A 288358-nucleotide genomic window follows, 5' to 3' on the forward strand; every position below is an offset into this window, starting at 1 on the left:
CTATTTGCTTAAAGTGGCATAGTAATATTGGGGCAGAGCCAGAACCAAAACCCCAGTCGTTCTGATTTCCAGTCCCCTGCCCCAACTGTAGGAAGAGGAATTGTGACTTTCAGGACTCTCACCATTCCACTTTCTATGTCTCCTCATAAGTTTTCAATGTGGTCCCTGGCACTCCAGCCAAGGCCTTGGCTTTCAGCTCATAGACTGAACCGGGTGTAGCACTGACCCCCATACACCTGAGGTTCTCTCTTTTCCTGGTTGTGGCACACAGAATTTTAAGATGGCTTCCCAAGTCCCTGCCTCTGGTGTATGTGTTCTGTGTCAGCCCTCCCAGGTGTGTATATATGATGAGACAGCCACTCCCTGGATAGGTTACATGATGGAACAAATGTATAATGGTGGTCGTCTTTGATTACATAGTGATAGACCATGAATATAGCTGCACTACATGGTTATATTTAGTGAGAAAATGGAATTCTATCTGAATGTATCTCCCTCGATTTCCCGTATTTCTACCTTCCAAATGCTGCATGGTTTTCCATCTTTTTCTTCCCTCCTGAGGTAGCAGATAAAAGGTACCTGTTTCTCTCAAGGTTGTCAAAAGTGTCTCTCTCGTATTTTCTTTTCTTTTCTTTTCTTTTTAAATATATTTTATTGATTTTTTTACAGAGAGGAAGGGAGAGGGATAGAGAGCCAGAAACATCGATGAGAGAGAAACATCGATCGGCTGCCTCCTGCAGACGCCCCACCGGGGATGTGCCCACAACCAAGGTAAATGCCCTTGACCGGAATCAAACCTGGGACCCTTGAGTCCGCAGGCCGACGCTCTATCCACTGAGCCAAACCAGTTAGGGCTCTCTCGTATTTTCAATTTTCTCTCTCCTCTTAATTCTTCCCTTCAGTCTACAAACATGTAGGGTGTCCTACCTGGTCAGAGCCCTTCCATGACTCCAACTCTTGAACCTTGGTGCTTCTTCTTTTCTCTGTGCCAGACCTGTTTGTTCCAGATCTTCCCTACTGATCCTAAAGAACACTGGGCTCATCTGGGCCCACATCCAGAATCAATAATCCCAGCAGGTTTCAGCTCCTAGCCCCCTGAAATCAAATCACAGCACAACAGGACACCACTGACATTCGTCCCAAGCTGGCCCTTGAGCCAACATTTCTTCTACTTGCTTGATTTCCTTAACCCCTGGCCGCTTAGACTTTCTGGTCTGGCTACATGATAGTGTCATTCTGTGAGCTTTCAACTCTGTTTCTTCTCTAATCAGCAGGTTGTCTTCTCCCTTCTGACATCATGATAATTTAGGCCTTTTTAAATTTTTATTTGTTCACTTAGAAAGAATGATATAATGAATCCCAACAGTCCCATCACCCAGATTCAACATTTATCAACATAAGCCTAATGTTAGGTTATTATTTTTTTGTGTGGCCAAAACCACGTAATATTAAATGTATCATCTTAATATTTTTAAGTGCAAAGTTCTATAGAGTTAAGTATATTCACATTGTTGTGCAATAGATCTCTGGAACTTTTTTAATCTTTTAATACTGAAACTTTATACCCATTAATTATGAATCATATTGGATTGCTTTTAAAGCAAATCCCAGAGCTTACATAATTTATAAATAGTTCAGTGTGTATCTTCAAGGAATAAAGAGCGCTCTCTCTCTCTCTCTCTCTCTCTCTCTCTCTCTCTCTCTCTCTCTCTCTGTGGTACAACCACAAAACCCTTATCACACATAAATCAAAAGTTCAACAGGATGACACACTCAAAATAAGGTAACTCTAAGAGGGTTTATTTAAAGGTTGTGGGTATAGGGCAGTGGTTCTCAACCTTGGCTGCACATTAGAATCACCTGGGAATCTTTTTAAAATTCTGATTTCTGGGCCTCATCCCGGTGGCTGACACTCTATCCCGGTGGATGAGGCCCAGAAATCAGAATTTTAAAAAGATTCCCAGGTGATTCTAATGTGCAGCCAAGGTTGAGAACCACTGGTATAGGGGAACCACAATGTATAGTGTAGTAACCTAGGGTAAGTGGCTAGGTTGGTACTACCTGCAAGCCCATAGGGATAAGGCGAGGGAGTGGTTACCAGAACTTGGAAGGAGAATGAGTTTAGAGAGTTGGCTGTTCTTAGAGAAGCAATGTTCTTTGGTCAAGAGGAACAGCAAGCAAGAGGTGCCCTTGCAGGGAGGGAGGCAGGGGAATAATACCTTGACATTACTCTCCTTCCTCCCACGGTTCTCTTGCCAGTATTTCTCACTGGCCAAGTCCATCTAATAGCTAAAGGCCGTGGGAACCGTGCTGATAGAGTTCAGATAGGCCAGCCTTCTGGAGAAGAGAACAGGGTGGAGAGTGTATCTGGAGGAACAACTGGAAGATAATCAGAAAATAATAATTCTTTTTTTTTTTTTTTTTTAGAAAATAATAATTCTTATCATCATTTCATACCCAGTCAGTGATCAGAATTTGCTGTCTCCCAAATGCCTTTTATTTTATAGTTGGTTTGTTTTCTTTGGACCCATATGTTGTATTTAAGTTGCTATGTGTGATGGTTAATTTTATGCGTCAATTTGACTGGGACACAGGGAGCCTAGTTGGTCAAATTTCATTTTGGGTGTTTCTGTGAGGGTGTTTTTGGATGGGTTTATATTCAAATCAATCGACCGAGTAAAGCAAATCACCACCCTGCCTAAGGTGGGTAGGCCTTATCCAATCAGTGAAAGGTCTAAATAGAACAAAAAGGCTGAACTTTCCCCAGATAATAGGGAATTCCTCCTGTCTAATGGCCTTTGAACTGGGACATCAGTTTTTCCTACTTTTAGACAACTCAAAAGGAAATATTGTCTCTTCCTGGATCTTGAGCCTGCTGGCCTTCGGACTGGAACTGCATTTCCAGCTCTCCTGGGTCTCCAGCTTGCCAACTGCAGATCATAGCACTTAGCCTCATTATTTGCGTGAGCCAATTCCTTATAATAAATCTCTTTATCCTATTGGTTCTGTTTCTTTGGAGAACCCTAATATAGTATGTCTCAAGTCTATTTTATTCTCTTTTTAAAAATAACTTTATTGAAATATGATACAATAAGAAATACATATTGGTCTTTGTCTTAAAGGCTAGAATTCCTGAGTGATAGAAGTGATAGGAACATGTTTTGTTATTTATAACAATCTCCTTTCAACCACGTCTTTTATGCAAATGAGGTGATTCTTGGTGGGCCCCAAGATAGCTTCAGGATGGGGGTTGGTTGTCAGAGGAACCACTTGTGATTAGAGCAGGGGTGGGCAAACTTTTTGACTCAAGGGCCACAATGGGTTCTTAAACTGGACCGGAGGGCCGGAACAAAAGCATGGATGGAGTGTTTGTGTGAATTAATATAAATTCAAAGTAAACATCATTACATAAAAGGGTACGGTCTTTTTTTTTTTTTTTTTTTTTAGTTTTATTCATTTCAAACTGGCCGGATCCTCGGGCCATAGTTTGCCCACGGCTGGATTAGAGGGTTGGGACTTTCAGCCGGACTTTCAGCCCCACCCACAGACCTTTGAAGAGAGGAGTGGCTGGAGATTGAGTTTAATCACCAATGGCCAATGATTAATCAATCATGCCTACCTAATGGAATCTCCATAAACTCCTAGATGATGGGGTTTGGAGAGTGTCTGAGTTGATGGACACATTCATGTGATTGATTAATCATTGTTTCTGGGGAATGTAAATTAAGGCAAGATTGCAAAATATTTTAGTCCATGGCATTTATTTGCTCAAAAATATTCACTGAGTGATTATAATAGACTAGAGGCCTGGTACACGAAATTTGTGCAGGTGGGGGAGTCCCTCAGTGCGGCCTGCACCCTCTCCAATCCAGGACCCCTCAGGGGATGTCTGACTGCCTCTTGAAATCTGGGACCACTGGCTCCTAACCACTCGCCTGCCTGCCTGCCTGCCTGATTGCCTCTAACCCCTCTACCTGATCGCCCCTAACGACCTCTGCTTGCCTGCTTGATTGCCCCTAACTGCTCCCCTACTGGTCTGATCGTCTGTAACTGCTCCCTAACTGCCTCTGCCTTGCCCTGCACCCGGGACCCAGGCTTCCCTTCCTCTGGCCGGCCACAGGCACCCAGGACTTGGGCCGGCTTCATCCAGGCCAGCCACAGCTGCAGGGGACAGTGGGCAGGCAGCTTCGCCGGGCCACAGCTGCAGGCACTGGCGCCCGGGACAGTGGGGCAGGTGGCTTGTCCCTCTCCCGGGCCGCAGCCTGGTTGGTCCCCATTCCTGTCTCATGAGCTGATTTGTGCCTGGCTGATCCCCATTCCTCTCTCCCCAGTGTTGAGTGTCTGAGCCCTTACAGCGTTATGGCGTGATGACCATTTGCATATTAGCTCGTTATTATATAGGATCAGGCAGTGTAGTAGATGCTTGAAATACAATGGTGAACAAGAGATCAAATCTAATGGGAAATACAGATTAATAGGCAATTAGTGAATAGTGCAGTAAGCAACATAAGAGTAAACATAGGTGCTCTTAGTTGTGCAGTGTGGGTAGGTTTAGAATCCCTGAATTATCTCTTGTAAAAATCATACTGCTAGACATTAAGAGAGAGTGAGTGACAGAGGACGAGACAGACAAAAGCTTCCCTAGCTTAGACTTTGTGCCCAACTCCTAGACTTCAATTTGGGATTGAGGTAAGCCCAAGTGGCAGGCCCCTGTCATCCCTTCCTCTGGGCCACACTCACTGGCCTTCCTTAGAGCCTTCTAGTGGAGGGAGCCTCATGTCAATTTTATTGCATGAATCCAGTGATGCTTAATAAAAGCTCAAGCTTAAACAAAGGAACCACTCTCTCTCTCCTTCCCTCTCCCAAATCCCCCCAAATAGAACACATTCCGCCTGAAAAGTCAGAACTTTATCGCTCCTGACACAAGCACTCTGTGGCCTTAGAACCTTGACCTTGTCACAGCCATAATCTTCCTTAAAGGGGGAAACTTGAACTCAGTAAAGGTTAGAATGTGAAACTACTATGAATTCTTCTCTCTTTTTTTCTTCTTGCCACATCCCGAAGTCTTCTGCTTAAAGGACTTTAGGAACAATGTGTATATCTAGTGGGAAAACTGTCCTGAGGCTTTCTAACCTAAAAGTCACTGTTTTGAGGCTGCTCTGCCAAATAGGTCCTGGCTCTTGGAAAGTAGTTTCTTTGCCAGTATCTTCCCATCAGTGGGAGACTTGGGTTCTAAATTCATCAATGTCTGAGCTATTGGTTCCCCAGAGTTCCAAACAGTCTTTCCACAAAGTTTTAATAGGGTTAAACATAGTTCAACTCCATCTAGTTTTCTCCACCTTATGTCAAATGAACATCCTGGTGATATGCTAGTCTTTAACTGATGCTGAGAACTGATGCTATCTAGAACTGACATGGAGCATCCTGAATTTTTCCCAAGTTAGCACTTAACATACATTTTACTTGTTTATCTCTTCAACCAAACGCTAAATTCTTTGAGGACACAAATCGTGTCTTATTTACCGTTTTATCTCCAGGTTGACTAAATTGGTTGACTAAATAAAGGTCTCTATCAGGTAAGACTCTTTCAGTTGCTAATGACAGAAAACCAAATGAACTCAAATTAGCTTAAGCAAGTATCACAAACCAAACCAAACCAACTAACAGACAAAACCTATGCACATTACTTTGTGCAACTGCAAAGTCCAAGAACAAGCAATGTTATAGGAGCTCATGTCTTCCTCCTTGTTCCCATTTTTTGCTCTCCTCTCTGCTGTGTTTGACTTCACTCTCAGGCAAATGAGACGGAGGTACCTGGTACAGCACATAGAATTTTTAGTTCTGATTGGGCCCAATAGTCTTGGCTTGATTCACATGCCTATCTCCAAACTAGTTACGTAAGTCAGAGGAATGTGCTGCTCTGCTTTCCAGGGTTTAGGCCACACATACTCATCCTTGAAACTAGGATGACAGGCGATATGGGGTGGGGAGGTCAGCTCCATAGAAGTATGGTGTATTGAGGCCAGTGTGTGTGTGTGTGTGTGTGTGTGTGTGTGTGTGTGTGCGCGCGCGCATGCACGCGCACGTGTACATATGTGCATGTGTGCATGGGTTAGTGTGGGAAGCACGAATGCTGGTCAGCCAAAGCAATTCCACTGTTGAACTCCATACGTTTCCCTGAGATTGGACCCCCGTGAAACATGGATATCTGCCCAGACTGGTCTTGTCTGTGACTGTCAGCTCTTCCCCAGAAGTGGGGGCCACCATTCTTGCTTGGAGTATTCCCCAAACTCTGTGTATCTGCTTACAGCTTGGTCCTGCAAATCCTCTTTCTGCTCTAAATGTTCCCAGCAGGCTGCACAGTGCATGCAATGTCCTTCCAGACACTTTGGCAACTAGTGAGTCATGTATACAAAGAACTATTCAAAACAGAATTTGGTCAGTTCTCTATGAGAGTAGTGAAAAGATGTTTGGGGAGCAGAGATAAAGGCATACAACATCTGGCTGGGGCTTGAGAGCAGACAACCAATTCAGGGACTATCAAGCACCCAGGACAAGCCCCAGTGTAACGATGAATAATGAGAATAATAGTGATATTAACAACAGTTGCTAATACATATAGTACTTACCGTATGTCCTTTTCTAAGAACTTTATACGAATTAACTCAATGAATCCTCACTCTACTCTTTCAAGTAGGTACAATTATTTCCCCCATTTTAGAGTTGAAGTTAAGTAGTTTACCCAAGGTCACATAGGAAGGAAGCGGCAGAATAAGACTGGGTTTCTACACAGAGGCTCTGAAAGGCCATGACACAGTGTGAGCCTGGACTAACAGTTTTATAAGCAGCTGTTTCATCTTTCCCAATGGACTCAAACTTCCCGAGAGTAGGACTGCGTCTAATCCAGCTTTGTATTCTCTAGAACGCTAGGTGGGCTCTACACTTAGATAGAACCTACATAAATCTCCTCTTTGAGTAAACTATCTTTGCTGGAATGAGCACTGTTACACAAACCACGTAAATGAAATCTCCCGCACTGTTGGAGCACTGGACAGGAAGTTCTGGATCTGACTAATTGAGGTTTTCGCCTCTGACTCAGTGTGTGAGTCCAGGCAAATAACTTAGTGGCTGAATACTACAAACTTGCCAACTGTAAAACAGGAATATAAGTATCCCACATACTTCACAAGGACACAGCGAGGATAACATAATAATAAACAAACACAGAGGGTAAATTCTTGCAATCCTTAAGAGGAAAGGTACAAGAAACCAAGATATTGTTCTTTTTTTTCCACTGTAACTTCACTAATCAGCAAATGTGCACTAGGAGGCAAACAATCTAGACACATGGGATTACAACAGAATAATAAAGCATGCTTTCTGCTACTCCCTGTTTAACAATCGATTTAATGGGCAAGATCTGTTAGAGTGATAAACAGAAATTACTTAATAGAATAGGAAATTGGTAAGGTACATAGAGCTCTCTTCGTCCAACATATATAATGGAAAATGAGATCCAAAAGGGGGAAGTAACAGACTCAGGAAGGGTGCTATCAACGCAGAAACACTGGTCCTCAAAGCCAAGGCCTGGGCTCCGGGCTTGAACGCCAGCGGCAGAGATTACCATCTGTGTGACCTGGGGCCAGTAGCTTAGCTTCTCTGAACCAATTCCCTTCTCGCTAAAATTGTGGTAACACCTTACTTCAGAGAGCTATTGTGAATTTTAAATAATATCCTGCGTGTAAAACTGTAATCCAGGGCCCGGCGGTCAACTATTATTGCCGTTACTTCTGTAGGAGAAAGGTCTTTTCTGTCTCTTTTTCTGTAAGACAAACCATTCTTTGTCCAGCCAGACCCCGTTCACACGGTGGAAAAAGAAAAGAAAAAGTGCTTTTAATAGGTCGGAGATGGGCGCTGCTGGCACTCGAACCGAGCCACCCTGGGCGGCAGAGCACAGCCCCGCTCGGCAAAGCCCATCTTCCATTTCCTTCCCTTCCTTTTTGGGAAAGGCCCCCCCGCTCCCCGCCCGCCTCCCCCCCCCCCCCCCCCCCTCGGTCGCTGGCCCCGGTCGGGCTTCTCCCTCCGTCCTGTAGGTCGTGAGGGCCGCAGCAGCGCGGCGGCCAGGGCTGGCGCCTGGGTCCCCCCACACCCCATTTCTTCCCCTGGGTTCCCCCGCCAGCGCTCCCGCGGGAATTGACGCGCGGGAGGGAGGGGGGGGCGGGTGGAGGAGGAGCGGTTTCTTGCTGCGCCGCTCTCAGGAGCATTACGGTAGGGCTCGTTCCCGGCTCGGCCGCCAGCCCCAGCCTCCCGAGTCCGGCGCCGGGACTGGCGGAGGCCGCGAGCGAGGGAGGCACGCGCCCGCTCTCCGCGTCCAGACCGCCGCCGCCGCCGCAGCCATGGCCGAGCGCCGCGCCTTCGCCCAGAAGATCAGCAGGTAAGTCTCGGGCGTGGGACGCGTCGCCGTTGCCGGAGAAAGAGCGGCCGAGTGCTGCCGCGCCGGGCCTCGGGGGTGGGTGGGTGGGTGGGTGTGGCGGCGGGGCGCCGGGATCCCGCGGCCTGCCCTGCGGCTGGGCGGAGAGGCTGGCGGCTGCGGCCTCCCGCCGCCCTCGGATCCCGGCCCGCAGCCTCGCCTACTGCGGGCTCCCGAGAGGCCGGGGCGCCCGCCTCCACCTCCACCTCCACCTCCACGGTCCGCGGGCACCCGGGCCTGGAGTTTCGCGGCGGCGCACGGCCGGCCGGGCGGGTGGGGGAAGCTCCTCGGCCGGCCGGCTGATCGGCGGCGCTTCCCAAATTCTTTGTGTCCCCACCCCCGGCGCCGGGAAAGCCGCGGCGCTGCGCCCCCTCGCGCTCCCCGCCCACTCCCCGTGCGCCCCCCGGCGGGTGCGGGCGGCCGCCCTCCTCGCCACCCCGACAAAAGGAGCGGCGCGCGCGGGCGCGGGCCGGGGGAGGCCGCCCCTCCTTCGCGCCTCCTTCCCTTCCCGAGGGATCTGGCAGGGAGGGACCCTCTTTGCACCCCGAGGCCCACTTCAGAGTGGGCTCCTGCCCCCGGGGTTTATGGCCGCAAGGGAAAGTTGGGAAGCTGCGGTCTGCACCCTCGGTGTGCAGCTGCGGAATGTTGGGCGAATCGTGGCTGCAGCCTGATGTTGGGACCATGTGCAGCTCAGGGCGTCCCCGTGTTCCCAGCGCCGGGGGAAGGTGGGTGATCGGCAGTGTCCCTCACTCACCGGTCCTCTCACCGAGCTTCCCCAGCCTCCCACCTGTTTGGGGTGGGTTGATTGTCACCTTTCTCCCCCGCCCCCCCCCCCCCCCCCAAAAAAAAACACTACACATTGAATTACTGTGGAGGGTGCTAGCATTGGTAGAATGTCTTTGTGGAATGTACTAGTGTATAAGATGCTAGACATTTTTGGTTTCTCTGGATCATGGTGTTCCAATAAAAGAAACACTCACATGTATTTTTTGACAGTTGTATTTCTGTGGGTCTGGATCTTTTTCGTTTGCTGAGGTTTCTGAAAGATGTTTGGACCCCCCCCAACACAGGTCCTTTCTTAACTGCCTGAATGTCCACAGTGCTACTCTATTTTGGCACGTTGTATATTTAAACCTAACATTTCTTTGATTTAAGCTTTGTGCTTAATTTTTTTTTTCTTTGAAGTTTTAAACACGTATTTCATTTTCTCCTTAAGAGGCAAAATAGTAAATGCTAAAGGGCACAGGCTTTAGTGTTAAACTGTGACATGAGATCCCTACTGTTATTTTCTAACTTGCCATCTTGGCCAAATTGTTTAAGCTGTCTTAAGTTTTAGTTTCCTCCTCTGGAAAATGGGTATAATAACAGTACCCAGATCGTAGAGTTGTTGTGAAAATTAAATGGCAAAATGTGTGTAAAGTGTTTAGCATAGTGCATGGCCTATACTAGCTATGACTGAACACTTACAATAATTAGCATATCCTAGAGAGATGTGATTGATTTAATACTCAATTAGTACTTTTTTTTTTTTGTAAAACAATTGGGTCTTGTTTCTGAAGGCAGTGCCATTTTTAAAAAATATATATTTTATTGAATTTTTACAGAGAAGAAGGGAGAGGGATAGAGAGCTAGAAACATCGATGAGAGAGAGGGATCAGCTGCCTCCTGCACGCCCCCCAGTAGGGATGTGCCCGCAACCAAGGTACATGCCCCCGACCAGAATCGAACCCGGGACCCCTCAGTCCCAAGACCGACGCTCTATCCACCGAGCCAAACCGATTCGGCAGGCAGTGCCATTTTAAAAAAGACGCATTACTTGACACCATGCTTAGTATTAGTTTCTCTTTAATGGAATCAAAAGTTCATCCCTGAGAACATTGCACTGATCAAGAATTGTGCACATTAGGAATTTAGATATGAAACATACAATGTTTGCTCTCCATTTTCTCTGGAGTTTGTCTTCAGGTGGGACAGGGCAACACACACACATGCGCACATACACACACAAGATCGGTTTTGCAAAACAACACTAAATTCAGATTAATATAACCTTATAAAGTAACGTTAGGCCCTTGCTGGTTTGGCTCAGTGGATAGAACGTCATCCTGGGGACTGAAGGGTCCTGGGTTCCATTCCCGTCAAGGGCACATGCCCAGGTTTCAGGCTCGTTCCCTAGTAGGGCGAGTGCAGGAGGCAGCCAATCAATGATTCTCTCTCATCATTGATGTTTCTCTCTCTCCCTCTCTCTTCCTCTCTGAAATCAATAAAAAAAAAAAATTAGGAGAAAGAATAGGTTTGAGGGTAGAAATGAGGTGGAATGGATATCGTGATTCAGTTTTGGACATGCTGATTTGAGGTGCTCATGGAGCATTCAAAGGGAAAAGTCTACTGGGTTGTTGGTACAGGTTTTAGGTGCAGAGGAGAGAGATTGGGGTGAAGATCTAGATTTGGGAGTCATCAGTAAGTTGATTGTAATGGAAGCAGAGGACATGAAAGCCCAGGAGGAATGTGCAGTCTTAATTTGGAGGGAAGGCCAGGGACAGAACTGCTATAGATGAAGTATTATCTGCTTATCATGAGTGAAAGGCACTTTCTTCCTTGTTGCCAAATATGACTGAATAATACTTCTGAATAAATTCTTGTTCTGCTTCTTAGTTTCCTACTAAAGGAAGTATAATAACACAAACTCTGGAGGCAAACTGCCTTAGTCTGCCATACTAGCACTGCCCCTCATTGAGTAAACTTGGGCATGTTACTTTATTCACCTCATTATGCCTTATTATCCCTATCTATAAAATGGGATAATAGGACTTACCTTATAGGGTTGTTGCAAAGATTAAATAAATCAATACATGTAAAGTGCTTAGAACAGTGTTTTTTACTAGTGCCCAGTAAGTAGCAACAATTTTTTGTTATTACAGTATTTATAATATGGCTAGGACCTTTTCTTGGTAGTGATAATCCCTTTTATGGTGTCCATACATGAAATCTGTTGCTCTGAAAAGCCTGTTGCTATTTGAAACCTTATCTTTCTTTTTTAAAAAGCTTTATAATTATTAGAAACCTTTACTTAAAAAAGAATTATGTTGATTTCTGCCTCAGTTATTTCCTAATCCTTTTGCTGTTATTTTAGTGCTGTTATTTTTTGAAGCTGTGATTTGGTGACTTCTTCCAACTCTTTATTCTGTATCATTGATTGCTCTGCTTACCTCAACTCATCTTTGAAAAGCAGCATGTTCATTTTGTCAATATCTTGTCGCCCTACTTTTTAAGGACAAGGCACATGCATTGTTAAGGTTTATACTCACCCCCAGCATATAATAGGTACATTTTTTGGAATGTTGACTGTAAATTAATGATCTAGGATTTTGTTTGGATTATTTCATCCTGTTACTTGATATTCAGCAGTAATGATGAGCATTTGTATATTCTTAAAATACTTTTTACTACATTTTCATCTTCATAACCCAGAGAGGCAGAGAACATAGTAAAAAAAAAAAAAAAATCCAGGGAACATTATACAGGTTGAAATTTTGCTTATATCACAATAGCTATGTGATTCTGGACAGTTGATTTAACCTCGCTGTCTTCGTTTATTCATCAGTGAAGTGGGGATAAATCACCTCCATAGGATTAATGTAAGGATTAAGTGAGTTAATGCATGTAAAAAATTTAGAACTGTGCCTGAAACATAAGAACCATAAAAAAAAAAGTTAGCTGCTGCTATTCTTATTTCTGTATTACTTTTTGTTATTATTTTGTCCATAATCTAGATAAGGAATTGAGGCCTACTGGGCATGGGATTATTTGCTTAAATTGGAACTCAAATCCTAGTCCTCTGATTTCTGGTCTTAAGGTCTTATGCTTAAAATAATTTTTTTAAAAATTTATTGATTTGAGAGAGAGAGAGAGAAACATTGACTCATTATTTTACCCATTTATACATTCATTGGTTGCGTCCCGTATGTGCCCTTAACCTGGGATTGAATCTGCAACCTTAGCATATTGGAAGGCAGCTCCAACCAACTGAGCTACTGGTCAGGGCAGATCTTACACTTTTTATTCAACTGTATTTTCTTCCTGAAAAATATTTTCTGGAGTAGTTCCAGATTTTTTAAGAGTGCCACTGTTAGCATCTCAAAAGTTACCCTTGCCTTTTTAGTCTTGCCTTTGTTAATTTAGTATCATTTTGCTGCTAAAGAAGCAGAATATAATGAAAGGCTTTATCAGATCTTTATTTCTGATGAAAATTTTACATGAGTAGGGTTTCCTAGATATAGGCTTATTTATAACCTCAATTGGTTTTAGTCCTGAACCTGTTCATAACTCTGGTTGGGTAGGCCCAATTTTTCAATCTGCTGAATCTGCTATGTTCAATTCATTATCTCACTGCTGATCAAAGTAAATCTGTTCTGATTACTATCAACTACTTTAATGCTGCCTGTTTTGTCACTTTGGACATATACTTCATTGAGCTTTTGTTATACTCATTTCACTAACTCTTAATGCTGAGTATCTTATAATCTATTTCTTACTCATGAACTATAGAGTAGTGTTAGGGGGAGACTAGACCAGTTCACACAGACAATAGAGTGGTGAATGCCTGGGAGGGGTGGGTGCGGGGTGGAGGGGGTCAGTGGTTAAAAAAACCAAAACAAACACACAACCAAACAAAGGGGACATCTGTAATACTTTCAACAATAAAGGGAAAAAAAGCACCCCAAAGTTGATCTCTTATTAATAGTTTCTCATTTGAAATTTACTGCAAATCATTTCTATCATTTATCATTGTTTCCCTCCATCATCTTCTATTGAAAAGTTTGCCATGAGTTCTGACACGAGTTCTTCATTTTAACCTCAGCATACTACTGTGTCAATGTCATTTAACCATCTTTCTCTTGAGCCTGAAAAGTGTCTTATCTCTAAAGCTTACCTGTTTTATTGTACTTTGAGTCCCATACCTTGCCACTTCCCTCAGAACCTTGATCTCACAATTTTTCCTTTCCTTTCTAGCATCTTCAATCTATTCCTTTTAATGGATGCTTCCCTAAACCATAAGACTTACTATGCCTTTCTCATAATAAAACAAAGAACCATTGAGTCTTTTGGCCTTTTTAGCTGCCAAGCAATCATTCCTTTTTCTTTTCTAGTCATATTTCTCACTTGTTTTTGGTATAGTCGAGACTATTTCCTGCTTGTTCTCATCAATCCTTAGTCCATACGGCGGTACTCACCATGGTACCTTTTATGTACTTGAATTATAGAACTCTTGAGGATTAGGAACCTTTGACTTTTTTTTTCTTCATCACTGATTTCAGAAACTACTGCATGTTTTTAAATTTTTTCTCAAGCTTCCACCCTCCCCTCTTTCTCCTACTTTGATGGCTGGTTGGGTCTTTTTATCTCCAGTGCTTAGCACAGAGTCTGTGTAAACTGGACACCTAAGTATTTGAATGAATGCCGACCTGACACCTTGGAGCATCTTTCATTACCTCACTCCTAGATGACCACAAACCAGTGTAATTGATCCCTGGCACTTCCTCTCCTAATTCAAATTTGTTGCAAATGAATTCTCCCTAAAACACATGGAATTCTTTTTTTTTTTTTAAATATATTTTATTGATTTTTTTACAGAGAGGAAGGGAGAGAAATACAGAGTCAGAAACATAGATGAGAGAGAAACATTGATCAGTCTTCTCCTGCACATCCTCCACCGGGGATGTGCCCGCAACCCAGGTACATGCCCTTGACCGGAATCGAACCCGGGACCCTTCAGTCCGCAGGCCGACGCTCTATCCATTGAGCCAAACCGGTTTCGGCGGAATTCTTTTTTTTAAGAATATATAATGGTGCCCTGGCCAGTGTAGTTCAGTTGGTTGGAACCTTATCCAATATACCAAAAGGTCATGGGTTCGATTTCCAGTCAGGGCATATACCTGGGTTGTGGGTTCAATCCCTAGTCGAGGCACATGTAGGAGGCAACCAATCTATGTCTCTCTCTCTCTCTCTCTCTCTCTCTCTCTCTCTCTCTCTTTCTCTCGTCCTTATTTGTGGATTGTTTTCTGGACTTTCTATTTTGTTCAATAGGTCTGGTTATACATTTTTACCAATTATAAATGCTCTTAATTCTAATAAGTCTTAGAATTTGGTAGAGTAACTCCTCCCACCTTTTTAAAGTATCTTGGCTGCTGCTCTGAGCTCTTTGAATTTCCATGTATATTTTAGAAAACCTCCACATCCTATTAGAATTTGATTGGGATTTCATTGAATTTATATGTCAGTTTGGGAACAGTGACATCCTTATATTATTGAGTTTCCAATTTATGATTATGGTGCACTCTCCATTTATTTATTTTTAAAAGTATTTTTATTGATTTCAGAAAGGAAGGGAAAGGGAGAGAGAGATAGAAACATCAATGATGAGAGAGAATCACTGATCAGCTGCCTCTTGGATGCCCCAAACTGGGGATCGATTTATTTAGTTCTTTATATTGCACAATGATATTTTATAATTTTCTCTGCAAGGTTCTTAAATATCTTTATTTGATTTACTAGAGGCCCCGGTGCATGACATTCATGCACCCGGGGCGGGGAGGTCCCTCAGCCTGGCCTGTGCCCTCTCACAGTCCGGGAACCCTCGGGGGAGCGGTCAGACACCCTTAGTGCTGCCGCGGAGGTGGGAGAGGCTCCTGCCACTGCCTCTGCGCTTGCCAGCCATGAGCCCGGCCTCTGGCTGAGCAGTACTCCCCCGTGGGAGCGCACTGACAACCAGGGGACAGCTCCTGCGTTGAGCATCTGCTCCCTGGTGGTCAGTGCACGTCATAGTGACTGGTCGTCCGCTTTCTGTTGAGTTGCATATTAGCCTTTTATTATATAGGATTCCTAGGTATATAAGGATTTTGTATCCAGCTATATAACTTGCTAAACTCTTGTTAATTCTAAAAATGTATCTGTGGATTCATATGTAATATGGACAATCATATCTAGAAATTATGAATTTTTGTTCCTTTCCAAACTTTATAACTGATTTATTTTTTGTCTTTATTACTGTGCAAATTATTATAGTTTCTATTCAACATTGTATTAATATTGAGAATCCTCATTTTGTTTATGATCTCAATGCCTGATGGTTGCTGTACTTTTATTGGTCTGGGTTCCCTAGAAATGGAGATTGAGACAAGGTTTAAGAGTTGAGACTTTATCTGGGAGGCATAACTCCAGGGCATCAAAAGAGAAAATGAAAATGAGGCAGAAAAGGAAGAGAAACAATATAAGGTGATAACTTATCTCATTGGCCACTGCTCCCCAAAGAGCTGGGGAGAGATTGTTGACAGGTGTGCTTGCTTGGCCACACAGGATATCTTTTTATGGAGGAACAATTCCTCAGATCAGTAGATGGGAGTCTGGAAGAAGAAATATATCGCCCCGCTTCTCTCCTGCATCATGTTTTCCATTGGTCAATTCTATCTCCGCAGAGAGATATCTCCCCTTCTCTTCTGGGTTGCATCATTTGGACCCCTTTGGCAACCATTCTAGATGTCTCACTACTTTAAAAAAAAATTTTTTTTTTTAATTGAATTCAAAGAGGAAGGGAGAGGGAGATAGAATATCAATGATGAGAGAATATCATTGATTGGCTGCCTCCTGCACACCCCACTCTGGGGATCGAGCCCACAACCCAGGCATGTGCCCCGATGGGGAATTGAACCGTGACCTCCTGGTTCATAGATCCCCACTCAACCACTGCTGCCACACCAGCTAGGTTGTCTCACTACTTTTTCAGTGGCTTTTTATAGAGGAGACTTTTTGGTTGCAAGTGACAGAAACTCAGATCAGATTAATTTGCACACAAAAAAGTGTTGACTTAATAACTGAGTACATCTGGTCCAGACATACATATGATGTCGGCAGACCTCCTATCCTCATGTCTTACATAGATTTTCCACTGAGTTACAATGAGAGTTCGCAGCCTCAGGCTCAAATCCTGCCAGTTTAGTTCTGGCACAAAAGATCCAGCAACAATTATTGGTTTGGCTTGGGTCACATGTTCTTCTTTGAACCAATTACTATGTATAGGGATATAAGGGTCTTTGGCAGGTACTGGGTCACATGTCCTTCTCTATGGCTTGAAGGAGGATGTGATGGTGTCAGCCCCACCCAATCTCAAGGAATGAGTTCCTTACCAAAAAGAAGGGGTCTCTGACCAAAAGAAGTAGGGCAAGAGTGTGGTCACACCAAAACAACTCATGGTCTTTAAAATTAGTCATTTTAAGTTGCACAACATCACTATAATTATTTAAATATATAGCTGTACAGTCAGCTTTGCTACCTATTAAGATTTAAATGTAACTTGTGAAATATCCTATATAAAAAGCCTAATATGCTAAGTGTTCGGTCTTCCAGTCGGCTGTTCAACCAATCAAAGCATAATATGCTAATGCTATGCTAAGGCCGCTCAACCGCTCGCTATGACCTGCATTGACCACCAAGGGGCAGATGCTCAACACAGGAGCTGCCCCCTGGTGGTCAGTGCCCTCCCACAGGGGGAGCACTGCTCAGCCAGAAGCGTGCTCACAGCTGGCAAGTGCAGCAGTGGTGGTAGGAGCTTCCCCCGCCTCCTTGGCAGTGCTAAGGATGTCCGACTGACGGCTTAGGCCTGCTCCCCAAGCTGTCAGTTGGACATTCCCTGAGGGTTCCTGGACTGTGAGAAGGTGCAGGCCAGGCTGAGGGACACCCCCCCTCCCCAAGTGCACGAATTTTATGCACCAGGCCTCTAGTAAAATATAAAGGAAACCAGTGTGACCTGATGCCAGCTGTACATCTGGTACTTTAACTTTTAGTTCTGAACTCTATGCGATCTAGAGCCCTCCCAAGGAGTTGTGCTTGTGTTTTTGCTTTCCTATGCTTTTTTCTGCATCTACATTTCTGTGTCATCATGAGGTGTTTCTTATTTGTCCAGTGACACCAGAAAATTGAACTTCTTAACTCATATCAGTCATTTAATGCTGTTCATAAACTTTGATAGAGATGCAGGGTTTGTGGTAAGGTGTCTCATGATGCAAAACTTTCTTAGAGACTCCACTTCAGCTCCTCTTTTTCGTGTTGTTATCATTCTTACTCTGACTAATAAACAGCTTCTTCCCCTTATCTTCACAGAGTAGTTCCAACCATACTCAGGCTCTTTTTAAAAAAAAATAACTTCATTGAAGTAAAATTTATATACCATAAGATTAATTCAAGTGTATATTCAGTGATTTTTAGTAAATTTATAGAGTTGTGAAACCATCAACCACAGTCCAGTTTTAGCGCATTTTTATAACCCCCCAAAATCCCTGTGACAGTTTATAGTCACTCTCTGTTCCTACCCCAAGCAGCTCTGGGCAACCACTTAATATATTCTCTGTCTTTTCTCTCTAGATTTGCCTTTTCTGAATGTTTCAAATAAATAGTCATACAATATGTGGTCTTTTGTGTCTGGCTTCTTTTAAAAAAATTTTTAAAGTTTCAATTACATTCAGTGCTATTTTGTACTAGTTTCCTGTGTGCAACAAAGTGATAAGATAATCAAGTACTTTACAAAGTGTTCCCTCTGATATTTCCAGTACCCACCTGGTACTATATCTAGTTATTAACATATTATTGACTACTAGAGGCCTGATGCACAAAATTTGTGCAAGGGGCTTGGCCCTCACAGCCTCGGCTTCGTCCAGAAGGTCGTCTGGAAGGACGTCCGGAAGGTCGTTTGGCTGTCCGGTCTAATTAGCATATAACACTTTTATTATTATAGATATTTCATATGCTGTGCTTTACATCCCTCTGGCTTCTTATTTTTTATTTATTGATTTTTGTTGTTGTTTATCCTCACCTGAGGATATTTTTTCATTGATTTTTAGGGAGAGTGGAAGAGAGGGAAAAACAGAGAGAGAAACATCAATGTGAGAGAAACACATCAATTGGTTGCCTTTTGCACAATCCCTGACCCAGGCCCAGGCTGGGGAGGAGCTTGCAACTAAGGTACGTGCCCTTGACCTGAATCGAATCCAGGACCCTTTGGCCTGCAGGCCGATGCTCTACCTGCTGAACCAAACCAGCTTGGGCCCTCTGGCTTCTTTAACTTAGCATAATGTTTTTGTGATTCACCCATGCTGTAGCATGTATCAGTACTTGACTCCTTTTTATAACTGAACTAGAGGCCTGGTGCATGAATTCATGCATGGGTGGGGTCCCTCGGCCTGGCCAGCTGTGGGGGAGGGACCACAGGAGGTTGGCCGGCCCTGGGAGGTTGGCTGTGGGAGGGCACTGACCACCAGGAGGCAGCTCCTGTGTTGTCTGCCCCCTGGTGGTCAGTGCGCATCATAGCTACTGGCCAGTCATCCGGTCCTACGGTTGTAAACGTCGCTTAGGCTTTTTTATATAGAAGATAATATTTCACTGTATGTAGCACATTTACTTTATCCATTCACCAGCTGATGGGCATTTAGGTTGTTTCTAACTTTGGCTATTGTGAACAGTGCTGCTATGAACAGTCATGTACAGCTTTTGTTTGAACACCTATTTTCAGTTCTTGTGGGTATATTCCTAGGAGTGGAATTGCTGGATCATCTGGTAATGTTTAATTTTTTAGGAACTTCCAAACTGTTCCACAGCGACTATACCATTTTACATTCCTACCAGCAATGTATGAGGGTTCTAATTTCTCCACATCCCTGGTAACACTTGTTATTGTTTTGTTTTTGATTATAGACATTCAGATGAGTATGAGGTTGGCACTTTATTGTGATTTTTATTTGCATTTCTCTAATGATTAGTGATGTTTTTCTTGTGCTTATTGACTATTCACAGACTTCTTTGGTAAGATAGCTATTAAAATCATTTATTCATTTTAAATTGGATTATTTATCTTGTTTTGTGTTGTAAGAGTTCTTTATATATTCTGGATACAAGTCCTTTATTATATATATGAGTTACAATTTTTTTTTTCCCTGTCGGGTTTTTGCTTCATTTTCTTAATGGTGAATTTTTAAGCACATTCTTAATTTTGATGAAGTCCTGTTAATTAATTTTTTTTTAAGGATTATTATTTTGGTGGTATATCTAAGACTGCTTAATTCATGGTTGAAAGGCGTTCTTTCTCTGTTTTCTTCTACAAGTCCTATAGTTTTAGCTCTTACATTTAGGCTTATGATACATTTTGCATTAATTTTTGTGTATGGTGTGCGATGAGAGTCTAACTTCATTTTTTTTGCATGGAAATGTTCAGTTGTTGCAACACTCTATTGAAAAGACTATATTTATTTCATTTAATTGCCTCGGCACATTTGTCAAAAATCTGTTGACCATAATGCAAAAGTTTATTTCTTGACATTCAGTTCTGTTTAATTGATCTGTATGTCTATCCGTAGACCAGTACCACATTGTTTTGATTAATTACTGTTACTCTATAGTAGATTTTGAAATCCAGAAGTGTAAGTTGTCCAACTTTTAACTTTATTTTTTTTTCAAAATTGTTTTGTCTATTCTGGATTTTTTTGCATTTCCATAAACATTTGAGGATCAATATCAAATATAAATTTTGTTAATTTCTGCCAAAATCCTTTTAGTGATTATGTTGAATCGGTAGATTAGTTTGGGGAGAATTGCCATGTGAACAGGATATTTTTTTCTTTATTTTTATTGTTGACACTATTACAGATGTCACCATTTTCTCCTCCTTTAACCTCCCTCCACCTTGTCCCCACCCCCCTTCCCTCTGGCCATTTGAATAATATTGAGTCTTCAAATCTACGAACACAAACTGTCTCTTCGTATAATAAATCTTATTTGATTTCTCTCAGCAAAGTTTAAGTTTTCATTGTGTAAGTCTTGTACTTCTTTTGTTAAATCTATTTCTAAGTATTTTATTGTTTTTGAGGTTATCATGAATGGAATTACAAAATTATTTTTGGTTTATTCATTGCTAGTGTATAGAAATACAATTGATTTTGAATATTGAACTTGTATCCTCCTGACTTTGCTGAATTCATTGGTTCTGGTAGCTTTTTTGTGTATGGATTTCTTCAGATTTTCTGCATACAGGACCCTGTTATTATCTGTGAATAAACATAATTTTATTTCTTGCTTTCTAATCGAAATGCCTTTATGTTCTCTTCTCTTCCCTCCCTCCCTCCCTCCTCCCCTTCCTCCATTCCTCTCTCTCTTCCTCTCTCCCTCCTATTTTTCTTTCCATTTCTTCTTGCACTGGCTAGAATCTGCATTATATTGTTAAAAAGAAGTGGTGAGAGCAGATACTCTTGCTTTCTTCCCTTTCTCAGAAGCAAGCATTTAGACTTACAGCATTAAGCATGCTGTTACATGTAGACTGATGCTGTAGAAAAGGGAAGGAAGGGACAGAGAGTTGAGAAGTATTTAAGCATTAAAATGAACAGGACTTAGCAATTAATTGTATATAGTTTATACCAGGATATAATTTGTACATTTGTAGGAAGATTCTGGCTTTATTTTTATGAAGGAGGGTGGAATTGAAGATAAATTTACCTACTTTTGGGAGGATTGACTTTTTCCAGTAGAGGTCCCCCCTCCCCCCAGCTAGTTTTCTTTTTAGTTGTTAATTTCAGATGTGTTAATTTTTCTAAGTGCTAAATTTTTAAATTCTTTTTCAATATAGTTACAATTTAATATGTTCCATGATTTTAGGGAACAATATTATCCTCATGTTTTAGGTGAAGAAATTGAAATGCTATAGATCAGAGTGATGGAGACATCCAAGTCTTGTTAATACAATGTTTTCTAAATCTTTGACTTAAATGTTACCCCAAAATAGTGTCAGGTGGGATGCATGAGTCATCTGACTTTTTTTTAAATTCTCCACAAAAAGAAGCTATGTCTTACATGTTAAAGCCTATTATATAGAAGGACTATTTCTGTTCTTTGCTTTCATAAATCAACCTATATGTTTTCATTTTCTTGGCTTTAGTGGTTACTGGTGCACTCTGAGCCTACATTCCTAAGGAATTTAACACAGGCTAATTTATAAGTGGCACAGAGGCAGTGCCTCAGATGGGAGTTTCATTTAGCCATCCGTGAAAGGTAGGAAGCAGATCATAACAGTGGCGGTAGTCATTAAAGTGTTCCTATTTATATGGTAGTATATAAAACTAGATATTTTCCCCGGGTATATTTAACTGACCTCATAGCTAGGTTTTGAAGAATAGAGAAATTATTGATATTAACTATAGCTAGAATAATTTATCTTTGGAAACTTGCTTCCATAAAAAGAAGCCTGAGGAGCTTTAAGGATCTGAATTCAAACCCTGGCTCTACCTTTCAAAATAAGCTTGAGAAAGTTACTTTATTTTTATCTCAAAAATATCTATTTTTCCCCCCTGATTATAATAATACATAGTACTGCAGAAAAAAGGCACAAAAGAGACAATAAAAATTACTCATAATTTTTGATTCAGACAAAAATCTGCCCTAATGAAATTTACACTCCAGTGGTGGTCTTTGCAAAAACTAGAAATATCCTAAATGTCTACCAATAGAGACTGGCTAAATATCTTCCAGATTATCTATGTCATGGACTCTATTACAGATAAAAAGAAGGAGAGCAGTGGTTAAGCTCAGATCTTGGTGTTAATACAGGGGGGCCTTGACTTATGAGTGTCCCGACTAACGAGTTTTTCGAGATACGAGCCGTCTCTTGGCCGATTTTTTGCTTTGAGTTGTGAGCTAAAATTCGGGTTACAAGCCAGCTTCAGATACCCCACCACTAGTTGGTGCAGTGAACGTCACAGTGAATGCCACAACATCAGCCCAGCATCACGTGTCTCACTTGTTCACTTTATGATTTGACATACGAATAATTTGAGTTACGAGCTCCGTCACGGAACGAATTAAACTCGTAAGTCAAGGCCCCACTCACTCTACTAGATAGGGTTGTTCTGAAGATTAAATGAATGATGTGTAACAAATGTAACATTTTGCTCATTGTCAGGTAGATTGTATGTGCTTGATAAATATTGCTAGAGTATTATTTTTTACTTGAGGCCCAGTGGATGAAATTCATGCACTGGGGAGGGGAGGTGTCCCTCAGCCTAGCCTGCACCCTCTCCAATCTGGGACCCCTTGAGGGATGTCCGATTGCAGTCAGACAGTCGGACATCCCTCTCACATTTCAGGACTGCTGGCTCTCAACTGCTCGCCTGCCTGCCTGCCTGATTGCCCCTAACCACTTCTGCCTGCCAGCCTGATCACTCCCTAACCACTCCCCTGCCAGCCTGATCAACACCTAACTGCTCCCCTGCCAGCCCGATTGCTCCCAACTGCCCTCCTCTGCAGGCCTGGTCGCCCCTACTGCCCTCCCCTGCTGGCCTGATCATCCCCAACTGCCCTCCCCTGCATGCCTGGTCCCCCCCAACTGCTCTCCCCTGCAGGCCTGGTCGCCCCCAACTGCCCTCCCTTTCAGGCCTGGTCCCTCCCAACTGCTCTCCCCTGCAGGCCTGGTCGCCCCCAACTGCCCTCCCTTTCAGGCCTGGTCCCTCCCAACTGCTCTCCCCTGCAGGCCATCTTGTGTCCACATGGGGGCGGCCATCTTGTGTGTTGGTGTGATGGTCAATTTGCATATTACATCTTTATTATATAGGATGTGCTGATATGTATCAAGAAAATGTTATTGTATGATATCATATGTGGACATTAAGCAATAAGGGATATGTGTGTGTGTGTGTGTGTGTGTGTATCTACACTAATAAAAGAGAAAAATGGTAATTGGTGTACGGCGCTACCCTTTTCATTGGCTAATCAGGGCTATATGCAAATTAACTGCCAACTAAGATGGCAGTTAACTGCCAACAAAGATGGTGACTAATTTGCATATGTAGGCACAATGCAGGGAGGCGAAAGGGAAAGCAGGAAGAAGCCCCCTGCCACTGACAGTGATCGGAAACCCAGGGGGGAGCTAAGAGGTGGGGGGCACCCTGGGGCCGCCTTTGCCCTGCCCCCCAGCCATGATCGGAGAATCAGGTGCCTTTGCCGCCCTGGCCAGTGATAGCAGGAAGTAGGGGTGGAGCCAGCGATGGGAGCTGGGCACGGTCGAAGCTGGCAGTCCCGGGAGCTAGGGGTCCCTTGCCTGGGCCTAAAGCGGAGCCCACGATCGCGGGGCCGCTGCCACTGCGGGTCCCCGCTGCCCGGGCCGGACGCCTAGGCCAGAGGCGTTAGGCCTGGGCAGGGGCGGAGCCTACAACCGCGGGGAGCTGGGGGTCCCCTGCCCAGGCCTAATCCTTCGGCCAGAGGTGTTAGGCCTGGGCAGGGGCAGAGTGGGAGATCGCGGCGCTGCTGCCCCTGCGGGTCCCCGCTGCCCGGGCCGGACGCCTTGGCCAGAGGCGTTAGGCCTGGGCAGGGGCAGAGCCTGCAACCGCGGGGGGCAGGGGTAGAGCGGGAGATCGCGGGGAGCTGTGAGTCCCCTGCCCAGGCCTAATGCCTTGGCCAGAGGGTTAGGCCTGGGCAGGGGCAGAGCAGGAGATCGCGGGGAGCTGGGAGTCCCCTGCCCAGGCCTAATGCCTTGGCCAGAGGCGTTAGGCCTGGGCAGGGGCAGAGCCTGCAACCGCGGGGAGCTGGGGGTCCCCTGCCCAGGCCTGACACCTCTGCCGGAGGCCTCAGGCCTGGTCAAGGGGCCGATCTGGGGATTGGTGATCAGAGGGTGATGAGGGTCAACTCCTCTGGCCGAGGCATCAGGCCTGGGCGGGGGGCAGAGCCAGGGATTGGAGGGATATGATGGTCCCCTTGCCCAGGCCTGAAGCCTGGGTCAGAGGCGTCAGGCTTGGGCGGGGGGTGGAGCAAGCGATCAGAGGGAGATGGGGGTCCCCTGCCCAGGCATGATTCCTGGGCCAGAGGCCTCAGGCCTGGGCGGGGGTCAGAGCCAGTGATCAGGGGGAGATGGGGGTCCCCTGTCGAAGCCTGACACCTCTGGCGGAGGCGTCAGGCCTGGGCAAGGGGCCGATCCTACGATTGGAGGGTGATAGGGGTCAACGCCTGAGGGCTTCCAGTATGTGAGAGGGGGCAGGCTGGGCTGAGGGACACTCCCCACCCCCCCACACACACCCAGTGCACGAATTTCGTGCACCGGGCTCCTAGTATATATATATTGATAAACACACGTCTTTTTCTTCAAGAATACCTAAGAAAACATTAAGTGGTTACATTTGGGGAATAAGGCTGGGGATTGGAAGTGGTAGAGAGATACACCTTTTTCTTTTACCTCTTCCTGAAGTTTGAATTTTTTAATGTCATGCACATATTTGTTACATTTATTTTTTAAAGATGTCTTCTTTGATCAAGTTGTTTTCTTTGTCTTCTCTCTATATTGACAAATCTATTCTGCTTCTCACAGTAATTTTATTTGCATATTCATAAAGCTTGAAAGTAATTCTGGAACCAGCCCTTTGCAGACATGGTAAAGATATATTAGAGATTACTTTGAGATATATAAACATGTTATATATCTTGTTAAAAAATAAGAGTTTCAGCCGAACTGGTTTGGCTCAGTGGATAGAGCGTCGGCCTGCGGACTGAAGGGTCCTGGGTTCGATTCCGGTCAAGGGCATGTAGCTTGGTTGCGGACGCATCCCCAGTGGAGGGCGTGCAGGAGGCAGCTGATGGATCTTTCTCTCTCATCGATGTTTCTAACTCTCTATCCCTCTCCCTTCCTCTCTGTAAAAAACCAATAAAATATATTGAAAAAGAAAAGCGTTTCAGTAGTAATTTTTTACCTTACCAGTTAACACATGGGATAATAATGGTGTCAGCTATGCTTTTAAAGAAAGGTTATACATTTAGAAATCTGTGGATTCAGATTTTCCCCCACCAGCAAATATTTACCTATTTGACAGTAATAGACAAAATAGCATATGTTTTTGTCCCTTCCCAATAAATTAGAAACCAACTATACTTATAGATTAGTTTACTCTGAAAGTCATTTGGAAAGTTCATATATGATGTAATCTCTAAATTCATTTTTATTACCTACCTGCTTTTCTCTCTTTCCACTCTTATACCTCCCCCCCCCCCCCCCCTCTTCCTCCAAGAAGCTCACATCACTTGTTCCATTCTAGCATTCTTATTGAACTGCTTTTTTGGGGAGGAACTATGAGTTTCTCTTTATTCTCATTTTCCACTGTAGCCTTGTAATCCTTTTTAAAGCACTCTGCTAAAGGGTGTAAGGATAAATAATGTGAAGATCTACTTTTTAATTGCTTAGTTCCTTGCAAGGAGAATGGTAAATAGATTTCAAAAACAATTTGATAGATGCCATGATTAAGGTATTGTTCAATTATTGCAATGAAGTAGAAAAGAGCTACCAGGCATAGTTAAAGAATATAGAGGGTGGGGCAAAAGTATGTTTATAGTTGTGGGTTTATTCTTGTGTTATTATTTATTATTTAATACAATAATAATTATTAATTATTTGCCATATGAACAACTGTCAACCTACTTTTGCCCCACTCTGTACACTTTCTTTATTGGCTGACATTAACCTGCGTTGGGACATTTATACAAAATAAGAGACAGCAAAGCATACTCCAATCAAATGTGAAGTTTTTCTTTTCTTTCTTTTGTTTTGTTAATCCTCACCTGAGGATATTTTTCCATTGATTTTTAGGGAAATTGGGAGAGAGGGAAAGACAGAGAGAAACATTGATGTGAGAGAAACACATTGATTGGTTGCCTTCCGCCGAGCTGGGGAGGAGCCTGTAAACAAGGTACATGCTGCCCTTGCCCCGAAGCGAACCCAGGACTCTTTGGTCCACAGGCCGACGCTCTATCCACTGAACCAAACCAGCTAGGGTGAAAGTGAAGTTTTTCTTATTCCTCCCCGATTCCTCAAGAAGGTTGCAAAGGTGCCCCTAAAGAGTGAGAGTGTACCAGGCCTGAGAAGCCAAATTCTTAAGACTTAATTGTACCTTTTTCTTTTCCACCGAATTTTATAGTTGAGGGTTGCATTGCCACTATTTAAGAAAAACTGACTTTGCAATTTATATGCTTCTTTTTAAAGAGAATGTTTACAAACCAGGCTTTCCTACTGTTGAAATCAAATTCTATGTCAGCAAGGCCAGATTCTTCGTATACTACGGTGAAAAGCAGTCTGACTACTCTGCCTGTCTGAACTAGCTCCTAGGAACTCCATTTCTTTGAACGTATATGGATAAACACAGAGTGCTTGGAAAGCACAAAGGAGTGTCTTACCTAAGTGAACTAGAATAGAAATAATCAGGCAGGGCTTTATGGAGGCCGTGATACACTGATTGAAGGGTATTTGCCCCATCTGTACTTCATATTTAATTTGCTAGTTTTCCTCATTAAGCCAGAGTAATAATAACTAAAGAGTCTAAGCTAAATCATTTGTATCTCTAAAATATAAGGACATTTTCTTGCACACTTAATATTGTTTTCACACATTAAAAGTAAACAAACCAGTAATTCTTAATTATGTAATACCTTGCTTCTCTGTGTTCAAATATCTCATTAATCCCAGAAATGGTTTTTATAGCTGGTTTCTTCACACCAGTGTCCAAGAACCATTTGTTGCCTGCCTGCCTGCCTGCCTGCCTGCCTGCCTCCCTCCTTCCCTCCCTCCCCGCCCCCTCCCCTCACCAATCTTTGACTTTGATAGTCACAGCACTGGGACACCATCAGCTATTTTTGTCCTTTTTCTTTTGGAGATTTTTAGTTAGCCCTTTTTTGCCTTGCCTTTGATATACTGTCTTACCTGGTATATTCTGTGGTATATTCTCTTACCCTTCTCTTTTTCCCTGACTTCTATCTTAGATATAAACAGTGCCAGTTCCAAGAGGTCTTGTTCTCTTATTTGACATGTTACATTGCAGCTATTTTTTGTGACATTAAAGAAATGGCTCAACTAAGTGCTTTTATTTTAGTCTAAATTCTCCTTATTCACTTTACTCAGGCTGACTGGCAATGAGAGACCCAGATTAGCCTATTATCCTTGGGTCATTCTGGAAGTCATGGTTGGATGGCGCATCTGAAAATGAGAGGAGGTTAGAGGAAAGATAAAATGCAACATTACTTTCCCTCAGAATGTGGGTCCTGTGTTGGTTATTTCCAACATCCTATGGCGGAGAGAGTTGATAAGGAGACCAATAAGTCAAATATTGGATCATGTTCTTTTGGGAGGGGAAGAAGATATTCTAATTTAGGAGCATAAGTAATTAGGGGATTTCTGACCTACTCTTCTTTCCACTTTGCAGTTGATGTTAATAGCTTATTAGAAGTACATAGGACTTCCTTATTGCTTTACTATATGTGTTATCACTAAGTATAGCAAAAATTGTCAGAAAAAGTAATCTGATAAAGTATTTTAACTGTTATCAAGAACTGTATTCATCACATTTCTTGTCTTGCATACTCTGCACCATAGTATGGTTAAGAGATACTGTTTTTTATTTGGGAAAAATTCCTTGTTGCTATTTAATGAAGTCTTTTTATACAGAGATCTCATTGTAAATACATCCCCTGTCTGGGTTGCAGATATTGCTGTTACAGCTCAGTTTGGAAATGGTTCATATTTTCAGTTATCAATTTTCTTTTTTGGGGAAAATTATGTCATACAGAAATAAGACAAATATTTGTAAAATGGGGATTATTTTTTGTATTCCTGGTATGAAAAGATTCTCTTTCTGAAATACCCATTTCCTTTATTTCAAGTTTCACTTCTTAACATATGAAATCAGCGTATGTCTTCCAATTAATTGATGGTGTGATGGTTAATTGGCAAGAATTTTCTTTCTTAGATATACATGAAGTAATCGCACTACTTAACCCATTAGTGACATCATTAATTTGATGAAATAGCATTTACACATTAGATTATTCATGGTGTAGGCCCAGAAACAGTGAGGCAAGGGCGTAGTGAGTTGAGTAACACTGAAGAAGATAGACATAGAATATTTGTTCTTTGTCTCTCTCTTTTTGAAGTTTTCTTCATATTCTCATCTTGACAAAAGGATCAGGAGATTATAAGGCCTTTCAACTAAACTTAATAAACACTCCAAACATGTAGTTTCATTAAAAGGGCAAAGGGGAGTCCTGAATTGAAATGAATGTTCTTATCTTTTCATATCCAGAAGTGTACAGAATTTGCCCTTGGCCCTCTCTTCAATCTGTATTACCCTTCTTAAAGATTTCATTCCTTATCTAGTTTTCATTTCTAACCTATAATTATTGTCTTCATGTTCTTTTCTTCCTCCTGTGTCTGTTCTGAGTTAACCTTGTTTGCTTATTTACTTATTTTGTTTAATTGAGTTTTTGGGGGAGCAGTTTTAGATTTACAGAAAATTGAGGAGAAAATATAGAGTTCCCATGTAGTTCTCATATAGAAACTTCCCTACCAAGTTTCTTCTGTTATAACTTCTTGCATTTGTGTGGTACATTTATCATAATTGATGAGCCAAAATTGATACATTATTATTAAGCCCATAGATTACATTTTATTCTTTGTGTTGTACATTCTATAGGTGTTGACATGTATAATGACATTTATCTACCATTATAGTATCATACAGAATAGTTTCACCACCCTAAAAGTCCCCTGTGCACTACTTACTCATCCCTCCCTTTTCTGACCCCCTGCACTCCCTGGCAACCACTAACCTTTTTATTGTTACTGTAGTTTTGCCTTTTCTAGAATATCATATAGTTGAAATCATATGTAGCCTTTTTAGATTGGCTTCTTTCACTTAGTAGTATTCTTTTATATCTTTTTATAGCTTGATAGGATATTTTTAAAATATTGCTGAATGATATTCAATTTTATGGGCTATATTATAGTTTACCTATTGAAGGACATCTTGGTTACTTCCAAGTTTTGGCAAGTATGAATAATGAATTAGCCTTTTATAAAATACAACTGTGATCTAAAGTACCTTAAGTTACCCATAGAAAAAAGAGTTGAGGCAGTTCAGTATCTTGAACCTTAAAGAATGATAGCTCTTTTACATTATATCAAAAATTTCTGTTATGAGTAGTTGGCTTATAACAGTGTTCAATAAATGTGTGTGGAATGATTGAATATATAAAAAAGCAAGGAGATATGAAATGAGGAGAAGGGGAAAAGGTTATATAAAAAATCCGGATAATTTTTAGAAAATGAGATGTTTAGAAATTTAGTTGGAAATTTGAATGGGGACCAAGATGTTCAGGGCTCTGAGCTTCAAAACCTTTCAGAACAAAAGTATCATCAGGCTGTTCAAAAGTATCATCCAGAAACCAGGTCATGAAGCCTGTTTCACTTTATGTGCTATGGAAATGATAGGAAGAAAGAGTGAAAGAAGAGAAGGCAAGTTTTATAAAATAGAGAATCGGCCAGTTGATTGATGCTCATAGGGTAGAAGTTAGGCATTGACACCAGGAAAATAATTGCATAAAAACTGTGGATAGTGGTCTTTATTTTGTATTGCTGAGTTATATTTTCTACTTAATACAAATATTACTAATGTGAAGAAGTTGTTTAGTTACAGGATTTAGGATTCACTGAATATTTTGGTTTATAGTTTTTTGGAATCTAAGGAATATAGATAGGAGCTATAAAGTCACTTGAATATCTAAAATATTTTGTTTTAGAAATGCTATTTAAGTAAATATATTATATACTAGTATGCCCCCAAGGGTCAAAACTGGCTTGAATTTGTGGAACTTCTAAACTCTAATCCTGATTCAAAATAAAGACTTACCTGTCAGGTTATGTTACGGTAATGCCTTAGTGGTTTACTTCATTGTCAATAAGTAATACTATATTTTTCATAGGGCTGAACATACAGCTGTTTTGAGTACCATTTGTTAAATATTTTAGGGGGAAAAAAAAATGAAACCACTGCCTCTGTTTATATAGATTGTACATGACACATGGAAAAATAAATAGGAGGAAAGTGCAAGTTAGGTTATGATACATGCTCATCAACACTAATAAAAGAGAAAAATGGTAATTGGCGTACGAGCTACTCTTTTCATTGGCTAATCAGGGCTATATGCAAATTAACTGCCAACTAAGATTGGCAGTTAACTGCCAACAAGATGGCGGTTAATTTGCATATGTAGGCACAATGCAGGGAGGCGAAAGGGAAAGCAGGAAGAAGCCCCCTGCCACTGACAGTGATCAGAAACCCAGGGGGGAGCTAAGAGCTGGGGGGCAGGGCAAAGGCGGCCCTGGGGCCGCCTTTGCCCTGCCCCCCAGCCATGATCGGAGAATCAGGTGCCTTTGCCGCCCTGGCCAGTGATAGCAGGAAGTAGGGGTGGAGCCAGCGATGGGAGCTGGACACGGTCGAAGCTGGCAGTCCCGGGAGCTAGGGGTCCCTTGCCTGGGCCTAAAGCGAAGCCCACGATTGCGGGGCCGCTGCAGCTGCGGGTCCCCGCTGCCCGGGCCGGACGCCTCAGCCAGAGGCGTTAGGCCTGGGCAGGGGCGGAGCCTACAACCGCGGGGAGCTGGGAGTCCCCTGCCCAGGCCTGGCACCTCTGCCGGAGGCCTCAGGCCTGGTCAAGGGGCCAATCCGGTGATTGGTGATCAGAGGGTGATGAGGGTCAACTCCTCTGGCCGAGGCATCAGGCCTGGGTGGGGGGCGGAGCCAGGGATTGGGGGGATATGATGGTCCCCTTGCCCAGGCCTGAAGCCTGGGTCAGAGGCGTCAGGCTTGGGCGGGGGGTGGAGCAAGCGATCAGAGGGAGATGGGGGTCCCCTGCACAGGCATGATTCCTGGGCCAGAGGCCTCAGGCCTGGGCGGGGGCCAGAGCCAGTGATCGGGGGGAGATGGGGGGGTCCCCTGTCCAAGCCTGACACCTCTGGCGGAGGCATCAGGCCTGGGCAAGGGGCCGATCAGGTGATCAGAGGGTGATGGGGGTCTACGCCTCTGGCTGAGGCATCAGGCCTGGTCAAGGGGCAGAGCCAGCAATCGGAGGGGTCTGGGGGTCCCCTGCCCAGGCCTGATGCCTGGGCCAGAGGCATCAGGCCTGGGCTGGGGGCAGAACCAGTGATGGGGGGAAATGAGGGTCCCCTGCCCAGGCCTGATGCCTCTATCTGAGGCGTCAGGCCTGGGCAAGGGGCCGATCCTGCGATTGGAAGGTGATGGGGGTCAACGCCTGAGGGCTCCCAGTATGTGAGAGGGGGCAGACTGGGCTGAGGGACACTTCCCCCACCCCCACACCCAGTGCACGAATTTCGTGCACCGGGCCCCTAGTGTTATGATAAAAGGCTTTTAAAGAAGGGTGATATTTTTAGTTATTGTGAGTCAAGAAGTTCGTTGTATGGAGGTCTTGGCATTTAAGTTTCACCCTTAAAACTAGTAAGGGTAAAATAGAATTTGTGTATACAGGAGAGAAACAGTGTTCTAGGAAGCAATTTAAGTTCAATGACAAGAATTTGGGAAAGGTGCTTAGGCTCGGAGTATGGAAAGCTATTAATATGAAAGTATAATGACATTTTTTAGTAGTTAAGAAAAACAGGGAATAGTTTTCTGGAGCATGAATGAAGAGCTAGTAATATTAGAAAGGAAAAAAGAGGGTTTTTTTTTCTTCCTAATTCTTATATGTTAATTTGTTAATCAAATATTTTAGAATTAATTTTATGTCCTTAAAATATATACTTTAATGTATGCATATATTTGTAGCTTCTATCTCTATCGTAAGCCCAAGTATATTCCCTGATATGCCATATATGAAAAAAGCCTTATATAAGTTGTGTGTCAGTCTTATACCCTACATCAGCATTATAAAGATGTTCTTCTGTAATTGTAAGCAGTATTTACTGATACCTTATATATTTATAGTCTTATTGACATGCTGAGGTTTTGTTGTTTTTCAAATGAGTCTTTAGTATACTTACCTTTTTAAACCTAGTTTGTTTTCTTTTTAAAAATAATGTATCTGCTTTCTTTGTTATAGAACTGTGGCTGCTGAAGTTAGGAAGCAGATCTCTGGGCAGTACAGTGGTTCTCCTCAACTGCTTAAAAACCTCAACATTGTTGGCAATATATCCCATCATACCACAGTAAGTAGCATATTTAAAATATGGATATGGTATATTACTGGTATATTACTAACGAGGCCATGAAAAAATAGTGGATAAGATAGGAGCCAGTTGATTGGATAGCATCACTAGTTTCATAACCTTATTTATTGTGTCCTCACTCTTTCCTGAAATTTGAGTTGGGGGAGAGTGTTAGGAGATATACAAGTGTTGATTTCCTAGTCAATTCTGAAACTACATTCAGGATTTAATCAATTCTGAAATTTTAACTTTGTTTTTATGCCATTGACTTGTTGAGGAAATTGGGTTAGTTGTCTTGTAGTATTTCTTGCCTTTTGGATTTTATGTTTGCTTCCTTGTAGACTTATTTCTCTATCTCTTGTACTTCCTGTAACTGATTAGATTCTGTGCAGCTTTTTTGAAATTTTTTCCTTGTAGACTTGTTTTTCTACTTCTGTATTTCCTGTAACTGATTAGATTCTGGCTCAACTTTTTAAAACAGCTTTATTGAAATTTAATTTACATACCATACAAGTTCACCCATTTAATGTAGAATTCAATGGATTTAATATATTTGTAGATATGTGCAACCATTGCTACAGTCAAGTTAGAATATTTTTATCACCTCAAAGAAAAAACAAAACAACCCTTTAGCTATCACCTTCTTACCCCCTTTCCGTCAGCCCCAAACAACCACTAATTAAATGCCAGAAGTTCTGATGGCATGCTGCCAAGGATTGAGAGATCTTTACTCTATGTCAGCCAAAATAAAAATAAAAATAAAATAAACATGCCAGCCAAAATTCCAGTGCAATGATTGCTGAAGTTAGACAAGTTCTCACATTGACTATGAGAGTTTCTGTAGTGCTTCCCTATTACTTCTCTTTGTCACCCTTTAACCCTGCTTACTGCCCCATCATTCACTCTCTCTTATAAAATCATGTTGCAATCTCCTTCTTTTTGTCAGTGAATACAGGATCTTTCTTTGGAATCTCGTAAAATAATTTATAGTCGTAAGGAGCTCACACTACATCCCAAGACTAACCCTGGCTGCTGTCTCCCCATGGGCATCAGAGGGAATGGAGATAGTTATAGCAGAAATAAATTTGTTTCCTTGATCTAGCTAACACTGCACCTAGAAAGCCATTGACCTCCTCTATGAATTATAGAAACAAGACCAGTTATCCTCTGTATGATTTAATGTTTTTAAGAGAGTGTCATAGCTTCCTATGACACTTACCCTAACACTCTTTTTTTAAAAAAAATTATTTTAGAGAGGAAGGGAGAGGGAGAGAAAGATAGAAACATCAATGATGAGAGAGAATCATTGATTGGCTGCCTCCTGCACACACCCTACTGGGGATTGAGCCCGCAACCAGACCATGTACCCTTGGCCGGAATCGAACCCGGGACCCTTCAGTCCACAGAGCCAATGCTGTATACACTGAGCCAAACTGGCTAGGGCCTAACACTTACTCTTGATACAGTTGGTATTTTGAGGAAAGATTAATTTTGAATTAGACATGTGTAAGGTCGCCCAACTTTTGTCATTATATTCATTGAATATTCATTTGTGATACTTTAAATCTTAAAAATTATACTGTCCCCAAAAGAATACCTGGGTGGAGAAGCATTGACTTCAATTTTTAAAAAATGTTCTTTAAAATTTTTTTATCTATATATCTATCTGGTGTTAAAATATACATAACATAAAATTTACCAACTCATTTCTAAATGTATAATTCAGTGGTATTAAGTATATTCACAGTGTTGTGCAACTATTACCACTAGCTATTTCCAGAAATTTTTTTATCCCAAAATGAAACCGTATACCCATCTACACTAATAAAAGACAAAGATGCTAACTGACCATACCTTTGCTACACCCATCAGCCAATCAGAAGAATATGCAAATTAACCCAAAAAATATGGCCGTTAAATTTGCATACTGCAGGCAGGGTGGGGCAGCGCCATCTGCTGCCTGCCCTGCCTCCATCCGGGCCTGCCGTGGGCAACCCAGGGTGGCGGGGTGGGGCGGGCGCCATTTGCCACCCGCCCCACTGTGGGATTGGGCCTGCCGTGAGAGACCTGGGGAGGCAGGGCAGGCACCCTGGGATAGGGCCTGCCATCTGCCACCCGGGGAGCAGTCCTAAGCCAGCAGGTGGTAATCTCCTGAGGGGTCCCAGACTGTGAGAGGGCACAGGTCTGGCTGAGGAACATCCCCCCCCACACCAGTGCATAAATTTTTGTGCACAGGGCCTCTAGTTAAACAATAATTCCCTATTCTCTCTCCTCTCAATCCTTGGTAACCTCTGTTTTCTATATCTGAATCTGTCTATTCTATGTACCTCATATAAGTGGAATTGTACAATGTTTGTCTTTTGTATCTGGCTTATTTCACTCAGCATAATGTCTTCAAAGTTCATCCTTGTTGTATCAGCCTATATAATAAAAGTGTAATATGCTAAGTGTCTGACCAATTGGCCAACCATTCGGTCGACTGCTCAACCCATCACTATGACGTGCACTGACCACCAGGGGGCAGATGCTCTGACCGGTAGGTTAGCTTGCTGCTGGGGTCTGGCTGATTGGGACTGGGTGAGAGGGCCAGACACGCCTAGGACCCCTCCTGCGGTCCCTCCCCAGCCAGCCGGCCAACCTCCCGTGGTCCCTCCCTGGCCCCAGTTGCCAGCCAGGCTGAGGGACCCCACCTGTGCATGAATTCATACACCGGGCCTCTAGTGTGTTATCATTTCAAAGGCTGAATAATATTTCATTGTATGTATAAACCACATTTTGTTTGTCCATTCATCAGTTGATAGACATTGAGTTGTTTACATCTTTTGGCTATGGGTAATAATGCTGCTATGAACATGAGTGTGCAAAATCAGTTTGAGTCTTTATTTCAGTTTTTTGGGGTATATACCTAGAAGTGAAATTGGTACATCATATGGTAATTCTGTGTGTTTTTGTATTTTTTTCAGAACACCAATGGTCCACATCTGTACATTTGTTATATAATCCTTTATAGTTTTGCCTGAATATTTTTTCTTTCTTGAATCAGAAAAGAAGTTGGGTGTCTTAATAAAAAGTATATTTTCAACTTGGCTAAGGAATGCCCTGAATATTCTGTTATTACTAATAGAAACTTTTAATGTGGTCTGTGAATTAGTTTCCTTTGGCTGCTGTGATAACTTACCACAAACTGGGTAGCTTAAAACAAAATAAATTTATTTCCTTACAGTGCTTATGTCCAAATCAGCATCAATGGATTGAAATCAAGGTTTTGGCAAGGCCTCACTCCCTTTGGAGGATCTAGAAAAGAATTAGTTCTTTGCCTCGTCCAGATTTTTATGGCTGCTTATAACTGCATCACTTCTGTCTTTAAGGCCAGAATCTTCAGATCTGTCTTTGTTATGTCTTCATATGGTTTTCTCCTCTGTGTGGCCCAACTCTTACTGTCTTCATATAAAGCTGTCTATGATTGCATTTGTGACTCACTCAAATAATTAAGGATAATGTCCACATTATAGATCATACCTTTTATTTTTATTTATTTTTTAAATATTTCTTTTATTGATTTCAGAAAGGGAAAGAGAGAGAAACATCAATGATGAGAGAGAATCATTGATTGGCTGCTTCCTGCACGCACCCTACTGGGGCAAGCCAGGCACGTGCCCTTGACCAGAATCGAACCTAGGACCTTTCAGCAGGCCGACGCTCTAGTCACTGAGCCAAACGGCTAGGGCTATCTTAATTTTTTGTCATGAAAGGTCCATGGATTGGTACAGGGAGATCTTTTGGAGGGCCATTTTTTAGCTTACCACAGTCTGGTTATATGTTTTTACTAGGATAATCAACAATAGCAACAAATAAAAGTACTATTTAGAAACTCAGAAATGAAAATTCCAAAGATATAAAAAAGAAAAAAAGAATTCCTCAATGAGCATTTTGTCACTGTAAAGTATTATAAACTGTTAATGATCATTGCTGGCTTCACGTGAGAGGCATGGATAAAGTCTAAGCAAGGGGATTAAAGAGATTATAATCCAAAACCTCGTAGTTTCTTTAGTGCATCTGTTGACAATGTAGAAGTAATTAGGTTAAAACTTATTATATTTTAAAGAATAAAAATTATTTGCTTAAAGTTTTAAAATTCTTAACATTTGCCTCTTCCTTTCCATTCACCTCTTATCCCCTACCACCTCCCTCCCCACCCCCCCTTTATAAAGGTGCCCCTTACAGAAGCAGTGGATGCAGTAGATTTGGAAGAGTACCTTGCTACTCATCCTTTAGGTGTGGATTCTGGGCCCTTAAGGGAGTTGGTTGAATTCCCTCCAGATGATATTGAAGTTGTTCATAGTCCTAGGGACTGCAGAACCCTTGTTTCAGCTGTACCTGAAGAAAGGTAAGGAAACATTAACCTATTTTTGGTTTCAGTAACTACAGAAAGGCTATGATCCATTATTTGATTTATATCCTATTTCTTATGGTGGGGTTATTTTCTGTTATACAAACATAGAGCTATAGCAACCAAATTCACAACATCACTGCTTTTCTGTCTAAATTACAAATGTTTTCTTTTTTAAAATAGTGAAATGGATCCACATGTTAGAGATTGTATAAGAAGTTATACAGAAGACTGGGCAATTGTGATCAGAAAGTAAGTTATATGTTTATTATAGCATTTAAAAATACTAAGTAGGATCTATAAGTGGATTAAGGTAAATTAATAATAATTATGAAACCTGAAAATTTCTTTAAACAAATAGCTGAATAAGCAAAGGATGTCTTCAGCTAGATGTCTTTTCTCTAGGAGTTCCACAATTACTTTTACTTACTTTTCTTATAAAATAACTAGAGGCCAGATGCACGAAGATTCGTGCAAGAATGGGCCTTCCTTCCCCTGGCTGCTGGCACCACGTTTGCTCCCGCTGGAGCCGCCTTTCCGCCTTCACTCTAGCCCAGAGCCACCTTTCCCCCTTCCCATGCTGCCCAGAGGCCCGGAGCGGCTGGGGCAGTGTGGAACGCCAGTGTCCTGCCCCTGGCTGCTCGGCACCTGCATATGCAAATTACCATCTTTGTTGGGTAATTTGCATACTCACTCCTGATTGGCCGGTGGGGTCTCAAAGGTATGGTCAATTTGCATCTTTCTCTTTTATTAGTGTAGATAGGTTTGTAGAGATAATATTTCCATGTTATCATAGATCACTAATAACTGATAGTATATAATTAAAATAATTTGTAGTCTAATTCTTTTGGGAAATCATGGATAGTTATTGATGAGTAATTTTATTATTAAAAAAGAATTCAATTTATTGAAACTTAAGTAGTTAAGTTAAAATTTTTTAAATATATTTTTATTGATTTCAGAGAGGAAGGGAGAGGGTGAGAAAGATAGAAACATCAATGATGAGAGAGAATCATTGATCAGCTGCCTCCTGCATGCCCCCTACTGGGATTGAGCCCACAACCCCAGCATGTGCCCTTGACTAGAATTGAACCCGGGATCCTTCAGTCCGTAGGTCGACACTGTTCACTGAGCCAAACCAGCTAGGGCTTAAGTTATATTTAATAGCCACTTTTCCAGATCAAGCTGTTTGAGATATCTGTGCCTTTTATTAACTAAAATTTTTTTTTTTAAAGATCAGGTTTTTGTTTTGTTTTGACTTTTAAATGTATTTTTATTGATTTCAGAGAGGACGAGAGAGAGGGAGAGATATAGAAATATCAATGATGAAAGAGAATCATTGATCAGCTGCCTCCTGCATGCCCCACACGGAACCGAGCCCACAACCCCGGCATGTGCCCTGACCTGGAATCAAACCCGGAACCCTTCAATCCACAGGCCGATGCTCTATCCACTGAGCCAAACCAGCTAGGGCATAAATTTTTACAAGTCCTTTATCTATCCATTCAATCAGGTAAATATTTGTTGGGGTCCAGCCCCAGCGGTCCAGGGGTTCCCAAAGATGTGGATGGAGTCGGCAAAGAAGAAATGACATAGAGGCAGTTTAAATGATCAGCATAGCCAGGTTCTCTAGCCAGGTTCTCTCTTTATTCTCCTGTTACATCTTTATTTATACCATTTGATTTAATCCTATCCATTCAATTCCAAAGGTTAGGGCGTTTGTTATCTCCATTCCAAGGTCACTACTGTTCTGTTAAGCTACAAGGAAGTAACTGAAGGAGATTATCCTAAGTAAAGATTATGTAACTTAAGTGTGATTGTTTGTAGTTATGGTGATTAACTACCCACCTGGTACTTAGTTAAGGGGTTTTACTGATTTATTCCCTTCCTTAGTCCTGTTAATCCCTAACTCCAGGGAAAAATCCCCACCTGGGGAAACAACCTTTCTCGGCGAGGTGGCCTTGGTTACAACACATAGCGCTAAGAAGGGGAGCAAACATATTAAGAACAGTATGCCAGGTCCCTTGAAACATATGCTGTGCAGATGTTTCTTCCCTGCAGTGACTGTGTCAAGCAACAATGATGGACTGGCCTCCGGCAAATATTTATAAAAAACAATGTTTTATTCTACCACAAAATTTATTTTTCTCATGGATAGTTTTGAAATATAACATCAGATTAATAAATAAAATAGACTCCTGTGAACATGGTGTTACCTGCAGCACAGAACTTGCACCTGCCACGCCCTAACCACGGAGGCCAGGGTGTCTGAAGGCTCGTGCTGTCAGGATGCTGTGCACCAGCCCCAGTCTACTTTCCCTGTGTAAATTCACAGAGAAACATGAATGGATAACAACAGAAAATGATATTAGAACAGTGGGAGTCAGCAATTTTGCACAGGAAGCTTTGGGAGATGTTATATACTGTACTCTGCCTGAAATTGGGACAAAATTGAACAAACGATGAATGTAGTGCTTTGGAAAGTGTGACAGCTGCTAGCGAACCCTGTTCTCCTCTGTCAGAAGAAATAACTGAAATTAATGAAGCTCTAGAAAATCCAGGACTTACCAACAAAGGTTGTTATGAAGATGGTTGGCAGATCAAGTTGACACTGAGTAACCCTTCAGAACAAGATGAACTAATGAGTGAAGAAACACGTGAGAAATGCATAAAAAGTAGTGAGGAGTGAAAATGTCCCCCCTTCCTCCAAATAAAGTAGCATGAAACAACTTGGTCTAGCATAGTTGTCAGAAATTAGTGGTGGATAGGAGATTTAAAATAGCAGTTTTTAGTAATACCAATGGAAAAAGAAACTACAAAAATGCTACTGGAAGTAAATGCCCCTAACTTTTTAATGATTGCAGATAAACATAATATGCATCTTTTTACAACACCCTATGATTTTTAGGCTGGGCTACAGTTATAATATTCAGAATTCCTGGAATTATCTGTGGTAAAATCTAGTTATAAAATTTATGTAATTCAAGGATAACATTGTTATCTTAAACCTTATATAATACTAGAGGCCTGGTGCACGATATTTGTGCACTGGGTGGTGGTGGGGGGGTGTCCCTCAGCCCAGCCTGCTCACTCTCCAATCTGGGATCCCTCTCACAATCCGGGACTGGTGGCTCCCAACTGCTCGCCTGCCTGCCTGCCTGATTGCCCCTAACTGCTTCTGCCTACCAGCCTGATCACCCCCTAACCACTCCCCTGCCGGCCCAGTCACCCCCAACTGCCCTCCCCTGCCAGCCTGGTCCCCCCCAACTGCCCTCCCCTGCCGGCCCTGTTGCCCCCAACTGCCCTCCCCTGCTGGCCTGGTCCCCCCCTGCCCCATCTGCCCTCCCCTGCAGTCCTGGTCGCCCCCAACTGCCGTCCCTGAAGGCCTGGTCACCCCTAACTGTCTTCCCCTGCTGGCCTGATCGCCCTTAACTACCCTCCCCTGCCAGTCTGATTGCCCACAACTGCCCTTCCCTGCTGGCCATCTTGTGGCTATGGGCGCCGCCATCGTTGAGGGCGTGGCAGTCACTTAGCATATTCCCTCCTTATTGGCTGTGGGTGCTCCCTTTTTTGCGATGGCGCCAACTAGCATATTCCCTCTTTATTAGATAGGATTATAACTCCTTAAATCGGTCTCTGGATTTGGGTCAAAATACTTAATGATATTTCCACTGAAAATGACTGGCAGTGGAGAAAGTTTTTGATAGTCCTTACAGTGTCAAATGATGAACAATACTTAATTTTATAATATACTGTGTTTACTGGTGCTGTTTTTATACATTGAAGCAACAGTCTTGTAGGAAAATAGGAAAGTTTAATAATAAAACACTCAACTTCAAATAAAACTCCTTTTATTTTGCTACTTGCAAATGAGACGTTTAAGCCTTTTTTTTAAAAGGAAATATGATGACTGACATAGTGGAGAATTCTTTCATGACTTCTATTCTGTAGTTTTCAGAAATGAAGTACTGTATGCTATTGTTCCAGCAACAATGATGTCTCCATTGCTTATTGTTTTGCCCTTATGGCTCGTCTTATTTCACTGGATTTAATACTGTGCTAAGCATCACTCTTGGGGATACTGCTGACACGCTTTTTAGTTTTAGTGTGACCTAATAAAAGCATAGACTTTTACTCTTTCTAAAGAAGACCTGTTTTTATGAACTTACACTTTTGATAACTATTTCAATAGCCAACTTTTAGACTTTAGGGAAGAGAACTGTCCCTCTGTCAGATAACTCAGAAGTCTTTACTTCTATACATGTATGTTGGAAACTTATAATCAGAAATCTTAATAAAAGATTAATTGTAAAATATGTTAACCTAGAATTATGGAATTTATTACTTAATTTTAATCATGGTGTAGCTGACCTTGATTTAGGCAACAGGGTCAGGTAGTTAATGTTTATGAGTATTTACTATGTGCTGGTCATTTTATTGAGCACTTTATACTTATCTCATTTAAGGTTTCAACAGAAAAATAGCTTAGGCTCAGAGTAGTTAAGTAAATACTTTGATTTCCCACAGCCAAATAGTGAGTTAGCCAGATTAGAACACAGGGGCATCAGATTCCAAAGCTTATACATATTTTTTGTTATACTAGATATTATTTATTATCTGCAGTGGTAAATGGAAGACAAAAAGGGTACTTTTGATAGACTAGAAGTTTTAAAGTATCCCTGGAAGATAGAACTATACATGGGTGGGCAAAAGTAGGTTTGCAGTTCATATGGAAAATAAGAAATAATAATACAAGAATAAATTCTGTGTTTCCTGTACTCACAACTGTAAACCTACTTTTGCCATGCACCCTGTATATAGTGTTTTAAGCTCAGAAGCAATGAATATAGGCAGTGGAAGAGTGGCCTGGGGTACTGTTGACATTTGTTTGCTTAGAAACCCCTGCATCATGTGCCTTTTTAAAGAGAGCAGCACTTACGGGGGCTTGAGTTATTAGTATGGTGCCCAGAGAGGGCAAACCTTGTAAGAAGGAGCCCTTATTCCCAGAAGACCAGGTACTGACAGACTGCCTGGCAGCATGACTTGCCTCTTCTCCACAACTACTGGATATGGACTGGGTTGAGCAGATACAGTATTTCCAGACAGATATGGGGATACAAATTCAAAAGTAAGTATAGAACCCAGAATTGCCAAGTATTTGATGAAAATCATAGCATTTGAAAAAGAATTATGAAACTACGAATAAAAAACTAGCAATTATGAAACAGTTAATGGACTACTTATCAGGACACATAAGTATATAGTATATAATTAATATCTTCCAAGAGATTTGAACAGATATGGTAGCCAGACAAATGTCTTTGGAAATTAAAATTTTTTTCAATGAAAAATATTAAAAACTCAGCAGATGTGCTTAATGGCAGAGTAGATGTGATGGAAGAGTGGAATAGATGAAGACATAAATCTTCCATAAATCAGCACAAAGGAGAAAGGGACAGAAAGTATTTTATTTATTTACTCATTTATCAAGTACTTAACTGAGAGTCTAGTGTGTGCCAGGCACTATACTAAGCAATCAACAAAACGAAATTCCTGCCCTCATGGAGCTTACATTCTAGTTGGGGATGAGGGCAATGGACAATAAACAAACACTGATAAATAATATATACTAGATTTGATGGATGTAAATCTTGTGGAGAAACAAAAACAGCGTGAGGAGGATAGGGAGAGCCAAGATTATGGACTAAATTTTCTAATTTATGTAAATAATCTGATAAACATGAATTTGAACAAAGACCTGAAGGAATTAAAATAGTGAGCACTTTGGATATCTGGGGGAAGAGGGCATTAGGTAGAGGGGAGAACAGTACATGCAAAGGCTTCATATTAGAAGCATGCTAGGAATGTTCAAGGAATAGAAAAAAGGTCAGTGTGTCTGGAAAAGAAGAAATGAGGGTGAGAATGCCATGATAGGAAGTCATAGAAATGGTAATGTGTGTGGTTAGATGGGTAGTTATGTAGAGCCTTATCGTAGCAATTGACCAGAGGACAGAAAGATCCTATATAATAAAGAGGTGATATGCAAATTAACCCCCACGCCCTCACAAGATGGCTGCCTACGACCAGGCTGGCAGGGGGGTTAGTGAGGGACGACCAAATGACTGAATAGCAGGCTGCATGGGGCGACCAGGCCAGCGGGGGGTCTGTGAGGGGTGACCATGCTGGCGGTGGGGGGCAGTTGGGGGTGACCAGGCTAGCAGAGGGTGTAGTTGGGGGTGACCAGGCCGGAAGGGGGGGCAGTTTGGGGCCACCAAGCCAGCAGAGGGGGGCAGTTGGAGGGTAATTAGGTTGGCAGGGGGGGCAGTGACGGGTGACTAGGCTGGCGGGGGGGCAGTTTGGGGCAACCAGGCCGGCAGGGGAGGCAGTTAGGGGTGACCAGGCAGGCAGGGGGCGCAGTTGGGGGTGATCAAGCCGGCAGGGGAGGCAGTTAGGGGCAACCAGGCTGCTGGGGGGGCGGTAGTTAGGAGTGACCAGGCTGGCAGGGAGGGGGCAGTTAGGGCCAACTGGCTGGAATGCAGAGGCAGCGAGGGGCGATCAGGCCAGCAGTCGGACATCCCCAGAGCGGTCCCGGATTGAAGAGGGTGCAGGCTGGGCTGAGGAGATCCACCCCACCCCCCGTGCACGGATTTTGTGCACTGGGCCTCTAGTAATATATAAAGAATATTGAACATGAATCATGCCATTCTCCTTAGCTCTCTTGAATTTTATACTGTCAGTTTTTTAGAACATAAATGAGGCAGAATGCAACACTATTCTGGTTTATTAGAGCAGCTTAGATATGCAATTCACAAATTAAGGCACTCTAACCATTTCATGAAAGGTTAAAACATCTTCTGAATAACACCTTTTATATTACTATATGGCGTACCTTTATTTTAGTTCTTCCAAAGACAAATGCTTTTTTTTATTTGATTATGCTGTGATGTGAATATAGTATAGTTTCTGTTTTTCCTCCAAAGGGATATCCATTTTATTTTACTTGAACTTGAGCTTGGGGGCACTATTACAAGTAATATAAGCATAGAGCACTGCCTTCTATGCAAGTTGGGGGATGCTTCTTAAGGTCACAGTCCATGGCACTCTACAAAATTAGGTGCTCAGTTGGCACTAGCTGATAGTGACAGTGGTTTGAATGGTGGTACTAATAACAATAATAATTATAAATAACAGCGTAGTTTCTATTTTAATACCTTTAGCAACAAGACATGATGTGAATGATTCATATTCAATATGATTCTTTACTATTTCATAAATTGTGTGATACAAGAACCATATCATCCTCTGGTAATCGTAATTGTTTTTGCTTCAATTAGAAATTTACCCTATTTGGCTATTTGAGCTGTGGAACAATAATTGCTCTTTGATTTTAGTGTTTCTCCTTGATATTCTTGGATATTGGGTTGTTAGGAAAGAAGGTCACATTCATTTAAGAGTGTAACGATATATGTTAACTAAATAATGTATGTATACGGTGATGTAGATCCTGATGGTTTCATTTTAGAAGTCTGCATCTTTAGGTTAAGACATTTTATACCTAATGAGATAGAGCAAAAATATTTTGGCTATTTGAAATTTAAGATTCAATGCTTTATATATTTTTTGCCTTCTTATATTATGAATGCAATATATATTTTCCTCTCTCATTTTATTCTTTAACCTGGCTTCTCTCATCCTTTATTTTTACTGATCTATTCTCTGAATTGAAAGTATAGCTGTAAATTATATATACACTAGAGGCCCTGTGCACGAAATTCGTGCATGGGGCGGGGGTTGTATGTGACCTTCAGCCCAGCCTGCACCCTCTCCAATCTGGGATCCCTCTCACAATCCGGGACTGCTGGCTCCCAACCGCCCGCCTGCCTGCCTGCCTGCCTGCCTGATTGCCCCTAACCGCTCCCCTGCCAGCCTGATCGACACCTAACTGCTCCCCTGCCGGCCCGATTGCCCCTAACTGCCCTCTCCTGATGGCCTGGTCGCCCCCAACTGCCCTCCCCTGCAGGCCATCTTGTGTGTTGGAGTGATGGTCAATTTGCATATTACCTCTTTACTAGATAGGATTGTCATGAAAAGGAGAGTATGATTTACTTCTGGAAACTCATAACCTGCTCTGTAGTTGGATTAAAAGAACTTTGAATGGAAGTTTTCTTAAACCTCTGGTTAACTGTTTAGCACACTCAAAACTGCTAGTGTATATCTTTATTATGTAAATAAATATTCAGAGAATATTTGGCTTATTATTTAATGATTAAAAAGTGGAAAATTTTTAAAAATTGATATTTACATAACTGTTTTATTTTGTATAGATATCATAAACTGGGAACAGGATTTAATCCCAATACATTAGATAAACAGAAAGAAAGGCAAAAAGGTTTGCCAAAACAGGTGTTTGAATCTGATGAAGCTCCAGATGGCAGCAACTACCAGGATGAGCAAGTAATACTTTTATTTTGAAATTACTGTAAAATGATATTTTAAAATAGTTTGTTTTATTCATTAATTCATATATTTATTTTTAATATTTTGCATGACAGGATGATCTTAAAAGACGTTCAATGTCAATAGATGATACTCCAAGGGGTAGCTGGGCGTGCAGTATTTTTGACTTGAAAAATTCACTTCCTGATGCTCTGCTTCCCAATTTACTTGATCGAACTCCAAATGAAGAAATAGACCGTCAGAATGATGACCAAAGGAAATCAAACCGTCACAAGGAACTCTTTGCTTTGCATCCATCACCAGATGAGGTATAGTTATTTGGGAATAAAGAAGCAAGTAATTATGAAATAGACATTTTGGGAGTATGAATTACATATAGCATAGTATAATAATGTAGGGAATAAATCACAACTGAGCCATAGCTATAATTTTTATAAATGAAACATACTTTTTATTCTAGTGAATTTATTCTTAATGAGTAATTTCTGTGAATTTAGCTCACTTACAATCCAGTTCTAGAATAAATAGGTCATTCTATTTTGTGTTCAATTGTGAAGACTAAAAGTACTAAATTAATAAAATAAGTTTTTAAAGAAATTGTGAAGGGTTGAAATATGATAAGCAGGTTCATTTTGGTGTTGCTTGTCAATTTGTAGGAAGAACCAATAGAACGACTTAGTATTCCTGATGTTCCCAAAGAGCATTTTGGTCAAAGACTTCTTGTAAAATGTTTATCACTCAAGTGAGTATTCATTTTGTTTACTGCATTCTTCTGAGAAGTATTTTCTTGGTGTGAGGAATATAAAGACAACGTATCTTTTTCATTAAGGAATTGATTGTACCTTTGTCACATGGTAGGCTTTGTTTTTTTGAAGTACATATTTTTTTCCTTCTTTAAAAAAGTTAAATATATATTCACATTTATATTCTGCTTCACAAAATGCTTTCTCTTATTTTGCTTCATGCTGTCTTCAGAGTAATTCTGTAAGGTAGATACTATTTTCTTCATTTTACAAATGAGGAAACCAGGGTTCAAAAGCATTAGCAGAGGTTAACTAGCATACTCATTATGCAACCTATACTCTTTTTACTCTATCATGTTAATATTATCAGTTAGTTATTAGTTCTGACTTATGAAAAAAGAAGTTTCAATTCATAGAGCTTTTTGAAAGAAGTGGCTCATAAGGATGGGCCACTTCTGTGTTTAGATAACATAGGCAGTTTTCTTCCTTTGAAAGCTAAGGCTTTATGTGTTTAATTAAACATGAAAGGATGCATATTGAAAATCCAATATGATACCATTTACCAACTGGAATGGGTAAGAAAAGACAGACAATTCAAAAAGACTAGCATAGTCAAGTATTATAAAGGATGCCTAGTAGAGGCTTACCCATGTACCCAGTATCACCAAGACCCTTATCTTTTGGCATCTGGTTGGGGTCTGCTAAGAAAGGCATCAGAAGTCAGAGGGTGGAAGAGAGTGAGATCAAGTTGGGGTACTTGTTTTTTTTAACTCATTCCCTGCTAGATCACATCGATTAGTTGTCACCCTGTCCCCAGGGCCACAGTTTTTTGTGAAGGGTCCTCCATATTTTTTCTAAGTTTGGTTACCACTTGCACATTTTCCTTTAGGTCAGGGGATGGTAATGAGCTGCTGATGTTGCTATTCCAGGGAATAGCACTCTTTGTAATTGTTTCCCCTAAGTTATGCCCAATTCTTTGTAAATGGCTTTTTATTAAACTCTTAATCCAATAAAAATATGTTGTTTTTCTCCTCTAAGAACTTTGACTGATAGTCATATGATAAAAAAATGAGCATTATTGACATTTTTGTCTGGGCCTCTCCTATATAATATAAAATGGTTAGCCACCTCCCTGGCCACTGCTCAGTAAATGTCAGTAATAATAATAATAACCAAAAATATCTCCAGACATTGCCAGATTTCTCCTTGGACGCAAATTAGTCCTTGGTTGATAACCACTGCTCTACCATTTTATTAACTTTCTATTTTATTTCATCAGCAAATATTGATTGAGTGCTTACTAAATGTAAGTCATTGTTTGTGGAAGTCAATCAGACATCTCAGCTTACACATACTGTTATAAAATAAGTAATGAAAATTAGTATGCTAGCATTTAAAATGATAGTGAGATTAATATTTGTCATGGGAATCTACACTAATAAAAGGCCAAATATGCTAATTAGACCGGACGTCCTTCCGGACAAAGCCACGGTGGCGGGGCTGAGGAAGAGGCATTTAGGGGCAATCAGGCCGGCAGGGGAGAGCAGGTAGGGGGATCAGGCCGGCAGGGGAGAACAGTTAGGGCGATCAGGCCGGCAGGGGAGAGCAGTTAGGGGGATCAGGCAGGCAGGGGAGCAATTAGGGGCATCAGGCAAGCAGGCAGAGTGGTTATGGGCGATCAGGCAGGCAGCGTGGTTAGGGGAGATCAGGCAGGTGAGTGGTTAGGAGCCAGTATCCCAGAATGTGAGAGGGATATACGACTGCTGGTTTAGGCCCTATCCCACAGGAATTGGGCTTAAACTGGCAGTTGGACATCCCGGATTGGAGAGGGTGCAGGCCAATCTGAGGGCACCCCCCCTCTCCCAACCCATGCACAAAATTTGTGCACTGGGCCTCTCGTATATCTCTAAAATATTAAGTTTGAAAACAGACTGTAAAATATGTATACAGTGACATTCTGTATTTAAAAAAGTAATCCATTTAATAAGTGGATTTATACATAGAGAAAAGTCTGGATGGATAGGCACTAAACTGTTAATTATGGTTCTCTCTATGTTATGAAGTTTTGGATGCTCCCATTTTCTTCCAAATATATTTATGTATCCTAATTTTATTACATTGAATATGTGATTTACAAACTGAAAAAGAAAACATTAGGTCTTTACTTTTAAAGTTTATTTAAAATCTTACATTTCTACATACACAAATAACCAAATTATAGTTAAGTAAGTACTTAGTGTCAAAAAGTGGACTTACCCCTACCAGACCACTGTACTGATTTTTCGGTAATTTCCACACAAAGGTGGAATATTGGCACTAGATGAAAGGTAAATGAAAGGTAGACCTATTTTCTACAATGTCTCCAAGTTCCATCTTATTCTAACCACTTGTTTGCATGTAACTAACATTTTTCTATATCATGTTGATTTTTTCTCTTTAATGCTCAGGAGCCCAGGTATAGGGGACAGTTAGTTTCAGGGCCTCAGGTCTGGTAGGATTAAAATGCCATGAGCTTTTAGGCAGAGATTACTTATAGGAAAAATTAAGGAAGATTACCTAGAGGAGGTAATGGTTGATATAAATTGAAATATATGCCTGAAAAAGTGTTTCAAGAAGAAGCGGGGTAGCATAGATGGTGTAGCACAGATGTAGAAAAGTACAAGATATTGAGATTATTTTTGGAATGAGAATTTCTCTACAATTATGTATTTTATATTTATTTTTAAACTACTTCATTGTTTTTCTTCCTAAAGGTTTGAGATTGAAATTGAACCCATTTTTGCAAGTTTGGCTTTATATGATGTAAAGGAAAAGAAAAAGGTAAGGTTATATGATTTAAACATAATAGATTTCAGAAACCTGATTTTAAGTTGTTTTATAAGATAAATAAGTAACAATTTTTGAGAATTATTAAAGATGGATATTTTACAAAGAAAAATGGAAATTTAAGGCTTGTTAAATATATTCTTACTATGAAATAATTTAGTTTATACCTAGATTTTATTTCATTGAAAGAGTTCAAAAGCCAGTAGCAGAAGCAACTTTTAATTTAAAAACAAGAAAAGATACTACAAGAAAAGCATTTTAGGCAATCTATTAAAGGTAACAATGATGATAACAGTGAGTTTTTGTTGACATAATTTTCAATTTCTTACTACAACAGATCATTTATGTATATTTTAAATATTCTGTCTTAAATACTGCTGTTAGTTTTACCATCATCATTTACAGAAGGCTGTCTTATCACAGCATTTCTTGCTTGTATATTCTAAGCCTGAAGTGTAGTAGAAACTTAAAGTGCCTTCAGTGACTTCTGCTGTCAAAATATTACGGTTTTCTGCAGTGGAACTTTGCTTGAGCAACTTGTATTTGCTAAATCAAAACTGCTGAGATATTGTTCATATAATTTTTAAAGACAATTTGGGATAATTCATCTCAATAATAATTTCTTTGTATATTGTATTAGAGGTTTACATTTCTAATCAGAAGAGTTTGGGATATGCTTCTTTAGACTATGTTTATTGTATTATATTTTGCAAATAGTTTGTACATTTCTTTGGATTTAGACATGTAAAGAATGGGCAGTGACATATATGATAAACTGTATGTTATAGTATATTATTTTAATATCTGTAATAGTTTAAGATTGGAGATGTATGATTTTTGTGAGTTTTTATAAAATGTACAGATTTAAAAATTTGATATGATTATATTTTTTAGATTTCAGAAAACTTTTATTTTGACCTTAATTCTGAGCAGATGAAAGGATTGCTACGTCCACATGTACCACCTGCTGCCATTACCACCCTGGCAAGATCAGCTATTTTTTCTATCACTTATCCTTCCCAAGATGTCTTTCTTGTAATAAAGGTGAGAATAATCTATATATATAATCCTAAGCGACCGAATGACTGAACGACCAGTCGCTATGACGCGCACTGACCATGAGGGAGCAGATGCTCAACGCAGGAGCTGCTCCCTGGTGGTCATTGTGCTCTCACAGTCAACCTCCCACGGCTGAGCAACCTCTCGCGGTCCCTTCCCCCGGCCATTCAGGCCCAATTGGCCTCGATTGCTGGCCAGGCCGAGGGATCCCACCTGTGCACGAATTTGTGCACCGGGTCTCTAGTGTTAAATATATTTGTTTATTTGTGTAGTGTCTGTATACTCATCTCTCTATCAGTGGTGCAGCTTTTTATGGGCACAGATTTTGCCTTTACTTATTTTTTCATCTTAATATTCTTTAACGTACACTATAGGTGCTACTTAATTTTTTCTTGAATTAGGGACTATATTAGCCAGGGTTTTCCATAGAAACAAACCTGTAGGATGGACGCATGTGTGTGTGCGTGTGTGCGCGCGTGCACGTGCGCCTGCACACACACACACACACACACACAGAAAGGAAGGATTTGGCTGAGGGCTAGCAAGTCTGAAATCTGTATGGCAGGCAGGCAGGCTGGAAATTCAGGAAAGAGTTGTTGTCTTGAGTTTGAATCCCACAGAGCAACATACTAGAAACTCAGCCAAGTAGTCTTGAGAATACCTTTTTTGAGAAACCTCATTTTTTGCTCTGTGACCTTTAACTAATTAGATGAGGCTCACCCACATCATGGAGAGTAATCTACTCTACTCAGTCTACTGATTAAATGTTAATCATCTCTAAAAAATACCTAAACAGCAACATTTAGTCTGATATTTAGTCAAACAACTGCTTTCAATTCTATTGGGTTTATACCCAGAAATAGATGTCCTGAATTGCATGGTAGTTCTATTTTTAATATTTGAGGAATCTTTATACTGCTTTCCATAGTGGATGCACCATTTTACAGTTCACTGGTAGCGGCCAAGGGTGCTAGTTTTTCTATATCCTTGCCAATATTTGTTGTGTATTTATTTATTTTTGAGAGTAGCCATTCTGATGGGTGTAAGATGATCTTATTGTGGTTTTGATTTGCATTTCCCTAACGATTAGTGGTTTAAACATCCTTTCATATGCCTGTTAGCCATTTGTATAGCTTCCTTGGAGAAATGTCTACTCAAGTCCTTTTCACATTTAATAATCAGATTATTATTGTTTTGTTAAGTTATGATATTTTAAAAAATCTGTTCTGGGCATTAACTCCTTATGATATATATGTATGATTTCTCTTATTTCTTGTCTTTTTACACTGTTGGTTGTGTCCTGTGAAGTACAAAAGATTTAAATTTTGATGTAGTCCAGTTTATCTACTTTTACTTTAATTGAATGTGCTTTTTTTTTTTTTTTTTTGTCTCAAATCCAAGAAAACATAGTCATGTTCTTTATTTTTTCTTCTAAGAGTTTTATAGTGTTAGGTCTATGTTTAGGTCTTTGATCCATTTCAAATTAATTTTTGTATAACATAAGGTAAAGGTATAATTTTATTTTTTGCAATTGGACAGTCAGGTGTTGTTGTTTTTTTAACACCATTTGTTGAAAAGACTCTCCTTTTCTCATTGAATGGTCTTGATACCCTTGTTGAAAATTATTTAACTATATATACAAGGGTTTATTTCTAGGCTCTATTCTACTACATTGATCTATAGGTATATCTTTATGCCAGTACCACACTGTTTTGATTACTGTAACTTTATATTAAGTTTTGAAATCAAGAAGTTTGAGGCTTCCAGCTTCCAACTTTGTTCCTTTTATTAAAGCTTGTTTTGACTATTGGAAAAACAAACAAACATAAAAACACACCATTATTGTGATTTTGATTAAATCTACAGATTGTTTTAGGTAGTATTGACATCTTAATTACATTAAGTTTTCCAGTTCATGAGTACAAGATGTTTTGCCATTTATTTGTGTTTCCTTTATTTATTTATTTATTTTTACCACTGTTTTATAGTTTTCAAAATACAACTCTTTCAGTTCTTGATTAGTTCCTTAGTATTTTATTCTTTTTGATATTATTGTAAATGGAATTATTTTCTTAATTTCCTTTTCAAATTGCTCATTTTTAGTGTATAGACATACAACTTATTTTTGCATGGTTTGTATCTGACACTTTGCTGAATTCCTTTAAGTTCTAAAGAGTGTGTGTGGGTGTGTGTGTGTGTGTGTGCGCACACGTGAGTGAAATATTAGGGTTTTCTGTATAAAAGATCATGTCTTCAAAGAGATAATTTTACTTTTTCCTTTTTAATTTGAATGTGTTTTCTTTTTCTTGCCTAATTGCTCTGACTCAGTCTTCTAATTACTATGTTGAATAGAATTGGCAAAAGTGAGCATCCCTATCTTGTTGCTGATCTTAGAGGGAAAGTTTTAAGTCTTTTAACACCTAGTATGATGTTATCTTGCGGGCTTTGCACATAAGGGCTTTGATTATGTTGAGGTAGCTTTCTTAAATTCCTAGTTTGTTGAATGTTTCTTTCATGAAAGTATATTGAATTTTGTTCAGTGCTTTTTCTATATTAATTGAGATGATCATGTGATTTTATTATATTAATTAATTTTTATATGTTGAATCATCCTTCCATTCCATAATGATAGCTTTTTAAAAAAAAGTTTAATCTTTAATTTTTGCCTTTGACAGTTAGAAAAAGTCTTACAGCAAGGAGACATTGGAGAGTGTGCAGAACCATATATGATTTTCAAAGAAGCAGATGCCACCAAGGTATAAAATATCATGCCTCTCATTTCCCCCACTTTTGTATTTATTGCCATTCACTCCCATTTCCCCCAAGTCCCCAAACCCAACCCTAAATTACCTCTAATCTCCCAAATTATTATTTGGGAAACTACTATATAAAGCATACTAATAAATTTAATTCATTTTTTTATATTATCCTACTCAGTTTCTTTCTTTATTTGCTTTGTCACCTCGCTTGTGTCACATATTCTTTAAAATATCCCTCACCATTAATTGATTATTTAAATTACTTTTTTTTTGTAGAAAGCTAATTCAGTTTAATTCCTAAATAATTTTTCTTATATATACAGAATAGTGATATTGATTGAACGTTTCCTAGCAAAACAGAAATATTCTAGGCCTCTGTCTAGCTATAGATAATTAAGAATGTGTTAAAAATAGAAAATATAACCTCTGTTTTGTCAGCAAATAACAAATTTCTAGAATTTAGATAAACTTCTAAAGCAAAAATAATTGGTCAACAATAGGTATCAAATTCCAGATACCTTGAGTTAGCTATAGGAATAACAGGTGATCTTGGGTCTTTGAACACTTCATTTAATACTGGAAACACCCAGGAGAGGTATGCTTGAGAAATACTTGACAAACTAGAAAATGTTTTACTTTCTGTTTTTCTGAGATTCAGAACAAGAGCTGAGCCTTTTCTGCTATTATAAGTAGATCTGAACACATGATAATCTTCTCTGATCCCTGGCTATCTGGTTGAAAGCAGCGTTAACGTATTCAGGCTTTCCCAGGTTGTCATTTTACAAATTAAATTTGCTCTGTTATATGGAGTTCATAGGTATTATAGCAGCTTATTCCACATTTCTTCTTACATATTTACATAAGCTGATAGAATTAAGTATACTTTATAGCTAGGCTTTTAAAGCAAGAACCTATTTTTAAGGTATACTAGGTATAGCAGTAAAAGTGATGCCATTTAGCTATCTGTACATCTTTTCCCAGCTCTGAGTCTTCAGGTAGGGAACTGTCATTAGAGTAAACCACACCAATAGATATTCTGTATAGAAAGAATATGTGAGGAATTTGGTGTGGGTTTTCACTCTTGGACCATTGGTTGGATATTGCAGGTCGCCTTAGTGTTTGTTCAGGAATAGCCTAAAAGTTGAGCCAGCCTCAGGATGTCTTCCAGGTAGGCATGTACTGTTTGTACCATTAGTCTTTTTCCAGTATTTAGTACTCTTATCATACTTTTTTTTTTTTTGCTTCATTTATTACTACTCTTGGCTTATTATTGGCATATTTGTGCCCTACACTCCCACCTCATGGTTGCTCTAAGTTAGGGACTATTTTAAATTGGCTCAAGTGCTTCCATATTTTTTAGAATATTTAAATTTAATGAGTTATAACTTAGAATATTTTATAGTTTGCAGTTGGAAACATAGTTATGTTTCCTTTCATAAAATAGTACTTAAAATACATAAACATATTTGACAGTTGCTCTTTTTTCTCCAGAGATGAGATAATTTCAAACAAAAATGTCGAAGACTTATTCTGTACATACATTTGTAGAACAGGTTAAGGTTGTTCAGTGGTTAAGATAGTACACTGTTAATTGATCTCTGAAAGGCACAGATTGTTTTTCCATCTTTGTTGAAAATTGGGAATTTTTAAACTGTGTCTTTATTTATTATGAAATAGCCTTTAATTCATTTCTTTGAGCATAATCATATAATGTATAAAGTTTTGTTTTACAGAATAAGGAAAAATTGGAGAAGCTGAAAAGTCAAGCTGATCAGTTTTGCCAAAGACTTGGAAAATATCGCATGCCTTTTGCTTGGACTGCGATCCATTTAATGAATATTGTTAGCAGTGCTGGGAGTTTGGAAAGAGATTCTACAGAGGTAGAAATTAGTACTGGAGGTAAGAGTGTTTTATATAAAATGTTTCTAAATATATAATTTTTTTTCTTTTTTCTTAGATAAGCTTGTTTTATGTGTAGACTTTGCAATGTGATGAGGCATACAATGGTTTCTTTTTTGCCTTTTGTTAAAACCTTAACAGCTTTTTTGAGATGTAATTTGCATACCATACATTTCACCTGTTTTAAGTGTTTTTTTAATGTAGTCCCAAGGTTCTGCAATCATCATTGCAATCTAATTGTGGAATGCTTTCATAGTCATTAGCAGTCATTTTCCATTCTCCCCAAATCCCCAAACCCAACACTAAACAACCTCAAATCTACTTACCAGTAAGTCGTATGGATTTTCTTGTTCCAGACATTTCATATCAATAGAATTACGTAATATCTAGTCTTTTGTGTCTAGCTTCTTTTGCTTAGTATAATGTTTTAAAGTTAATCTGTGCTATAGCATGTGCCAGTATTTCATTTTTTATTGCTGAATAATGGTCCATTGTACTAGTCTGTTAAGTATGTCTAAATAAACAACGTACATAACTTAATTAAAAATACTTTCTTGCTAAAATATGCTAACCATCATCTGAGCCTTCAATGAGTTGTAATCTTTTTGCTGGTGGAGAGTCTTGCCTCAGTGTTAATGTCTGCTGACTGATTAGAGTGGTGGCGGCTGAAGGTTGGGGTATCTGTGGCAATTTCTGAAAATACAACAGCAATGAAATTTGCTGCATTAAGTGACTCTTTTGCCAATGATTTCTCTATAGCATGTGATGCTGTTTGATGGCATTTTACCTACAGAACTTCTTTCATAATTGGAGTCAGTTCTTTTAAACCCTGCTGCTGCTTTATCACCTAAGTTTATATAATTTCTATATCCTTCGTTGTCATTTCAACAATCATCACAGCATCTTCATCAGGAGTCAGTTCTATCTCAGGAAACCACTCTCTCTGATCAACCATAAGAAGCAATTCCTCATCTGTTAACGTTTTATCATGAGATGCAGCAATTCAGTCACTTCTTCAGGCTCCAATAAGTCTAGTTCTCTTGCTGTTTCCACCACATCTGCAGTTACTTCCTCTACTGAAATCTTCAACCACTCAAAGTCATCAGTGAGGGTTGGAATCAACTTCTTCCAAATTCCTGTTAACGTTGGTATTTTGACTGCTTCTCATGAATCTGTACTGTTCTTAATGACATTGAGAATGGTGAATCATTTCCAGAAAGTTTCAGTTTACTTGCCCAGATCCATCAGAGGAATCACTGTGGCAGATATATCCTTATGAAATGTATTTTTTAAATAAAAAGACTTAAAAGTTGAAATTACTCCTTGATCCATGGGCTGCAGAATGGATGTTGTGTTAGCAGGCATGAAAACATTAATGTACATCTCCATTAGAGCTCTTGGGTGACCAGTTGCATTGTCAATGAGTAGTATTATTTTGAAAGGAATATTTTTTTCTGAGCAATAGGTCTTAACAGTGGGCTTAAAATGTTCAGTGAATCATGTAGGCAGATGTGCTATCATCCAGGCTTTGCTGTTCCTTTTATAGAGCACAGGCAGAGTAGTTTAGCATAATTCTTAAGGACCCTAGGATTTTTAGAATGGCAAATGAGCACTGGCTTCTATGTAAAGTCACCAGCTGCCTTAGCCCCTCACAAGAGAGTCAGGTTTTGAAGCTGTGAACCCAGGCATTAACTTCTCCTCTCTAGCTATAAAGTCCTAGACAGCATCTGCTAACCTAAGGCTGTTTTGTCTCTATTGGGAATCTGTTTAGTGTAGCCACCTTCATTAATTATCTTAGCTAGATCTTCTGGATAACGCTGCAGCTTCTATATCAGCACTTGCTGCTTCACCTTGCACTTTTATGTTATGAAAGATGGCTTCTTAAGCCTATGAACTAGCCTCAGCTAGCTTCAACCTTTTCATCGGCATCTTCCTCACTTCTCTCAGCCTTCATAGAATTGAAGAGAGTTAGGATCTTGCTCTGGATTTGGCTTTGGCTGAAGGGAATGTTGTGGATGGTTTGATCTTCTATCCAGACCACTAAAACATTCTCCATATCAACAATAAGGCTGTTTGGCTTTCTTATCTTTTGTGTGTTCACTGGAGCAGCACTTTTAATTTCTTTCATGAACTTTTCTTTGCATTTACAAATTGGCCAACTCTTTGGTACGAGAGGCCTAGCTTTCAGCATATCTTGGCTTTCAACATTCTCTCATTAAGCTTAATCATTTGTAGCTTTTGATTAAAAATGAGAAACATAGGACTTTCTTTCACTTGAATACTTGGAGGCCATTGTAGGGTTATTATTTGGCCAATTTCAGTATTGTTGTGTCTCAGGGAATTGGGGTCTCTCGGAGAGGGACAGAGATAGGAGAACAACCCGTCAGTGGAACAATCAGAACACACATTTATTAAGTTTGCTCTCTTAAGTTTGTGATGCCCCAAAACAATTACAATAATAACATGAGAGATCACTGATCACAGATTACTATAACAAATATAATAACAGTGAAAAAGTTTGAAATAGCTCTAGCTGGTTTGGCTCAGTAGATAGAACATTGGCTTGTGGATCAAAGGGTCCTGGGTTCGATTCCAGTCAAGTGCATGTACCTCGGTTGCAGGCTTCTCCTCGCCCTGGGCCCTGGTCAGGGCATGTGCAGGAGGCAACCAATTGATATTTCTCTCACATCGATATTTCTCTCTGTCTTTCACTCTCTCTTCCACTGTCTCTAAAAAATCAATGGAAAAATATCCTCGGGTGAGGATTAAAAAAAAAAATAGTTTGAAATATTGTGAGAATTACCAAAATGTGAACAGAGACAAATTGAGCGAATACTATTGAAAAAATGGCACCAATAGAGTTGCTCAATGCAGGGTTGCCACAAATTTTTAATATGTGAAAAATGTAATATCTGTAGAGTGCAATAAAGCAAAGAGCAATAAAACAAGATATACCTATATATAATCTGTCTTGGAGAATGTCTTATGTGTGCTTGAGAAGAATGTGCATTTGCCTTTTGTTTAGTGGAGTATATTGTAGAGGTCTGGTAGGTCTAGTTTGTTTATAGTTTTGTTTTAAGTCTTCAACATTATTTTATTGGGTTTGAATAGTAGGGTTATCTTGCAAAAATTTGAGTGAAAGTTTCAAATTCAAGTGCTATAAGACTGAGGGACCATATATAGTGACTAAAATGTATAGTTCCTCTATATCTGTTCTTCTTAGCTCATCTTTGGTCATATGCATAATCTTTGTGTGGTAATTACCTTTTTTTTACATTGGAGAATTTTAGAGAATCAGAAGATTTAGGTGTAATATTTCCTTACTGATCTCCCCAGAAGTGAAATTCTTCTACTATAGTCAATATGCTAAGTGGTTATTTTCAAGCTCAGTGGATTTCCACCCTGTTTGGAAAGCTGCTTTAAAACAAATTTTTTAAACATTATAAAAATGAATATTTTACTTTTTTTTTCTTCGTAGAACGAAAAGGGTCTTGGTCAGAGAGGAGGAATTCTAGTATTGTTGGCAGACGATCACTTGAAAGGACAACAAGTGGAGATGATGCTTGTAACCTGACCAGCTTTCGACCTGCTACACTCACAGTGACAAATTTTTTTAAGCAGGTATTGTTCTGTCATGTAGGAATTCTCCGGAGTTATTTGTCTGTAAATTTCTTTTGGTTTCAGAAAAATCGTGAATGTATATGCACATATAATAATTGATTATAATTTCAAGAAATTTAAAAAAATTAAGAATAAAAATAAAATATATAATAATAAAAATAATTTATATATATCTGTTTTATCATTTTATTTAAATAGTGACATTGTCTAATAATGCATCAGAATCAATCCTCCACATCTATATTCTACTGCTTCAGTGAGCTTTATTCCCCCTAGTTTTTTTGTGAGTGTATGCATACTGGATTTTGAAGTAAAATTAATTTTATAATGTGAACCAAGATCAGAAAAATTTGAAAGCCTTTGTGTTGAGTAAGCAGATGACCAGAACCATATAAGAATGGAAGAAAATTTGTATTAGTGTGACAAACTGGAGAAGAACCATTCACATGTTTTAGAGTAGATTAAAGGAAAATGCAAAATACTCTCTCAAAATTCCTCCTTTTAAGATGTTATTCTAAATATAGGGAGGAAATCCTGGCCTTCTGATAACCTTGTAACTTGAGAGAGCTAGATTGTAGGGCAGGATGTGCCATGAGTTGACAGATAACAATGTACTTGAAGTGTCTTTCACAATTATCTATCAATAGCATTCATAGGCAACTGCTCTGAGACACAGATGGAAAATAAAGCAGGTAAGGAGTGTCTGAAGTGGTAAGGGTCTTTTTATTATGAACTAGAGGCCCGTGCACGGATCCGGTGGAGTTCCTTGGCCTGGCCTCTGGGGATTGGGCCGAGATTGGCTCTCCGACATCCCCTGAGGGGGTCCCAGATTGTGAGAGGGCTGTTCTCGGGTGATGCACCCCAGAATCAGGCTCCCTCCTCTCTGGTTCTGGGTGCGTCACCTGAGAACCGCAGCTGCCAAGTCACCGCAGCTCGGCAGCTCCTGGGTTGAGCGTCTCCCCCCTGGTGGTCAGTGCGCATCATAGCTACTGGTTGGAGCGTCTGCCCTCTGGTGGTCATTGCATGTCATAGTTACCCGTCGGACAGTTGTATGGTCGCTTAGGCTTTTATATATATAGATTGTAGTACAAGAAAGTGTTTAGAAAAGGCTTTAGTGTTACTTCGATGAGGTAATAGCCAAGTATAGCTATGGAGACAGAGCGGTGGATTTACATACAATGACACAACCTTGCAACTATGACATTTTTCTCTTTTTTGTGCTTCTTCAGCTGCTACATCACTTCTGCTATTTTCACAGCTCTTCTTTGCATTTCTTCAGCTGCTTTATCATTGAACTGGTATTGTAAACTCAAATCTACCAGTTATCCATCCACCTACCCACCTATTTATTCAAAGGTACTTTATTGAGCATTCATCATGTACTGAGCATCATTCTACCCACCTACGTATTTATCCAACAAATACTTTTTGAGTATTCACCATGTACTGGAGACCAGTAACCCGAAACTAGCACAAACTACTTGTGAAACTTAAAAAGTAACGATTGCTGGGGACATAGAGCAATGGGAAGCATTGACACTTGACTTTGTAGAGCTCTGTAATTTTTTAAACTATTAGTATGTACAATTTTTATAAGTATTTTTAAATAGCTAGAATATTATATATCAGGCAAATGCAAATTAAGTAAAAAGCAGAGATTACAATTTTAATAAAGTAGAATTAAAGGCACAATTTTCTCCTAAATGAGAAACAAAAGCAGGTGCTTTTTGTTTTTGTTTTGTTTTGTTTTTAATTGAGCAATTACTACTCATGATTGGGATATAGTAATCAGTGCTTATGTACAGATTTTAAATGTGACAAGCTAAAGTTATTAGAAATACATGGAGATTTAAAAATAAAATTCACACATTAGTTTTAAGGGCATTTTTTCTACTTACTAAAATGTGTGTAAGTTGTTGCTTTAGGAGTACACAACAGTAAACCAGCACTGTGGAGAAGGGCTTGTCAGCTAGGTTCATTCACATGTATAGAGGTTGACTGGAGTCAGCTGATCTAGACTGACTTTTGGGAAGACAGAAATAACAGATCTCTTTCATATTTCTTAATTTGTACTCTCATCATCTAGCAGGCTGGCTTGATAATGTTCTCATACCAGTGGCTGAAGTTCAAGAGGGAGGGCAAGCTCAGTTGTGCAAATGTTTTTGAAGTTTCTGCATCATCTTTGCTTATTGGCCAACACAAGCCTGGGGAGGGAGTTAATGTCCCACCTAACAAAAGGTATGGAAACAGATATGGAGTAAAGAATGGAGGTCAATAGTATAATCAATTTAACAGGTTAAGTAGACAGAAATAATTGAATCTAAAGATAATCTTAATGTATCTATATATATAAAAGCCTAATATGCTAAGTGTTCCACTGTTTGGTCGACCATTCGGTCAACTGCTTGACCAGTAGCTATGACGTGCACTGACCACCAGGGAGCTGACGCTCCAATTCGTAGCTTGCTACTGGGGTCTGGTGGATCGGGAGTGGGTGAGACTGGCCGGACATACCCTGGAGCCAGTCTCCTGTGGTCCCTCCCTAGCCTCTAAAATATTTCTTCTAATTAATTTCCTTTCAATGTGCATGAATATGTGCACCAGGCCTCTAGTTATAAATAAGAACCATTTAAGGATGCATTTAATTCTGTATTCAAAAGGAGAGAATATACTGTTTTAGCAACTGATAGAACATTTGTAATAATTATATGTTAGGTCACTGAAAAAATCTTCATAGAGTCAAATTTGCTAACCATAACTCAATAAGACTAAAAACTATTTATAAAAGTATTAACAAAAAACTCCAGCCTTTTGGAAAGTAAAAATCACTTTTCTAGATAGTGGGATAAAAGATGAGCAATTCTGTATTCTGTTCAGAATATAGCAGTGAGCAGGTGGAATATGTAGCTCAGGGTGAGCTCATAGTAGTAAAGTAACCTTAACCCTATTTAAGATAAAAAGACGACATGAACTATGCTTTAAAACCACTAAGGTATTGAATGCAGGAGGTTTAGATTAATAAACTCTAAAAACTAACTCTTAAATTAAAAAACAAAATTAATCCCTACCTATTTTAATTGCAAAACATTATATTAAATTAAAAATTTTTTATTAATTAGGTATGGTTTGGTTTGGTTTGTCTCTTTTCCCAGGATGGAGGTCTTTTCATTTTTTTTCTTTCTGGTTTAATATCAAGATAGTTATACTTTATTTCAAGGAAGTTTTTGTTACTACTTCTTTCCTCTTGTAAATTTAGTCAATGCTTTATATTTTGCATTTGAGAGACTTGGTGATATAAAATTGAAAAGACAAATATAAACTCAAGTGTTATAAGTTTTTAAGAATGTCATTATATGTATATCTGTTTTATATCAATACTCTTTTTTTTATCCTTTTCATCTATCTCTAATTTGTATTGATTTTCCATATTTTAGAGTTCCCTGTAATACCTTATAAACATAATGGGCTATAAATAAATATATAAAATTTAAAAACAGATAGCAGTATCATAACTCAATAAAATTTGAAAGCATAGAAAAGGAAATAAGTCCGCATACTGATTTTTAATCACGGTTATATAAATTTTACTTTTCACTCTGACTCAAATGAAGGAAAAAGGGCAGGATTATTAACAAGCAATATTTTAAATCTACCATATTTATCTTATCAAATAATTTTTCCTTTGTTTTTAAAATCAGGAAGGAGACCGCTTAAGTGATGAAGATCTGTACAAATTCCTTGCCGATATGAGAAGGCCATCTTCTGTTTTACGGAGACTAAGACCTATTACAGGTATTTAAAACTTTTAACTAGAAATAATTATAACTGTTATCATCACAAGTATATTGTATTGTTTGTAATATGTATTCCCTTTTCACTTACTTGGCCCATATGTCTGTCAGTACTCTTCATCTCATTCTACCCTCATGTGGTCTGACACTTAGGATGCAGGAATCTTGAATAATTTTTTTTAAAATAAATCTTTATTGTTCAGATTATTACAATTGTTCCTCTTTTTTCCCCCCCATAGCTCCCCTCCACCCAGTTCCCACCCCACCCTCTGCCCTTACCTCCCCCTCGCCACTGTCCTCATCCATAGGTGTACGATTTTTGTCCAGTCTCTTCCCACACACCCACACCCTTTCCCCCCCGAAAATTGTCAGTCCATTCCCTTTCTATGCCCCTGATTCTGTTATATTCGCCAGTTTACTCTGTTCATCAGATTTTTTATTCACTTGATTTTTAGATTCACTTGTTGATAGATATGTATTTGTTGTTCATAATTTTTATCTTTACCTTTTTCTTCTTCCTCTTCTTAAAGAATCCCTTTCAGCATTTCATATAATACTGGTTTGATAGTGATGAACTCCTTTAGCATTTTCTTATCAGTGAAGCTCTTTATCTGACCTTCAATTCTGAATGATAGCTTTGCTGGATAAAGTAATCTTGGTTGTAGGTTCTTGCTATTCATCACTTTGAATATTTCTTGCCACTCCCTTCTGGCCTGCAAAGTTTCTGTTGAGAAATCAGCTGACAGTTGTATGGGTACTCCCTTGTAGGTAACTGACTTTTTTTCTCTTGCTGCTTTTAAGATTCTCTCTTTGTCTTTTGCTCTTGGCATTTTAATTATGATGTGTCTTGGTGTGGTCCTCTTTGGATTCCTTTTGTTTGGGGTTCTCTGCGCTTCCTGGACTTGTAAGTCTATTTCTTTCACCAGGTAGGGGAAGTTTTCTGTCATTATTTCTTCAAATAGGTTTTCACTATCTTGCTCTCTCTCTTCTTCTGGCACCCCTATAATTTGGATGTTGGTACGCTTGAAGTTGTCCCAGAGGCTCCTTACACTATCTTCATATTTTTGGATTCTTTTTGCTTTTTGCTTTTCCAGTTGGGTATTTTTTGCTTCCTCATATTTCAAATCTTTGTCTTGATTCTTGGGATCCTCTTGTCTGCTGTTGGATCTCTGTATATTATTCTTTATTTCAGTCAGTGTATGCTTAATTTCTAGTTGGTCCTTTTTCATATCCTCCAGGGTCTCACTAAATTTATTGGCGGTTTCTAGAAAATTCTTGAAAAACCTTATAACCGTGGTTTTGAACTCTATATCCTGTAGTTTGCTTTCCTCCATTTCTGTCATTTGTGATCTCTTTCTTTGTCTCCGCATTTTTTATATGCTTCCCTGTGTTGATAGAGTGGCTTTCTGTGCTAGGTGTCCTATAGGGCCCAGTGACTCAGCCTCCCCAATTACCTGAGGTGGACACTTGTGGCGCACCCCTTTGTGGGCTGTGTGCACAGTCTTGTAGTTAAGCCTTGATTGTTGTTGGTATCACTGGAAGGAATTGACCTCCAGGCCAATTGGCTGTGAGAATCAGCTGTGTCTGCAGTGGGAGAACTTCTGTGCTGGAGACACCATTCTGGGGTAAGACTTGCTTCAGTGGGGCTTTGGTGCTCACTGAGTCTGCCCCCTGAGTGTGTCCCTTATGGATCTGAGGAGTTGTAATCTGGATGGTCCCACTCTGACCACTGGGTACACTGGCTTTTGGATCTAAGGAGGTGCTAATCTAGCCTCTGCCTGAGGCTACCCAGCAGGAGCTACAGAGAGATCTGCAGATTCCTCTTCCTTGTTTGGGCTTTGGAGGTGCCCAGATGAGGCCCAGCTGTGAAGCAGTGCAAGCTGCTATGGGGCCTTGAGCCTTCTTTTGGATGTTCTGGGTCTCTCTGACCCAGGTGCAGTTTATTAGGTAATTTTGGATCTCTAAGGGCCAGGGCATTCATATGCAAAAGCCTCTGCTCGCAGCTTGGGGGGGGGGGGGTCTCAAGGAATCAACCGGGCGGGGCAAGCAGCTATGGCTGCTCCTCAGTCCTACCCTAAGAGGCCCCGCGTCTCAGTGTCCCGGTAACTGTCTCAGTGTCCCGATAATTGCTGCAAGCACCTCTGAGAGAAACCTGCCCTTGAGTTCCGACTGATGCCAGACATTCCAGTCTCTCCCCGTATGAGTCTGGGTCCTCAGAGACTTGCCCAGAACTGGAGTTCAGAGCAGTGGCCAGCTTGAGACTCCCTCCCGTTTGAAAAAGACACCAGTGTCCTCCGTTGCCAGCCCTTTCCAAGTGTGCCTCCGTACCTCTGCACTTAACTTCCGCACCTCCTCTGAGTCTCAGTGTGCTTTTCTCTTTCCTTCTAGTTGTAGAATTTCCACTCAGCCAGCCTTCCTGTGGTTCTGGATGATGTCTGTTTTGTCTTTTAGTTGTAGTTTTGAAGTGGTTGTGTGAGGCAGCCTTTTCAGGTGTTTACCTATGCCGCCATCTTGGTTCTCTCAGAACCTTTGATAATTTAAGTACTGAAATGAGAGCGATGAATAATACCATGGCTTAAAATTATTTTCTAGAGGAAAAAATGCATGAAATGGTAAAATTTAGAAACATTCATTTTATGATCAGAGCAAACCATTCCAGAGTAAAACTATTTTTTAAGCCTACCAAGTTTAATTTAAACATTTAATCTTTGAAATGGTAGCTCGTTCCTGTGCTAGATTTCTGTATGTTTGGTTTGTTTTTTTGCTGATTCTTTTTCATTCATTCATTTATTCATTCATTCAGTATTTTACATGTATTTATGTGTGTCTCAGGAATTTATACCTTTGAGACTTGCTAAAATGAAGTGATTTAGAGGACTGAGACAATAATAATTTGGTTTTTTTCCAGACTTCTTGCAAAAATATGATCTAAATTCATTCAAAAACATTTTCAACATAAAGTTTTTATTATGTTTACATTGTTTTTACAATATATTTTTATATGCAGCTCAGCTGAAGATAGACATTTCTCCGGCACCTGAAAATCCTCATTATTGCCTAACCCCAGAGCTGCTTCAGGTGAAGCTTTACCCTGACAGTAGAGTTAGACCTACCAGAGAAATTTTGGAGTTTCCTGCTAGGGATGTCTATGTTCCAAACACTACTTACAGGTAATACATTTTAATTTGGGAAAATTTTGAAATAAGATACTGTATATTCTAATAGTAATATAGAACTAGAATGAAACTCTTCAAAAATATTGTGTAGCTTTGTTACTTGTTCCATTTCTTATCACATGACTATATTAATAGCTGTAATGTATGAAGCTTTTACTGTGTGCCAGATAAAATCTTAATTATCTTACATACATTATCTTTTTTTTTTTTTAATATATTTTATTGATTTTTTTACAGAGAGGAAGAGAGAGAGATAGAGAGTTAGAAACATCGATGAGAGAGAAACATCGATCAGCTGCCTCCTGCACACCCCCCACTGGGGATGTGTCCGCAACCCAGGTACATGCCCTTGACCGGAATCGAACCTGGGACCTTTCAGTCCACAGGCCGACGCTCTATCCACTGAGCCAAACCGGTTTCGGCTTACATACATTATCTTATTTAATTCTCATAACTTGAGGTATGTGTTACCTTCATTTTAGGAGTGAATAAACAGAGATCGAGAGGTTAAGTATACTTGAGTGTGGTGGAACTAGCACTTGAATCGTGGGCTGTTAGTTTAAAACATTTGAACTCCTAGTTCCTATTTTTTCTCAAATGGTCTTATTAACAGAATCTAGCATTACATATGAATCAAGTTTATGTGCCTAAACTATGTTCTAACAGTAATAGTATTTGGTAAATATACACTATTTAGAGAATACCTGGCACGAGGTTATTGGCTAAGCTATTTAGGCTGAACACTACATAACTCCAGGGGTACCATTTATGAATGATGCTCCCCACATTTTGTGAATGCTGAGACCATGACATGATATGTCTGTTGGGATATACAACAGGGCAGCTCAGACATAAGATTCTAATGCACACTTCCCCATCTTAGCATATTTCACTACATTTACCCAGTTCCTGAGGCCAAAATTTTGGGACTCAAAATGATTTCCCTTCTTTTCTTACTCCTCCATTTACTCCTAGAACAAGTTTTATAGGTTTTAATTTTTAAATATATCCCAAATCTAGTATTTTTTATGTCCTCCACCTCTAAAACTCAGTCAAAGTCACCATGTAGGTCAGCATTGTCAAATAGAAATATAATCTTAACCACATTTGTAATTTAAAATTTTATAGTTGCTACATTAAAAAAATAAAAAGAAACAAGTGAAATTAATTTTAATTATTTGTTTAACCCAGTATACCTAACATATCATTTTGACATGTACTAAATGTAAAAATTATTGAAATATCTTACTTCTTTTCTCTCCTACTAAAGTCTTCAAAATCTGAGGTGCATTTTACTTTTAAAGCACTTCTCATTTCAGATGCTAAAGAGCCACGTAGGACTAGGGGCTATTATATTGGATAGCTGCTAATCCTGAATTTTGTTGTACCTTTTTAATTTGATCATCTTATTTCTACTCCTGCCTTAGTCAACTCTCAACATTGCAGTCAGAGAGGTTTTTAAAAGTTAAAAATCAGATCATTCATTCCTCTTTCTAAAACCCTCTAGTTGTTTCTATTATAAGCAAAAAAAGAAGTATTTTTTGTAATTGTCTATAAGACTCTACGTATCTGGCTTCTGCCTTTCTTTAACTTCATGTCCCTCTAATCTCTGCTTTGCTTGCTTCATTTTAGCCTCAATGGCCTTTTTGTTCATCCTTGTACAAACAAAATTCAATTCTGCGTAAGGCTTTCTATTTGGTTTCTTTGCCTGTCGTTTCCCCCCAGATTTCTGCATGGCTTGGTTCCTTTTTCAAACATATATCTCTTAAAGGTCACTTCTTAGAGAAGCTTACTCTCATCACCCTACCTAAAAGGATCCACTGCTTCCCTCCTCTCGCTCTTTACCCTTATTGTATTTATCATTATCTGACATTATATGTAGTTATGGGATCATTTTTGTCTTTGTCATTAGAATGTAATTACTGTAAATGCCAGGGACTTGTCTGTTTTGTTTACGGCTTTATCTTCAGCATCTAGCACAGTATGCTAGCACACCAAAAGCACATAATAAATATTTATTCAATGAATTAAGAAACTGGAAACTAGACACTGGTCTAAGGGTGGGATTTAGAGTCTACAGATATGAATTTATAAAAGTAGTTTTTATGTTTGAGATGGAATGCTTGATTTTATATTTTTAAAAAGGTCATTAAAATCTTATTTTATAAAGGCTTATTGTGGGAGATAGTTAAGCCTACCTTCATGACCTTGAACTGCACATTTCACACAGATTGAGTAATTTTGACCTAGTCTGTTTTCCATGAGAACACTTTGGACTTTGATAAAAAGGCCAACTATTTGGTCCCTTTTCAATTTTGAAAACTGTTGTGTTGGATGGTCGCTTGGTAGTACATGCATACATGCAATGCTTGCGGTTGTTAGTGATGGGAAAATCAAGGAAATTTGATTATCCTATAACAGAAGGTGGAATATGTAGCCATATATATTTGGGATAGGTTTCATAAAAGAGGCAAGTTGGAGTTACTGAATAAATACTGGTTAAGGAGTACATTTTTGGTTAATGAGTGATTTCCATGAGTCACACTATTAGGAAGGAAAGATACAGGCATGAAAACATGCTGACTCTAGGATGAGAGAGAGTGGGTAAATAGATTGTGCTGAAATAGGTAACCCTGAAAGAGGAAATGAGTATACTTGCTTTCAGTAAAATTCAAACTGGTGCAGAGTAAACTCTTGGTGTAGAAATTTTGCAATACAGTAGTCTCCCTGTATTTGCAGGGATGTGTTCCAAGACCCCAAAGGATGCCTAAAACCCCTGGGAGTGACAAACTCTATATTGTAAAAATCCTCACTTAATGCCATGGATAGGTTCTTTGACTTTAAGTGAAATGACATGTAGCAGAACCAACTTTACCATAGCCTAATAGATATAAACAAGAGTTAAGTTTCTACAGCATCTCATCAATGTTAGAATAAAATGATGTTAAATGAAATGATGTTATTTGAGGACCTGCTATATTGTACTATGTTTTTTCCTATACATACATACCTATTATAAAGTTTAATTTGTAAATTAGGTACAGTAAGAGATTAACAACAACTAATAGTAAAATAGAATAATTATGTCAGTAGATTGTATTAAAAGTTACGTGAATGTGGTATCTCTCTCTGTCTAAAAATATCTTACTGTACTCACTCTTTTGTGATGTTGTGAGATGATACAAATGCCTACATGATGAGATGAAGTGAGGTGAATGATGTAGGCATTGTGATGTAGTGTTAGGCTACTACTGACCTTCTGATAGTACATCAGGAGGATCATGATGATGTCATGTCTTCTACCAACAAATTTAATGCCCTTTCCATCTTATCTAAGCAGTTATGCACTGGGCTGTAACTTTGGCAGTTTGAGGTGTGACAGCAAAACTAGCACGAGCTTCTTTTTTCTTCTTCACCATTTCACGATAGAAGATATGTTCTTACTGTAGATTTAGCAGCCAAGGAATATGATGTTTTTTCTTTCCTTACTAAGTCTAGAAGGTTCACCTTCCACTTAAAGCAATACTTTAAGGCTTCTCTTTGGCTTATCCTAATTGCCTGCATCACTATTCTTGTGCTTTAGAGACCATTATTAAGCAAAATAAGGTTTACTTGAACACAAGCACTGTAATCTACTACAGTTGATCTGATCACCTAGGCAGCTACTAAGTGACTATTGAGTATGTAGCATCTACAGCTTGGAGATGTTGGTCAAAGGGATATTCATATCTTAACAGGATGAAGTGGGACAATGCGATATTTCACCATGCTATTCAGGAGAGTGCACAATTTAAAACTTGTAAATTAAAAAAGAAAACCCTTGTGAATTGTTTATTTCTGAAATTTTCCATCTAATATTTTTGGACCATGGTAGAGCATGAAACTGTGGGAAGCAAGACTGCAGGTAAAAGAGGGAATTACAGTAATTCACTAAAATCAAGTAGATTGACTATCTTTGCTCTTGGAGTTTTTATTACTTTTTCTCACAATTTATATTATTATGTTTGTCAGATTTACTTTTCTGTCTTATCTTTATTTAAGTGTCAGTTGAAGGGTATAAATAGTAATGCTGCAAGGTTGCAGAGGAAGGAGCCTCCATTTACTAGATAGTTGTGGAAAAGTGACATTATCTCTAACTTGAGGTATAAATAGAACCTAGCCAAGCAGAAAGGTCTGGGAGACATTCTAGGCAATGGAAAGTCATTAAGAAAGTATATAGAGAATGTTTAAAAGTAGGTAATTTTTATTAGAGCTGAGGGTTTGTGTTGGGCAAGAAATGATTAAAGAGGTAACTAGGGTTCAGATTATTAAAGTCCTTGAGTACTTGGAAGAGATCTGGATTTCATTCTGTAGGCTTATGCTCTTTCATGTTCTTGTGAGGGCACAGCTATATGGGACATGCAGGTCCATAGGATAAACATGATACATCTTTCAGGAACATCGCTTCTTAGAAGATTTGGGGAGGAAATAACTATACTAATAAAACTGTAGTATGCTAATTAGACCAGGAGACATTCCGGGAGACCTTCCGGATGTCCTTCTGGACAAAGCCATGGTGGTGGGGCCAAGGCAGAGGTGGTTAGGGGCAATCAGGTTGGCGGGGGGGGGGGGGGAATGGGGGCAACCATGCCAGCAGGGGGGGCAGTTGGGGGCGAGCTGGCTGGCACAGGGGGGCAGTTGGAGGCAAGCAGGCTGGCGGGGGGGGGCAGTTAGGGGTGAGCAGGCCGGCAGGGGGGGCAGTTGGGGGCATGCTGGCTGGCAGGGGGGAGCAGGTGGGGTCAATCAGGCTGGTGGGGGGGGGGAAGATGGGGGCCATCAGGCCGGCAGGCAGGTAAGCAGTTAGGAGCCAGAGGTCCCAGATTGTGAGAGGGATGTCCGACTGCCAGATACCCACAGGGATCTGGCCTAAACCGGCAGTCGGATATCCCCCGAGGGGTCCCAGATTAAAGAGGGTGTAGGCTGGGCCGAGGGACACCCTCCCTCCTGTGCAAGAATTTCGTGCACTGGGCCACTAGTTTTTATATAAAGATAGATTTGTGGAGTAGAAACTACAATTAACATGTAATTTTAAGATAAGATCATAAAATTTAGATAAAGTCCTATTAAGATTATAAAATAAATCTTTGCTTATATCAAGCCATTTTATCCTATAACTGCAGAATCTATAAGGATATGTTTTCATTATCTTTTCTTTGTTGTTACACTCTTTTAGTAGACAAGTTTGAGAGACACAGGTTGAAGCAGTATGCAGCCATTACAAATTTGTTTTCCGAAGATTGAGGGGCAATAGACATAAAATTAGGAGCCCAGGCAGGAGACTATGTAGATAATTTTAAGACTCAGGTTAAAGGCAGTCCTTGGTAGGTTTTTGGCGGTAAAAATAGGAAGAAAGCATATCAGGTTAAGAGACTTCAAAGGAGGATTGTGACAGATTTATCAGATGAAGAGACTTTTCAAAAGAAGATTGTGATAGACTTAGTGGCTTATGATAGAGGAGAGGTGGTTTACAAAGTTCAGTGAAAAGCCAGAGATGTTTCTTGGGTTTCAAACTTCTGTGACTGAGAAGCATGGTAGTGCCATCCTATATAATAAAGAGCTAATATGCTAATTAGACCGAATAGCAGAACGACCATCTGGATGACCTTCCGGATGAAGCTGGGCTGGGAGGACTGGCCGAGGTTGCGAGGGCCGAGCCCCTTGCACAAATTTCATGCTTCGGGCTTCTAGTTAGGATATAATGAAGTAAGGAGGAGAGTGGGATAGGGCCGTGGTCGGCAAACTGCGGCTCGAGAGCCACATGCGGCTCTTTGGCCCCTTGAGTGTGGCTTTTCCTAAGCCTTAGGAGTACCCTAATTAAGTTAATAACAATGTACCTACCTATATAGTTTAAGTTTAAAAAAATTGGCTCTCAAAAGAAATTTCAATCGTTGTACTGTTGATATTTGGCTCTGTTGACTAATGAGTTTGCCGACCCTGGATAGGGTAAGAAGGGAGGAAGGACCGGCAGAGGCAGTAAGGCATTGATGAATTTGTTACTTGATATTTTGAATTTGAGGAGATTATAGGATATTGAAAGGAGAAGTGGCAGGCAGGGGAATTGGAGAGAAAGCTGGAATAATATGCAGATTCCAGAACTTTATTCATAAAAAATAAATGAGTCTATGAGAGTAGATTGAGTTTCTGGAAGGTCAGAGTAGAACAGATGATTGAAGATTGGTCGTTGGCCTACAATACTAAATACTGGCAGGGAATCAACACTAATAAAAGAGAAAAATGGTAATTGGCGTACGAGCTACCCTTTTCATTGGCTGATCAGAGCTATATGCAAATTAACTGCCAACTAAGATTGGCAGTTAACTGCCAATAAGATGGCGGTTAATTTGCATATGTAGGCACAATGCAGGGAGGCGAAAGGGAAAGCAGGAAGAAGCCCCCTGCCACTGACAGTGATCGGAAACCCAGGGGGGAGCTAAGAGCTGGGGGGCAGGGCAAAGGCGGCCCTGGGGCCGCCTTTGCCCTGCCCCCCAGCCATGATCGGAGAATCAGGTGCCTTTTCCGCCCTGGCCAGTGATAGCAGGAAGTAGGGGTGGAGCCAGCGATGGGAGCTGGGCATGGTAGAAGCTGGCAGTCCCGGGAGCTAGGGGTCCCTTGCCTGGGCCTAAAGCGAAGCCCACGATCGCGGGGCCGCTGCAGCTGCGGGTCCCTGCTGCCCGGGCCGGACACCTCAGCCGGAGGCGTCAGGCCTGGGCAAGGGGCCGATCCTGCGATTGGAGGGTGATGGGGGTCAATGCCTGAGGGCTCCCAGTATGTGAGAGGGGGCAGGCTGGGCTGAGGGACACTCCCCCCCCCCCCCCACACACACCCAGTGCACGAATTTCGTGCACCGGGCCCCTAGTAGGACTATAAAGATGGATTCAAGTTAGGGATAATTCTCAGAGAGTGTAATATTATGGAAGGAAAATGAAGGTCAAATTTGAAAAAAGAATATTGTTATTAGTAAGTAGGGAGATCAAAGGTTATGCGGACTGGGTAGAGGCCTTTAGATTTGACACGTGAGTTAGTGGTGAAATTACAACACTTTGGCAAAGTAGACAGAAGGACAGAAGACTCGATTTTGTGAATAATAAAGGAGAAAATTCTTTCTCTCTATATACCAGAATGATCTCTCAATTTGAGCTTTATATTTAAAGCAGAAAAAAACTAATAGTACTTCCAAAGGGAACAAAATGAAACATATTGTCTGAGAATTGTTAAAAATTGAAAAACAAATTGTGGTTTGGCTCAGTGGATAGAGGGTCACCTGACCCTCTTGTGGACCAAAAGGGTCAAGAGCACATACTTTTGTTGCAGGCTCCTCCCTGCCCCTGCTGGGCCCAGGCCCTGGGGTCCTGAGGTCCTGGTAGGGGCTCATGCAGGAGGCAACCAATTGATGTGTCCTCTTATATTGATGTTTCCTTTTGTCTTTCCCTCTCTTCCACTCTCCTTAAAAATCAATGGAAAAATACCCTCAGGTGAGGATTAACAACAATAAAATAAAAAGGCAAAACAAATAGAGAAAGTAATTGGTATGTTAAATACATCATTTTGCATTTGAAAGCTTTCAATTTTTTCTTAAAAAAAGCTGTTTTGGTGTTCTGGCTCTACAAAATCAATTTTGACAGTTTGGCTGTGGTTCTGAAAACTAAAACTTATTCTTCCCCGTATTCTTTTGTGCTTTTTTTTGGAATAAAATGTTTCTGTAGGATACATATAGATCATACATATTTATATATGTCATATATTATTTATGTATGACACATATACTGGGTAATTTGAAATACATAATGTTCAATATTTATTAGCTAAGGTAAATCACTATATAACTTGGATACTGTATCCTTTGAAAACTGGATTTAATTCAAAATTTTATTTCTCCTTTGGTAGTTTCTTTAAAAACATTTAAAACTGAATACTAACAAGTGATATGACTGTCAAAAATTTTACATCTAATAATCCCGGAAGATTTAGAATTTAAATTACTTAAATTAGAAATAACAATTGTACTTCTATTGGATGTAAATAAAAACTGCAAGAATTTAAATTTCTATAAATTAGGGGACTGAGTCTATTAAATTTGAAAACATACATATACGTGACTCAGGCTGTTTAAACATTCAGTAACTTGAATGATTTTTAATTCTTTTTGAAAGCCTACACATAGGTATTAGACTCACACTATGTCCAGGGAGAATACATTATTTAAGTTGATGTCACAAATACATTAATTCTTTTAAAAATATATTTTTATTGATGTTTAGAGATATGGGAAGGGGGAGGGGAGAGAGAGAGAAAGAGAGAGAGAGAGAGAGAGAGAGAGAGAAAGAGAAAGAAACATTGATCGGTTGCCTCCTGCATGCCCCCTACTGGGATCAAGCCTGCAAACTAGGCATGTGCCCTGACCAGGAATTAAGCCGGGAACCTCTTGGTGCATGGGATGATGCCCAACCAATGAACCACAGTGGCCAGGGAACAAATACATTCATTCTTATTATATTATGATATGATACCTTAAAATGTTTTGTTTTCACAGTATTATTAAAGTATATAAAATGTGTACACTAGCCCAGTTGGCACGGCTCAGTGGTTGAGCGTTGACCTGTGATCCAGGAGGTCACCATTCAATTCCTGGTCAGGGCATATGCCCCAGTTTTGGGCTTGATCTCTGGTGTGGAGCGTACAGATGGCAGCCAATCAATGATTCTCTCTCATCATTGATGTTTCTCTCTCTCCGTCTCCCTTCCTCTCAAATCAATTAAAAAAATATATATATATACACATATATATGTATAATAAAATGTATATATTATAGATAAGTTAGATAATATATGTTAAGGTACAGTGGCACCTATATTAAAGTCAATATGACTTAGTAATCATGAACTACTGAATTTAAGACAGTGCACCTATTTCAATACAGTATTTCATACCACTTCATAAATAAAGCATACCAAACATTTAAATATTCCAAATTCTTTTGTAGCAAAATGAAGCATCAGTTTAAAGGTTTTTTGTGTTTTTTTAAAAAATATTTTATTGATTTTTTACAGAGTAGAAAGGAGAGGGATAGAGAGTTAGAAACATCGATGAGAGAAAAACATCAATCAGCTGCCTCCTGCACACCCCCTACTGGGGATATGCCCGCAACCAAGGTACATGCCTTTGGCTGGAATTGAACCTAGGACCCTTGAGTCCGCAGCCCGATGCTCTATCCACTGAGCCAAACTGGTTAGGGCGAAGCATCAGTTTAAAAATTCATATTATAGATTTTTACATGTACTATGAATTGAGTGAATTTTAGTTTTGAATTAAATAGTATGTATTACAGTATTTAAAAACTATATACTTATAGTTTTTTATACTTATTCAAGCTTAGAATTTTAACAAGGAAACTAGTCTTTTTTAACTGAGGAGGTTATGAAAGTAGCCCACATGATGACTTTTAAAATAAAAGTCTCTATGTAAGCTTTTATTTTAAAAAGTTATTTAAGCCCTAGCTGGTTTAAAAATTTACCCATTAGTTAAAATTGATTTCCATATCACAAAATAAATGAATAAATGATATGAGAATTTGATTAAGAAGGTAAGTGGTATTCTTTTAGGTGATGTGATAATATGTTTAATCTTAAATCAACAGTGGCTTTAGAATAATTTTTTCTAAAGCCATCTACTTAATACCAGATTATTAAACCACAGTAACTTGGGGTGATTTTAATGTTTCATTTATTGGCTTTTTAATTTGCCTTAGTTCAGTCAGAGCTTCATGAATCTTTTGGATGGATCAACATTTTGGTTGATTTGATGGAGTATAACCTTCCATTTTGAGACTTCCAACATATTCCTCTTCTCCTCTCTGGCTTAGTTTTTGCTCTTGGCTTGTTATATTTACCATTTAGGTTGTTTTCTTCACATACATCATGCCACCACCAGCCTCCTAAAGAAGATAGATATGCAATTGAATGGATAGAAACTCATATGTAGTTATTGTTACTGTATTTCCACATGAAGTATATCTTTATTTCTTATAAATATGACAGTGTTGTATGCATGTATCTTTATAAACTAGAGGCCTGGTGCACAACATTCGTGCACTCGGGGGTGGGGTCCATCAGCCCAGCCTGCGCCCTTTAGCAGTCCGGGAGCCCTTGGGCGATGTCCGACTGCCGGCTTAGGCCCGTTCCCCAATGGGAGTGGGCCTAAGTCGGCAGTCGGACATCCTTAGTGCTCCATGGAGGCGGGAGAGGCTCCCGCCACTGACACTGCACTTGCCAGCCGATAGCCGGCTTGTGGCTGAGCGGCGCTCCCTCTGTAGGAGCGCACTGACCACCAGGGGGCAGCTCCTATTTTGAGCGTCTGTCCCCTGATGGTCAGTGCGTGCCATAGCAACCGGTCGTTCCACCATTTGGTCAATTTGCATATTACCCTTTTATTATATAGGATAATCTGTACAAGACTCATATACTCCACCAAAAATAAAATATCTGAGCAAGGTTAAAGGTAAAAAACACACAAGTTGAGTTAGCACTTAATATAACACTTAATATGATACTTAAATTAAGATGTTATATGTGCTAATAATACTTACATTAACACATATTAAGATATGTTTTACCTGTAGAAAAGTGATTATTTGGGATTCAGTTTTTAAAGAGTTGGCATTGCAGATACTTTAGGAAGATAGTATGAACATAGAAAAACAAAGTATTGATATTAGGAAAAGATACCTGAATAACTTTCTGGACAATTGAAGTGTCCTTTTGCTCTGTGATCCCAAGTAGAAAACACCAAATCTTTGTTTACCAGGAGTGTACTGGTTACATTGCCAGTAATCTCAACTAGGTGTAGTTTATAGTTGGTTTCATGATTTCCCAAGTGAAAAGAATATTCAATATAATGCTTGGTGCCTTTCCAATCTTCTAGTTCAATTCGTAAAATGTAATTAGATTGCTTTACTATGGAGTATATCTTCTCTAGACCCAACCAAAATTCTCCTGAAAAGAAAAGTGGTAAAAATCTGTGGATTGTTAACTGCAGATTAGGTAATGACTTTTTTTTTTTTTGAGAAAGTTTTTACTAGTGTAAATAAATGAGTTGTTTTAGTCTCAGATTCCTTAGTTATTTTAGAGTCTCTTAAAATATTTCTTTTTGAAACAGTTTTATTGAAGATCGTTACATGTACAAAAATGTTAAAAATATTATAGGCTTGCCTAAGTCTGATTATTTTTTCTCAAATGTATATTGTGAACCACAGTTCATGGGTTAAACATATTAGGCTATTATAGACATTTTTAGGTCTGATCATTGGTAAAATATTATCTGTACTGGCTTTACTATCAACTGTTTATTAATACCATATACTATGAAGAAATTTGTTAAGTATTTCCAGAGACCTGGATGATAAGTCATTTTTCTTAGATATAATCTTGGCCTTTGACAATTGCTTGATATATATGTTGTTGTTGTTGTTGTTCGTAGAAAAAGAAGAAAATAAAAATTTAAAAACATTTAAATTTAAAGAGTATAATTTTAATAACTTTTCTCTATAATTGAAAAAATTATTTTTATTTGGAATTAAAACATAACATAAATACAGATAGATGTTTTTAAAATATCACAACCCTTTTTATTAAAATATTTAAGGAAAATGTCAAAATTTTCTGTTGATATTGAATTACTAAGAGAGCTCTTTTTAAGAATTGCAACTACAACTAGCTTACTTTCTTTTTTTAAAATCTCAAACCTAATTTAATGGGAAGGCTGACAAAGACAGGCTAAACATTAAGATTACTGTCAACAGTGTTCAATCAATTTTGCTATAGCTAGAAACCAGGAAGCAAGGAAAAGTTGGCTTTTTCAACACCAAGCAAATAACAACTACCACCAATGGATGGAAAATGGCATACTTGAGAAATAGAAATTTGGTACCAAAACTGATTTCCTATGTGCTTCCAGTGAGTTAATATAAGAAAACCTAATTTAAAGATATGAATAGAGCCATATATTGGGCACTTATTCATGTATAAACTTTGGAATGCATTATAAGTGGCTTATCTTCTTTCCAAAATAAATGAGTACTTTGAAATTAACTGTCAGCCTTTTATTTTGGGGTTGATTCATTCTTACTAGTAGAAGATTGGAAGCTACAAAACATTACTGAATATACCTTTTAGTTAGGGATTTAACTGGTAGTTTGAATGCAAAAAGGTTTTTAATGCTCAAATAGTATTGAGTGTTTAAAAATTTGATAAAATGATGAATATTTTCCATTTTATAAATGTTTACTTGTACATTATTCATGGATTCTATAACATGTAAACCTCTTATTTTACTAATTTTATTTTTTATCTTATTTACTAATTTTATTCTGTGATCAAAGTCTAATACTTTTGGAGAACTAATTTATTTTAAACACATCTTATAGTATACATTTATATTATTTAAATAATTGAAATCTAAACGGTTTATACTGTACATCTGACAGCTTCATCTATTACATCCTCCAATAATTGATATCTAAGATGTTAATAAGAAAGTACAGTTACTAGTGATAAGGATGGTTTTCTTCGTCATTCATAGCATTTACCATGTATCAAAATATATAGCATTTAATTATAATTGTTTTTTAATAATTATGATCATTAAAAGCCATCAAATTAAATTATGATAAGTATACTTAAGAGCAGACATCTAGTTTTGAGTAGTATAATTTAAATAAATACATAATAAGTGTAATTACTAACGAATGTGTAACTGTTAAGTCCTATGAAGGCTGGGACTGTTCTCATTCATTGTTACATTCCTAATGCCCAGCCTATAATAAATAAATATTTTTAACAAGTAAATGAATGAATATGAAGTCACCTTACCATCAAGCCGCCCAAAACCATATTTGTATTTTTCCCAAGTTTCATTGAAGTTTTGTGATCCATCTATTCGGTGTTGAATTAATGTCCAGGAACTACCTGAATACAGTGAACAACAGTGCATTTTTAGTAGATTGATGCTGATAGATTTAACAAAAGACTTTTACTTGGTTTGGTTTTGATTGGTGGCTGTGTAAGATAATTATTACTGCTATTACTTTATTAATTTATTATGGTAAAGATATTAAGTAAAGGATAACTAATGAGTTTGTCTTAAACTTATTGACAATAGTCATTTTAGATTATTTTTTGGAAAATATTTAATATATGCATAAGTACCTATATTAAAAAAACAAATATAAGTATTAGATCTATATAACTATTACTCAGGTTATATATATTTCATTTGATATATATTTAGAATAAAAATGACAGGATCAGTATTACTAATAGGTAGTAAGTAACGTGAACTAACTACTGTCTGTTTTCTTTGTAGGCTAGTTTTACCTGATTTAACATCACAGTAGACATTAAAAACTTGAGAGTCGCTGGGTCTAATGGAATAGATGCCACTTGTAGGTTCACCTTTGTTATAAATGGTGGTACAATCTGCAGGAATGTCTAGAATCAACAAAATGTTACCACATAAGATATAGTAATAAGAACAGTATCTTTAGAGCTTGAGATCTTGACATTTTATGGATTTATAGTGAATGTAGCCTTGAGCCTTCTTCAGTAATGTATTACTGAAATTAATGTATTACTGAAGAAGTACTTTATGCTAAGCATTTTTATTAGATAGCATGTTATGCAAAGAATGCCAAAATAGTTACCATGAGATTATTCTTTTACATGACTATAATACCACTATTACATCTAAGAAAATTAATAATTCCATATTATCTAATATCAAGTCTATATTCATATATCTCGGATTATTTTTTTTTAAGTTTTATTTATTTATTTATTTATTTATTTATTTATTTATTTATTTATTTTCTGATTATTTTAAGAATGTATTTTATAGGGTTAAAAAGACTAAAACATCAGGATCCAATTTAGGTTGACATTGTATTGGGTAGCCTTGTCTCTTTACTCTCTTTTAGTCTAGAACAGGCCCTGAGAATAGAGATTTTGTGATGGAAGAAGAATTTGATAATAGCTTCAGGAAGGAAACCAAATTATCTTACCATCATGTTGTACATTTTTTGTTTCATTTAAGTGAAGAGAGGGAGTAGCTCTGGGTGCTCTTGGTTTTGAAGAAAGAGAATTTTCTGTGGATTCTTGAATACCAGTTCTTCTTAACTAATAAAAGAATATAAATGTACTTTTAAAAAAATGATACTGAATATACAGTTAGGGGAATCTGAGTGAGGATATTAAAAGTACAGCTTGCATGTATCTTTTAATTCATAATGTGTTATTGCTTTTGCTTTTTTAAAAATATGTTTTATTGCCGAAACCGGTTTGGCTCAGTGGATAGAGCATCGGCCTGCGGACTGAAAGGTCCCAGGTTCGATTCCGGTCAAGGGCATGTACCTTGGTTGCAGGCATATCCCCAGTGGGAGTTGTGCAGGAGGCAGCTGATCGATGTTTCTCTCTCATCGATGTTTCTAACTCTCTATCTCTCTCCCTTCCTCTCTGTAAAAAATCAATAAAATATATTTAAAAAAATATATATATATTTTATTGATTTTAAAGAGAGGGAGAAGGAGAAGAGATATAAACATCAATGATGAGAATCATTAAATCAGCTGCCTCCTGTACCTCTCCCCACCACTGGGGGTGGACCCTGCAACCCCGGCATGTGCTCTGACCAGGCATTGAACTGTGATCTCCTGGTTCATTGGTTGGCACTCAACCACTAAACCACACCCGTCAGGCTTTGCTTTTGATTTTTAAGAGGGATAAACAATGCTATACAGATTATACAGATCTGTTCTAAAAATAATTAATCAGGCACATTTTTTAATGAGTTAAAAAATACAGAAAGAGCAAGGCAAAGAGACATCAACACCAAAGGCAGAGCCTTTGCATAAATATTTTAATATGTTCTGTTTATTTATCTGAATAGAATATATGTTGTAATCAATAGCAAGGCAGATTATAAATTTATTAATTCTCAGTTGCAGATTTTATTGTTTCTCAGACCTGCCTTTAAGACATGGCATATAATTCAAACAAGGCTGCTTTCTGATAGTTTTTGACATGTAAACATATCTGTAAAGGTAACAAATTGGCAGGCTTATTTATTTACTTTCAATATTTTCAATATTTTATTATCCTGTGAGTTTAGCACTAACAACTTATTTAATGTGTGCTAGGTTTGCAATTTATAGGCTGAAAACTCTTCTTATTGATTGAGAAAAGCAGAGTATGTATATAATATTTTCTTTTACTAGTGTTAGTTTTTTTTATGTCAAGAGGTTCATTTAATCATAATAAAAGATATAGGAAAAATAATTTAGGAAAATAACAAAATAAGAATGAAATTATGGAAATCAAAACTACTTGTCGAAGAAACTGGAAAATTTTCAAAAAATAACCTACCAAATTATGATTCATAAATTAGCTAAAATAACCTACTAAAATTAATGTCACGTAATTACTGAAACATATAATGATATGTTGGTTTACTGGAAATTGGTAATAATATTTGTTCTATAATTCTTGGCAACTATTTTTTAATCCATTTCTCCAAGTCTGTTATTTTTGAACCCTCTTGAATGACTGTTTAATAGTGTTTATTAATTAATATTTCGAATTATCCTATATAATAGAAGCCGAATATGCTAAGTGTCTGACCGTTCGACCAGTCGTTATGATGTACACTGACCACCAGGGGACAGATGCTCTGACCAGTAGGTTAGCTTGCTGCTGGGGTCCGTCTGATCGGTACTGTGCGAGACAGTCTGGACATGCCCTGGAGCCCTCCTGCGGTCCCTCACCAGCCCCGATCATGCACCGGTGGCGTCCCTCGGCCTGGCTTGTGCCCTCTCCCAACCCGGGACCCCTCTGGGGATGTTGGAGAGTCGGTTTCGGCCCGATCCCTGCAGGCCAGGCCGAGGGACCCCACCGATGCATGAATCTGTGCACTGGGCCTCTAGTGGTATTATATATTGGAATGCTTAGATTCTGACAGCTTTATTCTAAATAGGTATTTTTCTTACCTAGCCAGTTGTCTACATTGTAGATTAATTTTATTATTGGGAATTAAACTTAATTATCAAGTACACAGTTTCTAATAAGAGTAAGTTTTTATTGACTTTTTTTGTGCTATGTCATTACCTTTATTAATTCAACATATATTTATTAAATGCCTAGTAAGTGTCAGACAGTGTGCTATATTCTGAGGCAACAGCAGTTTTAAAAATGGAAGAAGATTCCTGTACTCATGGAGCTTACATACTAGTGCAGGGACAGACAAAATAAATAACTAAAAAGTATATTATGTTAATTAGAGGTAGGTGCTAAGGAAAAAAAAGAGTAATGAAGGAGGTAGCAGGTTTCAAGGATGGGAGTAGGGGATTCTAATTTTTAAGTGACCCGAGAAGACTTCATTGAGAATTCTGTATTTGGAAAGGCCCAAAGGAAATGAGAGTGGGCCTTGCAGAACCAGGGAGAAGAGCTCTCCAGGTGGGAAACAGCAAGGCAGAGGCCCTGAGATGGCAGCATGTTTGAAGTCTTTCGGTAACAGTGAAGAGGCTTATATGAGTAGAGTAGAAGAGGTGAAGTCAGTGACATAGTAAAGGCTCATCTGTGGTCTTACAGGCCTGTGAGTGAGGCAAGAAGCCATTGTAGGATTTTGAACAGAGAGACATAATCTAATTTAAATTTTAATAATCGCTTTGGCTGTTATATTGAGGACATACTTTACATGAATCAATCCTTTTTTCTCATAACAATCCTATAAGATATTTTCTTATTACTATCTCCATAGAGTGAGGAAAGTGAGAGACAAAGGGGTTAAGTAATTTATTGAAGGTCACACAAAAGTTTTAGACTCAAGATTCAAACCCTGGTAAGTTTATCAGCTTCAGAGCCTACAAGCTTAACAATTATGCTGATGTGATCCTTTTACTCACTCTTCAGCTATAATTATTTAAAGTAATTTTAGGGTTCAGTGTTTTCATAAACCTAAAGTTTATGTAAAAGATTGGACATTAAAATATCGACTTACCTGATTTTCTATTTCTTTTATTTGACTATGCTGTTGGTTTAATTGTCTATATTGCTCTTCCACAGTCTGGAGAAGGTCTTTGATGCTGTTATCTTGCTGTTCTACAAAAGTCTGGACATAGGTTATAGGTTGGTTAGAAGTTTCTTTTTTCATTTTTGTTAAATTTTTTTATTTATTATAACACTATCACAGTCTAATTTTTAAAGCTAATAGATTAGAAAAATGAATATAGGTAATTATTTTACTCTTGTGTGCTTCTTTCAAATAGTACATAGTTTTTAAAATGTTTTTTGTAAATGTACCATCTCTAAAATCTGATTTCCTGAACTTTAAACTACTTCAATTAAATAAAAATAAAAAACAAAACAAACCCCTCCAATCCCTGTATTTTAATAGAAATAAATCTTTACCATTTACTGTATTACTTGTATTTATTTTAAACATGGAAGAATAGTTTCAAGTTAGATTCCTTTTACATTTTTTTTGCCTCCAATAATGTGCAATATTGTGTTCCATATTTTATTATTTAACTGTAAAGTTATAATTTCCATTTTCATATTTAATGTTAGGGAAACAAAAACTAACTGAAAATTATAATGGAAAATTTTATTTCCTAGAGGCTTTTTTTCTTAAAAAAATACAGTATTTCAATTGTGCAACAAAGTATTTGAAGTAGCTTATCTTAAATATTTTTTTAAACGATCCACATTTAAACATAATCATGAACACTTTTTGGTTTATACTTACTTTAAGTGAAGTTACCTCTGGGTGTTCCTGAATTTCAGGTTGATTTTTAATTAAATTGGTTAATTGCTCTTCCAAATACCTCACTTTTTGTTGAAGTAGAATTTTTTCTTCTAGGACGTTTTCAAGTTTTGAGTTGAGTTCAAGTGACATATTCTTCACTTCTTCATTTTTGACTTGTAGTTTGGATGTAGTTGTTCTAAGTTTCTTTTCTTCTTCTTTTATTTCATTAGTTTGCAGTGATAGATCGTAGAAAGACTGATCAAATATGTTGAGTTTTTCAAATATGTCATTAATTTGGCCCTTAGTCTTATGGACAAAGTCTTTAAGACCATGCCCTAATTGAAGAAGGCCATTGGCTAAAATTTTTACATCATCTAACATAGCAAATCTTGATTTTGGCTGTGGAGATATAGAATCAAATGGTGAATAATAGTCTTGGTCAATTCTGGAAGAGATAACTAGAGGAATAATAAAAAGAAAGAGCTTAATTGTGTACATTTTATCTTAATTAGTCAATTTCAAGCAATTTGGGATAAGTTTTCTCTTCCAAGCAGACCTAGATTTCTGAACTCTATATATACCACTGTTTGCCACATAAAGTTGGCAGGTGACTATAGTTAATCATTAAACTGTGTAAACTTGTACGAATGTAACCTTCCACAGTGAGTCAGATCAATGCTAAATGAAATCAAAGAAATGAGCAACTTAATAGGTCATTCTAAATTGTTACTGTATTTAATTTTGCTATAAGTTACATTTTCATTGTTATGTGATCTACCTGTTTTTATTTTTATTTTTAAAAATATTTTTATTAATTTCAGAGAGGAAGGAATAGGGAGAGAGAGATAGAAACATCAATGATGAGAGAGAATCATTGATTAGCTGCCTTCTGCACGCTCCCCACTGGGGATCGAGCCTTCAACCCGGGCATGTGCCCTTGACCAGAATCGAACCTGGGACCCTTTAGTCTGCAGGTCGATGCTCTATCCATTGAGCCAAACTGGCTAGGGCATGATCTACCTATTTTTTAAAAAATACATATTTTATTGATTTTTTACAGAGAGGAAGGGAGAGAGAGTTAGAAACATCATTGAGAGAGAAACATCGATCAGCTGCCTCCTATACACCTCCCACTGGGGATGTGCCCGTAACCAAGGTACATGCCCTTGACTGGAATCAAACCTGGGACCTTTCAGTCTGCAGGCCAATGCTCTGTCCACTGAGCCAAACCGGTTAGGGCAATCTACCTATTTTTAAAAGCTAATTTTAATTTGTCATGATTTTTAGAGATTTAAAAGTAAGCACCAGACTCTTTTGACTGGTAAATTCATCATTAATGAATTAAGTATGAATTTCCCAAATTATATTTTAGTTTTTATGAAAACAGTTACCTGTTAACAAAAAATAAATGCCTTCTCTGTGAAGCCTTCCTCCACTTTTTTGGGTAATCTTTATAATCTCAATGCTGTACTCGCATGCTGATACGCTAACAAATGATTATATATTTCTTGTTATAATTATTTGTTAATATACATATTTGCTTCAGGTGATCTGTCTTAACCATATGTATTTGTATATGATCACAAAATCCCATACATTAAATAGCATTTTACCCCTTTTCTCCCTTATATTTTGTCTCTATGTTCTAGCCTGTTTTCTATGTACCCACTGAAAGACCAATAGATTGTGGTCTTCTAAGGTCAAACCAGAATTAAATACTTCCAGTGTTTGAAATGATTTGTTCATTATACATTTTTCTGAAGTTTGTGAGCTTGGTAACAATTTTGATAATATAAATTTAAGAAAAACAAAACAGTAGTATGTGTAAAAATTAATGTTCCACTGTGCTTCTTCTCACTTATGGTTAAAAGGAAAAACACTTAATACCTTGGTTAAATTATAAGTGATTATTTTTCTTGAGTGTTTATATTAAGAACTTTTGGAGAAAGTAATAATTCTTTAAAAATTTCTTATCTTGACAAATTAACATAGTAAAATTGTTAAGAATGTGGGTTCTGGAATCAGACTGTGGTCTGGGTCTAAAAGCCAGCTCTTGCTGTCTGGCCTTAGACAAGTTATTTAACCTTCTCATACCTCAGTCTCCTCAACTGCACGTTAGAGTAGTTCCATATACTACATAATTATAGGATTATGAGAATTAAAAGAAGTAATGTGTAAAGCACTTAGGACAGTGTCTGGCAAATAGGAAGCACTCAAAATATTAGTCATTATATCTCATGAAACAGGTTTTAATCTGTGTGTGTCTATAAAATCAGCCCTATGTAAAAGAAATTTTGCATGAAGGCCTTTGTTTGCAAAGAGAAAAAAGCTTTTAACATAATGAATTTCAATTTAAATTGTAAATTATCAAGTAACACTTTACAAAATGAACCATTTCTAAATTTCTACTCTTAGAAATGCCTCTCTTTCCTTTCTGGTATGAAATAGAGACCCTTTCTTTTGATTTTGAATTAAGGGCTTTGGATACATAATATTTACAGTAGAGGTAGATGCTCTAGTGGTTGAGTATGATTGTGGAGAGAGACTGGCTAAATTGGAATGCCCTGCTATTCTTCAGCTATGTGACTCTTGGGCAAATTACTTAGGTTTTCTGCATCTCTGTTTTCTTATCTGTCAAGTGAAGTTAATACCTACTTCATTGAATTGTATAAAGATTAAAAATTAGTGTGTTTGAAGCACTTAAAACACTACCTGGTGCTTAGTAAACATTACACAGTATTATATATTAGTTTTTTATGGCAGAAACAATCAATACATTTATGTACATACTGTATTATTCTATTGTTGAATATTATCTAATCTCATGTTAAGACATAAGTTGGGAAATTTTGCCAGAGTCTAGGTTTTCGGAGTTTTGTTCTCTTGGACTTTAGTAGTACATGGAATTATATTGTCTTTTGTTTAGCCTGTGTATTATTTTTCTAAGTATCCAATACAGAATCATATAAATATTTCTGTTAAGAGAAATGAAGAATGCAACTAAATAAAATATAGAAATACTTCCAGTAATAAAGAAGAAAAACAAAAATTTCCTTATATTTTATATTCTTCCTAACCTTTACCAGTGGTACGTATTATCCTATCTAATAAAAGAGAAAAATGGTAATTGGTGTACGACGATACCCTTTTCATTGGCTAATCAGGGCTATATGCAAATTAACTGCCAACTATGATTGGCAGTTAACTGCCAACTAAGATTGGCAGTTAACTGCCAACAAGATGGCGGTTAATTTGCATATGTAGGCACAATGCAGGGAGGCGAAAGGGAAAGCAGGAAGAAGCCCCCTGCCACTGACAGTGATCGGAAACCCAGGGGGGAGCAAAGAATCAGGCGCCTTTGCCGCCCTGGCCAGTGATAGCAGGAAGTAGGGGTGGAGCCAGCGATGGGAGATGGGCACGGTCGAAGCTGGCAGTCCCGGGAGCTAGGGGTCCCTTGCCTGGGCCTAAAAGCGTAGCCCACGATCGCGGGGCCGCTGCAGCTGCGGGTCCCCGCTGCCCGGGCCGGACGCCTCAGCCAGAGGCCTCAGGCCTGGTCAAGGGACCGATCCGGTGATTGGTGATCGGAGGGTGATGAGGGTCAACTCCTCTGGCCGAGGCATCAGGCCTGGGTGGGGGGCGGAGCCAGGGATTGGGGGGATATGGTGGTCCCCTTGCCCAGGCCTGAAGCCTGGGTCAGAGGCGTCAGGCTTGGGCAGGGGGTGGAGCAAGCGATCAGAGGGAGATGGGGGTCCCCTGCCCAGGCAAGATTCCTGGGCCAGAGGCCTCAGGCCTGGGTGGGGGCCAGAGCCAGTGATCAGGGGGAGATGGGGGTCCCCTGTCCAAGCCTGACACCTCTGGTGGAGGCGTCAGGCCTGGGCAAGGGGCCGATCCTGCGATTGGAGGGTGATGGGGGTCAACGCCTGAGGGCTCCCAGTATGTGAGAGGGGGCAGGCTGGGCTGAGGGACACTCCCCCCACACACACCCAGTGCACGAATTTCGTGCACCGGGCCCCTAGTAAAATTATAAAAGCATATGTTGAAGTAGTGAAAAGTTTGAATTTTCTCCCTCTTTTTTTAAAAGGGAAAAGTTAGTGTTGTCATTATTGGTCATGAAGAGCATATTTCGAAACTTCTCTTAACTAAACTGTCTACTTTTCTGGCTTAACTATTGACCCTGATATTTTATCTACTTTCTAGTTGAGGGGAAATTGAGATGGGCCAACTTCTCATCTCTATTGTATTATAAGCTGTTATTAGCAAGATCTATATCTGTTTTTAATTTATATCCCTTATAGCATGTTAGTACAAAGCCTTACTTTTTGGAGAAACAATAAATATGTACTGAATTAATAAGAGAATGATAAAGTCATAACATGAGAATTTTCTGTTCTTTTTAGAGAAAGGAATTTAAAAAATATCCCCTTCCAGTGCATGAAAGTAACAGCATTAATACCAAAGAGAGGCTGTATGAAGGAATTTTCTTCCATTTGGGTTATTGTACGAGAATATTAACCTTTCCACAATTCATACACTTCCTCCCGTGTATCACTAACAGGTAGATTGGAATCAAGGTCACATATTCTTGGTTTTTAGAGTGTATTGTTTCAGGGTAGAAATATTTGGATATTTTTTGATAGTAGTTTGACATGTTACTGAATATAATTAAATAATTTGCCTAATTACAAGCTATGTAAGAGTGTTAATGTGGGAAATGTGATGAAAGTGGTAATTTTATAAGTGTTTTTTTTTATTTACCTTTCAGTGCATCCTGCCTGAGTACACATTATTAAAGGCAGAATATAAACTTTGAACTCGTGCCTGTTTAAATAGAGCCCTGATTAAATATAACCAGTAATGTTATAAAAATTAAAAATTTTATGCCAAAGAAAATAGGAGGAACAAAGCAAAATTAGACCCTAATTTAAGGATTCCTAGTTTCCAATAACTAATATAAAATTTTTTTAGCAACTTAGAAATATAGTATATTTAGAAGCCTTGTTTGAATTCCAAGCAAAGCAAAGTCCCTTATCCTCCCCCAGGTTGTGTAATCTTTTGGTGATACAACTTCCGAATAAAATACGAGACATTTTGGATCTTTTGAATATGGTATCCTGTTAATTTCACCCTTTTTAAATGTGATAATTTGTTTTTGAATTAATGTATTTGGTAGAAAGAATCTGAAAGTAACTGAGAAAAACACGTATAAATAAAAATGTTTATATTAACTAAAGAATAATGCCAGAGTAATTCATTAGCTTCTGTTTCTTCTCTTTGTTCAGAGCAGCATTGTCCAGTGCAAATATAGTGAGTTATACATGAAAAAAAGCTAAAAAGAAGCAAGTGAAATTAGTTTTAATAGTATATTTTATTTAATCCAATATATCAATTACTTTAACCAGTGATCAATACTAATTAGGTATTTTATATTCTTTTTCATGCTAAGTCCTCCAGATAGACACTGAGTCTGGTATATATTTTATCTCTCAGGATATCTCAATTAGAACAGGCACACATCATGTGCTTGATAGTCTCCTAACCTATTTTATTGGACAGTGCAGATCTAGAAGATGTGATTTTTTCCAGGAATAATTGTATTTATCTTACTTGCTTTCACTATTAATAAATGTTAAATGTTTTATGTTGAAAATACTTACTGTGGAAACTCAGATATTTCAAAAACCTGTAAAAAGTAAAAATTCCTGCCCTGGCTGGTTTAGCTTAGTGAGTAGAGCATCAGCCCTCTGATTGAAGGGTCCCAGGTTTGATTCTGGTCAAGGGCGCCATCCCAGCCCTGTCAAGATGCATGTGGGAGGCAGCCAATCCATGTATTTCTCTCACACCAATGTTTCCCTCTCTCTGTCTGTCTCTCTGTCTCTCTCTTTCTCTCTCTCTCTCTTCCTCCCTCCATTCTCTCTAAAAATCAATGGAAAAATATCCTCCAGTGAGGATTAACAATAGAAAAGTACAAAACCCTGAATTCTATTAACATTTTGGTGTATGGGATGATGCTCCAACTAACCGCCAGGGCACTTTTGACTATTTTGAGTACAACTGACTCTTCTTCATTTCTTTAGGGATTTTTAGATTGCATGCTTGTTGTCACACATACCCATATTTCCACCATGGATACTACTTTATTGCTTTTTCTAATTATAAAGATCATGTATTCTCACTGTAAAAAAATTTCATATCTATTTATATAAAAACCCTGGGTGTAACATCACGACTGAGGCTCGACCAACCGGAAGGAAGTCAGTCCTGCAGGGGTTGTCTTGGAAACGGCTGCACCCTCCCGTGCTATTTCCCGCGAGGGCGGTGAGTTTTCAGGCAGGAACCCGCCTTCAGAGCGTGGACACACTGAGTCCTGGGTCCTCTTAGCCACAGCTGTGCCCTCCCTGAGCTGTTTCCCGGGGAGGGTGAGGTTTGAGGCAGGAACCAGCCCTCGGAGCGTGGAGGCATATCTTTATAAAGTTTTAATACATTATATTAGAGGTCGTGGTAGTACTGTTTTACCCACAGCGTCTACAGGAATTGCTGCAAACTTACTTCTCGGTGGAAGCACCTTTCATTCCCAATATAAATTAACCATTCCACTAAATGAAACTTCAATTTCTAGACTTGATATAAACAGTGAAGTTGCTAAAACTATTAAAAAGGCCCAACTTCTCATTATTGATGAATGCACCATGGCATCCAGTCATGCTGTATACGCCATAGACAGATTACTAAGAGAAATTTGAATGTTGTATTTGGTGGGAAAGTTCTCCTTCTTGGAGGGGATTTTTGACAATGTCTCAGTATTGTACCACATGCTATGCGATCGGCCATAGTACAAATGAGTTTAAAGTACTGCAATGTTTGGGGATGTTTCAGAAAGTTTTTTCTTACAACAAATATGAGATCAGAGGATTCTGCTTATAGTGAATGGTGAGTAAAACTTGGAGATGGCAAACTTGATAGCAGTTTTCATTTAGGAATGGATATTATTGAAATCCCCTGTGAAATGATTTGTAATGGATCTATTATTAAAGCTACCTTTGGAAATACTATATCTATAGATAATAGTAAAAATATATCTAAATGTGCAATTCTTTGTCCAAAAAATGAGCACGTTCAAAAATAAAATGAAGAAATTTTGGATATACTCGGTGGAGATTTTCACACATATTTGAGTGATGATCCCATTGATTCCACAGATGATGCTGAAAAGGAAATTTTGCGATCAAATTTCTTAATAGTATTACTCCTTCGGGAATGCCGTGTCATAAATTAAAATTAAAAATGGGTGCAATTATCATGCTATTGAGAAATCTTAATAGTAAATGGGGTCTTTGTAATGGTACCAGATTTATTATCAAAAGATTATGACCTAACATTATTGAAGCTGAAGTATTAACAGGATCTGTAGAGGGAGAGGTTGTTCTGATTCCAAGAATTGATTTGTCCCGATCTGACACTGGCCTCCCATTTAAATTGATTCAAAGACAGTTTCCCGTGATGCCAGCATTTCTGATGACTATTAATAAATCACAAGGACAAACTCTAGACAGAGTAGGCATATTCCTACCTGAACCCGTTTTTGCACCTGGTCAGTATATGTTGCTTTCTCTCGAGTTTGAAGAGCATGTGATGTTACAGTTAAAGTTCTAAGTACTTCATCACAAGGGAAATTAGTCAAGCACTCTGAAAGTGTTTTCACTCAATGTGGTGTACAGGGAGATAGTAGAATAAGTTTAATCACTTTATCAGTCATTGTTTGCATCACTGTTGTTTTTATATCATGTTTTTGTTTTCTTATCATGTGTTTGTCATTTTTATATCATGCCTCTTGTTGTTATATCCTTTTGTTACTGTTTATTAATAAATTTATATATTATTTTCATATACATTTTACTAATTTCCTTTCATCCCTCACACTTCTATTATAGAGAAAGGGCAAATAACAATATTAAAATATTTCCGCTAATTAATTCCCTTTTAATGTCCACGAATTTTGTGCACCGGGCTACTAGTGAAATTATAAAAAAGAAATTAGAGCCATCACTATTAACCACTATGAATATTTCAGAAATATCCTTTTTACTCATTTCTATAACTCCCACTCCAAATTTCTACAAGTAGGGTAATGCCGCAGTATCCTGCTCTGGAACCTGCATTTTTTTCATCCAACATGGTGGATATCTCCTTCTACATGAATAAATACTACTGTACATTGTCATGCTGTATTAATTTAGTCCAGGGCTGATGAGCATTATATCCTGTATAATAGAAGGCTGATATGCAAATTGTCCTCTTGTCCCCTTGAATGGGAGTTTGACTGGGAGTTTGACCAGGGGCAGGGCTGGCCAACTGCCCGCAGCCCCTCCCACTTGCCGGCCCCACCCCTGATTCCCCCCATCCTGATCGGGGCTGGGGCCAGCCAGACTTCCCAGTGTACGAATTTGTGCACTGGGCCTCTAGTTTCTTTATAATTATTTGTAACTATGTCCTATTATAAGAAATGTTGTAGTGAATTTCTTTGAGCATATACATTTGTACAAGTGTTTAGTTTTCTCCTTAGACTAGAGATGGGTTTGTTGGATCAAAGAGTGTATTCACTTAAAATTTCTATATTACCCTACTGCCTTCCAGAAAATTTAGACCTATTTTTGTTGCCCTAGCAGTCCATTAGCAGGGTTTTATTATTATTGAAGTTTTGTTTATCAGCTGTCATCACTAGTCTTCAGGTAAAGTATCTCTAATTCTTTTTTTTTTTTTTTAGCTCTTTCTTTTGGTGAATTATTTCTCCTCTGTGTTCGTAGCAAGAACTATTAAAATTGTGTAAGATACAAGATCATAAACTGGACATGAAGTCAAATGCATAGTAACACGTGATTGTCTCATAGTAACTACCTATTGCTGCTCGTTATACTTACCATAATTGTCATATATGTTTTTAACAATAATGTTGAATATTATACCTCTTAAATCCTTAATCACATTTATACAAAAGGCGCATTTAAAAATGTCATCCTATTTACATCTACGTGGAGAACCTAAGAGAATATTAGAACTGTCTTTTAATTTCTTAATTCTTTTTTTAAAAATACATTTTATTGATTTTTTACAGAGAGGAAGGGAGAGAGATAGAGAGCTAGAAACATCGATGAGAGAGAAACATTGATCAGCTGCCTCCTGCACATCTCCTACTGGGGATGTGCCCACAACCCAGGTACATGCCCTTGACCGGAATTGAACCTGGGACCTTTCAGTCCGCAGGCCGATGCTCTATCCACTGAGCCAAACCGGTTTCGGCTTAATTTCTTAATAATGTTTCAGTCCATACTCCTTTATTTCCCAAAAGCCTCTTGTAGGGGAAAGAACGTGTGTTTGGAAGTCTGAACTGTATTCTGATTTCAGCTTTGCCACATACTTGGTTGTATATGAAAATTCCTTAACTTTTTGGGACCGCAATTTGCAAAATTGGGGTACATTTATTTGAATGATTGCTCTAAGGGTCAAATAAAACATTGTATGTGAAAATACTTAGCATACTAGCTAACAAATATTAATAATATCTCTTTTGTGACATGTTTGATAGTGTTTTTAGCTATGTATTCACTTTCGTGTATACTATTGCCTTCACAGAAATCTTCTCTATGTATACCCTCAGAGCCTCAATTTTGCCAATCGTCAAGGTTCTGCCAGAAATATAACAGTGAAAGTCCAGTTTATGTATGGGGAGGATCCAAGCAATGCCATGCCGGTAATAAATGTTCTTTACTTTTCCTATTCTTCATATATAGTTCAAATAGACACCTTTGGGGTATCACTGGGTTGGCAGGTTATTATAAATTTATTTGCAGTCTTATTTTTTGAGGATTTGGTATATGCAAGGCACTCCCAGAAATACAAAGATGAATAAAGACTTATAATCTGGAGGATATAAGACATACATAAAATTCTAAAATAGTTACTTTCAAAAGAAGGTCAGATCATAATTACTTCGGCTACTCTAACAAAGCACAGATACCTTTCCTCTATCTTGGCATCTGTATTATTCTCCTCCTTTAGAATGAAAAGCCAGATAACGGAGGTGGAGAGTAATGGGTGGTATAATTTAAAAATGTTTTCCAGCTGATTTTATTTAATATGATGGTTCTTCCCATCTTTTTTTTGAGAAATTCTGGCTATAGATCTCAACCTTGGCTGCATATTATACCCACCTGGGGAGCTTTAAAAAACATCAGTGCCCAGACTGAATCTAATTCCAGTTAGATTAGATTCTCTGCATGTGGGAACTGGGCAGATATCAGTATTTTAAAATCTTCCCTAGGGATTAACTTTCGTAGCCAGTATTGAGAACCAAGGTCTGTGCTAATTATAGACTAGTGGCCTGGTGCATGAAATTTGTGCACATTAAAAGGGGATTAGAGGAAATATTTTAATATTGCTATTTGCCCTTTCTCTATAATAGAAGTGTCATAGATGAAAGAAAATTAGTAAAATGTATATGAAAATCTTCCTTCTGTGAGAGTCTGGGGTGTGCCGCGGGACCCAGAGTCAAGTCCCCGCCTACCTGTGGCGCCTCAAAATAGCGCAAGACCCAGACCCAGCCAGCCCCACCCCCATTGGGTGAGATCCAGACCCGGCCGGCCCCGCCCTTGTCAAGCCCCACGAGGTGGAGGGCACAGCCTCAGGTCCCCTGTCAAGCTCCGCCAGGTGGAGGGTACAGCCTCAGGGCCCTGTCAAGCCCCACAGGGTGGGGGTCACAGCCTCAGGTCCCCCGGCATGCCCTGAGGTCCCCCATCAACCCCCACCGGGCAGGGGGCGTGGCCTGAGGTCTCCCGGCCTGGCACCAGGGTGGGGGTTTGGCCTGAGGTCCCTGGCCTTGTGCCATAGCGGGGGGTGTGACCTGAGGTCCCACATCAAGCCCCGCCAGGCAGGGGGTGTGGCCTGAGGTCCCCTGTCAAGCCCTGTCTTGTGAGGGATGCAGCCTGAGATCCCCCGTCAAGACCCGCCAGGTGGGGGGGCGCAGTATGAGATACCCTGTCAAGCCCGGTCCGGTGCCAGGGTGGGGGTGCAGCCTGAGGTCCCCAGTCAAGCCCCACCGGGCGGGGGGCACGGCCTGAGGTCCCCTGGCCTGGCTCTGGGGCGGGGGGCACGGCCTGAAGTCCCCTGTGAAGCCCCACTGGGTGGGGGGGCACGGCCTCAGGTCCCCTGCCCTGGCCCAGAATTAGGGAAGTGCCTTCACCTACTCATGGCTTTTGAACCAATGACTCCCTCCTGGGCTCGGGAACCACCTGTAAGTAACTAAAGGCAATGCATCGAGTGCCACATCCAGCCCAGGACATTACACCCTATGCAGAGTGGGCAGCCACCCTCCTCCCAAAAATATTCGTGTGGGGTCAATTTTTAGAGCCTCAGGTCCCTGCTGATTGCTTGCTAAGTCTCATTATGAGAACTCGGCCTCCGCTGTTGGTTCAGCCATCTTGTGTTACGGAAACCCCGCCTCTGCTATGGGAGACACCATCTTTGTGATGACATGATGGTCAATTTGCATATTCCCTCTTTATTAGATAGGATTGGTATAGGGATTCAAAGGCACAGGTGCTCATTGGTAGGAGAGAATGCCTTAAAGGTGGTGAAAATGTTAATGGCAATAGGTCTAGATGGTGGGGGTAGGAAAGCAATTCAGGTTGGAGAATATCCTTCAACTGAGGTGAATTGCCAGTGAGCCAGAGCAGTGGAAGGTTGAAATAGTAGATTGAAGCCAGACTGGGGAAACTGACCAAATTATGACTTAGTATTTGTGGAACACTAATAAGGGCAAGAAGATTTTTTACTCAACTCTAAGTAACATACAGAATAGGGGCACAACTGTCACTGTAGATGTTCAACTTCTGGCAACTCTAGTGGAATGCCAATGAGCTAAGAATAGGTGCATTGTTAACAATTTTATTTTAGCCTTCTGTATCAGACATTTGAATCAAGTTCTGATTTTCTGCCAACTAGGAAAGCTGTATATTTTCTTCTTCCCTATTGCCTCAATTTCATCAGCATTTTTAGAACTTGATAGCAGCAAGCACAAATTATTCATCTTTGTATTCTGTGGCAGCTATTTCAGATCCTTGCATATAATACATATTGAATAAATATTTGTTGAATATGCAGAATTTATTTTTGAGATTCTAATTAGCATTTCACGTTCTTTACAAGCTCTTTATTTCTGCTGAAGAGATGAACATGCTATCATAGTTGATAAAAAGATACTGGATTGTAAAAATAGATGTGTTGGTATTTTATGTGAATTGCCATATAAATCTGAGTTTATGACAAATGCAATATATATAAAATAATCTGTTTTACTGTTTGCCTAACAAACTCTTCCTTGTCTTACCATCTGTATGGCCTCCTCTACAGAACCCTAGCTGCATCCAGCCACATTGCAGTTACACCCCTCACCCTTTTGGTGCTACCGAAGCATCTTCTTACTTCCGTTATGGGCCTTATAAGTTTATGATTATATGTTGATTTCTTTATCATGTCCACTAGACTGTGAGCTCCTTGAGGGCAAGGACCATGTCTTACTCATGATTATATCCTGATGCCTATCTTAGTGCTTGGTACATAATTGATGCTCCATTCATATTGATGAATGATTAAACATACATATCGATGATCAAAAAAGGAATACATTCTACTGTAAATCATTCATGTTATGAAAATAAATGAGTTATTCTGTGAAAAATGATAGCTTCTCAATGGGGGAAAAAAAGGTACCATGTTCCTTTATTTGTATATTATTAGTCATATGAAAATATAATGTTTTTTATGTTTATGTGAGTGGTTGGTTTGAAAGTATATAAACAGACACATTTTTGTTTGCTTATTTAAAAATAATAAAGACTAAGATAATTTTTGATCATATAATGTCGGTGTGATAAAACCATAAACTCTAATTCTGGCACTGGAACAATCTTTAAAAAATGTTTTTTAATCCTTACCCGATAATAGGTTTTTATTGATTTGAGAGAGAGAGGAAGAGAGAGAGAAAAACATCAGTGTGAGAAAGAAACATCAGTCAGTTGCCTTCCATACGCCCCCAATTGGAGATTGAACCTGCAACCTGGGTATGTGCCCAGACTAGGAATCAAACCCACCACCTTTTGGTGTACAGGAAGACACTCCAACCATTTGAGCCACATTGGCCAGGGCTGGAACAACCTTTTATAAAAATATAGTGAAGTATTCTTAGCAAATTGATTAAATTAGAGTTTTCTAGGAGAGTCATAATTATTACACTTTAAATACACTTAAAATAAAAGGGCCAGCTTGAGATACTGCAGAAAGAGACAAAATACCTGTTAATATGTTCTTTTTATTTTGGGATGGTGCCAATTAGTCCCTTTGTATAGGAATACACTTGAGTTGTTTTACCAGTTGTGTTGATGAAAGTGTGCTGACAGGACTGCATTCCTATTCATGCATATGTAGAGATGGCTGGCCAGACATAACAGTTTAATCCGTGGCTAGATAACATTGCAAGCCTACCTGTCTCCCACTGGAATCATAACTGTGATGATGACATCATTAAGCCAATGTTCTAATCAGCTGCCCTAATTAACCACCACTTGCTGTTAGCATTCAAGAGGCAGATATATAAGACTGTATTATTTTACTGCTAAACCTTCTTCAAAAGTAGTATTGTATTTTTTTGATATGTTGGATTTTTAAAGTACATGTTAGAATATAAAATGGATCTGTATTACTTTCAACAATAAGGATAAATTTTTAAAAATAATATAAAATGGAGCTCCCCTCCATTGTAGAGTAGCTTGCAGGTAGTACTAGGAGCAAAGGATACCTAAAATAGGATTTTTAAATATCATTTATAAATAATAAATATTTGACTTTCAGAATGACTGCTGTCTTAGTGGTGAAGCCACCAATTTGTATAGTAGATATATGCCACTATTTTAGGACCATATTTCTTATATAAATTCCAAATGATGTGCTGTATCCAGATTTTAAGATGAATTATCTTCTTTCAAAAAAAGAAAGAAATGTACCTCATTGCCCAATATATATAAATATAATGGATAGAAATTTTTTGAATGTTTGAATGTCAGATGGGTCTATAGTTGAAAAGAAATTTAGAATTAAGCAATTGAACCTATTAATGATCGTCAGTAGGCACATTGTTCTTCATTGGGCTGATTTTGCCCATTGTTCTCAAATAGTTATTAAATCAGACAAATTCTTACATAGATATGAAACATCCAACATTTATTACAACAAAGTTTCAACATGCTGTTATTTGTTACAGGTAATCTTTGGTAAATCTAGCTGTTCAGAATTTTCAAAGGAAGCCTATACAGCCGTAGTATATCATAACAGGTACTGAATTCAAATATTTCTTTCAAAGTTACTCACTTCTCAGTGGCATTGTTAGCACTCACGTTAGTGTGTTTCCCAAATGCTTTGCTGCACTGAATGTGCAAATTCAAGACAGCTGACATCACAGTTATAATTTTCAATATGTGGATCCATATTTTCTATATACATCTCAAATAAGAGATTTTATACACAAAACATCTTTTCTGTCCAATTATCTGATCCTTTCATTTTTATTACATTATGATTGATTATCTTTGTAGCTTCTGGTTTTTCAGTCTTTTCCCTATTATATCCCCCTAACATTTTGCAGCTTCACTTAACTCTTTACTAAGCTTGAAACTAGTCAATTAAATTGATGATAGTTTCAACATCCAATAATCCTTTAAATTGGTGCCTTTCCATTTTACTTCTTTGAGAAATTAACTTTAGATAACCTTAAATTTCTGCTTTTGTTCTTTCTTTTTTAATTGACTGCTGTTGGAGAAAAAGCACAAAATTGTGCCGATCAATACTTTCATAGTTATTTTATCTTCTTTTGGCCCCAAAAGATAACTTTTTGTGAATTTTTTTGTCATCACTTTTTTACCCTCTCTCTCATTATGCAGTAGCTGTTTTAAGTTTTTCTTCCCCTTCCTCTAGCTGCTACCTCTTTTCTGTTTGCTTTTACTCTTAGCTTTTCTATTTTATTAAGTTGAGTCCATCCCACTTAAGATCCATCAACTTTTCTGCCCTTCACCTCAAATATCTTTGCACTGATCTGCCTTCCGTTTCAAAGGCAGTAATGGCCCACATCCTGCTCATTGTGAATCTGCTCTCAAACAATCTTATCCAGCTTCTTCCAGAATATGACTTCATCAGTTATCCCTTCGCTTGCATCATCAATCTCCTGTTTCATTCGCTCCATCTCTTGCTGTCAAAAAGAAGCTTAGGTTTTCTATTCTTAAAAAACAAACAGAACAAGTCTTTCTCCAGTGCTGTTGTGCAGCATGTTTTCCCCTGATCTCCTTAAAACTTTATTCTTTCTCACCTTTTTTTACAGCCCTCTCTCATTTCCTTCTATCTCTTTGAAAGTGTTCTGTAGTAATTATTCTCAATTTTTCTTTTCTTTTAAGTACAGACATTCCATACAAAAAAACTAAGGTTTTGTCCTTAACCCTACTATTCTCTTCCTAAATAATTTTATGTATTTCTCAGACCTACACTCAATGAAAATGCTTCTACTTTTACCTTTATGTGTACTGCTCACAACTTTTATTTTTAGCCAGAACCTTCTTTCTGAGGTACAGACATGTATTTTTGATGGCCTATTGGGCATATTCATTTGGATTCCCTGCTGCTTTTCCAATTTCCATGTATTTTCTCCTGGCCCTCTTCCTGACCCTATCTTTCTTTTTATTAGTAGTACCACCAATTTTCCAGTTAGTCTGACTCAAACTTTAAGACATCTTTGCCTTCCTTATTCATTTCTCTAATATTCAAGTATCTTTCTTTTACATCTTGATGATTTTCTTCCTATCTCATCACCAAACATAATTTGTGCTGTCCTATTTCTGGGCCTTTCTTGGATCTTTATTTCTATTATACTAGTATACAGATTCCCTCTCCCTACTGAGCTTTTACTCATTCTTTAAGGCCCATATTATAGATCTCTTCCTAAATATAATTCCTTGACCTAAAATTTTAAGAAATCTGTTGACTTCTGTTCTTGAAGCATTTAACTTCATATGCTCTATCCCAGGAGTTGGCAAACTTTTTCCACGAAGGGTCAGATAGTATATATTAGGCCCTGTGGGCCGTGTGGTCTCTGTTGCAACTACTCAGCGCTGCTGTTGTAGTTCAAAAGTAAGTAAAGTTGCAAATCAATGGGCGTGACTGTCTTCCAATAAAATTTTATTTATGGGCACTGAAATTTGAATTTCATATAATATTTAAAGTGAACCAGTATACTTTTGATTTTTTTAACCGTGTAAAAATAAAAAATAAAAATTCCTGGTTTGTAGTTTAAACAAATGAGGCAGATGACTGGATTTGGTCTGTGTGCAATAGTTTGCCAACCCCCACTTTATTTATATTTCTACTAAATTATATATTTTTGAGGGTAATTATTTTTTATGTTCATCTTTAAACCCACCACAAAAGTAATACAATGCCTAACCTAAAGGTGGGCAATTCACTTGCTTGATTGGAAGATGTTTAATTTTCTGTAACAGTCTTCACATAATACAATTTAAAGAAAGACATTAACTAAAACACTCCATACAAGGAAAAATATTGATAAAGAAAGTAGTAATTTCTAAACGTATCTCAGTTTGTGGCTAAGTCTTTATTTTTGTTCTTATCATTAGCAGAATTTAAATGACAGTATAGTGTAACATTGCTAGTAAATTAAACTTTCTCATTAATTCAGTGATGACTAGTAAGATCAGTAATAAGATGTGTAGCATCTTTTTACTCAACCAGAGTCATCAAATTCTCAGATGGCTAGCATTGGCTGTCTTTCTTGTGGGTATTAAAAGCCTCATTCCACTTACTATTTCTGTGATCGAATCTACACCCCTTAGCACTTTGAGGCTTATTTGAAAAGAATATTTGACCTATAAGCATCAGAGGAAAAAAACCCTACTTGGTTTTGGATGAACAGCCTTCTCTTTAAAGGTAGTTGGAGCTCTATGGTTTGGATGCATTTTCATTGAAGATAACTCTGAGAGATACTAACTCAACCTGGAAGATTGGGATGCTAAGATTCTATCCCTTTTAAGTCTATATAATAAATAGTAGCTATGCTTTCCTGTAAAAATTCTCAATGGATATTGAGACAAAAATTCCATTGGTTTGATCAAATATATTTGCTGTATTCTTTATAATGACTGGAAACACTTCTAAAATGTGGAGCAAATGTAATTTGTGTGTATTCCCTGATTTTTTTTTATTTTCTTTGAGCTGTTAGTCAATGTTTTGGTAACATCATTTATTTCTTTAGCAATGGGATAATTGATGTAAGACATTTCATAGAGAGCCCTACATGATACTAAGTTGTCTAAAGTTACCTTTTTCTTTTTTTTACAAAAGGGTAATATAAATTAGTCTTAATTTGAAGCTGTACTCCTATAACAGAAAAATGTTTTTCTTTGGTATGGTTTTAAAATATACACTTACAAAATTCTATATTATTTTTATGTGATGTGTATCAGAATTGTCCTAGAAATAATAGAAAGCCTTACCCTAGTCTCCTCTTTTATAGTTTCCAATCTGATGAAGGTCTCAGCATCAAGGTGGTAATTATTAATGAATTTTCAAATAATAGGATTACTCAGCCCATTAATAAAAATGGGAGGAGAAATTTTAGAAACAGTGACATTTCCCTCATCTGGAAGTAGGAGTTAGTTATTTTGGAATAAAGAAAAATATTTGGACTAGAAGAAAAATTAAGCATGAATCCTGAAATTAATTTTAAAATTACTCAAATATACAAATTCAGTAATTCTTTACTTTGAACAAATTGCTGACTATTGATCTGTTTTGTTGTTTTTGTATGAAGGTCTCCTGATTTTCATGAAGAAATCAAGGTTAAACTCCCTGCTACTTTAACTGACCATCATCACTTGCTTTTTACTTTTTATCATGTTAGTTGTCAACAAAAACAAAATACTCCTCTTGAAACTCCTGTTGGATATACAGTAAGTATATTTTTGTTAAATAATTAGCTCTTTGATCTTAAAACTAGTACAATATTTAAGATATATGTAGTTGGTATAATAATTCTTATCTGATTCCCCACATTGGTTAGGAAGGATCACTATAACAATAAAATGCTCATTAATGTAATTAATTGGCTAACAATCTAAACATTAGGTGTTAGTCCTGATTATTATGTTTACCCAACTATACAATATAAATATAATAATTTTAAGGGTTCTTCAGAAAAGAATAGTTTGAATGTAAAATGATTAAAAAGGACTTTTGTCAATTAAATATATTTTTACTTTAATTAAAGGCAAACCCTTGAGTACTTTTTGAAAAATCATTATGATTGAATTGCAAAAGCAAACCGAAGATGAAGGACATCATAATATGCTATTACTACTTTGTTAGAAAATTCATGCCTCCACCCAATAGAGAAAAGTCAACATTTGATTTATGTTTTGTCTTTTGCAGTTTGTGACATGAATTTTGCTAAATGTAAGAAAATAAATTCATGTTCATACTTGAAAATTTTCTTTTCAACAGTCATATCTAATCAAATCTTTTTTTTCTTCTATTGACACTGCTATCCCAGTTTAATATTGATACACTCTGTGGCCTTTTTTTACTACCAGTTTTCCTTTGGCTAAAAGGACCTTGTATAGATTTAAAAATTGTATAGTTAGTACTAATAATATCTCACGGATCATTCTTAATAAATTATTGTCAGGGAAACTTTGGGGAAATTATGAAAGCTCATAATTACATAATTAAATCCCTTTGGTGTTTGGGGATGTGAGACAAATGTGGCTCGTATTCAGTTCTTAAAACAGATTTTCCAAGCAATTACTTTTAAAAACAATTTAAATGAATATTGTTTCCTTTTTATTTTAAAGTGGATACCAATGCTTCAGAATGGACGATTAAAGACTGGGCAGTTTTGCCTACCGGTCTCACTGGAAAAACCACCACAGGCTTATTCTGTACTGTCTCCTGAGGTCAGTATCTCTCACGTTGAAATTGTTCAGATTGAACGAAATGGGTTTTCATTACAAAGGTGTTTTTCTCAAACAAGACCTTGTGATTCTGTTTATAAGTATGTTGATAATGAAGTAATAATATTATTTTCCTCTTATAATTAAAATTATAGAATACTAAGAAGCTTTCATACTATTTTAAAAAATGTAAGTTTATTCATTTTAAAATAATAATACATGAAAATAAACTCAAAGAAAAGATACATTTGGAAAACTTTTATATTGTAACGAGAAGTTTCTTTAAATAAATGTTTCTTTTAGTAGATAATATTTAACTACAAGGCTAGAGGGAGAACAGATTTAAAATACTTTTTAAAGAAATTTTTTTATAATTACTGATCATTGATCATATATGTGAAAATAAAGTGGCTATAAATATGCTATAAATATAGTGCTTTATTTTAAGAGACATTAGCAGCTTTGATGATTATATGTGACTTGAAAGAAACAAAAACATTGGAAAAATCTCACTCAAGAATCAGTAGCCACTGTTCAAAAACCAAAGTGCCCTTTGAGAGAACTACTACATGATGATTACCAATCCACTTAATGTGTTGACCATCAATATAAACATTAATCTGAAATATGTATTGTGAATGTTGTCCTGGTGGAATTTTTTTCAGAATAGAACTCAGAAAGTATTCACAAATAAATTAGTATTGTTTTTATTTCTTAAAACAGAAGAAGAAACAATATAATGCTACTGCTTTGACTTCATTTCTCACTATTATCTCACTCTGCTCTAGCCATGTAGCACAGTCACCTTAGCTGTTCTTCAAACATGAAAAGAGCATTTCATCCCAGGCCCTTTGCACTTCTGTCTGCTGGCAATGCTTTATCATAAGGCCTGCTTCTCCGTTTCATTCAGGTAGCCACTTAAATGCCACCTCTTCAGAGAGGTTGTCTGTGATCATCGTTAAGCGCCCAGCCTGTTTTGTCTTCCGGACAGAAAGTACAGTGTCAGTCACTGGTGACTGACATAGCGCTTAACGTGTTAAATGAATGAATAAAGATAGTATAAATTAAAAATATGACTCTCCCCCTCCTTCCCTAATCTGTCATTTAGTTTTTCATGAACACATTTTTTTTTAGTAAATAAGTTAGTCGTGTGCCAGGGGTAGCATTGTATTTCAAAAGGAAGTATTTTGAAAGAAAATAGGATTTTATGGAAATTATGGTTTTGATTTTCCATGTTTTGCAAATGCAAGGTCAGCTTTCTAAAAGCAAAGTTGGTGGTTTCTTTTAGCTATGTTGTGTATGCTCGTATATAAAAAATATGGTGATGATTTGGATTTGACTATAGACATATAGTATGACTGATTGATACTGAGATAAACCACCTGATTAAAAATGCTTACACTTTTGTATATTTTAACTACTATATTAAAATAACAATATATATTCTTTGCTTTTATTTAAAAAATAGTAAATATTACTGGTTTTAGTGCTTAATTTAAATATGTGAAGATAAGTATTTCAACATTGAACTTTTATAGGTCATTGCTTAACGCAATTTTTCGTTTACTTTCCTGGCTGAGGTTGAGCTTTGTTTGAAGGTCAGAGACCTTCTGATACGTGCTAACTTCAGTAGTTCTTTGGGCCTTAGAATATGAGGCTTGCCATATATGCATGCTTAGATACTGGTAAACTATCTGTAACCAGTGAACTATTGTTTTATGATATTTGACTGACCATTTCTAGTGATCAGTGAATCATTTTCTTTTTAAAACTGGGTAGAAAGGAAGGTAAACCTTTATGTGGCTTTGCTTTGCCTCATTTTCTTGATAACTATTTTCCCCTTAAGTTTTCATGTTCCTTTCACTCTGAACCTATAAGTACTCTTCCTAGGCAGGACCACTGGCTGCAGTTAATGTGAACGGTACTCCCAAAGTGTATAACTTGTACAAAAATCAAGATGTTCTTGACACCTACTGTTAGTTGATGAATCCTAAATCTGCATCTCTGCTCATCCGTATTTTGCCAGTTATTTTTCTTTACCGGGATATTCCACAGATACCTCAAGCATAAAATGCCTAACATTAGATTTTTTCTTGTTAAATAACTTTTGGAACCTTAGGGTGAGAGAAAAACCTTGGCCACCAATGTACCTCAACAGACTGATGGTACTTTGGTGACTTTACCTCACTTCAGTGTCATCAGCTTTTCAGGATCAGTGTTTATTGGGCTCCAGGAAGCAGATTCATACTTACAAAATTCGTGAAGATAGATATAGAGACCAGCATGGCAGTCTGTCAACAGATTTTTTTTTTCCTCTGTAGGATTATGGCATTCAGCACTCATCATAGTCACTTGGACCTTAAAATAGTTTTGTTTGATTGTTTTTGCCTGATATATGTCACAATGAAAAAATATACATACCCTTTATCTCATTAATTATACTTCTAAATATTTATTCTACAGATATACTTGCATAAGTATGCAAATATCCTCATATAGCATATTTCTAAACTTCACAGTGGTTAAATCTATATATGGATACTTACATTTTTCAATTTATTGTTATTTTATTTAATAATATAATAAATAATGATGCATCCACCATGCAATCCAAGAACTAGAACATTGACAATAACTTGCATCATTTATTTGTTCCTCCCCATCCCATACTCTTTTTCCCCTCTATAAAAAACTAGCTTTCTTTTTTAAAAATTGTGGTAAATATACGTAACATAAAATTTACCATTTTAAAGTGTGTAGTTCTGTGGCATTATGTATGTTCACATTATTTTGAAAACTGGCCTCATAAAAACAACTTTGTGTGTGACTAAAGAATACATTTTTTAATTTGCTTATGTTATGAATTTAACAAAAATTTATTATTTGTATGTAATCCTCTGGGACTTGCTTTTTCTTTTTCTGTCTGTTTTTAAATATATTTTATTGATGTCAGAGAAGAAGGGGGAGAGAGAGAGAGAGATAGAAACATCAATGATGAGAGAGAATCATTGATTGGCTGCCTCCTGCACACTTTACACTAGGGATGAACCTGCAATCCCGTCATGTGCCCTGATCTGGAATCGAACCGTGACCTCCTGGTTCATAGGTCGACGCTCAACCTCTGAGCCATGCCAATCAGTCTGGAACTTGCTTTTTCCATTCAGCATTATATTACCAAGATTTAGTATTTCTTTTGATTAAAATAAAATATTCCTCTGGCCTTTTGTTGTCCTGAAAATTTAGTCCAGATTTTTTTCCCATGACCTTCAAATCTCTGAATGATCTGAGGGCGTGTCCACCTCTCCAGCATTGTCTTTTACCATAACTGCAGCCTGTCTTTGTACTTAGACTTTCTTCCAAAATTTTTCCTGCCTCCAAGTCTTTGAATCATCTTCTCTTCCTGTTCTTCACATGGCTGGATTCTTATCATTTTCTGAATTGTATATAAAATAGCACCTCCTCAGAAAGGTCTCTCTTCACTTCATGAACTTTCGACCCTTTCCTCCTCTATATTGCTGATATACTCTATCATATTAATCCAATTTTATTTACTTAATATTTATCACAATGTGAAATTATTTACTTACTTGTTTTTCTCTATTCATGTCAGCTGCCTGAGAGTAGACCTTATGTTTACCATGAAACCCCAAAACCTAGAAAAATAGGTAGAGACTTTAGTAAATATTTGTTGTTTGAATTAAATAGAAAAAAATACAAAATTATTGGTATTAGCAAAAAATAAAACATGGAAATTACCTGGATATCGACCAAGAGTTTAATGTTTAATTAAATTTTTGTACATCCATACATTGAATGGTATAATTGTAAGAGGAATGATATAGATTTTAATATCCCAATAGGATATTTAGAATAAAACATAAAAACAGCTCGAAACAGTTTGGCTCAGTGACTGGAGCTTCGGCCTGCACACTGAAGGGTCCCGGGTTCGATTCCCGTCTGGGGCATGTACCTTGGTTGCAGGCACATCCCCAGTAGGGGGTGTGCAGGAGGCAGCTGATGGATGTTTCTCTCTTATCTATATTTCTAACTCTTTATCCCTCTCCCCTCCTCTCTGTAAAAAATTAATTAAATATATATTTTTAAAAAAACAAACGTAAAAACAAACAATATAGCGATGACCAAACTTAGTACGTAGGTATACATCAGTAATTGTGTGGGAAATAGTTTGGAAAATATACATCAAATTTAGCAAAGTTAGTTATTGAAGCGCTGTGCAATTGTGAGCATTTTTGTTATTTTAAACCTCATATACTTTGAAAGACAGTGTGGTGTAATTACCAGGGTTTTACTCGTGGCTCCACCACTTCCAGTTGTGTGTTCTTGGGCAAGTGTCTTAATTTCTCTGTTATGGACTGAATTGTGGTCCCCACTCCCAGCTCATATTTTGAAGCCCTAACTCCCACATGTGATAGTATTTGGAGATTTGCCTTTTGAGAGGAATTGAGTTTACATGAGGTCATGAGGGTGGGGCCTCATGATAGAATTAGTTATAAGGAGACACCAGAGAGCTTGCTCTCTCTTCAGGACACAGTGAGATGGTGGCCATCTGCAAGCTAGGAGGAGTTTATCACCAGATACTGACCATGTTGGTGCCTTGATCTTGGACTTGAGGTCTTCAGACTGTGAGAAAATAAATTTCTGTTGTTTAAGCCACCCAGCATATGGTGTTTTATAATAGCAGGCTGATCTAAGGCACTACACTCTCTATGTCTGAATTTTCTCATCTGTAAATTGAGGAGAATAATTAATGCTTATAATAAAGGGTTGTGTTGATGATTGTATGATTTAATGGCATGCAGAGCATTTAGAATGGTGCCAAACACATAAAAAGTATTAAAGTAATATTTGCTACTATTACACCATTCCTTTTACCACACTGCTTGTTAGAATTTTTTAAGACGACAATTATTATGTTAGCAAGCATCAAAATCACCTCGAGAGTTTGTTGTAACACCAGTTGTTGAACCTTACTCCCTCCACTCCCACTCAACCCAGTTTCTGATGCAGTAGATCTGGGAGGGGTGTTAATTATTTACATTTCAAACAAGTGCCCAGATCATGTTTGTGTTGCTGGTCCTTATTTCAAGCTTTGAAAACCGCTATTTTTAAAGAAGTATGTGTTCACACTTTATTTGTGTGTCCTTTTTTTTTTGGTAACTGAAAACAGTATTTTGGGCTGATAGAGCCAGTACTGATTTTTGCTTTGAGATATTTAAATTCACTTTTTCTTTTTTTCCAGAAATATTTCTAAATCTGTATTATTTGCCTCGATAGAGACATTGCATGTATACATATTTATGTTGAATTATTTAACAGTAAATTAACTTCATTTCAGTGGTTCTCAACCTGTGGGTCGCGACCCCTTTGGCGGTTGAACGACCCTTTCACAGGGGTCGCCTAAGACCATCCTGCATATCAGATTTTACATTACGATTCATAACGGTAGCAACATTACAGTTATGAAGTAGCAATGAAAATAATTTTATGATTGGGTCACAACATGAGGAACTGTATTTGAGGGCCAGAAGGTTGAGAACCATGCTTTATTTGATTTTCTTTTCTGCACATAAAAATATGAAACCATGGAAAAGAAACCCTTTTATTTATTTATTTATTTATTTATTGCTGAGTGTATAATTTTGTCATGACTTTCACAGATATTTATCATTGCTTGTTGTACTTTTTTTTTAATGATGGCTGCTTTAAAATTCTGTCACATCTGTCCAACATTGATATCATCTTAGTGTTGGTATCGGTTGTCTTTTTCGCATTTAAGTTGAGATTTGCCAGGTTCTTGGTATGATGGATGATTTTTTATTATATCACTAGAGGCCAGTGCATGAAAATTCATCCACTGGAGGGAGGGTCCCTCCATCCAGCCTGCCCCCTCTCACAGTCCAGGAGCCCTCAGGGGCAGGAGGCAACCCGGCGATCAGGGGAAGGTGACGCCCCATCACACCTCTGCTGCTGCTGCTGCCACTGCTGGCAGTGCAAGCCTCGGGCGGCCCTAGGAGGCTGGGCAGCCACCATCCAAGGCTTGCCTGTGCCTTGGGCCAGCCCTGGGCGGCTGGGGTGCTGAGGGGACTGGGGGTCTCCGGGGGCAGGTGCGCAGAGTGGCCGGGCCCGCCCCCAGGTGTGCACCTGCCACCCCTGTGTGGCTGAGGGGACTGGGTGCCACCATTCTTGTGGCTGTGGGCACCGCTATCTTTGTGACAGTGTGAGGGTCAATTAGCATATTCCCTCTTTATTAGAATGGATGAACATTTTAGGTCACGACTCTAGATCTTATTTACGTCTTGTGTTTTAACAGTGGGGGTAGGGGCTGTTACTAGGTAAAGGTCCATATTCTGCCGGGAGCCGGTCCATCCTTGCTGTTTCAAAGGACCTGGCATATATGGCATACTGTTCTTAAAGTGTTTGCTCACCTTCTTGGCACTATGTGTTTTAACCAAGGTCTCCTCTCTGAGAAAGGTTGTTTCCCCAGGTAAGGATTTTCCCCTGAAGTTAGGGAGGGAATAAAACCCCTCAACTAAGTGCCAGGCGGGTAATTAATCACTTTAACTACGAGCAATCATGCTTAAACTACATAATCTTTTCTCCCTGGAATGGAGATAAGAAACGCCCTAACCTTTGTAATAGAGATTGATAGGATTGAATCAACTGGTATAAATACAGTTGTAACAAGACAGAAAGAGACAGAACTTAGAACACAGAACTTAGGAGACAGGACTTAGAAGACAGGACCAAGAGAGACAGAACCTACACAGAACATTCTCTAGAGACAGAAGGACTTCGCTGGAGAGAACATGGTAAAAGATCCTGGACTGAACCTGACTACAGAAATTGGCAAGAGAACCTGACTAGAACCTGGTGACTGAACCTGGCTGGAGATCTCAGACAGAACCTGGCTGGAGAACCTAGCGAGGGAACATGGCCACAGAACCTGGCTGGAGATCCGAAGCAGAACCTCTCTGGAGATCGAGACCAGAACTTGGCTGGAGATCCTGGCTAGGCTGCTGATCAACTGAACGCTGTCTCCGTGACATTCCATCTTCGCCGACTCCGTCCACGCCTTTGGGGACCCCTGGACCCACTGGGGCTGGACCCCGGCAATATTCCTCATGTAACAATGTGTTGGGGTGAGGGAGAGCCTGTATTTCAGGCTTCTCACTAGGCTGTGCTAACAGCTCCCTGGCTATGGGGTGGGGGGCACCTTTTTACTGCTTTCCTCTTGGCCTCCCCTGACACCACAGTTGGTGGGGATACTACTGGGCTGGGATCAGATCCCCCCCTTCTGTCTTCTCTGATACCACCCAGTGTGTGTGGGAAGAAGTGGGGTTGTGCACCTCCTTACAGCTAGCTGAGGATAGAGACCCAGGCTCCCCACTCAACCTGTGGAGGTGCCATGGGACTGCAATTTGTTTTTGCCAAAGTAGGGCAAGTATTGGCTTTGACTAAAGAGAGCAGACTTTTCTTGGAGCTTTTGTATGTCTGCTCCTTTTGATGTTTCTGGCTCAACAGCTTCTCTAGCACCTAGTCCAGGATATAGCAGGCAAAAATAAAACCCAGGAAACACTTCCTCCCCTCCTGAGGTTCCTTGCCTGTCTGCATTCCTCTATCCATGCTTCTATTTTTTGGCAGTACTTAGCAGGAGAATAGAAAGAACAGATGTACTCTCTTTTAAAAATAAGATTTTATTATATCACTAGAGGCCTGGTGCACGAATTTTGTGCACTGGGGACAGAGGGGGTGTCCCTCAGCCCGGCCTGCACCCTCTCCAATCTGGGAACCCTCTGGGGATGTCCAACTGCCGATTTTAAAATATTTTAAACCGGCAGTCGGACATCCCTCTCACAATCTGGGACCGCTGGCTCCTAACCGATCACCTGCCTGCCTGCCTGATTGCCCCTAACTGCTCCCCTGCCGGCCTGATTGACGCGTAACTGCTCCCCTGCCGGCCCGATGGCCCCCAACTGCCCTCCCCTGCTGGCCATCTTGTGGCGGCCATTTTGGGATGATGTGAGGGCGTCGCGTGAGGGCGGGAGGACCACCTAGGCTATTAGTATAGATTTTAATTAATTTCTAGCAAAAAAAAATTTTTCTTATCTGTAAAACAGAATTTCTTGGTTTATGAATATTTTAAAGCCCTTAAAACATAAGAGGAGTGTTTAAAATAAAGAAAATAGAATATTATAAACCATTAAGATGATATTGTGGATACGAAAAGAGATTCACAATGTAATATGTGAAAAACAGGTTGTAAAATATCTGCGATATCACCTATGTAAGGGTATGTATAGAACTATTTTCCTAGAGGAAGATTTGGAATTATATAAAGGGATATGTCTTTGGGAAGATGCAATTTTGAATGTATATTTTCTGTTTTTGGCTCTTTGAGCCTCTTCATCTAGAAAACTTTGATTTTGTAATAAGAATTAAGCATAAGTTTTACATTAATTTACAGTGCATAAAAATATATTTCACAGATTTTTTTTCTCATCAAGATACTGTAATTTTAAAATTTGTATTCAGAGTTTATGATCAACTTAAGTATCTGTGATTATTGTATTTTATATTTTATAGGTTCCTCTCCCTGGCATGAAATGGGTAGATAACCACAAAGGTGTTTTTAATGTTGAAGTTGTTGCTGTTTCATCTATCCATACACAAGTGAGTGTTAGTAATTTTTATGATCAGATTTCACTTGACTGAATTGAACATATTGTCTATTACTTAAATCAGTTTTGTTGCCTGCTGTTAGACTTAGGAATATAAGTCAGTTAAAAATGTATAGATTTAGAAATTTCTTTTTATCAACAAAATGTTAATGTCAACCAAAGCAAATATTTTACTTTTCAAAATATTATTGACTTCATTTTGAACAATTAAGTATTTTTTGTCCCTAGGTTTCTGGTACATAGCAGTACTTTAAAGTTCAAAAAGCATCATCCAACATATTTTATTTCTCATAGACTCAGATATTTCAAATGGAAAGAGTTCTTACGGATGATTTACTCCACATTCTTTACTATATTTCTTGAATATGCCAAGTTCTCCTTAAAGCCTTTACATTTACTATTTCTCTAGCTGGAATGCTTTTCCTCCTGACATTCATTTGACCTCTCTTCATTAAGGTTTCTGCTTACGTCAGAGAGGACTTTTCTGGTGACTCTTAAACAGCAGCCCCATTATTCTGTGTCATCTTACCTTGTACTTACTACTGCCTTTTGCTCTCATGCACTCAGGCACTTTTGCTTCCTCTCACACTTTCTGTGTGTCCATGTGTGTTTGTATGTACATATGTATACATACATAATATGCTTTTGTTTATTGGTTATTTTTCCCATTAGACTGTAAACTTCATGAGGTCAGGGATGTTGTTACCTGTCAGGGAAAGAGACTTTCCTTTAAGGACCTTAAAATAGGGGAAATGTAAAAATCATTACAATACAATAAAATTAGTACTATGTTAGACATATGAACTAAATCAAGTACAGAGGAGTTATCTATTTTGCTGGGAACTGAGGTGTTTCACTGATAAGTAGGCATTTACCATACAGAGAGAAGGTGGGCAACTCAGAAGATAAAAAGTGCAAAGAGACAGCAGTCTGTTTAAGGATGGGCAAACAATTTAAAGTGTATGAGAAATTGTGATAGGTGAAGATGGAAGACCAGGATGGTAACAGATTATGAAGGAACTTGAATGCTTTAGAGTTTAGAGTCCAGGTAGATGGTGATTTCTGACCTAAATATAGGAAACATGAGAGAAGTAAATTTGGGAGCACATTAAGGGGGAGCAGTTTGGAGCTATACATAATGAGTTTATTTTTTAGCTTGTTGAGTTTGACATGACTATGCAATTCAGATAATGTGCTATAGGCAGTTGTAATTCGTTTGCTATTCAGGATTAGAGGTAATAGAGTAAATAGATAGTGGATATAGATGGAGCTGAGAGCAATAAATTAGTAATGGGCACAGATAGTTTACTAACACATCTACCCCTATAATTGAGCTCTAAAACAATAAGACAGACTCACTGGGAAACATATCCTGAATTAGTATCAATATATTTCTTAATTAGTAGTATTTGAAGTGGCTACTTTACAATAATAAAGTGAAAATACAGAGTGGGGCAAAGTAGGTTTACATTTGTAAATATACAAAAGCCAGTTTATTATTATTTACTAGAGACCCAGTGCACAAAAATTTGTGTACTCGGCAGGTGGGGGGGGGGGTGGTCCCTCAGCCCGGCCTGTGCCCTCTCACAGTCTGGGACCCCTCAGGGGATGACCACTTGCTGGCTTAGGCCCGCTCCCCGGGGGGATTGGGCCTAAGATGGCAATCAGACATCCCTCTGGCAGCCTGGCAGCCCAGCAGCCCTCAGGGAATGTCCACTTGCCAGCGGGGAGCAGGCCTAAACTTCAGTTGGACATCCTTAGTGCTTCTGAGGAGGCGGGAGAGGCTCCCACCACCACCTCTGTACTGGCAGCCATCAGCATGGCTTGTGGCTAAGCAGAGCTCCTCCCATGTGAGAGTGCCCTGACCACCAGGGGGCAGCTCCTGCATTGAACATCTGCCCCCTGGTGGTCAGTGTGTGTCATAGTGACCAGTCATTTCCAGTCTTTCTGCTGTTAGGGTCAGTTTGCATATTACCCTTTTACTATATAGGATAGAGGCCTGGTGCACGGGAGGGGGCCAGCTGGTTTGCCCTGAAGGGTGTCCTGGATCAGGGTGGGGGTCCCGCTTGGGTGCCTGGCCAGGCTGGGTGAGGGGATGATGGCTGTTTGCAGCTGGTCGCACCCCCTTCAGGGTGGGGGTCCCCACTTGGGTGCCTAGCCAGCCTGGATGAAGGGATAATGGCTATTTGCAGCTGGTCGCACCCCTTTCAGGGTGGGGGGTCCCCACTGGGGTGCCTGGCCAGTCTGGGTGAGGGGCTGAGGGCCATTTTCAGGCTGGCGGGTGACTGAAGCTCCCAACCTCTCTTTTTTTTCTTTTTTTCTTTTTTTCTTTTTTATTCTGGGATTTATTTACCTTCTATGGCTGTCACTAGAACTGAGAGCCGGCTTTAGCTCTGAGGCCCAGCTCCAGCTCTGAGACCTCGGCTGCTGAAAGCAGTTATCTGGGCTGTTTGGCTTCTATAATTGAAACACTGTTTCAGCTCCAGCTCTGACGACTGAAAGCAGGTTTCTGGGGTTTGTTTAGCTTCTATTATTGCAACAATGTTTCTTAGAGTGCAAGCCCAGAGCCTAGCAGCGGCAGGCGGGGAACCTTGGCATCCTCCTTCACTGGAGCAAGCAAGCCCCCTGTTCGCTTCAGCTGCCTGGCTGCCGGCCGCCATCTTGGTTGGCAGTTAATTTGCATATCTCGCTGATTAGCCAATGGGAAGGGTAGCGAAGTTACGGTTAATTACCATGTTTGTCTATTATTAGATAGGATTTTTTTTTTAAATATATTTTTTATTTCAGAAAGAGAGGGAGAGGGAGAGAGATAGAAACATCAATAATGAGAGAGAATCATTGATCAGCTGCTTCCTGCATGACCCCTACTGGGGATAAAGCCAGCAACCTGGTCATGTGCCCTGACGGGGAATCCACCTGTGACCTCCTGGTTCATAGGTCGACATTCAACTTGCCGGTCTATTATTATTTTTTATATTAACAACTATAGACCTATTTACTAATAATATGCCCCACCCTATAGATTTAGTGTTTAATTGGAAACAATGTTTATATATACTGGTATGTACTTTTTTGTATTATCAGTTAATATGAGATGTTTTATTAGTGTTTTATAGTTTGGAGAATTTATAGAGCTATACTTGCTTAGTGCTTTTGTTCATTCTTTGTTTTAGGATCCTTATCTTGACAAGTTTTTTGCTCTGGTCAATGCTCTGGATGAACACATGTTCCCTGTTCGAATTGGAGATATGCGAATCATGGAAAATAACTTAGAAAACGAATTGAAGAGCAGTATTTCAGCATTGAATTCATCTCAGTTGGAACCAGTGGTCCGATTTCTTCATCTTCTGCTTGATAAACTGATACTTTTAGTTGTTAGACCTCCAGTCATTGCTGGCCAAATAGGTAATTTACTTTTGTTTGGGGAATCATAGAACTTATAATTTGGTATTTTTAACTTTTGCAAAATAGAACCATGATTCCTGTTTGTTATTTATAAGGATGCATTTGATTGGGGGGGGGGGGGGGTTAGGGTTGTTATTTACTTGTCTCAAATGCCAAAAAATGATAACTTACTTTTGTTTTTCATAAATATGCCATATAGTCTTCTACTCAAATTATGGAAACTAATTTACTCACAAAGTATTTTTTTAAAATTCTTTATTAGTTAAGGTATTACAAATGTGTCCTCATCCCCCCCATTAACCCCCATCCTTCCCCCCCGCCCCCCCCCTCCCATGCTCTCATCCCCCTGTTGTCCATGTCCAGTGGTTTGGCTTATATGCGTGCATACAAGTCCTTTGGTTGATCTCTTCCCCTTACCCCCTCCCTCCCCTACTTTCCTTCTGGGGATTGATAGTCTGATTGCTGTTTCTCTGTCTTTGGATCTGTCCCTGTTCATCAGTCTATGTTGTTCTCTATAATCCACAAATGAGTGAGATCATGTGGTATTTATCTTTCTCTGACTGGCTTATTTCACTTAACATAATGCTCTCCAGTTCCATCCATGCTGTTGCAAAAGGCAAGAGTTCCTTCTTTTTTACCGCAGCATAGTATTCCATCGTGTAGATGTACCACAGTTTTCTAATCCATTCATCTCCTGATGGGCACTTAGGCTGTTTCCAGATCTTCGCTATGGTAAATTGTGCTGCTATGAACATAGGGGTGCATATATCCTTTCTGATTGGTGTTTCTGGTTTCTTGGGATATATTCCTAGAAGTGGGATCACAGGGTCAAATGGGAGTTCCATTTGTGGTTTTTTGAGGCAGCTCCATACTGTTCTCCACAGTGGCTGCACCAGTCTGCATTCCCACCAGCAGTGCAGGAGGGTTCCTTTTTCTCCACATCCTCTCCAGCACTTGTCGTTTGTTGATTTGTTGATGATAGCAAGTCTGACAGGTGTGAGATGGTACCTCATTGTTGTTTTGATTTGCATTTCTCGGATGATTAGTGACTTTGAGCATGTTTTCATATGTCTCTTGGCTTTCTGAATGTCCTCTTTTGAAAAGTGTCTATTTAGGTCCTTTGCCCATTTTTTGATTGGATTGTTTATCTTTTGTTAAGTTGTATGAGTTCCCTATAAATGTTGGAGATTAAACCCTTATCAGTGATAACATATCTAAATATGTTCTCCCATGCAGTGGGCTTTCTTGTTGTTTTGTTGATGGTTTCTTTTGCTGTGCAGAAGCTTTTTATTTTGATGTAGCCCCATTTGTTTATTTTCTCATTAGTTTCTAATGCCCTAGGAGCTGTATCAGTAAAGAAAATGCTTCGGCATATGTCTGAGATTTTGTTGCCTTTGGATTCCTCTAGTATTTTTATGGTTTCCCATCTTACATTTAAATCCTTTATCCATTTTGAGTTTATTTTTGTGTATGGTGTAAGTTGGTGGTCTAGTTTCATTTTTTTTGCATGTATCTGTCCAATTTTCCCAACACCATTTATTGAAGAATCTTTTCTTACTATCTTAAGTTGATATTTTTAATAATCTAATTTCATTGTTAATATTTTTATTTTCTTAAAACAAAAGTCACATGCTTATTGTGTGCCATATAGGTTAGTGTGGTGAAGGCTTGGGAGGGGCAGGTGCAAAGTGGAGGGTGTCAGTGTGGGGAAAAAAACAAAGGGACATCTGTAATACTTTCAGCAATAAAGATAAATTAAAAATAAAAATAATGAAATAATAAAATAAATGAATAAAATGAGAATTTACTTCTCCAAGATAGAATGTGCTTTGTATTGTTTACAAAATTTAGGTATTTGTGGGATGATCTTTTGTTTTTGACTAAACAAACCCATACAATATTCATGTTAAATTAGTAAAATTAGGTTTTTTTCATTTTGTTTAGAAAAGTAATTTTGATTTATCTAATACAAGATCATCTTTAACATCAACATTAAATTGTTTAATCACTGTGTTGTGTACCTAAAACTAATATGTTATTGTATGTCAACTGTAATTGAAAAATAAATTTTAAAAATCAATATCTTTATACAATTATTATGTATAATCACTATATTTAATGCATGTAGAGAGGACAAAACCTTGATCTTTTTGGAAGTTATAGTCTAAAAAAGTTAATGCAAAAATATTTCCCTCCTTCTTAAAAGTTAATCTAGGTCAAGCATCTTTTGAAGCGATGTCATCAATTATAAATCGGCTTCACAAAAATCTGGAAGGAAATCATGACCAGCATGGCAGGAACAGTCTTCTTGCATCATATATCTATTACGTTTTTCGCTTACCAAATACTTCCCCTAATTCACCATCACCAGGTATTTTATTCTTTTTACTATGAACAGCAAACATTTATTGAATGCCCACTAAGTGGCATGGACTATATTAAGTGCTGGAGGTCAAATAAATGTTACATTTTAAAGCACCATTATTTACACAGCTTCCTTTAATTAGATCTTGGTTGAATTAATTCTTGGAAATGAACCCTGCAAATAACTTCTTGTCTCTGGAAGCATTTTATTTCCTGTTAAGATTAAGAGAATGTTGTATTTGTCATTGGAGACTTATTGGACTTTAAAGAAGAAATAACCCTGATAAACGTTTGAAACCTATGTAATATAAAAGATTATTTTCTAGAAAAGTTCTGATTTCTCCATTATTAATAAAACTAGAGGCCTGATGCATGAAATTTGTGCACTTGGGAGGGGGGTATCCCTCAGCCCAGCCTGCACCCTCTCAAATCTGGGACTGCCGGCTCCCAACCGTTCGCCTGCTTGCCTGCCTGATTGCCCCTAACCACTTCTGCCTGCCAGCCCGATTACCCCCTAGCTACTCCCCTACCAGCCTGATTGACGCTTAACTACTCCCCTGCCGGTCTGATCTCCCCCAACTGCCCTCCCCTGCTGGCCCGGTCTCCCCCAACTGCCCTTCCCTGCTGGCTCAGTCGCCCCCAACTGCCCTCCCCTGCCGGCCCAGTCCACCCCCAACTGCCCTCCCCTGCCAGCCCGGTCGCCCCCAGCTGCCCTCTCCTGCCAGCCCAGTTGCCTCCAAGTGCCCTCTCCTGCCGGCCCAGTCCCCCCCAACTGCCCTCCCCTGACAGCCCGGTCGCCCCTAACTGCCCTCCCCTGCCGGCCATCTTGTGGCTGTGGGCACCGCTATCTTTGAGGGTGGGGCATTCAATTAGCATATTCCCTCCTTATTGGCTGTGGGTGCCGCCATCTTTGCAATGGCGTGAGGGTCAATTAGCTTATTCCCTCTTTATTAGCTAGGATGATATAGCTTTCAGAATACTAGAGCCCAAAGTAGCTATTTGTTTTTTATGATAGTGGTGTTGGGGGTGGTGGATGTATCTTAGTTTGAATAACTCATTAAATGTTCAGTTAGTTAATGAGTATATCATGCATATCTTTCAACTTGCTCATATATTTGTCCGTGTGAATCATCATTCATCACTAGTGATAATGGTAAGTGCCCTTTCCAACAATTGACAAGGTTAACATTAGTAATGGAAAAAATTAATTATGGCACTTATTATGAAAACTAAGCATAACAGTATATGAGTTTTAGCTCATTGTTTTTCTTAATTGCAAAAATAGTAGTAATTAACTCATATCATATATGTTTCATAATTTCTTCTCTTATTTTTTAAAATTATAGTATTTGAGGCTCTGAATGTGGAGGTGATTGTGGACTACATATAATACTCCTCCATTTACTCTTTCATTCAGTACACTCTTAGAATACCACAGATTATGCAAAACATTTTTTAGATGCTGATGTGAAAGACTTATAATTAGTTGACAGGTATTTGTCATTTCCAAATATGACGTTCAGAAAGATTTCTTTAAATAAGAAAAATGGAGATAAATTATGGATGCAATCACTGGGTATATTTATGTTCATAGAACATGGCTGAATAATGGTGTCAGGCTTGATTTTAGATGAAAAGGTTTCCATTGCTTTTTTAATATAAGGTGGGCTTTTAAAAAAGCTATCTGTATATGGCACAAAGGTGCCCTTTTGTTATAGTTCAGATTTTCACTGATGAAGATAGAGAAGTAAAGCATAATCTCTTTCAAGAGATGTTGACAGTAAATTGACTGTCCCTCTATTGACTGTATCAAGGGGCAAAGCAAGGAGGGATAGAGGAAAAAGAAGAGACACAAGCTGAAGCATTTTGGATGTTAGATATACTTACATTGTGTGTAGTAGGTGTATAGGTTACTAATGCGGATTTTGTAATCAAAGAAAACACGATAATTTCAAGAGAAACATCAAAAGTGCTTTATTCAAAGTAATGTCCATTGCTAGCTACACATTTCCCCCATCATTCGGGTAATTTGTGGATACCATCCCAATAGAACTTTTCTTGTTTTGAGGCAAACCATTCAGAGACCCAATTTTCCACTTCTTTGTATATTTTGAAGTGCTGCTCAGAAAGTGCGTGTGCCATTGATCAAAGCAAGTGGTAATCTGAAGGAGCGAGGCCTGGTGAATACGGCGGGTGGGTTAATACTTCCCAGGCAAGATCTTTTAATGTGTCTTTAACTGGTTTTGAAGTGTTTGATGGTGCATCACCATGAAGCAAAATTACTTAGCCGTGTCTTCTGGCCCATTCTGGTCGTTTCACGTTCAAAGCGTGGTTCAAATTGATTATTTGTTGTCGGTAGCGATCAGTATTAATGGTTTCACCTGGTTTTAGAAGCTCATAATACACCACACCTTCCCAATCCCACCAAACACAGAGCATTGTCTTCTCTCTGAAGCGATTTGGCCTTGCAGTCGATGTTGATGGTTGACCTGGATCAACCCATGATTTTGTGCATTTGGGATTCTCAAAATAAATACACTTTTCATCACCAGTCACAATTCGATGGAAAAAAGACTTTCTTTTGTGCCGTTGAAGCAACATTTTACTGATGACTTTTTGGTTTTCCATTTGTCTTTCATTCAGTTGATGTGGCACCCATTTTCTTTTCTTTAAAATCTTTTCCATTGCTTGTAAATGATCGGAAATTGTTTGCCGAGCAATGTTTAATCTTTCTGCAAGTTGTTTTTGAGTTTGACACGTATCTTCATCCAATAATGCTTGTAATTATTGGTCTTCAAACTTTTTTGGTTGACCTGAACGTTCTTTGTCTTTCACATTGAAATCATCACTTTTAAAGCGTTTAAACCAGCATTCACAAGTATCTTGAGATGGAGCATGTTCACCATAAGCTTCCCGAAGTATACAATAACTTTTTCTTCAAAATAATGAATTAAAACTTCCTACAAATGCTCTTTTTTTGCCACAAAATTTGACATTTTTAAGCGTAAAAATATTTATGATGTTAACACCTTCAGAAAATTTGACATATGAAGTTTTGAAGCTTGCTGTCAATACAACAAAATAGCATACATATCAAATCGCATATATATCAACATATGTGTAACTCCATTTACTGAAATAAATCCGCATTATTAACCAGTACACCTAGTATCTAGGTAATGTATGTGACTGTTTTTTATTGTACATGTACTCTATAATCATAGAAACATTGAAGAGAATTGGTTTTATAATTCATACATTATTGCCAACTTCTGTGAAATAAGAATATCTTTGTGTATTTATTACTAAGTCTTTAGTCTTTTTCTTTCTTATTTATAGTATTTTTCATTCAGAAACAAAAGCAATTCATGGTCTTAGTGAAATTCTGTAAAGTGACAGATTAAGTTCATGTCCTTTCTTGACTAATTTCCTTTGTATAATTATGTGCTGTTTTATATTCAACTCTAGGTCCTGGGGGTTTAGGAGGATCAGTGCATTATGCCACAATGGCTAGATCTGCTGTGAGACCTGCAAGCCTGAATTTAAATCGTTCTCGGAGCCTTAGTAATAGTAACCCAGATATACCTGGGACTCCCACGTCACCAGATGATGAAGTGCGGTCAATCATCGGCAGTAAGGTAAACTGAAGATAACCGCCTATAAATTGGATTTTCAGTTCATGAACAAATGAGAAATGTCCAAATGTTTTAATTTATTTTGAATTTTTAAGTGTATTTGAGTTAGAAATTGTACATTTCCATTTTGTCAGTAAACACTAAGTATTTCATGTTTCTATTAAATATGCTTGCTATTGCAAACTGGTTTGTGCATTCTGCTAAAAAAAAAATCTGCCAAATTCTAAAATTTGTCCAGGATGACTAGTTATATATTACTCACTTTTATCTGTCTTTCATCATGTGAAAAATGATTTTTACATAGAATCAAAACAGATCTATGTGACTGCTGGGTAGTAGGGCTATATCATCAGTGATACAAAATGTAAGCCCTTCTCCAAAAAAAATCTAGATTGGTAATTGAGCTACATTTCTTATGAAAAACTCTATGTAAGATGCACAAGGATTAGAATTATATGATTTATTTAATGATGGTTAATGATTACATCAGATAATAAGGGAGATGCCAGCTAATCTAAGATCTAGCTATATTTTATTTATTTATAATCTTTATTACCCAAAGAAATATACTTAAGGAACAAATAGTTAATTCCCTTTTTATATTTAAAGTACAAAAATATTTCAGAGTTTAAGCAAGCTGGACAAAACAACAGTAAAGCCAAGAAATCACGTCATGTTGTGTTTTGACCAAACCATTGCAAATGTAAATACATTTCCTATTGAAAAAGAGGAAGATATTATGGTTATGGAATCATAGCCAACTTTTCTTTGGCATTTCAGTTTGGTAATAATGATATGAGGAAGAATTACTAAACATGTTCTAGGGTCTGTATTTAACAGTCTAAACTACAATAGAATATATTATTTTAAGATTTGGGTTTGTTTGTTAGGTGAAATACTTGAACATTGATAAAAAAAATCAGAATTATAGCTATTCATATAGTTACAGAAATGTTACATTTTCAGAAGCATTGTTCATTGTAAAATAATTTTTTTAAAAAATACATTTTTATTGATATCAGAGAGGAAGGGAGCAGGAGAGAGAGATAGAAATATCAATGATAAGTGAGAATCATTGATTGGCTGTCCCCTGCTTGCCCCTTACTAGGTATCGAGCCTGCAAGCTGGGCATGTGCTGTTGACCAGAATCAAACCTGGGACCCGTGAGTCCACAGGCCAACGCTCTATCCATTCAGCCAAACTGTCTAGGGCATAAAATAACTTTTAAACAATTTTTAAGTAATTTCTCACAGATCAGAAATACATTTTGTAGCCTTACCTCACATACATTTCCATGTTTAGGAAAAATACTCAAGTTCTTTATCCTTGTCTTTATTTTTTATTATATCTCATTGTAATAGAGAGAGTACTTAGCATTATTTACATATTTATAAAATACAATTCTTTTTAATATATTTTTATTGATTTTTTACAGAGAGGGAGGGGGAGAGATAGTTAGAAACATCGATGAGAGAGAAACATCTATCAGCTGCCTCCTGCACATCTCCTACTGGGGATGTGCCCGCAACCCAGGTACATGCCCTTGACCGGAATCAAACCTGGGACCTTTCAGTCCGCAGGCCGACGCTCTATCCACTGAGCCAAACCGGTTTCGGCTAAAATACAATTCTTTAGTAGAATGAATCTGATTTGTGAATTATAAGAAATTCTATTAATCTATAGAAACCATTTTCTTTAAGGCTATACTTTTAAAATGTCTCAGTTTCTGTAAGATTTGCATTATGCCTCATTTAGCATGATTCTAGAGTTTTCTTTTATATGATGTATGTGATAACCTACAACATCCAAGATTTAGAACAAGATTTACATATATTGGAATGATTAGTTGCCTTTGTTCAAGTAGTTTATAAAATGGGATATAATGACTTAAACTTACTTTTGATGATATTAAAATGATAAACATCAACTTTTGAGCAAGCCATCATAAAATGAGAATTTTTTTATGACAACACAGCCTTGTATGAATTTTTATTTAAATGCTTTCTATGTTTTCTCATTGTTGCAAAATTTTTGCTAGCTACCTTTATTTTGGAGTATCCTTTAGTCATAATCCCTTATAATAGTATGTAATTTTATTTTATTGAAAAATTTAAGGAAGCTTGAAGTTTATTTGTAGCCGCTTTTCATTTAGTCTGATTTTATTGGCCTAGACCAGTGGTCGGCAAACTGCGGCTCAACTAACCATGGCTCCCGAGCCACATGCGGCTCTTTGGTGCCTTGAGTATGGCTCTTCCACAAAATACAGGCTCTTCCACAAAATACCAACTTCTGTGCATGGGCAATGAAGTTTCGATTGCACTGTACGTACACACCTGCACGTGATATTTTGTGGAAGAGCCACACTCAAGTGGCCAAAGAGCCGCATGTGGCTCGCGAGCTGCGGTTTGCCGACCACGGGCCTAAACATTTAAGTAACTCTTTTTTTTTTTTAATATATTTTTATTGATTTCAGAGAGGAAGGAAGAGGGAGAGAGAGAGATAGAAACATCCACGATGAGAGAGAATCATGGATCGGCTGCCTCCTGCAAGACCCCCACTGGGGATCGAGCCCACAACCTGGGCATGTGCCCTTGACCGGAATCGAACCCGGGACCTTTCAGTTCGCAGGCTGACGCTCTATCCAGTGAGCCAAACCAGCTAGGGCAAAGTAACTCTTCTTTAATGATTTTGTCTTTCACTTTGCCTCAGCCATGGTCATAACCTAGATCTTCTCATTACCAATAACTTTAATCCTCATAATCTCAGTTTCATGCATTTTGTTCTTTAACCATTAGTTGCTAGTTTTCTCTTTAGTATCTCAATTCTAACAATTTCTTTATTTCTCTACAATCTCCAATTACTTGATTCAGTGACCTTTATACTGTATCTTATCCCCCTAATGTTATTTCTTCCAATTTAGCCAGCTAAAATATCATAATCATTATAATTATACCCATTATAATCAAACCTCAATTCTCTTATCCTTCTCCACTTCATTTTACTTGCTTAACCAAACCATAAACCATAGTTCAACCCAGTTGACTGCCTTTGCCATGTCACCACCTGTGCCACTGAACAAGACTTGAGAAATACCATGATGACTGGTCTCATTTGAAATTAAAGACCATAATCCGCGTAGAGCCCTAATGTTATCAAGCAGTTATATATATTTCTGTATTTCATTTACCTTCCCATTCTCCCAGAAAAGGTATCATGCCATTTTTTATTATTTTAAGCCTCATAAAACCTCCTCACCAATCCTCCTTCTGACTTTATCTTCTACTTCATTGAGAAAATTGAAGCCATCAGGAGAAAACTTTGGAAAACTTTTATCATTGCATCTACTTGCTGATTACCATCTATTACTACCGAATACTTAATACAGTGCTATAGATGAACTATCCATTTCCCTAGGTGATACTGTCTATACAGAATTGCTTAACATTGTGACTACTCATTCTTTTCTTTTACCTATTCTTCCTTTGATGTTTTCTGATTTGCATCCATACTCATGTCCTGATATTTGTAGTCCGTTTCTTTTGGTTTGTCTTTATAAATCTTACTCCAACAATCCTCAAAAAATTTGTTATAATTTGTTCCAGTTCTATTAGCAGATTCCCAGGCCCATATTGCTGGATCAGGATTTTTGGGAGTAGGGCCCAGAATCTGAATTTTATAAACCTTCCCAATTAATTTTAATGATCAGTCAGGTTTTTAAAAAAATATATTTATTTTTATTGATTTGAGAGAGGAAGGGAGAGGGAAAGAGAGAGAGAAACATCAATGACAAGAGAGATTCATTGATTGGCTGCCTCCAGTACACTCCACACTGGGGATGGAGCCCCCAATCCAGGCACGTGCCCTGACCTGGAATCAAACTGTGACCTCCTGATTCGTAGGTCGAGGCTCAACCACTGAGCCGCCGGCCGACTGGGCTGATCAGTCAGGTTTAAGAAATTGAACTAAAGCCCCAGTTTTCTTCACCTGGGATCATAATGACCTCTTTTAGAGACAGATAGACATAATTCACTTCTGGTCCTACACATTAGTAGCATATTAAATTAACTTTAAATTAGTGATAGTAATGATGAAGATATAATTACTATAAATAGCTCCAGAATATTTTTTTCTTAATATGTATAGTAGCCCATTAGATTTCATTGCAATAAGCACAATAAAACTGAGCACAACCCCAAATTTACCATCATTTTTATAAAGGAACAAATATTAGGCATTTTTTTCTTAAATTTTTACTTAATTTCTCCTGACAGTCCCTGAAAGAAAATAAAAGGCAGGATCAAGTAGAATTATGGAGTATTACTGCACAACAGTTTTCAGTGATGATATATGGAATGAAATTAAATTCTTTTAGAAAAGAATGAAATGTTTTTTCCCCCATTTTTTTCTTTGATTCCCTAGTTATATTCGGAGTAAATTAACTGTTGCTAACTCATACCATCTTTAAAGAAAATTGGGGTGGGGGGGGGGGGTTGTGCTGTGGGAACTTTAGTTGTTGGTACTTCAAGGTGTACCAAGCCTTTACAAAAAGAGAAATCACCTTTAAATGGTACAGTTCATGTTCTTGGTGATTCTTTAAAATGTATGTAATAAGATAACTTTGGTGAACTAATAATACTCTATAGGTGCCTAAAATTTTTGGTTGCTTTAACAGTACTAATGTAAAAAATGTTTGCATTGGAAATTCTGGATTTCTTTAAGAATAATTTATAGCATGCCACATGTAATATTTCTTTCCTTTCCAACTGCTTTCTATTATATGCTTAGGGTTTAGATCGCTCCAATTCCTGGGTTAACACTGGTGGTCCAAAAGCTGCCCCATGGGGATCCAACCCCAGTCCAAGTGCAGAATCAACACAGGTGGTGTTTATATCAGAGGTTTCTTTATTGGCTGCTGATGTTTCCCTTTAGAACATTACTTTTTAGTATATACTGTGATTTCAGTGGCTTGCTTTTTTAATTATTAAAAAGTGTGTATTTTTGTTTACTTAGCACATTCTTCAACTACTATGCATGAATACCACCAGTTGCACCAGTATTGTTCTGCTTTCCTATTTCCTGTCTCCTTCTCCCTCCCTCCTTATACACTCTATCATTATATCAGTTCCTGTTGCTTATTCGATTGATGACTTTGATAACAGTTTCTACTTTAGGGGTAGCATATCTTCAGTAGGAATTTAAAAAGATTTTATGTGGAAAAACCTGACAGTTTTCCATTTGCTTTTGGTTTAAAGTGTAGCTATTGTATCATTTCCATTTAGCATTTACTATCTTGTTATTTTTTTCATAATCACTGACTAAAAATACTGGTAATAAAACAGAACTTAAATGTGAACAGTATATGCTCCCCATCCTATAAGATTAAATACCAGAAGCAAAAAACTTTTTCAATTTGTGCTGTGTTGCAAAGTATGAAATGTATTATAACTTAGTTGAATTAGGTTTTGATGACTTAAATCTAATTGCTTGATAGCTAATACTGCATGATACCTTCAAATGTACTTCTCATCTGTTTATTGACTTTGTAGGAAAATGTTTTTGTTCTTGTAGAAACAATTTAATTACATTTTAATATTAGAATTGATTTGAATTTCATGTAGTATATGGCAAGCCTGAATACTATTTTTGATAATAGTGAAAAGTGAAAGAAATCATTCTAAACTTTTAATAATTTTTTTATTGAATATAAAAGTTTTGGTGGGTTTTTTTTGTCTGAGACCAGTTGAGAAGTATGTTTTTACATTTTCTTACTAGATATGTGCATGTGCATAGGTCACACAAATAAAAGTTTCATTCTTTGCAGCACTCTGAATTTATATAATTATTAAAATACTCATCTTCTAAAAATTTTAGAAGCATTTTGATATTCCTAAAATAACTTAAAATGGTAAAAATGAGATGAGCAATAAAATAGATGGTTGCTGAAACCACAGTAAAACACTATTTAAAAAATTCTATGTATTCCTTGAGCTGCAAAGTCATTCCACAGCAGACTTTAATGTTATCTCGTCATCATTCATCTTCACTCCATAGGCTATGGATCGAAGTTGTAATCGTATGTCTTCGCACACAGAGACGTCAAGTTTCTTACAAACATTAACGGGACGCTTACCAACTAAAAAGGTAGATTCATATGAAGACAATCCATATAGGGGGAAAATAATTTCAGCAATTAAATAGATAATGAGATTTATTTACCTAATCAATATGAGATATTGCAGAATTTCCATTGCATTTAAAAACACAGTTGAGCAAGCTCTGCTTGTCTGATGCCTTTTGGGGCCTGCCTTTCCAGTGTAAGCTATTTTACATTATTTTAATGTGTATCTTTGGGATTGGCTGCTTTTGGACTTTAGTGCATTGAAATTTGATCATTCAATTTTAGTGCCAAAAAAATGTACCAAATTAATTCTGTTTCTGTAACTACTTCTGTTTTGTGTTTTAAATCTCCAGGAAATGGAAGATGAGTTAGAAAAGTTATCACTCTTAGTAAGATATGTTGATTTGCTTCCCTTATGCACAGTTTTGTTAGTCCTTTTTCTTATTAATATACACTACTTTGCAAATGCTTTGTATGCATATCCATTGCAAGGCAGGCATTTCTGCCATTTTTATAAAACGACTTTCAATACCTGAAAACTTGAAAATTAATGTGTTATGTCAAAGTTTAAAATTTTAAAGGTATTTTCTAAATTGTACCAGCAAAGTTCATGAATGTATTTGCATATGTTGAAATATGTATGTAAGGCACAAACAAGATTTTATTTGTAACTTTGAGTTTTTGGTCTAATTTCTGTTTGCAGGTACAATTTAGGAGGCTATTTCCCACCTGTTTTTTAAAAATTACATTTTGCTACAAGATAACATGTAATTTTTCCAGCTATTCAACATGCCACTATCTTACGTGTATAAATAGCCGTTTCGTTAATGGGTGTCCTCACTGCATCATTGAATGGTTCACATGCCTTATTTTGCTTATTCTCATTATATCTTCATTTGCAGTTGCATTATTATTTGGTTTGTGTTATTAACAGACTTGACTTTGATAATAACTTTGGATTTACTTCTGGATAGCTTTTTCATGAGGAGCTGGCTTTGCAGTGGGTTGTTTGCAGTGGCAGCGTTCGGGAATCAGCTTTGCAACAGGCCTGGTTCTTTTTTGAGTTAATGGTGAGCAAAATAAACACTTTTAAAAAAAAATATATTGTTTTCCTTAGTGAACACTTTTGTGTTAGCACATCATACTAGAACTCTTTTTCTGTTGTCTTAGGGTTTTACATGTTCCTCCAAGGCAAAATTACATATATTATATCCCTAAATAAACATTGTGAACACTCAGCATAATTTAGTTGGAATGATAAAGTTAATTTTATTTTTTTTAGGGATGGTTGCAGAAGCTAGCTTACTTTTTAAAAGCACCTGTGATACATTCTTATTATGAATATGTTGCTGTATAATAGCAATATTTTAGATTTCATACCGAACATAGATAGATACTGCTTTTATGGTTAGAAAGCTCTTAGGGAAATGCTAGTTAAAGCCAATTAAAAAAACCTTTTTGCTTCATTCAATAAATGATATTAAAAACAAAGGAATCAGTAACTTAATATTTATGCACACACATCATTGTTTATTGCTTTTGTGCATATATGTGTTATCAGGTGTATACAGTGTGGTAGCACTGTCTCCATGGGCTAAATATTACCAAGGCACAGAGAAATTAAGTAACTTTAAGTATACACTGCTTGTAGATAGCAGAACTGTGTTTCTGGCGCTAGGGGTCTTTCTCTTCAGCCTCTAGAAAGCTGAAATCATTGAAACTTTTTCTTCCGGAAAAGAAGTATGTAAAAAATAAATAAGAAGCAAAGGAAATCACAGCAAACAAAAGGCGCTTCTAGAGTACATCATAGGGTCATTCTCAGCATTGAATGTTACCTATATTGAGGATAGAAAGACGTTTCTTCTAGGGATTTACTAACCAAATAAGTGAAAAGGGACCATCCATAAATGATAGGTAACTCATTTTTTCCCTAGAAAATAAACACCAAATTTGTAATTCATGTACTTTTAATATAAGTTCAAAATTATAATTTGATTTATTTTTTGATAGTTGTAAATGTATGTTCAGGTTTCTTAAATATAAACTAGTCAAAAGGTTTAGACTTGAATCTGCTATTTACTAAATGTAGAACTTCGCCTTCAATTTCCCTGAATATTTCTTACCATTATCACATGGGGATAAGAATCTATACCCAAAAAAATTTTATCAACTTAAATCACTTTGTTAATTTTTACCTAATATTTTATATAGGTAATATATTTAGTCATTCATATTTAATGTACATCCACCATTTGATACAAGGTGCTAGATACCGTAGGCACTACAGTGAAGTCCAGGTTTCTAATCTCTCAAAGCTCACAGGGATAAGAAATGGCAAAATTATTGAGTCTTGGAAAGACTTAATTTAAAACAATTTCAGAGTGCTATTTTTTTTTTCTTTTGCATACACACACTTTTTTTTTCCTATTCACAGTCTGGGTAATTTTATGAAGATGGTCCTGTGATTGGATTGCATTTTTTTATATTTCTTTGGAATATACAAAATATTATAGGGAACTTTTCAAAATATTTAAGGGAGCTAAAAGTCTTTCAGCTATGTAATAAATCACATGGTATATTGAAAAAAATAGTCCTACTGTGCAGCGGCTCTCAACCTGTGGGTCGCGACCCCTTTGGCGGTCGAACGACCTTTTCACAGGGATTGCCTAAGCCCATCCTGCATATCAGATATTTACTTTACGATTCATAACAGTAGCAACATTACAGTTATGAAGTAGCAACAAAAATAATTTTATGGTTGGGTCACAACATGAAGACTGTATTTAAAGGACCAGAAGGTTGAGAACCACTGGTTTAGAGTCTCTAACTATTAATTGCATCTGTAAGAAATTAAACTAATGGCTTACTTATTTTTTACAGGTGAAGAGCATGGTGCACCATTTATACTTTAATGATAAACTAAATGCAGCAAGGAAATCTCGTTTTCCAGAGCGTTTCATGGATGACATTGCTGCTCTTGTCAGTACAATTGCTAGTGATATAGTTTCACGATTTCAGAAGGTAATGATGCCTCTTTTTTTTTTAAATCTTTTTCAAGCTCACATTAAACTCTCATACTTTTATTGGTTTTTGCTTTTTATTCCGTTTCTCAGGACGCAGAAATGGTTGAAAGACTCAACACAAGTCTTGCATTCTTTCTCAATGATCTGTTGTCTGTTATGGACAGAGGATTTGTCTTTAGCCTTATAAAGAACTTCTATAAACAGGTAATTCATAATTAGTAATAATTAGTAGTCAGATAACCTAAATACAGTATTTGCTCTTTGTACAGCCAGAGCTGAGAGACCTTCATATACATTCATATACTAATTTTTTTTAAATAGCATAGTTTTATTAGTAAGGCAAAAGTAAGTTACATTTGTTAATCAGGACACAAGACTGACAAGCTGATATCAGTAAAACTGGCTTTTCCTTGGGTTACACTGGCTCATTCTGGAGCACACCACCAGGTCAGTAGTAACTGTAAAGCAGCCCGAGATTCCATTTAAGAATAATGTTTACACTAAATGAAGAACTAACTGCACCTTTTGTGTCTTCAGTGATATTTAAAGTAGCTGCATTTTGCTCTGTATTCCTCCTAACACAGCTTTGGACATTGTAGAGTTTAGAATGGCAAACAGATGTTTACCCAAGTCCCAAATTTCATTCATTTTGCTCTTACTAAATTAAAAGCATTCTGGAACTTTTCCACAAACAGCTGATTTTGTTTTTAAATTTTTATCAACTTATTAATGAAACCTAACTTTTGGAAAACATTAGTATTGGACCTGATAGGCAGTTTTGCTAGTAAGCTAGTAACTCATCCTAGAGTTCCCTTTTAAAGAAGCTTTAAAAATATATAGACCTCTGGGTCCCATCTCCGCATTCTTGAGGAGTTTGGATCCTGATGGTGGGCATAGGGAGTGAGGGACACAGTGCTTGTGAAGCACTTCCCAGCTGGCCCACAGATTAGATTTGGGGAACTACTGGTTAAGAATGCTATTTGGCAGTGAAATATTTAGACGTTTGATGATCTGTTCTATTGGATGCCTTTACTGTATGTCTTTTTTATTAGAGAAGTTAAAACTATGTGTGGACACTGACCCACTTATAATTATTTGCTATAGTATGCATTATTTTTACTCTGTCCCCAAAATTTCATGTACTGTTGCTTCCAAAACCTATTCCTGTCTTTATTCTTCAAGTATTAACTTCCTACATTTTCTGAACATTGAACTAGATCCTAGGTTGCTAAAGTTATTAAGTCCATTCATATATGTCCTCAAGTAGTTTATGGTATAGCTGGGGAAATAGACAAATAGATCATTATAAATATAGGTTAACACAAGGTACTGTAAAAAGAATGGATACTTTCTTTTATGAAGTTAATTTGGTGGTGTACTTTTTCCTCATAAAGTATATCTTTGAAAAGCAGAATATTAATGCTGTATTGGAAATAGAAGAATATGGCTTTGCCCTAGCCAGTTTGGCTCAGTGGATAGAGTGTTGGCCTGCGAACTGAAGGGTCCCAGGTTCGATTCCGGTCAAGGGCACATGCCCGGGTTGCAGGCTCTGTCCCCATTCAGGGACGTGCAGGAGGCAGCTGATCAATGATTCTCTCTCATTGACATTTCCATCTCTCTCACCCTCTCTGAAATAAAAAAAAAATATCTATATATATATATATAGATATATAGATATATATATATTTTTTTAAAAAAATATATTTTATTGACTTTTTACAGAGAGAGGAAGGGAGAGAGATAGAGAGTTAGAAACATCGATGAGAGAGAAACATCGATCAGCTGCCTCCTGCACATCTCCCACTGTGGATGTGCCCGCAACCCAGGTACATGCCCTTGACCGGAATCGAACCCGGGACCCTTGAGTCCGCAGGCCGATGCTCTATCCACTGAGCCAAACCGGTTTCGGCAAAATATATTTTTTTAAAAAAAAGAATGTGGCTTTTAGCCTAGTCAGTGGAATTCTACAGTAAATCTGTAGTTGAAAATTTTGCATTTAAACAGTAATTCTAGAGAAAGCTGATACTATTACTTAAATCACAAAACCAATGCTGCCCACTGAGTACTGTTCTTTAATTCTTTAATATGTCATTCTGGTGTTTGTATTAGAGAAATGATATATTCGATTGGTTTTCTCTTATTTATGCATTGCTTACAAGGTGTCTTCAAAGCTTTACTCATTACCAATTCCAAGTGTCCTGGTGTCCTTGAGGTTGGATTTTCTGCGAATCATCTGCAGTCATGAGCACTATGTTACATTAAACTTACCCTGTAGCCTGCTTACTCCACCTGCATCACCATCACCTTCTGTTTCTTCTGCAACATCTCAGGTATGCAAAGTGTAAGAAAAAAATATCCTTAACGTCCACATTTGTGAAAAAGCATTTTAAACACTGGGGGGAAATTATAGGTAACACTATTGAATAAAAGCTGTATAATAGGTTCTGTATTAAGTGCTTCATAAGTATTAAGCATTTAATTCTCAGAGCAACTCTAGGAGATAAATTCTATTACTATCCCTATTTTACAGATGGAAAACTGAAACACAGTAAGGTCAATAACTTAAGGTCACACAGTTAAATGGCACAGCTATACTTTGAACCAAGTCACATGTTGACATTATTTTAAATTTATTTTTCAATTACAGTTAACATATTATATTAGTTTCAGGCATACAACATAGTGATTAGATATTTATATACCTTATGAATTCATCACCCGTTAGTCTGGTACCCATCTGACACCGTACATAATTATTACAATATTATTGATTATATTCCTTATGCTATACTTTGCATGTTGGGTTTATTTTAGATCCTAAGCTGTTAACCACTAATTAAAACATTTAGTTAAAGCTTATACCTATAGCCCTAGCCAGTTTGACTCAGTAGATAGAGTGTCGGCCTACAGACCAAAGGGTCCTGGGTTCGATTCCGGTCAAGTGCATGTACATTGGTGCAGGCTCCTCCCTGGTCCTGGCCCTGGTCAGGGCTCGTGAATCCACATAAACTCACTTATTTAGATGTTTTCACAAATTAGGATTTTTTGAAGCAGACAGACTGAATTTGGGGTATAAGATGTTTGTTAGGGATTAATACTAGTGAAAGGAATGGGGATAAAGCATAATTTAGCAGAGAAAGAAACCAAACTGTTACAGAATTATCTCCCAAAATTCAGGTTTGTGTACCCAGTGCACTAGTAGGCCCAACCAGTGAGACACCAGTGCTCAGAGACAGAAAGATTTATTTGATTGGGAGGATGGGAGAGCAAGCTCTCCCAAATCCATCTCTCTCAAAAACCAAAAGTAGGTGGTTTTTATGTAAGTAGGGAATGGGGTTAGTTCCAGGAACTGAGAGAGAAGATCATGTTTATTTAGTCACAGATAACACTTTTTCGTATCAGACTTCTTGGAATCAGCAGCTGGTCGCAGCTACCCTGAAGATATTCTTTTCTTCTACAAAACAAACTCATAGATTCTTCTCAAGACCCTGAAGTTATTTCCTCCTGCTTGACAAAGAAACAGTACATCAGCACCACAAAATTATATAGTGAGGACAAGTGGTGCAGCATTGAAGGACCAAGATTCTGCAAAATATCTCATAATTGTGTGTCAGTGATATTATCTTAAAAATAAAAGGCAGAAAGTTGACGTCTTGTGATTCTCGCCACTAGGCTATCATTGGTTTGAGGTTGAACTAGCTATATTTTTCAGTTATCTCAAGCTAAATATACTTTTAGACATTTCTCCTGGAACTTCATGTACAGTCAGAATATGATGCACATACTTTCTTAATCTTTGAGTAGAAGCTATCTGACAACCAAAGGAATTAAAACATTTAGTTAAAGCTTATACCTATAGCCCTAGCCAGTTTGACTCAGTAGATAGAGTGTCGGCCTACAGACCAAAGGGTCCTGGGTTCGATTCCGGTTAAGTGCATGTACATTGGTGCAGGCTCCTCCCTGGTCCTGGCCCTGGTCAGGGCTCATGCAGGAGGCAACCAATCCATGTGTTTCTCTCACATCGATGTTTCTCACTTTCTTTTCCTCTCTCTCCCACTCTCCCTAAAAATTAATGGAAAAATATCCTCAGGTGAGGATTAATAAAAAATAAAAAGCTTATACCTATATCCTAATTTAGTTGTAGCTGCCAAAAATGCTAAGGGTATTAAAATCACAAAGGCTCTGTTATAAAACTGCAGTGCAAGCCTGACAGCCCTGCTACCTCTCTTGTATCCAGAAAACCCAAAGGAAACTAGATGGATATTTATAGGCACTTGACTTCAACAGCTAGTAGTTTCTCCAAAGATGAAAAAGGGCTATCATAGCAATTATTATGTATCCTGTCATACACATTGAGATTAAGGGATTTTGTGGTTTTAGTATTAAAGAAGCCTAGATTTTTCCCTCCTAATGAAACACCCTTTCTGCTGTATAATTCCTGAGGCAAACAAACTGCTTCCTTAAGCTCTTAATGTCTGAAGTCAAAGTCGATTTTAACTCTACTTAATTTTATTTTTGAGACATTTAATTCCTTAATGCAATTCTGTAGTCTAGATCAGTGTCAGATGCGTGATAAAAGAAAAAATTAAACTTCACTTAGAAAGATGGAAAACATCAGAGAGCACCCACAACTTTTCACTTTACTTTTGCAAAACATCGTATTTCCACACACTCTTTTACCTGGCTAGGAAACACTTCTTTCTTGAATGGATAAAGTTTTGCTTTCTTTGCCCAACTTCTTCCAAAGATGTAGCTACACAGATACAAATAAAGCACAGGTGCAGTTCTAAAATCTTTAATGAAACACACTTGTTTACCCCTAACTCCCTGCTGAACATCACATTCAGCAAAGAAATTCACAGAAGTTCTTTCATTATCTTGTTCCCCACCTTGTCATCTAACTACAGTGCATAATTTTCGGATTCTAATATATGACAGAGATATCACTTTTTCAGGGGTGGGGCAGAGGAATTTTATATAGTTATTAGGAAAATGATTTCTGCATGGAGAAATCTGAAATCTATTGTTCTTCTAAGAAACCTCACATAGATGATCTTGAATTATGGATTAGGGGATGAAGGTAAGGACTTTCTTGCTTTGAACTATATTTTACGGGTTCCTATTTTGCAGTATTAAAAACTTTTTAAAAACTCAGTAAGTGCACCATAAAATTATAGTGATTTTTTTTAGAGATAGTATTTTGTCTGAGAAATAATTTTACCCATATTTGAAATTTCCCTGGAAACCAATAGCCTTGACTATGAATATTTCCTGCACACTCAGCAAAGAGTACATAATACAGTTTGGGGCAAACATAGATGTACAGTTGTTCATATGGGAAATAACAATAATTAATAAATAATAATTCAAGAATAAACTGTGTTTCACATATTCACAACTCTAAATCTACTTTTGCCCCACCCTGTATATTATTTGGACTTAGTTGCTTTTTTTTTCCCATTCACAGTATCATATTAAAACATTATCTTACTCATATGTTGAATCTAATGAACAAAATAAACTGGTGAACAATATAGATCTAGAAACATAAAAGCATGCAACAGACTGACAAATTTCAGAGGGAAGGTGGGATTGGGGGGTAGGGGGAGTGATTAACCGGGGAACTTATATGCATATATGCATAGCCCATGAATATAGACAATAGAGTGGTGAAGGCCTGGGAAGGGAGGGTACAGGGTGGAGGGGGTCAATGGGGAAAACAAACAAAGGGGACATCTGTAATACTTTCAACAATAAAGATAAAACAAACCAGAAAAAGGAATAAAGAAAAAAACAGATAGAAGGGGGGGACAACAAATGGAAACTTTTAGTATGAGAAAAAAGAAATTGAAAGTATTTTTCATCATAGTTTCCTATACCAAAAGTAAGAATAGTTACTTTCTCCAATCTATGTATATAAAAGCCAAGCGACCAGAACGACTGGTAGCTATGACATGCACTGAGGCCCCAACCAACTGCAGCCCCTCCCCCACACCAGCCAACCATTTGTGGCCCCTCCCCCCACCAGCCTGGACCCCACCTGTGCACAAATTCGTGCACTGGGCCTCTAGTGTTAATAATAATCATCTGTCATAAACCCTAGGCAAGCCCTAACCGGTTTGGCTCAGTGGATAGAGCATCGGCCTGGGGACTGAAGGGTCACAGGTTCGATTCCGGTCAAGGGCATGTACCTTGGTTGCGGGCACATCCCCAGTAGGGGGTATGCAGGAGGCAGCTGATCGATGTTTCTCTCTCATCAATGTTTCTAACGCTCTGTCCCTCTCCCTTCCTCTCTGTAAAAAATAAATAAAATATATTACACAAAAAAACAGCCCTAGGCAATAAATTACTCTGGGCAATGTTTATCTCACTTTCAGATAATGCTCACATTCTATTTATTGTAATGTGTGTCTGGGATTTTTTTTGTTGCACAGCTATTATAGTTTGTTCTACCTCACTCCCAAACAGAGTTCTGGATTTTCCACCAATGTACAGGACCAGAAGATTGCAAATATGTTTGAATTGTCTGTGCCTTTCCGCCAACAGCATTATTTGGCAGGACTTGTATTAACAGAGCTGGCTGTCATTTTAGATCCCGAGGCTGAAGGGTGAGTAGACCAATTTTTGCCTTGTTGAATATCAGCTTGATTTTGAATGATAGGACAGAAGTATCCCCCTTAAACTTCCTAAGAATCAAAAGATTAATCTTTCCCACTCTTCTACTTGAGAGGAATGCTTTTCTTTTTATTCCATCAGCTTGCTAAGTAACCAAGAGTAATTCCTTGAGTGGCAATAATATGTTCTATATTGATCACAGATTTGCTTTCTAGAAACTCTCATTATAGGAAGAAAGTTAAGACTGAAACAATACACTATGATTAAATGCTAATTTTGTAGTACAGACATAATTGTGTAGAAGAGTAATGTCTTTATTATAGCATTTGTAACATTGAATTATTACTTTGCTGTCTGTTCCTCTCTTACTAAAACAAGCTATTTAAGAACAGAGACAATGTCTTAGTTCCAACATGTAGAATAGGATATTGCAGGGCTTGCATAAGTGTGTATTTAGTTACTGAGTGTGATTGAGTTTAGATAGGTTGAAGTCTGGAATTGGGAGCTGTTGAGAGATAAGAAATAGACAATCAGGTTTGGGAATCATTGGTGATACAGGAAATAGAAAGGGGGAACATAAAAAGCAAATGACGAGAAGGGGAGGAACTATTTGGAGAAAATACTGAGAAAAGAACAAATAAGATGACAGTGTCAAGTTGAAATCTAGAGAATGAAATCTGACATATGTTCATTAGGCGTGGTTCGTGACAGTATTTGAAAATATACTTTCTGAATAAAAATCTGGAAGGGAGAAGAATCTCCAGCTAGATTTCATAGGCAGCTATATAAAATGGCAGATAAGATCAAGGGCTCTGGCTACTTCATAAGACTACTTCATTTCAGATCCCAGCTATTAAATCTGTATGATCTTAAGAGATAAAAGTTAATATTTATGGACAGTCTCCCTCCCAGGAGCATGCCCATCCCTTTCCCTTCCCTACTCTCTCTCTCCCCATCCCCTTCACCCTCCCCCAGGCACAATAGCTTCCTCACTCCCAAGCTCCAAGGGCCCTTCCTTTACCTCCGTTAACTCGTTCCTACTAGTAAGCCCATTTCTTCTAGGAATTAATTCTACCTCTGTAATTTACCCAATAAGCGTTCTCTTGCAAAAAAAATTTTTAAAGTACTATTTACTGAGGAAGGCAATATGCAAGGCACTGTATTAGGCATTTGGGATAAATTATAAAACTTAATTTCAAACCACCTTAGGTAGGTTATTACCCTCATCCATACATAAGAATACAGAAGTTAAGTATCTTCAAAAAATCATTTAGCTATTAAATGATGAAGCTAGTAAGTACTATATTACGAACATGCAAATACTGTTGGTTACAAACAAAGGAAGTAAATAGTAGGAATTAAGTGGAAACACTTGGTGTAGACTTAAAACATTAAGGAAGTTTATTACTGGGGACATCATGTAATAGTTTATTACTAAGTGAAATACTGTATAAGTTAGAGGAAACTAATTTCAAGTGAACATATATTTTCAAGGTAGGAAAGAAAAATAAAGGGTAGGCTATTGAAGAAAGATGGGGTTTATTGAATATATGGGGAGATTACTTTCTGAGAGAAGATAAAGCTTTTTCTGAAACAAAGGAAAGATGATCCTATAGCTATATAGATGGAAATGTGTTAAAAGATGTGACCAGCCTGGCTGGTGTGGTTCAGTTGTTGAGCATCAACTCATGAACCAAGAGGTCATGGTTCGATTCCTGGTCAGGACACATGCCCAGGTTGTAAGCTTGATTCCCAGTAGGAGACATGCAGGAGGCAGCCATTGAATGATTCTCTCTCATCATTGATGTTTTTATTTCCCTCCCTTTTCCTTCCTCCCTCTGAAATCAATAAAAACATATTTTTTTAAAAAAATGTTTTCACCAGAGCAAATTTGAAATGGCTTTCTTTCCTAAAAGAAAGACGTTGAAGTAAGGTTTTTTTACTGATATTGATGGTGTAAGGCTTAAGGAGAGATAATGTAATATGAAACTGATACCAGGTGCAGCATTAAGGGCCAGTTGAAGTTGTGTGAATTTTCAATTGGAATGGTTTGCATAGTCAAAGCACCTTCACTTTAAGAAGAAAGGCAAAAGTATGAAGATGAGAGAGACCCTTGCTAGTTTATTAGCTCAGTTGAAACGCAGGTGACTGGGAGTTTAGAAAAGTTGTAAGGGCCCATATGAGGTATATGAGCAAGGAAGTTCCATTTAAATAGATGCCAAAGGCAATCCCAGCCTGTGAACTACAGAATCCATTTCAGTGGTTCTCAACCTTCTGGCCCTTTAAATACAGTTCCTCATGTTGTGACCCAACCATAAAATTATTTTCGTTGCTACTTCATAACTGTAATGTTGCTACTGTTATGAATCGTAATGTAAATATCTGATATGCAGGATGGGCTTAGGCGACCCCTGTGAAAGGGTCATTTGACCACTAAAGGGGTCACGACCCACAGGTTGAGAACCGCTGCATTAGGTAGAGGATTTTCTTCTGGAAAAAGGAAATAAAAGTTTACTTATGGTAAATGTGAAAAGATTTCATTTGATGAAATAAAAGTTACAGCTACTTAAAATGTAGCTTTTTTTTTTTTGCTTTAAAATATAACCATAACTGCTCTTAAGTTATTTAACATTAAAATGCACTAACAAGGAGTTAATGTAAAAATATTCAGGTTTACTCTTAAGTGAATTTATATAACATTTCTTCTTCCTCAATTTTTACTTACACAGAATGACATTTATTAATTTTAAAATAGAAGTGTTTTTATTTATAGGAATAGATGCAAATATGTGGCAAAGTTAAGAAGTTGAACAGGATTGATTCAGTACCATTGCTTACTGTTTGCTTTAAAGGTATTAACTAATATCTGTGACCTTACTGCTTCTTCTCCATCTTCTTTTTAAATAGACTGTTTGGATTGCATAAGAAAGTCATCAATATGGTACACAATTTACTATCCAGTCATGACTCAGATCCACGGTACTCTGACCCCCAGATAAAGGCTCGGGTGGCCATGTTATATCTACCTCTGATTGGCATTATCATGGAAACTGTTCCTCAGCTGTATGATTTTACAGGTACTTAGTGTATGTAAGACAGATTTTAATGGCAAATCACAATATATAATGAAAGTGTTAGAAAGTTTCCCAAGAATAAAGATCTTATTTTAGGAAAAGAAATGTACACTAACGTAAGTAAACTGTAAATACTTAATTATATTACTGAAAATCTTTTGACTTTGTGAGAGAATCCACTGCAAGGTTTCTGTAAGTAGTTCTTATGAAATTTTAAATAATGATTGTATAGTAGTTCTATTCCTACTTGTTAGAAAATAGGGTTTTTGTGTACTTACTGTTCCTCTAAAAAGTACACAAGAAAGCTGAAAGCTGTCTACTACCCTCAGTATCAATTTTATTCATATAAATATAATTTAAATTGATTTTCACCTGAATATCATTAATTAGGTTTATTGCTAACATTGGGTTAATAAGATGAAGTTTTGTTGCTTTTTGAAAATTAGGACCCACAAAGTTTTATTGCTCTTGCTTTTCACATCAGAATTTACTTGAATTCCTTCACTTGCTCTAAAGAAAACACTGTAGGTTGCATTTAAACTAGCCATTAACTGGATAAAATACTTCCATTCAATCAAAACAAACATTTACTGAGTACCTAATGTGTATTAAGAACTGTTTATTAAGCTATTTAGAAGTTTTATGTATTTATTTATTTATTTTGGATTTTCTCTCCTCCCCGCCCCAGAATCTCACAATCAACGAGGAAGACCAGTTTGTATAGCCACTGATGATTATGAAAGTGAGAGTGGAAGCATGATAAGCCAGACAGTTGCCATGGCAATTGCAGGAACATCAGTTCCTCAACTAACAAGGCCTGGCAGTTTTATTCTCACATCAACGGTAAAAACAACCCTCCTACAGAATTATTTTCCGGAAAGACAAATACTTACAAGGATGTACCCTTAAATAACTAAAATTATTTGTTATATTATTTGATGCAGAAGTACTCTGAGCTTTATTTTGTGGAAATGTTAAGGTTCTGGGAATATTATCTATCTTTTACAAGTTATTTTAAAAAGTATTAATTATTTCACGTTTATGGTATAAAGCTCTTTTCTGTCATTCAGAATTTTGGAAAGTTGCTTATTATATAGCCTATTCTTTTCATCCATTTTACTTTTTTCCTCTTTATTGAATTTATTGGGGTGACACTGGTTAACAAAAGTATACAAGTTTCAGGTGCACAACACATCTGTTAACATTCTGAGAAATTTCTAAACTCTTTTTCACAGTGGCTGCACCATTTTACATTCTCACCAGCAATGAATAAAAGGTTCCTGTTTCTCCAAATCCTCACCTACACTTTTTTCTTATTTATAGCCACCTTAGTGGGTATGAAGCAGCATCTCATTGTGGTTTTGATTTGCATTTCCCTAATATCTACTAATGTAGAACACCTTTTCATTGCTAATTGGCACATCTTTTTGAACAACTATCTTATTTAGAGAAAAGTCCATTCAAATTCTTTGCCATTTAAAAATTGTGTTATTCTTTTTGTTACTGACTTAAAAGAGTTCTTTATATAGTCTGAGTACAACTCCCTTATATATGATTTGGCTTTTTACTTTTTTTATGGTGTCTTTTGAAATGCAAATTTTAAAAATTTTTTTATGAATTCTAATTTATCAAATTTTTCTTTTATTCCTTGTACTTTTTGCTTGTTAATCCTCATCCAAGGATATTTTTCCCATTGATTTTTTTTTTTTTTTAGGAAGGGAGGGAAGGAAGGGGGGAAAGATAAATGTAGATGTGAGAAAGACATTGATTGGTGGCCTCCTGCACGTGTCTTGACTGGGGCCAGGGATCCAACCTGCAACCAGCTATATGCCCCTTGACCAGGAATCGAACCCGAGACCTTTGATGTGCGGGCCAACACTTAAACTACTGAGCAACACCAGCCAGGGCTATTCCTTGTACTTTTGATATTATACATTAAAAAGAATATATAAACTATATGTACAATTAAAATAAAAGAAACAGCAGTATATGTACCACCCAGTTTCAGAAATAAAACATTGCAAATACTTTGGAAGTTCCTTTCTGCCTTCAATTCACTATATCTCTCCCCTAAAAGTGACCACTATTCTCAATTTTATTGACTTTTTAAAACTTTTCTTTATGTAAAATATACTGCACATGAAAAAGTACATGAAACATAAATGAACGAGTTAAAATATTATAAAATGAACACCTTTGTAGCCACCACTCAGGACAAATGATAGAACACTGCCTTTTAGAAATCTTTAGCATGTTTTTCTCCACCACAACTACTTACCAAGCTCCCACTAACATGACTAATGAAATAATTCCTTAATTTTATCTATAGTTTTACCATCTACGTTTGCATCCCTAAAAATTATAGTGTAGTTTTTACATTATGTTTTTAATACTTAAGCAAGTTACAAATTATACTATAAATCACTGATTTTATTTCTGTACTAGAGGCCTGATGCATGAATTCGTGCACGGGTGGGGTCCCTAGGCCTGGCCGACGATCAGGGCTGATGGGGCCATCTCACCCAGTCCCTATTGGGGCCTGCCAGCCACGGGGAGGGACTGGGGGAGGTTGGCTGGCTATGGGAGGTTGGCTTTGGGAGCGCACTGACCACCCGGGGCAGCTCCTGCTTTGAGCGTCTGCCCCCTCATGGTCAGTGCGCATCATAGCGACTGGTTGACTGGTCATTGGGTCGTAGTGGTCACTTAGGCTTTTATATATATCTTATATAATAAAAAGCTAATATGCAAATTGACCTAGGGGAGCAGGCCTAAGCTGGCAGGGACATCCCCCAAGTTGTCCCACACTGTGAGAGGGCGCAGGCTGAGCTGAGGGACCCCTCCCTCTTCCTCCCCCCCCCCCCCCAGAGCACAAATTTCATGCACCAGGCCCTCTAGTAGATGATATCCCATTACCTGCATATAGATCAGTTTATTTACCCATTCTGTTGATAGATGTTTGAATGGTTTCTGATCTTTTGTTATTGTAAATAGCAACCCTATATATTCTCTTACTTGTATCCTGTATGCATGCCTATACTATTATTTAGGGTATTTACTAGGAGGGGAATTTGCTGGGTTACACAATAGTTTCTTCACCCATACTGGATGTGCCAGGATGTTTTCCAAAGAGTTTGTCTCAGTTTATACTTGCACCTTTGAGAGTTCCATTCATATGTTCATCATCACTTAGGATTTTCAGACTTTTCAACTTTTGTCAATCTGATAATTTATAGTTGTATTTCATTTCCCTGGTGTGTTCTGAGGGTACACACTCTTTCATATTTGTGTTGGCCATTTGGATTTTCTCTTTTAAAGTGTCTAGTTTTTGTTCATTTTCCATTGGGTCCTCTGCCTTTGTGTGTGCTTTGCAGAAGTTTATATGTTCTGGATCAAGCCTGTTGTCAATTATAAATGGGTCTTTTAATTTATGGGGCTTGCTTTTTCACACACTTAATAGTAAATTTGGTGACTGGAATGTCTTGTTTTAAAATTCTTGAATTTGTCAATCTTTTCCTAGTATTTTTTGGATTTTTTTTAATATCCCTATTCCAAAATTTTGAAGGTATTTTAAAAAATATGTTTTTATTGATTTTAGAGAAAGAGGGAAAGAGAAACATCAATTAGCAACATCAGCTGCCTCCTGCATGCCCCCTACCTGGGATTGAGCCAGCATCCCAGGCATGTGCCCTGATCAGAATTGAACTAGTGACCTCTTGGTGCAAGGGATGACTCATGCTCAACCAACTAAGCCTTACCAACCAGGCCTTACGTTATTTTTTAAATGCTTGTTTTGTTCTTCCTTTTATATATAACCCTAAAATCTGCTAGTTCATGGAATTTATTTTTATGAACAGTAGAATTTGGGCGCCCAAGTTTATTTATTTATTTTATATATCATATCAAAACATTTCATCATCATATATTTAAAGATTATTTTTCCACCTTCCATCTACATGAACTGTAAAACTTTTTTTTTTGCCATAAACTGTTTTATATAATATTAGTATAGCTTTGTTAGTTTTTTTTTCCCTAGACTATGTATGGCATGAATTTTTTCACTTTTTAATTTCAGTATTTTTGCTTATGTTTTAAATATTTGAAACTTACGTTTTCAATGTCTTTTATACATAGTGTGTAGTTAGATTTTGCCTTATATTTTTAAAATCTGGTATGTTCATTTTTGTCTTTCACTAGACTTCCTAATCCATTTGCATTTAGTATAATTAAAATTAATATATATACATTTTAACTTTACTTCAAATTGTCTCACCCACTGTGTGTGAATTATATTTTTTCTCATTCCACATTTTCCTCTAGTTTACAAATTATTCTGTTTCTGTCTTTTTGTGATTATATAACAAATCATAGTATGCTTCCTTAAATTAAATGATACTCTAATGTAAATCATCATTATATTCACTATGGTTAATAGAAGGATCTTAAAACTAGTTGACTTTAGACCCCTGGTATTACCGACAACAATCAAGGCTTAACTACAAGACTGCGCACAAAGACCACTAGGGGGTGCACCAAGAAAAGATAAAAAAATGCGGAGACAAAGAAACATGACGCAAATGTCAAAAATGGAAGATATAGAGCTCAAAACCACACTTTTAAGGTCTCTCAAGAACTGTCTAGAAGCTGCCGATAAACTTAGTAAGGCCCTCGAAAAGACTGGTGAGACCGCCGATAAATGTAGTGAGATCCTCAAGATATCTAATGAGACCCTCGATGTTGTGATAAAGAACCAACTAGAAATTAAGCATACACTGACTGAAATAAAGAATATTATACAGACACCCAACAGCAGACCAGAGGAGCGCAAGAATCAAGTCAAAGATTCAAAACGTGAAGAAGCAATAAACACCCAACTGGAAAAGCAAAATGAAAAAAGAATCCGAAAATACGAAGATAGTATAAGGAGCCTCTGGGACAGCTTCAAGCATACCAACATCAGAATTATAGGGGTGCCAGAAGATGAGAGAGAGCAAGATATTGAAAACCTATTTGAAGAAATAATGACAGAAAACTTCCCCCACCTGGTGAAAGAAATAGACTTACAGTTCCAGGAAGCACAGAGAACCCCAAACAAAAGGAATCCAAAGAGGACCACACCAAGACACATCATAATTAAAATGCCAAGAGCAAAAGACAAAGAGAGAATCTTAAAAGCAGCAAGAGAAAGAAACTCAGTTACCTACAAGGGAATACCCATACGGCTGTCAGCTGATTTCTCAACAGAAACTTTGAAGGCCAGAAGGGAATGGCAAGAAATATTCAAAGTGATGAATACCAAGAACCTACAACCAAGATTACTTTATCCAGCAAAGCTATCATTCAGAACGGAAGGTCAGATAAAGAGCTTCACAGATAAGGAAAAGCTAAAGGAGTTCATCACCACCAAACCAGTATTATATGAAATGCTGAAAGGTATCCTTTAAGAAGAGGAAGAAGAAGAAAAAGGTAAAGATACAAATTATGAATAACAAATATGCATCTATCAACAAGTGAATCTAAGAATCAAGTGAATAAATAATCTGGTGATCATAATAGAATCAGGGACATAGAAAGGGAATGGACTGACTATTCTTGGGGGGAAAGGGGTGTGGGAGATGCGGAAAGAGACTGGACAAAAATCGTGCACCTATGGATGAGGACAGTGGGTGGGGAGTGAGGGCGGAGGGTGGGGCGGGAACTGGGAGGAGGGGAGTTATGGGGGGAAAAAGGAACAAATGTAATAATCTGAACAATAAAGATTTAATTAAAAAAAAAACTAGTTGACTATTTACCATTCTCCCTATTCACATTCTATTTTATGTATTTTTAATTTTGAATATTATTAAACCTGATATTATATTAAAACAATCCATTGAGCCCAGCCGAAGTGACTCAGTGGTTGAGTGTCGACCTATGAACCAGGATGTCACAATTCAATTCCTGGTCAGGGCACATGCCCATGTTTCGGGCTTGATCCCCAGTAAGGAGCATGCAGGAAACAGCCAATCAATGATTCTCTCTCATTGATGTTTCTTTCTCTCGCCTTTGCCCTTTCTCTCTCTGAAATCAATAAAAACATATTTTTAAAAAAACAATACATAATTCTATTTGTTCTATTTTTTGTCAAGTAACCTTTTCTTTATACTTTCAAATTTCCTGTCAGATTTTTTTGGGTATAATACTTTTAAAATATTATTTTGTGGTTTTATTAATTGATAATTTAAGTATTTCAAGTCTTTACATACCTGTTTCTGTTGTCTGTTTTGATGTTCTCACTCATGATCTATTGCTTCCTGTGTACCTGATTCTTTGGCTGTATACTGGACTTTGTATTTGCAGTACTATTTATAGGTATAATAAGAGTTCTGTGATTGTGAATTCTTCCTACAGAGAAGTTTCATTGATTGCTAGTACCAGACCAGAATTATCTCCCCCAACCCCCTTTTTTTAATGCCTTGGGAGAATGGGAAAAATAGTCCCTCAGTCATTCTTTGGAGGACTTAATTTTCTCGTGGAAACTTGGTTGAGAAAGACTATTCTTGATACTAATCTCAGGTTGGTTTTATATGCAGCAAATTTCTACTAATTTATCATGTGCATTTTCTATCTATTTGAATGAACACATTGTTGCCATTTTAATTTAGGCAAATTGACCATCTTTTTTGTGGGTTTATAGTTTATGCTTTTTAGGTCTTATTTAAGAAGTTCTGTTCTACCCCCAAGGTATAAATATAATCTCTTATATTTCCTTGTAAAAGTTTTAAAATTTTGCCTTTTACATTTAAGTTCTTTCTTTGTCTTGAATTATTTTTTGTACAATTGTGCAAGGTAGGATTCTTATTTTTTTTCTCTAGTGAATCTATCCAAACTTATAATCCATCCATCCACACTGATTCATAACTCTGCTGTATATCAGATTTTCATATATGCATAGGATTTTTTATTCTTTCTATTCTATTTCATTACATTATTTGTCTGCCATATGCCAATATCAGACTGTCTTAATTATTCTAATTCTAGTAAATTCTACTAAATTTATTAATTTAAAATAATTATTTCAACAGTTAAGTATGTTCAGCTTTCCTTTGTCTTTCGTCTCTACATCTCTTCCATTGCTTTTTTGTTATTTAGTATATTTATTAACTAAATATGAGAATGTAATATAAAGGTAAAGAGAAAGAGTTGGAGTCTGGTTAACCTGTATGAAAATCCTGGCTTTACTTTTTCTTAGTATGTGATTTAGAGTAAATTAATTTCTAGCCTTTAGTATCCTTACCTATAAACTAGAAATAATAATAGTTAATACTGTCTCATAAAATTATTGTGAATTAAATAAGAAAAAGTTATCATACTGTCTAGCACATTTCAAATTTTGTTATGTGTAGTCATCATCATTATCACCATTGTCATCCTGTATCTTGTCTGTAAAATTGAGATGATACTACCTGCTTGGTGATATTGTTAGAGAACTAAATGAAATAATGTATGTAAAGAGCTTGGCATGATGACTGGAGTAGAATAAATATCCAATAAATGATACTATAAACAGGTTCTTATTCTTAGTTTTTTGTTTGTATTTTACATACTTATACTAATGGAGATTGAAAAATTTAAATGGCACCTTAACTTTATATGCTCTATGTAAAAATGGTTTTTATTTATACAGTGTCTAAGACTTTTCTTTTTTGTCAGTGTCCCTGACAGGAAACAATGGTTCTCTACACCTGATAAACTTTTTGTTATTACTTTCTATTCTTAAACTTCTCATTTTTTGAGTCAGCTGTTTCTTTTTTCCCTTTACTTTCATCATGTTTGATATTATGTGGTAGATATGTTAGTTTTTAATAGTAAGATCTTTTAGTTTTTTGCTTTATAATTTCTATTAACATATGCCCAAATTAAACAATCTTCTATTGCCAGGAAAGATTCAATAAACTTCAAGACCTTAAGTCTAAGGTTTGGTATGACGTATACAAGTGTAATCTAAATCAGATGGTTCTTTTATAATATTTAGTTTATAAGTAATTTTGTTTTTTTGCTTTTAGAAGAAAACAATTGACAACAGCCCAAAAAGGAAATGGTCGTTGATCAATCTGACTCATTCTACTGTTCTTGATTTTCAGAGTGGCAGGCAACACACTACCTTTTCACCAGAATCAAGTCGGAGCCTTTTGATCTGCCTCCTTTGGGTTCTCAAGAATGCAGATGAGACAGTCCTACAAAAGTGGTTTACAGATCTCTCAGTCCTGCAGCTCAACCGGCTGTTAGATCTGCTTTACCTCTGTGTATCTTGCTTTGAATACAAAGTAAGTGATCATTATGCCATTGCAAAGAGGAACAAGAAAGGAAATTATGTGAAAAAAGAAGAATATTTTCTCAATGCTTCTTCTTTTCTAATGTTTAAATTTTAGGGAAAGAAAGTGTTTGAAAGAATGAATAGCTTGACCTTTAAGAAATCAAAAGACATGAGAGCTAAACTTGAAGAAGCTATTCTTGGAAGCATAGGTGCTCGGCAAGAAATGGTGCGCCGAAGCCGAGGACAGCTTGGTATGTACACAGTATCTTCTCCTTCTGGTGAGAATTTCTTCATTTTCCTTCAAGTTTATTTTATAGTGCTCATTGTTGCAAGTCTTCAGTGACAGTTCTACCCTTTTTAAAAAAGGTTTTTAAATGTAACTGAATTTACCGAAATAACCATTTCTCTGCAGGAATTCAAGTTAAGAGCTCTGATTGAAGGAGGCTAAAACTTACTTTGTGATTTTCTCTGGATAGTCTCAGTTTATTCCTGTTGCCCTTGTGTGATTATTAGTAGCTCTAGTTTTAGAGCCGTTTTAGGTTCACAGTAAAACTGAGCTGAAGGTACAAAGATTTTCTTGCCTGCACGTATGTATAGCCTCTTCCATTAACAGCATCATTAATGAACCTACACTGACACATCATAATCACACAGAGTCTATATAGGGTTCACTCTTGGAGTCATAAATTCTATGTAGCATCTCCTTTTATTCTTAAAAGTTTCCTAGTTTGCACAATGAATTAATGTACCCTGTATCTAAGGCAAAGATAATGGCCATCAAACTCAAATATCAGGGAGAAGAAACAGTTAGTTGCTTTAGAGGCCTGATTCTAATCCCAGGTCTGCTAACCATTAGCCATATAACTTTGACCAAGTCACTTAATCTCCCCCACTTTCCTTTTCCTCATTTACTTGTTATAGTTTGGAGAATTTAAAAGATAGTATAACTAACTGAGCTTATCATCTTTGTAGTGACCATGTGTGTAAACATTTCATAAATTCTAAAGTGACATGTAAATGATATTGTTGCTGTGAACTCCTTAAGGTCAGGGTATGGCTTAGTCATCTGTGTACATGAGACATGCTAATAGTCCCATGTATATTTGTTGACTTAAAATATGACTATACATTGATAAGTATACTAGGGGCCCAGTGCACAAATTCGTGCACCTTGAAAGGAACTGTGGGCTGCAAGGCTGTGGTGGGCACAGGGGCAGGTCTCAGCCCATCCTCCACACCCCCGCCCAGCCCCTCCCACCGTGGCCCTCAGTCCCCTCTGCCAGCAGCCCCGCTCCTGCTGCCGCTGATCCCACAAGCTGGCAGCGCCGGCCCCACTCGCACCCACTGATGGTACGGAGCAATTCTGGCCAGCGCCAGCGGCGGTGTGAGCAGGGCCGGCACTGTCAGTGGGTGCAAGTGGCAGCTGCTGCCCCCATTGCCCCTCAGAAGCAGGGGGAGGTGGAAAAGCCCTCAGGGGTGATCGAGGCCGGTAGTCACCACTCGCACCTGCTGACAGCGTCAAGAGATTGGGACTGGCGCCGGGCGCCAGCAGCAGGTGCGAGCAGTGGCTCCAGCGCTGGCAGTGGGTGTGAGCGGGGCTAGCGCCAGCAGCAAGTGCAAGTACCGGGCGGGACCGCAGTGTTCGGGAGCAAAGAATTTTCAGTAACCACCAGAGGCTTGCCCTGATGATAGCTACCGGCACCCTGCCTTGGTCTGGCGCCCCCACTCATCTGCTCCACCATCCCACCGAGGCCAACACCTGCCACGTTCTGCACTCTGCTGCCTGCTGCCAACACCTGCCATGTTCCGCGTGCGCCCCCTGGTGGTCAGCGCACATCATAGCGACCAGTTGTTTGGTTGTTCTGCCATTTGGTCTATTTGCATATTAGGGTTATATATACATATATATATCTATATATATATATATATAGATATATAGATATATAGATATATAGATATATAGATAGATATATATATAGATATATATAGATATAGATTCTTTATTGTTTTCCAAAATGCTGTTACCATGGTGATCATTTATTTAAGTGAACTTAAATATTCTTTATATGCTATGTATGTTTGGAATTTAATAATGAAAAAGATAAAGTCTTTGCCTTTAATGGAATTAATAGAGCACCGATTTTTTCACTGTAGTTATATACAATTCAAAATGTACCTATGTATTTTTTTAATTCATTTATTATGTAAAACAATCTTCTAGAAAGGCATGAAAATTAACTTTCAAGTAGGTCATTTAATTATTACCAAAATCTAATGTATATTATCCTCATCTTTAAGATGAAGAAAATAAAACTCATAGAGATAAATAACTTGCCTTAGATCATAAACTAAGTGACAGAAGCAGGATCTTTTGACTGCCAATTTAGTGTTCTTCATATTATACTACAGCTCTTTCTGAAGTTTATTGTTGGAAAGGTGAAACTATTAACAATATGTTACAATTTATGAAATGTTTACACATTGCCTTTCTTGTTCCTTCAATTTGTGAAATGTTTACACAACTTTAGAATTGATGAAATGTTTACACATATGGTCTCTACAAAGTTAGTTACACTACCTTTTAAATTCTCCAAACTATCACAAAAATATGTTACATTTTTAAACCTGTGGCCTTAAGACAGCTATCATTATTTGAATTAAGAACTGAAGCTCTGTTTGTGGAATTTCAAACAAATAGCCCTAGCCAGTTTGGCTCAGGGTATAGAGCGTTGACTTGCAGACTGAAGGGTCCCGGGTTCAATTTTGGTCAAGGGCACGTAACTCAGTTGCTGGCTCGAAACTAATGTTATATGTCAATTATATCTCAATTTAAAAAAAGAATTGAACTTCTTGTTTTTAAAAAATTAGGCCTTTGTAATTCTTATTTGCATTTTGACATTTAAGCTAGGTTATCTAATGATAGACATTCTTAACTAAGGAGATAAAACAGTTTCATGAAAAAAAGTTTATGATAAAAATGTAAATAGACTACACATTTATTTAGTTAACTATCTTAATATAGGCATATCATTCTTGTTTTCTTTTTTTAAATTTCTTAAAGATAGGAACTTTAAAATTAAAAAGAGGTAAGTAGAGAAGGAAAGAAAGAGACGGGAAGGGAGAGAAAGCAAAAGAAATATCCAGACATGTCCTTTATTGTGTGGCAAATTACATTTTTTTCTCAGTATTTTTTAAATTAGTCTTTGAACTCTGAATTTTGACTTTCATTTTTCTTTCCATCTTTCCAACCAATTTAAGGTCTCATGTTTTTCAAAAAGGAGCATTAGCTTCTCATTGAAAGCCTAAAATCATGGCATTCTATTGTTTAAGTATTTTTATATTTCTGCACAATTCCCAATCCCTTCTCCACTTCTGCTGGATTTGTCTAAATCAGTTCTATTGCTACTGTCCCTTAAAAGAGTCTATGCGATTCAGTCCACCTTCCATCCTAGAAACCTCCTGGGAGAAAGCCCGTTTTTCTCTTGCTCTGCTTTCCGTTGTCCAAAAGAAGTAATTACTCTAGGAATTATCCTTATTTTCTTTCTTTATCAAACAAAAACTTACTGAGCACTGGCAATGTGCCAGAAACTTTGTCAGCCTCAGACATTAAGTGCTGGATAAGTAAACAGTCTTTGTTCTTAGTAGTTTATAGTCTTGTATTTGTAAGTGCTATGGAGAAAAGTAAAGCAGATTAAGAGGAAAAGAAGTTGGAGAGTTGGGAAAGGCCTTTCTGTGGAGGTAAGGAATGATTGGCCAGTGAAAATTTGGGACGAACAATCTGGCAGAAGGAAAAACAACCCTTAGACAGGTTCTAAATCAGGAGCATATATTCAGAATGCAACACACACACACACACACACACACACTATGCATGTGTGTGTATGTATAATATATATTACATATATATTATATATATATAATATATATTATATGTATAATATACATATATAACTGTAGTGGTGCAAGCAAGAGGAATAATGGTAGGAAATAAGGTTATATCATGTTGAGCCATAGAAGCCATGGTTAAGATTTTGAGAAAATCAGTATTAGAAAATGTGCTTATTTAAAAGGGTGTTGTTGTTTTTGTAATACATGTAGCAAACATATTTCTTCTGTAACTGTTATGAAAGCTTTGAATAAAAAGCACTATTGTCAGGTTTTTACATTGTTATTGAGGATAAAATGGCTGTGTATAAAATTATTAACATTGTGCAGTATTTCTTAACTGTTTGCAAGTATACACATAAGTGGTCCAGTTGAAATAACATTTTTAAAAATGGTTTTGAAATGTACTTGACAGAGAGAAGCCCATCTGGAAGTGCCTTTGGCAGTCAAGAAAATCTGAGGTGGAGAAAGGATATGACTCACTGGCGGCAAAACACTGAGAAACTTGACAAGTAATATAACCTTCTATTTTATGTTAATGATAGGCTTGTTGAATTTCAGATGCAAGAGGAAAAATGACTAATTTTAATGTTATTTATGTATATGTTAGGCATTCAAATCTTAGAAGAAAAAATTATTGTACTTAATTTTTAAATTAAAGATTTAAACAGATTTGGGGCAAGAATTTTTAATGTGGTACAGTAAAGCATAATGTTATATATTTTAAATGTTACCCCATTTTCCCCTTCGAAAGTTGCATTCTACAACATTTTAGAATATATTTTGGGTGTCACACTTAACTAAATATTTCAACCATTACCAAAAATTAGAAAACTATTATTTGCCCTCTTGGAGCCTAAAATACAATTAAAGGAAGACAAAACACTCTGAGTCTTCTGGTTCTAGTATGGAGGCAAGCCAGGTGAAAAACAACCGAAAATGCACTACCATGAGTCCAGAAGCCTAACGGACTACACCGTCAGTGTAAAGAGAACTAGAAATGAACCCTTCTCACTGCCTAGGTGACTGCAGGTAAAATTGTGTGGCTTGAAACTTGGCATTGAATTAAGGGGCTAGATATTTTCTCTTGACAATTTGTAATTACAAGTTAGCCCTCAAGTAGCTTGACTGGCCCAAAAACTTTAGAATATGGTGACCAGCTCATTCAAGTTTTCCTAGTACTCCTAATTTTTAGCACTGAATGTTTCATATCCCAGGGAACCCCTCAGTCCTGTCCTTAAGCAAACCAAGATGATTGGTCACTCTGTCCGAAACCATCTTCAGCCCAAGAGTTAGAGGATTCTTACAAATAAACTTCCAGAAATATTAGTTCACAGCAGTGAACTCATAAAACACAGAAAGCAAGGCCCTATGCAAGCCAGTAGAGAAAACACAGTAACAGCAGACTCAGTACCATATAGATGAGAGTCTGGAATTATCAGAAATTCTAAGTCTCTTTAGGCTGCTATAACAAAATACCATTTGCTGGGTCACTTATAAACAACAAATTTATTTCTCACAGTTCTGGGAGCTGGGAAGTTCAAGATCATGGCACCAGCTGATTTGGTGTCCGACCCTCTCCCAGGTTACAGACTTCTCTCTTCCTGTGTCCTCACATGGTGGAAAGGCAAACAGATTCCCCAGGGCCTCTTTTATAAAAGCACTAATCCTATTCCCAAGACCTCTTCCCCTCATGACCTTTGCCTCACCTCCTAATACTATTAGCTTGGGCATTAGATTTTCAACTCAAGAGTGTAGTGGGGACACAAATATTCAGACCAAAGCAAATAGTGAGTATAAAATTAATATGCTAAAATTTTTGAGCTTAGAGTGTTCCTTTTTCTCCTTTGTATGCTTAAGTCCATTTCTTTGATTACTTTTCCACATATGTTGTGGAATTCACAAAGCAGTCAGCCTATATTGCTTTATTTCTGCATTTGTATAATGTTCTTTCTGCTTATCTTGCCATGTTCTAGGGAAGCTGTTTTTTAGTGTTTTCCTGATTCTTTTTGTTTAAACCATATATATATTTTTAAATATATTTTTATTGATTTGAGAGAGGAAAAGTGAGGGAGAGAGAAACATCAATGATGACAGAGAATCATTGATCAGCTGCCTCCTGCATGCCCCCTACTGGGGATGGGCCACCAACACAGTCAAATGCCCGTGACTGGAATCGAACATGGGACCCTTCAGTCCACAGGCCGGCGCTCTATCCACTGAGCCAAACCAGCTAGGGCTATACCATATTTTTGTCATGTTTCTTTACAGCAGTCTTTCTGGATTTTAAGTTTGAACAATGCATTATTTTCTTTTTCAATTTAATTCTAACTATGCTGTATTTTCTCTTTAATTTGTAAAATGTAAACTCATGAACTTTTCTCTTTAATGGTAGTAATAAAGATTCAGAGACTTAAACATCTAAGAACTTCAGTAAGTTAGCATTTAGTATGTCCTTGTATTTTTGCTTTGATTTTGTGTATTGTTTTGTCTATTTAGATTTAATATATAATTCCTATATATTTATTGCTACTAAAACAAATCTCAACTTTACCCATAAATCATTTATAGTTCTTTTTAAATTTTATTTATTTATTTATTTTTTAAATGTATTTTATTGATTTTTTTACAGAGAGGAAGGGAGAGGGATAGAGAGTTAGAAACATCGATGAGAGAGAAACATCGATTAGCTGCCTCCTGCACACCCCCTACTGGGGATGTGCCCGCAACCAAGGTACATGCCCTTGACCAGAATCGAACCTGGGACCCTTCACTCCACAGGCCGACGCTCCATCCACTGAGCCAAACTGCTTAGGACTAAATTTTTTATTTTTATTAAATAATACTTTTGTGTATATTAGATAGTCAAGTAAATGACTTGATTGGCATCAGACGTTTTATTTCTAATGCGTGATTCCATCCAGAGTTTCATTAAAGAGTTAATTTATTTTCTGCATCAAAATTTAAAATTTGCCGAAACCGGTTTGGCTCAGTGGATAGAACGTCGGCCTGCAGACTGAAAGGTCCCGGGTTCGATTCCGGTCAAGGGCATGTACCTGGGTTGCGGGCACATCCCCAGTGGGAGATGTGCAGGAGGCAGCTGATTGATGTTTCTCTCTCATCGATGTTTCTGACTCTCTATCTCTCTCCCTTTCTCTCTGTAAAAAATCAATAAAATATATTTTAAAAAAAATTTAAAATTTTTTGAAACTTTAGGGGGAAAAGTACATTTATCCTTTAACATTTTGAATAATGCTACATGAAGCAGCCCTAAATGCAAGCCCACATAGCACCACCTAGTGTCTATTCCACGCAGAATAAAACACTTTCCTGTGTTTGCTGTTATCTCTGGAAGCTAAGTATTTCTGCTTTCAGTGATAAAATGTGTATAGGAATGGTCAACAAAATGTAGGGTAAAACAAAACATTAATATGTAAAATATTGTCTTTTCCCTTATTCTCTTAAAATTTTCAATTCAGGCAAATACTGAAAAATGGTTCCAAGTTTTGTTTCGTTTTTCTATGAATCTTTAAGTCTTTTTTTGAATTGTGGATCTATTGTTTTGTTTTGTTTCTTTTTAACATAAATATAATTTCTTATACTATTTTGCATTAGGTCAAGAGCAGAGATTGAACATGAAGCACTGATTGATGGAAATCTGGCTACTGAAGCAAACCTAATCATTTTGGATACACTAGAGATTGTTGTCCAGGTAAGAACACAAAGGAGAGGAATTTAAAGTATAGATTTGGTTCCCTCGATGGTTTTGTTCAGTGGATAGAGGTTCAGCCTGTGGACTGAAGGGTCCTCGGTTCGATTCCGGTCAAGGGCACTTGCCGGGTGCAGGCTCGATCTCCAGTAGGGGGCGTGCAGGAGGCAGCTGATCAAAGATTCTCTCTCATCATTGATGTTTCTATCTCCTCCCTTCCTCTCTGAAATCAATGAAAATATATTTAAAAGAAAAAAAAAGTATAGATTTGGTAAATTGGGATTAGGGAAAAAGTATTTATTGAGCCATATAATTACATTTAAAATATAAGTAGTTCCAAAAAGTTATATCCTGGCTCTCCCTGCCCGCTTCATTTAAATCCTGCCCATTCTGTTTTTCCCTTTTTTCTTTTATCCACATCCTGGTAAGCTCCTTTTTTTTTAAGTCCTCCTAGATCAGTGATGGCGAACCTTTTGAGCTCGGCGTGTCAGCATTTTGAAAAACCCTAACTTAACTCTGGTGCCGTGTCACATATAGAAATTTTTTGATATTTGCAACCATAGTAAAACAAAGATTTATATTTTTGATATTTATTTTATATATTTAAATGCCATTTAACAAAGAAAAATCAACCAAAAAAATGAGTTTGCATGTCACCTCTGACACGCGTGTCATAGGTTCGCCATCACTGTCCTAGATCTTATATTATCATTTTCCTATTTTAAAAACAATATTTGTTTGTGTATACATATTCTGTCTCCTTAACCAAATTGCAAGTACATCTCTTTTTTATTTATCTATCTTTAAATTGCAGACAGTTTCTGTAACAGAATCCAAAGAGAGCATCCTTGGCGGGGTGCTAAAAGTGCTACTACATAGTATGGCTTGTAACCAAAGTGCAGTTTATCTACAACACTGTTTTGCTACACAGAGGGCCCTGGTTTCAAAGGTAGGTTAATTTTGTTCCTTCAGTCTTATTCGACTTTATTAACATTGTCTAAAATCATTTGACATGTTCATTGATTAATGTATTTATATTTAAAGTTTTTATAGAAACCCAAGACCCTTGAGTCTTCTTTGTCTCTCTTTTATTATTTGCCTTTTGGAATTCTTATTTGGATCACCTTTAACCAGTTTCTGGCTTAAAAAATTAGTTTTGATGTGGAGAAAGGCCTAAAATTAATAGCTAATTTTAAATTTGGGGCTTTCCTTATTTCTTGTACTGCCTGTTCCATATCAACTTGATAAATCAAGAATTCAATGAATAAGTAGTTCAGTCCATTCAATTTAAATTAACTTAAAATATGGTGAATGGAAAATAAAGTACATTTGTTTGTTCTATGACTTCAATATTTATTTTCTACATTCGTTTCCTCCAAAAAATTTGTATATTCTTAAATCTCAAAGGTAGCTATTTCTTTTTTTTTTTTTTTAATAGTATTACAGATATCTCCCATTCGCCCCATCCTTACTTCCCTCCTCTCAGCTCCTCCCTAACACTCCCAGATCTTCACCACCTTATTGCCCATGTCCATGGGCTATACGTATAAGTATATAAGTTCTTTGGTATCTCTTCTCGTCCCCTCAACCCCACATCGAGGTATGTCAGTCTGTTCCTCCATGCTTAGGTCTTATTTTTTGGTCAATTCTTTTTGTTCATTAGATTCCACAAATAAGTGAGATCATATTCAAAGGTAACTATTTCATTTTATACATCTTATAAGATGGAATACAGAGCTGTTGATGAAACTTAACCAGTGAAAATAACTTATAGTACTATTTTATAATAATAAAAACATATTACAGAATTATACATGTTTGTTACTATATCAAGTGTTTTATGGACATTATCTGATATAAGATAGTCATACAACCCCATGTAGATAATATTATTAGGCTCATTTTTTGGAGGAGAAAACTTGTCCAAGGTCACACTGCTACAAGCTAGTCAGTGCCATAGTTAGTATTCAAACCCAGTCTGTCTGACTCTGGTCCACATTATTAACCACTAGAGGCCCAGTGCATGAAATCCATGCATGGGTAGGGTCCTGCCAGCTGGGGCCTTCCTTCGTTCCACGCTACCCCCTGGTGTTCAGCGCACATCATAGCGAGCGATCGAACTGCCGGTCAGTCAAACTCACGAGGGGATACTTTGCATATTAGCCTTTATATGTATATATAGATTAGCAAATATTGTCCCTTCACCATTCTTTTGATTCTTGGCTATACTAACAAATCTCTAGTTCAGGCTACATAACTTCAATGTTGGTGTTGTTTTTTTACAGTTCCCTGAACTCCTGTTTGAAGAAGAGACAGAACAGTGTGCTGATTTATGCCTCCGGCTTCTCCGACACTGTAGCAGTAGCATCAGTACAATACGGTCGCATGCTAGTGCCTCCCTTTATCTACTGATGAGACAAAACTTTGAAATAGGGAATGTAAGTATTTTGCCTCTGGATTCATAATGGAATATAACTCCTGCAGCTGTCTATTTTATGGATTTGGGGAGAAGAATGGAATTATTTTACGTATTTTGAGCCCAATCCTAGACTATCTTGATAGTTCTCATTTATGGATATCTTATAAAAATTCAAATCCTTAATTTTGTTTTCTATATTAAAAACTAACATATAGCCCTAGTGGTTTGGCTCAGTGAATAGAGCGTTGGCCTGCAAACTGAAAGGTCCTGGGTCCGATTCCGGTCAAGGGCACATGCCCATGTTGTGGGCTTGGTCCCCAGTGGGGGATTTGAAGGAGGCAGCCGATCCATTATTCTCTCTTATCATGGATGTTTCTATCTCTCTCTCCCTCTTCTCTCCTTTCTGAAATCAATAAAAATGTATTTTAAAAAAATAACATGCAGTAGTAAACTTTGAATATAAATCTATGTTGAGCCCTCACCGGTTTGGCTCAGTGGATAGAGCGTCGGCCTGTGGACTGAAAGGTCCCAGGTTCGATTCCAGTCAAGGGCATGAACCTTGGTTGCAGGCACATCCCCAATAGGGGGTGTGCAGGAGGCAGCTGATGGATGTTTCTCTCCCATCGATGTTACTAACTCTATATCCCTCTCCCTTCTTCTCTGTAAAAAATCAATAAAATATATTTTAAAATAAATAAATAAATAAATCTATGTTGAGCTGTTATAAATTTTAATTGTTATCATTAAGTAAAATGAAAGTAATCTATATATATATATATAGATTATATATATATAATAATATATATATAATCTATATATAATATATATTCTCTCTCTCTCTCTCTCTCTCTCTCTATATATATATATATATATATATATATATATAGAGAGAGAGAGAGAGAGAGAGAGAGAGAGAGAGAGAGAGATTAGGCCGGGGCGCTGTAACAGGTCACGACCAGACAGGAGGAAGTTGCACGTGCAGGTGAGGCCTGGGCGGAGACGGAGACAGAGGGGGGCCTGCCTGAGCCAGTGCAGTGGCTCGGTCGCCCCGGAGTGGGCACAGGCAGGGGGGTCGGGGGACGCTGCAAGTGTCAGGAGTGGGCCCAGCCCCCTGCCCCCTGCGGCACCGGTCGGGCTTGTCTGGCGGGTCCTGGACCCCCGCGGAGGTGCGATTTCAGTCACACGCTGGGCCTCTAGTAATAAAGAAAATTAAGTGTTTAAATATCTTGCTTGATATTTTATGATTATATGCCAGACTGAGGAATTCCATTTTTTCATTTAAGTATTTATTTGATAATACATTCATGTTTGTATTTTTTATTTTAGTTTTTTGTGTGTGGTTTTTTTTTTTTTTTTTTTGTCAGATGTTTAATTCACTCAGGTAAGTATTTAAAAATTAAATTTTAGAATTTTTCTTTGAGCACTGTTTTGGGTACCTTATTGGGTCTGATATGTAGTATTTTCTTTTAATCCAAACAGTTGATAGTCCTTTTTGTTTTAAAGTTTTTTAAATTATTTTTTTTAAATATTGATTTTAGAGAGAGAAAGAGAAACATTTATGTTATTTATACATTCATTGGTTGATTCTCATATGTGCCCTGACCTGGGATCAAACCCACAACCTAGACATTTTAGAACGATGCTCTAACCAGCTAACCTACCTAGGTAGGGCTTGTTTTTAAAATTCTTGGTTTTTGTTGTTGTTGTTTTAAATAATGTATTTATAGGTTTTAGAGAGAAAGAAAGGGAGAGAGATAGAAACATGGATCCGCTGCCTTCTGCGGCCCCTACTGGGGATTAAGCCTGCAACCTGGGCATGTACCCTGACCAGAATCGAACCAGCAACCTCTTGGTGCATGGGATGATGCTCAATCCACTGAGCCACACTGGTCAGACATGTTTAAGTTTTGATGTTAGTTTTATTGCAGTATGATCAAACAGTATTTATCTCTTTTGTACCGTGTGTGTTTGTGTGTTCGTGTATGCAGTGTTTTTGTAAATGTTACACAAGCATTTAAAAAGAAGGGGTATTTCTTATTTTTAGAGCATTGAGTTAAACAAACAAAAATACCTTATTAATTACATTATTCTGTCTTTCTATATCCTTGTTTATTTTTGGTCCATTTGCTGGACTGAGAAATGATTTTAAGCCTACAAATTGTATATTTTTCTCCTTTAGCTCTTATTGGGTGAATTGATATTCATAACTATTACATCCTTTCTATGAATTATTATTCCCTTCAGAATTGAATAGGCTTTATTTTAAGCTTATTTTGGTCTAAATTCTACCTTGTATTAAGATACCTCTGATTTCTTTTTAATTTGAATCCTGTTCATTTTGTGTGCTTTTATCTTCCCTATACCTCTTATGTGTTCTTCAGTTACCTTTGTTTCTTTATTTTTACTTTTAAGAATCTGTTTTAGGTGTGCCTCTCATATACAAGATAGAATTTTTCTATGTAATACACTCTAAGTGAGGTAAATCTTTTCATATTTGCTATTATAACAAATATGTCCTTGAATTCTGTTGTATTATGTTATTATGCCTCCCCTTCTTTAAAAAAATGTGTTGGTTGTTTTTACCTTGAACTATCTGATTAGTTCACTTTATGTCTTGGGTATAATGTTTATTATATTCAGGAAAGTTTATATTGCTCTAACAATTACCTTTATCTAGTTATGTAATATCTTTAGTCATCTATTTTGTTAGATTATGAATTCTTAGTGGGGGTAATATTGCCACCAAGCAAGTACAAATTGGTTCTTGGGAAAGAAAAAAAAATCTTAACTATCACAATGGTTTGTAGCCTTACAAAGCACAACCCTACCATTAGCATTTCACTCTTTAGTACAGTTGATCCTTGAACATCATAGATGTTAGGGGCACTGATCCCTGCACATTCAAAAATTCACGTATAACTTTAACTCCTCCCAAAACTTAACTACTACAGCCTACTGTTAAACGGAAGCCTTACCAATAACATAAACAGTTTATTAACACATATTTTGTATGTTATGTGTATTATATGCTATATTCTTATAATAAAGTAAGCTAGGGAAAAGAAAATGTTATTAAAATCACAAGGAAAAGAAAATACATTCGCAGTATTTACTGAAAACAATTAATGTATGAGTTCAAACTTTTGTTGTTCAAGGGTCAACTGTAGTTATTTCTCTCATTGGGTTTTATTGAGCAGCACTGGCATTAAGTTCATAGACAATAAAGAACAAAATATATGCAAAATTGGTGCTGCAAAACAGTGGAGCATATATGGCTGTGATTTGGAGGGACTTTCAGTCAGTTGCGGGATCCTAATATCATATGGCAAGAGGTGGGCTATATGTGACTGTTGGCTTTCATTGGCTTCTTTATGGATGTTGTTTATGTTTGATCCTCAGTGCTTCTGTGTGTGAGTTGGGCTTTGAAATTTTTTTAAACTTTATTATTGAATTCAAAAAAGTTATTCAACTTTATCATTAATTATGTCAGGTGCCAAAAGGAAAAATGTCAAACATAGCTGAATGAATATCAAGCAGCTAAATACTATTCTGTAGCTATTTTCTCAAGAAAGTTCTTGGGAAATTTTCCCAAGTTCTTGATTATTCAAAGTTGTTTCTACTTTTAAGACAGCAAGTGAAATTTTTACCTCAGACTTTGAATAATAAAAAGGGCAAGAAAGCAAAACTTAAAACATAAAGAATACTTAATAGGATAAAAGAGGTACTTGATTATCATTTTATTCTGGCATTAAATATTGTTGTAGAGCCATCTGAATATAGCCTGATATTTTCTTCCCTTTACATAAATTTTTCCCTCTCAGCTGCTCAAGTGATCTTTTTTTCTTTTTTTTAAAATGTATTTTTATTGACTTCTGAGAGGAAGGCAGAGAGAGAGAGAGAGAGAGAGAGAGAGAGAGAGAGAGAGAAAGATCAATGATGCGAATCATTGATTGGCTGCCTCTTGCACGTCCCCTACTGGGGATTGAGCCCACAACCCAGGCATGTGCCCTTGACTGGAATCGGATCCAGGACCCTTCAGTCCACAGGCCGACGCTCTATCCACCGAGCCAAACCAGCTGGGGCAGTGATCTTTTTCTTTATATTTGAAATTAAATCCCTTTTGTAGAATATGTTATGGTGTTGACTGGTTTTTGTTAATTTTCTCAGGCACATGTCTACTTTTAATTCACTTAGTTCAGAAAGTTTTCTTGAGTGTAGAAGTGAATATTTGTTTTTTTCCAGGGTTTGGATATTTTTTTCTGCTTGCTACCAGTTACACATATGTTGGATCTGTTTTTGCTTTACCTTTTACCTATCATTTTCTCTATCCTTTGTTAACACTTTATTTTTGTTAAGATATATTTTTATTGATTTCAGAGAGGAAGGGAAAGGGAGAGAGAGATAGAAACATCAATAATGAAAATCACTGATCAGCTGACTCCTGCACCCCCCCATACTGGAGATAGAGCCTACAACCCAAGCATGTGCCCTGACCAGGGATCGAACTGTGACCTCCTGGTTCATAGGTCAACGCTCAACCATTGAGCAACGCCGCTGGGCTCCTTTTTTTTTTTTTTTTTTTTAACACTTTTTGAATTTCTATTCATTTTAGGTGCTTTTCTCTCCCCTATACATACTTTTATGTTCTTTACATCTTTCTTTTACCAATTTTATCTTTTGTGTTTCTATTTCTTTTTCAAGTAGTGTCTACTCTCATGTGAGCTCCTGTTTCATCATCACTTTCTGATTCTTGCTATCTTTCCTTAAATTTTTATTTCTGTCTTTTCCTTTGTAAAGTTAATGACTTCACACATTTTTTTATAATGTAAGGCAAAATATTTCATTAGAACTTTCATCTGTTTCATGACAGCATTTTTATAATAAGTGTTCTTTATCTGCTGAGTTTCACTGATCTTCTTTACCATTTTATTACTCAGTATAGAATTAGCTGGCCCAGGTATTTTGTAGGAAAATTCTTCAAGAATGTATTTCTCATGGAACTTTGCTATTATACATACATCTTATCTAACTTTCTAAGTTTCTGGTCAATCTGTTTCTGTCCACTCCTCACAAATTTTTACTCTTTTACTTTTCAGGACAGATAGTTTTATCACTTCAAAATTAGTCTTTTATTTAAAAGAAGTATTTTTTCCCCATTATTTCTGGCATCTGTACCTTAGGATAAGTAGGTGAATAGAGCTTTTTAAATAATTAGAATGGCTTGGAGATAATAGAAGGAGACAGGGAAAGAGAAAAAGATACTTTTTAGCACTGCTTGATGATTATGGCTGGAAGAGAGAGTAATAAGAGAGAAAGTTATCATTGAAAAGGCCTAGAGTAAGGTTTCATAGGACAGATATTTGTTTTGTTTGTTATTGTAGTCTCAGTTCCCACCATGTAGTTTGACACATTTACTGAGTTGATACTTGAATTTTATCCTTAAAGCTATGCTCAGCAATTTAAGGAGAATGTGTTTAGATTTGCATTTTAAGGAGAGATGTGTTTAGGTTTGCATTTGACAAAAAATTTTCTGAAGCTATTTAGAAGATAGACTTGGGGGATAAGAAAAAAGGCAAAAAGATCAGTTAGGAAGTTATTACAGTAATTCAGGCAAGAAATGGTAAGGGTAGAAACTAAAGCAATGGCATTGGGCATGGAGAAAGAACAGATTGGAACAGATTAAGGAACTGTGAATTGGATTTATAGTATGAGTAATAAGGGAAGAGTGATTTCCAGATTTTTGGCTTGAATGAGTACATGAATAGTAGCACCATTCATTTAATCAATAGGAAGAGAAAGTATTTTAGTGTTAAAATTGCGGTACCCATGAGACACATCCAGAAAGAGCCATCTAGTAAAATATAATAGCCTGGAACTCTAGAGAAAAATATGAGCTATGAAGACATAGGCATGTATCTATACTAGTCAAAAGCAAAGAAATGGATGAGACTATTTAGAGTATGATAAGTAAAAAGGTTTCTTGCCAGGCTGGCGTGACTCCGTGGTTGAGTGTCGACCTATGAACCAGGAGGTCACAGTTCTAATCCCGGTCAGGGCACGTGGAGGCTCAATCCCCACTGGGGGGCATGCAGGAGGCAGCTGGTCAATGATTCTCTCTCATCATTAATGTTTCTCTCTTTTCCTCTCTGAAATCAATTAAAAAATATATTTTTTTAAAGTTTCTTGACAGAATCTTTGGTATCAAAAGAGTGGATAAAAAATAGGAAAATCAGGATAAAGTGGTGCCACTGAAGATAAGCTAGGAAATTTTAAATAATACATTTACATATACAAAGATGTCAAATAGAATTTTGACAAAAATATCTTCAATTTGAAAATTACTATGTTATTATAGATAACCCCTTAAAAATAGTTCCATAGCGGGGAATGGTGAAACAAATAAATTTACACTAAAAATGGAAGAATATAAACTCTCTTATAGGCATTATTCTAAAGATTCTACTTTTAAGTTACTTTATGAATGATTTGTGTTAAATTATTTATGTCATAATAATGGATTTAATGCAATGGGCCAGAGTTTAAAGACCATATCTACCATTTAAGAATTTTGTGGTGGCCCTAGATGATTTGGTTCCGTGGATAGAGTATCAGCCTCCAGTCGCGGCACTGGAGGTCCCAGATTCAATTCCAGTCAAAGGTCCGTATCTTGGTTGCAGGCTTGATCCCCTGCCCTGGTCAGGGCATGTGCAGGAGACAAGCAATCCTAGTGTTTCTCTCACATTGATGTTTCTCTCTCTCTCCCCACCCCTTACACTCTTTCTAAAAGTCAATGGAAAAATATCCTCGGTTGAGGATTAACAAATTTTACTTTTTTATTTTATTTTTTTAAATTTTATTTATTTTTTAATATATTTTATTGATTTTTTTAAAGAGAGGAAGGGAGAGGGATAGAGAGTTAGAAACATCAATGAGAGAGAAACACCGATCAGCTGCCTCCTGCACACCCCCTACTGGGGATGTGCCCGCAACCAGGGTACATGCCCTTGACCGGAATCGAACCTGGGACCTTTCAGTCCACAGGCCGATGCTCTATCCACTGAGCCAAACCAGTTAGGGCAAGGATTAACAACAACAAAAAAAAGAATTTTGTGATGGTTGGTTAAGCTCTTTAGTCTGTAAAAATTGTGTTATTATTAATAACATCTACACTAATAAAAGAGAAACATGGTAATTGGCGTACGACCACTACCCTTCCCATTGGCTAATCACGGCGATATGCAAATTAACTGCCAACTAAGATGGCAGTTAACCGCCAACAAAGATGGCGGCTAATTTGCATACTGCAGGCAGGATGGTACAGCGCCATCAGAGAGCGGGTTGGAGGTGTGAGTGCCGGCGGTCGCCCGGGACCGGATCCCGCCGGCAGACCCGGACGTGGGCCAGCGGGGCGACTCGCCCCCAACCCGCTCTCCCGCCCAACAGGCTCTCCCACCGGGGAATCGGGGCTGGTGCGGCAACCACAGTGGTGGCCAGAAGTCACGCCCCCAACTGCCCCTCTTGGGGGAGATCCGGGCTGGTTGCAATTCACCACCAGTCACGGCCCTAACCGGCCCTCCAGTGTTTGACCCAGGCTTCCAGGGACAGTGTGACCTGTCACCCCAGCTTCCTCATTATCCTGGAGCAGGCCTAAGCCAGCAGGTCGTTATCTCCCGAGGGGTCCCAGACTGCAAGAGGGTACAAGGTGGTCTGAGGGACCCCCCTTTCCCCCGAGTGCACAAATTTTTGTGCACCGGGCCTCTAGTTGTATATAATAAAAGCCTAATATGCTAAGTGTCTGGTCGTCTGGTGACCGGTCGACTGTTCAACCAATCTAAGTGTAATATGCTAATGATATGCTAAGGCTGCTTAATCGCTCTCCATGACATGCACTGACCACCAGGGTGCAGATGGTCTGACTCAGCCGTGGGCAAACTACGGCCCGTGGGCCGGATCCGGCCCGTTTGAAATGAGTAAAACTAAAAAAAAAAAAGACCGTACCCTTTTATGTAATGATGTTTACTTTGAATTTGTATTAGTTCACACAAACACTCCATCCATGCTTTTGTTCCGGCCCTCCGGTCCAGTTTAAGAACCCATTGTGGCCCTCGAGTCAAAAAGTTTGCCCACCCCTGGTCTGACTGGTAGGTTAGCTTGCTGCTGGGACTGAGTGAGATGTGCCGGACATCCCTGGAGCTCTCCCGCAGTCCTTTTCCGGCTGGCCAACCTCCCGTGTCTCTCTACGGCCAACCCCAATCGGGACTGGGCAAGATGAGGCCGGACACATCCTGGAGCCCTCCCCAGCCCGATCATGCACCACAAGGGTCCCTCAGCCTGGCCTGCACCCTCTCACAATCCAGGACCCCTCGGGGGATGTCGGAGAGCCAGTTTCAGCCCCATCCCACAAGCCACTCCCCTCAAGAGGCTCCCCCCTCCCACTCTTTGAGTGGGGCCAGGATGAGCGGGAGCGGCAGGTAGGAGCTGCAGGCAGTGTTGGATTTCAGGTTTCAGCCCTATCCCCACAGGCCACCCAGAGGGGCCCCACCTGTGCACAAATTCGTGCACTGGGCCTTTAGTATTTCATAATAGGTCAATGTTAAGTCTAGGCACAACTTCTAATTTAACTGTAAAACATGGCACTTTTTAAAACTCTGTTCTGTAGCATATTGTTCACAGCAAAATTGTAAGCTTTATGTTCTTTTTAAAATAAGATTTTAATATGCATATCTCATTACTTTTTAAAAGTATTTTGCTTAGAGTGGTATTTTTTTTCACTAACTAACCTTTTCTTTTAGACTGTTCCTTTAAGCTCTCCTATATTAAATGGTAACCTGACAATTTCTCTGTTACAGAACTTTGCCAGGGTTAAAATGCAGGTAACCATGTCACTATCTTCCTTGGTGGGTACATCTCAGAATTTTAATGAAGAATTCTTAAGACGTTCTTTGAAGACTATCTTGACCTATGCTGAAGAAGATCTGGAACTGAGAGAAACAACCTTTCCTGACCAGGTCAGAAATGCCACTTTCTAGATCATTAATTGAAAAAGGATTGTAAAATAGGCACTTTTCCAAACTGTTAAATCAATCTTTGTTTTTTACTGGAGGAACCTGTATTTTTCTTTCAATCCACATATCATATGCCATAGACAGGGATGAATTTTTTATTTCAATAGGCTACTCTTCCTTCTTGGATTAAATAAAGAAGGATTTAATTCTGTGTATTTGTCACAGAAAGAACAGTAGACAGGCAGTATGGGCAACCAAAAAGTTTTATGATGAAACGTTATTTCCACTTATTATTGAAATAGTAATTTGCCTTAAAAACTAGAGTTTTCTATAAACTATCTTTTGGGAGAATCAGAAACATAGGAGAGAATTATATTTCGTATTCTTTTTTATATCTATTCTACCCCTATATTTTATTTCTACTTATAGTTCTACTTGTTTCCAAGTGAAAGAACTGAAAAAAACAAACAAACAGTCTGCTGAGGAATTTGTGGAAAGTTTAGTATCCTTACCCCACCATACTCCAGCAATTCCACTCTTAACTATATCAATTATTTGTTTTGAAATCTTCAGATACTCTTCGGAAATATCTTCTAAACTAATTTAGTAATTGTGAATGAATGGCAATTGAAGAATGTTTTTCATATAATTCTCTGCTGCAGGTCCAAGATTTGGTTTTCAATCTTCATATGATCCTTTCTGATACTGTTAAAATGAAGGAACACCAGGAGGATCCTGAAATGTTGATTGATCTAATGTACAGGTACCATTTGTTTGATTCACTTATAATAGCTTATATAATGGGCTTAAATTAGTAAGACACAGGAAACATTAGATAAAAAAATACAAATATTAAGTGATTTCCTAATGGTAGATTGAAAAGTAAAAATACACTTTTTTAGGCTGCTTTTTTACATCCCTTGTGTACCCCTTCTTTTAAGAACTATGCATAATTGTTCAGTATATTTATTGATTGTCAAAAAACGAGAGGGTTTTAAAAAATAATCAGAACACATTTAACACCTTGGCGTCTTGGGCCCTAGACTTCCTAAGAAGGCTCAAGAACCCTATTTTAAATGTAAAAATCAATCCTTTAGTAATATTTATCATAACCATTTTCCTGACTATAAATATGGTTATGCTATAGATTATGTCTAGGGCACATTTTGAGAATTTTGTAATTCCTATTATATGTTGAAAGATGTAAGTAAAACTTGAGGCTTTTTCTTTGCCACATGACCCTCTCTTTTCACAGTTTTGGAGTTCTTTAAAGAGCGTAAATAAGACAAATATATTTATAAGTCTTTTTTTATTGAATATAAAACGTCTTTATGTTTTTTCATAATGAACACATAAATTCTCATAGTTTTCCCTTATTGTTTTCTTTAATGCCAGATTTCAATATGGCATGTCTATTTTCAGTACTTCCTCCCCCCCTCAAAAGAAACTGATATTGCCCATTCCATGGGCCCACAGCTATTTTCTCTAAGCATACACACAAAGACATTTCCAGTCCCCTAAAAACTTGTCTTAATTGGTTGGGTTTTTTGTACCTTAATTTCCCTCATAGGGAAATTTGTAGGTAAACACTACCAGGAAAAAGCAATCTAAACTCCCTTTCAGTTTAGGAAGCAAATGCTAACTGGGGAGAATTTCTGTTCTGTTTAGAATTGCCAAGGGCTACCAGACCTCTCCGGACCTGCGACTGACCTGGTTGCAGAACATGGCTGGCAAGCACTCAGAGCGCAGCAATCACGCTGAGGCTGCGCAGTGCCTGGTCCACTCAGCAGCACTGGTTGCGGAATATTTGAGCATGCTGGAGGACCGCAAATATCTCCCTGTGGGGTGTGTAACATTTCAGGTAGGAATCTGCCAGACTTACATTAAATCGAGGTATGCCCTTTTTTTTTTTTTTAATTAAATCTTTATTGTTCAGATTATTACATTTGTTCCTCTTTTTTCCCCCCCATAACTCCCCTCCTCCCAGTTCCCGCCCCACCTTCTGCCCTCACTCCCCACCCACTGTCCTCATCCATAGGTGCACGATTTTTGTCCAGTCTCTTCCCGCATCTCCCACACCCCTTTCCCCCCCAAGAATAGTCAGTCCATTCCCTTTCTATGTCCCTGATTCTATTATAATCACCAGTTCATTCTGTTCATCAGATTATTTATTCACTTGATTCTTAGATTCACTTGTTGATAGATGCATATTTGTTGTTCATAATTTGTATCTTTACCTTTTTCTTCCTCTTCCTCTTCTTAAAGGATACCTTTCAGCATTTCATATAATACTGGTTTGGTGGTGATGAACTCCTTTAGCTTTTCCTTATCTGTGAAGCTCTTTATCTGACCTTCTGTTCTGAATGATAGCTTTGCTGGATAAAGTAATCTTGGTTGTAGGTTCTTGCTATTCATCACTTTGAATATTTCTTGCCATTCCCTTCTGGCCTGCAAAGTTTCTGTTGAGAAATCAGCTGACAGTCGTATGGGTACTCCCTTGTAGGTAACTGAGTTTCTTTCTCTTGCTGTTTTTAAGATTCTCTCTTTGTCTTTTGCTCTTGGCATTTTAATTATGATGTGTCTTGGTGTGGTCCTCTTTGGATTCCTTTTGTTTGGGGTTCTCCGCGCTTCTTGGACCTGTAAGTCCATTTCTTTCACCAGGTGGGGGAAGTTTTCTGTCATTATTTCTTCAAATAGGTTTTCAATATCTTGCTCTCTCTCATCTTCTGGCACCCCTATAATTCTGATGTTGGTACGCTTTGAAGCTGTCCCAGAGGCTCCTTACACTATCCTCGCATTTTCGGATTCTTTTTTCATTTTGCTTTTCCAGTTGGGTGTTTTTTGCTTCCTCGCATTTCAAATCATTGACTTGATTCTTGCGCTCCTCTGGTCTGCTGTCGGGAATCTGTATAATATTCGTTATTTCAGTCAGTGTATGCTTAATTTCTAGTTGGTTCCCCAATATAACATCGAGGGTCTCATTAGTTTTCTTGTAGATCTCATTAAGTTTATCGGCGGCTTCTAAACAGTTCTTGAGAGACCTTAAAAGTGTGGTTCTGAACTCTATATCTTCCATTGACAATTTTGTCCTGTTTCTTTGTCTCCGCATTTTGTTATGCTTCCTTGGTGCACCCCCTAGTGGCCTTTGTTCGCAGTCTTATAGTTAAACCTTGATTGTTGTAGCTAATACCAGGGAGGGTTTGACCTCCAGGCCAAGTGGCTATGAGAATCAGCTGTCCTATGAGAGAACTTCTGTCCTCTAGGGAGGTGCTAATCTAGCCTTTGCCTGAGGCTATCCGGCAAATGCCTCTGTGCAGGGCTTGGGCGGGGCGGGTCGCACAGGATCAACAGGGTGGGCCGGAGAGAGCAGTTATGGCGGCTCTCAGTCCTGTCCCCAGGGGCTCTGCCTCTCTGAGTCCCAGCACCCGCTGCAAAGCTCGGAGAGAAAGCTGCACTCGGAGAGAAAGCTGCACTCGCTCTGACCGAAGCCAGACAGTCCCGCTTCTCCCGTTTGAGTCTGGGTCCCTAAAGACTCGCTTGTATCTGGAGCTCAGTGTCTGCGACTCCCTCCTGATTGAAAACGCCAACCGCGCCCTCCGCCGCCAGCCCGCTCCGCACACTCCGCACCTCAGAATTTGACTTCAGCACTGCGCCTCCTCTGAGTGTCCGTATGCGTTTCTCTTTCCTCCTAGTTGTAGGACTTCCACTCAGCCAGCGTTCCTGAGGTTCTGGGTGATGTCCGGTCAGTCTTTTAGTTTCACTTTTGAAGTAGTTGTTCAAAGCAGCAAACTCCGGCGTTAACCTATGCCGCCATCTTGGTTCTCTCTATCGGATAATCTCTTAATCGAGGTATGCCCTTTTTTGGTTGTAATTTTTCTCCCTGGTGTTTAGATTAATTCGTCTGGAAGGGAAAGCATAACGATGGAAGGTATGCGCGTACTTCTTGCTAATTCTCTCCACATGGTCTTACCTCTGCATTACCAGTGCCGTGTATGTTTTTTCTCTTTGCCTAAAGTACTATGGACTTTATGTCATCTATGGAATACACTCAAAATACTGAGAATCAAAATTCAGTAGAGCCGAACCGGTTTGGCTCAGTGGATAGAGCATCGGCCTGTGGACTCAAGGGTCCCGGGTTTGATTCCGATCAAGGGCATGTACCTTGGTTGCGGGCACATCCCCAGTAGGGGGTGTGCAGGAGGCAGCTGATCGATCTCTCTCATCGATGTTTCTAACTCTCTATCCCTCTCCCTTCTTCTCTGTAAAAAAATCAATAAAATGTATTTAAAAAAAAATTCAGTAGAAACTCTTCCTTGGCTTTTACTGGACACACCAGATAACCAACATTCTCCATCCTTTGTATAAAATATGCTAATACCTCGCTCAGAAGTGCTAGTTTACTAGGGTTACATACCTCTGATTCACTAGTTGAATTTTTTGCTTACAAAGAGTCAGTTATGTGTTACTTTTCTTAAAAACCTGTTATGCCAGGTTTGGAAAATGTCTAATTTTGATTAAATATTATATGCTGTGATGAAATCCAAATGCAAAAAGAAAGTGAGTTATTGTTTCTTTGAAAATGAATGATTTGCAAAGACTTGATAAAAGTGAGTCTCCAGAACAGTTGAGTTAATTTTGGACCCGATGGATATAAAAGATTTCAGGAAAAGCTCCTAAAAATCTAAAATAATTTTATAAACTTTTTAACTTCAAATCTTTACTTTATAAAAACTGAAAATATTAAATAATGGTTGCATTATAGGTATTTAGTCAAGAGTACGTACATGGAACTCTGATCTCGAGGCCCATACACAAAGAAAAGGTCTTAGACTTACTTGAAAAATTGACAAATGAATGTATATCTACTGTCAGTGTTTACATTAAAATAAAATATTTAAGGTATATATTTATCATTTCTTTTTTAGAACTAATGATTGATCCCAATCTTAGGGAGCAAAGGGTTTTTTTTTTATTATACCTGAGTTTTTTATTAACTCAATGTATGTTGGGCAAATCAAAGAGACCATATGGTTTTTTGTACCTTAATTTCTCTCATAGGGAATTTTGACAAGATCAACTAAATACTATTTAAATCTCCTTAGATGTCCTATGTCATATTAATATTTTTCTTAACACATGATTTTTAAAAAATTTCTTTCTCACAACTTTTTACTGATAGAAAAGTTTTCTTGTCATCTTGTCATTTTACTGTCATCTCCAAAATTTCAAAAAGGTTTTGGAGGTTTGTCTTTTCTCTGTGCATAGACTACCCATAAAATTTATTTTTTATTGATTTCAGAGAGGAAAGGAGAGGGAGAGATAGAAACATCAATGGTGACGGAGAATCATTGATCGGCTGCCTCCTGCACCCTTCTTGCCCCTCTACTGGGGATCAAGCTTACAACCCAGGCATGTGCCCTGACCAGGAATCCAACCATAACCTCCTGGTTCATAGGTCAATGCTCAACCACTGAGTCACACTAGCCAGGCTGACTACCCCCCCCTTTTTTTTAACCTAAGCTGATCACTATATTTTATCTTAAATTACTTCTTCATATACATCTTCTATGCTAAGAAATTAATTCCATTTCACAAACCTTTTTGATTTTTTTTCTCCCTAGAATATTTCATCTAATGTTTTAGAAGAGTCTGCAGTCTCAGATGACGTTGTATCTCCCGATGAAGAAGGCATCTGCTCTGGAAAGTACTTCACTGAGTCAGGACTTGTGGGATTGCTGGAGCAAGCAGCTGCTTCTTTCTCTATGGTGAGTGACTCATGCTCATTCTCTTTCCCCAGTTACATACCTCTGGATTATTAGTGATGTGTATATTTATTCTCTCTGCTTATGATCCTGCTTTTCCTTTACAGTAGTTTTCTCTGAGTACCTTAAGAACTATCTAGGAATAAATCTTCTTCATCAATTTATTATTGCTTACTCTCCTTTTAATCTTAATAATCTGCCACTTTTAGTGTTTTTTATTTGCTTGTTTATGGACCAACCCTTAATCTACAACAAATTTTTATTGTTGTTTATAAAACTTTCACCACCAAACAGAACAGAATTTTATTTAAAAAAACAGAACAGAAGAAAACAAGGACTCTAAACGATTTCAGTTCCTGCTTGGGTAGACTGGCATGGCCTGTGTATTAGATGAAAGGGAAAATCTGTTTCAGTGTGTTGAGTATCCCCCTGGTACTCAGGAAGATCATGGTTTCTCATCTCATTGGTAGCCCTATTGGTAGGTGTTAGTGGCCTGGAGCTCACATATCAGGAATTTCATGAAATATATTCTAGATCCCTGTATGACCTACTCTACCATGCTTTAACCCCAACCCTGTCCCTCCACATCTGTATGTGAATAAATTAAGTATTCATGCGGATCTAGGATAAGAGGTTTATCAGAGAAAGGAGAGATAGCTAGCTGAATCCCCTTCTTTAACCAGGGTGATAGGGTCACCTACTTTCTGTGACTTTTCTGCTGAGTGTTTAGTGTCCCAGCACCAAGGTTTAGGAGGCAGTGGGGTACATGTTAGCATAAGATGGTAGCTTGAGTTAATATGCAATGCTGCCCCAACTTCCCCATTGCACCACGATTAGAAATTGGTCATTTTTTCTCTTGACCTTAACCCTATCTTGCAATACATTGGTTAAGGTTATAGATTTAGAAGGAATACAGCCAGAATTCAAGTCTTGGCTCTGCCACCTTAGTAATTAAATCACTTTAGGCACTAATTACTCAACCTATTGGTACCTTACATTTCTTATTTATAAAATGCATCTAGTAATAGTACCTACCTCATAGGAATGTTGTCAGTATTAAATGAGTATATATATATAATGTGGCTCCAGATTAGTAATAATGTGTGCTGAACCATTGAGCCACACTAGCCAGTTGACTATCTTCATCTGCATTGTATTGGCACTTAGAACCAGGTAATCTGAATATAATGATTCTTAGCCCAGCCAGTGTGGCTCAGTTGGTTAGAGCATCGTCCGTGCATGGAAAGGTTGCTGGTTAGATTCCCAATCAGGGCATATACTTGTGTTTTGGGTTTGATCCCTGGTCAGGACTCATATGGAAGGCAACTGATCAATCTCTCTCCTCCCCCTCCTCCCTCTCCTCCTCCTCCTCCTCCTCCTCCTCTTCCTCCTCTTCCTCGTCTTCCTCCTCCTCCTCCTCCTCTCCCCCTCTCTCCCCCCACCCCTCCAGCCTTTCCTTCCTCTCTAAGCATGTCCTCGGGTAAGGATTTAGAAGAAGAATAATTTAAATAAATAAATATAATTCTTAGACTCTAAGGATGTTAGGTGTTGGTCCACTTTAAAATTTTTTGTCTTTGAGAACCTTGAGAGTCCTGATTTCCCTGGATTTCTGCTCCACGAGTTTCAATATAATTGATCTGAACTAGCAGGGGGGAAAGGGTTTTTGCTATTAATGGAATATTTTGACAAATATACACTGTGTGTATTAGTGTGTGTGTGTGCTTGTAATTTTAATAATTCACAGTAGTGAATTCAAATTGTGGTACAATGGCCTAATTACAGAATTTCTTTTGCAATAAATAGCATGTAATTATGAATTTCATTTTTTCCCATTAATCTATTTAATCTTAATTAAAATAATTACTGAGGCATTTTAGTTACACTAAATATATTTCATTGTTATAGCTACGTACGTAACTGTTTAAACATACTTCTGTGAACTGACCAGAAAATAAGAACCATATGTTTATTTCCTTGGGAAAATATGTTTGCTGATTTGTGAGGCAATGGGAACTCAATGGCTCTTGGAAAACCTCTCTTCCCTCACTACAGCTACCAACCCATGATTAAGGACAAGAGAATGGAAGAGTAGTACAAACACATTTCGTCACTCACTCTGAGTATAACCAGAGTAACCCTTGGCCAACCACTGGCCAACTAGCCATAGTGGAATAAAATCTGAAAATTTGATGACTCGGGACCTTCTCATGTTTTGTTATAAATCAGTTGTTTTTCCATAGGCAATTTCCTGTGCCAGTTTAATATTTTGGAAAAGTTAAATAATTTTAGTTTCGTTGGAGGCCACAGGTTATCTGATATCTATGTATCTGTGACCAATGTAATAATCGGATTTCTTTTATTTCTTTGCTTAGAATTAGTTTCTGCAAAAGTTTATCTGCAGGTAGAAGTACTCAAACATACACATATTTACCTTAGCGAAGTAAGGTAATAATTAATAATTAATAATTAATAATTCTACCTACCTATCCTGGGTAGGTAGAAGCAGAAAATCCAATTCATATTATATAGAAGTATAAATATGCATATGTATGTTAAATGCACACACATATATATTCGTGTATATATATCTAGAGAAAATAATACATTGTGAAAAACTCTTCTAAGTTTTAGTAAAATTAAAATTAGTATTGTTTGTTTTTATGTCCTATTGGAAAAGCTTCAGTTGGTATTGTTTTAGCAGAAATATTGTGAATTCATAAAGTGTAAATATTTACTTTCTTGTTGATATAAAAGAAAGCAATATCTTATTCTTATAGGCTGGCATGTATGAAGCAGTTAATGAGGTGTACAAAGTACTTATTCCTATTCATGAAGCTAATCGGGATGCAAAGAAACTATCCACAATTCATGGTAAACTTCAAGAAGCATTCAGCAAAATTGTTCATCAGGTAATGATTGCAATTTCTAGCTTCAGTATAAATGGAGAAACTGTCTAAAAGCATTAGTGTTGCATTGTATTGATGTCAAACTGGATCCCATGGAATGACCATTTTAATCAGGTTACAAATGAGCGGTGTCAAAATGATGGTTCAGTACCAAAGCAAGGCTCATTAACAAAAAATTGAATTTATCCAAAGTAGATTAAGATCATCATAAGTTTCCCACACAGCTTGTCTTTTTTTTATCACTTTTTTTAAATGATTACTAGTTGCCCAATTTTTTTTAATTGTGTGTTATTTTCTGTTTCATAGTGTGAGTTATAGTTATGAATCTGATTTTTAAATTGATTTCTATTTCTAGGCTGCCAAAAAAGTTTTTTAAGTTAATTTTTTATTAAATGATAAGAAAATTTAATAAACCCCTAATATTTTGTGATTTCAACTAGACTTCACTGTTTTTCCTAGATCAGTGATGGTGAACCTTTTGAGCTCGGTGTGTCAGCATTTTGAAAAACCCTAACTTAACTCTGGTGCCGTGTCACATATAGAAATTTTTTGATATTTGCAACCATAGTAAAACAAAGATTTATATTTTTGATATTTATTTTATATATTTAAATGCCATTTGACAAAGAAAAATCAACCAAAAAAATGAGTTCGCGTGTCACCTCTGACACGCATGTCATAGGTTTGGCATCACTGTATCATGTGTATTCAATTATAATAGTATAACTTCAATACTTGTTTATAGTTCATGGAGTCCACAAATCACAAAAATTAAAATTAAAATAAACTTAGTTTACAATTAAACTATTAGCAATTGATGTCCCTGAAACTAAATCCTTGGCTCCTTTTAAATACTCCGAAATACGCTATTGAGCCTTCTCCTCCCCCACTTTACTGTTCCCTTTCCTGTGCTACCCATGCTGTTATCTGCTACTGCCATCATCTAAGAAGGAAGTGGAATCTGAATATCCACTTCTATATTCAGTACTACTTCTTTATTGTCTATCAGCTTGACTTCTTCTTTCTTGCCATGGACTAAGATGAAATGATATAATCTAAAAACTTTAACAGTCTTAAAATAAGGCTACTGTACTGTTATGCCAGAATTTTATTGTTGTCTGCTAAAATACTGAAATTGCAAAAGATTTACTAGGATTCATAAGTGGGTGGGGGGGGGTGGTTATAATCAATTATACAGATACTGTCAAAGGAGCCTTATCCCAGCTTCTAGAGCTGTGAACTGCAAATTACACAGGTCAGGTCTGGAACATCTAGAGCTAGTAGATTCCAAGAAACTTTCATCCATTTGTACCAAAGGCATTTGAGCAAAATTGCAATTTCTGTTCCAATTTACCCCAGGTAGTTCAGCTGAGTTTAGTGAGAGATCTAATTTAGACAGACAAATGGAACAAGCAGTAGGCTTTCTTTCCCCAAAATATGTACTTTCACTTTTAAAGTTTTTAAAGGGTAAAATTTTAGCTACTAGGTTTTGAACAAGTAATTTATAAAATTATCAGAGGTCTTAAAAGTGAAAGAATGTGGTGTTTAAAAAATATCCTAGTGTCTTCTATCAGTGGAGAAGAATTTATGGTATATGGTGCCTTTCTTTATACTACTGAACTTCCTTTGGCCTTTTTTTGTTCTTTTTAAACAATTTTTTTATGACCTGCCCTTTTTTACTTTTTATTATACAGAGTACTGGCTGGGAGGTAGGTAATGTTTTAGTTAGTTAAAGACACTAATAGATTGATTTGATCAGATTTCTTATGCCAATGCTTTGCCCACATGTGCTAGCTGTGGGCATTCTGTTGCTATCTGCTATCAACTGAATTCATTAACCAAAGAAATTTTGTTAAAATACTGTAAGTTGTTTTTTTTTTAATTTATTATTAAGAGGTATAGGCAGTGCATGGAAATCCATATTACACTAATGAGATTCTTTGGTAAATGAGCCACTTTGTCATCACTTTAGTTTGTTTTTATCCCTTGAAGCATTTTCTTTCATCAACATTTACACACAGATTTCTTTTTTTAACCATATTGTTTCACCTCATTTTACAGAGGTCGATTTATGTGTTATTGCTCAGAGGTGTAAATAGAAAATACTGTATTTCATCTGATCTAAGATGCCATCAATTGTAAGACATCCCATTAATTTACATGCATTTAAGAAAGAAGAAAGAAACCTGTGTATTAAACCACAATATCCTACCAGGTGAAAGATTAATGCCAACTACAGAGATATTAAAATGTATGCAAAAACAATTATGCATCTTAGAATTGATGAAAGAATGTGTTAATTTGATCTTGAGTCACTTCACCTTGAGTATAAGCACTCCTGAAGAAAGAAATTCATTTTTGTTTTTTCAGTTTTGTTGGGGGGAAAGATTAAAGAGATTGAGAGAACTTGAAATTTAATTTGACCTCATATTCTGACAGTGTTTGATAATTAATGTTTAATGAAAACGACATGTGCAGCCTTTTATGTAGTAAGTGGTTAGGCTCATGAAAGTTATATATAAATCAAATCGTAAAATGCCAGAGAGAAATTGATTGCCATTATTTTAAATTTTTATGTAAAGGAAATAATTCTATAAAATGCGTTTCAATTTATTTTGATGAGGTAAAGCAAAATATTAATAAATCAGATTTATTTAAAGCTAGGTGTACTTGTAAAGTTGTCTGCTTTGCCTTCTCACTTCGTAGTCACGTTCATGTTGACTAAAGAGCTTAGGCTTTCTGTTTGATTTCAGTATTGCAGTCCTTGTTTTGGGACCCAAATAGAAAACCTTGGGAATAAATGTTACTACTGTATTTTCTTCCATTTCTGAATTGGTTCCCAACTTTTTTTTTTGTACTTTTGCATCTACCTTAATTCTCTAGATGAAATGTGTATGACCTTATTAATATTTAGTATAGAATCCCTCATTTCTGTGGCTCAATTAAGACATATATAGACTTGCCATGGTTATCTATGAGTGATAACATTCCTTATGGATTTCCTATCATGAAATGGAATTAGCTGAAAAGTAAGCATAAAAGATATATGGAAACCTCTGAGCAGTTTTTACTAGTCAGCTTGATGCTAAATCGACCCCTGAAAGGTATAATTTTCACTGGTTATAACATTAATATCATTCTGTCATCATGTTTATTGCATGGTAAAAGTCACAGGCTTTATTTTCTTGTTTATATCTTGTCACTACCTTTCACTGGATCTTTAGCTTTGTAGCTTCTAAAATTGTTGCACGCTTGTTTTTTGCTTTTTTCCTTGTAAAACTTAAATGGATGCTTGCATTTTTAAAAAATGTGTTTGCTACCATTTGCTGCTTATTTGTTTTGAAATTTCCTTAATTAAAATGCCTTCTGTTTTCTCTTCTCTCTTGCCCCTGGTTGCTGACCCTACTCCCTACTTTTACTATTGTCTATTGTGGTAAGTTCCTATCATGTGAATATTTTTCTTTTTTACTCAGAAAACTTCAGTAATTTCATTTTTTTCTAAACAACTGTGTTTTCTAGCTAATTTCCTAGTATTCTCAACTCTCACTGGGTTGAAATTCAGTAAGGATAATTTATACATTGTAGAATGACTCTGACTTAGAGGAAAAGCCTTTTGCACTTATATATTTGCAATGTGTTTCATTTTTCCTTATTCTCCTTGATTTGGTATAAATTGTTTGAGTTGGTGAAGCTTTTGGGGGATGTGTGTGCGGGTTTGTGTATGTATGTAAATGGTAACTCTAAAACTTGACACTTATTAGTAAAGTATTTACCATGCAAAATAACCAGTCACAAACCCTTTATGAATCATGGTGACTGTTAATCTGCTATCCAGTTTCAGTACCTCGATGGCTGTTTACTCTTCACTTTTATTTTTTCTTTTCCCACGTCCATATTTTTAAAATAATAGGAAATACGATGTGCTTTAATCATTTCTTATTATTGCATTTTAAATTATTTTTATTAAAGAGAAATGTTGAATTTCTGTTTGGAAATTTTTATAACTGCCTCATATTTTGTATGTGTATTTCATTTCAAAAAGATATCTTTACCAAATAGTGATCAATTTATATTCAAAAATAGACAATTTATATTCATAGTAGAGAATAGTTGTAAGATAGAAAAAGACAAAACATAGGAAGAGAAGTACCAAGTAATTACTCAAGGAAATTCTCAAAAATTCTCAGGAAAACATAAGAGAAGTGTCAAATGATATATATACTTATGTCCCAGTTTTTGTATACCAGTATATAGAGTATGGGAATTATATAGCCTAATTAAGAACTTGGACTAAGGTGTCAAATATATTGGGATTTTACTCCCAACTCCACCACAGTATGGTCTCCGAATGTGATCTTGGACAAGTTATTTTTCCTTCTCTTAAAATAAAGGGGGAAATAATGGTACCTCACTCAAAATTGAGATAAAAATTGACATACTACATGTAAAGTGGATAGCCAGTGTCTAGCACATACTAAGTACTCAAAAATATTGTTGGAGATTATTGTTTTTGTTGTACTATATTTATTATCATTATTTTTACTATTACTTGAAATCTTAACACAATCCTATATAATAAAGAGCTAATATGCGAATGGTCATCACGCCGTCATGCTGCAATGGCTCAGATGCTCAACACTGGGGAGAGAGGAATGGGGACCAGCCAGGCTGCGGCCCAGGAGAGGGACAAGCTGCCCGCCCCACAGTCCCGGGTGCCAGCAATTGTGCCTGTGCCTGTGGCCCAGCCCGGGAGGGGACAATCCACACACCCCATGGTCTCCACAGTCCTGGGCGCCAGTGGCTGCGCCTGTAGCCTGGGAGAGGGACAAGCCAACCACCCATGGTCCCCTGCGGCTGCAGCCAGCCTGGGCCAAGCCAGCTCAGGTCCTAGGTGCATGTGACCAGCCAGAAGGCGAGAATCCCGGGTTCCTGGTGCCTGCAACCAGCCAGAGGAGGGAAATCCTGGGTCCTAGGTCCCAGGTGCGGGTCGAGGCAGAGGCAGTTAGGGGCGATCAGGCCAGCAGGGGAGCAATTAGGGGTGATCAGACTGGTAGGGGAGCAGTTAGGGGCGATCAGGCAAGCAGGCAGAGGTAGTCAGGGGCAATCAGGCAGGTAGGCAGAGGGGTTAGAAGCCATCAGGCAGGCAGGCAGGCAGGCAGGCGAGTGGTTAGGAGCTAGCGGTCCTGGATTGCGAGAGGCAGTTGGACATCCCCCGAGGTGTCCCAGATTGGAGAGTGTGCAGGCCGTGCTGAGGGAACTCCTACTCCCTCCCCCCATGCATGAATTTCATGCACCGGGCCTCTAGTTTGGTTAATAAAATCTAAGAGGTGTTTTGTCCCCAAGTTGAGACCTGTGACTAAATAAACTGATAAAAGTGTGTAAATGTTCTCTCTCTTTTTTTTAAGTATGTTACTTTTTTTTTAATGTTACCTTTTTTTAAAAAGTTTTTTTTTTAATTGATTTTTAGAGAGAGAGAAAGGGAGAGGGAGAGAGAGAAACATCAATGTGAGAGCATAACATTGATCGGCTGCCTCCTGCACACCTCCTAGTCGGGATTGAAGCCGAAATCTGGGCATGTGCTCTGACTGGTAATCGAACCGGCAATCTTTTGATGCATGGGATGATGCCCAACCAACCGAGCCACACTAGCCAGGGCAATGTGTTCTCTGAAGAGGAATAGATCTAATAGAAGGGAACTACACTGTGTGAAATACTGGTATGCCTTTATGGAAATCAGTTAACTTGAAGGAAATATAGGGGAAAACAATTGAGTGAGGATAAAAGAAGTTATAGAAGTGATGTCATTGTAGAAATATATAACTAGCCCAACAGAATGTTTCTTATGAAATACAGATTTAAGATATATTTCTCATAAGAAATTTCAACCATTAGAGAAATGGATAGATGAGTAGATGGATTTCCTTGTCTGGGATAGTTTCATCACCCACAAGATTGTGCAAGTCAATAAGTAGAACTGCTAAGGAAGAATAAGTTGAAGTATGTAGGAAGTTCCAAAAGAGTTCATAACAATAAAGGAAGATTATGTTAGGAAATCATAGGCTAGATTAACGAAAAGTGGATTTTTATTTTTCAAATTCAAAGGAAAACAGTTATCATTCTGTGGTCCAAAACTCTGAAGAGAAAATAAAGATGAAAGTGACGTTTTTCCTGAAAATAAAGCTATGTGTTAATGTTTTCATGAGCCGGATAGCGTCAGTGGTTTGACACTGGAGAACTCTAAGTTGAAAATAAATTTACTCATGGGGGAGGGGCGGGGGACATATGTAATACTTTCAACAGTAACGGTTTATTTCTTAAAAAAAGAAAGAAAATAAATTTACTCAGACTCTTAATTTTCCTGCCTCTGCTGCTCCCTTCTTCATTTTAGTATACATGCATTAATTTTTAATTCCAGCCACTCCATATAGTTACCTCTTAACTCTGCGTCAGTCACAGGACCACCTTCCTGTTCTCGGAACGCATTAGGTAGGCACCTACCCTTGGGCCTTTGCACTGGCTCTTTCCTCTGCCTGGAATTCACTTCCCCCAGAGATCCACATGAATAACTCACTTTCTTCATGTCTTTGCTCAGATGTCACCTTCTTGAGGAGACCTATCCTGACCATCTTCTTTGTCTCTTTTGTTCATTGATTTATCACAAATGTCTAGGATAGTTTATTGACACATAGGAGGCACTCAAATATGTGAATGGATGGTTTCCCTTACAGACGTTCTATTTCAAGATTTTCCCTCTTTCCCTCTTTCTCTGCTGGCCTATCCTTTCCCCCTCCCACATCCAGTGTTCATTCTCAAATTGTAGAACCCTGTCTGTGTGTTATCGCTTTTGTGACCTGGCTCCAATAGGGTTAATATTTTTTGGTACAACTTTTTAGCACATAACCCTTCGTATTGTAATTATTTGAATACATCTCTTACTCTCTTGAGGAGCCAAATCTTATTTGTATGTTCCTGTTACTGATGAATAGTGGCTAACATCATAAGCACTCAATGTCTTTCCTTGAACTGAATGTTATTATGAAAAGCAAATAAAGAGTTTTAAATGGTTGCTCAATTTTAAAGTGCATTAATAAAATTCAAGTCCAGATCCAGGGAGGCAGTCAGCCTCACTGATCAGATCAGTTTATAGCAGTCTTGTGTCTATTTCTGAGGTACCACACTTTAAAAGATGACACTGAAAAAAACACAAATAAAATGCACACAGGATAGTGATTACTCTCATATGGAAAGTATAGCTAAAGGAAATAAATTTTAATAGCTGTCTTCAAATATTTAAAAGGCCATGATATTGAAGATTTGAAATAGTATCTTTTTTTTAAAATATATTTTATTGATTTTTTACAGAGAGGAAGGGAGAGGGATAGAGAGTTAGAAACATCAATGAGAGAGAAACATCGATCAGTTGCCTCCTGCACACCCCCTACTGGGGATATGCCCGCAACCAAGGTACATGCCCTTGACCGGAATCGAACCTGGGACCCTTCAGTCCTCAAGCCAAGGCTCTATCCACTGAGCCAAACTGATCAGGGCTTGAAATAGTATCTTAAATTCGAAACCTCTGAGAGGAGTACAGCCAGAATAACAATATTTTAATATTTGTGAGAATTTTCATGTATATAATATTTTTAAACAATAATCACAAATCATTCATTTTTAAAAAATAATTTTTATTTTCCATGCAGTGTTTTCTTTGTTCTTTAATTATGTCAAAATTTGCTATTATTCCATTAGCATGTTGATAGTTTTTATCAGAATTTTGGTTGAATACATTTAATCTATCTAGAAAGATATCTTTTGCTGTAAAAATTAGTTAATTTTTATGTCTGTTAAATTTTGAAATGAAATAACTTGTGAAAAATTTTTAAATTTGAAACCTCACATTTATTTGACTCCAAAGACTTTTTTAAAAAAAAAACAACTTTAAATCTTGACAAAAATGTGGGTATTTTAACATGTACTTTTCTAAAAATTATAAAACTGGTAAATTAAGGATCAGACTTTTCCATTTTGCTTGATTATCTGTGACATTTATGACTTATTTTACACGCCCTTTGCCTTTACAGTAAGAACTCAATATAGGAAAAATAAGTATGGGACAGATTAGGCTTAAAATACTTATGTGTGCTGTGTATGTAGGAGCCACCACAAAATCCTTCTAAAATATCTTTGTATCTAAACTGAAAGAATTGCATAGAAAGCTTCCCACTATTTTATCTTTATTGAAGGAATTTGTTTCCAAATGCACTGTGTAAAAGTGACTGTGGTGTACGTCATACTTGAAATGAATGTGTAGTTAATGTATGAAGTGGGTGGTTTGAGGACTGACAGATAACTGACTCCTCTCAATTTTTTCCCCTTTTAGCTTTCAGTTTACATTTTTCCCTTCCTGTTCCATTCTTACTTACTCATCCAAATAAAAATATTTTTATCAGCACAGGCTACTGATTATAAATTTTTTGCTTAAGTGCTTCTGGATGGTCTTGGCATTTACTGATTGTCTGCTCTATGCCAGGTGCTATACTTGGCTCCTAACTTTTATGATCTAATTTATTATATTTAGAGATTATATAAAGCTGTTAACTAAAAATGTTAGTGTTTTTATGTAGTATGCTCTAATTTCAGCACAGTTAAGACACGGTCTATATCATACTGAGCATCTTTTCTTGCGATAAGGAACATAAGTTAATTTATTTCAAGTGTATGGACTTAAAACATAAACCAATGTGAAGTAGTCACTTGGTAGAAACCTGAAAAAGCATATGTGATTTATTCAGTTGGTGAAAGCCCAGTTACATAATGTTATTTGTTAAAAATATTGAAAAAGGAAAGGTTATTGCTTTGTTTTTATCTTCATTTGGGAAATAACAAAGTATTGTAATTTTTAATTAAAAGTTTTTGCAATGTTTTGGGAATTTTATAGTATAGCAATCTAAGCATAATGTCAAAAACAAAAAGACTTTGTATTAAAGTCTCTTTATTTTCCTAAACCTAGGATGGGAAGCGGATGTTTGGCACCTATTTTCGTGTTGGTTTTTATGGAACCAAGTTCGGGGATTTGGATGAACAGGAATTTGTTTACAAGGAGCCTGCAATCACCAAACTTGCAGAGATCTCTCACAGATTGGAGGTGAATGCTGTGGTGGTTCATAAAATTTCATCTTTAATTTGCAATGATGAATAGACTTTCAGATCCAAATCTGATCATCTGATAATCTATATCATGCCAAATAAACTGTTCTTTAGAGTAAAGGGAATTATCTTTCCTGCTATAGTTCTGCTTTCCAACCTTTCTCTATTCTTATCTCTCAAAGTGTGGTTCAGGGACCAGAAGCACTGGCATCAGCTGGGAGATTGCTTGGAATGCAGAGTCCCAGGTCCTGCCCCAGACCTTCCTAATAAAAATCTGCATTTTAACCAGATACCCAGGTGATTTGTATTCACATAAGAGTTTGAGAAACACTGCTCTAGGCTTGTTTGTATTCTCAACAAAATGGTTAATTTCTTAAATGTTTTATTCTTATTGATGACTTTACTGGTCTCTATTTCTATAAATTAGCTTAAACTGTGACTTTATTTTTCAAGAGGTTAGGTAAGTCTTGGGAAATATTAAGTGAGACAGTGTTTCTCAAAACTTAATCATAAAAATTACCTTTGGAGGAAGAGTAGGGTTTCTCCTTTGAAGATTCAGATTTAATTTTTTCTTTTGAATAGCTCCATTCATTGCCCATGCTGCTACTCGGTGTCATATGGAAGCCACTACATTCTTGACCCAGGGCTGCCTTTTCAAAATCTAAACCTATGTAAAGCTTCATCGAGTTAGTGCTTTTATTTGAAACTCTAGGGCATTGCATTTAATCATAGAAATGAATGCTTCTTCATTGACCCATGTCTGCAAGAAATCAGGCCTCATCAGACACAATAAAAGATCCTATACATCAAAGATACTGAGCTTCTTTTGTTTCTGCGTTCTGTCCCTTGTTTTTCTTGAGGACCTCTTGTGAAACCCTGTATTTTTATTGAAGAAAATTGTTGTTTTCTTCTACTTGGTGTTATTTAAAGTGAGTGGATGGGGATAATATCAAATAAATATGGACTGAGACTGGGCTAATTTGTAGGCTAAATATAATTTACTTTGTAATTATTAACATGGTTGTACATAAGCTTACTAAATGGCCTAATTTTGCTCAGGAGTCTCCCTCAGAGGCCTTCTCTAGTCTATAATACTGTAAAAATCATGTAATAGATTTCCTTTTCTTTATTGTAGGGATTTTATGGAGAAAGATTTGGAGAGGATGTGGTTGAAGTAATCAAGGATTCTAACCCTGTAGACAAGTGTAAATTAGATCCTAACAAGGTATGGTTGATTGAACTGTAGTGACACATAGCCATATTTTTGAGACTGTGATGTTGTTGGAGAGAGACTGTGTGATGATTTATCAGTGAGAAAATGAAGGACTTTTTCCTTTCCCAGGCGTATATTCAGATTACCTACGTGGAGCCATACTTTGACACGTATGAGATGAAGGACAGAATCACATATTTTGACAAAAATTATAATCTTCGCCGTTTCATGTACTGTACACCCTTCACTTTAGATGGCCGTGCCCATGGGGAACTTCATGAACAATTCAAACGGAAGACCATACTGACTACTTCTCATGCTTTTCCTTATATTAAGACAAGGGTCAATGTTACTCACAAAGAGGAGGTAAGTTCACAAATGGGGAAACAGAATTAGTGAAACTAATACATTGGAGCCATGTGAGAACAGTGTGGATGTGCCTTTATGTACCACCCTTCATGTGTTAGCACAATAGAACTTTATCCATTTTTAAATGATTAACTTTAAGCTTCTTTTTTAAGTCCCTAGTTCACACTCAGCTTTTACTTAGAAAGATGATTTTTTATTAAAGCATCCAAAGTTTGGGATTTTATTATTAAATGATAGTTTACAATTGGTCTCCACTTTTTTTATTTTAATTGATTATATATAAAACTCTTTAAATAGTTTTCTATCAGTACCCTGACCTAATAGATGTTATTTCACCCAGATCATCTTAACACCAATTGAAGTTGCTATTGAAGACATGCAGAAAAAGACACAGGAGTTGGCATTTGCAACACATCAGGATCCGGCAGATCCCAAAATGCTCCAGATGGTGCTCCAGGGGTCTGTGGGCACAACTGTGAATCAGGTTGGTGCTTTCTGATGGCACTGTTTAAGTTATGAATGGAATTTGGAGTGATTTTATTATTATACTAGAGGCTCGGTGCACAAATTTGTGCACAGGTGGGGTCCAGCCGGCCCACCCCAATCAGAGCCGATTGGGGCTGTGGGCGGGGCGGGGGGGGAGAAGGGGATGTGGGAAGTTGGCCGGTCCCACCTTTGATCAGGGTTGTGGGCGGGGGGGAGCAATCAGAGGCTGGGCCTACTGAGGAGAGGGGCTGGGGGAGGTTGGCTAGTGGCAGTGTGCATCATAGCAACTGGTCTTTCCAGTCACTTGGCTTTTATATACAGTGGGGCCTTGACTTACGAGTGTCCCGACTAACGTGTTTTTTGAGATACCAGCTGTCTCTCGGCTGATTTTTTGCATTGAGTTGATAGAGTAATTTGGGTTAACGAGCTCCTTAATGAGTTTGGTCTCAGAATGAATTAAACTCGTAAGTCAAGGCCCCACTGTATATAGACTAGAAGCCCGTTGCAGGAGGATTCCTGCAAGAATAGGGCTTCCTCGGGCCGATCACACCACCAAGCCCCTTTGCCCAGGGCCGCAGACGGGGGTCCCGCCCGCCCAGGGCTGCACACAGGGGTCCCGGCTGGGGGCAGGGCTTAGGCAGCACATGGGGGCCCGGATGGTGGCTGGCGCTGGCCCGCCCTGCCTGCAGTATGCAAATTAGCTGCCATATTTGTTGGCAGTTACTTTGCATATCTTACTGATTAGTCAATGGGAGGCATAGCAAAGGTGTGGTCAATTACCATGTTTGTCTATTATTAGATTAGATTTTACAAAGATCATAAATAAGTGCCAAATCAAGTGAAAAAGATGTTAGAACTGGTTGCAAAAGACACTGAAAGTATAAATATAAAGGTAAACTGAAAAAAGTTTTTATCATCATCTCAATGGTAAAGATTTTCATTCCTGCCTTCTACACTGCCTACACTGTCTGTTCTTAAACATTCCATTAAGAAGGAATTGGGCCCCAGCTGATTTGGCTCAGTGGATAGATTGCCGGCCTGTGGACTGAAGGGTCCTGGGTTCAGTTCTGGTCAAGGGCACCTACCTCAGTTGTAGACTCCTCCCCAGCCCGGGCCCTGGTCAGGGTGTGTGCAGGAAGCAACCAATCGATGTGTATATCTCACATCAATATTTCTCTCTTTCTTTCCCTCTCTCTTCCATTCTCTTTAAAAGATCAATGGAAAAATATCCTCAGGTGAGAATTTATAAAAAAGAAGGAATTGGTTCACTTAGAATAGCCTTTCCTTTTTGTACTGAAAGAATGTGTTCAAAAAAGGAAGGTTCATTTTCAGAGCTATGTACACGCATGTGAACGCCTACTGTCTTACATATTTCCTGATGTTATTTTCTCCAGATTGCCACACTGAACTGTGAGGAGTAAATAAGTAATGAAGAATCATTTTGAAATTTTTAATAATATATGTACACAAAAGAGTACTGTAGACTTGTCATATGTAGCTTAGAAGGCATCCCATTGTCTCTCTGATGATGATTAGGGAATATCCAAGGTAAGAGGAAATCCAGACAGGCTTCAAGTAAGATTTCACATAATATGTCTTACACTATTTTTTTTTTCTTTATATTTTTATTGATTTCAGAAAGGAAAGGAGAGGGAAAGAGAAATAGAAACATCAATAATGAGAAAGAATCATTGTTCAGCTGCCTCCTACACACTCCTACTAGGGATCGAGCCCACAATCTGGGCATGTGCCCTGACCGGGAATCGAACCATGGCCTCCTGGTTCATAAGTTGATGCTCAACCACTGAGCCACACCAGCCGGCTATCTTACCCTATTTTTTAGGTTAAAGAAATAAAGCCAAAAAAGGAGCAAACACTTTAAGACCTTTAACCCCCTAAAACACACAAATAATATAACTTGCAAAAGATTATCTTCTTCAATTTACAGTGCTGGGAACAGATTTCGTATACTGAGGAAATGTTTCAGGAAACCAAGTCTAATAATCTGAATTAACAATTGATTGTCAGTAGCCCAAGAATTTAATTTAAATGTAGTAGACAAGAATATAGACTTGACATTAGGAAAAACTAAAAACATATGGCCAGAACCTGTCACATACACATATGCATTAAGCTTAAGTGCAGCCATTTTAATGCTAAGAAAAATCATTCAGGTAACTTCTATCTCTCTGATTTTAGAGAAGACAAAACACTCCTCTTGTTTTTCTTATTTTACAGGGGCCTTTGGAAGTTGCCCAGGTTTTCCTATCTGAAATACCCAATGACCCAAAACTCTTCAGACATCACAATAAACTGCGACTCTGCTTCAAAGATTTTACTAAAAGGTATTCCAGGCTTCCTACATAAAGATCTTCAAATTGAGAATGTCTAAAACCACACTGTAAAATAATGTCTTAAGGGACAATTGAAAAGAGAAAATATAGGAAAGTGATTCACAATGAAAAATAGTTGTGTATTTCTCCATTTACTGACATCTTTTAAATGTTTTCTTAATATTATTTTAATTTTCTGTAGAGGCCTTATATATCTTTTGATTTATTCCTTGGTATTTAATACTTTTATGTTTTTGTTAATGGTATCTTTTAAAATTGTGTTTTGTTTACTGGTATACAGAAATGCATTTGAATGTGATATATTTTACATAAGAATGTTGCCAAACTTACTTGTTAATTCTAATAATTAATCTGTAGAATATTTTTACAGTGATGTTTAGGATCTTTGGCACTATGTTGAATGGTAATAGTAATAGAGGCATCCTTTTCTTGTTCCTGATCTAAAAGGAAATGTTTTCACTATTGAGTGTAATGTTTACTTCAGGTTTTTTGTAGATGTTTTAACTAAAGAGGCTCCCACTATTTGTACTTATGCTAAGAGTTTTTTTGTTTTGTTTTAAATATATTTTTATTGATTTCAGAAGGGAAGGGAGGAAAGATAGAAACATCAATAATGAGAGGGAATCATTGATCGGCTGCCTCCTGCAGGGGATTGAGCCTGCAACTGGGCCTGTCAAGAATCGAACACTGACCTCCAGGTTCATAGGTCGGTGCTCAACCACTGAGCCACACCGGCCAGGCTATGCTAAGAGTATTTTATAATTACAAATTTAAAACTTTTATTAAATGGTGTGTGTGTGTGTGTGTGTGTGTGTAATATTTGTTAACAGTTTCCTATTATTTTACTTGGGAGTTTTGCAATTGTTTCTAAGGATGAGATTGAAATACAATTTTTTCTTGTAGTTCCCATTAGGTTTTGGTATCCCAGCCTTGAAAAATGAGTTGGAAATCTTCTCAAGAATAGTTCTTCTCTCCCCTCCCCACACCCCACCCCCCGCCATATACTTTAGATTTTTTTTTTTTTTAATACTCTGGAATTGTTACATTGGGATTATTCATCGTCACAGTGTTTGGTAGAATTTACATGTTGGTGTTTTCTTTGGGGATAGATTTGTGACTTGGCTGATTCTATGTATTTGATGGTTTTAGGATTATTCATGGTTTTTCTTATTAAGTCTGTTTTGGTAAATTATATTAATCTAGAAAAGTATCATTTCAGATTTATTAAATTGTACATAATATCATCTGTGCCTTTATAAACTTCTGCTGTATTTGACCTTATATCTCATTTTTAATTTCTAATAGGGATTATTTAGCCTTCTCTCATTTAATCTTGCCAGTGCTTAGTCTTTTTTTTTCTTTGAAAGAACCAACTTTGTATTGATATAGAGCTGTCATACTTTTAAATTTATTTCCTTCCTTTTACTTCAAGTTTGTTCTGTTCTTTTTAGATTGCTTAGCTCTTCAGTTTTAGCCGTCTTTTCTAATGTAAGCATTTGGGGCTATATACTTTCCTCTGAGCATCAAGTGGTGATCTGTATATATTGTCTTTTAATATCCTTTCATTTACCTATCAGAGTCCAGATATTTTTTCTCAAACATCTGAATAAACTGTTATCAAGAGCTATTCATTTAGAAACATTTATTAGGACACAGGCAAACCACTGTGCCAGATGCCATTGGTGCCTCATAAATGAGTATGGCTATTATATTTCTTTTAGTTTAGAGCTTCAAGTTTAGTGGTAATAGGAGGAAGGAAAAATGCCTTCAGAATTAATATTTAAAAATACACAATTTTTTTCCTTGTTAAATTTTTATTGAATAAAAGTAATTTTCAATTAAATGAAAACTGGAAGTGAATGTCAGATTTTTAACAGCTGATCATCTGTTCCCTTTCTTAAACCTAATACAAGGCAGGATATTTAACAATCAACCAAGAAACTGAATGTCCTCATCATGGGGAATGTGTGTGTGTGTGTGTGTGTATATATATATTAGTTATATATATATATATATATATATATATATATATATATATATATATATATATATATATATATAACTAACCCCTCAAACTATGCCAGAAGAGTTTTTGACATCACTGTTTTTTCTAGGTGTGAAGATGCCTTAAGAAAAAATAAGAGCTTAATTGGGCCAGATCAAAAGGAGTATCAAAGAGAACTGGAGAGAAACTATCATCGCCTTAAAGAGGCCCTACAACCTCTGATAAACAGAAAGATCCCTCAGTTATACAAGGTAGTATTACCCGTCACCTGCCACAGGTATGCTTATTTTTCTGTTATTTGGTTTATGTTCAGAAAAATAAAATCTGCTTGAATTATTTGTTTTAATAATGAATTAGTGTACTTTTATTACATGGTTTTAGATATTGTGTCTCCTGACAAGTTCAACTAATATAAGCCTTTTATATCTCTACATGAATCAGCCTCCAAGATATGTATGTAATTCAAGAGTCACAAAGTTGTGTTAAATACTCATACTAACCAGGACCACATATAAGTCTGGCCTCTTAAAACTATTCCTTTTATTAAAGTCCTGTCACACTTCCTAGTATTTGTGTGGGAGAATTCACTGGAATAGATCAGGAACCGGGTTTTGTTTCTCTCAGCCCTGGCAGTAAATAGTATGCAGTGTTCTTCTTCATTTGTATTAAAACACGTAACCACATTGAGTATCAAGAAGGTTTCAGTGTTTTTCTCTACGTTCCAAGTGTGACACAAAAAGTTAGAAATAGAAATAACTTGGAATTTTCTACAACTGATCCTAGTGTACTTGAGCAGTTTTTAGATTTCTCCTCTAAAATTTCTTACCTTGAAAAGGTTGTTGTGGACATTAAATGGCATGTACATTTCCAAGGATGGCACTTAACATTGTACTTTTTAGTGCCTCAATTCTGGACAGGGCATGATAAGGTAAACTGCTTTTGCATTTTGAAATCTAAATATATATACAAATTGAATTATTGTGGCACCAATATGTTACCACCTTCTGAATTAATAACAGTAAAGGCATTAAATTATACTTACCTAATTAATATTTAGAAGGCCTTTGAAGTTGCTTGTAAGAAAACAATGTAAATGCATGCTATATTATACTACAAAAGAAAATTATTTGATCATCTGGGAATTAGTTCTTATTCTTCAGTAATCTATTTCGGTACTTCTAGGCCTCTGAAAACAATTGTGTTCACTCAAAAAATGCCTACCTGCCTGCTATATGTCATGTCCCCTAAGAAAGCATGTAGATTATTTGAATCTGTTCCACAATCTACAGGAGCAGAGGGAGATCAGAGGGCCTGTTTTAGATCCTTCCTCTGGCAAAATATTATTTTGCTTCCACCATCCCATACAGATGTGAATACCCAAGGTGGCTTCCTCTTAAAATTGCCATTGGGAAGCAATACTAGTCCCCTCCACTTTTGGTTTCTCCTTTAATCACTTTGGAGTTTTTCTTCTTGCTGCCTCTAACCCCCTTCCACCAGTTTTACACTCTGTTTACAAACGACCTAGAATGAGGGTGCTGGGTCCCTGAGGTCATCAGGCAGTTTCCTAATGCTTGTCTCACTTCCTTCAAATCTCTCTCACTCTTTTTGATGGAAAGACTGTATTCTTCCTATCTGAAGGGAACTCCCTTACACTGTTATCCTGAGCTTTTGCCTTCTCAACTATCTGATTATGGTCACTCCCCCAAGATTCAATTCTTAATGTTTGCAAGAAGTTCTTTGGAATTTAGAAAAGCTCTTATGAACATTATCTAGCTTTTAATACTGCTACTTTCCTTGGAACCAAAAAAGCCACACAAAGAAATTCAAAGCTGAACATGACTTTTTTATACCTGCCCTTTCCTTTCCTGGAGATTGTTATAAACCTCAAAGATTAACCTTAATACTAGGAAGGATAAGTGAAAGAAATTAACTTAAGGATAAAGGAAAATACATTATGAGGTATTGAAGAATATTAGTCTCCTCACTATTAACTAAATCTTCAAAACTTAGAAAATAAAGCTTCCTTAGAACTTAAAATTTTTATTTTACTGATTTAAAAAATCTAGAATATTACTTATTTGTAAAGTATTAAGATAGTGGTCCTCAAAGTGTCGTCTGGGACTTCTGTGAGGGTGCCCTTTTCAGGAAGTTCCTGAGTCAAAACTAATTTTATATTAACACCAAATATGATTTGCTTTTCTCACTGTCATTCTCTTGAGAAAGTACAGTGGTTTTCCAGACTACATGCAATGTAATACTGTAAAAGACATGAGAACATAGGCCTTTTATTAAGCCAGAAATTAAATATGTAAGCATGCCACTATCCTAAAGTTTCTTGCAAGTTATTTTTAATAAACTATTTATGTAATGGGTTTTGTAAAAATAAGTTGACTTTTTCTTAGTTTTAATTTCTAATATGGTAAATATAATCCACATAAACAAAATCTTCCTGGGTCCTCAATTTTTAAGTGTAAACATGTCCTAAAATTCAAGTTTAAGAATCACTGATTTGAGACTTGAAATTTAGTGTTTTAAATAAACACCTGCCTTTTGCCTTTATATATATATTTTATTGATTTTTTTACAGAGAGGAAGGGAGAGGGATAGAGAATTAGAAACATCAATGAGAGAGAAACATCGATCAGCTGCCTCCTGCATACACCCTACTGGGGATGTGCCCGCAACCAAGGTACATGCCCTCAACCGGAATCAAACCTGGGACCCTTCAGTCTGCAGGCCGATGCTCTATCCACTGAGCCAAACCGGTTAGGGCTGCCTTTTGCCTTTTAATAATCTCAAAAAAAATATTTTCCTAAAATCTCTCCCATTATCCCTTCGTTCCTTATTTATCATAGCTAATGCTTCTGTTGCACAAGTGACTAAATGATTAATGCATTTGATAAAGTGTTTACTGCAATATAGTTTTAATTTATAGAGGTCTATAAACCAGAATATACATACGGCAGAATAACTTTAAAGTTAGTAACAACTTTGGTACAAAAAGTTTTAAGTTATTAACTTTTTGGTGGCAAAACTTTGAGATAACTTTGGCAGAACAGAAAAGTAAACCTGATCTACAGAAGTTTGCAGAGTTCGTTTGCTTATAATTATATCCTTTTTCTTCCCAGAGATTCCTTCAGTCGAATGAGCCTGCGCAAAATGGATCTCTAAAATAAACACTTGTTTTATTAATTTGAAAAGAGCCACATATTCAACATTGAGTGTGAAAAGAAGTTAAGATCTATTGAAAAATAAGACTTGGGACTTAAATCTGAAAATTGTAGCATTAATTTACTCAATGAAGAATGCAGTGGCCAAATCAAATGTAGATTGTTGAAGTTTGAGAATCATGGCTATGGCTTCTAATATTCTGGTAATATGCTGTTATCTTTTTAAAGACATTTTAATGACTCAAGGGTACACTATACATTTACCATTATTTATACCATAGCTAATGTTAATTTTATTTACTTTAAGTTTGTATTTTTTAATTTATATGAACATTTATAGATTCATTTTGGAACCATTTTAAATGTAGTAATGCTTATTTTAAAGGTACTATTAAATATGTGAACGTTTACACTAATTTTATTGAGTGGGACTTTACAAATTTTCTTTATTGACAAAGGCAGAGAATAAGTTAGAGTTGATTCAAGAACCAGCATAATGAAAACAAAAGTTGACAGTCACTTTATGGCCCCGAAGTTCCAAATTGAATGAATTAATGGGTAAAGACATTGATAACTGGTTTGTGAAGTCTTAAAGCTGGTTTCTAAGCTATTTTGCATTTAGATACCAAAAAGGCGGGGAGGGGGGTTAGAGTAAATTGTAGAAATAACTTTTAAGTACTGGGATAGCCAATACCAGTGACAGTAGCTTGATCTTTGACTCTCAACTTTATTATACTAATGATAATGGTATCAGCTTAATGACTCTCAGCAACTAAAATGAATGATTCCTGTTTCAAATTAAACAAGCCAGTCATCAGTTTTTTCGTGACCAAAACTATTACATCATAAAGCTATTACACCATAAAAAGAACATGAAGAACTGCTGTTTGACTTTAATTTACCAGCTGAGAAGTTACATTTGATACTTGTATAGATTTTACAAAATTATATGTAAAATTAGTTCTTTTAACTGAAATTAAGACGAACCAATTAACTTAAAATTTTAACTTTATAAGAAATTAATGCAACAATTTTGCGGGAAATATATTTCAATTACTTGGCAAATTTTTCCAAGAAAACGCATTGATTTCTGGAAGTGTTTTGACAATGTTTTCTTTGTGTAGTATTATAGCTTATAGAAAGTCATCATTTATAATCTACTAGAGGCCTGGTGCACGAATTCATGCATGGGTGGGGTCCGGCTGGCCCTCCCCGATTGGGGCTGGGCCGGCCAGGGGGAGGGGCCGCAGGCGGTTGGCCAGTAGCAGTAGGCAGCATAGCAACTGCTCGTTCCGGTCATTCCAGCATTCCGGTCACCGGCTTTTTATATATATAGATTCCTCTGATCTGACCAGTTACATGAATCACTTAGGAAAATAAGATCTCCAAAACATGATTCTCCTGAGTGCAGCTTTCCTTTATAACTGTTATCATCTCAAATTCTTACCTACATCAATTCAAACACTGAATTATGTAAAGGTTTTTCAGATGAGTCTACAGTGTTGGACCTCAAGGGGTTATCCAAGGAGTCAGCAAGGTATAACTTCAAAAATATATTTAGGGACAAAGGATCCAGATGGACAATAAGGCAAGGCAGGAGTGGAAATTCTTTAAAACAAAAAAGGTAACATATACTTTACTATGGGTGCGGAAAGGAGGTAGATAAAAAGGGAGAGGATATTAAACCCCTAGGCCATTTCTCATTAGGTTGCATTTATGTAAAAGTTTGAATAGTTTCAAAGAAATCTGTGACATCAAGAGCTTTAAAATCTATGATTTAATTAGCACGCATTACTGATTATTTTCTGACTTAATTCAGAAGAGGCTTTCTCTTACCCTTAAGATATCAACACTTGGTAACTTACCATGAACTCCCAATTTTCTTTAAACTTTCTCATATCAGGAACCTATGCTAGTGGTTCTTAACCTTGGCTGCTCCTTAAGTATTGGAGGCCTAGAACTACTCCATCAGAAGCTTATGGGTAGTGTTCAGGGCTGTTTCTTTTTAAGAGTTCTGTTAGTGATTCCTATTTCATCAGAGAATGTTCATAGCTGTTTCTTAAACAGTTCCATTAGTGATTCTGAATGTAGATCGAGGTGAGAGCCATGATGTTTTATATCATACCATCTTATGGAAGAATTTAAGACATTATTTATCTATGTAACTAATTTATTAGTTGACAGGTACTCTTATTTGTTGAAATGGGGTAAAAGTGTTATTCCAATAGTGTATATTCTTTAGAATTATTTTTAAATACCAAAAATGTCTTTAAACAAGTCATAAGATAATTGACCACTTACCAGCTTAATATACTATATTTAAAATGAAAAAAAAAAAATTGAAAAAAAAATTGAACCAGGTTTTTGTGTGTGCCCAAAGCATCATCTTAAATTCTCCAGTTCTGGATTCCATAAAGTTGTATGTCTACTTTAAAGGACTACTAACAGTTTTTAAGTATAACAACTTAGATGGACTAATAAGTAAGCACAATTTGAATTATCCTACTTCCAAGTTTCTTCATTCCAACAGTCAAAAATATTAAGTATTAAAGATAATTGCCTGTTTACTCTCTTCTCTGAATGTGTGTAATGTATATATATGTGTATACATACACACACACATATATGTATATATACTAGTATACATACATTCTGTTCTTTAAGAGAATCCAGCTGTATTTATGGTAAAAATAAGCAAGTTAAAAAACAACACAAGCATTTGTATACATAGTTTCTAAGCATTTAAAATTTTATTGACCTTATTTTTTAAAAAAGTTAAACTTAAGGTCACACCTCTATACAGATCGTGCAGAATATGACTATGAAGAGATACAAATTAGTCCATGCCCAAAAAGATTTACTAAAGAATCATCTTCATAAATACATATAAAATTCTTGTGAAGATAAGACTGTCTAGGTTTTCTGAGACACTTTCAAAGCGACCCAAGGCACAAAATGTACACACCATTGTGAATACATACATATTCCAGACTTTGTGCCTCTAATACAGCCCATCAAAGATTTGGCTTCATGACTTATAAAACTAAATGTACTGAAATGATATTCTGCTTCTTAGCTGAAAAAACCACAGGACCTATAAACATGTAATTACTCCAAAATATGGAGATACAAATACAAGCACTTTATTTTAAAAAGCGAACACAAAAAAGGTGTAAATTCAAAAGTGTTTAAATGCTTCCACTTTGGATAATTCAATTAAGAACCTATACAAGTTTTTTCCCAGAGCTAATACATCACTAGTCTCTACTACGGAAAATGAATTCTAAAAATTAACATGGTTTTCAGTAATTCAAATTTCACTATACAAAAACCTAGAGACCAATAGTATCCAATAGTTTCAAAAGCTATTCTTTTTGATGTAATCAACGTTATCAATGTTTGTCTGGGTCTGTTTTTATATATATATATATACACATAAGGAAAATGTACACTCTATAGTTTCTTATAAAATAGCAAATAAGGAGTAGATGTAGGAGATGTAGAAGGGGAAAGAGAATTCAAAAAGTCCTTCTCTTCAGTAACTTTTACTTCAGAATCATCAAAAAGCAACCACTTCCCCTCATACTCCTTTAAGCTTTGCACTACATATGAAATTTTGTTCTCGAATCCACCAATGTTAATGCCTGTTTGGTCACTGGATTCCTTGTTCCTATCAGATTCATGCGTCCCATTAGTAATGCTAGTCTCAGAATTTCTATTTTCAGCAAATGCTGTACTGGTACCTTTGTCAGGATTAGCTACTTTGTTGTATAGCTCATAATCTGCTTTGCTCTTTTGTCCTCCAAGAAGTCCAATAGCTTCTACATTTTTTTTGTTCAAAACTTTACTTGGCTGTGTGTTTCCATTGACTCTAATTGACACTTCATCATCGTAATTTTCAGCCATACCCCTTGCTTCCTCCTCATTCAGTGGTTCTGGCTTACTCATTTCACACAACTGGTCAAGCACAAAATTTCCCTTATCTAGTTCTAAACTGTTAAGGTCTGTGACTTTAACAGAAGCAGTGTAGTGCCCACTACTAATTGTAATGCCACTATGCATCACAACTGCAAATAATCCATAGCTGTCATTGGTTGGCTTTGTACTCCATTCTTCTAGTGACAGTTTGAGAGGTGTCAGTAAAGGAGTGTTGATCTTGGAAAGTCCACCACCATAACAATCAAACCTTTGGAAGAAAAATAAAATAAGGTTTTCTGCTATTCCACTTTATATTTTTTATATACCCAATGTGAAACCAAGTAAGAGTCTGAATGAACCCTTAACATTTAGTGTTCCTATGAGTAAACACAAAATAATAAAAAAGACCCCAACTTATGTACTTAAAATATTTCCACAAAGAAAAATATTGAAAATACTAATTAATATTTAAGTGTTTCTGTGAAGGCTCAAGGCATCCCCCCACCCCCAATTTTGTGCAGTTAAGTAAATGAAAGGATCATATGTCATTCTTCTGGCACAAAATAAAGTATATGGAGAGTTACTGGGTAGCTCTCATACTAATTTAAAAAATTCATTGATATAAAAAGGAATAAAATCTACGACATGTATACATGTCAGAAAAGTCAGACTATTCAAAATGCAACTAATATTTTTATACTTTAATTGCTTTTAGATATTTAAATTTTCAACTATATAAGAATCAAATTGTCAGATTCATTTGATTTCCTGGCTTACCTTAAAACTAAATAATTTTGCCTTTTTTCTCCCCTTATAAAAACCTTACTGTATATAAAATTTGTTCTCTGCTTTCATCAATTCAACTATATTTGATAAGGAATGAAAAGGTGTGAAGAAATCAGAATATGTATTCACACTGATGCATTTTTACAGGGAAACTTAATAAGAGAACAAACTTTTCTAAGGCAATCTTTATAAATTACTTTGTTTCAGTAGTTTATATTATACTATTTTGAACAGAACTTCTCTTATATAGCAGCTCATTTTCTTCATATAGCTTTTATTTATAATACTCACTCCAAGCCACTAGCAGCAAAACACTTCAAATGAATGGTTATAACTTCAGGCATTTTGTCAAACAAAAGACTTCGTTCAGCTTCAGTATAATGATGGCAATTTTCACAGAAATATTTATCTTCTCCTACAATCCTCTCCACTGAAGCAAATTGTGAAATTGCCCACCTCAGGGTCTTCATTTCTGTTTTTGGCTCTGGAGAAACTACATAAGAGAATCCTTTCACTCACAAATGAAAAATCTGTCCAACATTTAAAAATTAAACCACTAAGTTCTATGTTCAAAATTAGCATGCAATTTCAACTTACTAATCCTTCCAGTAATAAAGACAATAACTAGTTTCAGAAACTCTATCATAAAGTTCTCCCTCAACTGTGCACGTCCTTTAAATATTTGTATTTGATCAGCATTTGCTAGAGACAGAAAGAATATGACAGAAAAACCTAGTCTCTGACTCATTATAAGACAGACTTTAGTTTATATTTAACATATTGTATGCGGGAAACGTATTTATACGTTTTACTTATACGTTTTACGTTGACTGGTAGTAGAGCGCGGGACACGTATTAATACGTTTTTTATAGACTAGTGGTAGAATGCGGGTAACATATAAATACATAAACTAAAGTTATCGTAATTTTACTGAACGTTGCCATTTGCGCAAAAAATTAGCAAAAATGGCCCGTGCCACCTTTTAGTGCGCGATAAAAACTACCCGCAAACTATGTGTTAACTAGAGGCCTGATGCACGAAATTTATGCAAGGGGCTCAGCCCTCACAGTTGCAGCCCCAGCTTCCTCCAGAAGGTTGTCCGAAAGGACGACCAGCTGTCTGGTCTAATTAGCATATTATGCTTTTATTATTATAGAAGGTAGCCAATTTCCAATATCTGAGCAAGTAAATCAGTCTCATGATCATTTCTTGTTACATTTCCACGCTTTTTGTGGTTTATACTAGACAAAACAATGGCTCAAATATTGTGTTAAAAATATCCTCGGTAGCTCTGAGAAATTCAGGTACCCAAATGTTAACTTACGAAAGCATTTCATTTTCTCATTATACTCTACACATCAAAATAAAGATTCCACAATTTTCCAAATGCTAACTATTGACAAGTGAAGCTATATATGCAGAAAGATTTTATTATACAAAAGACACTAAAAAATAACTGCTCAATAATTATGCAAGCTATTTACTAGACTGCTTATTGAAGAAGACTGTAATTATTTCATGGTCCTTACAAATACTCCAGTTTTTGCTTACTTTCAGAACTCTCCTCTACTTTAGAAAGCTCATCTTCTTGTACTGGCACACTGATGTCTTGAAAATCTTCTCTTCTTTCTGTTAAACTTTCACATTCTAAACAACGAGTTCTTAATACCAGCTGACCTTGAAATAACTTCTCTACAAGCTCAAAACCAATTTGCTCTGTGCCTAAAACAAAAACAGGAAAATATAAGTCTGTATATATTAGTTTTTCAGCATAGCCCAAGTAACCAATATTCATTTAAAGCATATGTGAATAAAAGGCTGATTTTCAAATCTCAACCTGCTTATTAGCATTAAAAGGTGCCTTATTCATGAAATGTAAATTCTATAAAGGTAGTTTAGAATACGAATTACTGTTCTCTAAATAAAGGAAGTCACAACTGTGTCTTCATAATTCCCACCCCCTAGAGAATAACTCTAAAATAAAGATGACACTTGGTAAAACCATAACCACATCAATACTGGTTTCCCTGAGAGCTGTAGATCTGGAAGAAGGTAGGCAGAAATCCAGTCCAAGCATGATGCATCTACTTAGTTCTCTACTTTAAAACTGAATTACACTAAATACAATACCTTTCATGTATTTGTCAAATATTACTTATATAAAGGGGTAAAGTATACTCTTCCCGTTAAAATTTATTGAACTCCCTTATTTTATAATCCATAAATGAACATTACCTTAAGATTGAGATTTATACACACACGAAACATAGCAGTGCTTAAAACACCACAGTACAAAGTATTAAATTTTTTTTAAACAAAACGTCAGCCAGATTTATATTGTACATATATCTAAGAGAATAATTCCAATTCTGCAACTATTAACCTGCCTATCAATGTCAAAGAATAAATTATACTGACCTTTGTTTATGGGCTTAACTTCATTACCATTAATGGACTTAACATTATTTCCTGGAGATTCAAGTCCACAGCCATTAATTGTGTTATCATTTTCACACTTCCCAGGGTCCTCTTCAAGATCATATTCATTTTCTTTAGATTGTCCTTTGGATCCTTGGTTTATTTTCCCCAAACTACAGAATTTAGAAAGGATGCTGGGTTGCTTAGTTGCAGACTTTAACCAACTTATTTTAACTTTTGATTTCTTCTGTGATGGTCTTGCACTCTCATTTTCAGGAATGTGCTTAGTGACTATTTTAGGAGGAATCTCTAATATATCACCTGTAGCTTTTCTTTTTGATCTGGTTTGTCTCTGGTTCTCTTCCAATGACTGGTGTTCCTTGGATACCTTAACTTTTTTCTTCATGTTACCAAATTCAGTGTCACTTTTTCTCTTCCCATTTCCTTTCGGGAGTTTTTCTTTATAGTCTTCAGCATGCCCCATATTGTCCATCTCTGTGCAATTAACCCCATTAATTGCCTCTCTCTGATTAGGTTTTTCTTCTACCTTGTTAGATAATTCTGCCACATTTTTTACTTCTTCTTTTTTTAGGAGTTGGCATGTTTCTTGAATGTTTCCCAAAATACACTGTAATACTTCCTGTGCATCATGCTGTAGATATCCTTCATACATAGGGTTGAGTTCCCTATTAAAAAAACATATATATTTCCCATTTCATATATTATGCTTATAAAGAATACAAGTAAGAAAACTTTCCTATATAGAAACTAGAGGCCCGATGCACGGAATTCCTGCACTGGGGGGGGGGGGGGGGGTCCCTCAGCCCAGCCTGCGCCCTCTCGTAGTCTGGGAGCCCTTGCTCCTTATCGCCCTCTTGCTCCCTGCTCCTTAGCGCTGCCACGGAGGTTGGAGAGGCTCCTGCTCGCCAGCCGTGAGCCCAGCTTCTGGCTGAGCGATGCTCCCTCTATGGGAGCGCAATGACCACCACGGGGCAGCTCCTGCATTGAGCGTCTGCCCCCTGGTGGTCAGTGTGCATCATAACGACCGGTCATTCTGCCATTTAGTTGATTTGCATATTAGCCTTTTATTATATAGGATTTAATATTTATAGGGATATCATAGCTTTATTTTTTTCATTTTTATTATTTTTTTAAAAATTCCTCACCCAAGAATATGCTTTCACTGAGTTTTAGAGCAAGGAAGGGGGAGAGAGCAAGAGAACGTTCATGTGAGAGAGAAACATGAATCAGTTGCCTCTCATATGCATCCCAACTGGGAATCAAACCTGTAACCTTTTGATGTATGGAATGACTCTCCAATCAAATGATCCACCCAGCCAGGGCCATAACTTTATTTTTTAAATCTAAAAGCATTCATTCAGCTACAAATGTGAAACTTTCAAACTAATTCTTAGCCCTAGCTGGTTTGGCTCAGTTGATAGAGCATCGGCCTATGGACTGAAGGGTCCCGGGTTCGATTCTGGTCAAGGGCACATACTTGGATTGTGGGCTCTATCCCCCGTAGGGTGGTGTGCAGGAGGCAGCCAATCAGTGATTCTCTCTCATCATTGATGTTTCTATCTCTCTTCCTTCCTCTCTAAAGTCAATACAAATACATTTTTTTTAAATAATAAACATATTTTTTAAAAATTGCTCTTAGTCATTATGCTACACTGCCTGTTAAACATGTAGCAATGTATTACATCTAGGTCTATTCCTAAACCAAATGAATAGATAATTTTTTAAAAGGCTTAACCTATAACATTTTAAATAAAGCTCTTTTATATATGGGATAAAGTTTTATTTTTAAAGACAATACTACAAAGAGATCTAATCCAGTTAAAAGCTCTCTTCTAAGTACACACAACAACAAAAAATACTTGGAATTTATATTTCGTATGCATATTCTGAATACAAACCTACAATTCATAATCTGAAATCTTTTAAGACAAAATATGTTTGGGTATTCAGAACTTTTCAGATTAAAAAAGACAGTATGACACATAAGTAAAATATATATCACCAACATGGTAAGGGACACTATCCTCTAAGCAAACACATTACTATTTCTATTTTTAAAAATGTATGGATCTTCGTATTACAGGTAAATATGAATAAAGACTATAAACTCATATACATTTGGGTTTAATGAGTTTAATACCAAACTTATTAAAAGTTTTCCAATTTTTGGAGTCTCTGGGATAATAAGGACTATAAATATGTAGTTTCTATTTTCTTTGCCCTTTATTACACCCCCATTTGTTCATGTATCACTCTCCTCCAAGGAAAGCAGTAACTAAATTAGACTCCTAAAATTATATTATAGGCTATACCTGAGTGTGTTAAGTAATCGTCTTGGCTGAGTAGCAAGTTCATCAGTGTATTTTTCTGGATTTAAAAGAAAACTAGCCTGAAGCTGTTCAACTGAAATGATTAAGGACTGTAAACTGCATATCAGTTCATAACTTGCCAAAGAATCTTCTTTACAATTTCCCTGTCAAGAAAGAAACAAACAAATCAGTATTATTTATGAACAAATTAAGTACCTTCCCCCTTGTCTTTGTCTCACTAGACAAAACTAGTTTTTCTAAATTTAATTTCATCATAGCAGTAATTTTATGGAGGTATACAAATAAACTTTTAAAATTTTAAGTTTTTTTTTATTATGTGGATAATGGTTTTCTAATTATGTAAGTCAACAGTTCCTTTAATTAAATTTTAAGAGTCAATTGGAAAAACAATGAGTGACAGGTGATACAAAGGTATGATAAATTGTGATGGTGGGTATACAAATGACAATGTTTATTGGTAAACAATAAATTAAAGGCCTGGAGAAGACTTAGTAAAAGGGAATAATCTAGCTAGCTACCCTACAAGAATGACAAATAATTGCCTTTCTGACTGTAAACTACTAAGAAATTTAATTCTAAGTTATAGTTTAACTGAGAAATAATCTTTGTCATCCCCCTCCCAAATCCTCTGTGCATCTAATTACTTTATTATGAAGCAAGTGAGTTTCCATTAATTCACTTTTTATATTTTGTTATTTTTATGTTTTACCTTCTCTTTTTGATTGGCTTCATCTTTAAGAGCTTCCTTCTTCCTTGAAATAATATTAAATAAGTGCTTCACTCCAGATTTAAAACCAGGACAAAAATATAATACCTATAAAAAGTGAAATTGTCTGAGTGTTTACTGAACAAACAACAATAGTATAGTGTTTAACATATTCAAAAATTATCATGCTTTTTTAAGTAGCACACTTTAAAATGTGCATAACTGAAAATTCTGAGATTATGATTTGTGTCAAAAAAATTGTTCTTGCCCTAGCCAGTTTGGCTCAGTGGAAGAGTGTCGGGCCTGCAGACTGAAGGGTCCCGGATTTGATTCTGGTCAAAGGCACATATCTCGGTTGTGGGCTCGATCCCTGGCCGACTGGGGCCCTGCAGGAGGCAGCCAATCCATGTGTCTCTCTCACATCAATGTTTCTACGTCTCTGTCTCTACCTCTCCCTTCCTCTCTCTCTAAAAACCAATGGAAAAACATCTTCAGGTGAGGATTAACAACAACAAATTTGTTCTCTATTTCATCATTGTAGCCCACTCTCTTCCTTCACTGGCAATAAAGCATTGAGCCTGAGCAGATAGTTTTAAGACTTATGGTTTTAAGAATACAACATAAAACAGACATGGTTCCAAGGGTTAAATACATATCACCATAGCACCAGGAATTGAGAGAAAAACTAAACATCTGGCATCTTTCTACTTAAGGTCTACTCAACTATGCTCTCCCAATTTTAATGCACCACTTTCTCTTACCCCAAGGAAGGGTATAACATACAACTTAGAATCATTATTCTTATTGTAGCCCATTCCAGTTTATTTACAATCAAAGGCAAAGGTAGTATGGACAATTAAAATACTCTAATAATCTGAAATTCTCAGAAGCATTAAATGTTATATCATTCTTTGCCTACTAAGGTTTTATTATATATCAAAATTGTCAACTTACCTGAAGTATACTATTAAGATAACAAGTATTGCCAAGATTATTTAGCCCCACAAATGGTAACAAGTTTTCTCTCTTCTCACAATTCATAGGTGAGGACTGTGCCGCAGGAACAACTTGATCACTATTAAGTATAGAGGGGAGATGAAAGATATAATGAAATAGTATCTTAAAGAAACAAAGCAGAAATATTACTTCCCCAGATTTAGTCTTTTCCCAAAAGTTATATGATCTGAAACCATATGGATTTTACTCAAATGACATTTTAAGAAAATATGCAGAAGTGAAAAATTTGCTGTACACCAGAATACAAATTTTACAAGCACTTTAAAATTATTACAATTAAGATACCTCAAAGTTAATTCCATCAAGAGGCTATTAATCCTATTTTCAAATCAGAAAATAGTAATTCGTAGTGATGTGTTAAGCCATCATGACACTTTTATCAAGTACTGCTGACTCTTGAACAATGCAGGGTGTGTGTTTAGGGGTGTGGGAGGTGGGTAGAAGCACTGACCTCCCCCCATGCATGGTTGGAAATTTCCCTATAGCTTTGACTCCCCCAAAACTTAACTATTCATAGCCTACCAGAAGCCTTACTGAAAACAAAAACAGTCAATCAACATATTTTGTACGTTACATGTATTATAAACTGTAGTCTTATAATAAAGCATCAGTTCTCAACCTGTGGGTCGCGACCCCTTTGGGGGTTGAAGGACCCTTTCACATAGCATATATATATATATATATATATATATATATATATATATATATATATATGCTATATATAATTACATATTGTTTTTGTGATTAATCACTATGCTTTAATTATGTTCAATTTGTAACAATGAAATTGGGGGTCACCACAACATGAGGAACTGTATTAAAGGGTCACGGCATTAGGAAGGTTGAGAACCACTGTAATAAACTAGAGAAAAGAAAAATGTTGAGAAAATACATTTACGGTATTTATTGAAAAACAGCCCGGTACACATGGACCCACATAATTTAAACCATGTTCAAGGATCAATTGCGGTTTAACTCTGAATAGAAACCTGGGAATAGCTTGACTATGACAATATTTGGGAGAGGCTTCACTAAGAAGTCAGATTCTATTAATAAAGAAGAGGAGCCCTAGCCAGGTCGGCCTGTGGACTGAAGGGTCCTGGGTTCAATTCCAGTCAAAGGCACATAACTGAGTTGCAGGCTCGATTCCCCATCTCCAGCATGTGTGGGAGGCAACCAATCAATGTATCTCTCTCACATCAATGTCTCTTTGTCTCCCTCCCTTCCACTCTCTCTAAAAATCAATGGAAAAATATCCTCAGGTGAGGATTAACAACCCCCCTCCCCCCCCCCAAAAAAATAAAAGAGGTAAAAGAGTCTATGAAGAGAATTACACATCTGTCCCTCACTTAAAATGAATTAAGTTTATAACTTTAACAAGCATTAGGTCATTATAGCATTTTTATTTTATAGCTATTACTCTGGCACCCCAAAGTATTTATAGGCATGAATGCTGATAAACAAAAGCTTCACACACAACCTCCTAAGCTGACTATTGGTTAATATTAGGAAATTACACATAAAACCAAATCTACTTTAGTCATACAGCAGAGTGCCTATCTGCTGAATAGAGAGCTGATGTAGACTCCAACTGGAACAACTATTGATGGAATAAAGTATTTCATTTTGTTCTGATCTCCTTTTAGTCACCAAAGGATTTTATCAAAAGCATTTGTTTTTAATTTTATTTAAAATAAATTTGCCATTGTACATCTCCAACAGGTTTGCTAATTCACATATCAGGTATGACTATAAGTAAAGTTTAAATATCTCAGGTAACTGTCAAGTACAGTATTCTTAAAAAAAAATCACCCATTTATTTACCCTTACACTAACCGTGTTGTACTACAAAACAAACACGTTTACATTAAAAGCAGTGTTCGTGGATAAATATTTCTGCCAGTTAGTCAAATTGGCTGAACACAATGTATATTGAGTTAACATGGAAGTGATCCCTGAAGGGAACCACCACTAGTTTTGCTGTTTCCACCATATACTGTTAGACTTGTCTCACAAATATGTGTGGGTGGTGGTGGTTGTTTTTTTGTTTGTTTTTGCCTCTATGGACTATCAGGTAGGAATGTCTGAAGATATTGACTTAATTTCACCAGTTTTTTGTTGATGTAGAATTTTAAAAGTACAGAAATATACTTACGATACCTACATTTCAGATCCTCTATAATCAGAAGAAACCTTTTCTTCATTTTCTTGAGAATCTGTGAAATCCAAGGCTCTCTTAGTTTCCTTTTTCTGAAAAAACTTCAAGGAAAGTCTGTTTTTCTTTGATGGACTACCTCTTGAAAGCCCATTATTTTCATTAGGTATGACACCAGGCATTTTTTCTTCAAATACCAAAGAGTTGACAAATACTGATTTATATACGGACGTTATAATCACCAATCATATCTGTGAATCACAAAAAGTTTTCAGTCAATAAACTGCACTCTGCTGCAGTCAATAAAATGAAATTTGAAAAATTTACTAAGGAATAATTACTAATTAGAACGTCATATTTGAAAACCTAATGCCTGGCAATAATAAGTGCTCAATGTTCTATTGCTTGCCATTTGTCCTAGCTTTCTTACCCAACAAAACTATCCGATAGCTCCACCGGTGCGGCTCAGTGACTGAGCATGGACCCACAGACCAGAAGGTCCTGGTTCCGGTCCTGGTCAGGCACATGCCCGGATTGTGGGTTCAGTCCCCAGTAGGGGCCGTGCAGGAGGCAGCCAATCATTGATTCTCTCTCATCATTTATGTTTCTATCTCTCTCTCCCTCTCCCTCCCTCTCTTGAAAATCAATAAAAACTTTTTTAAGAAGCGGAGAAATAATATTTTTTTAGCCTGCTATTAGAGTAAGGGTCACCTCACAAAAGACCTCATTTTAGTAGACCTACAGTAGATTAATAAGTAAAACCTTAATCTTTATTATTAATTCACTCTGAAAATATTGACTGAGCAACTACCATCTCTAATTTACAAAGTAGAGAATGGGAAACAGGGATGAATGGAAAATCAAAGGATGCTGGAATAAGTTTTCCTTCCAAGGTCTTTTCTACTTACTAATATGGACACATGAAATAAAGTCTCTAAAAAGTACCTTTAAAATGCAATTTGAATACAAGAAAAGGCAAAGACCTGGTGTTGTTATACCTAAAAACTAGAGTGAAAAGTAACAGAACAAATCAAAGTTGGGATAAGTGAGCAACTTCGTGTATATAACATTCTTATGCACTATGACTAGACGCAATATAGTACTAATTTTCCAAACATTTGTTAAAGTATACATTTTTTTAAAAAAATAATGCTTTATGTAGGGAAAAAAGAAAGGGTGATTTGTTTTGCCTTTTGCTATTTTTCTTCCCAGTTTTAAAGTAAAACTTTTAGGTTAAAAAATGGCACTACTGCGGTGAAAGCCTGAGGGCAGGGTGGGTGGGGACGCGAGGGGGAGGAGGAAGTCAATGGGGTTTGGAAAAGAGGACAACTGTAATACTTTCAACAATAAAGATTTTTTAAAAATAAATAAAAGCACTATTTGTGGTAGTTACTTTATATGTTAATCCTATTTTTCATTAGGATATCTGGAGGTGGGGGAGATTACCTAAGAGAAATTATTTAGAAACCAACAACTTTCCAGTATAGATACAGAGGAATCCCACGAACTAACAAAACTCACTCGAATTCCATCTTTCCCGAGCATTTCACTGGATGCTTCTGATGTGGGAATTCACACACTGAAATCGGCAGTGAGACCGCATTTCTGAGACTGAACTCAGGAATGTGGAAAGCTGACCCGCTCCCCACCCCTCCTCCACCGGAGGCTCCCGAAGAACCGCGCCGGAGTGACAGCCCGCCCGCGGGTGTCGGCCCTCCAGCGCCCGAGGTTTCTAATGAGCCGCAGACACGGCGGGGCTCTAAGAAAGGGAGGAACCGGGCTTCACAGAAAAGCTCATCACGCCGCTGAAATAACGATTACCAGTCAGTCCTGGCTCCCTCCAAGTCCTACTAAACACCTAACACTAACGAGAGTATAACATCTCTTGCTCTTGGCTTTCCTTAAAACGGGGGGTTGTTACGTAAAAAAATAAGTCTCTCTCGTAAGTCTCAACCAAATTTCATAGAAAACACAATGAATCGAGCATTAAATGTTCCTCAACAAATGACAGCGTTGACCACTCGGTCCCATTAGTTTTAAAAGTTCTTTCCTCTATCAAATGACGCGACTCAATTCCAATTTTTCAAGAAAAATGCAAAACCGTAACACCTCCGACCGAGGTTTAAGGCACGGGGCGCCCTAAACACTTACTTCTAAGGGAAATGAAGACACGCTGCGCGTAACCCCTAGTTACCCCAGGACCAGCAAGGGGCTCCCCTACGCCGCTCCGCTCCACGAGCGCGCACCCGGGGAAGGACGTGGAGACGGTGTGGCGGCCGGTGCCCGTCCCAGCACCCGGCACGGCAGGGGCCGGCCCGCGGCGGAACCACCGCTCCCGGCCCCCACGCCCGCGAGGACGGCCAATGTGCGCCCAGCCCGCACCTGCTCTCCCGAGTCCTGCCGCCGCAGGAGGGGGCGCCCCGCCCGGCGCCCACGGGGCAGCTCCGCCCCGGGCGCAGCACCACCACGGCCCTGGGGTCTCGCCCGCGCACCGACGCCGGCGTCCCAGGGCAGCCCCGCTCCGGAGCCGCACTTGCGTCGCGCCCGGCAACGGCCCCCCCCCCGCCAGGCCCTCCTTACCTGGTCATGGCCCCCAGCGAGGTCCGCGGCGGTGACGCCGGTCGGTCCAACCGGGACGAGTGTGGGTGCGACCGTGGAGACCTGGTCCCGAGCCCGCGGAGTCCCCCGACCCAAGAAAAAGCTGGACAGACCGCCCTCCCCGCGGGGGAGTGACCATTCGCTTTCAGGAGCGGGAGCCCGGGCCGCCGCTTGGTCCTGCCTCGCGCCGGCACCAACTACATCCCCGGAGCGGCGCCCGCCGCGCCTGCCCCGGGACGGGAAGGAGCGCAGAGAAGCAGTCCCGCTGGCGAAGTGCCTCAACCGCTAGGGTCGTCCCCACTCCACCACCGAGGGGAACTTGGCGCGTTTTCCTCCGTCTCAGGACCCCCGTGCTTTAGCCTCCGCCCGCGCCAGCGCTGCGATTGGAGGGTGGTGCCCTTCGAAAATGCCGGCTCTAGTCCCCTCGAGGCAGAGACGCGAAAGGCAGGAGCCGCCTCGCGACCGCCACTAGCCCCCTGGTACGCACGTGCGCAGGAATCAGCGGGAACGGTAGTTCCCCCCACACCGTAACGGGCTCTGCAGTTTCAAACAGCGCAGGCACCGGCGCGGGCAGCTCACGCGGGTCCTCGCGGAGGGCGCGCGCGAGGCGCCGGAGGCCGGGCTGGCGCGCTCGAGCCTCACACCTCCCCGCTCCCCCGCCCCCGCCCTGCTTTAACCATTGGTGCGCGAGTGGCCCCTGAAAGGCGTACGGGTCGGGAGACGGGACAGAGAGGAGGTGGGACGGGCTCCTTCGCGGAGATGGAGCCGCCAGGTGCTCAAATCCACCAATCCGTGAACACGCCCCGACCTGGCTCCCTCCGCCAGCCGCCGGTCGAAAGGAGCCAATCAGAAGTACCCAGACAAAGAGCCCCCTGGGTGGGCGGGGGAAGGAAGTCCAGCCAATACCAAGAAGAAAGGATTAACCAATGTCACTTCAATACATTCAATAAAAATAAAACTTAAAAAAAAAAAGGAGGGCTCCAGCCAATCACTGCCGGACATACAGAGTTTTTCAGGCGCTGCTCGCCTCCAACCGCTCTCATTGGCGCTCGAGGGCGCGCTTCGCTGCCGAGTGTTAGATTGTGCGGGGCGCTTTGTGGGTCCTCCCGGCCGCCGAGGGTGCGGCTTCCGGCGCAGGGCCCTCGCCGCAGGCCCCTCCCCCTTCCTCGCGTGCACGCTCGGGCGGGGTTTCCAGGGAAACTGGTTTCAGAAAATGGCTGCCCCGCTCGCTCTTCGCGGGGCGTTAGGGGCAGGTTCTCTTTGCCGTCGCAGCCCCGGCCCAGGCCGGTCCAGTAACAGCAAGGGCTGACGTGGATGAACCGTACATCCTCAGTAGGACACTGTAGCGGTCCTTCCTCAGTTCCCCTACTCTTTTCCGCCTGTTTACCCCTTCCCCTTCCCTGCGGGGCAAGGAAACAAAATAGCATTTTATGGCCAGGCTCTGGCGGCGGGAGCTGCGAAGGATGCCTGCGCGAGCCCCTGCGAAAGGGCGCGGACACGGCGAGGCCGGCCTCACCTGGGTTTTGCTTGCTTCTGTGTTTGCTGCTTTGTGAGCTGCAATTAAGCAGGATGAGTTCAGACCCAGTTCGCTTAAGCAGGGCTTGGCACTTACGGTGTGCCAGGCGTATATGTAGAGATAATTTTTTAAAATCCTCACCCGAAGATATGTTCCCATTGCTTTTTAGGGAGAGTGGGAGAAAGAGGGAAAGACAGAGAAACATCCACGTGAGAGAAACACAGATGGGTTGTCTACAGCAGGAGCCCTGACCAGAGCCCCCAGGGGAGGCACCTGCCGCCAAGACGCTGCCCTTGACCAGGATTGAACCCGGGACCCTTTGGTCCGCAGGCGGATGCTCTGTCCACTGAGCCAAACTGCCCAGGGCTGTGCCAGGCATGTTTCAAGGCGCTAGGCATGCGGTGTACATGCATTCCCTGCTCTGAAGGAGCCTGACATGGTGGGCGGGGCCTGAGTTAGGCTGAAATGATACTACGTGAATGACAGGGAAAGGAGAGGAAAGTGTGGTCTTAGGTAGGACAGTCTGGAAAGACCTCTTTGCGTTGATATTTGAGCAGAGAATGAAGATGGAGGGAGCCTTGGAGGAACCCAAGGGGAGGATGGTCCCGCAGAACAGCAAGTGCTTGGCGCCTGGGAAAGAAGCGGAGGCCAGGATGTGTAGAGCACAGGCAGCCTGGGTGAGGAGGTTGTGGTGTTGTAATGTACCCTGCGAATCACAGGAGGACGCCTCAAGAAGTCAAATTAAAGAGTCACATTTATTGCAATCCGGGACTATGAGGGGCCATTCCCCAAATCTCATAGTAACAAGATGGTCACAGCTCCAAGGTTATATAGGCAAAAAAGTCACGAAGGCATTGATTACATCCCAGGGTTTGGAATGAGGAACCTGGTTCGCAAAAAAAGCAGTTTACAGAAGCAGAAACAGCATGTTATCTAAATTACAGTTTTGGGTCTAGAGCCCTCTGACCTTGGGATAACTGTGCTGTCCTTCCCAGGTAAAGGAAAATGTGCTTTCTAAGACCAGCATGACCACAACCCATGGAATATTCACATTACACTCAATAAGGCATTTAATCGAATGGGATGATTTATATAATTCAGAAAATCAAAATAACCTGCCCATTGTTAAAGCAAATAGGTACGTAAGCCAAACAGCAGGGTTAGAGTTAAACTACAGTTTCTACCTGAGATGATTGCTACCATACTTCAGTGGGAAATAGGATTATTTGTGACATGGCGGGGCTCTGATTAAGCCGGGTAGAGACGGAAGCCATTGGATGGTTTTTCGATGGAGGGTGGAATGATTTGTAAAGTGGTGGATAGACAATTGACCTTAAAAAGTGCAAGCAGGAAGGTCAGCTAGGAGGCTATTTCAGTAGTTCAGGGACTAAAGCATGGTGGCTTGCAAAAAGCTGGTAGCAAAGAGACTGTAAGAATGGTTGGATTCAGAATATATTTTGAAGTAGAGCCACCAGGATCTGCTGATGAATTGTTTAAAAAAAAGCGGGGGGGGGGGGGGAGGAGGAAAAATTACAAGATTTTTTTTTTTTTTTTGAACCAAAGCAACTGGACCATGGTTGGTTATTGCTAAAATGAGGATCGTTGGAGATCTAGGGGGTTTGATGGGAGGGGCCATTCTTCTTAGACTTTAAGATTGAGATGTCTATTTTACATGCAAATAGAGATGTTGAACCAGCTGATACCAATTTTGGAGCTCAATGGATCAATTAGATCAGGGGATATAAATTTGGGAGGACCAAATGGTATTTTAAACCTTGAGTCTACAGAGAAATCACTTAGAATTATAATATTCATTCTAAAAAATCTGCAGGGGGTTGATTATCCTTGCCAAGCCAGGAGTCCTGAATCCAGATAACTTCCCCTTAATTTGCCTAGCTTAGCCATCCCCCCAAAAAATTTTAAAATGAAACTTATAAAGCTTTGAATCATTGAATTTATATATTTTTTAAAAACCACTGTGATCTCTAAACTTTCTAAAGAGAAGTTAATTCTGCTATCATGTGGTAAAATGGGCTCAAACATAGTGTTTTACTACACTTTCAAGGGATTTGAGAGAAGAAGCAACCCAACTCATTTTGAGGCCAGTATAATGGTGATGCCCAAAATAGATAAGGACAGAATTAGAAAATATAACAATGTCAGTCTTTTCAAAAAATATATTGTTGAAAGTATTACATATGTCTCCCCCCTCATTGTCCCCTTCTAGCCTGTCCCGCCCACCACTACCACCCCCGCCTTCACCACCCTATTGTCTGTGTCCATGGGTTATACATGCATACAAGGATGTTGATCTCTTCCCACCCCTCCACCCCCCACCTTTCCTCTGAGGTTCCACAGTCTGTTCTATGCTTCTATGTCTCTGGACCTATTTTGTTCATCAGTTTATTTTGTTCATTAGATTCCACATATGAGTGAAATCATGTGATTCTTATCTTTTTCTGACTGGTTTATTTCACTTAGAATAATACTCTCCATGTCCCTTCATGCTATCTCAAAGGGTAAGAGATCCTTCTTTTTTTATTGCTGCATAGTATCCCATGGTGTAAATGTACCACAGCTTTTCTATCCACTCGTCTACTGATGGGCACTTGGGCTGTTTCCAGATCTGAGTTACTGTAATAGGTCAGTCTTTAGTTTGACATTGTGTACCATGGACTGGCGTGTCTCTTTCTCTCATACTAGCAAAATCATTGCTACTTTCAAACTCTACTAGGATGGATAACCAATTCTGATTTCCTATTCTAATTTTCCCAATTCTAGTTTTTCTATCACCATTGAGATCCTGTTGTCTTATAGCCACTCTTCTTCCCATCAGGGTTCACAGAGAGAATAGAATCCATTCCACCTGGCCTAAGTATAAAGGGCATTGAATACTTGGGAGTGTTGATTAAATAAACTCTAAGTTTTGGTGTTAGGAAATGAGTCCCACCTTCTTCACAAAGCCAGGCCATCAAAAGAACAATGACTTTCCTATGATCAGGGAATGATGATTTCTGATTTATGTTGCTCCTGCAATTGCTTTGGAAACCACCACCATCAGAAAGCTGCTTGTGTTGCCAATGCTGTGCCCACTGTGATCTACACCAGCACAAGTAATGTACGTCCTAAATCCTGCCCGTCAGGGCCCACAGAACTAGTGGCTGGATGCCTAGACTTTGCTAATGACCCTTCAGAAGTACCAAACTTGCTTACCACAACAGCGGGAGCCCATGGATGCAGATCCAGCTTGGTGTATCTCTGGCACTATAATTCACCAAAAATTTAAAGGGTTTCTAATCCTTTTGCTTTCCGTCAGTTCTGTGTGGGAGAAATTACAGCTGCAGTTCTTGCCTAGATATCATTTTTAAGCCCAAAGACTATTTACTTATTTATTTAATCTTTATTGTTGAAAGTCCCAAACACTCATCTTTTCTGGCTTCTGCGTGCTGAGCAGCTACCTCACTCTTAATGACAGCTAACTTGGGGGCATCTGAAACAATGGGATTTAACAGATTGACAGCATTGTTAGCCCATATTGTCAACTCTATGGCTGAGTGGCAGGCATATTTCTTTCCAAGGCTTTTCACAGTTCACAGGCACTGTTTCTTTGATTTGGAGGTGGAGAAATAGTTGGTTGGTTTTTTTTATAATAATGCTGGTTGTTTTTTTTTTTTTAACATTTTTATTGATTTTAGAGAGGAAGGGAGAGGGATAGTGAGAGATAGAAACATCAATGATGAGAGAGAATCATCGATCAGCTGCCTCCTGCACGCCCCCTACTGGGGATCGAGCCCGCAACCCAGGCATGTGCCCTTGGCTGGAATCGAACCTGGGACCCTTTAGTCCGCAGGCCGACGCTCTATCCACTGAGCCAAACCGGCCAGGGCGAAATAGTTGGTTTTGATCAGCCCTTTAAGACTCCAAATTCTGGGACTCTTTTTTTTCTTTTTAAAAAATATGTTTTTTAAAGCTCAATTTTATATTTATTGTTGAAAGTATTATAGATGTCCCTCCTTCCCCCCCTCCCCACCCCTCATTGACCCCTTCCACTCTGCTCTGCTCCCACATCCTACCCAGGCCTTCACTGCACTATCATCTGTGTCCATGGGTTAAGCATATTTGCATACAAGTTCTTTGGTTTATTGATTTTTTAGAGGAGGGGGGAAGAGCGGGAGAGGAAGAAACATCAGTGAGAGAGAAACATTGATCAGCTGCCTCCTGCTTGCCCCCTACTGTCACCCAGGCATGTGCCCTGACTGGGAATCCTCTTGGTGCATGGGATAACACTCAATCAACTGAGCCATACTGGCCAGCCTGAGACTCTTAACCCACTTAGTTATAGACAGAGTACCCCCCTTAGCAAAGCTGTATTCCTTCCCATATCTACTTGCAGGTCAGCTAGTGCTGGCCTAATTTCTCATAGAACTTTGCTAAAAGTGGCAAGAAAAAGCCAGTAAATACCAAGTTTATAAATCTTTCCAATTATCTCCCTTCATGCCACAAATATCTTGCAACTGGACATCAAAGGTCACCAGTTTTTCATCTGGCAATATCTGAGTCTGCCCAAATGCTTCCACTAAGCCAACATGACATTTCTTTTAAGGTTATTCTATGTGCATTGTGAATCTATAGTCTTCTGGCCACTAGACCTATAATAGGGTTAAGTCATAGTATTACCTACCTACTTGGGAGGTGCTGTGCCTGATAATGGAGGTAAAAGACTATTCCCAAAAAAAAGATGCAAGACCTATTAGGGGCAGAGATAGAATATTGTGGACTAGCTATTAGTTATAAGAAATAACATAATAATAATCATGCTTTGTTAACTGTGATTGTTTTGTTCTGATTAAAGAAAGCACATTCTAACATGGCTGGGAGTTATTCGCCCCTGGGCCCTGGGAGTCAACCTTAGAATGCGGTCCATCCCCATTCAAGAATTGTCTGTTATCATGGAATGATTAATAACCTTGTTACCCAAACAATGGAGACCTGCCCCAGCCCGCAGCCTCCCCCCCATCCCCCCCCCCCCCCCCAGCCAACCTTGACTACTTCCCCACGCCTGTGATTCCAGCTTCCCCATGTAATCTTTGTCCTGCCCAATATAAGCAGCTGGCTTATGGGGGACTACAGAGCAGATTTTTGTGGATGACCTGCTGCTCTCCCATACTGCCAGCATTATTGGAATAAATGCTCATATATAATTCAACCCTGTTTCTACTTAATTGACTCAAGTGACAGGCAGCCCAGACTCACTGGTTGTCTGGTTTCAGACCTACCATTGTACACCACCAAGAGCCTGGGGTACGCATGACTTTAAGCAAGTCCCAGCTGAAGGTAGCAGAGACCTCTTAGAACTTGGCCACTGAGAGCAATGGGGATTACAAGGCCCCAAAACAATAGAGGCCAGGGGGCAGTGCTCAAATACCAGAAGCGAGAAAGTTACAATGACGATAATGTAGACCTGACCCACACAGTTATGGAAATGGTTCATGGAACTTCCTGGTGTAAGTTAAAGAAAGACAGGCTCAGTATGTGAACTTGGTGTTCCTAGGGGCAAAATAGGCAACCAACACAGGTCTTATGAGTTTGTATCAGAAGAAAAAATCAAGAACAGATGACCAGGAGGCTAAGGTCTATCACCCAATACAGTCACAATTTCTTAACCATTTTCCGTGCCTACCCCAGTGTATAGCCCTGGAACCCATTGACTGAAGAGGTCTCCAAGAAGGAAGAACCTTGCTACACTTCAAGTATAAATGGTAACCATTTCCCTAGCCCATCCCCAAAGTACAGGGTTGGGCAAAAGTAGATTTACAGTTGATCCTATGAAAAATAATACAATAATCCTATATAATAAAAGGGTAATATGCAAATTGACCCTAACAGCAGAATGACTGGGAATGACTGGTCACTATGACACTCACTGACCACCAGCGGGCAGACACTCAATGCAGGACTGCCCCCTGGTGGTCAGTGCGCTCCCACAGGGGGAGCTCTGCTCAGCCACAAGCCAGGCTGACAGCTGCCAGCACAGCGGTGGTAGCGGGAGCCTCTACCACCTCCTCAGCAGTGCTAAGGATGTCCGACTACAGCTTAGGCCTGCTCCCCGCTGGCAAGTGGACATTCCCCGAGGGCTCCTGGGCTGCCAGAGGGATGTCTGACTGCCAGCTTAGGTCCAATCCCCTGGGGAGTGGGCCTAAGCCAGCAGGTGGACATCCCCTGAGGGGTCCCAGACTGCAAGAGAACACAGGCCGGACTGAGGGATTCCCCCCCCAAGTGCACAAATTTTTGTGCACTGGGCCTCTAGTTAATAAATAATAGCATAAGAATAAACTCTGTGTTTCATGTACTCATAACGGTAAACCTAGTTTTGCCCCATCCTGGATATTTGGTCACTTACTTGGGTGATTGTACCTTGGGGAAATGGGAATACCCAGACATTCAAGGACTGTTAGACATAGCATCTGAATTGATACCTGGAGACCATAAGTATCGTCATGGCCCTCTGTTAGACTGGAGGCATAAAAAGACCAGTTAATGAGTGGGGTCAAGGCCAGGTCCAGCTCAGTGTACGTCCATTGGGTCTGTGGCCCACATAGTGGTCATTTCCCCAGTCCCTAAATGTATAATCGGAATGACCCACTTGGCAACTGGTACAAAAACATTGGGAAGTTTGTGGAGTAAGAGCTATCGTGGAGAAGGCCAAGTGGAAGCCTCTGAAATTGCATACTCTGCCCAGCCAAACATGGCAAAGGAAATCAAAATAATGTTGTTTCTCAGGAGATGAAATCAGAGCCACTCTTATGAATTTAATGATACAGAGGTGCTGATTCCTAGCATATTTCCATTTAACTGACCATGTGTCCCTGCAAAAAATAGATGGACCCTGAAAGATGACAGTAGATTATGGCAAGCTCACCAATTAGTGGGCCTGATGCCAGGTGCTGTGCCAGATATATTTGTAGAACAGATTAATACAGCCTCGGGTGTTTAGTACACATCATTGATCTAGTGAATGCATTCTTTTTTTTTTCATGTTTATGATATTTATTCTTCTTCTGATCAGTAGGCTGAATGCATTCTTTTCCAATCCAATTGTAAGAAAGGATCAGGAACAGTTAGCATTCCCATGAAACAGACAAAAGTACACTTTGACAGTTTGACCCAGGCCTATGTTAACATTCCTGCCACCTGTCCCAAAGTAGCTTGAATAGATCTAGACCTTTTGGACAGCTTGTAGAACAAGCATGTCAAACTCAAAGGCTAACACAGGCCAAATAAACAAGGTTAAGTTTATGTGAGTCACAAAAAAAGAAAAGCTTCAATTTTCATAAAAATGTAGGTTTATTTCGATGGAGACATGCTAAATACAAAGTGCTGAAATAAATGAGTAATCATTAACAAAATAATAGAACATTTTAATAAAAATTAATATTTTTTCTTGAACATTAACTTACCAGACACTGAATAACTGCACAAATTAATAAGCGTAACACAAATAAACCTATTTTTCTAGTTCTCTGAAAGTGAAATATTTCCTGTTGCACACACCAAACAAGTCAGTCCAAGACTAATGACGTGGCAATCAGCTGCTAAAATATTCGCTGCTAGTATTAGTGGAGAGAAATGGTGCGCCTGCATGTAAAGCACATAAGGGAAATGAATGCAACACGATTATAGTAATCAGTCATTAGCGAACGTTGTAGTTCACTATTAATAATTACACATAACAGGATAGTGTAAAAATTAAGTTAGGAAATTTTTATTAAAACACTAGAGGCCCGGTGCACAAAAATTTGTGCACTCGGGGTTGGGAGAGGAGGTCCCTCAGCCTGGCCTGTGCCCTCTCCCAGTCTGGGACCCCTCGGGAGATAACGCCCTGCTGGCTTAAGCCTGCTCCCGGGTGGCAGAGGGCAGGCCCAATCCCTAGGTGCAGCCCCTGGTCGGGCTCAGAGCAGGGCCAATTGGGGAGTTGGGGCACCGCCCCCTGTCATGCACAGAGCAGGGCGGATTGGGAGGTTGCGATGCCACCCTCAGTCACGCTCAGGGTAGGGCCGATTGGGGGGTTGGGGCACCGCCCGCTGTCACACTCAAGGCAGGGTCCATAGGGAGGTTGCAGCGCCACTCCTGTCATGCACAGAGCAGGGCCCATCAGGGGGGTTGGGGCTCTGTACCCTGTCACACACAGAGCAGGGCCGATCAGAGGGTTGGGGCTCTGCACCCTGTCACACTGATCCCGGTGCTGGGAGGCCTCGCTGCTCTGCTGATCCCAGGGCCAGGACGCCTCTCAGCTCCCCTGATCCCTGGCCTGGAGGCCTCTCGGCTGCTGATAACCATGGCCTGTAGGCCTCTCGGCTCCGCTGATAACTGGGGCCTGGAGGCCTCTCGGCTCCGCTGATCTCTAGCCAGGAGGACTCTCGGCTGCTGATAACCTGGCTGGGAGGCCTCTCGGCTCTGCTGATCATGGGTCCGGGAGGCCTCTGGGCTCCGCTGATCACCGGGGCCGGGAGGCCTCTCGGCTCTGCTGATCACCTGGGCTGGGAGGCCTCTCGGCTCTGCTGATCACCTGGGCTGGGAGGCCTCTCGGCTCTGCTGATCACCTGGGCTGGGAGGCCTCTCAGCTCTGCTGATCACCTGGGCTGGGAGGCCTCTTGGCTCTGCTGATCGCGGGGCCTCCGACTCCGCTGATCACGGGCCAGGAGCGGGCCGGGAGGCCTCTCGGCTGATCACCGGGGCGGGAGGCCTCTGGACTCCGCTGATCACCGGGGCTGGGAGGCCTCTCGGCTCCGCTGATCACCTGGACTCCACTGATCACCTGGGCTGGGAGGCCTCTCAGCTCCGCTGATCACCTGGGCTGGGAGGCCTCTTGGCTCCGCTGATCGCGGGGCCTCGGACTCCGCTGATCACTGGGGCTGGGAGGCCTCTCGGCTCCGCTGATCACTGGGGCTGGGAGGCCTCTCGGCTCCGCTGATCACCTGGGCTGGGAGGCCTCTCGGCTCCGCTGATCACCTGGGCTGGGAGGCCTCTTGGCTCCGCTGATCGCGGGGCCTCGGACTCCGCTGATCACCGGGGCTGGGAGGCCTCTCGGCTCCGCTGATCACCTGGGCTGGGAGGCCTCTCGGCTCCGCTGATCACCCGGGCTGGGAGGCCTCTCGGCTCCGCTGATCACCCGGGCTGGGAGGCCTCTCGGCTCCGCTGATCACCCGGGCTGGGAGGCCTCTCGGCTCCGCTGATCACCCGGGCTGGGAGGCCTCTCGGCTCCGCTGATCACCCGGGCTGGGAGGCCTCTCGGACTCCGCTGATCACCCGGGCTGGGAGGCCTCTCGGATCCGCTGATCACTGGGGCCGGGAGGCCTCTCGGATCCACTGATCGCGGGGCCTCCGACTCCGCTGATCGCGGGGCCGGGAGGCCTCTGGGCTCGGATGATAACCGGGGCTGGGGGTCTCTAGGCTCTGCTGATCGTGGGGCCGGGAGGCCTCTCGACTCTGCTGATCCCAGGCCCTGAGGCCTCTCTGCCCTGCTGCTTCAGGGCTGTTTGGCTTCGCTCTGCTTGGAGCCTGAGTATGCAAATTAACCGCCATCTTTTAGCTTCTATAATTGAAACATTGTATCTTTTGGAGTTGTTGCTTCAGGAGCCCAGAGCCCCGCAGCTGTGGGGATCCTTGACTTTCTCCATCGCTGGGGCAACCAAGCCTCCTATTCTCAGCTGCCTGGCTGCCAGCCGCCATCTTGGCTGACAGTTAATTTGCATATCTCACTGATTAGCCAATGAAAAAGGTATCCGTTGTACGCCAATTACCATTTTTCTCTTTTATTAGTATAGGATTTCTTATACACCGTTATATTGGCCGGACCGCAAAAATATTCACTATGGGCCGCATGCAGCCCACAGACCGAGAGTTTGACATGCTTATTGTAGAATATCATGTTAATCTCTTACATCAATGACATCTGGCTGATTGAGCACCATTAGTAAATTATTTGATAACTAGAGGCCCGGTGCACAAATTTGTGCACCAGTGGGGTCCCTCAGCTTGGCCTGTGGGATTGGGCCAAAACTGTCTTTCTGACATCCCCCAAGGGGTTCCAGATTGCGAGAGGGCACAGGCCAGGCAGAGGGACCTCACAGGTGCACAATCGGGGCCGGACACGGGAGGTTGGCCAGCCAGGGAGGAATCACGGGAGGGCTCCAGGGCGTGTCTGGCCGGTCTTGCTCAGTCCTGATCAGCTGGACCCCAGCAGCAAGCTAACCTACCGGTCAGAGTGTCTGCCTCCCTGGTGGTCAGTGCACATCATAACAATGGTCGACTGCCCCCTAGTGGTCAGTGCACATCACAGCGAGCTTTTGAGCACATTAGCACATCATTAGCATATCATGCTTTGATTGGTTGAACGGCCGACCAGTTGACTGGACACTTAGCATATTAGAGTTTTATTATATAGGACTAGTATCCTGGTGCACGAAATTCGTGCACTGGGGTGGGGGGGGAGGGGCCCCTCAGTTTGGCCTTCACCCTCTCCAATCTGAGACTCCTCAGGGAATGTCCAACTACCTGTTTGTGCCCACACTTTTAACAGATAACAGCTCCATTGTTGTTTCTTTCTTATGCTTAAAACCATTGGAATTAGTAGGTCTTCAAAGTGTGTATACATTTTGGGGGGACACCCTGTATATCTCTAGTCAGTGCTGAAAGAAACCAACAGCAGATTTGGAACCCCAAGACAGGGAAACTCGCTCACTCCCCACATGTCTCCCCACTTCACTTTCCACCTTCGTGGGCAGCAGGAGAATCAACGTTTTCGCTCATTAATTCGGAAAAGCACATCCTGTCACCCGCTGCCCGGCAGGAGTGCGCTAGGCCCCAAGCAAGCGAGGCTCAGTCAGGGCAGCCTTTGCTCATGGGTGCTGGCACCCAAAGTGCACATTCCTTCTCTACAGTCGCCCCGACTATCCCACTGTTTCACTGAGAGGACGGAATTCCTCTCCGCCTCCGGGTTCTTGATCTTGAACGCTGACCGAAGGCACCTCAGCGAGGGCCGCCCGTGCCCACCAGGTGTGTCTGTCTGCATCTGCTCCTGCTCCTGCCTCAGCACCTGCATTAACCCCCCAGAGGTGATCTCGTAGCTGCACTGGCCTCCGTGGGAACAGTGCATCACCACTCCGCCCTCTCACTGTCATCTCACAGGCGCCCACCCTCAGCACCCAGAACACCCAGACACTCTCCAAAGGACGTGAGCGCATCAGAGGGGATGTGTGCATATCCTGTGGGGGTGTTAGGCATGCCAGGTTGATGGAAGTGCGGTGGAGAGGCGGGGGGAACTTGTGCACACCTTGGTTTGCAACTGTTGCAGGTGTGGGAGGGTGACAGTGTGCTGGGGGATGTTCGCACGCCAGGGGGGGAATGTGCACACCAGAGGCCTCTGGCTTTGCAGATCCGCAAACCCCTGTGGTACAGCCAGGAGGATGTCAGTCTGGCCTGCCACGGTGGCTGTCCCTGCGATCCTGCACCTTCTGGGCCAGGAGGAGGATCTTGCGCAGCCACTCCTGGGCGCTGATGGCCTGCAGGCGCTACTTCAGCTCAGCCTGCAGGCTCCGCTTGGCGTGCTCACAGCTGTCACCACCGCCATGTGGAAAGTACAGGTCGCCCTCCACTGGCCTGCCTCCCCTGTCCAGAGGCTCTCTGCACTGCTCACCTGCCCAGAGTGACTGGGGCTGGGTGGAAGCCAGGCGTCCTGCCCTGCCCAACCCCGGCCGATCCGCCCCTGTGCAAGCTGCTGTCCCGCCAGGAAGGGTCACGGATCCGGGTCCTGGGACTGCAGACAGCCTCAAGCGCAGACCCCCACCCACCAGGTCATGGATCTGGGTCCCAGACCGCCAACAGCCTCAAGCACTACCCCCCACTCGGCAGGGTCACAGATCTGGGTCCCAGACCGTGGACAGCCTTTCCCGCTGCCGCCTGCCTTCAGTATACAAATTAGCTGCCATCTTGTTGCTTCAGGGTGGGGGTCCCCATTGGGGTGCCTGGCCAGCCTGGGTGAGGGGATGATGGCTGTTTTCAGGCTGGTGGGCAACTGAGGCTCCCAACCTCTCCTTTTTTTCTTTTTTTTTTTTATTCTGGGATTTATTTACCTGCTATGGCTATCACTGGATCTGAGAGCGAGCTTTAGCTCAGGCTCGGCTCCAGCTCTGAGACCTCAGCTGCTGAAAGCAGGGATCTGGGTTTGTTTGGATTCTATAATTGAAACACTGTTGCGATCCTGCTGGCTGAAGTCTGGCTGGCTGAAAGCAGGTTTCTGGGGAATGTTTACCTTCTATAATTGTAACAATGTTTCTTAGAGTGCAGCTCAGAGGCCAGCAGTGGCAGGCGGGGAACCTTGGTTTCCTCCGTCACTGGAGCTAGCAAGACTCCTGTTCGCTTCAGGTGCCTGGCTGCCGGCCGCCATCTTGTTTGGCAGTTAATTTGCATATATCCTGCTGATTAGCCAATGGTAAGGGTGTCGGGGTTATGGTCAATTTGCATGTTTCTCTTTTATTAGATAGGATTGTGTCAGGGCAATTAAGGAACTAAAAGTGTCTATGCCTGGTAGAAGTGCACAGGAGTGTGCACAAGAAAGCTAACTCCTTCTATTCCATACTAGAGGCCTGGTGTACAACATTTGTGCACGGGGCGGGGGTCCCTCAGCCCGGCCTGAGCCCTCTTGCAGTCTGGGACTCCTTGGGGGATGTCCGCCTGCTGGCTTAGGCCTGCTCCCCACCACCATTGCTGCGCTCGCCAGCTGTGAGCTCAGCTTCTGGCTGAGTGGCACACCCCCTGTGGGAGCATATTGACCACCAGGGAGCAGCTCCAGCATTGAGCGTCTGCCCCCTGGTGGTCAGTGTGCATCATAGCAACCGGTCATTCCACTGTTCAGTCAATTTGCATATTAGCCTTTTATTATATAGGATTGGAAAGTCAATAGATAATGGCTAACTGAAAAAAATCAAGAAGTAGAAATATGAACATGTTATTTAGATATGTGGACATAAATATCAAAGAATCAGCTAAAAGTTGAAAGTGAGCCCAGCTGGCATGTCCCAGTGGTTGAGCGATGACCTATGAACCAGGAGGTCATGGTTCGATTCCTGGTCAGGGCACATGCCTGGGTTGCGGGCTCGATCCCCAGTGTGGAGCATGCAAGAGGCAGCTGATCAATGATTCTCTCTCATTATTGATGTTTCTATCTCTCTCTCCCTCTCCTTTCCTCTCTGAGATAAAGAAAATATATATTTTTAAAAAGTTGAACAATAAAGAATTATTTTTAAAAAAGGTTGAAAGTGGTTGCCCGAGGGAACAAGAAGTCTTGTTGCAAGCATTTAACTCTTTCAACCATGTATACGTATTACTTTGAAAGTAGCAAAAAAACTTTTTTAACAAAAAATACTGTAAATGAATCGTTTTCTGATTTCATCCCCTGGGAAAGGTCAGCGCAAAGAGGCTCGACAGGAGTAGGATTATTTGGGATTGGGTGACAATTCTTCCAACCTCCTCACCCGCTTCTGGGTGCAATTTAAAGAAGACAGGCTCAGTATGTGAACCTGTGGCGTGCATTCAGCATCTTTAGCAACCACAAAAGGCAACCAACCTCAAGACCACTAACCAGTATTTACATTTAAAGATTATTTCCACAAATTAAAGTCTGTTTAAGAGGTAAAATCCATTGCCTTCCGGATTTTTAATTCTTTTTCACCATCTCATGCCCGAGGGTCAGGTGGGAGGACCTCCATGCCTCTGAAAGGAATGCCTTGCCCCACTTCCTTAACGCTTGGTGTCAATTTAATAGATGAATGTCCGGTAAGTGTGGGTGCTGAGGGGGCAGCAGGAAGTCTCAAGAGCCTATTTAGAGCTTATTTATGTTTCACGGGAAGCGAGTCTTGCCTTTCACATACCATTAACATTCTCTTATTCTTTGTGTGTTTCACCGATCCTGAAAAGAGACCTACAACTAAACTTCAACAATCATTTTTCTTCTCTGAAGAAAATATTTTTCTCTTCTTTCTCAATAAATGTTAATAAAGTACTGAGTATTTGAAGAGAAAAGGAATTCCTATTCTTTTCTTTTGAATATCATTATGGATTCATGGCTTTTTACACCCTTAATTTGTTTTAAGTAAATATAAGACCAATTTCCTTTCCAAACAGTGTAAACTGTAACAATTTAACCTGGCTTTTAAGTTGGCTTCTAGATCCTCTCAACATTTTGACAGTATCCTGCCTCCTGGCACATTCCAGATCCATTTTTCAAAATATTTCTTACTAGCTTGAATATACCATGTCATAGGTTGCGTTACTATATTACATGTTCAAACTGCAATATTATTATTTAAATTTATTGGTTGATTGATTTTGAGAGAGAGACAAAATGAGTTGGGAGAGAGAAACACTGATTGGTTGTTCCACTTACTTATGCATTCATTGGTTGATTCTTGTTTATGCCCCGACCAAGGGATCAAACCCGCAACCTTGGAGTATCGGGTGACACCCTAACCAACTGAGCTACCTGGCTAGGGCACTTTACATCCTCTTTCAATATAGTCACAAGATATTTTAGCTACCTTAAGTGTAGGAGACCACTTCGAATCTTTGTAAGGAATAAAACAAACTATATTTGTATTCCCAATTTTATATTTTGTAGTATCTATACTTTCCCCTTCAGATATGAGCCATAACATCACATTTTTAAAATTAAAGTTTATTTTTTCTAAAAACCAATTTTGCCTATAGATTTCCCCTTTAATTTCACTTATTAACATGTAGTAAGGAAATTTCTACAGCAAGAAATGCTAATGTACCTAGATTAGTTATATCATATATTTTATTACCTTGAACTTAAACATTTAATATAAAAGCTCTAAGATTTGGAATTATAAATTTACATAAAAAACAAAAACCAGAGCTCTTATATGATTTTTCTCCCTACCAAAAAAGAAAAAGACCACAGCCCAGAAACTGTGGTCTATGGAATCAAGTTTCAAAGTGACACCTCCTTTTTCTCTTAGGCATGGAGGAACTGTGTGTTTGTTAGCAGATGTGTACGTATGAGTGCATGAATGTGTGTGTACAGGCATTTTATTATTATTACACCTCAACATAATTTTTGTCTGTCTGCTGCTATTTTTTGAAGCTTTGAAGCGTTTTTCTCCTGTAACAGTATGCTGAAAACAAAAGTATTAGTTAAAATAATTTAATTCATAATACCTTAGCTTCATTGATTTATCACAATATATCACAATGCCAATAACAGTTATGTCTGTAAGTTTGCATTCAAAACATGCTTATGCATATTTATTCTTGCAGACATTTTAAAGTAATTTTTTATACTTCTTATCAATGGAAGATTTATGTTTTTGATTAAGGATTTTATTTAGTTGCTTGTAAGGAACGTTTTCTAAACACTAATTTTTGAAATCTTGAGACATCCAAATATCTCTTAAAACCTCAATTAGTTTGCAAAAACATTTGCACAAATTACATGATGTTTAGGGCATGCTCTTTCAATTCTTTGTCTTTAAAATTAAACCACATTACATTGTTTCTCATATGTTTAATTTTCTAAAATTTCCCTCATTTTGAGTTATAAAATCTGTAATAATTTCTGCCATCTCTGTCATTCTCTTGACTTTCAGTCAATGGGATAAAGAATCAGGTTGGGCTGACACCAGTTTTGTTAAAGAACTTTGACCTGGCCTTTCAGGTTTTTGAAGTCTTCCCAGCTGAGATTTCTACAAGTATGTGCTTCATGATTTCCTCATGCATTAGAAAGCCTAGTCCACTGGCTTTCTTGAAGTGTTCTGCTCCCTTGAGTTTTGTGTGCATCCTTCGGTTAGCAACATCTTGTCCAAAATTATCTGTGGGACACCGATCTCCAGCATTTGTGAATTAACAACATCTATGTATACCAGCGGTTCTCAACCTGTGGGTTGCGACCCCTTTGGTGGTCTAACGACCCTTTCGCAGGGGTAGCCTAAGACCATCCTGCATATCAGATATTTACATTACGATTCATAACAGTAGCAACATTACAGTTATGAAGTAGCAACGAAAATAATTTTATGGTTGGGTCACAACATGAGGAACTGTATTTAAAGGGCCAGAAGGTTGAGAACCACTGATGTCTACACTAAAAATGTTAATGGACGTGTCCTTAGAACTACCCTCTAGCTCAGTTCTCACAAGAAAAATCACCCTTGGTCTACTCAGCCTTGGTTTACAAGGGTATTTCCTCAACTCACACAGGGGGGCAGCACACTCAAACTGAGTCTTTCTTAACACCTTTTCAGTGTGAAGGCCAATGCTTCTAGAATAGATTCTCATCCCTAAAAACCACTTGGAAAAAGGCAGCCAGGGTGGTGATAGGTGCCCCTGTGGGAAAAATTGTCTCAGCATCTTCACATCATCAGAAGTGGCTATATCTCAATTCATACAGAGAGACTCACTCATTGATACTGCATTTTCTCTTAAGTGTAAACACCATTTTTCATACATTTTAATCTAAGAGAAGTCAAGAAGATCTGTTAGCGAAAGGCATGATCCTACATCAGAGTCAGGCTCTCAGGCTACTCTCCATGGACGGACTCCAAGAGTGATTTCAAAGGCCCTATCCATCCAACTACCCATCTATTAGACAAAGCAACTCCAAGTCAAGGAACCACAGATTGTTAAAATAAACCAGGCTTCACACTGTTTGTTAAGATCTTCTAGACCAGTGGTTCTCAACCTTGGCTGTACATTAGAATCAACTGGGAATCTTTTTAAAATCCTGATTTCTGGGCCTCATCCTCCGGAAACAATTTCACTATCAACTGGAAACAAAAGAAAGTATTCTATCAACCTGCTGAATTTTAGAGCCAAACAGTATCCAAGCAAGAAAAGAGTTTATTGCTACAACTGCTCAGACAGAGAAACAATCCATCAAAGACTATGAACGACCAGTGAGCACAGAAAAAAGTCTCCAGAAACCAGACTCTAAGTTATGAAAGACTGTGACTTTAAGGACAGAGAATTTCAGATTGCTGTTATGAAAAAGCTCAAGGAGGTACAAGAGGACTCAGAAAGACAGCTCTGTGAGCTCAGGAATAAAGTTAATGCACAAAAGGAGTACTTTACCAAAGAAATTGAAACAAACAAAAAAAGAGCCAAACAGAAATTGTGAGCTGAAGGACTCAATAAGTGAGATGGCCAGTGTGACTCAGTAAGTTGGAGTATCGTCCTGTACACCAGAAGGTGGCAGGTTTGATTCCATTCCCCGTCAGGGCACATACCCAGGTTGTGGGTTTGATGCCTGGTCCAGGCGCAACAGATAGATGTTTCTCTCTCTCTCTCTCTCTCTCTCTCTCTCTCTCTCTCTCTCTCTCGCTCTCTCTTCCCCGCTTCTCTCTCTCTCTAAAAAAATATATATATTGGAGACTTCCAAAATGGCGACCAGCAGGAAGGTAGGGAGGGAGAGAGTGTGAGAGCGCAAGGAAGTGATAGAGGAGTGTGTGGACGCGTGTGGTGTGTGTGTATGAGCTAGGGACAGTTAGATTCTGCAGGTCTTCTAAGGGGCTGCTAAACCGGGCAGTCTCAGGCGGCTGAGTCCCGCTCCCTGCGCGGAAAACTCCTGGGCGACCACGCCATCTTGGGAAACAGAGCTGCTTGAGACTAGGATCCTGGCCTCAGCACCACCCAGTCTGATCTCAGACGCATACCAGGACCCTGCAGCCACTGGGGACAGAGGCCTGTGACCACAGCTACAGACCTGCGGACACCAAAAGTTCAGAAATCCCCGTGGCAGATCCGTGAGTAACAGAGCCCATCCCCCCTTCCCGCAGGCTTGCGGGCAGCGCCAGAGTAACTAACTGATAGACCCACCCCTTGCCAGGGCCTCAGCGCTCCAGGAACTTTAGTCTGGAAGTGTGCGAGCACCTTGGAACTGATCCTACGCGCACTGCCTGCTTCTGAGCCCTGGGCTGGAAGCAAACGCGCGAACCCCAGGAACTGAGCCTAGGTGCACTGCTGGCTTCTGAGCCCTGGGCTGGGAGCAAACGCGCGAACACCGGGAATTTGTCCCACGTATCACAGGCCCAGGGACCCCGATTCTCTGGGCAGGTGGCAGCACCAAGCACCAGTGACTTGACTGTGTTTCTTTTCACCTGTGCCTGAGATCCTGATTTCCTATGCATTCATACTAAGAGCCAGTGACTCCAATTCCTGGTGCAAGGGCACACAGGGACCCTGATTCTCAAGGCAAGGTCGCGCGAAGCAACAGAGACTCTGATACTGGATTCTGGGGAACTCTGACTTCTGTCGCACGCTAGGGGGCTCTGGTTTTCAACACGCTTTAGGGGGGTCTCTGTTTCAGCACGGTGCAGGCAGGGTCCCTGATTCTAAGGGCGCGTACGAGGCCACATTGAGCGCTGACAACACTGACTCTGAGCGAGCCTGGTTCCCACCAACCCACAACAACCACACATTTTAGTGTCAGAGCTCTTCAGTGACACTAGGGTGGCGGGAGGCTCCCACTGCACACGGCCCAGGCCCACGCAACTTGATGTTTGAACCATCGGGAGATAATCACAATGAAGAGACGAAACAACACCTACAGGAAAGACAATGAGGAGTCACCAAGAAAGGACATTAATGAAGTTGAAACATGCAACATGACAGAAAAAGAATTCAGAATAATGGTTGTACAATTCATTCACTGGATGGATGAGAAAATCAACAACCTATGCAAGAATCAGGAAGAAATGAAAAGTGATATAGCTACAATCAAAAACACCATGGAAAGTTTCAACAGCAGACTAGAAGAAGCAGAGGACCGAATTAGTGAATTAGAAAATAAGGCAGAGAAATAAGCTCAATCTGAACAGCAACTGGAGAAAAAAATTAAAAAGCAGGAGAAGAGCCTAAGGGAGCTTTGGGACAATATGAAATGAAGTAACATACGCATAATAGGGCTGCAAGAAGGACAAGAAGAGCAGCAAGTATTAGAAAATCTATTTGAAGAAATAATGATAGAAAACTTCCCAGATATGGGGAAGAAAAAAGTTACACAAGTACAGAGAGTCCCAGGCAAGATGAACCCCAAAAGACCCACACCAAGACACGTCATAATAACGATGGCAAATGTACAAGACAAAGACAGAATCTTAAAGGCTGCAAGAGAGAAACAGAGAGTTACCTACAAAGGATCCCCCATCAGATTATCAAATGATTTCTCAACAGAAACACATCAGGCCAGAAAAGAATGGACAGAAATTTACAAAGTGATGCAAAGCAAAGGACTGAATCCAAGAATACTCTATCCAGCAAGGCTATCATTCAAAATTGAAGGGAAAATAAGAAGCTTCACAGACAGAAAAAGGCTAAGGGAGTTTATCACCACCAAGCCAGCATTGCAAGAAATGCTAAAGGGACTGGTGTAAAAAGAAGAACTAAAAAGCCCAGAAAGAAAACAGCCACACAAAAAAATAGAAATGGCTACAAACAAGTACCTTTCAATAATAACTTTAAACGTAAATGGACTAAATGGTCCAATCAAAAGACATCGAGTGGCTGAATGGATAAAAAAACATGACCCATATATTTGCTGTCTACAAGAGACCCACCTCATTAGAAGGGACTCACACAGACTGAAAGTGAAAGGATGGAAAAATATCTTTCAGGCAAATGGAAATGAAAAAAAAAAAAAAGCTGGGGGAGCAATACTTATATCGGACAAAATAGACCTCAAAGTGAAGGCCATAACAAGAGATAAGAAAGGCCACTTCATAATACTAAAGGGATCAATACAACAAGAGGATATAACCCTGATAAACATATATGCACCCAATGCAGGAGCACCCACATACATAAGAAAACTCCTGGAAGATATCAGGGGAGAGATCGACAGCAATACAATCATAGTAGGGGACTTTAATACACCACTGACATCACTGGATAAATCCGCTAGACAAAAACTCAGCAAAGAAGCAGCAATCCTAAATGACTCACTAGATCAGATGGACTTAATTGACATCTTCAGAACACTTCACCCCAAAGCCACAAAATATACGTTCTTCTCAAGTGCTCATGGGACATCTTCAAAAATAGACCACATATTGGGTCACAAACAAAGTCTCCTCAAATTCAAGAAGATTGAAATCATACCAAGCATCTTCTCAGACCACAAGGCCATAATATTAGAAATAAACTACAACAAAAACAACTCAAAATACTCAAACACTTGGAAGCTGAATAGCACTTTATTAAATATTGATTGGGTTACCAATGAGATCAAAGAAGAAATTAAAAACGTCCTGGAAACTAATGACAATGAAAACACAACAATCCAAAACCTTTGGGACACAATGAAAGCAGTCCTGAGAGGGAAGTTTATAGCTCTACAGGCCTATCTCAACAAACAAGAAAAAATGGTAGTAAATCATCTAAATCTACAGCTCAAAGAATTAGAAAGAGAGCAACAAGAAAAGCCCAGAGTGAGCAGAAGGAAGGAGACAATAAAGATTAGAGCAGAAATAAATGACATAGAGACCAAAAAAACAATACAGAAAATCAATGAAACAAAGAGCTGGTTCTTTGAAAGGATAAACAAGATTGACAAACCTCTAACCAGGCTCACCAAGAAGCAAAGAGAAAGGAACCAAATCAACAAAATCAGAAATGATAGAGGCGAAATAACAACAGATCCCACAGAAATACAAATGATTGTTAATAAATACTATGGACAACTCTACTCCAACAAACTAGACAACCTGGAGGAAATGGACATATTCCTAGAAAAATACAACATTCCAAAACTTGATCAGGAAGAATCTAAAAATCTCAACAGGCCAATAACTATGGAAGAAATTGAAGCAGTCATCAAAAAGCTTCCAGCAAACAAAAGCCCAGGACCAGACAGTTTCACAGGGGAGTTTTACCAAACATTCAAGGTAGAAGTAAAACCTATCCTCCTCAGACTACTACAAAAAATCCAAGAGGAAGGAACACTTCCAAGCTCATTCTATGAAGCCAGCATCACCCTAATACCAAAACCAGGTAAAGACAACACAATGAAAGAGAATTACAGGCCAATATCCCTCATGAACATAGATGCCAAAATCCTCAACAAAATCTTAGCAAATCGGATCCAGCAGTACATCAGAAAGATCATACACCACGACCAAGTAGGATTTATCCCAGGGATGCAAGGATGGTACAATATCCGCAAATTAATAAACGTGATACATCACATAAACAAATTGAAAGAAAAAAACCACATAGTCATATCAATTGATGCAGAAAAAGCATTTGACAAAATTCAACACCCATTTTTGATAAAAACTCTCAGCAAGGTGGGAATTGAAGGATCATACCTCAACATAATAAAAGCCATATATGACAAACCCACAGCCAACATCATACTCAATGGACAAAAACTAACACCATTTCCCCCAAGAACAGGAACAAGACAGGGATGCCCACTCTCACCTCTCCTGTTCGACATAGTACTGGAAGTGTTAGCCATTGCAATTAGACAAGAAGAAGAAATAAAAGGCATCCAGATTGGAAAAGAAGAAGTAAAACTGTCCTTATTTGCAGATGACATGATATTATACTTAAAAAACCCTAAAGACTCCATCAATAAACTATTAGACTTAATAAAAGAATTCGGCAATGTAGCAGGATACAAAATTAATGCCAAGAAATCTGTGACATTTCTATACACCAATAGTGAATGTGCAGAAAGAGAGACTAAAAAAGCAATCCCATTTACCATCGCACCAAAAAAATTAAGCTACCTAGGAATAAACTTAACTAAAGAGGTAAAAGACCTCTTCTCAGAAAACTACAGGACGTTGAAAAAAGAGATAGAGGAAGACATAAAGAGATGGAAGAACATACCATGTTCTTGGATTGGTAGAATCAACATCATTAAAATGTCCATACTGCCCAAAGCAATCTATAAATTCAACGCACTTCCCATTAAAATACCAATGGCATATTTCACAGACCTAGAACGTACTCTCCAAAAATTCATCTGGAATAAAAAACGACCCCGAATAGCTGCAGCAATCCTGAGAAAGAACAAAGTAGGTGGGATCTCAATACCAGATATCAAGCTGTATTACAAAGCCACTGTTCTCAAAACTTCCTGGTACTGGCACAAGAACAGACATATAGATCAATGGAATAGAATAGAGAGCCCAGAAATCAGCCCCAACCAATACACTCAATTAATATTTGACAAAGGAGGCAAGAACATACAATGGAGTCAAGATAGTCTTTTCAATAAATGGTGTTGGGAAAATTGGACAGATACATGCAAAAAAATGAAACTAGACCACCAACTTACACCATACACAAAAATAAACTCAAAATGGATAAAGGACTTAAATATACGACGGGAAACCATACAAATACTAGAAGAATCCAAAGGCAACAAAATCTCAGACATATGCCGAAGCAATTTCTTCACCGATACAGCTCCTAGGGCATTGGAAACTAAAGAGAAAATAAACAAATGGGACTACATCAAAATAAAAAGCTTCTGCACAGCAAAAGAAACCATCAACAAAACAACAAGAAAACCCACTGTGTGGGAAAACATATTTGCCAATGTCATATCTGATAAGGGCCTAATCTCCAAAATTTATAGGGAACTCATACAACTTAACAAAAGGAAGATAAACAATCCAATCAAAAAATGGGCAAAGGATCTAAATAGACACCTTTCAAAAGAGGACATTCAGAAAGCCAAGAGACATATGAAAACATGCTCAAAGTCACTAATCATCCGAGAGATGCAAATCAAAACAGCAATGAGGTACCATCTCACACCTGTCAGACTGGCTATCATCAACAAATCAACAAACGACAAGTGCTGGAGAGGATGTGGAGAAAAAGGAACACTTGTGCACTGCTGGTGGGAATGCAGACTGGTGCAGCCACTATGGAAGACAGTATGGAGTTTCCTCAAAAAACTACAAATGGAACTCCCATTTGACCCTGTGATCCCACTTCTAGGAATATATCCCAGGAAACCAGAAACACCAATCAGAAAGGATATATGCACCCCTATGTTCATAGCAGCACAATTCACCATAGCTAAGATCTGGAAACAGCCTAAGTGCCCATCTGTAGATGAATGGATTAGAAAACTGTGGTACATCTACACGATGGAATACTATGCTGCTATAAAAAAGAAGGAACTCTTACCATTTGCAACAGCATGGATGGAACTGGAGAGCATTATGCTAAGTGAAATAAACCAGTCAATGAAGGAAAAATACCACATGATGTCACTCATTTCTGGATAATAAAGACCATTATAAACTTATGAACAAAAATAGATACAGAGGCAGAGCTGCCTCGAACAGACTGTCAAACTACAGCAGGAAGGCCGGGGAGGGTGGGAGGGCACGAGGGGGGTGGGTAAGAGATCAACCAAAGGACTTGTATGCATGCATATAAGCATAACCAATGGACATAAGACACTGAGGGGTAGGGGAGACCAGGGGATTGTCAAGGGCCGGGGGGAAAAAAAGGAGACATATGTAATACTTTTTGTAATACTTTAAGTAAGGAATAAAATAAATAAATAAATAAATAATATATATATATATATTAATTACAAGTCAGGAGAAAATGAAGAAAATATTCAAAATATTGAAAGAGAGGAACCATTAGCCAAGGATAATATAACCAGGAAAGTTATCCTTTATATAAAGGAGAAATAAAGGTTTTCCTAGACAAACAAAAGCTGAGAGAATTTTCCACCACAAGACCTGAGTGTTGTAAGAAATGTTGCAAGGAGCTCTTCTACCAGAAACAGAAAGACAAAAGCATACAAAACTTTGAGTAAGATGACTAACATATAGTCAGAACCAGGCAATTGCAACTCTACTTCAGAATAGGATAGTAAATACTTCATTAAAACATAAAGTTCGCCGAAACCGGTTTGGCTCAGTGGATAGAGCGTCGGCCTGCGGACTGAAAGGTCTCAGGTTCGATTCCGGTCAAGGGCACATCCCCAATGGGAGATGTGCAGGAGGCAGCTGATCGATGTTCCTCTCTCATCGCTGTTTCTAACTCTCTCTCTCCCTTCCTCTCTGTAAAAAATCAATAAAAAAATATATTAAAAAAAAACCCAAAAAACATAAAGTTCAAGGGGGTAAAAGAGGGCATTAAAAGTAACTACACTGCACCCTGGATGGTGATCTCAGTGGTTAGCATTTTTGCCCGAATTTCTGTCTTAGGTACTATTGCCTTCCCGGGGTGAAGGATGTCAATGACCTTCGTTTCCGCTGAAGTAGTCTGTTGGTCATGAACTTCCTGGTCTGGATAGTTACTGTGTCATTCCTGATGGCAGCTGCTCTCCAAGCAGCCAGGGAGGAAGAGCAATTACAGTAGCTGTGTAGTGTAGTCTGATGCCAGGGAGCATGACACCTCCAGCTTTGTTCTTTTTTCTCAGGACTGCTTTGACTATTCAGAGTCTTTTGTAGTTCCATACTAATTTGAGAATTCTCTGTTCTGTTTCTGTGAAAAATGCCATTGGGACTTTGATAGGGATTGCATTTAATCTTTACATTGCTTTAGCTAATAGGGCCATTGGAACATTATTAATTCTTCTAATTCATGAATATGAATTATGTCTTCCATTTCTTTATGTCTTCCATTTCTTTCAACAGTGTCATGTCGTTCTCAGTGTATATGTCCTTCACCTGCTTTGTTAAGTTTATTGCTAAGCATTTTATTCTTTTTGTTGTGATTGTAAATGGGATTGTTTTCTTCATTTTTCTTTCTGATATTTCATTGTTGGTATGTAGGAATGTAACAGACTTTTGTTTATTGCTTTTGTGTCTTGCAACTTTACTTTATTTGTTTATTATTTCCAACAGATTTTTGGTAGAGTGTTTAGGGTTTTCTATATATATAGAATCATGTCACCTGGAAATATTGCCAGTATTACTTCATTTCCAATTTAGATGTCTTTCTTTTTCCTGCCTAATTGCTCTAGCTAGGGCTTCTACTACATTTGTAACTTTCTAAATAAACTTTCTCTTATAATTTGAAAAAAAAAAAAAAAAGCAAATGGACAACTGAATAAGTTCCTATCTGTTCTGTCATGCTGTATGTAGTTTAGAGGCCACCTTTGCAGAATCTCACACCGAACTAACTGCTCTCTCATCTCTTTTCTGATTTTAGATATTCTTCCATTTTAGCACTTAACATTTAAATATATTTTTCTATTGTTGCTCTCTATTGAGATAATTTTTTAAAACTCTGTATCCCCCATATCTAGTGCCTGGCATGAAGAAAGTGATCAATGAAAGTGACATTGAAGTTATATGTTCTAGTTCATAAATACAAGCTCACCAAACTAGTCTTAGAAATGCCAATTATTTCCCTAGCAGGTTTGGCTCAATGGATAGAGCATAGGCCTGCTGACTGAAGGGTCCAGGGTTCGATTCCGGTCAAGGGCATGTACCTCGATTGCAGGCTCCTCCCCGGCCTAGGCCCTGGTAAGGGCACATGCAAGAGGCAACTAATCGATGTGTTTCTCTCACATCAATGTTTCTCTCTGTCTTTCTCTTTCTCTCCCACTCTAAAGTCAATAGAAAAATATCTTTGGTTGAGTATTTAAAAATGTAAAAAAAAAAAAAAAAAAAAGCCAACTACTCAAACTACTTAATTTTAATGTAATGTAATTTAATTTTGTTTTTAATCCTCACCTGACGTTATTTTTCCATTGATTTTTAGAGAGAGTGGAAGAGAGAGGGTAAGACAGAGAGAAACATCAATGTGAGAGAAACACATCAATTGGTTGCCTCCTGCAAGCGCCCCAACCAGGGCCTGGTGGGGGAAGGACCCAGCAACCAAGGTACAGGCCCTTGACTGGAATGGAACCTGGGACCCTTCAGTCCGCAGGCCGACGCTCTATCCACTGAACCAAACTGGCTAGGGCTAATTCAAATTTTAAAACTTAAAACTTCTGCCCTAACCAGTTTGACTCAGCAGATAGAACATCAGCTTGCCGACTGAAGGGTTCTGGGTTCGATTCCAGTCAAGGGCACATATCTGGGTTAAAACGGGGACAGTGCACAAATATTTGCCCAGTTAACTAATTAACTGCTAGTTAAAGGGAACTTTCCAAGTTTTAACTTTTTTTTTGAGTGTCAATAATTTTTAATGGGTTTTCCCTTTACAAATACATCCGGGGAATCATGCAATGCTGCCAGCAGTGGATGCAATCCCGGGCCACAAATCCGCACACTCCTTTGCAACTGGTCCTGTGATGGCAGAACCTTTCATTTCGCCTTTACTGTTTACTATGACCCCCGCATTATCTTCAAAATAAAGAAACACGCCATCTTTTCTCCGGCACGGCTTTCCTTATCGAATTACCAACACTGACGTACCTTCTTTCTGAGCTCTGGTTTGCCTTTTCTGCGTGTGGCCATCACCATGTCACTTCCACCGGCAGCAGGAAGTCTGTTGCATCGTCCCTTGATCTCCTTCACAGAGATAATATACAGATTTTTGGCTCCTGTGTTGACAGCACAGTTGATCACGGCTCCTACCGGAAGACCCAGGAAATCGGCATTTCGCCCCGGAGGACCCACCACATCCTCATTTTGACATATTGGATGCCAGAAAGGGATGGAAAAAGCTCAAGTTTTAACTTTTAACTAGATAACTAAAATAAGTATCATTGAAGTTTCATCCCTAGGAAGGATCTCTGGAATAAGTAACACCTTGAACTAATTCAAGACATGAACCAAGAGGTCACCAGTTCGATTCCCAGCTAGGGCACGTGCCTGGGCTGCGGGCTCGATCCCCAGTAGGGGGCGTGCAGAAGGCAACCGATCAATGTTTCTATCTATCCCTCTCCCTTCCTCTCTCTCTAAAAATCAATTTAAAAACAACAAAACAGACATTAAGACTATCTGAGCGTGCTTTTAAGTTTCTCAGCAGCAGGTGGCGCTCACATCATAGTGTTGACTGGTCTTTAGCCTGCTGGTTTTCCCAGATACTGACTTGATGGAAAAGGGTGGTTCCCTGTATTCATCATGTGTGGTGAGGGCAGAGTAGGTAATTGTTATAAGGATAAAAAAATAAGTACTGTATTAAAAATACTTTATCCAGCTTCTGTTAGTACTTTAAACACTTCCGTAAGTTTCTTTGCCTGAGGGTTTAATCAATAATCTGCTTAACAGAAGGGCAATCTGCTTAAGAGTGGCAATTGAACAGGCTGTGAAGTCATTTATTGAAATGCTTGGAAGTCTGGAGTTAGGCACACCTACAGTTATATGAAATGGAGATGCTAATACTACTTCACTCTGTTTTTAAAGCTAATGTTTGTTGACTGCAAACTATGTACCAGGCACTAGGCTTAACCCTTCGTATGCATGATGTCATTTAATCATTGCAACAACCCTAGGAGGTAGGAAGGAGCTTGCCAGTTAAAAACAAATCCTTCCTCAAAACCACACATGCCCCTTTAGGTGCTGCCTTTCCCTATCCTTTACAACCAAACTCCTTGTAACACGAACTATCCCTATGTCCTCACTTCCCATTCACAATTCTACTGTCTTCAATGTGGATTCCACCCCGTTATTCCATCAAAACAGTTTTCATTTTTAACCAGTGGATTCCACCCCGTTATTCCATCAAAACAGTTTTCATTTTAAATTCTTGCGCCACAAGAATTTTAAAAATAAGCAATACCTGATACTTAGTCAGGGACACTGACCTCTTTTCCTTAGATTGTTAAATAAAAAACAACAATAGTCAACACAACAATAGCTGTCTGGTGTGAATGAGTCAAAATTATACCTATATTGCCTTGGCTGGGGGGTAGATAGGGTGTTGGCCTGTGCGCTGAAGAGTCGTGGGTTGCATGGCCAGTTAACTAATTAGGGTCAGGGTGCATGCAGGAGGCAACCAATTTGATGTATCTCTCTCACATCAATCTCTCTCTCTCTCTCTCTCTCTCTCTCTCTCTCTCTCTCTCTCTCTTCTGTCTCTTTCCCCCTCCTTCCCTCCTTCCAATTCTCTCTGAAGCAATGGAAAAAATATCCTCTGGTGAGGATTAACAAAAAATAAAATAAATTAAACCTATATTTTTTGTCAGATCACCAAAATATATATTTTATGGTGTGCTGTAGAATTTTAGTAATTAGTTCATGTGTGCCAGGAGATGAAAAAGGTTGAAAATCACTGCTCTAAGGTCATGAGTAGCCTCCATGTTTTCTTCCCGCACTGAACCTCCTTATAACATTCTCTTCCCTGGCTTCTGATGGGCCCATGACACGTGGGTCTTCAGCAAGGACTCAGAGTGAGTGCAAGGTGCGATGTGAATGCTGCTGTGTTGCAGAAGGAAAGGGAAAGAGGCCAATCCATAGTTCCTTTCCTTTCAGTGCTTCCTTACTAATCATTAAGGTGAAGGAGAAGAAAGAGTGCTGGTAGGACGTGTGTGTGTCATGAAACGAAATAAAGCCAGTTTAGTTTTGTGCAGTGTCCCCACTGTTCGGGTAAGAACAAAATACATATTCCTGTATGAGCTATGAAATATGGATTGGGTAATTCCAATGGTTCAACATATGAATTCAGTGTTTCTAAATTTGCATTTAAGACTGCCACTGCACAATATAAAGATGAATGGTAATTCAGGCTAATCATTTAAGTTTTTAAAATTTTCTTTGCTCAGAACAATAGTAAATAGCAAATTAAAAAAGAGGTCTTGAAAGAAAGGAAAAAGCATTACATTTTTAGTACCTTTAATAGCACATGATTCCTGCTCTTTGAACAAGGGACCTTACATTTTTATTTTGCACAATGTCCTGCTTATGTTCACAGCCTGACTTGGAGTGCTAAAATGTAACTGTACTTTCTATCACTCAGGTCATTTCTGACTCTGAGCCCCGATTCTGCCTGATGCAAAAACCTGATTGCTCCTATTCAAGGAAATTCAGTCCAATTCAGTAATTTCTTTGTCACCTTAGGTTCAAAACTCAGTTAATTCTGGGTTCTTCTCATCCCAGAGTGGCATCCTTTGTCCCCCAAGGAGGTTTCTGTCTTGTCATCCTTGGCCAGCATCTTTGCTGATGTCAGTCTTGTATCTCATCTTTCTTTAGTGGCCTCTCTGTCCACTGTGTTTGATGAGATGAGAACTAATTGAGGCTCTTTTCTAAGTTCTTGACTTATTTCACTCATTTAATCTACACAATAATCCTATGAGATAGGACCTATAATTATATCCCTGTTAGAAGTGAGAAAACTAAGGCACAGAAAGGTTAGGCAAATTGCCTATGGTCACACAGCTAGGAAATATCAGACATACTGTCTCCAAAACCTTCTGTCTTAACTATACACTAGGCAACCTCTTTCAACCTGGTGTTCCCCAAAGGCCCTACTTGGTCATAATGTTGTTGGTTTTTTTGGTTTGTTTTCTTAATATAGTATTAAATTTGATTTAAAATTATTGTAATTTACTTTTTTAATTTATAAGAGACATTGAGATATAATTTTATTTTATTTATTGTTTAAGAGTTTTATTTTATGTTAATCCTAACTCAAGAATATGTTTTTATTGATTTTTAGAGAGAGTGAAAGAGAGAGAGAGAGAGAGAGAGAGATGTGAGAGAGAAACATTGATTTGTTGCCTCCCATATGTACTCCAGTGAGGAATCAAACCCACAACCTGGGTATGTGCCCTGACCAGGAATTGAACCCATGAGCCTTCGTGCCAGGGGTGATGCTCCAATCAACTGAGCCACACTGGCCAGGGTGAGTTTTAGCTTATTTTAGCCAAACTGATGACAATTGCCAGGAAACAAGATCTCAAATGCTTGTATAATTTTATTTTTGTATTTGGTTATCCAAATTACACTATTCTCATAAAATGAGTTAGGTAGCTTTTCTTTTTTTCTTGTCTCTGAAAAAATTATAAGAGCTTATTTATAGCAGCTTTATTCATAATTGTCAAAATTCAAAACAATCAGATGTCCTTCAGTAGGTAAATGGATAAACTGTGGTACATCCAGAGAAGGGAATATTATTCATCATGAAAAGAAATAAGCTATCAAAACATGAAAAGACATGCAGAAAACTTAAATGCACATTACTAAGTGAAAGCCAATATGGAAAGGCTACATATGGTATGATTTCAATTGTATGATATTCTGGAGAAGGTAAAGCTATGGAGACAGTAAAAAGATCAGTGGTTACCAGGGGTTAGCAGGGAGGGAAAGATGAATCCGCAGAGTACAGAGGATGCTTAGGGTACTACAGTGGGGGAGACACATCATTATACATTTGTCCAAACCCATGGAATATACAACACCAAGAATGAACACTAATGTAAACTGGATTCTGGGTGATAATGATGTGTCAATATAGGTTCATTGATTGGAACAAATGTACCACTTTGGTGGGGGATGTTGATAATGGGGGAGATCATGTGTGTGTGTTTGGGGGGGGGGCAGGAGATATATGGGAAAGCTGTGTATCTTCCATTCAACTTTCCTGTGAACCTAAAATTGGTCTAATATATATGTATATATATATATATATATGTGTATATATATATATGTATATATATACACATATATACACATATATATGAGATACTATTTTAATAAGTACATTTAAGTTCAACATTTTTTGGGGAGGAAGAAATTGTTTCTTTTATTTTTAGGTACTGCCCTTCTTTCTTAATACTTACTTTAGCTCCAAATTCTATTTTATTTAATGTAATTCTGTTACACTGACTTATTTTTCATTATATTTACACTAGAGGCCCGATGCATGTATTTGTGCATCAGTGGGGTCCCTCAGCCTGGCCTGTGCCCTCTTGCAATCCGGGACCCCTTGGGGGAGGTCAGACTGCTGGTTTTAGCCCAATCCCCACAGGCCAGGCCAAGGGACCCTACCAGTACTGGAATCCACGCACTGGGCCTCTAGTATGCATGTAAGATCTTTGGTTAATCTCTTCCTGCCCTCCCCGCTCCCTGCTCCCGTTTTCCAGCTGAGATTCATCAGTCTGTTCCATGTTTCTATGCCTGTGCATTGAGTGTCTGCCCCCTGGTGGTCAGTGCGCATCATAGCTACTGGTAAAATGGTTGCTTAGGCTTTTATATATATACTAGGGGCCCGGTGCACGAAATTCGTGCACTGGGTGTGGGGCAGGGGGGAGTGTCCCTCAGACCAGCCTGCCCCCTCTCACATACTGGGAGCCCTCAGGTATTGACCCCCATCACCCTCCAATCTCAGGATTTGCCCCTTGCCCAGGCCTGACGCCTCTGGCCTAGGCGTCCGGCCCGGGCAGCGGGGACCTGCAGTGGCAGCGGGGGGGTGCCACGATCACGCGGGCTCCGCCCCTGCCCCTGCAGGATGCCTCTGGCTGAGGCGTCCGGCCCGGGCAGCGGGGACCCGCAGCTGCAGCGGCCCCGCGATCGTGGGCTTCACTTTAGGCCCAGGCAAGGGGCCCCTAGCTCCCGGGACTGCCCAGCTCCCGGGACTGCTTCGACCGTGCCCAGCTCCCATCACTGGCTCCACCCCTACTTCCTTCTATCACTGGCCAGGGCGGAAAAGGCGCCTGATTCTCCGATCATGGCTGGGGGGCAGGGCAAAGGCGGCCCCAGGGCCGCCTTTGCCCTGCCCCCCAGCTCTTAGCTCCCCCCTGGGTTTCTGATCACTGTCAGTGGCAGGGGGCTTCTTCCTGCTTTCCCTTTCGCCTCCCTGCATTGTGCCTACATATGCAAATTAACCGCCATCTTGTTGGCAGTTAACTGCCAATCTTAGTTGGCAGTTAACTGCCAATCTTAGTTGGCAGTTAATTTGCATATAGCCCTGATTAGCCAATGAAAAGGGTATCGTCGTACGCCAATTATCATTTTTCTCTTTTATTAGTGTAGACTAGAGACCTGGTGCATGAAATTCATGCACTCAGGGGAAGGGGAGGGTCCCTCAGCCTGGCCTGTGCCCTCTCGCAGTCCAGGAGCCCTTAGGGGTTGTCCAACTGAAGCCGTCAGTCAGACATCCTTAGCACTGCCAAGGAGGTGGAAGAGGCTCCCGCCACTACCACTGCACTCGCTAGCCGTGAGGCTAGCTTCTGGCTGACTGGCGCTCCCCCTGAGAGCACAATGATCACCAGGGGGCAGCTCCTGCATTGAGCATCTGCCCCCTGCCGTCAGTGCATGACTGGTCATTCTGCTGTTTGGTCAATTAGCATATCAGCTTTTTATTATATAGGATATATACTAGTGGCCCAGTGCACAAAATTCATGCACTTGGGAGGGGTCCCCCAGCCTGGCCTGTGCCCTGTCACAGTGCGGGAGCCCCGTGATCCATTGCTCCAAAGAAGTAGGCCCCACCCACCCATCCAGGGCTCAATGGATTGCCCCAAAGAGGTAGGCCGGAGCCAGGGGTCCTGCCTCTGTGCCAATGGAGCCATGGGACCCCCAGGCTTCACAATGCGGAGGCCTCCGCTGGGCCCCAGGCCTTCTGGTGATGGATTGTGACAGAGTGATGCAAGTCCCCAATGCTGCAAGTTCCCGCCCATCTGCGCCTGCTGCACACGCAGCTTGCTGATCGGTCGTTATGCGTGAGGGCATCCCAACCATTTGCATATTACCCTTTTATTAGTATAGATAGATTAACTAGAATTAGGTTCAACGGCAAAGAACTGAGAACCAAAATAACAATAACCTAAGTGAGAGAGGAGATTTTCCCCTCCTACATGGAAGTCCCAAGGTGTGGACAGAGCTGATTCTGTCCTGAAGATAATCCACATCTCCCTGGGTGATGCCCAGACCTGCCCCGCCCACCCTCAGGCATGCAACCAACACAAGAACTCTGCTCGCCCCTGGAGTGTGCCACCTTGGACACGATCTTCCTCCTCACCGGCTCTGGCGCCAGAGCCTTCTCTGCACCTGGTGGTCCCCCTCACCTTAGATTAAACACACATTCCTTCCCAAACACGTAGACTCACTGTTTTTAGCTATAAAGCAGAGTCTGGGGGAGGAAGGTAGAACAGTTCCGTGTCCTCATGCCACTGCCCAAGATGCGCCTCCCATGTAAGTTCCTTTAATAAACTCTATGGATTACCAGACTGGAGTGGACAGTCTTTTTTTTCTTTCTTTTTTTTTTTTCACTGCCCGCCTTTGGGAGTAGATTTTTCAACCTTGGGGCTTTTCCCTGTGGGTATGAAAATTGATGAACCAACGAAGGGATGGAAGAAATGGGCTTTAGTAAAGAGGCACCCTCGGGGTAATTCCCGAGTTGGCTATCTACTTCCATGTGGGGAGAGATGGCCGATATGCTGGATGCCCATGCCTGCCACCTGAGCACAGGGCTCCCTGGAAACTCAGGCAGGCCTCGTGCACCTGTTTGAGGAGCCGCACTGACTCAAGGCAGGAATATGTATGGTCACAGCTATATTAGGCTGGTCCCTCTTACGGGTGGTTTGGCTTGGTTGGTCACTGATGCCCAGCTAGAGGTAGAAGCCAGGGTTTAGTAAATTAGAGGAAAAATGGAAGCTAGGAAAAGATATTAGAATGTCTGCGACTCTGTTAGCATTGGGACTGGCCAATAAAGGTTGAGGGTGGGGTGGGGTGGACAAAGGTCCTTTAAACAGGTCCCACTTATTTTATAGAAGCCATGAGGTCTCTGTTTGCATGTTCTTGTGGGTCTCTATGTGTGGTATCTATGCAGCATTTTCGACCAATGGATGGTAATGCTAAGTTGTAAAAGAGCTATGTTTAATTGACTTAAAAAGTAAACAAGTGCACAGGGATTGGGTATTCTAAAATTCTCAAAAATATAGGAACTAACCCAATGCTTTTCAGGATCATGTGATCTGATAAAATATTTAACACCCAAGCTACTTTAAGTTTGTTGGCATAATTAAAGCAAACATGCCTTTAGTCTCATGAAGTTCTTGTGGGTAACCTACTAAGATTAAAATAGATTCAATTAAATAAGTGGATTTAAATATTAAAAGTCAGCTGATACAAAACTAGAGTTTGGTTCTCTTTCCTTCTATCAAAAGGACAGTTTTCTTGGACTATGGGTCTTCTCCTGATAAGATATTATGTGGGTCTCTGATTGCTTAAGAATACTGAATCTTCTCAATAGTAAAAGCTAGCCTTCTGTATTTGGAATGCCCTAGCTGACTTTCATAAAAAGGCAGTAGCATGAAGACCTGGGAGAGGTGGATAGGAGCTGGGAGGAAGGGTGTAAAGTTGGAGGGGAATGGGAGACATCTGTAATACTATCAACAATGAAAATAGCTGGTTTGCCCTAGCTGGTTTGGCTCAGTGGATAGAGTGTCAGTCTGAGGACTGAGAGGATCGCAGATTCAATTCTGGTCAAGGGCACGTGCCAAGGGTTGAGGCTCGATCCCCAGTGTGGGGTGTGCAGGAGGCAACCAATCAATGATTCTCTCTCATTATTGATGTTTCTATCTTTCTCTCCCTCTTCCTTCCTCTCTGAAATCAATAAAAATATATTAAAAATATTTTTAAAAGTCAGCAGCAACACAATTTATGAAGACGGTGGTATACATATGGATGAAGTCCATTCTGCTTCTGCAAAAATGGCTCCTTAATGCCAGACTTTTATCATCCTGATATCCTTGTAACATGACAGCAGTCTGCTCCTGAATCAGGAAAATGTAAATGGGTAGACAATGGCTGTAAATTACATAAATAGTTGAGGTTATGGGAAACCCAACCGAGTCACTTGATTCTTCCAGGCTCCTGGGCAAACCCCATTTTTCAGTTTTTTGCATTCCTTCACCCACCATCGGGCAATTAAGCTGGACTTCATGCCACTGCCACTTAGTATGGGTTGTCAATACGTTCTTCTTGTTGTGTGTATGTTTTCCAGATGGATTGAAGCCTTCCCCTGATGCAAGGCTGATGCCCTCACAGTGGCAAAGAAACTGTTAGAAAACATGTTTCCCACTTGGAATATACCTTCCAAGTGCTCCCTCAAGGATGATTACATAGACTGTCTGCCATGGGATAGTTGCTAGAGATTTGTCTTTGTATACACCCTCTCCCATGTCCAATGGTTTCATTGTATTGATGATGAGATGCTAACCTCTGAAGAACTGCAATGATTACAGCAATACTTAGACATCCTGTTTGCCCATCTCCAAGCCAGATGATGGGCCATCAATCCATAAAAGATACAAGGCCTGAGCATAGCTGTGAAGCTCCTAGGGGTCACCTGGTCAGGTAAATGCATCTCATTCAGGGCACTGTCATTGGCAAGATACAGCATTTTCACACACCTAAAATATATTTTTTAGGCTTTTTAGGGTACTAGCAGGCTATCATTGCCCTCGGGCAGCAATATAATGGCTCAATGTTTCTACACATTATATTGACTGAGAAAGAAAGGCACTCATTGATGTTGGGAAGGGGATCAGGAAGCTGGATTTGAGAAAGCAAAGATTCTAATAGCCCAGGCTCAGGCGGTGGGTTCCCCCCTTGCTGGGGTACTCATATCTTTGGTCGTGACTGTAAGCCCCAGGGGAACTAATTGGGCCTACGGCAAACTCAACGAGGGTAAGCCACCCCCTTGTGTGCTGGTCCCAATTATGGAAGGTACGGAGACCTGTTATTCTCCCCTTGAACAACAGGCCTTAGGAGTGTATAAAAGCACTGCAACCAATAGAACCCATCGCTGCCACACTACTGGTGACAGTGCAGATGGGCCTCCCACTAAAGGGTGGATAGAAGGGTTGTTTGCAAGGCCTGCTTGAGCTGCTGCCCACGCCCCCACCTTGCAGAAAGGGCATGCATATTTGCAGCAGTGCCCTTTCCACAAACCCTTTAGGCAATGGGTTACATGTCGTTTGGATGCCAGTGTATTACAGGAGCCCCCACTGTAGAGTCCCCACAAGAGATGCCCTCATCAGTGAACGTAGGCATGGCGTATAGATGGGCCTAGCCAAGGTAATCCTTGTGTGTGGACTGCGGTAGCCATCCAACCCCAGACAGACACAATAGTGATGGGAGTACAACAGTAGCCAGTGGGCAGAACTAAGGGCCACATAGCTGGTATGTACACATGAACCATGGCCTGTGGTCCTCTGTACAGACAGTTGGGCTATGTTAGGGTCTCAGTGCTGGCTGGCACAATGGGCACCGGATAGCTGACAAGGACTAAGGAAGCTGTTGTGGGGGCCACAATATGGCAGAAAATGGGAAATGTTCCAGGAGCCAACTGTTAGTCCAGGGGTGGGCAAACTTTTTGACTCGAGGGCCACAGTGGGTTCTTAAACTGAGGGCCGGAACAAAAGCATGGATGGAGTGTTTGTGTGAACTAATACATGTTAACACTGCTGCTGGTGAAGGAGCGGAGGGGAAAGCAAGAGAACCCTCCGCTCTTTCGGCTCCGCGGGCCGGATAGAACAGCCGAACGGGCCGGATCCGGCCCGCGGGCCGTAGTTTGCCCATGGCTGTGCTAGTCTGACAGTCTGTCACATCTCTGCTCACTTGTCTGACCCACCTCCCAGAAAGGAGGTTGAGGTGCTAGAAAAGATCAGGACACCGGCTCCTTCACAAACACCAAAACCAGCAGACTGGGTGCTAAGGAGAGTGGGCACCGCAGTGCGTGGCTGGGATGGCAAATAATAAAGGGGGCCAGACTGCCCCTCTCTTGTGCTGATATAGTGGTGGCAGTAACCAATTGCCTGGCGTGTTCTCGCTTGTGCCCCCGCTGCACCCCACACATACCAGGACATATACACAAAGCATCCATCCCTGTACAAGACTGGCAGGTAGATTACATTGGGTCTCTGCCAAGGACAGAAATATGCCTTCTTAACATGTGTGGATACTGCAACTGGACCGCTGCAAGCCTTTCCTTGCAAAAGAACCAACCCAACAGCCACAATGAAGGGATTAGGACAAGTTAGTGTTGCGTATGGTTAACCTCGGTGCATTGGCAGTGACCGAGGTACACATTTTATTGGACATGATGTCCAAGATTGGGCCCAGGAGAGGGATATAAAATGGAGATTTCACTGAGCCTGTAACTCAGAGGCTGCTGGCTTGAATGAAAGAAAAAATGATATTTTAAAGGCACAGCTGTTTGCCCTTTTACAATTCTCTACTTCGCACAGGTGGAAAAGGTCATCGCCGAGGCAATCAGGAAAATAAATTCGGCCAATGCCAGCACGGGGTTGGCTCCCTGGGTACTGTTACAAAGAGAGTTCGTTGAAAAGCTATGGCCTAATCACTAATGCCCTGGTGCCAGAGCTGATAAGGGGGGCTCTGCAGTTCAGAGCTCCTAGAGATGTCGAGCCAGGAGAGGGGACACTTGAATGGGGATTGGATTAGCGCCCCTCCCCTCCCCCCACCAGGCTGGATAGGATAGTCATTGCCTGAGAGCGAGGAGTGTCCTGGCCAGCTAACGTGGTGCCTGTCGATCCTTCAGGAGTCTGGGCCCAAACACTCTGTGTATCAGTACAATGGACAGACACCAATACCAAAGGGCACTAAGGTAGGTCAGTTAGCATGGCCTTTTGCTACCCCACTCTCTTTATAAATAATCCCGGCACCTTGCCCCTCACGCAGCATGCCTGGGATGCACCACCTGCCCAGAATCTGCGAGCTGCATACAGTACATTTTAACGAACAAGGGATGCTGTTTCCATTTTGTACCCACTAAACATCCGTATTTTCACCCATAGCTTCTTGTTCCTGATGCCGCTCGTCCCTGCCTATGGAGAAGTGAATGTTTTCCTACCTTGAGCTCAAAGTGATGCCAACGGCATGTTGCCATTCTCCAGCACGTCCGGCCTGTCCTGGTGAGTATCACCTGCACAACCTGATTGGTTGGAATTACAGGTATTTATAAGGCTTCCTCAAAGCCAAAGCACCATATTTACCACTGGGTTTACTAATGATGAGGCAGATAATCGGCCTGTAACTGCCTCTTTTAACAGCACGGGACGTGGCAAACCTCTCTCTGTCAGTGCCACACAGAAATAGGTGATCGTCCTAGCAACCCCTCAGTTACAAAAAACAAATGTCAGGCTTCCCACCATCAAATCCCAGAACAACCGCCACAAGGAAGGCTTTTGCAAATCTGGGATGGTTTCATCTGGCTCACACCCACAGCAGGGCATCTGAGCCAAGTTGCCCCATTATTCTGGGAATAAGCCAACCACATACTGTGCTAATAGTACCAGAGAAACGGGCGGGCTTCCTAGACAGCAATCTGCAAATGTCACTGTACTCAAACCACCGACTGGTGCTACTGACTGGCTCGGCATGCTGGCATTGCCTGGTTGGCATGGACTGGGACAGAATGGCTAGGTAGCTCCAACCTATGGTCATGGCTGTCCCTGGACTGGCTTGGGTGGTGCACTCTAGGTTTTCCTTGGGTACAGAGATGTGGACTAAAACAGTTACTAAACCTGTAAGTTACACCCATTTAGCCAGTAGGTGGACAAGGAGTGTTTTCTATTGGGATGACCACCACACAGCTATTTCTGTGCCTTCCCTGGATGTTGGGGATACCTTTCAGCCCACAGAAGCGGTAACTAGTCACACACAACGTGCTGTGAATGACAGATTCCAGATTCCAGAGCATTGCACTGGTTCATACAGAAATGGTTTACACAAGGAAAGATGTGCTTCAAAATTACTAGGGGCCCAGTGCATGAATTTGTGCACCTTGAAAGGAACTGTGGGCTGCGAGGCTGCGGTGGGCACAGGGGCAGGTCTCAGCCCATCCTCCATGTCCCCGCCGGGCCCCTCCCACCGTGGATCCCACTCCCCTGTCTGCAGTCAGCCCTGTTCCTGCCACCGCCACTCCCACGCGCTGATGGCACTAGCCCCGCTCACACCTGCTAATGGCGCAGAGTGATTGGGGCCAGCGTCGTCAGTGCTAGTGGCAACTACTGCCCCAATCGCCCCTTAGGAGCAGGGGCAGATGGAGAAGCCCTCAGGGGTGATCAGGGCCAGCAGCCGCCACTTGCACCCGCTGATGGCGCCGAGAAATCAGGACCAACGCCGGCACCAGCAGTGGGTGCAGGTGGGGCCAGTGCCAGCAGTGGGTGTGAGAGGCAGCGCCGGTAGCAGGTGCAAGCGGGGCTGTTGCTGGCAGCAGGTGTGAGAGGCGGCTGCCGGCCCCAATCACCCCTCAGGAGCAGGGGGAGGCCGAAAAGTCCTGAGAGGAGATCAGGGCAGCAGGTGAATGGTGGCTCCAGTGCCAGCAGCAGGTGCGAGCGGGGCCGGCACTGGTGCAGGAGCAAAGAATTTTCAGTAACCACTAGAGGCTTGCCTTGATGACAGCGACCAGCACCCCTCCTTGGTCTGGCGCCCCCACTCACCCGCTCAACCATCCTGCTGCAGCTGATGCCCACCATGTTCCGTGCTCTACTGCCTGCTGCCAATGCCTGCCATGTTCCGCGCACACCCCCTGGTGGTCAGCACACGTCATAGCAACCAGTTGTTCGGTTGTTCCACCCTTTGGTCTAGTTGCATGTTAGGGTTTTATATTTATAGATGACACTGGGTGTTTTAACACCTGCTCAAGGTGGGACTTATGTCACCATTAAAACTCAATGTTGCATATACATTCCTGATAACTCAGGCGATGTCAGCCTTGCTGCACAGGACACACATGAGTAAATACGCATCTTGTCAACACTTTCTTTTCCCCAATGGTTATCATCATGGTTTGTGTCCTGGGGCTATAGTTACTCTTTATCCTTGTTTGATACTGGTTATAGGTATCCTAGCCTGCTGCTACGTCTACTGTGGCTGCGGCCTTTGCCTGCAAGCTGAACAGAATGAATACAAGTGTCACCCAGAGGCCCCTCTCTGAGGCTCCGGGAACACTGCGATGAGATTGTCAGAGGCGATTAGAGGGTGGAGTGTGCGGACAGAGCTGGCTCGCCTTGACGCTAATCTACCACTGTGACTCCTGGGGGAGCCCAGACGCTCCCCCGCCTCCGGGTCTGTGAATGGGCACCAGGACCCTGTGCTTTGCCTCTGGAGGGACACACCCTTGGCCTTATCCGACTCTGGGCCAGCTCTGGTGCCAGAGCTCCTCAGCACCCGGTGGACGCCAGCCCCTTTAAATTATACACACATCCCTTTCCCAGCAAGCAAAACGCAGTCGGAGGGGTGGGAGGCGTGGAGGCTGTCCATGTCATCTTGCTGCTGCCCAGGATGGGCCTCGCATGTAAATTCCCTTAATAAACTCTAATGTCATGACAGAGTTGTCAGCCACTTTCTTTGGTTCTCAGCCCCCGGAAATTTCCCGTAATAGCTGAGAGAGGCAGCCTGGGGCTGACACCCTGGCTCTGATTCACAGGTCCTTGGAGGCCTAGGTGTTCCAGCCTCGCTACTTAGCCATCCGTAGGGCGTGGCGCTCATGTTCACGGTCCTTAGCTGACCTAGAAGCCTTCTCTGCATCGCCGAGGAGCCCACACACTGGCAGTTTAGGTCATCCCGTGCAGGACCCCTTTATGGAGGTCCAGGATGGTGTCTCTGCTCTTCATCTTCTCAATGGTAATTATCCCACTTGCAATTCCTACCTGGCCTTGACAGAAAAGGTTTGCCGAACCCTGTGGTTTGAGCACAGCTTGACCTCTTTCTTCTAACAATAGCTAATGGATTCAAGCTACCTAATCTTTCACCCCAATGCTCCCAAGTTTGCCCCTGACAGCTGATTATGTACAATTATTCTCAGTCAATTTGTACTATCATATTTTCAAAGGCAACAGTATAGTTGATTTTTAGTTGATCCTTAGGTGACACCCACAGAATGCGTAACTTACAAGGGAAGAAGTCCATTCATTAGCACTAACATGTAGCTCTGCGGCTGCTAAGAATATAAGAACTCCCTCCACCAAGTTGGTCCTGGAAGCAAGTACAGCCCTTCCGTCAGCTTATTGCCCGGGCGAATTTGGTATGCGAGCTTTCGACCCACACTCTGGTTTTTATATCCCAGGACAATTACTAACAGGGAACCTTAGGTTGCTTGTTTCTATCTGTGCTTCCCGGGCAATGACTATTGAAGGGTCCTGATATAAGGCAGGTTTTGTAGGAATTATTTTTCCAATTATAAATGCAACAGAAAACAATCAGCTTTTCCATTTGACTCAGATTTTAATGATCAAATAAAGTATATTAAAAAGTACATTATGGCCCGGCTGGTTTGGCTCAGTGGTTGAGCATTGACCTAGGAATCAGGAGGTCATTTTGTGATTCCCAGTCAGGGCACATACCCAGTGTGGGGTGTGCAGGAGGTAGCAGATCAATGATTCTCTCTCATCATTGATGTTTCTATCTCTCTCTCCCTCTCCCCTCCCCTCTGAAATCAATAAAATATATATTTTTAAAAGTTCATTATGAAGGAACCAATAACCAAAACTTACTTTCTCTGGAACAACATTTCTCAACCTTTGTTGTTGTTATTATTGTTCTCCTAAGGAACATTTTTAGGTGAATTTTCTGAGTCACACTTCTCCCCATAAAAATTTAATATCATAGATATACTGTTTTTCTGTTTATGGACTGTGGCCTTTCGGAAGCCCCAAAGCATTGTAACATTTAAGATTTTGCCACCCTCATTTGAGAATACAACAACTGGCTAAGGAAATAGGAAACTAGCCCTAGTCGGTTTGGCTAGAGTGTCGGGCCTGTGGACTCAAGGGTCCCAAGGCACATGCCCGGGTTGCGGGCTTGGTCTCCAGTAGGGGGTGTGCAAGAGGCAGCCAATCACTGATTCCCTCTCATCATTGATGTTTCTCTTCCTCTTCTTTCATCTCCGAAATCAATGAAAATATATTTTTAAAAAACTATAAAAAAAGAAATTAGAAAACTAGAAAAAAAGTATTCAACGTGACATCATCATTTTTAATCCATAGTCCCCACTCTTCATCTGGCCTCAGGAATGCAGTGATACCGTGGCTCCCTTTTTGGGCCAAAGCCCCCATTGCACTTGCTCTTTTGGGGTGATTGGCCAGGACTGATGTGAGCTTGAGCGCCCTTGTATAGAATGCCAGGACTACTCTTAGGGCACCAATAACAGCTTCTTCTCTGGTCTGTGTTCACTTATCACCTTGAGATCCTGCCAGCCATCTTTGTTGGATCCAGCAGGAAACAGGTGGCATGCCCGGGCACTGTAATTGAAGAGAGTTTAAGAAATGGACTATTTACAGAGGTGCAAACAGAGTTAAGGGAACTAAGAAGAGATAGTGAAGCCTTGACTCACTACCAGTTAAAAATGGCAGGGGTTGGCCCAGCTGGTTTGGCTGAGTGATTGAGTATCAATCTATGAACCAGCATGTCACTGTTCCATTCCCAGGCAGGGCATGTGCCTGGATTGCAGGCTCAATCCCCAGTGGGGGGCATGCAGGAGGCAGCTGATCAACATTTCACTCTCATATTGATGGTTTTTTCTGACTCTCCCTCTCCCTTCCTCTCTCTCTAAAAATTAATGAAAATATTTTTAAAAAGAGATTGATAAAAAAAAACACACAACTCCCTGAGTTATCAAGAGGTATGGAAAGAATTTCTCCCACTGAATCCATTTAAGGGGAGGTTAGAAAACAAAATGAAATTGTGTTCTGATTACATGCCACAAGTCGGGCTTGTGTTGCACAACATACCCCACACATCCAATAATTTCCCTTATGAGGACTCCATGTAAATAAATTTCAAGTGATTAACAGCACACAGTTCACCTACCTACAGATTCATGCAATATTTTCTGGCACATTATTTCTATTAATACCCTTTTAAAATTTCCCCAATGTATGCCTGTTGGGAAATATACTGGAAACCTAGTTCAAGTGACCTCCCTGTCAAGGCACATGCCCGGTATGTAGACCCACCCACACCAGGCCACTTGGTCACTTTAACAGGGGACAAAAAATAGATTTGGAAATGGAAGGATTTCCTCCTTGGGAAACAATTGGCCAGTGAGGGGGCACCGACCATCTGCGTCCAGTACAGAAGCAGCTTTCTTCCAAGAGGAATGCTGAGCATATAGACGCCCTGACCCTCGCTGTTCCAGTCCCTGTTAGGGTCCTCTGTTCCGGGGCACTGTAATAGGACCTGCAGGTCAGCTCTGTTCTGTGGCCACTGACTGGAGCTTGGGTCCCAGTGGTAGCTTTGTATCTCCAGGCTGGGGCCTGGCATTACTTCCCTCTGCCCACTTCAGCCTGGGTCACTGGCAAAGAAGCAAGGAGATCTCTGAACATATGACTATTTGAAGGACAGGTAGAAGGAAGCAGGACCAGTTATCTCTCATCTAGTGAGCACTGCTGGGTGCTTTACACCCTCCTGTACTTTCACTGAATGCTCTCAACAGCCCCCATGAAGTGGGCGTTACCATCACCATTTCCTAAGGAGACTGAAGTTTTTATTGTCAGGGATCCAGCAGGAAACAGATGGCATGCCCAGGCACTTTAATTGAAGAGAGTTTAAGAAGTGGACTATTTACAGACCTGTAAACAGAGTGAAGGCAACTAACAAGGGATAATGAAACCTTGAGGGATTAGCAGCAGCTGGAAGTCATTGTCACCCCTAGACCTAAAGGAAAAGAGAAGGGGAGTTACCCAGAAAGCTGCAGAACTGGAGCCAGATAGGGAGAGGGTTAGAAGCACCGCTGTGAAACAGGCAGGAAGGAGGGGGTGAGGGGGGATTGATTATCCTCCTCTCTCTTCTCCCACTGCTTCTACCCACTGGTCTCCCCCACCACCGCTTTCTATTGGCCAAACCTAACTGGAAGCCAGAGGACAGGGACACCTGGATGATGCAATCTTTAGAGGTCAGCCTCTTGAGGGACAAATGGAGACGAGCCAGCATGTGTTCTGAGAGATTAAATAACTTGACCAAAAGTCTTTTGCTGAGCCCTAACCGGTTTGGCTCAGTGGATAGAGCGTCGGCCTGCAGACTCAAGAGTCCCGGGTTCAATTCCGGTCAAGGGCATGTGCCTTGGTTGCGGGCACATACCCAGTGGGGAGTGTGCAGGAGGCAGCTGATTGGTGTTTCTCTCTCATCGATGTTTCTGACTCTCTGTCCTTCTCCCTTTCTCTCTGTAAAAAATCAATCAATAAAAAAAAAAAAGTCTTCTGCTGAAATTTAAACTTTGGTCTTCTGAATTCTGAGCATCACTTCCATTGTCTACATTATCAAGAATAGCAGCTGGAAATTGGAAGAAAAAATTGATAAGGAAATTAAATTTCAGTTCATAGACCAACCATATCCAAAGTATAGACCAAAGAACACTAAACTTTTGTTGCTAGAAAGTTTGACAAAAGCTTTATTTTGCACCCCCTAGTTGGAGCTCCAGAAGTGTTTTAACATATTGAAGACTGTGCGGTAATGAAACATGGCTCTCTTTGTGTGATATCAGCAGCTAGATCCATTCGGAAATGTAATTTGGTGATAGTCAAATTATATGATTTCCATATAATGTATTTAACTGAAATACTCTATAAAGATAAATTTCTTATCTACTACTTGGCTGAAATATATATCATATAGGATGGAGGCTAAGTGCCTGATTCTTTTCCTGATTTCCCAAAGTGAAAAGTTGAATCCCTAGTACACTCCAAATTAGTACCAGTGCATTTTACTGACCAGTGAAAATTAAATGTATCAGAATGAATTCATGGGTTTTTAATGCATTTGACAGTTTCAAAACATTGCGGTGATTATTCTTTTTTTTAATTGAATTTATTGGGGTGACATTGGCTAATAAAATTATATAGGTTTTACATCATCTATAATACATCATCTGTTTATTGTATTGTGTATTTAACATCCCAAGTCAACCATTTATTGCCTTTTTACCTTTTTCTACCCTACCCCTGCAGTAATTATTCTTACTGATGTTCAAATTGTTCCATCTTTGACTAGTGGGAATCCTCTCTTTAATTTTTTTTTAAATTACAGTTGACATTAAATATTATAGTAGTTTCGGGTGGACAGCATAATGGTTAGACATTTATATAACTTACAAAGTGATAATGGGATCCCTGGGTCCTCTGACACAACCTTACTATCTTTGATAGGTTCCTTGCTTTCTATATGGCAACACAATTCAGGCTCATCTTGTGATTTTCTGCCTCAGATTTGGAATCAGCCATTTCTTCAAGGAGTCCTGGTTCCTTTTGGTGGAAATAGGGTTTAAAGATCACAACCTGAGTACTATGTTTGCTCATTTTTTAAAAAATATATATTTTTATTGATTTCAGAGAGGAAGGAAGAGGGAGAGAGAAATTGAAACATCCGTGATGAGAGAGAATCATGGATCAGCTGCCTCCTGCAATCCCACTGGGGATTGAGCCCACACCCCGGGCATGTGCCCTTGACCGGAATCGAACCTGGGACCTTTCAGTTCCCAGGCTGACGCTCTATCCACTGAGCCAAACTGGCTAGGGCTATGTGTGCTCATTTTATTGGGCTGATTTTTTGCTTCTATGGACAGAGCTAGAAAATAGTTTTATTTTTAAATAAAATATTATCATGAGGCCTGGCCAGTGTGGCTCAGTTGGTTGGGTGTCATTCCATTCACTGAAAGGTTGCAGGTTTCATTCCTAGTCAGGGCACATGCCCAGGTTGCGGGTCAATCCCCAGCAGGGGCATGCAAGAAGCAGCTGGTTAATGTTCTGCTCACACATCAATGTTTCTCTCCCTCTCCCTCCTCTCTCTCTTAAAATCAATAAAATATTTTCATGAGTTCATTTGATACTTCCACTTCAAATTCATGACTTCAGGGTTTTTACTTAACCTCATCAATTTGTATTTTCTTTCGGCAGTGTTAATTATTATTATTATTGTTATTATTTTAAAACACATTTTTATTTATTTTAGAGAAGAAGAAAAAAACAACACAGAAACATCAATGATGAGAGAGAATCATTGATTGGCTGCCTCCTGCCCTGACCAGGAATTGAACCATGACCTCCTGGTTCATGGGTCGAAGCTCAACCACTGAGCCACACCGGCTGGGCTGCAGTGTTAATTATTTTCTCTCACACTGATCAATATTATTTTTAAAGATGTTCAGAGAAAGAGATTCCAAAGTCTTCTTGGAACAGAACACAATGCTGCTTTCCTCCCCACATGAATCTGTGGACCAAAAAAAGGGTTCAACAGAAAGTAACCTCATAGGGTGATCTGATCAGAAATTCCAAACTGAGCAGGACCTGGTGAGCAGTCATGCCCCAGGCATATAAGGCCTTTAGTAAAATACTTACCTTTGCCATTAGCAATCCCTGTCCATTGTTTCTGTGCATCTAGGTTAACACACCTTTGAAATACTTTTTTCAGACCTCTCAGCAAAACCACCCTCGTGAGAGCATATAATCCTGCTTACTATACAGTAATGCAGTTCCCGCCTTGCTTTCTCCCATCTTCATGTATTCTTCCTTTCGTCTCCTTCTTAATTCCAAATGCGTAAAAGCAGCTGCAAACTGCTATTCTAGGAAACATTTTTCTCAGTCTGCTGAGATTGTGCTTCCAGGCATATCCTCTGTTTGGCTCAAATAAATTTTTATTAAAATTCTCTACAGGTTTGGATGTTCTTACAGTGACATTTACTTGTTGCTTAAGGCAAAGATAAACCTTTTACTAAAGGAGTTATATGCCTGGGGTGTGACCACTCATAATAGCCTGCCCAGTTAGGAATTTATAATCAGATCATCATGTGGGGTTACTTTCCATTGAACCCCTTCTTCACCTACAAATAATTGACTTGGGTAGGGCAACTTAAATTTTATATATATAATTGATTTCAGAGAGGAAGGGAGAAGGAGAGAGAGAGAGAAACATCAATGATGAGAGAGAATCACTGATTGGCTGCCTCCTGCATGCCCCCTACTGGGGATCAAGCCTGCAACCCAGCATGTGCCCTTGACCTGAATCGAACCTGGGACCTTTCAGTATGCAGGCCGACGCTCTATCCACTGAGCCAAACCGGCTAGGGCACAACTTAAATTTTAAAAATTGGAATTAGGCCTGGCTGGGTAGCTTGGTTGGTTAAGGCATCCTCCCAATATGCCAAGGTTTTTGGTTCAATCCCCAGTTGGAGCACATGCAAGAATCAACCAATGAATGCGTAAATAAATGGAACAACATATCAGTGTCTCTCTCTCTATGTCTCTCGCTCCCTTCTTCTCTCTAAAAATCAATAAAAATTAAAAATAAACAAATAACAAAATAAAATAAAAATTGGAATGAAAATGACTGTGTTTGGGAGCCCTCTTCTAGGTTTTCTTTCAGAGAAGCCAAACTCACAGGAATTTTTAGCCTTATGTCCTCTGATTACCTCAAAGGACTGATTGGAAAACCACTCTCATTCTTTCAAACAGTTTTCAGAAGTAGTTAGGTTAGTCTTACAGGGATCAAATGGCTTCCAGAGAAGCAAGAGTGAGTAACCAGACTTGGTGTTTGTAGGAGTTTGGGGTTTGACTGAAGGTCATCACCATCCTTACCTCAGGAGCCATTCGAGGAGTTAAGAGGTTATGAAACCATTTCTGGATGTTGGAAGTTATCAATCTGAGGTTTGAGGAGGAGGACAGATGTTAGGATCCTGCTTGGGACTAGTATATAGGAGACACATCAGAAGAGTTAAGGAGAAGAATATTCACAGATCTAATAAGCACAAAACAACTTGGGCTTATTGTTTCTCACAGGGCCTATCATCTTGCTGGCTTATGAGAAGTATGAAGATATTTATTTCATGCAAACTTATCTGGATGCCACTTTATCATGGGGGAGAACCTAAGAAATAGAAATTACCCAAGGTCTTATCTTAACTACAATAGCTTCTGATGATGGGCTGGTGAATAATAGAGCCCTAGCGGGTTTGGCTTAGTAGATAGAGCATCAGCCTGTGGACTGAAGGGTCCCGGTTCGATTCCAGTCAAAGGCACATGCTCAGATTGTGGGCTCGATCCCTGGTAGGGGGTGTGCAGGAGGCAGCCAATCAATGATTCTCTCTCATTATTCTTTTTTTAAAATATATTTTTATTGATTTCAGAGAGGAAGGGAGAAGGATAGAAAGATAGAAACAGCAATGATCAATGATGAGAGAAAATCATCCATCGGCTGCCTCCTGCACGCCCCCCATGCCCCCCACTGGGGATCGAGCCCACAACCCAGACATGTGCCCTTGGCAGGAATCGAACCTAGGACCCTTCAGTCTGCAGGCCTACGCTCTATCCACTGAGCCAAACCAGCTAGGGCTCTCTCTCATTATTTTTTTTTCTCTCTCTTTTTTTTTTTAATTAAATCTTTATTGTTCAGATTATTACATTTGTTCCTTTTTTTTTTCCCCCCATAACTCCCCTCCTCCCAGTTCCCGCCCCACCCTCCGCCCTCACTCCCCACCCACTGTCCTCATCCATAGGTGCACGATTTTTGTCCAGTCTCTTCCCGCATCTCCCACACCCCTTGCCCCCGCAAGAATAGTGAGTCCATTCCCTTTCTATGTCCCTGATTCTATTATAATCAACAGTTCATTCTGTTCATCAGATTATTTATTCACTTGATTCTTAGATTCACTTGTTGATAGATGCATATTTGTTGTTCATAATTTGTATCTTTACCTTTTTCTTCCTCTTCCTCTTCTTAAAGGATACCTTTCAGCATTTCATATAATCCTGGTTTGGTGGTGGTGAACTCCTTTAGCTTTTCCTTATCTGTGAAGCTCTTTATCTGACCTTCAATTCTGAATGATAGCTTTGCTGGATAAAGTAATCTTGGTTGTAGGTTCTTGGTATTCATCACTTGGAATATTTCTTGCCACTCCCTTCTGGCCTGCAAAGTTTCTGTTGAGAAATCAGCTGACAATCGTATGGGTATTCCCTTGTAGGTAACTGAGTTTCTTTCTCTTGCTGTTTTTAAGATTCTCTCTTTATCTTTTGCTCTTGGCATTTTAATTATGATGTGTCTTGGTGTGGTCCTCTTTGGATTCCTTTTGTTTGGGGTTCTCCGCGCTTCTTGGACCTGTAAGTCCATTTCTTTCACCAGGTGGGGGAAGTTTTCTGTCATTATTTCTTCAAATAGGTTTTCAATATCTTGCTCTCTCTCATCTTCTGGCACCCCTATAATTCTGATGTTGGTACGCTTGAAGCTGTCCCAGAGGCTCCTTACACTATCCTCGCATTTTTGGATTCTTTTTTCATTTTGCTTTTCCGGTTGGATGTTTTTTGCTTCCTCGCATTTCAAATCATTAACTTGATTCTTGTGCTCCTCTGGTCTGCTGTCGGGCGTCTGTATAATATTCGTTATTTCAGTCTGTGTGTGCTTAATTTCTAGTTGGTTCCCCAATATAAGATCGAGGGTCTTATTAGTTTTCGTGTAGATCTCATTAAGTTTATCGGCAGCTTCTAAACAGTTCTTGAGAGACCTTAAAAGTGTGGTTCTGAACTCTATTTCTTCCATTGACAATTTTGTCCTGTTTCTTTGTCTCCGCATTTTGTTATGCTTCCTTGGTGCACCCCCTAGTGGTCTTTGTTCGCAGTCTTATAGATAAATCTTGATTGTTGTAGCTAATTCCAGGGAGGGTTTGACCTCCAGGCCAAGTGGCTATGAGAATCAGCTGTGTCAGCAGTGAGAGAACTTCTGTCCTCTAGGAAGGTGCTAATCTAGCCTTTGCCTGAGGCTATCCGGCAAATGGTTCTGCGCTGGGCTTGGGCGGGGCGGGTCGCACAGGATCAACAGGGTGGGCCAGAGAGAGCAGTTATGGAGGCTCTCAGTCCTGTCCCCAGGGGCTCTGCCTCTCTGAGTCCCAGCACCCGCTGCAAAGCTGGGAGAGAAAGCTGCACTCGCTCTGACCGAAGCCAGACAGTCCCACTTCTCCCGTTTGAGTCTGGGTCCCTAAAGACTCGCCCGGATCTGGTGCTCAGAGTCTGCGACTCCCTCCCGATTGAAAACGCCAACCGCGCCCTCCGCCGCCAGCCCGCTCCGCGCACTCCGCACCTCAGAATTTGACTTCAGCACTGCGCCTCCTCTGAGTGTCCGTGTGCGTTTCTCTTTCCTCCTAGTTGTAGGACTTCCACTCAGCCAGCGTTCCTGTGGTTCTGGGTGATGTCCCTTCCGTTTTTTGGTTTCACTTTTGAAGTAGTTGTTCAAAGCAGCAAACTCCGGCGTTAACCTATGCCGCCATCTTGGTTCTCCCTCTCTCTCATTATTGATGTTTCTATCTCCCTCTCCCTTTCTGAAATCAATAAAAATATATTTACAAATAAAATAAAATAAAAGAACCATAGAATTACAGAATGGCAAGTCCCTGAGTCATCTAATCAAGTTTTCAAAGTCCTTGAAGATAAGGACCTAGAGCAGTGGTCGGCAAACTCATTAGTCAACAGAGCCAAATATCAACAGTACAATGATTGAAATTTCTTTTGAGAGCCAAATTTTTTAAACTTAAACTATATAGGTAGGTACATCGTTATTAACTTAATTAGGGTACTCCTAAGCTGGCCTTTGCTAAAAACATCCTCAATCTGATTAAGGTCCGTTTGCTGAAGTCGACCCCTTCCAACTCTCCCATCCACACTTGTCTTGTACACTTGTTTCGTCTGTCTCCTTTCGTTCATCCTCTCCATATGCCCAAACCATCTCAACATACCTTTCTCAATCCTCGACACTACATCTTCTTTCACTCCACAACATTCCCTAAAATTAACTTAATAAACTTTACTTAAAGTTTTAAGTCAACTTTGCACTGTACGTGGGCGCCCGCCCGTGGTATTTCGTGGAAGAGCCACACTCAAGGGGCCAAAGAGCCGCATGTGGCTTGCAAGCCATGGTTTGCTGACCACTGACCTAGAGCCTTTGTCTTAAAACAAACAAATAAGCCAACAAGCATATAAGCAAGCAAACAAAAACAAACAACCTAGATCCATTTAGTCAGAATTTCAATGAAGGGTTTATAACCTCAATATTTAACCACTACCCCCAATGATTCTTATCTTTGGGGAAGTTTGGGAAACACTGTCATCCAATTCTCTCATTTTTCAGATTCAGAGATGAGATGCATGTAGGGAGATTGATTTGCCAAAGTTACTCAGCTGGAGAAGAATAGTTAATATTCCTGAAGGAGCCCTAACCGGTTTGGCTCAATGGATAGAGCGTCGGCCTGCGGACTCAAGGGTCCCAGGTTCAATTCCGGTCAAGGGCATGTACCTTGGTTGCGGGCACATACCCAGTAGGGAGTGTGCAGGTGGCAGCTGATCAATGTTTCTCTCTCATTGATGTTTCTAATTCTCTATCCCTCTCCCTTCCTCTCTAAAAAAACCAATAAAATATATTAAAAAAAAATTCCTGAAGGACACATACCATAGAGTTACTACCCAGGAACCCACCCACATGTGGATAACCGTAGTATCTCTTTAGCATGTTGGTTATATAGTTGCCCAATGGATTCATAGACAAAGAAGATTGTGTAAGTAATTCTATGGTAAGAAAGAACTTTTTACTTTGTTGTACTTTTATTGAACTTCATAATCTCAGAAAGGTTCTTATCATAGCAAAATGTGTTTTCAGAACTTAGCTGTATTGGGGAAACACAAGACTTTGAAATGCAAACACACCTTGCACAAAGAGTCCTAGTGAGTGAAAGGCCTTGTTTAAAGAAAAGCTAACACTTAAAATGGAAAGTAAGATGAAAGCCTAACATAAGGATTATTTCCCTTAGCTGGGACATTGGCCAGCATTTATTCACCTATGGATACTCATTACATTAGATCAGTGTGTTGTGAAGAACATTGTTCTGGAGATGTGCTGCCAACAAAGATTTTTCCTGATCAAAGTTTAGGAAATGCTTCATTAAGTTACCCTCTATTGGAAACACAGAAAACACAGGAGCCTACTGCTGTTCGGCCAATGGCAGAGTAAGAAATATATTACCTAGCCCAGCCGGCGTAGCTCAGTGGTTGAGTGGTGACCTATGAACCGGAGGTCATGGTCCAATTCCTGTCAGGGCATATGCCTGGGTTGTGGGCTCAGTTCCCAATGTGGGGTGTGCAGGAGGCAGTTGATCAATGATTCTCTCTCATCCTTGATGTTTCTATCTCTCTCTTCCTCTCCCTTCCTCTGAAATTAAAGAAAGAGAGAAAGAGAGAGAGAGAGAGAGAGAGAGAGAGAGAGAGAGAGAGAGAGAAGAGAGAGAGAGAAGGAAGGAAGGAAGGAAGGAAGGAAGGAAAGAAGGAAGAAAGAAGAAAGAAAGAAAGAAAGAAAGAAAGAAAGAAAGAAAGAAAGAAAGAAAGAAAGAAAGAAAGAAACAGAGAGAGAGACAAAAAGAAAGAAAGGTTACCTAGGCTATGGCACAGCAAGGAATCCCCTCTATGGAAGGAGGCTGACTTTTGAATGCTGATGGCATCTCCCCAGTTCTAGGGATTGGAAGGGCAGCAAGCCACCAGCTCTGGTTTCCTCTGGCTTGGCCAGCTCCTCATTCCCTCCTTTGGCTCCCAAACTTTAGGCATACCTGTGAACAGCACTCTTTTGGATAAAATGGGATTCTATAGGAAGTAACTTCACAGGATGATCTGATCATATATTTCCAACTGGGCAGGTCATGGTAGGTAGCCATGCCCCAGGCATATAACTTTTTTAAAATAAAAGATTTATCCTTGCTTTAAACAAGTCCTGTTCATTGTTTTTGTGCACCTAGGTTAACATACCTCAAAATAAATTTAACTACTCTCAAGAGAGCATATAATTTTGTTAAATATCCTGTAATCTAATCCCTGCTTTGCTTTCTCCCACCTTCATGTAGTTTTCCTTACATTCCCTCCTTAATATCAAATGCATAAAAGAAACTGCCAAACTCACTCTCCAAAGTATTTGAGTACTTGCTTTTGGGCAATTGTCTTCAGTTTTGGTTCAAATGCACTCTTACGAAAATTCTCTACAGGTTTGGTTGTTTCCTACATTGGCACTTATAGCCTTATTTTGTAATTATTACTTCTTTGTGGGTTATGCCAAACTAAAATCTAGTACTTCTGTGTTTTTCTCAATTTTTAGGAAAATAACATTAAGTCATTGGGTAGAATTTAAAATTTTTTTAATTTAAAAATTTTTCATAATTTCTTCTTAACATTTGGACCATCTACTCCTTGTGCATATCTGAGTGTAGTATAAAGTGATACATGATTTGACACACAATGATGTCCCTGGTTATTATCAGTTGAATAGATCATAAGTAGTTCATGCTAATGCATTGAGCGCTGTGGTGCTTAACCCCATCAGGACCAGATTGAACATCCTGTTACTTGGCTTTCTGGGGGCCACACCAAAAGGGGTCACTTAGATTGTGGTCACGCAGCTCCTGCACCAGCTGTCATGAAGACATCGTTCAACAGGTCTTCCCATATTCATCCTGTGAGTAACCACACTGCAAATTTAGCTGAGAGTTCAATGTCAAGAACAACTGTGTCTTTTAAAAATTTTATTGAATTTGTGTGTGAGAGAGAGAGAGAGAGAGAGAGAGAGAGAGAGAGGGATTGATCGGTTACTTGACCTGTGCCCTGACTGGGAATCAAACCCAAAACCTTTTGATATATGGGACAATGCTCCAAGCAACTGAGCCACGCTGGCCAGGGCAACAAGAGTGTCTTTTTAGAAAACATATGTTTTATTATAGATTTCAGAGAGAGGAAGGGAGAGGGAGAGAGAGATAGAAACATGAATGATGAGAGAAAATCATTGATCTGCTGTCTCCTGAAGGCCCCTACTGGGGATTGAGCATGCAATCTGGGCATGTGCCTGACCAGGAATTGAACCTGTGACCTCTTGGTTCATGGATTGATGCTCAACCACTGAGCAACACTGGCTGGACAACAAGTGTATCTTTTCTTTTTAATATATTTTTATTGAGTTCAGAGAGGAAGGGAAAGAGAGATAGAAACATCAATGAGAGAGAATCATTGATCAGCTGCCTCCTGCACGCCCCACACTGGGGATCAAGCCTGCAACCTGGGCCTGTGCTCTGACCGGGAATTGAACTAGGACCTCCTGGTTCCTAGGTCAATGCTCAACCACTGATCCAGGCCAGCTGGGCAACAAGTGTGTCTTTTAAAGGACTGAAAAGTGTCTGGAAATTGTAGGTATTTACTATATATATATATATTTTATTGCCTCTCACCCACCCTCCCCCGCCTTCCCTCTGAGATTTTATTTTATTGATGAATAAATGCAAAGGAGTGTGCCAAGTTCAGGGTAAGGGGAGGGAAAACATGGCTTGATTTTTAAAATCAGATATCATATGACACATGTTTTCCATTTTGCCTTGGTTGCTGGGAAGCTTAGATATAAATGAATGCTTGAAACAATAACTATTTTATCCCAGATTCCAGTCTCGATGATTGGCTTTCTTCCCGGAGGCTTTATTTGTTTGTAGCCTTCTATTGTACATGCTTCTTGGTGAGCAATCGTTTCAGACTATCTTAAGAGGTAGAGTAGAGCGATATGAGAGTTCTGAAGTTGGACACACTTCAGACTTTAAATGGGCTGATTCTTGGGCAAGTCGCTTATCTGGTCTCTGCATTAGTTTCCTCATCTGTTACGGGGAACGTTGAGAGGATTCAGTAAGGCAACGCTTAGAAAGTGCTTAGCAGAGTGTTTGGGACATAGTAAGCCCCTGGTAAGTGTTAACTACATAATAACTGTACATAACCACAATAAAAATCAGGCAGTACAATACAAATGGGAAATACCTTAAATAAACACTTCATGTGCCTATTTTTTTAATATATATTTTATTGATTTTTTACAGGGAGGAAGGGAGAGAGATAGAGAGTTAGAAACATCGATGAGAGAGAAACATCGATCAGCTGCCTCCTGCACATCTCCCACTGGGGATATGCCCGCAACCCAGGTACATGCCCTTGACCGGAATCGAACCCGGGACCTCTCAGTCCGCAGGCCGACGCTCTATCCACTGAGCCAAACCAGTTTCGGCTCATGTGCCTATTTTGATAAAATTATTTTATCATTTTAGAATAACTCCTCATAAAAAAGTGAATATTTAAATAATGCTAGGTGCTTTTTTGAGTGCTTTATAATGTTAACTTATGCAAACATATCTTTCTGATGTTTATTGATGAAAACGTGATCCTTACAACCCTTACAATGAGGTGGGACTATCATTTTCTCTATTTTACCGATGAGACAATTGAAGCACAGAGAAGTCCCCTTAGTGACCTAAAGTCATAAAAATAGTGGGTGGTAGAGTTGGGATTCACCTCCAAGCACTCCAACTCCAGAGTGGTTTGAGTGCTTCTAGCCAGTACTTATTTAGCACCCACTGTGTGCCGAGCTCTGTGACAAGGGCATTACCTGCAGCAGCTTATCAGTCCTTGCAACAATCACAAGAGGTAGATGCACTGCAAGGTGTCATTTGAAAAGAACTCACAAACCATTGGTTCCAATACAAAGATCAAAAAATGAAAGCATCTGCAAGTAAAAAGTGTGACTAAGATTTATACATTATAGCCATACCTCGTTTTATTGAGCTTTGCTTTATTGTGCTTCACATATGCTGTGTTTTTTACCAATTGAAGGCAGACCCTCCACCGGCAAAAAGATTACAACTGTCTTTATTGCTATCCTCGCTTTATAGCGGTGGTCTGCAACTGAACCCACACTGTCTCAGAGTATGCCTGTATTTCCTCTCTGACCATGGAAACCCCTTATTAATGGAATTCAATGTCTAGGAGTAAAAAAAATCTTATGTGAAAAGGGAATAAAATAATGAACAGAGCCACAAGAATGCGTATACATATTCATCTTCACTAAAATTAAACCCACAAAGACCAGCTCAATAGACTAGCCAAGGCGTTTTCCATCTCCAGTTATGAACAACCCAGATGCCTGCTGTGTCTCACAACCCACGTGTAGGAAAAAACATGACAGCTGCAGCAGGACTTGGGACGATTTGCACTTGAAGTTCACTCAGTGTGAACTTTTGTGCCATGTGGAATAACATATAATGTATGTGTGAGGCCTAGAACGTCTCTTAAGGCAAACTTCCACCCGGGGCGGGAATGCTACATCAGTGGAGTTTCAGGGTCCACAGGTATGAGCTGGCCAACCTTGATATCTGTCTCCTGAAGGTGAAAATAGTTGCAAGAAAGAGAACCAGGAAAGGTTCACTCTGCTCCGGGATCACTTTTCTATCCAGCTGATCCTAAGTGCTTGGGACAAACTGTTTAGTGCCCACACATCACAAGAAAAGAAGAGTCAACTTCTTTTAAGGATTGACCACTAGAAGTTTTCCCAAAACAGCGTCAGGGGTTTGAGCTACTCATCAAAGACATGAGTGATCAAGGCGTTAATGAGACAGCTCAGGTAGCTGCTAAAGTCAAGCATTTCCATGAGTCGTGGTTGTTGCCATTTGGGTTTTTTAGGAACCAACATTGAGACAGACTGTAGAGTGTGGATATTTATTGAGAACATCCTCAGGATCAACACTCATGGAAGGAAAGGAAAGAAACAAGAGTGGATGGAAGGAGACGGCAAACTCACAGGCTCAACAATCTCAGCCGACACTCACTGGGAACTCTGGGGCTGAATTGGACCGTCAGAGTTGTCCTGCATCAGGCAAGATGCTCAGGCCACATCACATCAGATGTAGGCTGCCCCTGGGAGGGCGTAACCTTGGAGGAGACATCTCTCCACAGCTGAGGCCACCCCTGAAGATCGCCTGGAGCACTTCCACCAGCTGGGGCAAGACGCCCCTCCTGGGCTGGGACCTGGGTGGCTCATCTCCATGTCCACCAAGTTACTTACAGGAACATTTTCACTCAGTTAAGCAACTCTTGTTAAGCCTCTCTAAAGGGAGTAGAGAAAGTTCTAGTATCTGTTGTTATCAAATTCCTTCAACTTAGCAGTGCCTTCCCAAGATCCAGGACTTGAGAATCTGTTTGGGAACTTCTTGCTGGGTTAGTAGTGGGATTAGGTACATTTTAACTGGAATGAGGGCCAATCACTTCAGAACTGGGAAGCCCTCAGTGAGTTACCTAATCAGCCTCAGTGGACTCACCTCTAACGGGAATAATTACAGTGACTCCCTCACTGGGTTCGCATGAAGATTAAATAATGCACAAAATATATACTTAGCATAGTGCCTGGCACAAGCCAAGTGTCCGAAGTGCAGGGTTTGGCGAACATAGGTGTACAGATGTTTGTGTGGAAAAGGGCATGCAGGTTATGATGACTGCAATAGCCTGATGAACTCAAAAACAAGTCGCTCACAACTGTAAAGCTACTATTACCCACCACGATATCTTGGCTATTGTTTGTAACTCTAAAACTCAAAGCAGAATGATTTGGAAACAAGTATCCATTGTATTTAACGATTCTCCCTGAGATCTTTCTTAGTACCAAGATCCTCCAAGCTATTTTACAAATCGAGAACAGCCTTGAGAAGGGGAGTGTGGTCTCTTCCAGCCGTGCACAGAGAACCTGCTGAGAGTGGACTCAGACGTCGGTAACTGCACTTCACTCCAGTGAGGAAGAGGCTGCATGTATGGCAGGCAAAGGAGCTCCCTGCCTTCTTGAGCAGAGAGAAGTCTCTAGAACTCCATACACAGAAGCGAAGGGGCAGCGCGACTTGGCTGTGCCAAGGCCCCGGGTGAAAGGAAAAGCCTCTTCCAGCCCACCTTCCTTCTAGCAGGTTCCCCCCCAGTACTCCCAAACCTAGAGCATCGCCCCTTCCCGTCATGAGTTTGAGGGGGCAGCCCGTGGTTGTCAGGGCTGTTCCTGAGAGCTAGTCCTACTCCAGGTTGTCCAGCAATAACTAAACTATATACCACAGTGAGTCGGAGCCACTAAAAATGCCCCACTAAACCCAGAGTAAGTGGGCTTTTAGGCCCAACTCATTTTTTGTTAATCTACATCTTAGCATTGCTCTCAGACACCCCAAAAACCACCCACACAGGGGACGTGGTACGGGGAAGGCGAGTTGTAGTGAAGAATCAATAGCCATTAAAATATTTTGCTTTTTGCAAATTTGTTAAAAAAATAAAAAATGACCATATCAACACAGTAGTAGTGATCCTCCCAGAGCCTTGGAAGGAGCCTGCAAATGAGAGACCTGGTAGCTTGCGCTTTGTCAGCTTCATGATAAATGGGCCTCTGCTTATCAGGAAGCTCAGTTTTCAGGAGGATTTTCTGAGAAATCCTTTTATAGAACAGAGCTTCATCTCTCAATTTATTCACCTGTGGACTGAGGTATTTCCGTGTCCACTTGTCTAAAAATGGAGAGACACTTGCATGTAAGAGCTAAAAGCTATGCGTGGTGGCTTTTGGGGAGAAGTGTGGTAGCAGCAGCTGCATGAAGAATGACTCTGAGGATGTAGCAGCTAAGGTGGGGGCCAGTCTGAGCAGGGAACTAGGGAGTAGATGCACCCCAGACACTGGCTGGGGAACCACTAGTGACCTCAGCAGTTAACAAGGTCAACAATGGCAGAAAGGAAGCTTCCTGAACAGCCCCTCCTTCCCAAGCCCACACTTCCAATTTTTATTGCCCACCCCTTTCCCAGGGAGCTATGATGACACTGGACGGGTTGCCCATTAGGGCTTTATGGATATCCCCTCTGTTATCACGACGCAGGCCCCCAGCCCAGGGAAGCATCCGGTCTAATTCTATTTAACACTAGATCCTTAATATCCCCTGGGAGAGTCACGACTCCTCATTCCAAAGCTGGCACAAATGAAGGACAGCACTGCACAGTCCTCGTCTCAGACCTGGGCCCAGACTTCTGTTTTGCACTTTCATTAATGGCTAGAAGGTTAGTGTAGGTTGCATCAGTTAAAATCTTCACATTTTCAATTTCACCAAAGGTTAAAAGTAGCTGCTTTCAAAATTCATGGTTTCAGAATATCAGGAAGTGACTAATGAATTAATTGGAAATTATTATTAAAATTAATGAAGCTTTCAGAACTGCCTTAGTGAGCTCTGTAACAAAATCCTTTTTGTTCAGATTTCAAAAAAGTCATGCAGAACGTGGCTCAAAGTTCCTTAGATGCCTATCTCTGTAATGAATAAGAGGCTTGAAAAGGTGCCTCCTTCTACAGCAGACTTTATTGCTTTTTAGGATGGAACATTTTTTTAGCTTACAAAATAAAAAAAGCACACACACAAAAAAACAACCCCACAAAACAACCACCACCACTTTTCTCTATAATTCCCATCCCTCTGACAGAAACACACAGTGAAAGAACGAGTCCTTGGGTGGACTCTTAATGACTTCCTGTGGTTGTAGCTCTATTGTGAGGCAGAAAGGGCATTCAGAAAGAAAAAGGGAGATTGCATCTGTATATTCAGAAGAAAGGAATGCATAGCAGTCTGCACATACATGAGACTTTGTGAAGTGCATGTGTTATTGTGGGCATGAATCACTTAATAACTATATTTATGTAATTATTTGTACCATCGTTGTTTTCCCTACCAGATTGTAAACTTCACATGGGCAAGGCTAAATTTTTTTTAGTTTATCTTTATGTCCTTAGGACATTAGCATAAAATAGATGCCAAAAATAGACATTGAATAAACACTTTTAAGGTCCCAAAGAGTGATTTTAAAAAACATATCTAAGGTTCACAATAAAAAACATTGATAACTTTTAGGGAAGAAAATTTACTAGATTTTTTTTTAATCCTCACCTGGGGATATGTTTTTATTGATGAATTATTTTTATTTTTATTTTTATTTTTTTAGAGAGAGAGAGAGAAAGAGAGAGAGTCGCATCAATTGGTTGCCTCCCATATGTGCCCCAACCTGGGATGGAACTCGAAACCTAGGTATGTGCCCTGACCAGGATTTGAACCCACAATCTTTTGATGCACAGGACAATGTTCCAACCAACTGAGCCACCCAGTGAGACCAAAAATTTACTACTTTTTGATAACTTTTATTTTGCAATAATTTCAAACTTATAGAAAAGTTTCAAAAGTTATACAAAGAACTCTTGGGTGCTGTTTATCCAAATTCCCCTAATTTTAACATTTGCCACACTTGCTTTTTACATGTACAAAGGTGGCCAAAAGTAGGTAAACAGTTGTGAGCAAGTGAAACACGTTTATTCTTGCATTATTATTTATTAATTATTATATTATTTATTTGTATTACAACTGTAAATCTACTTTAGCTCAAACCCTGTAAACCCTGTATATTTGATTTTTTGTTGTTGTTAATCCTCACCCGAGGATATTTTCCCATTGATTTTTAGGGAGAGTGGAAAAGAGAGGGAAAGACAGAGAGAGGAACATCAATGTGAGAGAAACATAGATTGGTTGCCTTGTGCATGAGCCCTGACCAGGGCCCAGGCCGGGGAGGAGCCTGAAACCAAGGTACGTGCCCTTGACCAGGATGGAGCCTAGAACCCTTTGGTCCACAGGTCTACACTCTATCTGCTGAGCCAAACCAGCTAGAGCACCCCTGTATATTTGAGGGTGAGGTGCAGACATGCTGCCTTTTTACCCCTAAGTACTTCAGCATGTAATTCCTAAGAACAAGGACATTCTCTTACATAACTACGATGCAATTGTCAAAATCAGGAAATTAACAGTGACAATATTATTTCCTAACCTGTAGACATTATTCAACACTAGCTCATTATCTTAATAACTAGAGGCCCGGTGTATGAAATTGGTGCACTGGGAGGCGGGGGGGCGGGGTGGAGCCGGGTTCCCCTCAGCCCAGCCTGCGCCCTCTTGCAGTCTGGGATCTCTTACTCCTTACCACCCGCCTGCTCTCTGCTCCTTACCACTTAGCTCACTGCTCCTTAGTGCTGCCACAGAGGTGGGAGAGGCTCCTGCCATTGCCACTGTGCTCGCCAGCTGTGAACCCAGCTTCTGGCTGAGTGGTGCTCCCCCTGTAGGAGCACACTGACCACCAGGGGGCAGCTCCTGCATTGAGTGTCTGCCCTCTGGTGGTCAGTGCTCATCATAGCAACCGGTCATTCCAGCCAGTCATTCCGCTGTTCTGTTGATTTGCATATTAGGGTTTTATTATTTGGATATTCCATGTAATGGAAAAATAATTTTTAATGATGCAATTCAATTTTATCAGGTGTTTTTCAATTCAGGTGTATCTGTTGTTCTTTCATAATTAAATTCAGATTTTGCATCTTTGGTAGGAGCACCAGGTAAGTGATGTTGTGTCTTTGGCATGCATCATATCAAGAGGCACAGATGTCAGTATGTTCCATTACTGGTAATGCTAGCCCTGATCACTTGAATAAGAATGCTTTTGTCAGGTTTCTGCACTGTAAGGTTACTATTTTCCCTTTGCAATTCCCCTTTGTAGTTAATGAGAGTTTTGTGGGGAGATACTTTGAAACCATGTAAATATCCTGTTTCTCATCAAATTTTCAACTGCTAGCTTTAACATCCATTGATAATTCTTGCTTGAATTAATTATTATTATGAGACTTGCCAAACAATGATTATCTCAATTCATCATTCATTCAACATTTGTTGGTTGGCATTCTACTAATAGAAAACTGTTCACTTTCCTGTATTTATTTATTTACATGTTTATGTTATCATGGACTTGAATTATTGTCTTAGTCATTGGGTTATAATCTGTTAATGTTATTATTTATTTGATGTGCATATTCTCCCAGATTACATTGGCTCCCATGTTCTGTTCACATGTTCCATTATTTTTAAGCATTACCTTTCCCTGTAAAGTAAGAAGACATTCCAGGCTCAATGTAAATCTTCTATGTCCAGCACTGAAATCAGTCATTCTCTCAGAATCTCTGGTTCCTTTAAGTAGACAAATGGTGCCAAATTTACTTTTAAAATAAAATAAAAACAAAATAGAGAACACCCAACTACTCAATAAATGTAATAAATATTTAAAATGTACTGTGAACTATGCCATTGCCAGTTAAACAAAAGAGACACAAAGTTAGATTCATTAAGACAGTGTAGTATGGGTTTGGACATATAAATATGTAAATAAAACAGAATAGAGCTGCTGTAAATAGATCTAGTTATATATCAGACCTCAGGATATGATAAACTATCATTACAATGAACTATGCTATTAGTGGTGTTGATGGTTTTTTAAATATTGAAAGTAGCCAACTTAGTTCCATCTCACAGTTCAAAAAAATAAGCTCTTCATAAATTAAAGTCTTGATTATAAAAACAAAACAAAATTATTAGAAGAACATTTAGAAAAATGGCTTTAGAATACAGTGGTAGTACAAGATTTCCTAAATAAGCACAAAATGGCCCAACTGGCATGGTTCGGTGGTTGAGTGTCGACCTATGAACCAGGAGGTCATGGTTTGATTCACTGTCAGGGCACATGCCCTGGTTGAGGGCTCGATCCCCAATGGGGGGCATGCAGGAGGCAGCCAATCAATGATTCTCTCTCATCATTGATGTTTCTATCTCTCTCTCTCCCTCTCCCTTCCTCCATGAAATGAATAAAAATATATTTTTTTAAAAAGCACAAAATGCACACAAGATGATAATTGTTATATTTTTTTTGGTACACTCTTTATATTGTGCATTAATCCTCTTACCACTATTATATTCTTTGCTCAAATCTACCTTATCTGGTATTACTATTTATATATCAGCTTGCTTTTGATTTTTTTGTATACCAGCTTGATTTTGATATTTATTTGATTTTGATTTTTATATTTGTAGTATGTCTTCTTCTGTCCCTTTATGTTTAAACATTTTTCTCTCATTTTGTTGAGGCATGACTTTTGCAAGCAAGTTATAGATGGATTTTTATTTTTAAAAATCCAACCTTAAATTTTGTCTTTTGACAAGTTTGTTTAATTTATTTACACTTATCATTCTGGCCATATTTGAACTTATTTCTGACATCTCATTTGGGTTTGTTGGTTAACCATACTTTTACCTTTACATTAAAAATGTTTTTCTTGCCGAAACCGGTTTGGCTCAGTGGGTAGAGCGTCGGCCTGCGGACTGAAGGGTCCCAGGTTCGATTCCGGTCAAGGGCATGTACCTGGGTTGCGGGCATATCCCCAGTGGGAGATGTGCAGGAGGCAGCTGATCGATGTTTCTCTCTCATCGATGTTTCTAACTCTCTATCTCTCTCCCTTCCTCTCTGTAAAAAATCAATAAAATATATTTTTAAAAAAATGTTTTTCTTAACTTGTTGAATTGGTCATTGTGTCTTTCTAGCAATCTGGACAAGTCACCTACTTTAATTTATTGGCATAAAGTTATTAATAATACTTAATCATAATTCTTTTCATTTCTGTAGGATATAAATTTTATTCCTGATTTTAGTAATGTGTACTTCTTTGTTTTTTTCTTGATCAATATATCCAAAGATTTACCCATTTTATTGATCCTAGAAAAAAATTGACTTTTAGTTTCATTCATTTTCCCTATTATTTTTCTGCTTTTTATTTTATTAATTTATTTTGACTCTTAGTATTTCCTTTCTTCTACTCACTTTGAGGTTTACTTGTTTTTATTATTGATTTTATTTCTTTTTCTTTGTAATAAGCATTAAAGATATAAATTTCCCTCTAAACCCTGCTTTACCAGCATCCCAATCATCAGGATAGATTATGGTTTCATTTTCACTTGGTTCAAGGTATTTAAAATTTCTCCCTTGTGATTTCTTCTTCCACCTAGGGTTATTTGGAAATGTCGTTTTTAATTTCTTAATATTTGGGATTTTTCTATGTTTCTTTCTGTTGTTGATTTCTAATATAATTTTTTTGGCGTGTGATCAGAAAGCACACTTTGTAAGATTTAGAGTCTTTTAAACGTATTGAGACTTATTTTATGTCCTGTAATGTAGTCTATGGTGGAAAATGTTCCATGTGCCCTTGAAAAAAGTTTATCTTCCGCTGCTGTTAGGCAGACTCTCCTGTATATGTTGTAGCTCAAGTTTTTAACACTCTTGAATTTATGTCTGGTCCACAGCTCACTCCAACTGAGACAGCAACCTTAGGCTAACAAAGCTGTGGGCTTCCTCCTTCTGTTCCCCCACTTCACCCCAAGTGCGGGAGTCTCCCACACTCACCCCCTCCATCCAGTTTTGGCAACCAAGCTGGGGGTTCCACTGCTGGCCCTCATTAGTAAGGCTCCAGTTTCGCCTAATGAGCTGGGATGGGGCAGGGAACAGGACGGTAGCAGCCCCAGGGAGAAAGCCAAAGACTTGCTATTATTACCCAAAACTCTCTAACTGTTTTTCACAAATAAAGGCTTTTCAATTTATTGTCTACCTTTTTTTTATTTCCAGTGCCCTGAAATTGTTATTTTTGACAATTTCATTCAGTGTTGTAGTTACTCTTTTTTTGCAGAAGGAAATTGTCACTCCTTTTACACTATCATTATGTAAAGTCTCTGTTGAACTGATGATATTTTCCTCCCTTTTAAAATCTGGTTTCAAAGTTATAGAGTCTATGTTCTACCCTTTCATTATTTGCTTTATGTTATATATAATGTTTAACATTTACATATAACTATATTTTTCACAAAGTCTAAAGTTATTCCATTTCTATTTATATCTCCCTTGAACAAAATAATGTTCTTAACTTGTATTAGCTGCTTATTATTATTGTTGTTATTGTCTTGAATTTTAGTTCTATATCTTTATAACAATTTTTTTTGTACTTTATTTGCCGTTTCTTCATTTGAAGCAGAGAAGGTTTAAGGAATTGAAATCACAGCATCCTCACGAGTGCCAGGCTTCCTGACCCCACCCCTTGCCCCAGCCTAATCCAGCAGTTTGGAGAAGGACGGGGTGAAGAGCTCTCTGAACTGAGTGGGGATAATAATGATGGTGCTGACAATGCAAAGATGTCGGCTTTCCTAGACCTGGAAGGAATGACTTGTGAGGCCGTGTTTTAGGTAAGATGTTAGATCAAACTGTAACAGGATATTAAAAATAGTCTGTTCTTATCTCAGTTTTAACTGGGGCACCCAGATACTTGATGCCATATTCCAAAGTATCGTGTCAGGACATCTTGAAGAATTTTCACAGATGATGTGGGAAAATTGGTTTAGCAACTCTAAGCTCAGCACACATCTCTAGCCTGTAAAACAGGTTGGAGGGGCCAAGAAAACTATAGTAAGAGATTGGGGGAAGGGTTTTATTTTCTTGAATTTGTCTAGTGTTGTGCCTTAGAATACGAGCTCCATGAAAGCAGGAATTTTAAAAAATCTATTTTGTTACTGTTGGGGATGAACAAATGGGCAAATATTGAGAGAAAATTGTCATTGTGTTAAGAGTTTCAGGAGGGAGAATGAGGGGAAAGTACACAGAAAGATGAGCGAGTGCCCTGAGAAATTTAATAGGAGAGAGCCCAGCGAGTGGCTCATTTGGAAATTGGAATAAAAGGTGGCTGTATTGTAATGACCTGCAACCTTGGAGTTCATTCATTGGGAAAAAGATGATTGAATGTTTTCCATGGATCAAATGCAGATTGGCCATGTAAGAATGAGAGCTGGAGCTGGGTCGTCTCAGTTAGTCTAAGAGCTTGGAGGGAAAAGGTGATTCAACACTAAAGTGAGCCCCAAGACTTCCAGAGGCTAAGAAACGGTGCCTGAAGTTTTCCTTGCATTTCTGGGAAAATACAGTAAGACACATACTTTTTTTGGTCTTGTTTTATAAGCTATTTAAATTTTTTTCTAAACTTTTTTCAATTTTTAAATATCTAAAACAATTATTTTAAAATTTATTTAAAAGAAGCTTCCTTAAAACATATTTTTATTATATTTAAGATGTATCGTTGGCCTTAAAAGGAGAGATAGAAGACTCACTTTCTTAACCCACAATTACATAGTCCGTATCCAACCCCGCTCCCTCCAAGATGAAGCTAGCATACCAGGGAGTTCTTTGACTCACAGAAGGGAAAAATATACTCCAAAGACACTGGCAAAACTATAAATAAGAAACAAAAATATGGGGGGCTGGAGGGAGTATGGGTGGAATAAATGGTGATAGAAGGAGACTTGACTTGGTGCGGTGGACACATACACAGATGATGTATTATAGAATTATACACCTGAAATCTATATAATTTTATTAACAAATGTCACACCAATAAAGTCAATACAAAGGGAAAAAATAAATAAAATATGATACTAGTAAAAGCTATCTTTTCCTAAACTTTTATAAATGTGAATAATTACCTTGGTCTGTGTTTTTGTGCAACAGAGCACTTTCCAATAGTATATGATGTCCCCTAAGTTGCAGCATTATGTTGGGGCTAAATATACAGAGTATAAAAAAATGAATTAAATATTTTAAAACTAGATATGATGAGCTCTTTAAAATCCAATACTTGATAGTTACAGCTTTTCAGACTAAGAATGAAAACGTTACAGAAGCTCCTTACAAGGTAAATTACCAAACTGCATTGCCTGGGACAGTACACAGAGTACTAATAAAACCTTGTATAGTTGACATTGCCAAATAAGTCAGCAAAAGAAATCACAGAACTGCTATCTTTCAATGATTCAGTAACTCAAAGTAAAGATTTAGTGATAAACAAAAAGACTGAGTTAATATCTCCTCTGTAAAACTGCATTTTGCCTTAAAATGAACACATCTATATATGTATTTACTTGCAATTTGCTTGTATTTGTTCAGGTTCAGCACCAACTAATCAACAAAAAATATTCCTTTATGTGCTGAAGTAGTTCTGAAATTTTCAAAGTGTTAGCGTTCTGAACTTCTCGGTTTATTCTGGCACAGCTATGTTGACATTTGTCCTCATGGTATAAAAGCAATGGTGGCAAAAAATGATGGTGTTTTAGATGGTGGTGCCAAAACATACTAGTAGTCATGAGATTCTTCATTACCAAGTACTTGCATGCAAAAGATTTCTTTGAAGGACCTCCTTGATGAAGCAGTAAAAATTATTAATTTTGGTTTTTATGGCTATCCAGTTCAGTAAAGTTGTAAGTTTAAAACAGCTTTTTTGAAAGTCCTAACCACAGCAATCAGACAAGAAGATGAAATAAAAGGTATCCAAAATTGAAAAGGAAGAAGTAAAACTGACAGTATTTGCATCTGACATAATACTAAAGATTCTACCAAAAAATTACAACTGATGAATGAATTCAGCAAAATAGCATGATACAAATTAAATATTCAGAAATAAGTTGTATATTTATATATCAATATTGAATTATCAGAAAGGGAAATTAAGAAAACAATACCATTCATAATCACATAAAAAATACCTAGGAATAAATTTAACCAAGATGTAAAGAACCTATATTTGGAAAATTACAAGACATTAGAAAAAGAAATTGAAGAAGATACAAATAAGTGGAAGCTTAATACTGTGTTCATGGATAGGAAGAATAACATCATTAAAATGTCTGTACTACCCTAAGTATTTATAGATTCAATGCAATTCCTATCAAAATACCAATGGCACATTTCACAAAACTAGAACAAATATTCAAAAAATTTATATGGAACCACAAAAGACCTCAAATAGCCACAGCAATCTTGGAGGTATTACACTACCTGATATCAAGCTATATTGCAAGGTCATAGTAATCAAAACAGCATAGTACTGGCTTCAAAACAGATATACAGATCAATGGAACAGAATAGAGAGCCTAGAAATAAATCCATGTCTATATGGTCAATTTATATTGACAAAGGAGGTAAGTCTATTCAATAAGTGGTGTTGGAGAAATTAGATATATGCAAAAAAATGAAACTAAGCCACCATCTTACACTATGTACAAGAATAAACTTAAAGACTTAAATGTAAGATTTGAAACCATAAAACTCCTATAAGGAAACAGACAGTAAAATCTCTGACATTTATTTTAGCAACATTTTTTTCTGACATATCTTCTTGGGTAAGAGAAACAAAAGGAAAAATAAACAAATGGGACAACATCAAACAAAAAAGTCTTTGCATAGCAAAATGAAAAGACTACTCAGTGAGAGAAGATATTCATCAATGATACATCTGATAAGGAGTTAATACTCAGAATGTATAAATAACTCATGCAACTCAACACACACACACACAAACAATTCAGTTAAAAAATGGGCAGAGGACCTGAATAGACATCTCCAAAGAGGTCACACAGGTGACCGATAGACATATGAAAAGATGCTCAATGTCACTAATCACCAGACAAACGCAAATTAAAACCACAGTGAGAAATCACCTCACGCCTGTCAGAATGGCTATCATCAATAAAGCAACCAACAACACATGTTGGCTAGGATATGAAAAAAGGGAATCCTTGTGCACTGCTGGTGGGATTGCAAATTGGGGCAGCCACTATGGGAAACAGTATGGAGGGTCCTCAAAATTTAAAAATGGACCTGCCTTTGACCTAGCAATTCCACTTCTGTGTATATATGCAAAGAAACCCAGAACACTAATTCAAAAGAATATGTGCACCACTATGTACACTGCAGCATTTTTACAATAGCCAAGGTATGGAAGCAACCCAAATGATTATCAGTAGATGAGTGGGTAAAAAGTTGCAGTACACATATACAATGAAATATTACTCAGCCATAAAAAGGAATGAAATCTTACCATTTGCAACAGCATGGATGAACCTAGAGGGTATTATGCTAAGTGAAACAACTCAAAGAAAAACAAATAACATGTGATTTCACTTGTAAATAGAATCTAAAGGACAGTATAAACAAACAAAATAGAAACAGACTCAAATACAGAGGACAGACAGATGATTCCCAGAGGGAAGGGGTTTGGGGGACTGGGTGAAAAAGGTAAAAAGGATTAAGAAGTACAAATTGGTAGTTGTAAAATAGTCATGGGGATGTAAAGTACATCATGGGGAGTATAGTCAATAATACTGTAGTAACTACACATGGTGCCAAGTGGGCACTGAAATATCAGGGGAAACACTTTGTAAAGTATATGGTTGTCCAACCACTATGCTGAGCACCTGAAATGAACACAAAATAATTTTAAATGCAAACTGTAATTTAAAAAAAAGAAAAAATAAAACATAGCTTTTTCTTAAGCATTTAAATGCAATGTACCAATCTAGTTAATTTATTCATAACTCTAGTAATTTTGTATAACATTACCATCCTAGCCAGCTTTACTAAGTGGTTAGAGCGTTGGCCTGAGGACTGAAGGGTCTCGAGTTAGATTGTGGTCAAGGGCATGTAGCTCGGTTGCAGGCTCAATTCCCAACCTGGTTGGGGCGTGTGCAGGAGGCAACCAACCAATGTGTCTCTCCCACATCAATGTTTCTCTCTCTCTCTATTTCTTCCCCTCCCTTTCACTCTCTCTAAAAATCAGTGGAAAAAATATCCTCCAGTGAGGACTAATAACAAAAAAACCCACAACAAAACATTACTGTCACTTGTCCTTTAATTAATATTCAGTTAAGTTAAACAGCCTTGCAACAGCCTGATGTTGGGAGGTAGCAGGCACACTAGCATTCAGTCATTTGCCTATCCTATCTAATAAAAGGTTAATATGCAAATCGACCGAACAGCAGAAGGACCAGTCACTATGACACGCACTGACCACCAGGGGGCAGATGCTCAATGCAGGAGCTGCCCTCTGGTGGTCAGTGTGCTCCCACAGGGGAGCGCCACTTAGCCAGAAGCCGGGCTCATGCAGCAGTGCTAAGGACCTCTCAAGAGGGCACAGGCCAGTTGAAGGACCCCCCTTCCCCAGTGCATGAATGTTGTGCACTGGGCCTCTAGTATCCCATAATGAGCAAGTAACAGGGCCTGGATTCTAAACCAGTTGGTTTTCTGGCTCATATCTAACGGCTATGGCACACTGCCTGCTAGAGTGGTGTGAAGTAAATATTCAGAAAAAAGATCCATAAGAAATTCCTGAGTTCCTAACCAGCTGGTTATCTTGGTGTGTGTTGACAAACTATCCTTTTGTTTCCCCCACCTGCACCCCTGATGCCTTTCTTCAGCTCTGCCTGACTAGAGTGTCTGCTGATGTTTTATTTATATATAATAAACTCAATTTAAACCATCTGTACACCAGGTGTCCGGAGCCAGATTCTATCAGGAAACTTGATCTACATTTGCAATTGGGAAAAAATGGGATTAGATTGAACCAAAAGGGAAAAACGATGTTGTGTTTTCGATTCATCTGCACCTACCCCTTCCTTGGCTGATCCTGTGCAGACCAGAGGCAACAGATGTCTGACTGGGAAAGCCACAGGGCCGGCATGTTTGCACATCCGCCTTCACTTGGAAAAGTAGACAGACCAAATTTATTTGGATATCTCGCCTTTGAAGGACATGACCAAGGTCACTAAATTAAATTCCCATTAAAGCCAAGTTAAAGGGCACCAGCTCCTAGAGCCCATGTCTGTGCTGTTTGGTGACTGACCAACGGGAAGCGTCCTGCAGGCCTGAGGGCAATGACAATGCCTTCCGGCAGCCCCCAGAGCTGGGCAGTCTGAGCCAGGCTCTGGCTAAGGCAAACCTCGATAAGTTGATGATGTCAGAAACTTTACAGATGAAGAAACTGGGGCTCAAAGCGGGGCCTCGCCCTCCTCGCACCATACTCATGCCTCTGGTTGCGCCCTTAGCATGCTGTACTGTAATCATTCTCTTCCAGATACTAAAGTGGGGCTTTGGCTGGGACATGATCCTGAAGTGTAGACACCTCGCGAGGAGGAGATAGAGCACCTGCTGTTTCGGAGCTGTGAGTGGGGCTCAGTCCTCTGAGAGAGGGAGGTGCGACCCTGCCTTTGGCGCAGAATGTTGCTTTGTTTTGGCAAAATCTCCAGGGTGTACCTTCCAGAGGCGAGGCACCAGAATGTAAGCCAGGTGCCACCCACGGATCTTAGGGGAGAGTTGTGAAGGCCCCACTTCTAGATGCTTCGGGCTGGGAAGCAAATGGCCTGGTTGGGGATGGACACCGCTGTGTGTTGTTACAATGGAACCACATCCAGCTCTTGCTCTATTAGGAAGAGGCGGAGAGAGTTGCTTCGTGGCTGTGTGTGAGCTGAGCTGCCACTGCTGCTGAAGTGGTGCCTGCTCTCGCTGGGCCTGAACCAGCCACAACTGCTCCAGGACACAGGAGCAGAGGAGAGAAACCGGGGCAGCAGGACTCCTGGGTCCAGGACATGTGACCGAGAATCCCAGTGGCACTTCAGTTTCCTGGAGCCAAGCAGACGTGCTGCCGGAGAGGGCGCAGTCCTGAGAGGCTGGCTTCAGGATGGAGCAAGAAGAGTCCTTGTCTACCTAAAGCCCGGCACTGCACGGTCAGCCCACTGCGGCTTCATGAAAACCTTCACACAGAGCAGGCCAAACAGCCTCCGGGAGTGGCACAGTGCCTGAATGCAGACGCCCTGCTAGGCTTCTCTGACACTCCCTAAGCGGGAGTGTGAACATTCGTGAGAGGCTGCAGCAAAACAGTCAGTGACCTTTTCGTGTTTTTCTAATATTGCTCCAAAACAAAATTTTAATTCTGTGTTTCTCATCCAATAGTTAAGTCTCAATAACACCAAAATGATTTTGATAAGGATATAAGGACAAATAAGTGGGTGAGGGTTCAAACCATTGTGATTTGGACATTGGAAAAATACTATGAGTGTTTTTTATTTACTTATTTTGTTAACCCTCAACTGAGGATATTTTTCCATTGATTTTTTTTTTTTTTTTTTTTTTTTTTTAGAGTGGAAGGGATAGGGAGAGAGACAGAGAGAGAGAGAGAAACATTGATGTGAGAGAGATGCATTGATTGATTGCCTCCTGCACTCTCTCCAGAGCCTGCAACCGAAGTACGTGCCCTTGACCGGAACCAAACCTAGGACTCTCCAGTCCAAAGGCTGATGCTCTATCCACTGAGCCAAACTAGCTAGGGCTCTGAGTGCTTTTTATATGCACATGCTGGCAAATGTGAACAAAGCAGTCCTTGACTGCCTGTCACCCCACCACCTATACAAGGTAGGACTAGATTCAGAGGTATGTGACAGAAGATCCCCAAAAGGCCAGTGGCTTTGACAATGAAGGTTGTTGCAATAATGGCCTTTCAATGTAGCTATGCCTTTGGGTGACTTGGGTAGACTAATGGGACATTAACGTAGGTGACACATACAAAGGCTTGAAAAGCACCTGCATTTTGCACCTCCAAAAAAAAAAAAAAAAGCATCTCTTTTTATTTTGAATGCTGAGACTGCTATGAGAAGCAGCTTAGGCTCACCTACTGTAGGATAAAATCAGATGGAGCAAAGATGAGCCATCCCAGCCAAGGCCCCATAGACCAGGGGTCCTCAAACTTTTTAAACAGGGGGCCAGTTCCCTGTCCCTCAGACCGTTGGAGGGCCGGACTATAGTTTAAAAAAAACTATGAACACATTCCTATGCACACTGCACATATCTTATTTTGAAGTAAAAAAACAAAACAGGAACAAATACAATATTTGTATTTGCATGTGGCCCGCGGGCCGTAGTTTGAGGACCCCTGCCATAGACCAAACAGACCCGTCGAGCCAGCCTAGACCAGCCAGCTGCGCCCAGTCCTCCAGCCACCCAGCTGACCCATAGAACCAGGAGGTAAATAAGACGATTCTTGTTTGAAGTTACTAGGTTCGAAGTCGTTTGTTATGCAGCAAAACCTAACAGATACATATGATACAGAAACTTGTTTTCTTTCTTTTCTAAATGAGAAATAGGAAGCCCAGCGATGGGATAGCACTCCATTTTGTCAAGGACAGAGCTTCTTCCATCGTGTTCTTCCATCCTCAGTCTGTGGCTTATCCTTATGGTCCAAGACAGTTGCCTAAGCTCCAGCTGGTGCAGTTTGGCTTTTAGCCAGCAGGAAGCAGGAGAGCGATGGAAGAAAAGCAGGTTCTTTCTCTTTACAAACGCTTCCCAGAAGTTTCATGTGCCCCTTATACTCACATATCATTGACCAATAGTTAGTCACATGGCCATAGTCAGTTACAAGAGAGATTGGGAAACGCAGTCTTATTTCTGGGAGCCATTAGCCCAGCTCAAAATTTGAAATTTTGTTGTTGTTGGTAATCCTCACTTGAGGACATTTTTCCATTCATTTTCCCCCCCATTGATTTTGGAAGGGGGGCTGGGGGAGAAACAGGGAGAGAAACATCGATTGGTTGCCTTCTGCACGCCCCCAACTGGAGCCAAGGATAGAGCCTGCAACCGAGGTACGTGTCCTTCATCAGAACTGAACCTGGGATCCTTCAGTCCATGGGTCGATGTTCTATTCATTAAGCCAAACCAGCTAGGGCTGTTTTTGTATTTTACTAAAGAAAAAGGGAAAAGAAATTTGGGGGGAAATCAGTAGCTTCTGCTTAACTTCTCTGTGCTGTGAACTACTGCAGCACAGGGTTTTACTCACCTTTGCGTCTCCAGCACCTAGCAGCTGGCTAGTCAGTAATGTCTGTGGCATGTCACTGAGGGAATGAAGGGCGGTTCTTTCCTCAGACCACTGCAGGGCACTCACAAGTTTAAGGGTTACACCCCCAGCAGAGGGGGTTGGCGTCACCCTCCTCTCAGCGTAGATAATAGATGTTATTGGAGAAGCTTCAGGATGTAGCAGGAGCACCATGAGCCTTCAAGTCAGAAATCCTGTCTCTGTCCCTTACTTCCCGGGTGACAGTGGGCAGAGCACCTAACTTTAAGCATCTTGTCTTTAAAGTGAAAATACTAATGTCTATCTTGATGGGGAGTTATTCCTTCACCAGTGCAGAGTTTTTTTTATCTCGGGTGATGAAAAGTTCTGGGAATAAATAGTGGCGGTGATTTCACAACCTTGTGAATGAAATTATTGCCACTGAAATGCACACTTAAAAACGATTTAGAAATTTCCGACCTCGCAAGTTTTCCATATTTCTGTGTGTGCCTCACGTGAGTTCATGGAAGAGCATGACAAGGGAAACTAGAGACGGGCAGAAGTAAAAAGCAATCACAAAAGGGTGGTCTGGGCTGGTGCAAGGGGTGGAGGGCTGTGGTCAGAAGATAGTAATTACATTTTCCAAGAATATTTGAGTCTTGTAACCAGAACCCGTTGTGGTCTCTTGGCAGCGTGCAGACTGTGCGGAGAAACATCTGACCTGCAGGTTTAGTGGCGCAGTGGTTCTCTGGCGGCCTTCTGAGCAGAACTGATAGTGCTTATGTTTGCAAATCCTCAAACACTTTATAAAATGACTTGGTGAGATGAGAGTTCACTCAATCTGGTCAGAACTAGTCATTCAACTTCATTTTGAGCAACACTTAATGCACCGATATGCAGTCATTAGGGCTATTAATCAATATTCTGGTTCTTACCTCAGGACACAAGGTCAAATTTTATTTCCCCGCTGCCTTTGCTGTAGCAAAGGCAAGAAGAGCAGACGTAATGTGTGGCGTGCTGAGTGCAAGTATTCCCTCTTCTCATCCTGCCTCAGTGATTACAGAAGCACACGACGAGATGAGGCCTCCATCACCCGTGTCTGAGTTACTACAATGAGCCATACTCTTCACCCTGCACTAAACATGTAGCATGAGGGAGGAATAAACTTTTCTGTGTTATGCCACGGAGCTGTTGGCACTGTTGGCTACTGCAGCATTACTTAGCCTAAACCTGATCAATATTGTGTGTCTTGCCCTGGGCCAAGTGAGTATTTTACCATAGAGATTAAACTCTATAGAGTCAGGGAGCCTGAGCCTCAATCTGAATTAGCTACTTTCTCACAGTGTGATCTTGAACAAATCAACACACATCTTAGAAAATGGAATTAATAACGGAAACCACCTCATCCATTGGGTTTTTATGAGGATTAAACTAGGTGAGCAACGTAGCCCAGCACATAGCAAGTCCTCAAAGAGTTGGATGATGATGATCTCATTTAGTTCTCATTTAACTCTGCGTAAGATTTGCTGATGAATCAAACCACTGAGTTTCGGCACTGTTAATGCAAGGAATAAGAGAAAGTTTTGAGATTAGAATCCAGCCCTGTGCCTTTCGGGCACAGCTCTATGTCCCTGGAGGCTGTCCAGCTCCGGGTGCAGCCTCGTCTCCTGTCCTCATCTGCTCTCCAGAGGCCTCATTACTTACTGAACGTCCCCAGAGACCAAATGCGTGTACAGTACTTCCCTGCGGCAGAGGTGCAGAGCTCAGCCTCCTATCCTGGTCCCTCAGAGACTGTCCAGCTGTCCCGCCTGAAAGGCAGGCCAGGAATCAGACATTTGATTCCCTTCTGCATGAGGCTCACCTCTTAGTCTTTGGAAGCCAAATGATTTACTTAAACCATTTTTTAAATTGATGCTCCTGGTAAAAATCACCTGAAGATGCAAAAGGGTGTAGAGCAGTGGTTCTCAATCCTCCTAATGCCGCGACCCTTGAATACAGTTCCTCATGTTGTGGTGACCCCCAATTTCATTGTTACAAATTGAACATAATTAAAGCATAGTGATTAATCACAAAAACAATATGTAATTATCTATGTGTTTTCCGATGGTCTTAGGTGACCCCTGTGAAAGGGTCGTTCGACCCCCAAAGGGGTCGCGACCCACAAGTTGAGAGCCGCTGGTGTAGAAAGATGCCTCTCTCCCACCCTGCTCTCTAGATCAGTGATGGCGAACCTTTTGAGCTCGGCGTGTCAGCATTTTGAAAAACCCTAACTTAACTCTGGTGCCGTGTCACATATAGAAATTTTTTGATATTTGCAACCATAGTAAAACAAAGATTTATATTTTTGATATTTATTTTATATATTTAAATGCCATTTAACAAAGAAAAATCAACCAAAAAAATGAGTTCGCATGTCACCTCTGACACGCGTGTCATAGGTTCGCCATCACTGCTCTAGATGCTCAGTTTCCCTCCCCAAAGGTAACTGTGGTGGCCCATTCCCTCAAAGTGGGTTTTCCAATGAGTTCCCTGTTTATTTCTCTGACGGCACCATCAGGGGCATGCACTTCTGGGGTGAGTATCCTTCCTGCCTGGTTGATGTTCCCACTGCTCTCCCACCAGCAACACTTCCTTCTGGCCTCCTAATCCTGCATATCCGGCTCCATCTGTTCAAACCTTCTTCTTCAGGAAGAACTTTTTAGCAATTTCAGCTGTTACTCATCACTCTTCTTTTTGACAGCAGTACTATTTCCGTCACATACTGGACACTTTGTCATATCCAATTTATCAGGTGCTAGTTTCTAATTGCTTGGTGTGGGCCATCCTCCTTTAGCCAACCAGCCTGAAGGTTGATTGTCTATCCCCAGTGGCTTCTACCACCCACATCCTGATGACTCCCAAATCCACTCTTCTGACCTTCAGACATATTTTCCATTGAAACTGGGCATCTTCCCAGTTGCCCTCATGGGAATGTTCAAAATGAAATCTTGCTTTTTGCCCTTAATTTTCCCTACTTTTGGAATTTCCTCTCTCAACGAATGGCATCAACATCCATTTAGTCATCCAAACTTGAAACTTCAGCCACCTGAACTCCAACTACCTGCAGGCCCCTCCTGCCCCCCTCCCCCCAATCAAAGAGGATATGTGCTGAGGAGGCAGGAGAAAATGCATCACAAGCTTTGTCAATTGCATAACAAAAAACCCCCACAAAACAGCTCTCCAATTGGTCTTTTTCTTTACATTCCCACTAGCTCTACCCTTGGTTAGGCTCACACCATCTCTTGCCTGGTTTATAGAAATTGCTTTCAAATTGGTCATCCTCCTTACATTTTAGTCTCTCTTCCCTCCAGTTCATTTTCTCCTCCCCTGGCAGTGTCATGGTAATCATGTCACTTTCCTGATCAAAAACTTTTCAGTGTTTCCCTCTTGCCTCCAGATTCACCTCCTGTATTCCTCCCCAAGCTTCCTACTGCCACTATCCCCTTACACTCCTCAAATTTGGGTGAAGTGACCACCTTTCATTCTCCAGACACGCTGTTTAAAAAATGGTCTCTTTTTGACTTAGCTGGTTTGGCTCAGTGGATAGAGTGTCAGCCTGCAGACTGAAGGGTCCCAGGTTTGATTACAGTCAAGGGCACATGCCTGGGTTGCGGGCTCAATCCCCAGGGGGCATGCAGAAGGCAGCTGATCAATGATTCACTCTCTCGTCATTGATGTTTCTATCTCTCTCTTCCTCTCCCTTCCTCTCTGAAATCAATAAAAATGTATTTAAAAATAAAATAAAAATGGTCTTTTT

The 288358-nt window shown here is 39.3% G+C and overlaps 3 protein-coding genes, 1 long non-coding RNA gene and 1 pseudogene across 15 annotated transcripts; 2 read left to right on the top strand and 3 right to left on the bottom strand.

Moving 5' to 3' along the window:
- Window positions 1–8252: 8252 nt before the first annotated feature.
- On the top strand, window positions 8253–194193 carry DOCK7 (dedicator of cytokinesis 7). 8 transcript variants are annotated; one of them, XM_059689320.1, is made up of 49 exons: window positions 8263–8434; window positions 32414–32519; window positions 36731–36906; window positions 37093–37161; window positions 45234–45363; window positions 45462–45674; window positions 46023–46108; window positions 48863–48929; window positions 49830–49979; window positions 52670–52750; window positions 54487–54652; window positions 58131–58273; window positions 61972–62065; window positions 65072–65234; window positions 92694–92811; window positions 97375–97445; window positions 100984–101122; window positions 102023–102124; window positions 110726–110812; window positions 113994–114225; window positions 116432–116596; window positions 120058–120227; window positions 125010–125102; window positions 126276–126365; window positions 127317–127412; window positions 129223–129363; window positions 129456–129569; window positions 131525–131695; window positions 135834–135973; window positions 138888–139057; window positions 139743–139897; window positions 147175–147357; window positions 147463–147625; window positions 151648–151744; window positions 154848–154944; window positions 155756–155890; window positions 157227–157379; window positions 166210–166368; window positions 167028–167128; window positions 168034–168226; window positions 171987–172130; window positions 174905–175036; window positions 184044–184178; window positions 185316–185405; window positions 185523–185759; window positions 186103–186246; window positions 188487–188593; window positions 190717–190884; window positions 193736–194193. In XM_059689320.1, exons 1-49 carry the CDS (start codon window positions 8397–8399, stop codon window positions 193776–193778), a joined length of 6417 nt encoding a protein of 2138 aa, XP_059545303.1. In that variant the 5' UTR covers window positions 8263–8396; the 3' UTR covers window positions 193779–194193. The 8 variants fall into 8 exon arrangements, with proteins under 8 accessions (XP_059545310.1, XP_059545311.1, XP_059545308.1 ...); XM_059689322.1 differs by having other exon boundaries at window positions 8264–8434; window positions 147463–147598; XM_059689323.1 differs by lacking the exon at window positions 125010–125102 and having other exon boundaries at window positions 8265–8434.
- Window positions 74982–83625, bottom strand: ANGPTL3 (angiopoietin like 3). Of its 2 annotated transcripts, XM_059689315.1 has the most exons (7): window positions 83067–83625; window positions 82320–82430; window positions 79330–79444; window positions 78647–78760; window positions 78143–78238; window positions 76001–76267; window positions 74982–75210 (listed from the first exon to the last, which is right to left on the bottom strand). In XM_059689315.1, exons 1-7 carry the CDS (start codon window positions 83562–83564, stop codon window positions 75038–75040), a joined length of 1374 nt encoding a protein of 457 aa, XP_059545298.1. In that variant the 5' UTR covers window positions 83565–83625; the 3' UTR covers window positions 74982–75037. The 2 variants fall into 2 exon arrangements, with proteins under 2 accessions (XP_059545298.1, XP_059545299.1); XM_059689316.1 differs by lacking the exon at window positions 76001–76267.
- Window positions 194194–196505: 2312 nt separating the features above from the next.
- USP1 (ubiquitin specific peptidase 1) lies at window positions 196506–209850 on the bottom strand. 4 transcript variants are annotated; one of them, XM_059689330.1, is made up of 9 exons: window positions 209710–209850; window positions 207139–207380; window positions 204912–205032; window positions 203961–204065; window positions 203234–203394; window positions 200901–201586; window positions 200034–200204; window positions 198773–198974; window positions 196506–197963 (listed from the first exon to the last, which is right to left on the bottom strand). In XM_059689330.1, the coding sequence occupies exons 2-9, from the start codon at window positions 207309–207311 to the stop codon at window positions 197231–197233; spliced, it is 2352 nt and encodes a 783-aa protein (XP_059545313.1). In that variant the 5' UTR covers window positions 207312–207380; window positions 209710–209850; the 3' UTR covers window positions 196506–197230. The 4 variants fall into 4 exon arrangements, with proteins under 4 accessions (XP_059545313.1, XP_059545312.1, XP_059545314.1 ...); XM_059689329.1 differs by having other exon boundaries at window positions 198773–198989; XM_059689331.1 differs by lacking the exon at window positions 203961–204065 and having other exon boundaries at window positions 198773–198989.
- LOC132231001 (uncharacterized) lies at window positions 198973–200454 on the top strand. The gene is made up of 2 exons (XR_009451965.1): window positions 198973–199263; window positions 199510–200454. It is a non-coding gene; the product is annotated as an uncharacterized LOC132231001 (long non-coding RNA).
- A 27591-nt stretch (window positions 209851–237441) lies between the features above and the next one.
- LOC132229481 (large ribosomal subunit protein uL14-like) lies at window positions 237442–237889 on the bottom strand (annotated as a pseudogene).
- Window positions 237890–288358: the final 50469 nt, after the last annotated feature.

Source organism: Myotis daubentonii, chromosome 3 (assembly GCF_963259705.1).
Source record: "Myotis daubentonii chromosome 3, mMyoDau2.1, whole genome shotgun sequence".
NCBI classification, from domain to species: Eukaryota; Metazoa; Chordata; class Mammalia; order Chiroptera; family Vespertilionidae; genus Myotis; species Myotis daubentonii.

Excerpts from the sequence above, each read along its gene's own strand:
- ANGPTL3 (XM_059689315.1), bottom strand. The coding sequence starts at position 83,564 with ATGTACACAATTAAGCTCTTTCTTTTTATTATTCCTCTAGTTATCTCT. Across the intron at positions 79,445-82,319 it reads TAAAAGAAATAGAAAATCAG|TTAAGAAGAACTGGTATTCA; the intron begins GTAAGTCGATAT and ends TTCTTTTATTAG. Across the intron at positions 78,239-78,646 it reads CTACTGTGATGTTAAATCAG|GTAGTTCCTGGACATTAATT; the intron begins GTAAAACTAGCC and ends CACTGTATTCAG.
- DOCK7 (XM_059689320.1), top strand. The coding sequence starts at position 8,397 with ATGGCCGAGCGCCGCGCCTTCGCCCAGAAGATCAGCAG. Across the intron at positions 120,228-125,009 it reads GGTCAATCATCGGCAGTAAG|GGTTTAGATCGCTCCAATTC; the intron begins GTAAACTGAAGA and ends TTATATGCTTAG. Across the intron at positions 129,570-131,524 it reads TAAAGAACTTCTATAAACAG|GTGTCTTCAAAGCTTTACTC; the intron begins GTAATTCATAAT and ends ATTGCTTACAAG.
- USP1 (XM_059689329.1), bottom strand. The coding sequence starts at position 207,311 with ATGCCTGGTGTCATACCTAATGAAAATAATGGGCTTTCAAGAGGTAGT. Across the intron at positions 203,395-203,960 it reads AAGCCAATCAAAAAGAGAAG|GGAAATTGTAAAGAAGATTC; the intron begins GTAAAACATAAA and ends CTTTCTTGACAG. Across the intron at positions 200,205-200,900 it reads AGTTAAGCCCATAAACAAAG|GCACAGAGCAAATTGGTTTT; the intron begins GTCAGTATAATT and ends TTTTTGTTTTAG.